General features: G+C 39.9%; 1 protein-coding gene across 1 annotated transcript; it reads right to left on the bottom strand.

Annotated features, from left to right (window-relative positions):
- Positions 1-53,986: 53,986 nt before the first annotated feature.
- On the bottom strand, positions 53,987-201,353 carry LOC122809582 (gastrula zinc finger protein XlCGF26.1-like). The gene is made up of 4 exons (XM_044081183.1): positions 201,183-201,353; positions 137,229-137,346; positions 84,673-84,792; positions 53,987-57,350 (listed from the first exon to the last, which is right to left on the bottom strand). The coding sequence occupies exons 3-4, from the start codon at positions 84,782-84,784 to the stop codon at positions 55,702-55,704; spliced, it is 1,761 nt and encodes a 586-aa protein (XP_043937118.1). The 5' UTR covers positions 84,785-84,792; positions 137,229-137,346; positions 201,183-201,353; the 3' UTR covers positions 53,987-55,701.
- Positions 201,354-288,358: the final 87,005 nt, after the last annotated feature.

Here is a 288,358-nt window from a genome sequence, read left to right as displayed (position 1 = left end):
TGTTATTTATTCACTATTTGTTCTTATAACAGCATAACAAATGCCTACAGGAACTATAGATGTTTACCTCACTGATCTGAAGAATAGAATAAAAGACCAAATTTGATGATTTGCATGATACATTAACAAGAGACAGAAGCATTTCTGATATGATAATGATAGAACAAGGGCCAAACATTTATGAGTAAGAGACCTGACCTTATCAAAAACTGGATGTGTGAAGAACAAATGAAATCAATAGGCTCATAGGTATATCCCAGGCTAATGACCACTAGGGCCTTTATAAGCATAGTCATGTTACTAACACACAATTTTGAAAGATGACAAATGATGTGCATGTGTTTAAGCCTGGCTTGTTAAATTTTGAATTCAAACATGGCAAATAGAGTGATACTATACTGTAAAAGTATTGGATGTGATAAACAGTGCCATTTAAGAATGCAAAATTGAGTTCAGAGAAAAGATTGCATAATATTAATTCAAGCCTTATACCATAGGTGTGGTTACAAGTATGACATAAAATCCTATCCTCTATTTAATGAATCATACTGAATATGTCAGAGAAAAGGACATTATGATAATATGTGTGAAAGGAAAAAAAAGTGTTCAAACAAATGTGTGTGTGTGCTGTTGAACATAAATATGAAATGAGCTGTTTGTGGGTCCTATTAAAAGGAGAAAACATAATACACTGAAATCTGAAAATGTTGAGGCATCTAAAGGACACTTAGACAAGAATGCAAGTCACATTACAGGAATTTTTTTTTAAAAATTAACTTGCAAAATGTTGAATTAAAATAAGGAACAACTGTGGAATATTTTGTCTGAGGATACTGTTAAAGTACTGAATCTTATTAGAGAGTGTTGTGTGCAAGCTGTTTACATATTCTCTCTATTGGGTGGAGACTATAAGTCACAAGTTACTAAGATTTTTTTTTAGTTGCAAGAGTTACCGGTTAGGGTCAGTTAGCAAAGATTTGTTTTACATTCTCTCTGGCTGTAAAGGGATTAAGCCTAGATAACTTCCTAAAAGCAGAACAGGAAAGAGGTTGAAATCTTTGAGAGTTGACACCTATCTGTTACTGCTGCTATATTTCTTGTAGCTTTCAGCAGTGATTCTAAAACGTGTTCCAATATGAATTCATGGGAAGCTAAATTTTCAAAGATAGTGGGGCCAACATTGTAAGTAGGTGCAGTAGCACTAAACTTGTCTGCTATGGGAGCAGAACATGTTATATTGTTATAGATGTGCTCACTGCATTGTTGATCATTCTTCCTTAATTTCTTGATATAAGTGAAGAAAAAATTGTAGTTTCCTTTATTATCTATAGTGACCTTACATTTGTAGTCGGCTTTACATTTTATAATAGTGCTGTTAAGTTCCCTACTCACATGTTTCAGAATGGGGATTTCATACAACTTTTCACTATTTCCTTCTTGTGTAGAGTAAGTAGATTTTTTATTATTTAAAGTAAGCAGAACAGGAAAAAGTTTTAAATCTTTGAGAGTTGACACCTGTCTGTGACTGCTGCTGCTGTTGTGTGTCTATTTTCTCAGTCACTTACCATGACCCTGTTGTGCTGTTAAACTCAGTGGCTCGAGTGACCTACCTCCATAGTATTTTTGACTTTGGAAGCTCCATCCAGTCTCATCTCATTTGATCATACTAGTGAGCCTCAGACTGTTAAAGCTTCAGTTTTCTCATACAGTCCCACCACTTAATATACACTGCAATACCCAGAGCATTAACCAATTTTTTCCATCTTAATTTTAAAATCTGCAACATCAGGGTTCCAGACTGCCAGTCATCATATCCTAAAACCATCTCCTAGGAATCAGTCTGGGATTAGTATGCTTTGCTGCTGGTGAGAGAATGAGCAGAGGGACATTATTACCTAGCCTTCGACTAACAATTAACTTGAAATCCTGACAATGAAGTAGAGAGTAAAATGATATTAAATTAAGGGACATTGTTTCCTAAGGGTTTAAATTTAGAGATCAATTTTTGTTTTTAAATTAGGAAGTAATAAAGTGTTTACATTAAATATTGATTAGTTAGTAGATATTTGTTCATATGATTAATAAATATTAACATTAGATTCAATATATACTGTTAGTAATAATGTATGTACATATTGTACGGTTGTATACTGAATTAAGTTGTCTTTTGCAGATAAGAAATGATTGAATTACTTGTTTATTAGCTTTTAAGCTTCATTGATTAAATGAACAATTGCTTTTATTTTTTGTATTACTGTATTGCCTTTCTATATTTTGAATACTGTAGTTTGTTTTCTTTACCTTGTGTTTTGCTTGCATTCTGTTTTAACAGCATATTAAAACTTCAAAAGAGACCACAGCTCTCTCTGTTCTGAGTCAGGCAGAATTTTTTCCCACCGTCCCACCCATTTAAGTTGTCTTGTTAAATACCACTGTCTTTCTAGTTGCCCGCCTCTTATGTTAATCTGACCATATATCTCATTTCTCTCTACTTTCACTGGCTTATGTGAGTAATCACAAAATCATCATTTTTGAAATCCCACCCCTTCAATTATTTAAATTTATTGGCCATCCTACAGTATTTCATAGTACCAAAATACAAAAATGACCACCCCTTTCAATCCATCTTGCTGTTTTAAAAATAGTAACTCTCCACTAAACCTTAACTTTTTAAACAGGTAAAACTCAAGTTACCTACTTTCACATCTAACTTCTCTAGTGCACACTGCAGAGTGCATTCTTTTCAATCTTACCTTTAAACATCCCTGTGACTAGCACTTTCTCTAATACCTGCTGGAAAGCACTAGGAAGCCTTAAACTCATACAAACACTGAACTCTCCTTGTTAACAAGGAGAAATTAACAGTAGGCACTAAACAGCCTATAATTGCAAAGTACCTTGCTAAGGAAACCGCTCCTATACTTTACAAAGAAAGAAAAAAAAGCCCCAAACCAGGCATGTCAAGGGTCAGCTTCCGGTGATTTCTCCTGTCCACCTGGTGAATCTGGGCATACTGGGGCAATGCAGCAATTGCCTCATGTACACAGACAACCCTCTCCTCCTACCACCCAACACTACAACCTGTGAGAGATGCACTTACATAGCCAAAATGGAAGCAAAGCTCTCTCCACCCAAGATTGTGCTAAACAGTCAAGAGGAGAAGGTTAACACCCACACTACACCTCAAGCAACACATAGCCCTTCTAAACCCGCACCACCAACACCCACATATAGCAACACTAAATCCACATATGCAGAGGCCCTTAACTGTAACCTGCCCAAGCAACAAAGACCTCTGAAGCTGAAACGCAAACAAACACCAATCACAACCAATGTGTCACATAGTTCACAACACCAGTGTGCCACCCAGCAACAGCCCCTAAGGCAAGACAATGTACCTAACACTTTAGTCATAGGTGACTCTATAGTCCGGCACACTGATGTCCCTCTCACCAGGTTGAATAAGGAGAAAATTACAGTCAGCTGCCTGTCGGGTGCCAGGATCCTCCACATAATGCATGCACTCAAGTCACTCCACAATAAGTACAAATATGACTCTGTCATTGTCCATGTTGGAGTGAATGACTTCAGACGTACCTCCCTGGACTACATGAAAAGAGACATGGAAGAGCTCTCGGATCATGTGGCCCAGGCAGGTATGACCCTAGCCCTGAGTAGCATCCTACCTTCGCCCAGAATGATACCACAATATAAGGATAAAATGATTGGCTTCAACAATTGGCTAAGCTTATGGTGTCATTCAAAGGGGATCCAGTATCTGTCTGCCTGGGATGACATGATTGACAGACCACGATGCTTTGCTAGAGATGGTCTGCACCTGTCGCCCCTGGGATTCAGGTTACTGGCTAAGGCTCTTGCCAACCCTATAGTGCCTTTTTTAGGCAAACTTCAAAGGACAAAACCACCACTGTAACAGGTACAAGCACGCAAAATCTGAAGGTAATGCTACTCAATGCTAGAAGTCTAAACCTCAAAATGCACTCTCTCGAGGCACTCCTAAAAATGGAGAACATCGATATCTGTGCAGTAACTGAGACCGGGTTCAAGGCTCCAGAGAGCACCCCTGCAATACCAGGCTACAACTCTTGCCACACTTTTCGGCCACCAAACCAGGACCGAAACACTAAAGGTGGAGGAGTGTCAATATTCACCAAGGATATTCACACCACCAGGCTAGTTGGCCAACACAATGTGTCTGAAATTCTCTAGGTGCAACTAACACTAGGTAAGACTGCAATCCAAATTGTAGCTTGCTACAGATCCCCCACCATACCCCAAGATTCTCACTACACCTTTCTAAACATACTGGAAAATATTAAGATAGAACCAAACACCCTAATACTGGGTGATTTTAACTACCCTGCCATTAACTGGGAAAAAGTACAGTTTTGTACCTACCATAAATGTAGATGTCCGATAGACATGCAACTGCAGTCATAACATGTGGGTTGTCCTGCCTCAGGCAGCCCTCGGTCGGCCGGATTCCAAAGTCTGGGTCCGACGTCGGCTGATGTCGCATTTCTCTCCGACGTCAGAGCAGCTGGAGTATATAAGCATCAGCCGACGCCATTTTCTTCAGTGTTTCTTGCCCCAGATGCCAGGTGCCCTCCAAGGAAGGCTGTAATCAAATTGGAAGGCAAAAACAGGATTCCAAACAAATAAATGAGCAATAAAACAAATACACCATAACAGATATCCCCAGCTAAGAGAAACAGGGATAGGAGTGGACCCTAGGCATAGAGGGGTATGGAGGGAGGGAAAATCCGACTGCAGTTGCATGTCTATCGGACATCTACATTTATGGTAGGTACAAAACTGTACTATGTCCTTCAAGAATGCAACTGCAGTCATAACATGTGGGTAGAATACCATAGCTTAGCTGGGGGAGGAGGAATGCTCTAGGTAAAAGATGGTGTGGCAATCAAACCCTGCAGGACTGCCGAAGCAAAGCCTGCTCTGGATCTGGAGTATAGAGGGAGATTGTAGTGTTTGGAGAATGTATGCCCGGAGCTCCATGTAGCAGCTTCTAGAATGTCCTTAGTAGGCACCCCTCTTAAGAATGCTGTAGAGGTGGCTGTAGCTCTGGTGGAATGTGGTCTGACATTGGCTGGAACAGTCTTTCCATTAAAGGAATAACAGAATCTGATGCAATGTCCAATCCATTTTGAAATAGTCTGTTTTGAAATTGCTTTTCCTTGGACTGCAGGGGCGTAAGCTACAAAAAGTTGTTCAGACTTCCTACTGGCCTTGGTTCTGTCCAGGTAGTAATAAAGTTGTCTGTGAATGTCCAAGGTATGCAACAGTCTTTCCCCCTTGTTCTCAGGATTGGGGAAGAAAGCAGGCAGATGAATTGCTTGATTTAAAGAAACCCTGGATACCACCTTTGGCATGAAAGTAGGGTTGGTCCTTAATGAAACCCTGTCTCTGTGAAAAATAATAAAGGGTGGTATTGCCATTAGGGCCTGTAGCTCCGAGACCCTTCTTGCTGATGTAATTGCCAACAGGAAAGCTGTCTTCCAAGAGAGAAATTGCAAGTCAACTGAAGCTGCTGGCTCAAATGGAGGTAGAGTCAGTTTTTCTAGGATAAAATTGAGGTCCCAGGCTGGCACTGGGGCCTTTCTTGGTGGCTTAATGTTCTTGATTCCCCTGAGGAATTGCCTTAGTAAAGGGTGTGAAAAACAGGAGGATCAGTGTTGTATCTAGCTGAAATAGCAGATGCATGTATCTTTATGGAAGAATATGAGAGGCCGTTCTTTAACATATCTGCCAAATATTCCAAGATGAGTGGGATGTTCAACAATGATGCATCATGTCCCTTGCTGGTATTCCAATTGCTGAATCTTTTCCACTTTGCTAAGTAAACTTTTCTGGTGGATGGTCTTCGAGCCTCTGTTAGTATCCGCTGAACTTCCTTGGAGAGAGATAGGCTGAAGCTATTTATGGGATCTCCCAGGCTGTTAGCTGCAGTGTCTGTAGATTTGGATGCACTGTTTCGAAGTTGTGTTGAGTCAGAAGTGGAGGCCATTGGGGAAGGGCCCACCTCCTGGTGTGACATATGCTCCGTAGTAGTGGGTACCAGTGTTGTCTTGGCCAGTCCAGAGCTATTATGATTCCCTTGGGTTTCTCTGCTTTGATCTTTATTAATACTGAGGTCATCAGTGGCAGAGGTGGGAATGCATAGATTGTTAGTGAGTTCCAGTTGAATGAGAGGGCATCTATTTTCAAAGCTTTTGGATGGTATGTCCTTGTGCAGAATTTTGGTAGAAGATGGTTGAGATGAGAGGCAAATAGGTCCACTTCTGGCTTGCCCCATGTCGAAGTGAGTTGTCTGAAGGCCTTCGGATGTAACCTCCACTAGTGTGGATCTGAGAAATTCCTGCTTAGGCTGTCCGCCAACACATTGTCTTTTCCTGGAACAAACTGGGATTGTAACTGGATGTTTAGACTCAGTGATTTCTCCCAAAGATGCATTGTCAGTCTGCAAAGGGGGTAAGAGAGGGTGCCCCCTTGCTTGTTTATGTACCACATCACAGTGGTGTTGTCTGTCCGTATCAGTAAATGGCCTTGCTGGAGTTGGTGTTGAAAAGCCTCGATGGCGTGCATTACTGCCAGCATTTCCTTTTGGTTTATATGCAGATGTGTTTCCTTTGGAGACCATTGTCCTTGTATACACCTGCCTTCCATGTGCGCCCCCCATCCAAGGTCTGAGGCATCTGTGGTCATGGTCTGTGTTATCTGTGGTTTTTTGAATGACATACCTGTGTTTGCCTGGCTCACCGAGGCCCACCATAGGAATTCCTTTTGTAGGCATGGAATGAGCGGTATGATTGTCTCCAAGTTGTTGCTGTGTTGAGACCAAATGCTTTTTAGGTACCATTGAAGCTTTCTCATGTGTAGTCTTGCTAATGGAACCAGGAGAATGCAGGATGCCATGTAACTCAGGGCCTGTAGGAATCTCCTTGCAGTCATCTGGGTGAGTTTTGCTAAACCTTTGAAGTAATGAGTTAACTTCTCTTGCTTGTCTTCTGTCAGGTAAGCCATCTGAGAGGCTGTGTCTAGTTTGGCTCCTAAGAAGATTATTTGCTGGGATGGCTGCAGTCTTGACTTTTGGAGGTTGACTGTGTATCCCAGAGCTTGAAGTAATCGTATGACATAATCCAGGTTTTTTGTCAACATCAATTTGTCGTCCGTTTGTATGAGGCAGTCGTCCAGGTACGGGTAAATTTGTATCCCCTGGAGCCTGCAGTGAGCAATTACTGAAGCCAGGCATTTTGTGAATACTCTGGGTGCAGTAGATAAGCCAAATGGCAATGCTGAGAATTGATAATGCTCTGGCCCTGCAAGAAATCTGAGGTATCTTCTGCAGCTGTGTCTGATAGGGACATGTAGGTATGCCTCCTTGAGGTCCAGAGTAATCAGCCAAGACCCCTTGCCCAGCATGGGAAGGAGTTGCTGTAGAGTCAGCATTTTGAACTTTGGTACTATGAGAAAGGTGTTTAATGCGGACAAGTCCAGTATTGGTCTCCATTGAGATTCTTTTCTTGGAACAAGGAACAGTCTTGAGTAAAACCCCTGGTCTTGTTCTTGTTGTGGAACTCTTTCTATTGCTTTCATCCGAGTCAGCAGAGTGATTTGCTTGATAGCCTCTGCCCTCTGGTTTTGTGGTAGGTTTGGCATGCCTTGTTTTCTTGGTAAGGTATGAAAATGAAACCTGTACCCTCGGTCTACAATGTCCAAAATCCATTTGTCCTTTGTCAGGCTGTGCCAATTTTCTGCAAACAGAGATAATTTCCAGCCTAGGGGAGCTTCTATTTGTTCCCTGGTAGGCGGTAGTAGAGGAAAGTCATTGAGATTGTGGTTGTGGGGCAGGTGAAACCCCTGCGTCACTTCTTTGGTTTCCTGGCTGCCATTGTCATCCCCTGTAAGGGCCTCTGTATTGGCCTCTTCCTCGGCCACGTCTGTTCTTACCCCTTTGAAACTTTTCTGTATTAGGAAAGGACCAGTTTTTAGAAGGCCAATTCCTACTGAATCAGGGGGGTTGAACTTGGAGGAAATCTTTCACCGTCTGAACTGATTTTGCTTTTTCTTCTATGGTCTTTAACACATCCTTAGCATTTGCACCAAAAAGCTTGTTCTTTTCCAAAGGTGCATCCAGAAGTTTTGCTTTTACATGATCTGGTAGAGGTTGATCTTTTAACCAAGCATGTCTACGAATGACTGCCCCTGTCATAGCTGCCCTACATGAAGCTTCCAGTGCATCATATCCACACTGCAGGAAGTGATTGCTTACTTGCTGAGTGTTATGTACAGCTTCCTGCAAAGTCTTCCTGTCTAAAGGATCAGGAGTGGCTAAAGTTTTTTGTAAATCTTCTAAAAGGTAGTCCTGATATTGTAACATATGAAAAAGGCAATTTAAAGCTCTCATAGATAAGGTAGTGGATGTGTAAACCTTTTTACCCCATCTCTCTAATGACCTGGCCTCCCTGTTGGAGGGCAAAGGATTTTTAGAGGTGGAGGCTGAAACTCCTTTAGGCCCCTGTGAAATAGTTTCCAAATCAGCAGAATGGGCCCTAAATAAATGGGAATGAGTTTCTGGGACCCTGGAATACCTGTCTGGCTTGGCTGGAGCAGGAGGAAGAGAATCAGGGATAGCACTAGAGTCAGAATATAGATCATCCAGAACATCAAGAACAGGAGGAATAGCTAAGGGCCTGTGCTGGGGCTTCTTAAGGAAAGTCCTCAGGCGTTTCCTAGAATCAGAATATTCCTGACCTTGCCACTTGAAATGTTCCCTCATGGTGTGCAGAACTTCCCCAAAAGAAATATCCTCAGGAGGTGAGGCCGAGGGGATGGAATCTTCTGCATCCGAGTCCTCATAGGTCTTTTTAAAGCTCTTCCTGGCTATCAGAGTAGACGGAGCCCTCAGAGTCTTCATCTGAAGGAATAGGTTCAGAGGGTTCAACCCTGGGCCTTTTATCAGGAGGAGGCTGGGATCCTCTCTCAGGATGGGCCTGTGAACCTCTAATCATGGAAATTAAATCAGCAGCCATGGCCATAATTTGTGTTTCTGGAGTAGGCTGAGGAAAGGATTTAGAAGTAACATGCTTTGTTTTGCTGGCTGCCTTAGCCCTAGTGTAGGCCTTAATAGACATGGCCATAGGAGGCCTGGCAGCTCCACGTGCAGGATTGACCTTGTCTACAGCAATGGTCTCGGGCATTTCCTCGGTTTCGGTATCCGGAGGAAAATCGATAACAGGCGTCGGAGTGATGTCCGGAATCGGAATCGTCGGTAATGCAGTGTCTTCGGTTCGGAGCAGTGGAGAGACCGTCTCAGAGGGAACCGGAGCACTCGCGCTAGGTTTTGGCGTGGAGTCGGTGGTAGACGCGGGCCGAGGATGTCGGTCCCGGTCTTTTCGCTTTTTGGGAGTTTGCGATGTCGGAAGATCCGACGGCATGTTGTAAGCAAATTTATCGGCAAAAAAGTCTTCAGCGAACTCCGCCCGGCGCCTGAGAGTGCGCTTGTTGAAGCGAGCACAGGCTACACAGGCCGAGACGTTGTGGTCTGGGCCCAGGCAAGGAAGACAGTAAGAGTGGAAATCCTTATGAGGTATTTGTTTACCACAAGAAAGACAATTGTTAACTTTTTCAGTTATTTCTGACATCAGCTGAGGCAAGAAAAGGTCCCCAATGGGGGTACTTAGCTTTTTAGATGACTTCGGTATCGAAAAATACAGGAGCTCACCGACCGGCACTTGCGAACTGCTTCTGCTTCGGGCACCGCGCGACACGAAAGACTGAAGAAAATGGCGCCGGCTGATGCTTATATACTCCAGCCGTTCTGACGTCGGGGAGAAATGCGACATCAGCCGACGTCGGACCCAGACTTTGGAATCCGGCCGACCGAGGGCTGCCTGAGGCAGGACAACCCACATGTTATGACTGCAGTTGCATTCTTGAAGGACATCTACTCATGTCCCAACACCTTTGCGCAACGGTTCTTGGAATTCATAAATTCCAATGCCCTGGATCAACTAATCCATAGTCCCACCAGGGGCTCCAATATCCTAGACCTGGTCATTACCAACATGGGAAATCAATGCTCCATACCTATGGTCACCCCCTCGTTAGTCAAGTCTGACCATAAGCTAATCACCCTTAACATCCACATCCCACTCCCACCCCCCAGTAAAGAAACCACCATAAAAAACTTCTCCAAAGCCAACTTCATGCTACTCAAGTCAGAAGTGACAAACTTCATGACACCCATGCAGACAGGAACTGAAAGTTCAACTGCTGAATCCTACACTAAGGCACTGTACGAGCACATCCACTCATGCATGAATCGTGCCATCCCAAATAGAACCAAAATGCTCTCATCCAAAAAAAGGAAGCCAATCTGGTGGTCCCCTGCCATAAACAAACTTTACAACAAAGGAAGAAACTTTTGCAGAAAAGAGGAAAATCCCAGGATGCAAAAACTCCTTACTAGCCTCAGTAAGAAACTGAGATGCCTCATAAAATCCTCCAAAGCTAGTTACAAAAATAAAATTGCCAAAGATTCCAAAGACAACCACAAAGCATTCTATAACTATGTCAAGAATCTAAATGGCAATGCTCAGATCTGCTCTGAACTAAAACAGAATGGCATTAAATATACTGATCTGAAGGATATTGCCAATATCCTGGCAGATCGATTCAGTGCCAACTTCACCCCCCCTCACCCCCTAAATGGCCCATCTCAATACCGGAAGATTGCCAAATTCCAGTAATAACGGCCACACAGGTACAAAATGCACTCTCTAAAGCCAAGAATACAGCATCCATGGGACCAGATGACATCCCGGGCTGTGTACTACATGAACTCCAATATGAACTGGCACCTCACCTAAGTGTCATGTTTAATCATAGCCTCACCTCAGGTTTCGTGCCCACTGAGTGGTGCAGAGCTACAGTTATCCCAATCCACAAGGGGGGATCCACCTTGGATCCCAGAAACTACCGTCCCATCAGTCTGCCAAGCCTTATCTGCAAGGCCATGGAGCGTATTATCATGGAACTTATAAACAAAGACATTGGCAACCTTCAAACACTGGACCCCACCCAGTTTGGGTTCGTGAAGGGCCGATCTTGTCTCCTGAACCTGATTGACTTCTTTGAATCAGTCTCCAGAGCCATGGACAAGGGTAAGGTGGTCCACACAGCCTATCTAGACCTTGCCAAGGCCTTTGACACCATCCCCCACTCTGGAATCATAGATAAACTTACTAAGTTGGGCATTAATCCCTATGTCACCCAATGGGTTGCTAAATGGCTTACTGATAGAACCCACACTGTAAAAGTAGCCGACTCCAAATCCAGCTCCAGACAAGTGACAAGTGGAGTACCTCAGGGTTCAGTCCTGGGGGCGCTCTTGTTTGGCATCTACTTCTCTGAAGTACAGGTCAACAGTAAGGGACTCTGGCTAACAAAGTTTGCAGATGACTGCAAACTGGGAGCCATTATTGAATCCCCAAATGATGTGGATACTCTACAAAAGGGCCTTACAGAAACAGATGCTTGGTGCCAGAGCCATGGGCTCAAGCTCAATGCCAAGAAATGTATTGTTATCCCCTTTGGGAAAAAACATGTATCCATGAATTACCATATAGGTGGCAGTACACTAAACACAGAAAGTGTGATAAGAGACTTAGGGACACAGGTGGACAGTGGTCTCACCTTCAATAACCACATCGCGACAACAGTCAGGAAATCCTTCTGTGTGGCACACCTCATCACGAAGAGCTTTTCATCCAGAAAAAAGGAGGTCATTGTCCCACTGTACTCATCCCTCATTAGACCCATTATAGAATACAACGCCCCATTTGGTATGTACCTCTCAAGACATCTGCAACAACTGGAAAGGCCTCAGAAATACCTCACTAAAAGAATCACAGGCCTAAAGCAGATGCCCTACGCTGACCGCCTTAAAAAAACTCCAGCTATACTCTGTCGCATATCGTCTACTCAGAGGCGATCTCTGCTTAACATACAAGGCTATGTCAAACCCAGAGCTGTTGGACATGCTACACTTAAAGAAATCCCAATCCCTCAGAGCTACACGCTCCAGGGATCTAAACCTTGTCATCACAATAAACAAAACATGCTGGAGGGATAGGTTTCTGACCCAGAGACTCCCCAGACTCTGGAATAGATTGCCCATACATGTCAAGCAGAGTGCCTCTTTGGACCTCTTCAAGAGGAACCTTGACGATTGGATGGGAGAAAGTAAATTCACCCCAGGGATCACGTCAGTCGCCCTGCTAGACAGGGGTCCAGGAAAGTAAATAATGTGGGAAGAAATAGCCAGGGAATTGTTATGGCTAGGCTTGTATAGGCCCTAGGGCTGATAGCCTAGTACCAACCTATGAACCTATGAACCTATTAATTATATTAACTGGGTCCTACCTGTGTAAAACGAACTTCACAATGTTGGTTAGTAAACCTGAGAAGACGAATAGCCGAGGTACCAGATCTGTAATAAAAGTGGTTTCAGAAAAAGCTTGGTCCATTTTTTGTTTTTTTTTAGTTTTTTAAGTATTTTGTTGTTTGACAAATTTATATAAGACATTTATTGACTGCACAGGATGTTCCTTAATCTACAGAAATGTGATATGAAACTCAAACACAGACAAGTCAAGGCAAGAAACCAGACCTAGCTGAAATGTTAAGGAGAGCATATTTACCAGAGGAGCAAACAGAGTTGTTAAAACAGCTAGAAAGTATTTGGGTAATTCCACAGTTACCAATGACAGATGAAAAAGAAGAGTTTCAGAGATTTGCTAAAACAGACTTAGGCATGCATTTTCGAATGCATGTTGCAATGAAATAAAGTCAAATCAAAAAACATCAGAAAGGAAAGAAATTCAGCCTTATTTTTCTTTCAAGTAAAACAAGATGTGTCCTGGGCTTAATGTTCAAAACTGATAAAAATAGTAGTTTTCAGTTATATAAGAAGACAAATGCTTAAGAGGATAAATGAACTACATCTGGAAAATTAAGGTCCTTGGAAAGATACTAGCAGGGAATGTCAAATTAGGTAGAATCAGCAGTACAAATATGTTGAATTTACAGTGCATACTATAAGGACAATCTAAAAGAAGAGTTGTCAGTATAGTCCATTCCCAATCATCCACAGACCTGAGTGAACACTGATTTGTTCCATTTCAAAGAAGCCATGTATCTCATGTATCTAATTCCAAGTTCCCTGAAATAATCAAATCAACAGACAAAACAAGTGTAGGCTTTTGCACTGAAGTGGGTAAGCTTGAGACAGGACATACTGGGCATTGTCAAACATGATAATGGTCTAAAATATACAAATCTAGACTTCAGACTTGTGTAGGAGTGCCAATTCACACACAACACACAGACCGAACTATTTATAGTTTAATGGGCAAGTGGGGAAAACTATCCAAGCAGAGAAAATTATCATGAGAATGAGCTGTAGCCAATGGTATGAAAACTCTCATTCTCAATTCTGGAATACTTAAATGCTCCAAAATTTCCACTGCATGAGCAGTTTAATTACTTTACTAAAGCCAGAAAATTAACATAAAGGAAATTCTGGAGAGAAATTAGCAAAGAAATAAATTCCACAATTACAGAATCTGCAAAATACTATAATATTTACAAGCTGGAAACAAAATAAAAAAAAATACTACCCATGAGACAGTTTTCAGAGAAAAGCTGGTGTATTATTACAGCAACCAAACTAAGAATGTTAAGTTGTCTATCTCGCCTTCATTCTTGCTGGTTGGGTTCAGAGCCGATCCTCGGCTCCAACTCGGCCATCTTCAAAAGCTCAAGAGCTGCTTACTGGCTCGAGGACCCCTGTATCCCATGATGCCTGGCGCTAGCTACCCAGATCTCATTTGCCGCTTCTGCTGCGAGGTTGTTCTACTGGCTCTGGTCGTATAAATCTTAATTATCTTTTTTCCCTTATAATTGTTAGAGTAGAGTTAGTCATTTAGTTTAAACTATTGTATTGTAGCTAAGCCTATATTTAATCCTAGTGACTTTCCTTAGAAACTCGTTTTAGTTAGAGAGTTTCCCTCCCCCCCCCCTTATCTCTTCCCTTAAGAAGGTTCTCCATTTAAATTAGAGGATAACCTTTTCTCTTTTAAAAAAAACTTTTCTTCTCCTTACTATCACTGTTAGTGGTTTAGAAATAGTCAATTATAGTATATACATTGCTTGTAGTGTTTGGTTGTGGTAACTGTTGTGTGTATTTTGTAGTGGTTAGTTACCTTATTTTTTCTGTGTGTGTTCCTTGTTCCTTGTTCCTTGTTTTTTTTCCTTTAGGATGTCCAAGGATCCTAAGCCATCCAGATTCAAGAAGTGTGACTCATGCTGTCAGAAGATGTCTCTGACAGATGGTCACACTTCTTGTGTTTATTGTCTGGGCACCGTGCACCTGCAGGACTCTTGCTCCATTTGCCATGCTTTCAGTCCAAGAGTCATGCAGGAGCGCAAAAACAAGCTAATCCTGAGGGGTTTACTCAAGCCCCAAGATTCACTGGCTAAGACTCAGCCTGTGAAATCTTCCAGACCACCTAAACCTTTGGCTCCCAGTTCGGAGCCGTCGTTGGGTGAAATTATACCATCCACCTTGGCTCCAGCTGGAACCAATGTTCCTTCCTCCCATTCGGCTCCGACATGTTCCTCGGACCCATCTGAGAGTCAAAAAAGGTCCAGGTCTCCTTCTCTGGAGTCGATATGTTTGGCTCCGAGATCACCTCTGCTCCAGTCAGAGCATAGTCATCGCTCATCCCACTCTTCTCAGTCCTCGAGGCTTTCGGACCATGACTTGGAAAGAGTGGTCAGCAGGCTGTTGAAATCGCAGGCCCTAGCCAAAATGTTGTCTGGCCCCCCTCATCAGGTGTCAGCTCCGTCCACGTCTGTAGATATTCCTCCTCCGACTCATCCTTTGGGCTTGGAGCCGGAGTTCATTGGGGTTTGAGTCATGGAACTATCGGCTGTCTAGCAGGGCGACTGACATGATCCCCGGGGTGAATTTTCTATCTCCCATCCAATCATCAAGGTTCCTTTTGAAGAGGGCCAAAGAGGCACTCTGCTTGATATGTATGGGCAGTCTATTCCAGAGTATGGGGAGTCTCTGGGTCAGGAACCTATCCCTCCAGCATGTTTTGTTCATTGTGATGACAAGGTTTAGATCCCTGGAGCATGTGGCTCTGAGGGATTGGGATTTCTTTAAGTGGAGCATGTCCAATAGCTCATGGTTTGACATGGCCTTGTATGTTAAGCATTGATTGCCTCTGAGTAGACGATATGCCGCAGAGTATAACTGGAGTTTTTTTAGACGGTCAGTATATGACATCTGCTTTAGGCCTGTGATTCTTTTAGTGAGGTATTTCTGTGGCCTTTCAAGCTGTTGCAGATGTCTTGTGAGGTACATACCAAACGGGGCATTATACTCTATAATGGGTCTAATGAGGGATGAGTACAGTGGGACAATGACCTCCTTTTTTCTGGATGAATAGCCCTTAGTGATGAGGTGGGCCACATAGAAGGATTTCCTGACTGTTGTGGCAATGTGGTTATGGAAAGTGAGACCACTGTCCACCTGTGTCCCTAAGTCTCTCATCACACTTTCGATGTTTAGTGTCCTGCCACCTATGTGGTAATTCATGGGTACATGTTTTTTTCCAAAGGGGATAACTATACATTTCTTGGCATTAAGCTTGAGACCATGGCTCTGGCACCAGGCTTCTGTTTCTGTAAGGCCCTTTTGTAGAATATCCACGTCATCTGGGGATTCAATAATGGCTCCCAGTTTGCAGTCATCTGCAAACTTTGTTAGCCAGAGTCCCTTAGTGTTGGCCTGTACTTCAGAGAAGTAGATGCCAAACAAGAGTGGTCCCAGGAGTGAACCCTGAGGTACTCCACTTGTCACTTGTCTGGAGCTTGATTTGGAGTTGGCTACTTTTACTGTCTGGGTTCTGTCAGTAAGCCAGTTAGCAACCCATCGAGTGATGTAGGGATTTATGCCCAGCTTAGTAAGTTTATCTGTGATTCCAGAGTGGGGATGGTGTCAAAGGCCTTGGCAAGGTCCAGATAGGCTGTGTGGACTGCCTTACCCTCGTCCACAGCTCTGGAGACTGATTTGAAGAAGTCAATCAGATTCAGGAGACAAGATCGGCCCTTCACAAACCCAAACTGGGTGGGGTCTAGTGTGTGAAGGTTGCCAATGTCTTTGTTTATAAGTTCCATGATAATGCGTTCCATGCCCTTGCAAATCAGGCTTGTCAGACTGATGGGACGGTAGTTCCCGGGATCCAAGGTGGATCCTCCCTTGTGGAGCGGGATAACTGTAGCTGTGCGCCACTCAGTGGGCACGAAGCCCGAGGTGAGGCTATGATTAAACATGACACTTAGGTGAGGTGCCAGTTCATTTTGTAGTTCATGTAGTACACAGCCTGGGATGTCATCTGGTCCCATGGATGCTGTATTCTTAGCCTTGGAGAGTGCGGTTTCTACCTGTGTGGCCGTGATTATCAGAATTTGGCAATCTTTTGGTATTGAGATGGACCCTTTAGGGGGTGAGAGTGGGGTGAAGTTGGCACTAAATCGATCTGCCAGGATATTGGCAATATCCTTGGGATCAGTACATTTAATGCCATTCTGTTGTAACTCAGAGCAGATCTGAGCATTGCCATTTAGATTTTTGACAAAACTATAGAATGCCTTGTGGTTGTCTTTGGAATCTTTGGCAATTTTATTTTCGTAACTAGCTTTTGAGGATTTTATGAGGGATCTCAGCTTCTTACTGAGGCTGGTGAGGGAGTTTTTTGCATCCTGGGATTTTCCTCGTTTTTGCAACAGTTTCTTACTTCTGTTGTATAGTTTGTTTATAGCAGGGAACCACCAGATTGGCTTCCTTTTTTTGGAGAAGAGCATCTTGGTTCTATTTGGGATGGCACGATTCATGCATGAGTGGATGTAATCGTACAGTGCCTTAGTGTAGGATTCTGCAGTCGAACTGGAAGAGGAAATGCAAGAGGAAGCATGTTGACTCCCCTGAGTCTATCACATCAGATACCGACTTAGAGGATACGGAAGGGTCCCCAAGATCCCCCTCTGAAGATGTCTCCTTCTCAGGTATCCTTGAGATGCTTAGGCAGAGGGGGAACTGGACTGCCCTAAGCACTTCCGAGGATGAGTCGGTATTTCTGGACACGTTTGGATCCTGACCTTCCACCTCCTGGGTGTCTCCGCATTTCGATCCACTGATGTCTGTGTTGGCTTGGAAGGTGTGGTCAGCTCCAGACTCAGTGGAACCGACCCACAGAAGACCTGCGAAATTTATTACTGCACCACAGGACAAGCAGTTTTTGACTAAAGGTGTCCCCATTGATGCCATGGTGGTAGCAGCGGCCACAAAGAAGGAGTTGGCAGAAACTTCATCTGTCCATCCTCCTAACAAGGAATCCAGGACGATGGACAGGTATGGGAAGCGGATGTTCTCTTCAGCGACCTTTTCCATGAGGTCCCTGAATTATTTGTGCCACTTTACCCATCTTCAAAGGGATCTCTTTAAAGAGCTTGGAGATACCCTTCAAGATCCTTCAGCTGAGGGGGGCCAGGCTAAAGCAGCCTCCCAGCTGGCGACTCTTAATTCAGTGGTAAACTTCATGAGGCTCATTTCGTATGCAGCCGATGGTGCGAGGAGAGCTGCAGGCACATGCGTTGCCCTAAGGAGACACGCTTGGATGTGGCTATGTAACTTTGCGGAACCTTTCAGAATGTCTTTCACCAACAGCACCTTTGATGGTTCCTCTCTCTTTGGATCACAGGTGAAAGACACCCTTACCAGGTGTGAGCAGGAAGGCAAGAATCTCTCTGCCATAGGAGTTCATTTTTCCACTCCTTCTAGACTATATCCCAAGGGTCAGAAGAGTGGAAAGATGTGGTTCCGGAAATCCCAGGGAGCCTTGCCGGACACACGTGGTGAGTTCCCATCCAGGGGCAGAGGAGGGAACAATAATAGATGCCGCCCTCAGGGCAGAGGGGGTCCACAAAATCAGGGCAGCAGAGAATCCTTCTCTGAGAAGCCTTTCCAGCATTCCTGAAGGGTTGCCCGGCTGCCCACCTCTGGAGGCAGTCGGGGGGGGGGGGAGATTATCGCTGTACCCAAGGGCCTGGCAAGACATAACACAAGATACTTGGGTACAGTCCGTTATATCCGGAGGCTACAGAATCCCCTTTGTTTGCACCCCCTTAAGGTCAAACAAGTCCCTTCCAGACGTTCCACCCAATCTAAGGGACCAAACAGTTCAAAAAGTCTCAAATCTGCTAAGAAAAAGGGCCATCCAGCAAGTCCCAGCAGACCAACAAGGATCCGGAATTTACTCAAGGTTCTTTTTGGTACCAAAAAAGACAGGGGACTGAACAAGTCTGTAGAAAGAACGAAATTTTGGATGGTCACGCTACAGTCCATTTTACCCTTCCTGGGTCAGGACAATTGGATGTGCTCTATAGATCTTCAGGATGCATACTACCACATCAAAATGGACAGACGCTTCAGAAGATTCCTTCACTTCTGGCTGGGAGCCAGCCATTATCAGTTCTGAGCTCTGCCCTTTGGTCTCACCACAGCCACCAGGGTATTCACCAAATGTATGGCAGTAGTTACCGCTCACCTGAGATGGCAAGGATTCCAGGTGTTTCCATATCTAGACGACTGGCTCCTCACTGCTACCACCAGGCATCACCTTCTGCGAGCCAGGGACTACACTATCGAGACTTGCTCCAGGCTAGGTATCACAATAAATTTCGAAAAGTCTGCATTGTCGCCCTCTCAATCTATCACCTTTATAGGCGCAAATTTAGATACCAAAGACATGTCAGCAAGCCTTCCACCACACAGGGTATTAGCAATTCGCCAACATGTGAAGATTTTGTTAGCATGCAAAAGAATTCAAGCCAGGTTTGTCCTCCAAACTCTGGGTCTCATGGCAGCAGCGATCATATTCGTCCCTCTAGCTCGTTTTCCCATGAGGATTCTCCAGTGGCTTCTTTTCACCCAGTGGTCCTTCCAACAGCTTCCCATGTCTTACATGATTATGATCACACAAGCATGCAAGAAGCACCTTGCGTGGTAGATGATCTCCGCATCAGTGTCCCTCGGCAGACCATTTGTACTCCCCCCTCCAGTTGCTATGGTGACCACAGACGCCTCCCTGATCGGGTGGGGGGGCATTAACAGGGCAGAACAGTACAAGGCACCTGGCAACCTCACGAGTACCATCTGCACATAAACGTCTTGGAGATGAAGGCCGTGCTCTTAGCATTGCAAGCTCTTCAGGACTCTCTTCCTACTGGGACCATTGCAATTCAAACGGACAATATGTCAGTAGTGTGGTACATCAACAAGCAGGGCGGAACCAGATCCACCCCCTATGTCGAGAAGCACTCAGACTCTGGCAGTGGGCGATCTCTTCCCAACGGTTTCTGATTGCAATGCACATCCCTGGGAGGTCCAACGTCATAGCAGACAGGCTGAGCAGAGCAATTCTCATGCCTCACGAGTGGTCTCTGAATCAGGTAGTTGCGGACCAAATCTTCTGCAAATGGGGCCAGCCTTGCTGCGACCTTTTTGCAACTCCCTTCAACAGCAAGTGCAGCAATTTCTTCTCTCTCCTTCCACTACCTGGACATTCCCCCAGAGAAGCTCTAGTCCACGATTGGCCTCGGCGACTTCTTTATGCATTCCCTCCCTTTCCTCTAATCCTGAGGCTAATACAGAAAGCTACCATATTGGGCTGCAAAATGATCCTCATTACCCCTTACTGGCCTCAACAAATATGGTTCCCGTTCCTGCACCGCCATCTTCTCGAGCAGCCTTGGACTTTGGACCTAGTTCCAGACCTTCTGATTCATCAGTCGGGCGGGCTGCACCAATCTCTATGATCGCTCCAGCTCACTGTTTGGTTGCTCCACTTCCAACATTAGCCAGGCTTCCAGATATCTCTGTGCATGAAATCATTCTGTCATCGCACAAGTCTACGACTAGAAAAACTTATGCTAGTAAGTGGAAACATTTTTCCTCCGGGGCAGAGGCAAAGAGTATAGACCCCTTTTCAGCTCCTGTACACCACATTTTGGAATTTCTTGCAGAACTCTTCCATGCTGGGTCCACTTCCGCTATGATTAGAGTACAGTTAGCTGCAATTTCAAATTTTCACATTGGCCTGTCGGAAAACAATATCATGTCTCATAAGCTATCTAAAGCCTTTCTCAAAGGGACCACTCTGCTCAGGCCCCCAGTGAGAGATCCTCCACCACCGTGGGATCTAAATTTGATTTTAGCTTCTCTAATTTTGCCCCCCTTCGAACCTGCAGATTCTTGCTCCTTGAAGTTCTTATCTTGGAAAACCCTTTTCTGGTAGCTATTACTTCAGCCAGAAGAGTTTCAGAACTTCAGGCTCTTTCAATCTGTCCTCCGTACCTCGTTTTCCACAATGACAGGTTGCTCTCAGGACTAATCCTTCCTTTCTTCCTAAAGTCTCTTCAGAGAATAACCTGAATCAGTCCATAGACCTCCCCATGTTTTTTCCCAACCACTCCAACAGGGCGGAATATAAGTTGCACCAGTTAGATGTTCACAGGCAACTGCGTTTTTATTTGCATAGAACTAAGAACATTAGAAAATCGGACCAACTTTTCCTGTCTTATGCTGTGGGTAAACAAGGTCTTCCAGTCTCCAAAGTAACCTTGTCCAGATGGTTAACTTCTATCATCACATTTATATATCAACTGAGGAACAAACAATTGCCAGTCAAACCAAAAGGTCACTCCACCAGAGCTTTAGCCACTTCGGTGGCCTTTCAGGCTAGGTTGCCCATGGAATCTATTTGTGCTGTGGCTACCTGGGCCAACCCGCATACTTTCATTTCGCATTACAAGTTGGATGTGGTTTCTAGGAGCAGAGCTGATTTTGGTTCCACTGTTCTGAAGAGTCTGTTCAGATGAGCCACCCAGGACTTTAGGTGCTAGGGACGCTGTCCCAACCAGCAAGAATGAAGGCGAGATAGACAACTTAACATAAAGAAGTTATGTACCTACCATAACGTTCCATGTTAGTTGTCTTCTTCTCGCCTTCTTTCTTGCGCCCCACCCTCCATCCCCCTATCCTAGTGGACCGAGAAGAGTTCTTGATATTTCACTGGTTGAGTCTTCTCTGGCTATTCCCTTCTGACTAGCAGTCTCTCCAGTAGGAGTTATGCATTCTAGGATAGGATTCTTTTCTTATGTCTGCAATTAGTCTTACCAAACGAGATCTGGGTAGCTAGCGCCAGGCATCATGGGATATAGGGGGCCTCCAGTCAGTAAGCAGCTCTCGAGCTTTTGAAGATGGCCGAGTCGGAGCTGAGGATCGGCTCCGAACCTAACCAGCAAGAAAGAAGGCGAGAAGAAGACAACTAACATGGAACGTTATGGTAGGTACATAACTTCTTTTTCTCTGCTATTTGAGGAGAAGATGGAAAGCTGTGCAGACAGAACCACTGCCATCTGTATAAGACAAATATGCCAAAGTCAAAATTTCAGGAAAATGACCACAAAGACGTCTTACAACCAGTCCTGTAGGAAGAAAATAGAAACTGTGAAAACTCTTTCACCTTCAGGTAAAGCTGCAGCTCTGTAAGGACTGTTAAAGAAAGATCAGTTGTCTAGTATGAATAGTCCTGTTAAATTATCCAGACATGGGAGGCCAGTGGGGAAAACAGTTATATATAGTATTCCAGAGTTACAAAATTTACTTTATATACTGGAAAAGTTTGTTCTTTCTTTTATTTATGTATTCTTTTAACTATATCCAAAGTTTTAAAAATCATAACAGAAGTCCAGTACCACAGGCGGATGCCAAATAATTTATTCTTAAACACAATATAATATGAGTTATCTGATGAAGTCTTGATTTTCAAGACGAAAGCGCTTATATTGTGTTTAAGAATAAATTGTACAGGTGCTTCTATACTGCACTGGTATACTGTTCAGCATAGTTGTCTGCATCCTCTGAGGGGGCGCAGTGGTGTGAAGCTGCTGATACCCTCCCTTAGGAGGGTGCAGTCAGCTTTTGAGAATTTTTTTTAGCATGGTTATGGCTGGGGAGGGGTTGGGTGGGATAGAAACTTCAAATGAGACAAACCGATGATCTGATCTCACCAGGGAAGAACATACTGTGGGTGTGGTGCAGCGGTCAACCATGCTGGTGAGAACCAAGACAAGTAAGTTATCTCCCCCTTGTGGGGGATGAGACTAGCTGGTGTAGTGTGTTACAGATGATGAAGTCAAGGAATTGTTGGGTGAGTGCATTAGTGCAGGAATAGTTCACCTAGTCTGTGGTGGGGTAGTTGAAGTCACCAAGGATCAGGGTGTTAGGGGATACCTTGATGGAGTCAAGTAGATTCGGGTAGTAGGAGTAGGTGTCCTGAGACATGAAGGGGGGTCTATAGCTGGCTATAACTTGGATGGGTGTCTTACCAACTGTCAGTTGCACCTGGAGTAATTCCATTACATCATGCTGGTAAACTAGGAGGTGCGCTTGTCTTTAATGAAGATAGAGACTTCACCACCCTTAGTCTTTCCGACCTCATTTTGGGGTTGGAAAGTGTGGAATGAGGTATAGCCTGGTAAGGCAGGGGTGCTCTCCACAGCCCTGAGCCAAGTTTGTGTGACTGCACAGACATCAGCATCTTCCAGTGTGAGGAGAGCCTCCAGTGAGTGCATTTTCAGATTAAGGCTCCTAGCATTGAGCAGCATGACCTTCAATTAGCTTTTTGACAGATCTTTCATGCTGGAAGATTTGTCTTTGGGACATAGCTTAAAAAAGGTAGAATGGGGAAGGAAAGAATCTTGGCCAAGATTCGGAACCCCAGGGGTGACAGGTCGAGGCCATCTCTGGCAAAACAATGAGGCCTGTCAACCACATCATCCTAGGCAGACAGATACTGGATCCCCTTGGAAAGACACCAGAAACTAAGTGAAATTGTTGCAGCCAATCACTTTTTGTTGGTATTGTGGCATCATTCTTGGTCTAGGTAGGATGCTGCTCAGGGCTAGGGTCACACCTGCCTGGAGCGCATATACTGAGAGCTCAATCATGTCTCTCTTTATATAATCCAGGGAGGTATGTCTCAAGTCATTCACACCAACATGGACAATGACAGAGTCATATTTATACCTGCTGTGGAGAGACTTAAGTGCATGTGTGATGTGGCAGATTCTAGCGCCTGACAAACAGCTGACCGTAACCTTCTCCTTCTTGAGCCTGGTGAGGGGGACATCGGTGTGTCTCACTATTGAGTTGCCAACGACTAGTATATTTGGTTTATTGTTGTGCCTTATGGGCTGCGTTGGTTTATTGTGATTCCTACTGGGCTGTGTTTGTGCGACACTGATGTGTTGACTACTTTGTGTTATGTGGTTGACATTGTGTGTGGAATGTTTGTTAGTATATTTTGGGGGTCTCTGTTGTTTAGGTAAGTTTTTGTTGAGGATCCCTGTATAGGTTGGTGTGTGGCTCTGTGATGTCGGTGGTGCTGTGCTTGTACTGGCAATCTCCTCTTTGTCAGGAGTGCTGACTGTGGTGTGAGAGAACATGGATTCCAGCTTACTGATGTAGCTGCATCTCTTGCAAGTAGAAGAATCATGTGCTACGAATAGCGGACTGTCTGTGAACACTGTCTCAGTATGCCCATGTCGACCAGACTGGCAGGGGAAACTGATGGGAATTATCCAGATATAGTGGTCTGAATACTTGGTGGACTTTGGGAGAGCAAGGTTTGATGAGGGTTTGTCCATAAAAACCCTAAATGGAAAATAACTGGCCTGAAGCACACGTGCTAAAACCAAAACTAAGATGAATAGAATAGCAGACAAATTTAATCAGGCTACCAACAAGCAGTAATAAGTGCACTTGAACACTTAAGAGCACACAGAACAGCAAACTAAGGTAATAAAGAAGGTAGAAGACAGTTACAGTAAGAGCAGCTGAATAAAGTATAAATCATTTTTTTTTTGTTAGTGGAGAGGGTTGGAATAGCACATGATTAAGAGACTACAGGGGTTGTCCTTCCCAAATACTCTCTGTACACAGTGGATAGAGCTGAAGAGATGGGACTGGTAGGAGTGTCTGAATGTCTGTTATGAGTGTCTTATGAAACTGATGGAAGTTATGCCTGTTCAGGCTTTTCCATCAAGTTGTAGACTTCCAGCAAAGTAGCGTAACTTAATTATTTCGAGAAGAGGTGAGCTCTTTAGAATCATATTAAGACATCAGCCTTGCTCACTTAATGTCCATTGCCTGTGCACATCTGGACTGTATGCTATGCACATTTAAACTTCTGTATACGTTTATCAGCTTTACAGTTCACTGCACTTAATATCTGCTTTCAAATGTTTTGCCGGCTGTCACTTACTCTGAAGATATCCCATGTCTAGCATATTTAAAACAATGAGTTTCATACATATCCTTACCAACTTCATGCGTATTTGTTACTTTGCCTCTGAAATTTCATTCCATTTCCCTTTACATCATTACTTACCTCTGCAGGAGCCCCTCCACACTTTGGTAATTACTAGTTATTAGTCACTCTTCTGACCAGTTTCAGTACTCTTGCATGATATTATATCAACAGTTTTTATTTTCAACACTTTTCTTAATGGTCTATATCTAGTATTATCAGTCCACTCTTTCCTGAACATCTGCCAATCATCTTTCTTGCTTTTTATAAGTCCCTATTTACCAGTGATTAGGCATACCTTGATGGATAACTGCACAGTCAAATATTTTCACGAGTTTCCTAAAAGAAGAATAAATCAACATGCCTCCCTTGCATTACGAGATGTTTGAATTGGGCATGGATGCCTTTTCCATAATAAGTAACTTGCAACAGTGTCGGTAGCACTGTTCTGGATAAACAGGCTGCATTGCTTTTTATATTAATTCAGTGGTACAAAAGCTCAGCTGAATACATCTTTCTGAATATAATTATGGTTAGAAGCATTAAACAGCAGTTTTGTAGCAGGTATGAGATACATGGGGGTCAAAATATAAAATGTCAAACTGTCACTTGCATGGAAAAAATACTGCTCATATTGTTCACACAGTTCTCACGTTCTCACTGTGAAGGTTCCAAATATGCCATGTGCTCTTCTCATTCAAAATTAAGATATTTCGCCTAATAGTCCTGCAGAAACCAGCAAAATATCACTCTCCAAACTACAGACAGGTATTATATTCAAAATGTGAAGTTTGTAATTTCACTATGTGCCTATACTTTGGACCCAAACCTAAGAATTAGCACACTACATCTTAAAACATATTTCTAATTGCTGTGCAGTATTAAACATGCATTATTATGATCTGCCCTGCCCTTACTCAGGAAACACATCTCTGACTGATCACTTCATCTGTCACTCCATTGCAGCAATACAATCTGCTACCTGATTCTGTGGTGAAAAAGTAAAGGGCACAAATTTCTTCAATTGCAAATGTCAAATGGCTCAGCTAAACATTAAGTCATGTAGCCTATTAAGTCAGTCCAAAACCTGAATTTAGTATACATGGCTTACCAAAGGTCCACAAAAATCCAATAGAGCCTCTTATGAGACCAATTGTCTCTGGTGATGGATGGAGTACACAACCCATATCGATATTTGTGGAAAAACAGTTAAGGCAGATTGTTAATAAAAACAAATATATACTGAGAGACTCCCAATATTTTTTAGAAGACCTTTTTGGATTTTTAGAGCAAGAGAAAGGTAGCCACAGAATGTTATTAGTAACTTTGGATGTCCACTCAATTTTTACTTCAATTCCCAACAAAGAGGGAGTTGAATACTTAAGGGAATATTTAATAAATTAAAGTGGTGAGAAGCACGCAAAAATTGATTTGATATGCCATCTCATGGAATTGATCTTGAGTAATAATGTTATGTTATCTGAACATCAGTTATATCTACAGAAGGATGGGGTGGCCATGGGCACCCCATCAGCGAATAGTTATGCTAACATAGTGATGGCCAGTTGGGAGAATAAATATGTTTTGAATAATGACAACTGGCCTCAACTCAGATTTTATAGGCGCTTTGTAGACGACCTTTTTATGTTGTGGCAAGGTGATAGAAATATGTTAACCAATTTTCATACATATATAGATCAAAGCACTCAATTTTTTGAAATTTTCCATTAAAAGTTCCTATGATGAGATGGAATTTTTTAGATGTTAAGATAATGTATAACACAGAGGGTGACTTTTCAACTAGGGTACATAGAAAAGATTGCCATAGAAATGCAATTTTGCATAGGGGAAGCATGCATCCCCAACATGTCTTCAGAAATGTAGTTAAGGGGGGGGCGTGGCCAAGGATGAACACAGGATAGCAGCAGATTTCTTCAGCTCCACCAATTTCATTACATTGACAGGAATTAATTACTTAAAAAAATAATTTTTGAAGTAATTTTCTTTCTAAATATGTTTGTTTTATATAGTTCTTGAACTATATCTAAAAAAGAAAGGAAATCTTAATAATATTCCTGTCAGAAATTACTTTGGAAATTTTCCTGTCAGTTTATCAGTCTGAAATGAGTTCCAGTAAGACAAATTCTCAAGACTCCAGCATTAAGAAAGAACTTCAGTCTCTGATAATTATAGTCCAGCAACTTACTGCTAAGATGGATAAAATGGATACTAAAATAGACACTTTCATAGAAAAACTACAAAACAAATAGACTTGTTACATATGGACCTGCAACAACAGAAGATCCAGATGACAGGCATAGAAGAAGCTGTGAATGACATGGAAAATAGAATACAAGAAGAGGAAATCAACATTGAGTTTCTGCTGAAACAAAATACACATTTACAAACAAAGCTGGATGACCTGGAAAATAGATCTAGGCTCAATAACATTAGGATTTTTGGACTGCCAGAAAATATTGAAGGTAACAATATTACTTATTTTTTAACAACATGGCTCCCTAAAACTTTAGATTTACCAGAAGCATTCTCTTTTGGTATCGAAAGAGCACATAGATCTATAGCTAATACTAACTCTAACAAAACTATCCTAGATCAGTTATAGTTAGATTTCTATCATCTTTTGATAAAGAGATGGTTCTTAAATCTGCTTGGGCTAAAGCTCCTGTTAAGATTAATGAAACAACTGTGCGTTTTGACAATGACTATTCTTCCATGGTATTAGCTAAAAGAAAAGTTTTTCTGCCACTAATAAGGGAGCTTAAAAAAGCACAGTTTAAAACATACCTTCCGTTTCCTGCCAAGCTTAAAATCTTCCTTCCTGATGGTCCTAAAATTTTTGATGACTTAGACTCTGCTTTACTGTTTATCAAAAAAAATAAGATTTTGGAAAAAATAGAAGAAATGGAATGGGCTAGTCCTTCGTTAAAGAAACTGGCAACTGAAACTTCGTGGAAGACTTCAGAGAAGAAGAAGAGACTAAAAAACAAATGATTTGTACTATGTTTTTTTTCTCTCTCATCATTTTATTTTATTATTAATCTTTTTAAATATAGTTCCTGCATTTCCAAGAAGCAACAAATATTTTGAAAAAGATTTAATCAAAGTTATTCTCTGTGTGCAAAGAAATGCTTTGTTTCATAACTAGTCAAAATATCTGGAGATTTAATGGCAAGCTGTGATTTAACTTGTTTCTCTTTCTGAAGAGGAAAAATAAGGTCAGTAATTTGATACATTTTTTTTTTCCTTTAAAAGTTTATATGTTCTTCAAATGCTATTCCTAATTATACTTTCTTGATTACACTGCTTATGCTTGTTTGTAAATAATCTGTCATGCTTTAACTAATAATAATTAGAACTAAATAATAGTAAATATGTTTTATTTTTAACTCTATTAATATAAACAGTAAGTAACATTCTATTGTATATACTTCTTATAGCTTTCTCTTACATTTTTTTTATTTCTGCCTTACACCCTTTTATTTTCTACTCTCTTTTCTTTTCTTTATTAATATATAGAAATGCTTTTGATCATATAGACACAGTAAATAATAAGATTTGCATAGGAGTTGAGTTGGGACAAAAATCTTGAGTTTTGTTACTTATTAATAATTTTGGGCTTGATTTCACTTACATAGAGTCTGTAATAACCTGTAGAATGCATTGTGAAGGTTTTGTCATGTTTAGATGCATTTACACTGCTAAATGAATGTTTGTCTCTAGTTTTTAATAAGTTTCCCGCCAAAATGTTAAGAGAGACAATCTGGGATGTGGGCTGTCTCATGCACAGTGTCCATGAGCTACTTCAAAAGCTTCAACTCTCAGAATTCTCACAGAGAAGCTGAAAGCAGCTAGTCTCACCTTTGACCTAGATATCACACTGACACATCACAGATACAGGAATGACACTACCTAATTATACTTTCTTGATTATACTGCTTATGCTTGTTTGTAAATAATCTGTCATGCTTTAACTAATAATAATTAGAACTAAATAATAGTAAATAATATGTTTTATTTTTAATTCTATTAATATAAACAGTAAGTAATATTCTATTGTATATACTTCTTATAGCTTTCTCTTACATTTTTTTTATTTCTGCCTTACACCCTTTTACTTTCTACTCTCTTTTCTTTTCTTTATTAATATATAGAAATACTTTTGAGCATATAGACACAGTAAATAATGAGATTCGCATTGGAGTTGAGTTGGGACAAAATGTTGAGTTTTGTTACTTATTAATCATTTTGGGCTTGATTTCACTTACATAGAGTCTGTAATAACCTGTAGAATGCATTGTGAAGGTTTTGTCATGTTTAGATGCATTTACACTGCTAAATGAATGTTTGTCACTAGTTTTAATAAGTTTCCCACCAAAATGTTAAGAGAGACAATCTGGGATGTGGGCTGTCTCATGCACAGTGTCCATGAGCTACTTCAAAAGCTTCAACTCTCAGAATTCTCACAGAGAAGTTGAAAGCAGCTGGTCTCACCTTTGACCTAGATATCACACTGACACATCACAGATACAGGAATAGCAGATTAATAATATGTGTTAAAAACCTATGTCCCAAACATATACATTACTATAACTCATTTAATTCATCTGATTGACAAGCATAAATAATTTTATAACTCTATACTGGAAGAAATTGTCATGTGATATATTTTAAAGCAGTAGTATAGCATGTTTGTAAAATCTGGTTACTAAAATGTGTTTGCTGTGCATTATTTTGTATAAAGCAGACAGATTTATTGAAGGGACAGCAATGTAAGATGGTGCTCAGTAAAGATACAACTCAGTGAGATCAGATATATATATATATATATATATATATATATATATATATATATATATATATGTGTGTGTGTGTGTGTGTGTGTGTGTGTGTGTGTGTGTGTGTATGTGTGTGTGTGTGTGTGTGTGTGTGTGTGTGTGTGTGTGTGTGTGTGTGTGTGTGTGTGTGTGTATGTGTGTGTGTGTGTGTGTGTGTGTGTGTGTATGCATGTGTATATATATATATGTGTATATATATATATATATATATATATATGTGTGTGTATGTGTGTATGTATGTATATATATATATATATATATATATATATATATATATATATATATATATATATGTGTGTGTGTGTGTGTGTGTGTGTGTGTATGTAGATATGTATATAAATGTTTCTGAGAATCTGCTTAACTATGAAGTATGATTTATAACAATTTCTATGAATACAATATTTTATTCTATTGGCAATAATGAGTTTGAGTAAATGCTCATATACAAGCAATTCAAGGTTTTTTTGGAAGCTGTTAACTGTATTTACATGACAGAAAATAGATGCATCCTAATATATGTAATGTCTGAATCATATTAGCCAAAGTTTTTGATTTAAATGAATGTTAGAACTTATTTTTCTCTCCTCTTGATTTCTAACATCAAGATTATTTGAATGCTATTTGAATACAAGTGTTTTATATTACATGGATGTATATAGTAGTATAAACAGTTTTTAAAAAAAAAAAAAAAAAGGTTTATTTTAGTTTATATGATGCTGTTTTACCAAATGTGTAGTCTTGTCTTGCTAGATAATTGAATTGAAAACTGTTAACTTCAGTTAAATATAACTAGTATTAAATTGATAAGGTGGTAGCTGATGTACTGCTGCTTAGGGTAGAGGGTTAACTTGAGTGGTAAATACTACTCTAAGTTGGAGTTTATAACTCCAGGCTGGATGCAAGGTTTAATCCTTACATTATTTTCACTTGTTCATTGTTATTTGTATATAGTTTTGACATCCACAATATATTTTGTACATTCATTGTCACTACAAACAAAATTGAATCCTACACGAAATCCCATAAGAGATTCAATAAATACAGCTATATTTAAAGGTACACCTAAAGGAGGAGATGTAACATTACTTATCTTGTTATTTGTTATTTTGATCATAAGATTCTTAAGTTTTAAAAATGCCAAATGACATCTTTAAAAGGAATTTCTTTAAACATTAATGGATTGAATAATCCATGTAAAAGGGCAAGCCTAATAAGATACATTAATTTACATAAGGCCAACTTAGTCTTCCTACAAGAAACCCATCTCTTGAAAAAAGATATTGATAAACTAACCACAAACAAATATACAGTATTGGTTAGATCAGAGCACACTCAGAAAAAAAGAGGAGTGGCTATTTTATGGAATAAAAGTATGCCCATTCCTAAAACCATTAAGTCTTATCAGGATGGCAAAGGAATGTTTTGTATGGTTACAATACAAATTAATAGGAAGACTTACACTTTAATTAATGTATATTGGATACCTGGAATTGGTATTAATACAGTGAAACATCATCTTGATAAGATCATATCATTCTCTATAGGAGATATTATTTTAGCTGGTGACTTTAATTGTATACTACATGAAAGTGATACTACCACTATAGGAAAGAGAAGAATTACATCTAATGCAAAACATTTAAATGATTTTGCTAATTCTTATCATTTGAATGATATTAATAATCAGATAGATTCAAAATCATTACCATACACCTTTTTTCTAACAGATACAAAACTTATTCAAAAATAGATAGGGTCTTTATTTCAAACCAGATGGTAACAGATTTAATTAATTCCAAAATCATTTCATGTCCTATATCTGATCATAATTCAATTGTTTTGAATTCATGATAAAAATACTCATAATGTTCAGATCAAAAGGATACCAGCATACTTAACTCAACTAAAAGACTATAAAGAATATATACTTTCAGAAGTAAAACATTTTTAGACATAAATAACACTCCTGAAGTCTCCATTGTTTATGTTTGGGATGCCTTAAAATCATATCTATATGGACAAAGTATCAGATGGTATAATAATAAAAGGAAATCTTGGGATAAGGAATTGTTAGATATTCAAAGTAAATTAGACTCTTATAAACATAATAATAAAGAAAATATTATGGACAAGAAAGTTATTGAAGAAATAAACTAAATGAGAAATACAAAGAAATTTTAACTCATAAAGTTAAAATAACTTTAGAGAAATACAAGTTTTGTCTTATTCAATAAGCCCCAAATACTTACATAGACTTAAAAATAAAACAAAAGGTTGAATAAACAAAACCATATCAAAGAAATCTTTTCTCTAAGGAAAAGAAGAATGTTTCTAGTATACCAGAAATACTAGATGAATTTAGAAATCACTTTCACAAAATTAACCATAATAATATTAACATGGAACCTAAAGATAAAATAAAGGAGTTTATAACCACAAATATGAATAAAAAGCTTAATAAACAACAGATTAAACTATTGGACAAGAGTATTTCATATACAGAAGTTATTACACAAATAAATAAGCTTAAATCAAACAAAGCACCGGGTAATGATGGTATTATACCAGAGATATATAAAATCCTTTCTAAAATACATATTCATTAATACATAAGGTTTTTATTTTGGCCCAAACTGAGTTAATAACCCCCATCTTGGCAATATACATTTATTTCGCCAATTTTAAAACCTAATAAAGATCCAACTAGATGTTCTTCATATCGGCCCATCTCATTACTTAATGTTGATTATAAAATGTTTATGAATATCTTTGCTGATAGATTGAAGACAATCATTCCCGGCATTATAGATATAGATCAGACAGGCTTCATTGTAAATAGAAATACTTTTGATAATATAAGAAGAACTTTAACATTAATAGATTTTGCAAATAGGAAAAGAAAGATTTAACACTTATTAGTCTTGATATAAGTTCAGCATTTGATTCAGTAAGTTGGGACTATCTGTTTACCTTAATGAAGTGCACAAACTTCTCGGATGCATTTGTAAATCTAATTGAACATTTATACAAAGGAACGTTGGCTTATATTAAGGTAGGAACATATGTTTCACAAAAATACCCATTCTTAAAGGTACAAAACAAGGATGTCCACTTTCTCCACTATTATTCACTTTAGTAATGGAGCCTTGGGCTAATTTGATCAGAAACAGTACTGACATAGAGGGTTTTGAAATAGATTAAAATACAACATCCAAAATTCAACTTTTTGCAGATGATGTTCTAATTACATCAGCAGGATCTAATTCTTCTATACAGTCTCTATTTGATAACATGATGAATTTTAAAAGTATTTCTGGTTTAATATTCAAAGAAGAAAAAACTAAAATGCTACCTATATATATACGAAAAAATATTCTCATTAGTGATTTTACTAAATATGTACCCAATTCAGGTCAGATAACTTATTTAGGTATAATACTATCTAAAGATATTAAATCTATTATATATAATAATTATAATACCTGTTTTTTAATATACAAAATCTTTTAATACCTGGAATAATATGCTTTTACTATGGAGGAGAGACTTACAATTATTAAAATGATAATATTCCCCAAGATTTTATACTTAATACAATCAATAATACTTCCACCTACAAAAATAATTATCAAGAAACTGAACACACCAATGTTAAATTTCTTATGGGCACCTAATAGACCTAGGATTGCATTAAAGAAACATACTAATAGCTGGTCTCAAGGGGGTATTTCTTTTCCAGACTTTAATTTATATACTATCTCTTCTATTGTAAAAGTTATTACTTTATTAATAGATCAGTCATATGTCACAAAATGGAAAGATTATTGGGAGCTAATTAGTATACACTTCATGAAAATCTCCTTAACACATAAAAATATGATTGTAAATAACTCCATGTTATGGTTACTAAAGGAATTTTGTACTTCACCTATTACACCTAAACATATGGTTTGTTACCCATTAAATATTATTATTAGTTATCGTAACTTTATATTCATGCACCCTAAGTATAGGGAATGGAATTTTATTGTATTTCCTATAATGTATACTCAGGGTATGCTTTTGTCATCTACTTCTGAAGGAACTCATTTAGCTATAGATAATGATCTAAAGTACTGGTATCAGTTGATATCTGATAATAAAGTTAAAAATCTAGATTTCTTAAAACAAGAATTTGATCTAAGAGAAACTTGCTGGTTAGAGGTTCAGAACTTTAGACAACATCTCATTAATAAAATAGATTTAATATCTATAACTGTTAAAGAATCTATTCCAACACTGATTGATTACTTGATATTAAATTTACAACATAAAGTTTCTGATAAAGGTAAACTTTCATACATACATAAAGTTATCAGACAAGAAACTTTTTACAGCGTAGATTCATACTGGAATTATTTCACTTCTATTAATGGGGACCCACCAAATCAACAAGATAAACAATATATATTGGAATCTGCTTATAGAACTACGTCTTCCATTGTCTGGAGAGTTTATACATGGAAATTTTTACATAGATCTTTTTATACACCTTTGATGATGAATAAAATAAATAATAAAGATAATCTATGTAAGAGATGTAATGTAGAAATTAATGCTGACTGGGCTCATATGTTTTATGACTGTATAAAATTGAAAGAATACTGGAAGTCAATTAATGAATTTTTGCAGGCTCTTTTTACAGATAATTTCATTATTTCTAAATCTCTTATATTATTCAACACACCTGTACCTCAAAGTGTTAAAAAGGTTAAGCTTCCCCTGTTATGGTCTATTCTAGCAGTGGCTAGGAAAATAATAACTAGAAATTGGATTTCAGATACACCTCCTCCGTTCAATGAATTTAAAAATGTTATGAATATAGTGTGCCATATGGAAATAAACACAATTAGGACTAGAACAAATAGAAAAACATCTTATTTTATTGTATGGGATAATTTACAAAATTTGTTAAAAAATTTTAATTTCAATAGCATGGCATTTTAGTTTAATTAATTGATCTGATTGTAGTGGATGTCTTTGTAAATACTTTAGTTGTTTTGTTGAATATTATAATAATACCTATTTTTAATTACTTGTATAAAATTGTTATGATATTTCTCTTATATGTTAAAACAATAAACCTGTTTTGAAGAAAAAAAGAAATGTAGTTAAGGGGCAGACCCTACGGACATCAAGGTTAACTGCCAAGGATGATGAATTTAAATGTGAACTCACTGAGTTTAAGGAAAGGTTGTCAAGGAGGGGTTATAATGATTCATACACAGAAGGAATACTACAAGGGGCTGGTGAATGGAGAAAGAATATAGGCAAACCCGATTTTTAATCCAAAACAACTTTAGATAGAACAGTCCCATTAAAAAGTAAGGTGAATACAGGAGTACAGGTACCGACATACTATACTAGAAACACACATATAGTGACTGATGTAATAAGGAAACATTGGCCTATTTTAGTATCAGACCACAAACTTAGGAATATAGTAGGTGAAAAAACAAATTTTCTTTTTAAGAACAGAATAGCAATAAAAAGGATGCTGTGTTATCCAAGGGAAACAATAATGAAGAATAATAGAAGAGGTACCAGCACCTGTAATGCATGTAATCAATGTTGTTATATAGATACTACCAACAGTTTTAATCATCCTGATACAGGACAAACATTGTCCTTTCAAGTGTCAGCTGATTGCAACTCAATGAACATAGTTTATTTGGCAATATGTAATGTCTGCTCTGCATATTATGTGGGAAAAACAAACAGAAAATTTAGATATAGGATAAGGGAACATATAAATAATATTAGGAAAGGGACCCTTACCAATGCGCTGGCGAAACATGTTAATCAGGAAGGACAGCAGCATACATTTAGATTTTTAGCAATAGAAGAAATATGGAAAATGAAAGAGGGGAGACATATCCAACTACACAGAAACTTCAGAAATAAGGTGGATAATTAGGATAAAAGCAGATAGAAGAAAGGGACTTAATGACAGAATCCCTATAAGACCTATTTTAAAGAATAGGAAACTTTTTAAATAGCTTTATTTCATTTTAGCCAGTCGAATGAGAAATGAGCAATTTTTTGGTATAATAATGCATTTGTTGCTAGGTATTTTTATGCATTTTTTAGTTTTTATATTATTAGTTAGGATGATAGAAATTGTTTTTTTGTTTTTATAGTTTGTATAGTAATGAATGTTGTGATATTCAAGTGATTCTATTTACAAAATATTGGCAGTATGATTTTATGTTTGTATGTCTTTAAGAATGTTAAATGTACTGAAATTTGTCATTGGTCCATTTGAATTAATTGGAGAGTATATATATATATATATATATATATATATATATATATATGTCTTGTGAAGTATTGTTCTCTGTTATGGTCTGAAGAAGTGGTGGTGACACCATGAAAGCACTTACCTTATGAATAAACGATATTTCAGCTTTTAAATGGAACTGAAGTCGTGACTTCCTACAACATTGTTTGGTCTGTTGGATGTTTTATGATATATTCTAAAATAAAAGTATGTCAGTATTATTCTCCATGTAAACACCCAAGAAAAATAATGGGCCCCCAGAAAACAGAAGAGTAAGAATACTCCTTTAAAATTGGTCTTGTTGCTGGCTTTGCAATATAACAGAGGGTTATTACAACCTGATTACCTGCTGCATGTTATAAACTTGGATTTGAGTCCCTCATTCTTTGGCTGTGTAACATCTATCTCCAAGCAGGTTGTTGAAATATCAGTATGTTCTTACACTGACAGTGCAATTAGAATGCTTTGCATATGGTCTTACTCAGATAACAAATGAAAAAAACATTGTTAACACAGGCTAAGAATAACACAACAATGATCTAGCTTTTTGATATATTAACTGCAGTGTCCCCTATGCTTTAGAAGTTTAACCTGTTTGGTGTGCATAGGTGATACTTAAGCTGTTCATCAAAATTTTATAGTATCTGACACATCTATCAGTAGTATAAAATTTACTTCAAGGCCAAGATATAAGACTATATTAAATTAGTTTCAAATTCTGTATCTCATTCTAACCAGATACATTATTTCAACAATAATAAAACTCCACTATTGTAAATGGTTTCTTATAAGCTGTCATGAAAAATTGTTATCTACACTGTGATCTTACAAACAGGATATGTGGGGGAAGGTACACTCTCCAGCTTTCAACCTATTCAGCCACCATGATTTATATACACATAGCACCTACCAAAATAAAAAAAAAAAAAACTATCAGTAATTTGGGAAGCAGAAATATTAGACACTTTGTGTACTTCACCATACAAAACAGGCAGATGACAATTACATAAGTGTAGCAATACACAGAAAAGACTCTCAATTCATGTCAGTCAGAGCACCGCTTTGGCCCTCTTCAAGCGCAGTCTGGACAGTTGGATGGGTAACCATAAATTCACCCTGGGGGTTTCACCTGTGTCTCTCTTGGACAGAGGTAATAGGTGCTGATCATGGAAACAAAGGCAGAACTTGGCTAGGCTTGTAAGGGACCTAGGGCCATTAGTCTAGTAACTTTCTATGATCCTATAAAGGAAAGAGAGAAAAACAATATACGTCTGATGAGCTAATAAAAGCCACATCCCCTGTGACACAGTGATATTTTCAGTCAACTCACTGAAAAAAACACTTACAGTTCATTTTCTTTTGATGAGTAATGTAGCACAACAGGATTGAAACTGCCCTTAGCCTTGTGTATGTGTGTGAATGTGTTGTCTTTTAAGCACTATAAAAGACTGCAGTGACATGGAAATGAATAATAAAGAACAGAAAAGTTTACTGTGGAGCTCACTGCTAAGTTTAATCTTCAGGTTTTAAGATCTCACAGATTAGAACAGCAGTCGCCTTCAAGTCTACAGTCCCATTCCCGTGAAGCTAAAGTAAGTGTCAAATGTTACTCAAACAACAATTCACTGGAAGTAAGCTACAGAACAGAGACAGAAAAAAAGACAGAGGCAGTACTTTTCTAACCACCCCACCCAACCCAGTGTATCCCACTTAGAAAACATACATACAGGACTAGCATTATTGTATTTACTGCATGAATGCATAGTGTCATATAAAACTGGAAAAAAATAGGCACGAAAAATCAATAAATGTGAGTGAATATATGGCCATTTTTGCCCTCTTGGCAATGACACCAATCTTATATTTTCAGGGAAAAGTATTGTTAAATTCTGGAATCTGCACTGCCTCATTTTTTGGATGAGATGTTAAGCCAAGGCCCCATCTACCTGAGTTGGTGGTAGCTCATGTGATGTAAAAGATCCCACGGCACCTATTGAAAAGTGTAGGGGTCATTTATTTATTCATAAAAAAACTCTTATTTACAACATATTTACAAATATTCAAATATACAGATATACAATTCTGTTTACACATATTCATAATTTCCTTTACAATCATACTAAATTTTCATCTCTATTAGACCTCATACTCCTTTTTCCACAACCACCATTTGATTTTACTTAATATTGTTATTAAAATCCATTTACCAATAAATATAATTTAATTTATTCTTTCATTGCATATATAAAATACAATAACTTTGTATCTATTCTTCTAACATATTCTTTAAGTGTATTCTTATAATATCCATATTTAATTTTTTATCCACTTATTTTATATCTTCGAAAATATTTTCTTTGCATAGTTTTCCCCATAACTTTTTTTCCTCTTTTATATTTCAAAACCACATTTTGTAGTTTCCAGTTCCTGACAATGTAAACATTTATTTATTTTGCATTTGTTGACCGGGCTAGTCTAACTGGAATAAAATCCATTTTCTGTAGAGGCCCGGGGAGAAAAGCTCCAACACAGACAATTTTATACAGTAAAAAATAATCACAAGTTCAAAGAAGTATAACAGTAGTAAAATAGCTCTAAACAGTTACAGCCATACACAGACACAATATATAACTGTAATAATTATCACAAATTCAAAGAATTATAACGGTAGTTAAAAAGGGTCTAAACAGATTACAGCCATACAGTGAAATAAAGATATATAGGAAACAGCAAGAGGATAAGTAGGTTAAATATACTCATGTTAGGAGCAGAGAAGACATAGGAAATAGAAGAGAAGACAGTTAGTCAGGGGTAGTACAAGGGCAAAGCCAGTGAGTACTGAGAAATTGTTTTATTTTCAGTTTAAAGAATCTTATGGAGGACAGAGATAGGAGTTCAGAAGGAAGCCTGTTCCAGTGTTTGCCTACAGAGTTAGAGAACAATGAATCTCCTGCTGAGTTGTTGGATTTGCTGATAGTAATAAGTAGCTTATTAGAGGAGCGTAGATTCTTAAGATTGTTGTAGGGGGTAATGAGAGTAGTCAGTATAGGAGTATAGGTGTAGTAGTACAAGCTCTTATGGATAATAGTGAGTTGTTGAAATAGTATCTGGTTATGAAACTCTAGCCATCCTAGTTGTTTTAGGTTGTTGCAGTGATGTGTTCTAAAAGGAGATCCTGTGGCAAATCTAGCAATGCTGTGATAGGTAGTAGCAAGTTTGTTTAGGTTGTTTTTTGAGAGATTTGTGTATATGGGTGAAGCATAGAGTAAGGTAGTGATTAAATGAGTTCTAGCTATAGCGATTTTGGTTGAAGGAGTAAGGAAGGGTTTGATTCTGTAAAGGGATCCCAGTTTATTATTTACTTTTTTTATAGTGATGTTAGTATGAGTGTCGAAGTTTAGATTATTATCTATGGTTATTCCAAGAAGTTTGGTGGTTGCGTCAGGAGATATGAGAGTCCCGTTGTTGGATGTAAGAGTGAAGTGAAGAGGGGCAGACCTACGAGTAGGAGTAAAAAGTAGAAGTTTAGTTTTTTTAGGGTTAAGTAGAAGGCAAGGGTTTAAAAACCATTGTTAACTGTATTAAATGCATTTTGTGTAAGGGATTGTAGCTCGGTAGGAGTATTAACTGAACAAATAATGGTGGCGTCGTCTGCATATTGAATGCAGGTTGCATGTAGAATTGCTAGGTGGAGGTCATTAATGAAAATGGAAAATAACAATGGGCCTAAAATGGAGCCCTGGGGGACACCAAGGGAAATGGGGAGGTGAGAAGATAGGTTGCTTTCCCATAGTACTGCTTGTTGTCTATTCTCTAAGTAGGATTTGAACCATTGTAATGCTAAAGTATCAAGAGAAAGAGATTTAAGTATTTCAATAAGGAGCTGGTGGTTAACCATATCAAAAGCCTTAGATAAATCAATGAAGACAGAAGAGGAAAGGGTATTGTTATTACGGTTAGAATTTATACAGTCTGTGAAGGAGAGTAGGGCTGTGGTGGTGCTGTGGTTAGGTCTAAACCCATGTTGACAGTTGGCAAGTAAGTTATTATGAATAAGATGGGTGAGTAGTTGCTTATGGACACATTTTTCCATTATTTTTGCCAGTGGAGAGAGTAGGGCTATTGGTCTATAGTTTGAAATGTCAATGGAGTTACCACCTTTATGAAGGGGGATGATGTGTGAGATTTTCCAGATAGATGGGATATTTCCTTCGGTTATAGTTCTGTTTATAAGTATGGAAATGGGGAGGGCTATGGCTTTGGCACCCTTTTGTAGGTATTCAGCAGGTAGATGGTCAGCAGAGGGGGTAGTAGGTTTCAGTTTTTCTAGAAGAGAGCAAATGAAGGATGTAGGAACAGGTTTAAGCTTAAATAATGGAATTGGGTAAGTTGGAGAGGTGGTTAAATTAGGGGAAGTTGGAGATAATTGCTTAGCTAGTGTTTGAATGGTATCTGTAAAGAAAGAATTAAAGGCATTGGCAGATTATGTTGGATTATCTTGGTTGGAGCCTTGTGGGATAGGTGTAATAGTTTGACCTGGGTGTAGGAGTTTGTTAATGCTGGACCAAAATTTTTGTGGATTCCTTTGGTTAGTTTGTTGTAGTTGGATATAAAAGTTTTTTTTATCTAGCAGGATAGCTTTTTTAGTAGTATTTCTTAGTTGTCTAAAGGTTTGGTGGTCTGTTAAATTCCTGGTAGTGTGCCATTTTGTCCAAGATTTGTTTCTGAGGAGAATTTTCTGTCTAGTTGCTTTGGTGAGCCATGGGGCAGGTTTAGCGTTACTTCTAATAGAGCGTACAGGGGCATGTTGGTCAAGGATGGATAAGAATGTGGAATTAAAGTAGTCAACTGCTTTATCTAGGGGGAGTGTTTTTAGTGTTGACCAATCTCAGTGTTTGAGTACTAGCTGGAAAAGTTCAGGGTTGAAGAATTTTTTAGTCCGGATTGTACGATAAGTAGTAGGGTTAGGTATGTTAGTTTTGTGTCTGATGATATAAGTGAGTGAGTGATCACTGAGATCATCAGGGAGGGTTCCTGCTTTGTATGTGAGATGTGGAGAGTTTGTAAGAATCCAATCTAATGTACTTTCTTTGTTGTTGGTTTTATTAATTCTTGTAGGGGAGGTAATGACTTGTGAGAAGCCATAAAGATTAATGTGGGTGGTGGGATGAGGGGTACTGCAGGACTTCCAGACAATGTTAAAGTCCCCAAGTACTAAAGTTTCTTGTGGAAGATTGATTGATATCCAGTTAAGAATACTTTCAAGGGTATTAATGTTATTTCCAGGGGGAAGGTAAATACAAGCGATGTTAATGGATTTGAATTTGTTGATTTGAAGTTTAGTGACAAGGATTTCAGAGTTATTAAATATAGGTAGATTTATGTTAGAAGTGGTGACTTGTAGATTATTTTTATAGAGGACTGCAACACCCCCTCCCTTTTTGTTAATATGGTCCATTCTTAGGATACTGTAGGCAGGTGGGGTAAGTTCATTGTCATTAATGGATGGTTTTAGCCATGTTTCTGATAGACATAGGAAATCAAATTGGTAGAATTCTAGTAGGGCATAAAGATGGGCAGTCTTGTTTTTAATGCTTCGAATGTTAAGATGTGCTATTGAAAGAGAGTTTGGAGGCTTATTAGGCGTATATGTATGAGTTATGTTAGAGGTAAATTGTACAGTGTCAGGAATATTGTTTGGGCCAGGATTAGGATGAATGTCTCCATCTAGCAGGGCTAGGTGGAGTATTTTATATGTGGGGTTGTTAAATTTAAGGAAATAAAAAGTGTTTTTCTTGCATGGAGAGTACTATATTTTATATGGGTTAGTCTGTGATATTTGGCTTGCAGGTAGCAGGGACAAATTGTGGTGTTAAAGCTGTAAAGGGAGATAGGTAGTAGTGGTGTGGAAGTGAGCCTGGAGGGCAGTAGAAGGTTTGGGTGAAGTGGTTGTTCATAAGAGGTTAATGTGTAGATAGTTATTAGAGGAGGTAGGAGCGAAACAAAGGCTATGAATTTTAGTTGAGTTAGGTAGGAAACATTGGTCATGATCTTGGTATAAGATGTGAAGATAGATAGGGGTATGTAGTAATAGCAGCTGGGTAGTTGAAACTGTAAAGGTGGGGTGGATATATGATATGGCTAGGAGAGGTAAGTGAATAAGTTTGGTGGGGAGTGGTAATAAGGAGAGCTAATTGATTGGTACAGGTAAAATGGGGGTGTGGTTAGTGAAAATAAATTGAGGACCCCTGGGGGTGGGTGGGAATTGGGGGTAGGGAGCGGGTTTGGACAGTTGAGTGAGACAGTCAAGGTAAACAATCAGTGGAATTCTGATTGTGGAAGAGTGGCTGCAGGGGTAAGTAGGTTTGTGATCTGTGTAGAAGAGTAAGAAGTAGTATAAGTGATTTGTAAATGCAGAAGGTGGGAAAGTATAGCAGAGCAGGTAATAGGTAGGGTCAATTGTAAGAATGCTAAAAAGGAGTTTAAAAAGAAGAGAGCCTTATGATGATGAGGGGCTACAAGAAAGGAGCAGATAGGAGGGTGCCAACTAGTGGGCAGTCAGGTTCATAACCACAGAGGTGAGGAAAAAAATTGGGCAAGGCTAGACTAGGGCTAGTGCATACTATATAATTTTTCTTTTATTATGGCATACCCAGTCACCACAACATATCTTGACATTCTACTTTCTGATTATACCATTTGCTTCTCTGTAATTTTTTCACCTGTTAGATTTTACTATGGTTTTACATAGTAATGTTTTATCACTACATTCTTATACTATAATTTTCTATCTTTTTCTATATCATCAATTTTTATTTTCCATAAAAATATTTTCTTTGTGACTTTTTATTTCTTCATTTATACACTGCTTTTCTCTTTTGCTGTTTTTACCATACCTCAAAAATGTGTCATATTTATACAGTTTTACTACTAATCACTCATCTTTTTCATTTGTGCACTTTAACACTTTGTACAAATTTAATGAAGCATCATACACCAGTGGGCTAATTAACCCTAAACCTCTTTCCTCTTTATTTACATACTAAACTCCTCTTTTTACTGGGTTTAATGTAGAACCCAATACAAATGAAAACATATCTGCAGTAATTACTTTTCAAATACTGTTGACAACATAAACACATTTGCTAAGTCTGCCATTTTCCGAACAGCACTGAATTCAGCAAATCAGCCTTTTTTTCTGAATGATAATTTAAATGTTCTCAAGAAAAGGCAGGTCTGTTTTATGTCTTCTATTGTTTTTCCCATTGAATTCTACTTACATCATTATTCCCAAATGTTATACCTAACACAGAAATTTAATTCATTGTAAAATATATACCACCTATCTTTACTGCATCACCGAAACCTTTACTTTTCTCTTTATTTAAAGCCACCCCTATCACCTCTTGACACTCATTTGTGCGAATTATTACTTCTTTTATCCAAATTTTTTCCAATTATTATAATGGCATCTGCATATGTTAAAAGAACAGGAGTTCTTAACCCTTCAGGTGTTGTATAGCACAGCTCGTTCATTTTGTAATTTATTTCAAATACTATCAAAATTTATACCTAATGCAAAGAGTACACAAGTCATTGGACATCTCTGTCCTACATTACTCTGCATATGTACCTCTTGGCTTAACCATCCATTTACAAGTATTTTTCCTTTATTATTTCTATATGCTGACATAGACAATTTCCTATCTTTCTCACTTATATTACCTTTTTTCATTATAATGCATAAGATTTCATGTCCACTTGTATCAAATATCTTTTCAAGTTCTCCTACCATGATATTCATTTCTTCCTTTCTATTCATATCATCCATAAATTATGTGACTATCATTAATAATTATTGATAATCCTTCCCCTTTATACTATATATACTATATTTCATAATATTTTACATTTTAGTTTCAAATCTCATGTATTATTTTCATAAAGATCTAATAATTATTATTATTCAATACTACTGGTTTCCAGTTTTAATTGTCTTCTATTTTGCTACACTACATCATGTGGATGTGAAAGATCAAAAATAGTTACTCTTCCAATTTTTGCTAAAGCTACATCTAATATCTTTACTGTATTTCTACAGAATATGGTTATTCCAGAACATCTCTTATTTCCCAAATTCCAGATTACATTTCCTCCCCATAGTTTTTATGTTTGTAACATTTCTTCAGTTGTTAAAAATGTTGTGTCTTGTAAAATAATAATTCATTATGCATAAAACCTTCATTTAACCATTCATTCAAAATCTTTAAAAAATATTATTGGCCAGTCCCTTAACTTTTTATACATTCCATACCTATCTATTCTATCTGGTCATGCAGCTGAATCTATATTTACTTGTCTTAATACTTTACCTAGTTCATTTAAGGAAACCTCCTTTTCCAACTTTTTACTCTTTGTTTCTGTTAACTTTTTTACTTTTCATGTTTTTAACTACCTTCTTTTTTCTTTAAAAATGTCTTGTACCTATTGTGCTGCACTATTCATATTTTTTCCTGACTTCTATTTCTTCTTTTACATGTTTGATTTCTCTCATTACACTACTGTATTCCTTTACTAATCTGCTTAAGTAACTCTATACTTGTTCACTTTTCTCTTGTAAAAATAATTTTTGCTTATATATCAGTTTTTATATTTTTTCTTGATTTATTTCATATAATTCTTTTTCTGTATCCAAGCACGTTCTATCATTATGTTCTAAATCTTCCAATGCATCATCATATGCTCTTTTTTACTTTTAATTTTTCTATTTTTCTCACATCATATTTCCACTGTAAAAACATTTTTTATATTTTCCTTAAATATCATCTACCATTCAGACCCATTTTTATAAAATGAACTCATAGCAATATGATCTTTCCATAAATGTATCTATTCTATCTGGTCCTGTAGCTGAATCTATATTTACTTGTCTTAATACTTTATCTAGTTCATTTAAGGAAAACTCATTTTTCAACTCTTCTATTTTCTTATTTATTCCATGCTTTCTCATTTATTCTTTTATTCCTTTGCCTATTTTTATAAATTCCTTCCTTTCCTTTATCTCTAGCGATATTCAAGATGACCAGAAAATCCTGTTTCAACTACCTCTCTCCTTCTACAACTAAATCTTCTGATACTATAAAATAATGTATTTCAGTTCTATACATACCCTTTTTGAAAGTCCATGAATTTGTGTCCCAAAGGTTTACCTCACCACCTTATAACAGTTTTCTTATATCATTTTCTTTCTTTTTATGTTTATCTTTTAAAATCACAATTAAAGTTTCCTGTTATTACAATATTCACATTTATCACTACATAGTCTACAATTTGATTAAATAAGCTTCCACTTTCTTTACGAACAGAGTAAGAATGTAATATTATAATTTGACATACTTGTTCTTTCCATTTTAAAATCTACAATGGTTATTCTTCCAATTTTTGCTAAAGCTACATCGAATATCTTTACCGTATTTCTATGGAATATGGCTATTCCAGAACATCTCTTATTTCCCAAATTCCAGATTACATTTCCTCCCCATAGTTTCTCTGTTTGTAACCTTTCTTCATTTGTTAAAATATTGTGTCTTCTAATATAACTATATTTACATCATATGTATTACATCACTCCAAAATCCCACTCCAAAATCCATATTCTACTTACAATATTCTTAATGTTATTCACATTACAGAAAGCATTCTAAATGTTTTACTTTCTTATTTCCTTAGATTCATCATTTCACAAGTTCATAGCTAATTACTAGGCTAGCTGTCTTAATAGGCCAGTCTAAGCCTAGACAATTTCCCCTCTCAAAGGTGAAAATCAAACACTGTACCTTGCATCTGAGTCAAATACCTTAACCATTATACCAACCCCCAATCATTAGCTGTATGTATTCTTTTTCATCCATTTCTTTTTCTTTTTGTTTCTTTTGTACTTATCCCTTTAAATGTTTTTTGCTGTCTTTTACCTTTTTACCAAATATATTATTTTTTTATTTTGTTGCCTCCCAATTTATGTTTTTTCATCACTTATTTCAGAACCTTTTTCTATGTCCTCTTTTTATTTTTTCATCAAATTTTTCTTCTATTTTTACTACTTCTAAAATTTATTTTCTTTGTTAATTTTCTTCTGTTTCTTTTTCATTATTCTTATTTTTATTTTTGCAATCCATCCATAAATGTCCAATTTTATTACATTTATAACATTTCAATTCACATTCTTTGCATCATGTCCAGTTTCCCCGCAAATATAACATTTTTTGTCACATTTATTTATCAAATGTCCTTCTTTTCCAAAAAAATATTTTGGTTGTCCCTAGTATTTCATGACACTCCTATTCCCCCTCCACATTTATCGTGTTTTGTATGTGTATAATTTTTTTCTCTTTCTGTTACAATATTACAGTTCCAGCCACCAGTCTATAAACCCCTTTGTCACAAACTTTTACAATGTCCAGTACTTCTTTACAAAAATTTTTCAAATGTCCTTTCAAAGTCTTTCTTTCTACCTCTGTTCAAAATTGTGCATGATTTTTTTTACTTGTTTCCCTGTTAAATGCTTTTATCACATAAAGATTCCATGGATTACAGTCTTTCTTTTTTCATATTCTCCAAGAAAAATTTCCATTGAGAAAACAGTCTGAAGTATAATGCCACAAAATGTTTCATTGTTAATAAGAATAAATGATATTACCTCTTATGCTTTTACACCCAAAATAGGTATTAAATTGTCCCACACTTCATACCTGTCTATTTCTTTGTTTTCTTTACTTTGAATCTTGCCACCTATTTCCATTCTTCATTTTCTTCTGCTTTCTTTTCTGATACTCCCCTTTCGCATCCTTTTACTTTACCTGAATATTTCTTTTCCATCTCACTACTATTCTTCAGGATTGTCTCTGCATCCTCCTTTTGTGTTTTCCATTATATCCCCCAGGAAACATCTCCTTAATTTTCTGACTCACTCTGCATCACCATTTCTTTAAGTAAACATCCTGCAACCCTCCTGACTGGAAAGTTGTAATTATACATCCATCATTTGCTGACTCATCTCCATCAAACAAATATCTTTGAAACATCTTCTCTGAAACCTGCATACTTTCTTAGTCTTAATATTCATTTTCTTCTCAATTTCTCTCACCATTCCATCATGTCCTTCTCTCTTCAGCTGCCTCCCTGCTTTTCTGGACTGCCTCTGCACCTGGAATAGCAACAGGAAATGCTCTTGTAAAAAGAGTCCCACTCACAAGAATGTCGAGTGGGCATTCTTTATTGATAATCATTGCTTATATATATTATTTACATAACTACTATATACATTTACAATTATTTACACCTTTATACAATATAAAACAATTCTGTATTATTACGCACTTCCCCCACCCTTTTTTACAAAGCCAGTAATGCATTTTTTAGTATTTCTGCCAATATCCATTTTATATTAAATTTGACTTCATTAAGTCTCTCCATCCATATTGTCCATATAATGTAAAAGATTATTCTACCAGTTTTCTTCAATTCTTTTTGTTTTATCTTCTCATAATACCCATATTCCAACATATCCATATTTATACATTCTTTTTCCAAATCTTTCAACATTTTATTTTTAGATATTTCTTCCCATAACTTCTTTACTTTAGTACATTTCAAAAAAACATGTTATGTTGTTTCAAATTCTTGAAAATGAATGCATAACTTTTGTTTTCTTTTATAGGGCATATTAGCCTTAAAAGGTAGTTTGCCTATTGATAATCTCCACAGAAAATATTTGCATATTTTTTTACATCAAATAAATCTCATTTTACTAGCTTTCTTCTTTTTAATTCGTAAATGTTTCCAAGGGAAGATGAAATGTGTTGTTTCATAATGTTTAAATACCATTCTTTCCTGTTTTTTTTTATCGTATTCACTTTTAACTTCCATAGGAAAATTTTATTTTGAAATTCCTTTATTTCTTCATTCATATCATTTTTCGATCTTTTTCCTATCTCCATTTTCCCCCCAAAACTCTTGTATTTATCATACAGACTGTATTCTATCACATTATTATTCTCTTTTTTGTAACTTGTTAAGGCTTTATACAGGCTCAATGAAGTTGTATGAACAATTGGCTTTATTAACCCCAATCCTCCTTTTTCCTTTACATATAGAATTCCCCTTCTTACTGCATTCAGTCTCGATCGGCATATGAATGAAAATATTAGACACTATTTCTTTTTCATAATTGGTTGGTACAATGTACATACTAGCGACATATACTAACTTACCTAATAAAATAGAATTTATCAGATACACTTTTTCTTGTATGCTAGCTTATATAATTTCTAAAATATGCATATATCTCTTATTTCTTGAATACTTTTCCCATTGTTTTTTAATATATTCAGTTTTTCTGAATATTCTTCCTAGTATATCAATAGTTTCTTTATTAAACTGTATATCTCCTATGATGCCCATGAATCCAAAGCCTTAACTTTTCTCTTTACTTATACATAAATTGTCTTTAATTCTTTCATTAGCTTTTTAATTGTCTCATCCATCCCTTCTTTATTTTTAGTGATAAATACATCATCTGTGTATGTAAATATTATTGGTAATTGTCTTTCTTCTGTTATAGTTATATCCTACAACATTTAATGTTGTATTTATGTTATTAACAATTATGTTCAGAACTAAAGCAAATATGATACTACTCACTGGCTATCCTTTTTTTATTCCACATTCAATTTTAATTTCTTCACTTGGCCATCCATTTATAATTATTCTTATGTTATTGCTTTCATATACAGACTTAATTACTTTAACTATTCTATCACTTATATTATAAGCTCCTAATATGTCCCATGGAGCTTCATACTGTATTTTGCCAAATGCCTTGCTTAGATATCATACCATAATTTTAGCTTCTACCGTTTAATTTATATCGTCTATTACTTCCTTTACTATCCATAATAATGCTTGACTTCCTTTCCCTTTTCCACAAAGATTGTTTGTTCAAGCAACTTATATACCTTATTTCTTAATCTTTTACTTATTAGTCTCATAAATATCTTATAATCTGTATTATTCAATACTATTGGTCTCCAGTTTTTCAAATCATCTTTGTCTTCTTTTTTTACATATGAGTTTCATAATTCCCATACATATCTGTATCTACTACACCTTTCCTTAACCATTCATTTAGTACCTCCAAAAAAAGGATTTTAGACAGTTTTCCATATTATTGTACATATGATATTCAATACCATCCAGTCCTGTGACTGTATCGTTACTGGTTCTTTTTTAATGTTTCATTTAGTTTTTTTACACTTATATTTTTCCAAATTAGCATTATCTTCTTCACTTTGTTTTTTGACTATTCATTTCTGTTTTACTTTTGTTTCTTTCTTTACAAACTGCTGGTCTATAAGCTTTTTAATCACCTTACATATTCCTTCTTGTGTTATTATTTTCTCCTTCGTTGTTCTTTAATTCTCTTATTATTCCCTTGTTCTCTTTTACAAATTTATTTAAATATGGTGTTACTTCTTTTCTTCCTTGTAAACAATATCTTTGTTAAGACAACTTAATATTTTCTTGGTTCATATCATGTATTTCCTTTTTTCTCAAAAAGGATTCTCATATCTCTTATTATTTCCTTGAACACTTAATGACTCAATTGTTTACATCTTAATTTCTCTATTCTTCTCTTTTCATTTTGGCATTCCAAAAAGCATTTTTTTCTGTTTTTCTTTAAAGCTTATCCACCAACTTGCCGAGTTTTATAAAGTATTCTGATTCTTATATGATCTTTCCCTATTTTTTTATTTCTTTTCTATTGCCTTTAAGTCTTTTTCATTAAGCCTTTTAACACCTTTGCCTATTTTATGCATCCTTCTCTCTTGTATACCTCTTTCCATATAGCTATATGATCTGAAAATCCTTTTTATCCCTTTTTGTAATATTTTTAAACTTTCTGATAGTAAGAAATAGTCAATTTCTGTTTTTATTTCTCTTCTTCTATATGTCTAATGTTTGTTGTCCCATATATATAACTTTCCACTTTTCATTATCTCATGCATTGTTTTAACATAATTGTTATTTTTCTTTCTCATTCATCAACTGCAGTTAAAGTCTCCTACTAATATTATATCCATGCTAACACCTACATAGTTTAGATTTTTTTCAACATTAGTTCTCTTTCTTTCTTTGTAACATATGCATATAATGCAATAGTTCTATAAACCATTGTTTTCCACCTTAAATCTAGCACCCTTATTCTTCTTAATTTGATTATTGTAAAATCTAATGTTTTGATATTTTCGTTATATAATATATCTATTCCAGAATGTGTCTTTTTCCATATTCCAAATTACTTTTCCATTCCATAAAATTTCAGTTTGTAATCTTTCTTCTTGTCAGAATCTCAGTATCTTCTTAATATAATAATATGCATGCCCATTGAAGCATAGCATTCTAAAATACATATTCTTCTTTTAAAATTCTTCCTACTATTCACATTTAAAACTAAAATGTTCAGCTTTTAACTGATATTGTTGTTGTTTTTATCTCATCCTTTACCTTTTTATTGTCTTTCACTATTACATTTTTAAAACTTATTTTCCTCTCTTTTACTTTTTCCGTATGGAATTGTTCTTCACATCTCACTACTTTCCAATTTATGTATTCTTCTTCATGCATGTTGAGGACCTCTTCTTCCCCTTCTCTTTCCTCTGGTTTTACCTCCATTATTATATATTTGTTTTTTCCTGTTCTTCTTGTTTCCCTTCTATATCTTTTTCATATGCTGAACTTGTGTACCTTCTTTTTCTACAATTTCTTCACAATCTACCCATGTGTGTCCTGTTTTTCCACATTTGTTTACAATTTATATATTTTTTTTGCTGCATGTCTTACTTTGCAACAAATAAACCATTTTCATTTATCACATTCACCAATCAGATGGTCATTTTTTCCACAAAAAAAAAAACATGTTTTAGGTTGCCCTCTATACTTAACAAATCCTCTACTACCATTTACATTAATCACACTAGGGATATGCACAACATTGTCACTTTCCATTTTCAAAATAATCCCACAATCTCATCCCCCAGTTCACAAACCTCTTTCATCATATATTTTTGTTATACCCATCACATCTTTACATACTGTCTTTAAATGTCCTTTTAATTCATCTTTTTCAACTTCTGTTCTGAATTGTATTATAACTATTTTTTTTCTCTATAAAATGCCTGTACTATGCATTCAGTCATGGATTACAGTTCTTTTTCAGTCTGTATTTCTCTAAGAAATTTTCCATGTACTGCCTTGTTTCAAAAATTAAGTCACGGTATGTTTCCTTGTTAATAAGAATAAAATGCTCTTACCTCCTTGGGTGAAACACCCAATGGTAAAACTATAGTGTCCCATACATTATAGCTCTCCCATTCTGTTTGTTTCTTGCTAATTATTCTTGCTGTATATTTCTTATTCATTCCCTTCTCCTTTTCATTTCTTTTTTCTCTTTCTTTAACTCTCTGTGCATATGATTTTCTTTTTGTTTTATCTTCTATAACTTATTTTTCCTGTATTTTCTCCATAATTGCATCCCAGGTTGCCACCAATTGTTCACCCTCCAGTTCACTTTGGTTAATCATATCCTTTAGATAACCATCCCACAACCCTCCAGATTGAAATGTTGAAAAAATATACTCCCGCTGACTGTCTTCTTCCACCTCAAACAGCTTCTTCTGAAATAAAGTCTCTGACTCTTGAACTGCTTCAAAAGCATTAATTTCACCATCCTCCTCCTCCAATACCAATGACCTCTCTGCTTCTTCTGATTCATTTAGTTGTCTGTCATCTCCACACTCATTTCTTTTCCTTATTTAAATTTCACTCACACTCACCATACTTCCTCCTGTTTCTCTGGGCTGCCTACATGTCTGGAATGGAAACAGGAGATACAGCGTGCCACCATCAAAAGTGTCATTGTACGCTAACGAGTAGAGGAAGTTCTCTGATGCCCTGACCAAATATCCTCAAGTAGTATAAATGCCTTGCATCTGCCCTGAAAAGAGGCCAGTGGGACTAACCCAATCAACAAAGGAAAAAATAAATAAATAAACCGAGCACTGGAAAAGCATAAATGACTGATCATCAAATTTGCAGTTTTTGACCAGAGCATTCATTTATTTAAACTTGTTATATTCATTACTTGTAAAATGTCAGTTTGCTTTATTCAGTGTTCTTTACCATAAAGCTCTTTCAATTTTGATTATATATAAATGCATAAAATGCATATGAAATAATTACTTGAATGATTAGAAACTGAACTTAACAGTCACATGTATAATTCCCAGAATCTCAGTTCATGAAAAGGAATTTTCAATTTTTAATAACCATAAATCAGTGCCCTGCCAATGGGTATGTCACACATGACACCATGTAACTACCAAAAAAGTAAGGGTTATGGGTCCCTTTTTTTTTCTTCTAAAAAATCTCAAATGTTTCTGACTCTGTAAATACCTTAATTACCTGAAATTCTGGGCAGCATAATTTTAGTCCCCAAGCCTAAAACTTGTTCACCATCTACCTGTAAAAAAAAAAGCAAAGTGAAATGGGTCAAGCATGACTTCAACATCCAGAATCATGTTATAAGCATTCCATAGGAATGTGTACTGGTGAGTAACTGGTTTCAAATCTTGTAAACAGTATATCCGGGTACAGTATCCAAGCCACACCAGTACAGAAAGCTGATAATGCTGTCATAATGTATTCAGCAACAGCACTTCTCAAAGCCTAGAAAACCATGCAGACAACACTGAAAAGCACAGAGGTTTGACTCATAGTATCATCTTTAGTGTTAAGAGAATGAAGACTGCCTTATCTGGGACATCCATCATCAGCAGATCATCAAGGAATACAGTCTTCAAAACCAAATACAACAAAGGAACAAGACTGGAACGAATTCCATCCTTCACATATCTAATTTGGATTCATGCCGAGTTGCTTACGGCTGAGCAAACAGAAACAAATTGAAAACTGTTCACCAAAACTACCTTCAGTGAACATTACAACAATTTTTTTTTGCAGGGGAACAAGCTCTCTAAACCCCACATGTGAGGGAGACGACCCCTACAATCCCTAAACTTGTGTATACCAACTCCAAGGTCACACAACAGTGGAGAAAAAGGCAAACACCTCTGGTGTCAAAAGTAGTTACAGCGAATAGTACGTGCTCTTTTTGTGTTCAACAAAACTACCTTTGTTACACATAACACATTCCCTTCTGAGGATTCATCCTAAATCAGGCTATACCTTCTTAAGAGCACGTGACCCACTATGTCAAGAAAGCATTTTAAAATAGAACTACTGCAGAAAGAACCATTTTGGTAACTCTCCTCCCGCCTCCCTTGCTGTGATGACATAATGTTTAACTCCCTGCAGAAAGTGGAGCAACAGAAACTGCAGGGATAGTAGTGCAATATATCAGCATGTTGTACATAATACACTCTAGCACTATGTATATCTTCATGTAACTGGTTATGGATAATACAATGTGCCTTCTGTATTCATACGTGTAATATGTATTATTCACCCTGGGTGCATCTCTGAATCTGAGCTTGAAATTGATTCAAATGGATGTGCTCTACTTCAGTAAACAAACAAACAAAAAAATAAAACATTTTTTGAAAACTACAAAAAAGAAAGGTTGACAACCATATAAACAGCATAAACATGGACTAAATTAAGCATTAAAAGCTTTTGTTTTGCTTTTCAAACATGACTGTTTTTATGTGATCGTATCGAATTACTAAAGTGACACCTAATCGTAATACAGCATTTCAATGATGTAATTTATTTCAAAGTGTCAAAAGAATATTTGAATGACTGAAGTAAATAAAAGGGTAAATGTTTGTTGCAGCTGCTGGGGAAAATAAAGAACAGATATGAACTGATTGCTGGTTCCTTAGAATGAATAACAGAGAAAGGATTTGTGGTTAACCTGAAGGAAAGGAAATGCTACTGAGTAAATTTCTCACTAGTATTTCCTAATTTTTTCTTCATTTGGACTAAGAGTTGCCGTTGGATTTCATGAGAACACATAGTGATGGGCCAACTCCCAGCAGTAGCTGTTTTTGGCAAAAATTACTACTGAATGACATCTGCAACTTTAGCATCCCCATCCGTGTTTCACTGAAATCCTGCAACAATTAATGCTCACTGAAAACTATGAAGGGTGAGAAGTAGAGAGAGAGAGAAATATGCTTTCATAGCAGAATTAAATATTGAGAGTATCCTTCAGTATGTATCTGTGAGCTTACGTCTTCCTGAATATATTAGCAGGGTTATAAAAGAATAAGATTTGTTCCTATTAGAATATTTTATCATGAAATTCGGAACTCATGCCTAATATGGAATGTCATAAACAAGCAGTCAGGAGATCTTGGCAAAATTAATGTTGTAGTGTTGATTTCTAATTGGTCATGGCAGTTTTATAATTGTTACAGTAATGTTGCCTTTAATGAAAAGGGTATGAAGGTTGATGATTTTTTTGTAGCTCAAGACAACAGGATCTTGATTTCCTAGTCTCCCAGGTATGTGTCTTTCTGTGCAATAAAGGAGATTGTTATTCTCTGTTGAACTGTTTCATGTTAAGGTTATTTGGTACTTAACAAAATGTAACTACTATACAGCAAATTTAGTACTAAAACTAAATGTTATGATACCTTAACTGTTACTTCCCCCCTAGATCTCAGCTTCACTCAACTTCAGGTAAGCAGGTGCATGCACCTGTACCTAAATTTATCTTAGGGAAACGTTCTGTACCTCAGTCCCTGTCTATGGCAAAATACATCCTTCCTCATCAGGAAACTAATGTCTAACATGACCCTGACTATAGACAAAACTCCATCATGTTCACAAGAAATGTGAAGTATGGCATTGATTGACTGACAAAGCTACCTGCACTAAACCAATCAAGACCACTAAAGGAAAGTTATACTACTGAAGAATGAGGAGAAATATCATTGATTTTGTACATATCTTAGAATTAGAGTTAATCTGATCATAAAATCCTCATGTTTGGGCAGTAAATCAATATGCATATATCTGTTACATGCCTATTAGTCTGATTATGTTAAGATGCATCACTGAACTTATACATCGCGTAGATATTCCCCCCCCCAAAAAAAAAAAAAACATGCACAATACAAGTTAACCCAACAGCACAGTTAAACAAATGATTAGAATTGCCTCCTTTTGCTCTTTGTCACCACTATCCTATCATGCCTTCTCGAACTGTACTCTGTTAGCATTTTTTTCTCCAAAAATCCTTGCAGATGGTTCCCTTCTATCTGTAAGAGTCTTGCCTGTTTACTGCCTACCTAGTTCTATCTTGGTTGTTTTTTTTCCAGCAATTAGATGGACATTTATACTGCCCAAATACTTTTTGCTGCTTTTTTTCCCAGTTGAAATGAAATATTTGCAAATTAATCTCTCTGCTCAAAGGTGTAAATTGAGTCTTTATGAAGAAAGCACTTGGGGTAAGTTCATTGGTTTGCAAAATGGGTAGGAATAATTTGAATAAAAATGATCAACATTAACCTAAAGTTAAAGTTATATTTTGTTTACATGTTTATTTTAATTTTTTCTCAGTTAATAACCTTTCTAGCACCATACCTCTTTATTTTAATATTTGTTAGCTTTATGCCACATTGCTCAAAAATATTATTAACAGTGAAGAAAAATGTCAAATTGCAATGTAAATTTAGTTGTGTTTCTTCTGCTGAGCTACCTTGGTGTCTCACACTCCACAAAACAGATGCAGTTAAACACTCCAAAATAAACACTTTGCTCTATGACAATTTTAAGTTTGTTATTTCAATGATTTCGCCTTCATGTATGCTATGGTATTTGCAGTATCTAGTAGCTTTGTGTAGGTATGTGATGACTCTTCAAATACAGGGTACACGACAATTCAGTTTGTAAAGTGTCTTTAGTTAAGTATGACAGAAACTATATTTATCTGATTCTCATTTGTATGACATAACATATGTTTAGTAATAAGTTGTTTTCTCTTAAAACCTTTCCCACATTCAGTACACCAGTATGGTGTTTCATCTGTGTGAACAAGAAGATGCCTTCGAAGGTCTGACTGACCTGCAAAAGCCCTATCACATATTGTGCATTTAAACGGTTTCTCTCCTGTGTGAATCATTCGATGCGTAGCAAGATTTATTTTTATCCTAAAACATTTCCCACAGTCTGCACAGCTGAAGGGTTTCTCTCCTGTGTGTATTGACTTGTGTACAGTAAGATGTTGTTTTCTTTTAAAAGCCCTACCACAGTCACTGCACTGGAAAGGCTTTTCTCCTGTGTGCACAGTCTGATGGGTAGTAAGTTCTGCCTTCTGAATAAAACTTTTGCCGCACTCAGTACATACAAATGGCTTTTCACCAGTATGGATCTGCAAATGCCGATTTAGACAAGACTTGCTTGAAAATCGTTTTTCACATTCAGTACATTTAAAACGCTTCTCTCCTGTATGAATCCACTGATGGTTGAGAAGCTCAGATTTTGTTATGTAGCCCTTCTCACAATAAGTGCATACATATATCTTCTCTGTATGAACTTGCTGATGCCCTGTAAGACTTGATTTGTGTCGAAAACTCTTCTCACAGTGTGTACACTGAAAAGGTCTTTCCTTGTGAATGTTCTGGTGACTGTTTAGCTCCTCCAAATCTACAAAGCTCTTTCTACATTTAATGCATGCATAAGGATTCTTTTTTGCATGAATCCACAAATGTCCACTAAGACTTGAACGTTGTCTAAAGGTCAGCCCACATTCCATACATCGAAATGGCTTCTCCCCAGTATGAATCCGCTGGTGATCAGCAAATCTTGTTTTATCTGTGAATGTTTTCTGACATTCATTGCATATATATGGCTTTGTTTCTGAATGGACCCATTGGTGTCTAGTTAAATTCGATTTGCATCTGAAACCCTTCCCACACACAGTACAACTGAAAGGTTTCTCCCCTGTATGAATGCGCAGGTGCTCAGTGAAATGAGTTTTATCTATAAAACTCTTTGCACACTCAGTACACGTATAAGGATTCTTTTCAGAGTGTACCCATAGATGTTTATTAAGACTTGACTTTAGTCTGAAACTTTTCCAACAGTCAGGGCACTGAAACTGTTTCCCTACATCACAAATTGGGAGACAGAGAATTTCAGACTCTTTTATGAACCCAGTATCCTTATCGTGGTGATGTCTATCATTATTTGTATCTGTGTGAAAAGACTGGTGTTCAGTAAGGCTACTTTTAGTAGCTGAATGTTCCGCAGGTTTGGTACTAGTCAGATCCTCTCTCTTGGGGAGCTGCCATTGGTATAAAGTTTTATTGAGCTGTATATCAACATTTTCACTATGGCTAGATTCCACATATTTGTTTGTTGTAGACTTTTTGAAGCATTTCTTAAATATGGAAACCTGCTGTTTCTTGAAGTTACATTTATTAAATATTGACTGATTACGTGATCTTTTCTCATATTCAGTACATTCAGACTTTCTCTCGTCTGTCTGATTTGGTGGGAATGCATGGAGCTCATCTTCATCTTTCTCAAAAGTTGAAGGTTTAAGCTCTGAATTTTAAAAGAAAATGAAATAAGTCACTCAGGATGTAAACATACTTAATTCACAATAAAAATCATTAGTACTACCTCTGTTGTGTATATCTCCTGAGTCAGTGCTCACTAAGCATTACTTCTTTCAAATGTACAAATACTATACCTCATTATGCTCCTCTAGAGCCATTCCTCTTTCTTTAATTTTAATCTGCTACACAGACAATAACGCATCAGCATACTGTAACACTCACTCATTTGGACGGATTTTTTAAACTTGCACTTCACATTTCAGTTTAATGTTTGGATCATCTTAAGAATTCTGAGAAAAATGCCCCATAAACTACTATTCTGATCCTTTTTTATTGACTGGCAGCATGCAGCCATAAAGTTCCAAGATGGTCAACTGTGTTATAATGTATTAATGCCCAAAATATGGATTCCTCAAATTATCTCAATCTTGCCCTCAAGCACAGTGACTTCACAGTTGCTTACAGAAAATCTGAGGGTGCAAGGGTTATGAAGTGAAGCTTGCCTCTACAATAAAATGATTTAATGAATGGACTAGAACATTTTGTTTCCTTCCATGGAATGTACAGTATGTGGATACAAAGTGGATTGCTTGTGATCCCAAGAGGCATAGCACAAATGGTTAATGGTTTGAGCTGGTAGTTAATTTCACTATGCAGTACTAAATTTGAATCTCTCAGCCTCCACCTGAATTCTATGATATTCTGGGCAAGTCACTTAACCAGAGCTCCGCTCCTGGATCACAACTGGGAATATGTATGTAAACCTAGAGGCTCTTGCCAATTAACAAATGAATCAATAAGCACAAAAATACTTTAAAGGGACGGCTATAAAATAAATTTATGTGCAGTAATGTAAGTTTTTGAAATACAATTGTTCCAGGCCTCATGTTGCTAGAAAGCACACACACTACATTATCTTGATTAATTATTCATCACCTGCTGCTGACATCTATAAAACTGTCAGAACGCAAGGTCTACTACCTGCAAAGATTGACATTGGGTCAAAAAATAAGCTCTGACTGCTGTCCGCATTCTACAACAGTGATAGAAAGCATTCTCTGCCTACTGTTCTCATGTACAAGAATGGAAGAAGCAAGCTCAGCATCCTGCTATATCTACAACAGGGTCAGAAAGTAAGGTCTGCGATAGTGACATAAAAAAGCTCTGACTCCTGTTCACATCTAAAATAAGGGCAGAAGGCAGGTTTTACTATCTGCCACGTCTACAACAGTGGTAGAAAGCAAGCTCTGCCTTCTGTGCACATCTATTGCAGGGGAAGAAAGCAAGTTCTCTCTCCTGGCCAAAGGGGCAAAAAGTAAGTTCTGCCACCTGTATGTATCTACATCAGTGACACAAACTACACTTTGTCACATGACAGAGAACAATTGAGTTAGGGTACTCACTGTAACTCTGGATGCCTAAGGAAAGGGACAATTCTCCAGTACATTTTGCAGAACTGGATTTTGGCCAGAGAAAGATGTCTGCCTTTCTGCCAGATTCAGCAGCAGCAGCACCATGGATGAAAACCCATGTGTAAATGAGATGGCAACCTGTTTTAACTTTTGTTCTTATTGAATCTGTAAGGTTATCAACAAATGTGCCTGAGCACCCTGATACTAAGGAGAAAGGGTAAAGCTCCACTTTTACAATAGCCCAGTACCTGAGTAACTCTACCTGGAGAAATGCTAAAACACAGCTCCAAGCACACATTATACAACCACACCACCACATCAGACTAGCAACAAACAAAAGACTCCACAAAAAACAAACAAACATTAGAGGAAACAATCACGGGGGTAAACTGCCTCTATTTGCTATGCTAAAAGGTCACAACACTGATTTTCTGGGAAGGTGGTTGGAAGGCTGATCCGGAGCACACATGCTTGCCAATTACCTTTCCAAGTGGGAACAGAATGGTGGGAGCTCCTACTCCAACAAAGGTCTTGTACTCTAACATCTATGATTATACTGAGTAAGGTGTGACATCAAATTTAAGCAGCAAACACAATTTGGCCTTGAGGAATGACTTATTTATTTATTTATTTTAAATAATTTAATATTCTGGTTTGGTCTTTGAAATTTTAAATATATAATGGCACTATTTGGTGTAACATAAAAGGTTCTGTAGTACATGAAGAATCAGATATTGATAAAACTTGTACAGAGAAATTAGTCTATCTAATTCTGTTGTAGTGACAAATAAATATTTTTCCTGGAGTGCTGGTTTCTGTTATGTGGATTCGTCTAACTTTGCACCAGCCACATGTGGAGATGATTATGTTCCACGAGATTCACACACACACAGCACACACTCACAAATAACCACACATACATATGGGTATATACAAGATAATCAGTACTGCTAAACGCCTTAATGCTGATTACTGACAAAAACTGATTTGAACTCAAAATGCTGACAATTCAACAGGCATGCTCCAAAATATAAACTTGAAGCATGCATTTTTCAGAAATACTGTTTTTTGCAGGAAGGCAAGCCCACAAAACTCAATGCTGCTTACATACTCCAACTCCAAGATTGTACAATACTGGGAAAAGAGTCTGTTTGTGTTCCTCCATATATTTGCATTTGACAGCTTTTCTTTTAACTGACTTTGGTTGATAGATGGGAGTCGAAAGAAAAGCTGTCAATTTCAAATATATGAAGGAACCCCTACACACACATCCAGACACACACACACAATATGTATATATAGTGACACATGTATGTGTATGTACATGTACATATACATATATATATATATATATATATATATATGTGTGTGTCTGTGTACGTGTACACACACACACTATGTATATATAGTGACACATGTATGTATACATATATATATATATATATATATATATATATATATGTGTGTGTCTGTGTACGTACGTATACACACACACACACACACACACACACACACACACATATAAATTCATACAAATGTAGTTTATCAAGCAACTAACCAATGATTCAATGATAGTTCCTTTTGCCAGTAAACAAAATGCAACCAATCTCCAAAACAGATTTGCCTCACATCACATCTTTTTCAGTGTTCTGGATCAGAAAAGTACATACACCAATAAATGCTAAATTCAGAACAAATGTGACCAGTTTTCCTGTAATAAAGTATTTCCCTGGTAGAGCAACAACATAAAATTGAAGAACCAAGACCTATCAATCTGATAAATGCACATATTCAGAACAAAAATAAAATAAATAAATAAAATAAATAAATAAATACAAAAAAATAATTAATGCTAGCCCCTTAATAGAAGAATAAATATGCTAAATAATCAGTCTATTTTACAATCCATAAACTAAAGCAGAATGGATACAGTAGTTTACTTCAAATATATGAAATTCTGAAGTTTAAGGTAAGCCGCGTTGGTGCAGCAGTAGCATTGTTGCCTCACAGCAAGAGGTTTTCCCATTCGATTCTCGGCTGGAGCGCCTTCTGTGTGGAGTCTGCATGTCCTCCCTGCAGTCGAGTGGCATCCGAAAGACATGCATAGAATGGGCGTGCCTTCGTTGAAGGTTGGACGTTGAGCTGGCACCTCAGCACCCGTAAAAAATCTACTGCCAATTATTAGCGGACCGAAGTTCCGCTGTGGCGACCCCTAACCGGGTAAAGCCAAAAGAAGAACAAATAAAGGGACAAAATGTATTGTAGTTGTAGAATAGTGACATCCAGTGGCTGTGGGAATTGAAGCACCCAAAGTATACAACATAATGTTGTATAATAAATAATCCAAACACAGATTAATAAATAAATAAATACATGGAATAAAATATCCAGTTCATATTTCAAAATAAGTATCTATCTATACTACAGCTGATGTCCAGTGGGCTGTCTGTGTTGGTCATCTCTCACTTCCTAAAGGAGGACTGCCAAGAAAGCAGGTCTACCCCCTCCCACAGGCATGGTAAATGCTTTTTCTAGGTATCCATTAGAGAAATTTTATTTTCCTATGAACTCCTTCAATGCCCACTGCCCCACCCACCCCCCAGGAGAGGTAAGCAGGCTACACCCCTTCACTACTTCCTCTCCCTGCCTGGCTCCCACAGCGATGGTGTTGCTTACTGAACTCTGGTAATCTGGATCACAGTAAGGGATCCTTTCCTTTGCACCATGAAGCCAGGTGATTTCCTGACTGCGAATGAAACATGGAGGTAAAGGGACAGTTTACTGTTGGTAAAGGTAACTGCATCTTTGGTGACAGTGTTGGTTTTAAGAACAGTGGTCCTTAATAAAGTATGAACTGTGGAAATTTTGTTTTGCAAATAAAGCCATACTGCATTTTTTGGCATTAAACGTGAGCCCATGGTCACTACAACAGATGTTAGCCTGGTCAAGTTCTTGCCGTAGTAGCACAGGTAAGCATCCAATGTGGTGCATATAACAACATGCAATTTGCGGTCATCATTAAGGTTAGTTTAGTCAGCTACAACCCTTTGACCTCTGCATTGACATTATAAAAATAGATGCCAGAGAGGAAGGTGGCCCAGGACAAAGTTTTGAGGGCCAACCTCCAGTGGCATTCTTCTGTTTGGAAGAAGTACCCTATTCTGTTACTCTTATCAGTGAGCCAGCTGACTCTTCAGCAGATGGTGTGGGTCAAGGTTGTGATGTCTGAGGTAGTAGATAATACTCATATGAGGAATTGTATCAAATACTTTAGCTATGTTCAGCTAGCAGTGTGAACAGAGTGGCCCATGTATGTACATTTCATGGTCCTAATGAAGTAATTGATAAGACTGAGTAGACAGGAGCCCCCATTCTAGTGAGGATGAGATGCTCTGCACCATGTGAGACCCTATCTAGGTTCATCCACCTCAAGAATGAAATATTCACTTGCAGAGATGGAAGAGACTCCAGAAGGCTAGTATGGACAGCACACCACTCTGGGCCCAGTGACAGGGTTCTGTTACCAAGAGAAGGCTGGTGGGCATAATGTGCCTCTGCATTCACTGCACATTCCCAGTCCACTGCAACACCCACATCCTCAGGCAGGAAAATATTGGTGTGAAGATCACAGCAAGCAAACAGGCCAAGAAGATGAGAGTCTGAGTTGCCCCTGCACTGTGCCAACCCAGTCACCCATAGTTGCCCAACACTATTATCTTCTTTAATGGTAATAATGATTGACAATAAAAAATGTACAACTATAGGCTTGTAGCAATTATCAATTTTGCAGGGACTGGGGAGAAGTTCTCCCATCTTATGACAACCACAAAGGAATTTGGCTTAAGGAACACCACATACAGTGATGTTTCTGGGAAATCTATGGATGGTGCCATCAAGAGCCAGTCATCCAGGTAATGGCAGGTAAGGAGACACATGGAAAGCCTTCTCCTATAATTCATTGGCCACTATGGGCAACAACTTGCTGAAGACTCTGGGCAAAGAAGGAAGGCTGTACAGGAACACTTTATAATGAAAGAGATGCCCAACCTCAGCAAATCAGAACAATATTCTGTATGAATTCCACACACCAAAGTATAATAAAGAAGTATATCTTGTCCAGCCATAACATCCAGGTGCTTTGCAGGAGTAAGGGCATATGCCCCTACAGGGCAGCCATCTGAAGCCAGGTGAACTAAATATGCTGGATGAAGTTGCCAAAGCCCAGATTGTGACTAAGACTAACCTAGTACCAGCCTATGAACCTATAAGTCACCCTGCTAGACAAGGATCCAGGGAAGTAAATACTGTGGGAAGAAATAGCCAGGGAATGGTTATGGCTAGGCTTGTATAGGCCCTAGGGCTGATAGCCTAGTACCAACCTATGAACCTATGAAATCATCCACCCCCTTTGGGACTAGAAAGAGGTGGAAGTAAATCCATGATCCAATACTTTGACAGCCTCTGTAGCATCTTTTCATCAAAACATTGTGAGTCTCTCCAAGGAACTTCATGAAGAAACCAAATCGATAAGGAAAGTTATTTCAGGAGCATGGATCAGTGAGCTTTTGTTAGTCAATGGTTCATAGGTTCATAGGTTGGTACTAGGCTATCAGCCCTAGGGCCTATACAAGCCTAGCCATAACAATTCCCTGGCTATTTCTTCCCACATTATTTACTTTCCTGGACCCCTGTCTAGCAGGGCAATTGACGTGATCCCTGGGGTGAATTTCCTTTCTCCCATCCAATCGTCAAGGTTCCTCTTGAAGAGGTCCAAAGAGGCACTCTGCTTGACATGTATGGGCAATCTATTCCAGAGTCTGGGGAGTCTCTGGGTCAGGAACCTATCCCTCCAGCATGTTTTGTTTATTGTGATAACAAGGTTTAGATCCCTGGAGCGTGTAGCTCTGAGGGATTGAGATTTCTTTAAGTGTACCATGTCCAACAGCTCTGGGTTTGACATGGCCTTGTATGTTAAGCAGAGATCGCCTCTGAGTAGACGATATGCGACAGAGTATAGCTGGAGTTTTTTAAGGCAGTCAGCGTAGGGCATCTGCTTTAGGCCTGTGATTCTTTTAGTGAGGTAGTTCTGAGGCCTTTCCAGTTGTTGCAGATGTCTTGAGAGGTACATACCAAATGGGGCATTGTATTCTATAATGGGTCTAATGAGGGATGAGTACAGTGGAACAATGACCTCCTTTTTTCTGGATGAAAAGCCCTTCGTGATGAGGTGTGCCACATAGAAGGATTTCCTGACTGTTGTGGCGATGTGGTTATCGAAGGTGAGACCACTGTCCACCTGTGTCCCTAAGTCTCTTATCACACTTTCTGTGTTTAGTGTACTGCCACCTATGTGGTAATTCATGGATACATGTTTTTTTCCCAAAGGGGATAACAATACATTTCTTGGCATTCAGCTGGAGCCCATGGCTCTGGCACCAAGCATCTGTTTCTGTAAGGCCCTTTTGTAGAGTATCCACATCATTTGGGGATTCAATAATGGCTCCCAGTTTGCAGTCATCTGCAAACTTTGTTAGCCAGAGTCCCTTAGTGTTGACCTGTACTTCAGAGAAGTAGATGCCAAACAAGAGCGGCCCCAGGACTGAACCCTGAGGTACTCCACTTGTCACTTGTCTGGAGCTGGATTTGGAGTCGGCTACTTTTACAGTGTGGGTTCTATCAGTAAGCCATTTAGCAACCCATTGGGTGACATAGGGATTAATACCCAACTTAGTAAGTTTATCTATGATTCCAGAGTGGGGGATGGTGTCAAAGGCCTTGGCAAGGTCTAGATAGGCTGTGTGGACCACCTTACCCTTGTCAATGACTCTGTAGACTGATTCAAAGAAGTCAATCAGGTTCAGGAGACAAGATCGGCCCTTCACAAACCCAAACTGGGTGGGGTCCAGTGTTTGAAGGTTGCCAATGTCTTTACGCTCCATGGCCTTGCAGATAAGGCTTGTCAGACTGATGGGACGGTAGTTTCCGGGATCCAAGGTGGATCCCCCCTTGTGGATTGGGATAACTGTAGCTCTGCGCCACTCAGTGGGCACGAAACTTGAGGTGAGGCTATGATTAAACATGACACTTAGGTGAGGTGCCAGTTCATATTGTAGTTCATGTAGTACACAGCCCGGGATGTCATCTGGTCCCATGCATGCTGTATTCTTGGCTTTAGAGAGTGCGTTTTGTACCTGTGTGGCCATTATTACTGGAATTTGGCAATCTTGTGGTATTGAGATGGGCCATTTGGGGGGGAGAGGGGGGTGAAGTTGGCACTGAATCGATCTGCCAGGATATTGGCAATATCCTTCGCATCAGTATATTTAATGCCATTCTGTTTTAGCTCAGAGCAGATCTGAGCATTGCCATTTAGATTCTTGACATAGTTATAGAATGCTTTGTGGTTGTCTTTGGAATCTTTGGCAATTTTATTTTCGTAACTAGCTTTGGAGGATTTTATGAGGCATCTCAGTTTCTTACTGAGGCTAGTAAGGAGTTTTGCATCCTGGGATTTTCCTCTTTTCTGCAAAAGTTTCTTCCTTTTGTTGTAAAGTTTGTTTATGGCAGGGGACCACCAGATTGGCTTCCTTTTTTTGGATGAGAGCATTTTGGTTCTATTTGAGATGGCACGATTCATGCATGAGTGGATGTGCTCGTACAGTGCCTTAGTGTAGGATTCAGCAGCTGAACTTTCAGTTCCCGTCTGCATGGGTGTCATGAAGTTTGCCACTTCTGACTTGAGTAGCATGAAGTTGGCTTTGGAGAAATTTTTTATGGTGGTTTCTTTACTGGGGGGTGGGGGTGGGATGTGGATGTTAAGGGTGATTAGCTTATGGTCAGACCTGACTAACGAGGGGGTGACCATAGGTATGGAGCATTGATTTCCCATGTTGGTAATGACCAGGTCTAGGATATTGGAGCCCCTGATGGGACTATGGATTAGGGCATTGGAATTTATGAATTCCAAAAACCGTTGCGCAAGGGTGTTGGGACATGAGTAGTTTTCCCAGTTAATGGCAGGATAGTTAAAATCACCCAGTATTAGGGTGTTTGGTTCTATCTTAATATTTTCCAGTATGTTTAGAAAGGTGTAGTGAGAATCTTGGGGTATGGTGGGAGATCTGTAGCAAGCTACAATTTGGATTGCAGTCTTACCTAGTGTTAGTTGCACTTGGAGAATTTCAGACACATTGTGTTGGCCAACTAGCCTGGTGGTGTGAATATCCTTGGTGAATATTGACACTCCTCCACCTTTAGTGTTTCGGTCCTGGTTTGGTGGCCGAAAAGTGTGGTAAGAGTTGTAGCCTGGTATTGCAGGGGTGCTCTCTGAAGCCTTGAACCAGGTCTCAGTTACTGCACAGATATCGATGTTCTCCATTTTAGGAGTGCCTCGAGAGAGTGCATTTTGAGGTTTAGACTTCTAGCATTGAGCAGCATTACCTTCAGATTTTGCATGCTTGTACCTGTTATGGTGGTGGTTTTGTCCTTTGAAGTTTGCCTAAAAAAGGCACTATAGGGGTGGCAAGAGCCTTAGCCAGTAACCTGAATCCCAGGGGCCACAGGTGCAGACCATCTCTGGCAAAGCATCGTGGTCTGTCAATCATGTCATCCCAGGCAGACAGATACTGGATCCCCTTTGAATGACACCATAAGCTTAGCCAATTGTTGAAGTCAATCATTTTATCCTTATATTGTGGTATCATTCTGGGCGAAGGCATGATGCTACTCATGGCTAGGGTCATACCTGCCTGGGCCACATGATCCGAGAGCTCTTCCATGTCTCTTTTCATGTAGTCCAGGGAGGTATGTCTCAAGTCATTCACTCCAACATGGACAATGACAGAGTCATATTTGTACTTGTTGTGGAGTGACTTGAGTGCATGTGTTATGTGGCGGATCCTGGCACCCGACAGGCAGCTGACTGTAATTTTCTCCTTATTCAACCTGGTGAGAGGGACATCAGTGGTGCCACTTTCAATGGGCAAAAAGACATAGCAAATTTGCCTCAAACTTCACTCCCACTCCCTCTGCCTCCCCCATGAAATACCATGTCTATATTATTTCAGTGAATGCTTAAAATAGCAAATGCTGTTTAATCGACCCAATAAAGTCGAAATCCCTAAATCTTGAACACATGGAACAGTGATATTTCTCCCAGGGAAAAAAATCGCTGTTCCGTGTGTTCGAGATTTAGGGATTTCATCTTTAATGGGTCGATTAAACAGCTTTCACAATTTTAAGCATTCGCTGAAATAATATAGACCCAAAATACCTACTAGCTTATCTTCTGCCCCCCCAAAAAATATTAACAGGGAGAAGGTCCTGCCGGTGCTAACTAAGGTGAAACACAATGGGCTCCAACAATATCCAGGTATGCCTCCTGGACCAGTTAAGGCACTTTTCAAGTACAGCCTCAAAACAGGCTTTGTACCCAGAGAATGGAGGACTGCAACAGTTATCCCACTCCACAAGGGTGGACTATTAACTGACCCCAGAAACCACAGACCTGTTAGTCTGACTTGTCTAAAATGCAAAGCCATGGAAAGAATTATCATGGAAATGATCAAAAAAGACATACCCAACCTTAAGAGACTGGACCCAAACCAGTCTGGCTTTGTCAAGTGAAGGTCATGCCTACTAAACCTGGTGGATTTCATCGAAAACCTCAAGGCAATGGATGAGGGGAAAACAGTACATACCTCCTACCTGGACTTGGCTAAGACATTAAAAACAATTCCTCCCTTGGGTATGGTTGACAAACTCATCAAATTGGGTGTAAACCCCTACACAACTCACTGGATTGCCAGCTGGCTCACAGACAGGTGGTTTGGTGATACCACCTCCACTAAGAGATTGGTCACCAGTGGGGTATTTTAGGTCTCTGTGCTGGGACTGCTCCTACTTGACATCTACTTCTCGGAGGTAAAGGCTGACATCAAGGGCCTATGGCTGACCAAGTTCACAAATGACTAAAGACTGGGAGACATCACAGATTCTCCACTGACACAAAGATCTTACAAGAGGGCCTAACACAGACAAAATGACTGATGTCAAAGTCACAGACTACAACTGAATGCCAAGAAATGCATTATAGTGCCTTTTGGGAAAATTGCTACCCAGGCTAATTACTCCATCAATAAGACACCCCTAAGAGTTGAACCAATAGTCAGGGATCTTGGATTGTATGTAGACAGTAATCTGGCCTTTGACCAACTTGTGGCAATACTAGTAAGAAAATAATTCTGTGTTGTCCAACTTATAAGAAAGGGCATGGCATCTAGCTCCAGAGAAGTCATAGTGCCACTTTATTTGGCCATTATCAGACCCATCATTGAGTATAATCTTCCCTTCGGCATATACCTAAGCAGACATATGCAACAGTTAGAATGTTGTCTACAAAGGTTTCTTACCAGGAGAATCCAGGTTATAAATACATTATTCTACATGGATTGCCTTAAAGCACTATCTCTATGCTCCTTCTCCTACAGGTTACTGAGAGGTGATCTATACTTGGTATACAAGGCATCCTTGGAGCCTGCTCTGATGGACCTTTTGCACATCTGCAAAATGAACAGCATCAGTATCACTAGATCCAAGGATTTAAATTTTGTTTGTGACATAATGTGTGTGTGGGTTACAGATGAATTACTGTGGCATGACTGCCCACACGGCAGTGTAAACCTTGGTTCTAGATAATTGTCACTATTGAAGTGACACCCCGACCCCATGTGCAAAAATGGGAAAAGAGGTTGAAGATGGATGGGTAAATCAGGCATGTTGGTAAGACAGATATATGACTCAGAAAATCCCCCTGCTCTGGAATAGGCTCCCCATCCATGTGCAATGTAACCTTGACCAATGGATGGGAAATCGGAAATTCGCCCTGTGTTTGGCTTTCATGTCTATCTCAGAAACCTGGCTAAAACACCATATCAAAGACTCTAAAATTATCCCTCCCAACTACCACATCATTACAACAAACACTACCCAAAAGAAAGGTTGTGGAGTGGCACTTCTCTACTCTTCCTCCCTTTCAGTAACCCCCTACAATAAACCCAATCCACAATTTGCCAGTGCTGAAATAACTCTGGCCCTACTTCAGCTAAACAAACACAAACACATTTGCATAGCTGCTCTCTACATACCTCCTGGAGACAATATCCCTATTCTTGAGGATATCCTCTCCTGGTTCTCCTCTAACATTACCAATGAAACCATAATTCTGGGTGATGTTAACATTAACTGGACCTCCATCCAATCTCCCATAAGCTCCCTAAACCTCAACCTTTATAACTTCTCACAGATACTCAACTCTATTACAAGGATCTCCAAAGACTACTCCACTGGTAGCACCCTTGACTGGATTCTAGTCTCTCACCCCTAATACATTACTGATAGTGGTACCTTACCTGACACTCTTAGTGACCAACTTCCCTCTTTCGCTCATCGTCTTCCTTCCTCCTTACAACTATCTCATACTTACATATCTACACGGTCCCTAAAGAACTTTAACCCTGACGCTTTCTCTAACTCTCTAAAACACATAAACCGGAACCCACTCAAAACACTCCCATTAGATAATGCCGTTACCCACTTCAATACAACATTCTTCATTCTATTAAATGCTCATGCTCCCTCCAAAACCAAAAGAATAAAAAGTAACTCTGCCCCATGGTTAACCAAAGATACCATAAACTTGATCCAACTACGAGACAAAGCCTGGAAACACTACCAGAAATATACCCCCCACTCCTCCCTAAATAACTTTAAAGTACTTTGTAACAAAGTCAAAAAACTTATTATATCCAACCGCAAGTCCTATTTCTCTATACTCCAAAACAACTGCAAGACAAACCCCAAAAAATTCTGGAATGGTGTGATGAGTGGGGAGAGATGGGCAAAGGCTGCAAGCCTAGTCAAACAGAATATGATACATAATTCTAGCAACTGTATAAATAAATGTAAAATACAGGCTTGTGTTTTTAAATGTAAGGAAACACTGTAAAATGTGAACTTCAAGACTGTTGCAACATTGCCATCTGCTGTAAGGAAAACCAAGCCAAGTATTTCAAATTTGTCTTTTTAAGTTGAAAAGATCTTATGAATCTCTTTAATGTTTTACAAAGCGGCTCCAGTGCGGCTGGATGAAGATTATGACTAGAACTTAGATGTGGAAGGTGCTTTATTGCTCTGGTTTCTGCTAGCACATACATGTGAAATGTCTTGTATTGTAAGTTTCTGAGGAGGTGTTAGATTGCTAAATAATTCAGTTTGTGGCCTGAGAACTCAGACCAGGTGTTAAGATGATGAAATATGAATACTGGGAAAACCTAAGTGTCAAAAATGATGTAATCTGGGGAGGGACCCAGCAAACATGTTTGTTAGTAATGTTTAAATACTATTTCTCAGAAGAGACTGGAAGCATTTTGATCTTGGATACTCAAATATCAGCACTCTGCCTTGTGTTCACATGTAAGTTTTAGCACTGTGATTTCTTGTAGGAATAGTTAAAGCTAGTAAAGATTAATTAGATATTTTTCTTTGAAATCAGACCTGTCCTACTATATTATTTTAAGTTTCTGTGAGATCTCCGAACTCTTAAATATCTCTGTGGTGTAGTAGTCTTGTCTTGTGTTTTAATTATTTATTATTAAATATTTTTAAAACCTTCTACCTGTGGCTGATTTGTGTAGAGATAAGTTCTAGAGTACATTGCATATTTATAGAGGTTATTGTAATAGGCCACTCTAAAGTAAGCCTTGACTGTTAGTCATACTACCACTGGATATTAATATTGCACAGTAATAATTGGACACCCTTTTAAGGGGCTTTTTGTAGCTGATATTATTAACTAGGTGGTGGCAGTAATTACTACCATATAGTCTGGGTAAAGGGGCACAGTTGGAGAATCTGTATCAGCCTTTCCTAGGAGTGTCTGTGAAGTTGTATAAATACTTATCTCAAAGTGTGTGTGTGTTGTGTCAGCTACTTGGCAGGGACATGAAGCACTAGTTGGACAGAGAGAGTACTGGAGGTTTTAGCTTGCCCAGTTAGGCTGAGACCTGGACTCTATAGCTGTTCCGGTGGGGAGTCTTATTGGGGACCTGGTGAGCAAGGGAGCAACCAGCCCCAGACTGACTTTGATCTCTGTGTGCACTTCAGGGAAATTGTACTTTACTGTATGTATTAGTTATCCTTTTCTCTTCTCGAAGACAACCTTTCTGGTGTTAGTGGTGAGGATTGAGGCTCCTTGACTGCTGGGCCAGGGCTCGGTCGTCACAAGTGTTTGGCAGTGGTGGGATCTACTTCACATACTAATTGGTTTGTAGTGGTGTGGGTAGAGTGACTTCCTGTAGCTTATATACAGTGATCTCTGAAAGTATTTTGTGCTCTTAAACAGGTACGCAGTGTATACTCAGAGTTCAGATCACAATTGTTTTATTTCTTTTGTTAGCTTAGTGTTAGTCAGGGTGAGCAGGCAGCATGTCAGCAGAAGAGCATGGAAAGCTGACAAGGAGCCAGCTGGCAGAGATGTGCCAGGCTAGGGGACTTGTGCATGGAAACTGACTAAAGCAGACCTGATTGCAGCCTTGGTTACAGCTGCATCAGAAAACAGCTGCCTGGAGGACAATCAGACTGACAGCAGAGATACAATATCCACGGGGAATGGACAGCTCAACCTTTCTGCAGTGGACTTAAAAATCCAGCTGGAGCTAAAGGGACTTGAGTTGGACGCCAGGCGTATGGCACTAGAAATAGCTGAGAAAATGAGGAGTCTACAAGCTGAGGAAAATGAATGGCAGAGGAGGCATGAGAGGGAAATGCTGACTCTTTGCCAGAGTCATGGAAGTAATGGGGAAGGGAGTAACCGGACCCCAGAAGCACAAAAGGTCAGTAAATTTCTTCCACAGTTTAAAGAGGTGGATCATTTTGATAGCTTCATTCATATGTTTGAGCGGGTATGTAAACAGTATGAAGTTGACCAAGGGCTCTGGGTACAGTTCCTGACCCCCTTACTCCATGGTAAAGCTGTAACTTCTTTAGCAAAAATGCATGACACTGACTGTTTTGATTATACTGCTGTAAAAAGACATTTATTAGAATGTTTTAAGCTAACACCTGAAATGTATAGGAAAAAGTTTTGTGAGCATAGACGCAAGGTAGATGAAAATGTATGTGAATATGTTGTTGAATTGAGCACTTATTTTCATAGCTGGGTGAGTGGATGTCAGGTCACCACTTTTGAAGGGATGGCAGACCTTTTGGTAAGGGAACAAGCCCTTAGCACTTTGCCTGAGGATGTGAGGATCTGGTTAGCTGATAGATAGTGTGCTACTTCAAAGGAGTTGGGGAAGAAGGGAGACCTATACCTAGCAAGCAGGGCAGCCCTGCATAGGAAAGGGACCCCCAGTACTGCTCATGGGACTAAAGGAACCCATGGTGGGCAGCACAGACTGCCCCAACAGAATCCGCCAGTAGCAAGGGAAGCCACTAGTCCAGGTACACGTCCAGGAGCTAGGGTTAAATGTTTTGAATGCAACCAGTGGGGCCATGTGGCATACAGATGTCCATGGAGGCAAGGTGGGGAACCAAAGGTGAGGGAGCCAGTAAGTGGGGAAAGACAAAATGCCAACAGTGGGTTGTCTTGAGACAACAGGGGTATGGAACTACCATCCTGCAGATGTCTTGAGAGGGAAAGATTTAGATGAGGCAGTACCATGTACTTATGCAGTTAAAAGCAGTGAGGTTAAGAGACAAGCGTGTGGGTCTGGTAGCTTGGGGGAGACCCAGACAGACTGCATACATGCAGCCAGGACTGCTGAGGTGGTTACTTCAAGGAGTGAGCTACGCTGTAGCAGTGAGACTGAATGTGAGCCACAGCTGCTTGTGGGTACTGATGATCCCTTGGACAGGGTAACTGCAAAGGTAGAGGTGAGTAGTAGTACCCAGGCTGACACTGAGGCACCGCTGTCAGAGGATGCCAGACTTCCAGTGGAAGGGGAGTTGGGAAGGGTTACAAGGACAGACTTGAGACAGGCTCAGCTCTCAGACCCTACATTGCAAGGCCTGAGGCAGGTAGCTTGGGAGACACCTGATTATCAAGGGAAGGGGGAATCTGTATAATGGAACAAAGGGTTACTGTACAGAGAGTGAACCCCTGAGGGAGGGCTAGAAGGTGAGAGAGTACAGCAGTTGGTAGTGCCTAGAGCTTACCATCTGGTGCTTCTAGCCATAACCCATGATATTCCCTTTGCAGGTCATATGGGCATAAAATGTACAAAGAGGTGTATAATGCAAAACTTCTATTAGCCTGGAATTCCAACAGGTTACTGCAGGACCTGTGAGCAGTGCCAAAAGGTAGGCAAGGCAGGAGACAAGGTGAGAGCTCCTTTGATGCCTTTGCCCGTGACTAAGGAGACATTTCAGAGGGTAGCTATGGATATTGTAGGTCCTCTGAGTACCCCAAGTTCCACAGGGAAAAGTATATCCTAGTGATTGTAGATTAAGCTACACAATAACCTGAGGAAGTGGCTTTGTCTTCCATTGAGGCCGAGAAGGCGTCAAATGCTTTGCTAGAAATTTTCAGCAGGGTAGGTTTCCCAAAGGAAATACTGTCTGACAGAGGTGTCAATTTATGTCAGACCTGCTGGCTTGTCTGTGGAAGTTCTGTGGGGTGAAGCACATGAAGACCACCCCCTACCATCCCCAGACTAATGGTCTTGTTGAGAGGTTAAACTCTGCAATCAAGTCCATGCTACAGGCATTTGCAGATCAGTTTAAGAGGGAGTGGGACAAATATTTGCCCCATCTGTTGTTTGCTTACACAGAGGTTCCCCAGAAATCCACAGGTATTTCACCCTTTGAGTTGCTGTATGGGCATAGGGTGAGGGGACCTCTAGATTTAATTCGAGATGAGTGGGAAGGTGAGTGTGAGTCTCACAAGGAGTCTGTTGTGGCATATGTCCTGAACCTCAGGACAAGGCTCAGGGAACTCATGGGCCTGGCCCAGGAGAACCTGGCAGAAGCCCAACAACAGAAAAAAGGTGTGGTATGACAGGAATGCTCGAGCTAGAGAGTATGCTGTAGGGCAGCAGGTAATGGTTCTCATTCCTGTCAGACACAACAAGTTGCAGGCAGCTTGGGAGGGACCCTACAAGGTGGTAAGAAAGGCAAGTGATGTTAACTACATGGTGGAAGTGCTAGGCAGTTGGCATGGGCACAAATTGTACCATGTTAACATGATGAAACCTTACCATGATAGGGAGGTCCTTGTGCTGAGCATTTGCAGTGGATTGCAGGAGGAGTCTGAGGGAGATCTGGGGACTAATCTCCTCAGTGAGGCTCGGACTGACACCTCGGTGGAAGGGGTAGCAATGTCCCAGCAGCTATCTCCTACCCAGGTTTGAGAAATCCGAGCAGTGTTGCAAGAGTTTGGGGGCATGTTCACCAGGAAACCACGGAGCACCCACCTGGTGCAGCACCAGGTGGGTAAAGGACCCCAAAGGCCAATCAGGCAGGCCCCTTATAGGATTCCTGAGAGAGTCAAACAGACTCTGAAAGAGGGGATGTTGGAACTAGGGGTGATTCAAGAGTCCAACAGTCCCTGTGCCTCACCAGTGGTGTTGGTGCCAAAGAAGGATGGCAGCAACATGTTCTGTGTGGATTACAGGAAATTAAATAGTCACACAGAGTCAGATGCTTACCCCATGCCTAGGACAGATGAGGCCCTAGAGCAGCTGGGTGGGGCTAAGTATCTTACAACCATTGATCTTACCAAGGGTTCCTGGCAGGTGCCCTTGACTCCCAGTGCTAAAGAGAAGTCAGCCTTTGTGACTCCTTTTGGCTTGTATGAGTTCACAAAGATGCTCTTTGTGATGAAGAATGCCCCAGCAACTTTCCAGAGCCTGGTAGATCATATCTTAGCAGGAGCAGGAGGGTTTGCCCTTGCTTACATGGATGATATTGCTATCTACAGCCATTTCTGGTGAGAGCACCTTCAGCATGTCAGGGAGGTGCTGGGCAGACTCCAGAGGGCAGGGATGACCATTAAGCCGAGCAAATGTCAGATGGGTATGGCAGAGGTCTCCTACCTAGGAGATAGAGTGGGGAGTGGTAAGATAAGGCCAGAACCTGCCAAAGTGGAAGCTATTCAGGCATGGCCTGCACCTGTTACCAAAAAGCAGGTGAGGGCATTCTTAGGGACAGCAGGGTACTACAGAAAGTTTGTTCCCAATTATTGTACCATAGCTGCTCCCCTCACAGATGTGACAAGGAAGAACAGGCCAGATAAGGTAGTGTGGACCCCAGCATGTGAGCAGGCATTTTCAGAAGCTTAAGGAAACTTTGGGAGGACCCCCTGTGTTAGCCAGTCCAGACTACAGCAAATACTTTGTTGTGCAGGTGGATGCTTCAAACTATGGGGTGGGGGCTGTACTTAGCCAGATTTCTTCAGAAGGGAAAGAGCACCCAGTGGTTTATCTCTGTCATAGGCTCCAACCCAGGGAGGAATGCTATGCAGCGGTAGAAAAGGAATGTCTAGCTATAGTGTGGGCACTACAAAAACTTCAGCCTTATCTGTATGGAAGAAAATTCACTGTGATGACAGATCACAACCCACTAACATGGTTAAAGCCAGTCAGCTAAATGCCAAGTTGCTAAGATGGAGTCTGGGGTTGCAAGCATATATGTCAATGCACCACCGCAGTGAGAGTAGCAATGCCAATACAGACAGGCTCTCAAGTCACATAGACCTGACACTCTCGAGCAATGTTTCTCATGGGACACTTGAAAAACTTGCTTGAGTTCCCCGGGGGGGGGGGGGGGGGAGATGTGACGATTGGGGAGAGATAGTCAAATAGAATTTGATACATAATTCTGTCAACTGTATAAATAAATGTAAAATACAGGCTTGTGTTTTTAAATGTAAGAAAACACTGTAAAATGTGAACTTCAAGACTGTTGAAACATTGCCATCTGCTGTAAGGAAAACCAAGCCAAGTATTTCAAATGTGTCTTTTTAAGTTGAAAAGATCTTATGAATCTCTTTAATGTTTTGCAAGGTGGCTCCAGTGCGGCTGGATGAAGATTTCATGCCCATTGTTTTAAGGCTAAAGTTTATGACTAGAATTTAGATGTGGAAGGTGTTTTATTGCTCTGGTTTCTGCTAGCATATACATGTGAAATGTCCTGTATTGTTGTAAGTTTCTGAGGAGGTGTTAGATTGCTAAATAATGCAGTTTGTGGTCTGAGAACTCAGACCAGGTGTTAAGATGATGCAATATGAATACTGGGAAAACCCAAGTGTAAAAAATGTTGTAATTTGGGGAGGGACCCAGCAAACATGTTTGTTAGTAATGTTTAAATACTATTTCTCAGAAGAGACTAGAAGCATTTTGATCTTGGATATCCAGCTATCAGAACTTGCCTTGTGCTCACATGTAAGTTTTAGCACTGTGATTTCTGGTAGGAATAGTTAAAGCTAGTAAAGATTAATTAGGTATTTTTCTTTGAAATCAGACCTGTTCTACTCTATTATTTTAAGTTTATGTGTGATCTCTGTGGTGTAGTAGTTTTGTCTTGTGTTTTAATTACTTATTATTAAATATTTTTAAAACCTTCTACCTGTGGCTGATTTGTGTAGAGATAAGCTCTAGAGTACATTGCATATTTATAGAGGTTACTGTAATAGGCCACTCTAAAGTAAGCCTTGACTGTTAGTCATACTACCATTGGATATTAACAGTGCACAGTAATAATTGGACACCCTTTTAAGGGCCTTTTAGTAGCTGATATCATTAACTGGATGGTGGCAGTAATTACTACCGTATAGTCTGGGTAAAGGGGCACAGCTGGAGAATCTGTGTCATTCTTTCCTAGGAGTGTCTGTGAAGTTGTATAAATACTTATCTCAAAGTGTGTGTGTGTGTGTGTGTGTGTGTGTGTGTGTGTGTGTGTGTGTGTTGTGTCAGCTACTTGGCAGGGACACAAAGCACTGGTTGGACAGAGAGGATACTGGAGGTTTTAGCTTGCCCATTTAGGCTGAGACCTGGCCCCTATAGCTGTGCCGGTGGGGAGTCTTATTGGGGACCTGGTGAGCAAGGGAGCAACCAGCCCCAGACTGACTGTGATCTCTGTGTGCACTTAAGTGAAATTGTACTTTACTGTGTGTATTAGTTATCCTTTTCTCTTCTCGGAGATGACCTCCCTGGTGTTAGTGGTGAGAATTGAGGCTCCTTGATTGCTGGGCCAGGGCACGGTCATCACAAATGGTATCACCACCCTCCTCAATCCTGGCAAAAAAGATAACCCGTGCCCTGACCTGGCCACAGCCACTGAATTTAATTCCTTTTTTATTGAGACAATAGCCAAACTAACAATATCCTTCACAAACAACACTCCACCTACAGCTTCTTCTATCCCTTCCTCTACCAACAAAACCAGCTCTCTTCCCCCTCCCTTCTCTATCAAACCCATATCTCCATCTACCATAAAAACTCCTCATGAACTTGAAACCATGCTCTAATGCCCCTGATGACCTTCCTTCCTACTTTCTAAAAACAGCTGCTAAAGCCATTCCCCTTTTCCATTTTAATAAACCGATCAATCCAAGAAAGCTATGTTCCCCAACTCTGGAAAAAGGCCTTTATCATACCACTTCACAAAGAGGGCAACAATAACAATATCTCCAACTTTCATCCAATTGCCACCTTATTCCTCATTTCAAAAATACTAGAAAAATGCATCCACCTACAACTTTTGCCCTACCTCATAGATAACCACCTGCTTACACCCACACAGCATGGGTTCAGACCCAGCCACAGTACCACCACTGCTCTCCTCTCCTTCCTTGAAACAATCAATAAAGCTCACGATTCCGGCTATCTAGTATCTACCCTCCATTTAGACTTATCCAAGGCCTTTGACACCATCTCTCATAACCTTCTTCTATCCAAACTCTCCCACCTTAATCTATTCATCTCTTCTACCAACTGGTTCTCTTGTTACCTCTCCGATAGACAACAGGCTGTCAAATGGAAAAAAAACACTTCCTCCTTTATTGCCACCCCTACAGGTATACCCCAATGCTCCATATTAGGTCACTTACTGTTTAACATCTTTATAAATGACTTCCATCTGTCTATTCCCAAGATGACTCTACAATCATCTGTTCAGCCACCACCATCTCATCTCTCTTAAAACTTACCCAAGAAGCCTTCTCTGCCACTGAGCGCTGGATGTCAAATAACCACTTAGCACTCAACACATCAGAAAGTAAACTTATGATATTAACTCCCACTTAAAATACCACTATCGACAAGAACTCTTTTATTATTACCAACCAAAGCAACTCCTCTCTTGAGATAGTATCCCATACCAAACTCTTAGGTGTCCTCATCGATGAACACTTTAAGTTTGATATCCACCTACAAACGAATATCAAAAAACTCACAAGAAACTTGGTATGCTTTACCGCCACTCCTGCTATCTCACCCCCTCCACTAGGTCTGTCCTCTCAACTACATACCTAATTCCTTCCCTCCTATATGGTGCCCCTCTACTTACCAACCTACACGCTTCACTAAAGACGAAACTCTCTTCCTGTTACAATAAAATCTCCAAGTTTTCCACTGGTTACAAATCCTCTACCCACCACTGTAATGCCCTTCTCAAACTAAATTGGCTAGAGCTCCCCAATCATCTTACCTACAGCCAACTCACTCATGCCCACAAACTTATCTTCCTTCCATCTCTCTACCCCTCTCTAGCCAGTTCACTTAAAATGCACGTACCCAATAGACTCTTGAGATCAAATAACCAAAATCTAATTGAACTACACAAGCCTGCATACCAGGCAAACAACTCCTATCCTTTTCTCTAGCACAGCTTTGGAACTCCCTGCCACCTCTCATCCGCACCACCCCCAACCTCTCTACCTTTAAAACCTTGATTCATTCCCATCTCATATCCCTATGGGAATGTTCCTGCTCTCACCCTGCATAACTACCTCCTAGCTACCTTTACCCTCTCCCCCTTTCTTCCCACCCCCTTTCACTTCTCTTATACCACTTATTCTTCTATCTCTCTTTTCTTACTTGACACCTAATCTCTTCCTATCCCCTGTATACTCTGCTATAACTCTTATATGATACCTTATATGATACCTAAACAAATCCCCCTCACCTCTGTTTTACAGTTACCACTGTATGAACTAAGATATTTTGCAAATAGTTAATGACATGTCGTTTTTTGCCTTTTGCTCTTGTAGGTTGTAAGCTATATTACTGATTTTTAGGATTTTTATGATTTATCCAAATTGTATAATGTTCTTATAGAGCTTTTCTCCCTGGGAATCCATTGAAAACGGGCTCTTCTAGGCCCAATGGACTATCCCGTTAAACAAACTATAAAATGAATAAAATAAAATGTCTCTGATAGACAGAGAGAGACAGTAACGGCCAAAGTAACATATCCCCACCCCCGCACACAAACACATAACCTCTAGAAATTCCAAACTAACACACCACCTCCTAATAATTGCCCATGATACATAGGGACACAATTGTATTGGATTTCACAGCTAGGCTTATAAAGGCCCTGGTGGTCGTTAGCCTAGTGTATACCTATGAACCTGTAGCTAAGAGTGAATATGCCAACAACTATTGTCCCTTTTTAATACTTCTCTAAGCTTGAGGGAACCCAGACAAAGTACAGTTGTGTACACTTACCATAAATGTAGATGTTCTAGTGTATTCACTGTTGCAGTCATCACATTTGGGTTAACTTCTTCAGAGCCATAGCAACAGAGTCAGGCTGTCTCCACAGTATTCTTAAAGACTGGATCCAAACATGGGGTGAGTCAAGGTTTCACAGACTTCTTTCATATTTACATCATCATACAAGTATGATGGGGATAGAATAAAGATTCAAGGATAGTCTAAGCTGTCCCTCACAAGTTGTACAACTTTAAAAAGATAGATTGCCCTTTATGGCTGGTAATGGTTGTGGTGGACTCATTATATTTGTATGTCTCTAGATAATTTGATTTCTTTAGACAAGCCTTCGTAGGTGGGAGTTTCCCATCCTGTTATTATTAGCAGATGTGATCTTGCACAAAGCTTCACTGGCATATGCCCGATGGGTGTCAGGTAACTGAAAGAACATGTAAAAGGTGGTGGAAGCAGAAGACAGGCCTATATGTGGACTAGGGCTGGTTTCAGATCGCATTTCTAAGGGTTCAGTCCTGTACCTGTGACTACCATAACACAGCAATAATTTGTCTGATGATTATGTCCTGACCAGATAGCCTGACATGAGAAGACCTACTATATCCCTCTCAGTTGGGACTGGCCAGAAGTCCTGGGAAGGTGGTCCTGGGTCCCAGGTTCCTGCAACTCCCTGTTGGGAGACTCAAGTGGTTAATCCATGTGATTAGGTAGATTTATCAGTGCCTCTGCCTAATCAACCAAGGGCTCGACAGCTATGGCAACCTGAGACCCCCAACCAACTGTGACAGCTGTGTTCCACCTCCCATACTCCCCTAATTTTCTGCTATGGGAAAGGATGAGTTAGGACTTCAGCCATCACTAGCTGAGGATGAGTACAGCACTTTTAAGGACATGGGGTCCAGTTTAATACTAATTTTGCATGTAGGAAGGCTAAGTTGCAATCTATCCTCTGACTATCAGTTGCTTTGGTGCTGCTGCCAGCATTCCAGCATGATAGTTTTTTGATGGTTACTGTCGTCTCAGTCATAAGGAAACTGAGGAGCTTCTGTGTCTGGTGACAGCAGTTGGCAGGACTGATATGTGCTCCTCTCTGAGACAATACAAACAATGCCAGAATGGGTCTTGGTTAGTAATTTGATGATCATAAGTTCAGAGGAGATTACTAGGTTAGCTGTTCAAAAGCCATTACAAGCCTAGTAATAAGGACACTATGTAGATCGATAATGCAACGGATGCAAAAAGATGTCACCAATGAACCAGCCTTGAGGAGTGAACTGTTCAAGTGGCAGAACATAAGTACCGAGTGCTGGCGGGGGGGGGTTGGTAAATGACTTCAAATCTTGTATCAGAATCAGTACAAGTACATTCCAGATATGGGGACTTCTTGAAATTTTGTTAAATTAAAATTAGTAGAAATAACATATCCAACCAATAGTCTATCCTGTTTACTGTGTTTTGCTTTATTTTTCTGTTGTGACTGCCATAAATCAATAGGGTCCCATTGTTAAAGTGAGGTGAAATTCTCTGAAGCTTCAGCTGGATAAAACCAACAACGGAACTATTTTTTGCATGTGGACAGGCCTTCCTGTACCTCCCATGCCTCCTTATTTGCAATGCATATACTAAACTGCACTGAAAAGTCCACACTAACTGAATCACTGCCAGCATGAAAATAGACCCCCCCCATCAGCAGTGAATTCCTAAGATTAACAGCAGTCAGGGAATTAAGCTTCGGGGAACTGAACTCTGGGAGTTGAAATCTACTTCACTTTACACTTGACCAACATCACTGAAGCTAAAATTAACCAAAAAGAGCTTTGCGGGAAAGTTAAAATAATTCTGTGCAGCAACAGTAAGGGAGTTTTGGGGACATTACTAAGTAGCATTCTGACATTTAATGGGAAACAACACTATTTATGTAGATATGTGACTTGAGAGCAGACAGGCAGCTAGTTAACAAGAGATCACCGAACTGCATCAGCTTCCTTATGCGATACATTTAATAGAGCACCAAAAGAGGAACATATTTTTGAAGGCATTTCAGGAAGGACTGCAGCCACACCCTAAGACCACCTAAGTAAGACTGGTCACTTAGGGAATTTATACCTGCCAAGGTAGTGACAGGGGACCTTATGAACAGAAGATCACCCATTATACTATATGCAGCAATAAAGCCAGGCAGATTAGTTCCAGATAAGTCTCAGATACCAAACATGGCAAGGAAATGAGTAACCCAAGTTTCAGCCTCTAGCAGTTTTTGCTAGATTGTGTAACCAGTAATATGCACCAGCCACAGGCTCCTAAGGGAACAAACGTGTTCTACGCTTTTGCTGTATAATTAATACTTGTAATGTATAACTTATCAGGTAAATGGGAAAATTAGGAGGCAGCATATTAACAACAAGGTTCTCTGACTGCTGGTAAAACGTTTGTTTACATGCAACAAAACTAAACTTAATACAGACATACCCAAGCGAGAATCACTGCTTGGCTGACCAATATGGTATCAAAGTGAGTAGGTTAAATGAAATGGGGTAGGTAGCTCCATGGGTTGGCAGTATGACTTAATCAAGTTCATTTTCTAAGAATAAGCTCCAGCATATTAACAGCAAGGTTCTCTGACTGCTGGTAAAACGTTTGTTTACATGCAACAAAACTAAACTTAATACAGACATACCCAAGCGAGAATCACTGCTTGGCTGACCAATATGGTATCAAAGTGAGTAGGTTAAATGAAATGGGATAGGTAGCTCCATGATTTGGCAGTATGACTTAATCAAGTTCATTTTCTAAGAATAAGCTCCGGCTAGATGACAACACTGGAAGTTCCATGACCACCACATGCAGGTCTGAAAATGAACAGCTCACTTACCCAGTCAAATACCCTTGGATATTTGAATAAAAACACCTGTGCTTAGTGGTTCTTATCCATATCAAAACTTAGTGAATTAAAACAGTGCTTTATGGTACATGGCAAGCAATTAAGATACATAACAATGGGAACCACTGTATGCCGCGGTGGTACGGCGGTAGCGTTGTTACCTCACAGCAAGAGGTTCTCCCGTTCGCTTCTCGGCTTGGCTTGGGAGTGCCTTCTGTGTGGAGTCTGCATGTCCTCCCCGCAGTTGGCTAGCATTCAAAAGACATGCGTGCGTAAATGGGCATGCCTTCGTTGAAGGTTGGGCGTCGAGATGGCACCTCAGCGTTTCGTTAAAATCTACTGCCAATCATTAGCAGACCGGAGTTCCGCTGTGGCGACCCCTTACTGGGAAAAAGCCGAAAAACAAACAACAACAACAACAACAACAATGGGAACCACTGTGTCAGGTGGTTCCAGCTGCTGAAAAGTATTTGGAAGAGATGAGCTACATCAAAGTGTAACCAGTTTCAGACTGATGTAAATTAAACAGGGAAAGGATGGTCTACAAAACAGTTCCTAGAGGTTGTGATTTGCAATGTATATCCCCCTGTTAGAAGAAAAAATTCAAACGAGTCACATCTGCCTCAGGTGATGAATTTTCCTTTATTAGTAGTTAACCAGATTACACAGCATGTTGGCCAAGATGTCTGGTCTGGACTGATCTGATCTCTGATCTGATCAACTTGTTTACTGACATCAACTTTTATACTGCAAGCAAAATAACTTTTTGTTACATTTTTGACCGTTGACAGTTAGCTATGAAAAACATATAGGATAAACATGTTTATCACAAATTACCTCAAACCCACAGTTAGTACAGAATGTTCAAGAAGTACAAAATGTTCAGTTCAACAATGGTAGCTCAAATTTTCCGGGACACACAGCCTGTCCCAGTAAATTAACTCTTACTCGGCCGTGCGTCCTTATCCCAGGCTTTACTAAGGTATAACCAAATCTCTTTATTCTAAAATGCAAAAAACAGATATCATTCAGGTTCATAAGCAATGCTGCATTTGTTCACAGATGAGGCCCATCTCTGATAGGCATATCCCAACAAACAACATATTCACTCTGCAAGAACAGGAAAAAGACAAATAATAGTATGTTTTTAAAACTTTTTCTCTTAACACCCCCACACAGTCAAAACCAGTCTGGACAGTAGTTGAAGGTGCAGCAGTAATCTAACTTAACGTCCGGCATCTTCTGGACATGCCTGCATTCTTCTTGGAAAGGTTGACATCTGTCCCTTGAACAAAGCTGTTTTGCAACCTTATGGAGTTTATGATTTTGCTTGACCTGTCTCAGTACAACTAAAGATTAGTGCATATTTAATCCTCTGTATTAGACTACTACATTTGTTTTATCCCAGGATCTATGCTGTAGGTAGTTTAGTAACAGCAGAAATATTTTTTCAATAAAACATTTGGAATAAAAATGCTTCAATATTGCAATGCTGTATTTCTTTCTTGGGGATAGCTTGGTCTGGGCTGAAGTAGATGTAAATGTAACATAACTTCACACCCTCCCAAAAAATATGTGGCCCTCAAATGCGCCTGTGCCTCTGTGCATATTTACCCCCCTGTACATTTACACACATCAGAGTAGAGTCAATACCCACCCTAAGCTCAACAGAACATTAGGATTATTATGACCAGATGGTGCTATGGTGGTGTCACATGCTCACAAAGATCTGGACTAGCACAGAGGCAATCCATCCCTTACCTTAGGGCAAACTATTTTATCCCTTTTTATTCAGGAGACAGAAGTGTAACAATAATCAAATTAAATAAATAAATAAATAAAGAAATATAAACGTGTGGGCTTTCTACCATGTGAGTGCTACTCATGGCTAATCTCTTGACCTCAGTTCAATGTCACACAACACAACATTACTTTAGCAAATAAAAACATAAAACAATATGATGCTCCATCTAATCTTTCTTTGACTGGCACTGTGAAAACCCAGAGTCTGTCCCAGACTTGACTGATGAGTATCAGAGACTTACAACTCAACAATACACAGGCAGGTTGAAAATGTGCAGAAATATTAAGCCAAAAGAGGCTTTGAGGATGAGACCTCTCACCTGCATCATAAGCAGGGATCAAAGCTGTATTGTGTAAACATTCTAATGTCGGTATAGAACCTCTCCTTAATCCACAAACTGGAACATATGGATTTTTGCGGAAAGCAGATGCCTGTCAAGGAAAATTCATTAAAGCAATCTCAGGCTTCATCTGTTCTTTACTTACCACATGGATAATCTTCAGGATCAACCCGCTCTACATTCTCAGCCTCAGTTACATCACTGCAAAGAAACAGCTTTTTGTCTTTCATTGCCGGTGATGAATCTTGCACTGACATATTGCAGGCTAAATAATACAGCAAATGGAAAAAAAAATTACATTAAATCTTTGACAGGGAGCAAGGTTAAAGCTAATCTGTGAGACTTCATTGTAATCTGAAGTCCAACTGCTTTTTCCTAACATACATGCAAGTTATCAATGCACATTCTTGTCAGGTTTATTCATTTTTAATTCCCAAAAAACAGGGTAGAAGAAACGAAACATACTCATAAACATGCATCTCAGAAGTCAGGTCTAGGAAATAGGTAAAAAAAATAAGCAAAACAAACTTTGAAGAAGAGATTTTTTAATCTGTTGCCAAAATGTCCCAGTTAGCAAAAACTCTAGCACATTCCACAGTCGACCAGCAAAGGCAGCAGTACTACACTGAAAATGGGCTTTACATAGCTGTAGCTCAAGTTAAGAAGCACAAATTGCCTCCACGGAAAGCCTACTGCACAGGGGACCCTGGAAGGGCTTCTGAATGTTAGTTGATTAAACAGTATACAAAACTGATTTATCTATTGGTTATAAACAAAGAAATAAAAATCCTCCTTTTGGGGGGGGGGGGCAGCTGATTCCCCTACTACCCTATGCAGTAATTAACTCTGAGGTGGATTCAGCCTAGGCTAAGGTGGACTAAACTACCCCCCCCCCCCCCACACACACACACACAGTCAACAGCAAGCTAATTCAGTCAAGTCTGAATTGGCTGTTGACCAAATGTCTTGAGTGCTCCATTATAAATTTTCATCAAAATAACTGTAGCTTAAATAAATAATCACCACCTGCCTCCAAAGAAAAGCCTACTGCACAGTGAATGGACCCTGAAAGAGTTTCTGAATCTCATCTGATCAAACAGTGTATAATACTGATTCAACTATTGGTTATAAAAAATAAATAAAATCCTCTTTTTATGGGGAAGGCAGATTCCTTCTACTACACCATGCAGCAATCAGCTCTGAAATGGCTTCAACCTAAGCTAAGTGGCATTCAACTACCCCTCCCCTCCCCTACAATCAACAACTAGCTAATTCAGGTTGTGTACACTACTACATACTTGGCTGTTGACCAAATGGCTGAGTTCCCCTACACATTTTCATCAAAAGTATCAAATTGCATGCTTATAGCCTCACAGAAATCATAAATGTACCCTGAATACTCTTAGCCAATATGGCTGCCAAAGATTAAATACATGTAGACCGCATAACATGCTAAAATGTGCTGAAAGCAGAAAGTAAACATTTACTACCAATAAATAAAGTATTTCTGTTTTTTTTCAGCTGGAGTACTCAGATGTTCACACAGGGTAGTCGGTACCAGATATTCTCACAAAAATCTTACTATATTTGAGATATGCACCCTACAGCTCTCAGCCCACATGTCTCTGTGACAAGCAAAAATATGGCTCTACTAAAAGCAGCACTGTCAGGGTATATCAACTTCTTTAAAATGTTTATATACAAATTGTTTGCTAAGATTTGTACATATCAATTTTGTTATTAAAATCAGTACCTAACTCTCATCTTTTATTTAACTTTTTGTGCTCAGTCTTCATCAGCTGCAGGTTTCACACTGTTTAAATAATGAATTAGTGTTAAAACAGCTCTTTTTACCTTTTACGTTGCTAAATGAACTGTAAGTAGCAATGTGGTGAAACACATGCCAAGTCCAAAGCTTTGGTGTCTTAGAGTAAAAAATGCATGGTTATTACTGTGACACCTTTCAGTGTTACTAAGAAAAAAATGCACCTAGTAGGCTGTGGGCCTGAGGAGTACTGGGATGAGTCATGTGCATCCTTAGCTATACGGGGCTTGCTGGGGAAGTGGGAGGCAATACGACTGAGATGCTACCACGACTAGATCACTGAACAGAGATTACATGTATCCTATATCTTATGTCTTACTTATATTTATCAGCATTCCACATAGAGAAGAAGGCTACCTGCTGTAGTAACGTAGACCATTACCAGGGAGCAAAACTGCACTGTCCATTGGTGACACCTCCACAGGATGTGACAGTCAGATGTCCAGCACGTATCACATACTACACATCATCTCCAGCCAGCCCTCCTCTTTTCAGAATTACCTGTGAAACTAGGCTGCCAGCAAAGCAGTCGGGAACAAAGTGCTGTGCTAACACATGTCATGTCAGCACTCTTATTCTTAATATCCAGGGGCATTTCTCAGTTAAGTAGTACGTAACCATCAGGAATGTACACACAGATTTTCAACAAAAGGAAGATAAGAGCAGCTTCAATCTGGAAGTGTGTAATCATAGTCTAGGGAACAAAAGATCATTAAAGGGTACTGTTCTGTAAAGCAGTGAGTCACATGCTATAAAAATATAAATGGACACATATCTCTCTCTCTCTTTACATATGGATTCCTATCAATGCATCGATAAAACAAATGATTGACCCCTAAACGAATGACCCCAAAAAGTCAAAACACAAGAAAAGAACCCCCCCAAAAAAAACCTTTAAACAATGTTTATGAAGGGGGCAAGCCCCCCTGCACCTCTTATGTGGGGAACATGTTACTACACAACCCTGCTAATTATTTATACCAACTGAGATCACAGTAGAGTGGGGAAAGGGTTAAAACTCTCTCTATGCTGTACCATGATCTTGGACAACAAGCTACTTTCATTGTTGAAATTCTGACATTTCATCTAAACATGCCGGTAAGTACATGAGTACATGTATTCAATTTTCTGATCAGTCGATTTTTATATAATTATATATATATATATATATATATATATATATATATATATATATATATACACATATATGTATGTATGTATATATAGTCATAAACACAGCACACAAAGGTTACATACTTATCATAATAACTCGTCCAAATTGATTGGCAGGTCCTTCTAAATTTCCCAGAGGACAAAAACAGACAGGACTTAGTCAGCCTGCTAATCAAAATTTTACCTAGCAAACTAGCTGTGCACATTACGACTTTTCTCCAGATCTCTGAAGTTCAAACAAAGTGTAAAAATTAAGAAAACTATATCTATATAAACAACAGAAGAATGGAAAATTATTTGTCAACTTGGCAGGCCAGGGATAAAACAATGGGAATGGTAATGAAGATGGAGTTGCCAATACAGATCTATTGCTACACTAAATACGTAACTTTTATGTCTGTGACTGGAAATTCCCCCTAGAATTTAGAAACATTTATTGCAAAGCTGTAAAGCAGATTTGTGCAATAAGTGGACATGTGCAGGGAGGAAGCAAATAGGACACACTTAGCACCACCACACAAGGCTCTGACATTCCACAGCCAGGATAGTATGCAAACTACTGTATAATAATGCAGAAATGAGCAACACTATTAAAATAAGGGTCACAGCAAATGCAAATGAAGTTAAACAATATGGCAGTGCAGTTCATAGGTTCATAGGTAGGTACTAGGCTATCGGCCCAAAGACCTACGTAAGCCTAGCCAGCAAAGTTCCATAGCTTACGCCACCCAAGAAAGTTATTTTCCTGTGCCACTGTCCAGCAGAGGCACAGAAGTGATCCCCGGGGTGTACTTCCTATTTCCCATCCACTCATCAAGATTTTTCTTGAAGAGTGCTAATGAAGAACTTTGCTTGACATAGATGGATAGCTTGTTCCAGAGTATAGGAAGTCTCTGGGACAGGAATCTATCCCTTCAGTGCGTCCTGTTTATTGTGGTGACAAGGTTTAGGTCCCTAGAGCATGTAGCTCGGAGGCATTGGGATTTCTTTAGGTGTAGCATGTCCAACAGCTCTGGGTTTGACATAGCTTTATATGTTAGGCAGAGATCACCTCGGAGTAGGCGATATGCTATGGAATAAAGCTGGAGTTTTTTGAGGCGGTCAGTGTAGGGCATTTGTTTGAGGCCAGTAATCCTCTTTGTGAAGTACTTCTGTGGCCTTTCCAGCTGCTGCAGATGTCTTGTGAGGTACATTCCAAAACGGGCGTTGTACTCTATAATGGGTCTAATGAGTGATGAATAGAGGGGAACAATGACCTCTTTTTTCCTGGCTGAGAACCCTTTTATGATGAGGAGTGCCATGTAGAAGGACTTACTGACTACTGTGGCAATGTGACTATCAAAGGAGAGACTACTGTTCAGAAATGTTTAAATTTTGCACGATATGACATAACTTCCAGAGCTGCTGACCATATTAAAACCCTGGAATTACAGCAGAAATATTTATACCAGTGGTACACTATTTCTTAGCATAAGATGATAACCACATACCAGCTTTAACTACAATGAGACAGGAAGCCCCTCATATGACATTTTAAAATCACGTAAAACTCATTAGGGTTTCACTGTACATCAAAATCCCGTAATTCGCTGGGTACGTGATGAAAATCTAAAAGCTGCAAATGTGATCCATGGAACAGCAGAACTGAAAACAGAAATATGGTAAAACTGCAGGCAGCAGCCACGGAGGAGCACACCATTGCCTACAGCTCTGTAAATGATCCATATGAGCCTAACATACCTTGCACTCTATGACAATGAAATTGTAGATCTCTATGGTGCAGATATAGGCACTATGCTGGAAGAAATGTGTCACCTTCACATGCAGGCTTATGAGAAACAGAGAGTTTCCATCCCTAAGAATACCAAGGTACATGTAGTTTTGAGAATCTTGGCTACAAGTATATTACAGTGATCAATGGGGAGGACAGGGTAAGTGTATCTCAGACAACTGCCTTAAAGATATTAAACCAGTTATTTGATGTCATGGTACAATATGTGGAGGATCATTTGCAGTTTCCACATAACACAGTGAAGAGAAGTAATACTGCACGGGAATTTTAAGATATGACCTATTTCTGTATGGCACTGGGAGACACTGACTCATCCACACTGCAATAAAGGTCCCATGTGTGGAACAGGGACAATGTTACATCAGTCATAAGAGGTTTCACTTCATCAATTTTCAGACACTCTTTGCAGTGCCCAGGGTATAATATACAATGTGTCAGCAGTCCAACCAGGCAGTGTCTATGATTCCCACATCTGGCACACATGCAGTTTATATCCATGATTTGTGCGGGGTGATTGTATTTATGCTTTGTTGATAATGATCAGTCCTACTAAGCCAACAACTTCTTTTTAAAGGAGACCAGAGGTGACACTCATACAGACTATGGAAATATGGCTAGGGTACCAGAGAACGTCCCTCTAATCTTTTCAATAAGTGCGTTGTACCTTTTACATCCAGATGACCAACCACCAAATCAGGCAGACGGGACCTTGGTGTAGCATCTCATCTGAAGGATGGCACACTTAGGATGACAGCACCCTCCTTATGTAGCAGTGCAGTGTCAGTACTGGAAAATTAGTCCAAGTACCTGATGGAGGAATAGAACCCATATGATCCAATGTTTCAGCATCAAAGGCAAGCATGCTGGACACCAATAGGAAACCTATAAGTCCATGAAAGAGAATGCATGCAGCATTGCCCTTTCACAGACCTGAATTATTGCCGAATATGTGTGCAGGACTAGTTAAGGCCTGCTTCTGCTGTCTACACGTTGCCAGTGGTGCCCTGCAGTATGATCCTGAAACATGCAGTAAAATGTTTTCTGTGCAGGAGTATTACAAAACATGTTGTTAAGGAAACAGATACAGCAGGGGCAAGACATTTAGGAGGAGGCAGCAGTGGAGCAGGAGGAGTAGCCTGTGAAGGAGCTGGCTGCAGGAGATGACCATTCAAGGTAGATGAGGACACAGTACACTGCGGCCTTATATAAGAAACAGCATTAGGTTACCACTATAGGCCAAATATAACATACAATACCATCAATGATGCATGCAATATTACAGCCAGGTTATTCTGTACAATGCTGGGAATGCCCACACTGTGCAGCAGACATAAGTAATACAGGAAACATAGTAGTGAGAGCTGGGCACATCTGTCATCATAGGCACAGGTGGTGAGGGCCACAGTGACAGATGCCAATAACAGGCAGCGTGTATGGAGGCGGAGGTGAGACATAATGCTCTGTGTGTGTGTGTGTGAGAGAGAGTGTCTGTCTGTCTCGAATAGGTGAGTGTAGGTAGCCATGAAGACTGTTGGGGGGCAGTGGTGGTTTCTTCACTGTGGCTTAACTGGGCAAAGGTGGGAAGTGCTTATTGGTGAGTGTAGGTGTGCACGGACACAGCACTGGAAGAAGAAGATGCAACACTGTGTTGGGGTCTGATGGAGATGTCTAGGACACTTCCAGAAGATGTGTGCACTGGTCATGTACATCCTTGCCCATAGGGGCACCATATCCAAGGAAAGTCAAAAGCACAATCTGCATCATTAATTGGGGATAGAGTGCTGTGTGATCAGGAATGGCATTATGTTTTATGAGCGATCTCATCGTGAACAATGGGAAAAAGAGGGGGTTGATGATGATGATGATGAGGCAGAGACTAATGCAGCCATAACTGAGCTGGTTGGAGTTGTGAATAGTCTGCATGACAACAGTACTTACTGAAAAGACTAGAGGAGGTTCTCCAGTACCCTGTTCACTTCTTCTAGCATGGCTTCCATTTGTGCTTGCAACACTGGATGGAGGTGTGGAGGTAATGGCCTTATGGAACCTAGACTGTGCCCTATCCCTACCATGTTGGTCTTTCCCAGCTGAAGTGGAGATGGTCTGGTCATGAGAGGGGGCTGTGGTGTGATGGGTGGCCGCACAGAGACGTCTGGAACATACAGACTTCCCACACTGGCTTTCCATTATGTGACACAAAGGGCCTAGCCCTCCTACAGGTCATCATTCAGACTACATACAACCCTGACCAGCTCAGCTATGGCTGCATTAGTGTCTTCCTCATTATTATCTTCACCATCATCAGCCCCCTTTTTCCCATTTTGTACACGGGTTCGGGATGTCATGTCAACCATTACCATCTCTCTCTATCGAGTGCTACTCTCCTTCCTTCTGTGACACTCATGCCTGACTGTTACAGGTCTTTTCTCACACAATCAACCAACCTCTTTGCTGGACGTCCTTGTTTCCTCTTGCCTTCTTCCTGTCTGTCCCAAATCTTCTTCACCAGATTGTCATGCTTTTCTGCACATGTGCCTGAACCACCATAATGTGTTCTCTGTGACAATTTCTGTAACTGGATATACCTTGGCTTCTGCTCATAAGTCCTTATTTCTTCATCTGTCCCACAGTGTGCATCCTACCACCTGTTTTAGGAACTTCATCTCCATCATCTCTAGTTTCCTCAACTGCTCTGCCTTCACTGCCCATGTTTCTGTACCATACAGTAGTACTGGTCACACCACTGTTTTGTACATCTTACTTTTTAGCTTCTTTTGTAATCTTCTGTCATACACTACCCCTGACACTCTGTGCCAGTTGGCTGTATCCCCTCTGACTCTTGCTTTGAACTTCTCATTCAGGCTTCCTTCTCCTAAACCAACCCTGTCAGATATTTGAAATTATGAACCTGCTCTACTATTTCCTTTCTATCTCATTTCTGAGCTTCTTTTGATTCCCCCATTTCCTGCCATTATAACTGTCTTATTTGTACTCAGTTTCATCCCATATGCCTTCAGTTTTGCATTCCATTCTCCAATCCTTTGCTGAAATTATTGCTCAGAGTCTGCTTGTAGTGCCACATAGTCTGCATACAGCAACTTTGTTGATCTGTCCCCTCTGACCTGTTTGCAAATGTAATCCCCCACCAGTATGAATAGGAGTGGGCTCACAGCTGAACCCTGATGCATACCCACTCCCACTAAGAACCCCTCCATGAGAACGAACACTGTTTGTCCATGAGCCACTGGGTCCTTGTACATAGCCTGCACTAATTCTACCAGCGTTTCTGGGACTTTGAACTGCCACAGTACTGCCCAAATCAGCTTTCTTGCAATCCTGTCATATGCTTTCTCCAAGCCTAGGGATGCCCAGTTGGACACTATTCTCATCTCTAGCGTCTTCTCAAGTATCTGTCTCACTGCAAACATCGGGTCAGTTGTGCTGCATCCTGATTTGAAGCTGAACTATCACCATCTTACTTTCAACTATTCTCCGTATTTTTTTATAATCACTCTCCAGAACTTTCTTGCAGTGTGATAGGAGTTTGATACCTCTATACTACCCACAATTCTGAATATCCCCTTTGTTCTTGAACACTGACACTAGTATGCTTATTCTCCAGTTATATGGGATACACCTTTGAGTACCCTCAAGAGTTATTTCTCCCCTACATCACCCAACATCTTTATCATATCTGCTGTGACCTCATCTGATCGAGCTGCTCTCCATGACTTCATTTTCCTTAGTGCTGTTCTTACTTCTTCTGTGGTAGGCTCCTCCTTTTCTTTCATAGTAGGCTGTGTCTGGGGCAGTACAGCTTCTGCTGGGTTTTCTTCCAGTGGTTTATGCTGGGGCCTGACTGTTTTGCTGGAGATGGCTTTGCAATCACTTATTCTATGCCACTGTCCTTTCTTTTACTAGGAGGATGTCTACTTGAGTTGCATGTTAGACACTCTTGTATGAGATCTTGTCACTATCTCTCTTGCTGAGCCATGTTTTGGCCAGCATCACGCCATTTGCCTGACAGAAGTCTAGAATGGCTTGTCCTTCTTTATTCCTGTTGCCCCACCCATGTGGACCAAGGTAGTCCTCATATCCTGTTCTGTTTATCCAAATATGTGCATTAAGGTCACCCATTATCAACACCAATTCATGTTGTCCTGTTTATCTAGTAGGTCCTGCAACTGCTGTCTGAATGCACTCCTTTCCTCGTTACTACAACTCTGCTGTGGGGCATAGGCTGAGATTATGAATACTGCCCTGTCATTACACAGGAGTCTAAGTGTCATGAGTTTGTCCCTATTTCTGATGGCACTGTCTTCTAAAGTCCCTCCATCACCACAAGTCCCACACCATTTATAGCAGTACTTGCAACTGTCACTGCAGAAAATCCTTCCCCCATTCATATCATCCCAGACAGAATTCACCGGTTGTCAGATGCACTCACCAATTTAAATTCTACCCTAACACAGTTTCAACATACATCTACATCACATGAACACAGCAGTACAAAATATGTGCAGGCAGCACTCCCCAGTCACTCACCTCATGTGACGTTTGGGTAAATGTACAGAGTTTCAGGTTCACAGACCTATAAAGTCACTCTATAAGTTGTGCTGAAGCAAATTCCATATCCTAATCACTAAACTAATGGCCACAACTGTTTTTGTCATGCAGTTTTGAGGTTCCTATGTTAATTAGCCTATTTAAAGCAAATGTGACTGAATTTCACAGTTTCCACAATGAGCACATGACCGAGGCTATGCTGCAAGGTTCATTCAGCACTGTGCAGTAAGCATGAGTACTTATGAAGTGCAATGCACATGCGTGGGTGAGTCAGCGACCTCGCAGGGACACAAATAAAAATACTGTATTATTATTATTATGGTCTGTGCAAGCACTAAAGTGCAGAAATGGAAACATATGTATGTACAGTTCTGATGTTAAATGCACAGTTTCATAGTTCACAGCTTAACACCATCCTGCTATCCCATGTAAAGTCAGTGCTATGGTGGTACGATGACACCTTGCTACATTGCAAAAACATACTGCCCACTGATGTGTATCATATGTTCGCAACAGCAACGTGTGGATTTGACAAAGCTACCATATTCATCTGGATTGTGACTTGATACATAACTATGGCTTCTGAAGGCACTGAGGGTGGCAGGGCTCCCAGGTGGTGCTTTAAGTAGGTCAGAATATTTCTGTACCTGATGTGCGCAAACCACTAGGAATACCTACTGACTGATTCCTAAGAAGGTCCCCAGTAAAAAATGGATGCCTGGCACAGCCTTGCCTGGGCATTGACTCAAAGAAAGCAATCCTGAGATTTACAGTAAATATGAAGGGCAGGTTTTTGCAATGTAATTCAAAAGGTGCATGTAGGACATTCAATTCATGATGCTTGTATTTCTTGTTACTGTTTTCCATCTGTGGAGCAGATTGAGAACAGGTTCCTGTACTGATGGAGAAAGGACTATTTCTTCAGACAAAGTGGTATGGAAAGTGCATGCCATCCTACAGTTAAGATTAGTATATCATGATATCATTGTCGTGCCCTCTGTTATAATTCTGTAGTAATACCCATAAATAACACTACTACATACTGCTGGAAACAATCTCTGTATATGTGCTGACATGACACCCCAAATACTAATAGGACATGTTTGGGGGGATCCATGAATTCCTTGTTTGCAAACATATGCTCACCACAGCATGCTAGTGCATCATGCCCACTGCCACACAGTGCCAGTCATTCAAGGCTGTTTGCCCTCTACCTTGCTGTACAGATTGCCACAAAGCAGGTGTCCAGTGACACGCAGGATATGCATCCCATCATATTTGCTGTACATCACCCCACAGAATGTCCATGCAGGTGCCACATCCAAATAGCATACTAAGAGAATTCATACATTACAACAGTTCTCTCCCAAGCTATACATCACCTTACAAGGAGGGCTGGAATATAAACAGGAATAGGAGAATTCATACAAGGAAAGGTGTTACCACCACTGCCTTGTTTGCCTTTAGTATGACACACTGGCACTGTATGTCTGTTGGCCTGCAAACTTAGTAACAGTGCCTGTATCAGCATGGCCTTTTTTTGTCCCTATCCCACACATCATATCTACAGTGGCATACCCACACACACACCTTCCATGACCGTATATGGCTACAGCATTATAGTGGCAGTAGTGCCAGCACCTGGAATAGCAGCATACGTAGCAGCTGTTCAGTCTACCTGTAGGTTCCTGCAGAGCTAATAATCTGACACACGCAATTGTAATTTTTCTCTCTCTCTCTTTCTGTGTTGCTACCTTTTCTTTATATTTTTATTTTCTGTTTGTCATTTTTAGTTGTCTCCATTTATGCTACTATTTAGTATCAGCCACAGCTGTGCCTGTGGTGTGGCACCATTCCCACTCAATCATCCTGCCATGTCTTCTCCTGCTGGCTCAACAGCTGCCACTTTTTCAGGTGACAGAAATTATGAGGTAGTGGTGGGGTGACCTGGAGGTGTACCTGGTGGCCTCTGATGGTCATTCAGCTGAAACGGGTGCATTGCTCCCTCTGGTGACACCACCAGGAGGTCTCACTTTGTTTCACAACAGCAGCAGCAGCTGGAGGAGGGAATGACAGAGTTTGTGGACCAGTGGCTTGATGCCTAAACTGGTTACCTAGAGACCATTCTTATGTGACTAGCAGAGATGCACTGGTGCATGGTGATGCCTAGGCTATCATCTGAGGAATGAACAGCAGGGTGAGTAGTTATGATGGTGAGTGATATCTGCTTGGTTCCTGCCTAAGGCAGCACGAACAGGGAGTTAGGACCCACCCATTCCCCAATCATGGTGTTTCCTTTGCTTGTATGCCTCCTCCCGTTCCTCTGTGTAGTCCAATCCTCCTCCTCATCATTGTCTTCTTTCTGTTGATATGTGTGTCTATCCATTGTCCGCCTGCCACTTTGTGTCAGTACTTCCTCTGTTGGTCTTTGTCCATGTTTTATATTTGTTCATGTGCTCCTGCTTCAATATCTATAACATCTTGCCTTTCCTGACATCTGCTTGCATCCTTCTCCATCTACCCTGCTTAAAAACCTGGCTTAAACTTCATATCCCTAACACAGATATTCAACCCCCTGGCTACAAGATCTACCAACTAGACAGAACCACAAAATAGGTGGTGGTGTGGCAATCCTATACTCTGACCACCTGACACTCTCTCCCCTACCTGTTACTAAACCAGACCTCCACCCTGCAGAAATTCTAATTCTAAACTGCCACCTAAATAATCACAAAAAGCCTGCTATCTCCTCAATATATATCCTACCCATTACTGAAAACATACTTTCCTGGATGTCACAAAATACAGACTATGAAACTGTCCTGCTAGGAGATGTAAACATTCATTGGAATACCCTTGATACCAACTCCCCTGTCCAAAGCTTCAATTTGTTTGGCTTTACTCAGCTAATTACTACCTCTACAAGACTTAACAAAAACTCCAATAATGGCCCAGCACTTGACTGGATCCTAAATAGTGACTCCCATCTCTATCACAGCCCTACAACACTTCCCGATGCCTTGGGTGATCACCTGCCTATCAGTATACAGATATATACTCCCCAACTAAATAAACCACATCTACACAAATTATGCCTTAAACTCACTGACTTCAACCCCACCGTTCTCAATGATAGACTCTCTTCTATTAACTGGTCTAACCTACACTCACTTCCTCTCAGTGATGGTGTACTCAAATTCAATCGCCATCTTTCTTGGCATACTCAACTCACTAGCATCCCTCGCAAATTAAAAATAAAGTCAAACTATGTCCCGTGGCTCAGTAAAGATACTCATACACTAATGCACAAAAGAGACTTCTTCTGGAAAACATGGCAGAAAAACAAATCCCCCACTCACCACCAATTATTTAAAGAACTAAGAAATCACGCCAAAATACAAATGTATAATAAGAAAGCATTCTATGTCAAGGCACAAGCCACCATCAATCCAAGCCCAAAAACGTCTGGAGAAATATCAACTCAATCCTTTGCCCCAGTAAACCTCAAACTCCCAGCCCTTACCCTAACCTTGCAGACCAAGACACTGCCTCTCTCCTTAACCAGTTATTAACTGATACCATTAGCAAACTAACAAATGCCAACCAAAAAAACTACCTCAAACCACAAATAATGAAACATGTTTCTCTCTCTCTCAAATCTATCTCAACCTCCTACATAAAGTCTCTCCCCAAAAACACTACCTCAAACCACAAATAATAAAACATGTTTCTCTGCCAGACACTGCCTCTCTCCTTAACCAATTTTTAATTGATACTATTAGCAAACTAACAAATGCCAACCACAACCCCCCCAAAACACTACCTCAAACCCCAAATGATAAAACACATTTCTCGCTCAACCTCCTACATAAAGTCTTCCCCCCAAAAAACATTACCTCAGACCACAAATAATGAAACGTTTCTGTCTCAACCTCCTGCATAAAGTCTCTCCTTCTAAAACTAAAGCCTTGCTCTCCCTCTGCTGACAATCTACCCCCCCCCACTTTCTCAAACTAACAGCTAACACTACTGCCTATCCAGTCTCAATACTTATTAATAGATCTGTTAAAGAAGCTACTGTACCCAACATCTGGAAGTCTTTCTATGTGATTCCCCTTCACAAAGATGGCATCTCCATTAACCCTCCAATTATAGACCCATTGCTATACTATCCCCACTATCCAAAATTCTTGAAAAATGCATACATAACCAGATACGGAAATTCCTCATCCATACTAACCTCCTGACTCATACCCAACATGGATATTGACCGAACCACAGTACCTCTACAGCCCTTCTATCCTTTACTCACACTATTGCTGAAGCTAGAGATAACGACAAACTGGTCTCATGTCTGTTCGGAGACCTTTCAGAAGCATTTAAGATGGTATCACACTCCAAACTATAAACAAACGGGCTAACTCAAATCTTTCCACCTCAAGTCTCTCTTGGTTCTCCAGCTATCTCACAGACTGCAGTCAGTCAAATGGAAGACTTCTTGTTCTACTTTTCTACCGATATACACTGGCGTACCACAGGGCTCTATCCTGGGCCCTCTTCTTTTTAACATCTTTACCAACGACCTCCATTCTTCCACTACCCACTCAACCTTCGTACAATATGCAGACAACCATACTCTGATCACATCCTCAAACTCAATCTCACAACCTCAGACACTTACACAACAATCTTTCCTTTCAGTTGAAAGCTGGCTAAATGAAAATCAGCTTATTCTGAATCCTAAAAAAAACAAGACTCCTTCTTTTTCTCCCCAAGGCCAGTGATCACTTCAAGCTCTCCTTCTCCATATCTTCCCTAAATAAAACCATCATTAATGTTGAAACTCACAAAATTACTAGGAATGACAATTGGCGACCAACTAAAATTTGACTTATACATCCAGCAATTGTTTAAGAAAACTAATCAAAAACGTGGCCTTCTATATTGCAACAAAAAATTTCTATCCTCCAATTCCAGACTCTCCCTGGCCCAAGCCTATCTACTTCCTAATCTCCTCTATGGAGGCCCAGTTCTTTCGAACATTCAGTCGTGACTACTCTCCAAACTACAACAAACTTACAATAAAATCGCAAAATATGCAGCTAACTTACCTAATTCCACTCACCATTGGTTGGCTTTTAATGAGCTATACTGGACTGAACTTCCCCATTATTTCAAATTATCTCACCTCCATATAACCCACTTCCTTCTCAATAAACACACTGCTTGTCCCTCTCTCTCCAATCTAGTCACTTACTATATCCCTTCTCGTCCATTATGCAGTACTGACAAATTCCTTCTCCAAACTTATAGGTCCAAAATGAACACTGGCAATCTTTTATATAAATCTTACATAACAAAATTCTGGAACAACCTCCCTGCCAATTTATGTATCATTATACACACTAACAACTTCAAAAAATAACTAAAAAACTTTCTCCAGAAAACTTGGTTATGCTCCTGCCAAGACCCTACCTAATCCTGATTCTAACATTTGTCTTTCCCACTTCTGAATAGTACGTTTTCTGGCTCTGCTCTATTTAGGTAATGCTACTGAACTACACAATCTGCATGAATGTATCATAACATTATTATTACTTGTTTATTATTATGTTTCTTTTTTTCATACTTATTATAAAACTGTGCTATCTTACTATGTATGTATACTGCGAAACTGTCTGTTACTTTTTTGTGAAGCCTATTAATGTAAAATTGTCATTATTTTTCTTGGAGCTTTTCTCCTCAGGTCTCCACTGCAAATGGGTCTGTGCTCATTTGGACCAACCCGGTTAACAAATGTGAAATAAAACTAATAAATAAAATGAGCAGTGTCATTCATGGGAATCTATACAAAATGGAACCCTTTTTGAATTTTTTTGAAAATATTCAGATAATCATTCACAAGTAATTAGCATCTTAGAGAAAATTGGAGATTGCTCTTAGTTATTCTCCAGACAAGTTAAATTAGCAGCTGCATCAGAAGTCTGGGAAAATAATCAACAGTGCATCGCATTGGGGCTGTGAAGGAGGGGTATATGTCCCGGCCTGCAGCCTCATTGGAAAATTAGTCCACTTACAACATCAAAAAATGAACAAAATTTATTTCAGCTGAAGCATCTATAGCCAGCATAACAGCCATACAACATTATTAAGACCTTTGAAACAACAAGATCAATACAGATCATCTTACCAAGTTTGCATTTTAAACCATTAAAAACATAAACTCTCACACAGGGCAATAACATTCATTCATCTATCTATAAATCTATTTATCTATCAATATACTTACTGGCATTTGTTCACAGAGATAGTCCAACTGGGTACAATGTCCGTTTTCAGCAGAGGGCCAGGGAGAAAAGCTCCACATGTTGCATCAAAAACATTCAAATTCAATACAATTAGTTATTTACAGAAGCATACACATTCAGTACAAACTAGATAGCTAACAATTTTATATATTTATATATATATATATATATATATATATATACACACACACACACACACACACATATATATATATATATACATTATATATATATATATATATATATATACATATATATACATATATATATATATATATATATATATATATATACATATATATATATGTATATATATATATATATATATATATATATATATATATATATATATATATATATATATATATATATATATATATATATACATATATATATATATATATATATATATATATATATATATACATATATATATATATATATATATATATATATATATATATATATATATATATATATATATACATACATATATATACATATATATATATATATATATATATATATATATATATATATATATATATATATATATATATATATATATATATATATATATATATATATATATATATATATATATATATATATATATATATATATACATATATATACATATATATATATATATATATATATATATATATATATATACATATATATATATATATATATATATATATATATATATATATATACATACATATATATATATATATATATATATATATATATATATATATATATATATATATATATATATATACATATATTTATATATATATATATATATATATATATATATATATATATATATATATGGTTTCACTTTATAATCTCAAACTACTAAAATACTGGAATTTTAGTATCTCGAGACTATAAAGCCAAAAGTGCAGTTATGCGAAACTGCATAATATTGAATGTGGAAATGTCAAATCCGCGGTTGTGTTGGCCCGTTCGTGATGTGCGGTGCGGTTTGTGGATTTAGCTGGGGATTCAGCTAAGTGGTGTTTTTGTAAGGGTATTGGGTAGGGATTTTAGTGTGTGTGTGTGACTGTGTGTAGTAATGGGTTTTGTGTGTTTAAGTGTTTAGTGCGACCTTGGAGTTAGTATACATAAGTAGCGGGGGCTGTGGGGGGTGCAGGGGGGGCTTGCCCCCCTGCTTATACGTAAGGTAAGTGTGTTTGTTTGTTATGTTGTGTGTGTGTGTGTGTGTGTGTGTGTGTGTGTGTGTGTGTGTGTGTGTGTGTGTGTGTGTGTGTTGGTTTGTTTGTTGTAGTGTCATTAGGTAGGTGTATGTGTGCTTGTTTGTGTGGTGGTGTAGGAATGTGTATGATCGCAAGTTTGAATTTCTCTGTTGTTGGTGTAGTTTTTTTGAGTTTTCAGCTTTATAGTCTCGAGATCCTAAAATTCTGGATTTTATTTCGAGATTATAAACTGAAACTATATATATATATATATATATATATATATATATATATATATATATATATATATATATACACACACACACACACACACACACACACACACACACACACACACACACACACACACACACACACACACACACACATATACATAGTTATAATTACTGGTATACCTTAAAATAAGTAGACAGGTTTAACATATGTACAGTTTCTAAGAAAGGAAGAAATTAAAGATTATGGAGTTGAAGGACAGAAAGAAAATATTGTGAGCTTTAGTAAGACAAAGGGGAGATACATGTGCCAGGCTATTTGATGGCATACTATGAGGTATAGATAATTTAAATGTTTCGAGTTAGGTAGGCTGCTTTATAGTGTCACAAAGAGGTAGGAGAATAAATTATTCTATGCTGAGCATGCACATAGCCAGGTGCTGTTTAGGTACTGTTTAAGTTTTACTTTAAAGATGTTCAGTTTGTATATGTGTTTTAGCTGGTGTGGAAGGACACTCGTATAGCTTTGAAAATTAAGTAGAGTAAAGCAAGTACCCTGCAGAATTGTCTGACTTGGTAGTAATTAACAGAGATTTTTTTCACATGAGCATAAATTCCAAGTTGGTGAATAATGTTTTAGGATATTATATAAAGCTGGACAACTTTTGGTTTATAGATGAGGTTATGGGTTGCAAGGAATTATAGTTCCATCCAGTTTAGTTGCTTTAGAGCTAAGCAGTAATGTGTTTTGTTGGGTGTAACATGCATTAAGTTTTATCTGTAGGTAGACTGTAGGTTTATAAGATGCATAAAAGAGTGAGAAAATGAATTACAAAGATGCAATTATTTTTCTAGTTGTGGTTATGAAAAATGGTTTTGCTTGGTATATTGCACCACGTAACTGGGTGGGTTTTCTTGAGGACATGTAAGAAGAGTTGGTCAAACCTAAAGTTTTCATCTACCATGACTCATAGTACTATTTCTACAGTAATGTTGTGGTAAATGGCTTCATTCTGCAGTGCAGTCACTCATGAAACAGTTTTTACTTACAGAATAAACAATTTATACACTTTCAATATCCATTTCAATACCTTCATGATTTTATCTGGGGTTGGGGCAAAATACCTTACATATCTTCAAAAGCATTTCTGTTTTGCTAATCAGTCTATAACTGCCTGTATCCAGCTTTCCCCCCAAGCTAGAATGTCTAAGCATTGGAAGCAAGGTAGGCACTTATTCAAAATGCTTTGCCTATTATCTTGGGCTACTAACCCTACTTCATCCTCCATCAACTCATTTACTGACCCTCTACGTTCTCTTAAGTCTATAATAGTCTTGAGTTTTCCAGTACGAAATGATAATCACCTTAATAAAAACATTATTATCTGATTAAATGTGCATTGCAGATTGGAATTTCTTGCTCTTCCCATATTCCTGAAAAGAAAAGGACAAATGCAAGCCTACACTCCAGACACGTAATTAATGTTGTTGTTTGTCTTTCGGCTTTTCCCGGTAAGAGGTCGCCACAGCAGAACTCCGGTCCGCTAATGATTGGCAGTATATTTTTACGAAATGCCAAGGTGCCAGCTCGACGCCCAACCTTCAACGAAGGCATGCCCATTTACGCACGCATGTCTTTCAAAAGCTACCCAACCGTGGGGAGGACATGCAGACTCCACACAGAAGGCACTTCCAAGCCCAGCCAAGAATCGAACGGGAGAACCTCTTGCTGTGAGGTAACAACACTACTGCCGTACCACCACAACATCCAAAAGTACAGTTTTGTACCTACCATAAATGTAGATGTTTGAGTGTACACCCTGCTGCAGTCATCACACTTGGGTTATCTTGTCGTCAGGCGGTCCCGCAGTTGGCCTGAATTCCAAAGTCTTGGTCCAGCGTCGGTTGCTGTCGCTTCTTCCCTGACGTCAGTGCGCCAGGGGTATATATAATGCATCCAACGCCATTTTATTCAGTTTTTCTTGCCCCAGGTGTCAGGTGCCCCCAAAAAGGTGGTCAGTAATTAGTACCAATTTAAGAAATTTAGCACAAACACAACATCCCTCCAGCTATAAGCAAATACATCAGGAAGGTATTGTAAAGATTTAGCCAGTTAGATCAGAGGGGATGGAGGGAGGGTAACCTGGACTGCAGCAGGGTGTACACTCGAACATCTACATTTATGGTAGGTACAAAACTGTACTATGTTCATTGTGTTACCCTGCTGCAGTCATCACACTTGGGTAGAATCCCAAAGCTAAGGATGGGAGGAGGAGTCAAAGAGGGCTAGAGGAGGCTAGAAGGCCCTGCAGAACTGCAGTGGCGAAGCCAGCTCTAGTCTTAGAGTAAAGTGGTAAGTGGTAGTGTTTGGTGAAGGTGTGTACTGAACTCCAAGTTGCAGCTTCCAAAATCTCCTTGGTTGGGACCCCCCTGAGGAAGGCTGTAGATGTAGCTGTTGCCCTGGTAGAGTGGGGCCTTATGGTAGCAGGAACTGGTTTTCCATGATGGGTATAGCAAAAACGAATGCAATGTCCTATCCATTTGGAAATGGTTTGTTTTGATATAGCCTTCCCTTGCAAAGCTGTAGCATAGGATACAAAGAGCTGGTCAGATTTTCTGAAAACCTTAGTTTTATTCAAGTAGTAACGAAGTTGTGAATGTCCAAGGAATGCAGGAGTCTTTCTCCTTTGTTCTGTGGATTTGGAAAGAAGGTGGGTAAGTGGATAGTTTGATTTAAAGCCACACTGGATACCACCTTAGGCATGAAGGAAGGATTAGTTCGTAGAGAAACTCTGTCTTGATGGAAAATGAGGAAAGGTTCCACTGCCATTAGAGCCTGCAGCTCTGAGACTCTTCTGGCTGAAGTTATTGCTAGCAGCAGGGCATTCTTCCATGATATAAACTTTAGATCAGCAGAGAAAGCTGGTTCAAAGGGAGGTAGCGTAAGTTTTTCCAGAACAAAATTGAAGTCCCATGTTGGTGTAGGTGCTCTCCTGGGGGACCTAATGTTTTTTGCCCCTCTGAGGAACTGCCTTAAAAGTGGATGTGAAAATAAGGGTGGATCTGTGTTGTAGTGGGCTGAAATAGCTGATGCGTGCATTTTAATGGAAGAAAAAGAAAGTCCTTTGTGCAACATCTCAGTTAAATACTGTAGAATCTGAGGCATGTGAGGCTGAAGGGTATTTTGGCCTTTAGCTTGGTTCCAGGTGCAAAACCTTTTCCATTTGTCCGAGTAGGCCTTCCTGGTGCTGGGCCTCCTAGCTTCCAGAATAACATCCATAACTGCTTGAGGAAGAGGAGCTGGCTGGATGCTTAGGTGATTTGCCATGCAGCCAAATTTAAGGTTTTGAGCTGGCTGTGTAGAATCTGATTGTTTTGCTGTGTGAGCAAATGGGCAATTTGTGGTAAAATCCAAGGTGGGCCCTGGGCCATATTCCTTAAGAGTGGGTACCAGTGCTGGCATGGCCAGTCTGGGGCTATGAGTATCAGTCGTGATCTCTCCTTTCTGACTTTCAGAAGCACCTTTGTGAGAAGAGGTAATGGAGGGAAGGCATATACTGTCAGGTTTTTCCAACTGAATGAGAGTGCGTCCACTTTCCAAGCTTGATGGTGAAGTGTCCTTGTACAAAATTTTGTTAGCTGACAGTTTTGGGGGCTGGCAAACAGGTCTATGTCTGGGAGGCCCCATTTTTGAGTTATCATTGCAAATACTTGTGGATCCAGTTTCCACTCATGGGGATCCATGATGTTTCTGCTGAGGTCGTCTGCCAATGTGTTCTTTTTTCCTGGCAGGAATTGAGCTTGTAACTGAACTTGGTAAGCCAGTGCTGTGTTCCACAAGGTCATTGCTTGCCTGCATAGAGGGTAGGAGTGTGTACCCCCTTGTTTGTTTATGTACCACATTACTGTGGTGTTGTCCGTCCTTACTGTAAGTTGTCCTAGATGTAATAGGTTCTTGAAGGCTGTCAGAGCATTCTGTACAGCTAGCATCTCTTTTTGATTGATGTGCAGATTCCTTTGATCTGCAGTCCATATGCCTTGAACGCACTGTCCTGCCATGTGTGCCCCCCAGGCGTAGTCCGATGCATCTGTTGTCATAGTTTGCCTGGCTGGGGGCAAGGTGAAAGGCTGACCCTTGTTGAGGTGACATGCCTGTGACCACCATAGAAACTCTTGTTGAAGGCAGGGAATGAGAGATATCATTGTGTCCAAGCTGTGGCTGTGTTGAGACCATACGCTTTTTAAGTACCACTGTAATTTCCTCATATGCAGCTTTACAAATGGTATTAGTAGTATGCAAGATGCCATGAAGCCCAAGGCCTGCAGAATTTTTCTTGCATGGAGTTGGGTCTTTGTTGCCATTGTTTTGAAATATTGAGTCAGTTGTAGTTGTTTGTCTGGCATCAGATAAGCCTTCTGGGCCGTTGTATTCAAGCTGGCACCCAGGAATGTCATATTTTGTGAGGGTACTAGTTTTGATTTCTTTTCATTTACTGTGTACCCCAGGCAACTTAGAAGATGTTTACAAAAGCCAGATGTTGTAAGAGGATGTCCTTGCTTTCTGCTTGGATGAGGCAGTCGTCCAGGTATGGGTATATTTGAATTCCTCTTTGTCTGCAGTATGCAATTACTGGTGCCAGGCATTTTGTGAAGACCCTGGGTGCAGTGGATAAGCCAAAGAGCAGTGCAGAGAATTGGTAATGGGTTGAACCTGCAATGAAATGGAGGTATCTTCTGCAACTTTGTCTGATAGGGACATGCAGGTATGCCTCCTTGAGGTCCAACGTTACTAGCCATGCTTTCTTGCCCAACATGGGAAGAAGCTGCTGTAGTGTTAGCATCTTGAATTTGGGTACTTGTAAGAAGGTGTTTAGAATTTAAAGGTCCAGAATTGGTCTCCAGGCATTGTCCTTTCTGGGGACTAGAAAGAGTCTTGAGTAAAATCCTTGGCCTTGCTCCCGTGTAGGTACCAGTTGAATGGCTCTCATGTCCATGAGAGCTATAATTTGTTTTTGTGCCTCTGCCCATTGATTTTGTGGCAGGTTTGGCATTCATCTTTTCATTGGCAAGGTGTGGAAATGGAATCTGTATCCTCGTGAAATTATGTCTAGGACCCATTTGCCCTTTGTGACGATGTGCCATTTGTCTGAAAAAAGTGCTAGTTTTCCTCCCAAGGGAGCTGCCAAGAGAGTGGTGCTTGGCCATATGAGGTGTAAGTCATTGAGTTTGCCTTCTAGTAGTTTGGGGCCTGTCTTATCCTCCCTTCTGTGTTGCAGTGCCCCATTGTCAAGGTTTGTATTGGGCTTGTGGTTGCCCTCTGCCTCTTGGGTGTCTGTATTTACCCCTCTGTGGTCTGTTAGTAGCTGGAAAGGACCACTTTTTTGTTGGCCAATTTCTGCTGAAGCGAGGGGGCTGTACCTGTAGAAAATCTTTGACTGTCTGCATAGATTTTGCCTTATCCTCCATTTTCTTTAAGACTTTTTCTGCTTTAACTCCAAATAGGACATCCTGCTGTAAGGGAGCATCTAGAAGCTTTGCTTTAACATGATCAGGCAGAGTTTGTTCCTTTAACCAAGCATGCCTACTTATAACAGACCCAGTGACAGCTGCTCTGTAGGAAGCCTCTAAAGAATCAAACCCACATTGTAAAGTATGTTTGCCCACCTGTTCAGTTGCATGCAACAGATCCTGCATTTCTTTCAATTCAGACTGTTGAGGGAGTGTGCTCATTTTTTGTCTTAACTGAGACATTAGAAATTGCTGATATTTTAGCATGTGAAATTGACATTTTAGTGCTCTCATAGCTAGAGTGGCTGAGGTGTAAACCTTTTTCCCCCACCTGTCTAGTGCTCTGGAGTCCCTTTCAGAAGGTGCAGGATTTTTTGCCATAGAAGCCTTAGCCCCTTTGGGACCCTGGCAGATAGTCTCTGGATCAGCAACAGGGCTTTTATAAAGGAATTTGTGGGAGTCAGGCACTCTATAATATCTGTCTGGTTTGGCTGGAGCAGGAGGCAGAGAATCTGGATTCAAACTAGATTCTAAGTAAACATCATCCACAATGTCTAAAACTGGGGGGATGGCAAGAGGTCTGAGCTGGGGGAGTAAAAGAAACTCTCTGAGCCTTTTCTTTGAGTCAGAGTAGTCCTGACCTTCCAGTGAAAATGTTCCCTCATAGTGTGTAAAGTTTCCCCAAAGGAGTAGTCTTCAGGGGGAGAAGCTGAGGGAATGGAATCCTCAGCATCAGAATCTTCATAAGGGGGAAAAGAGTAATCTTGGTCCTCAGAGGAGCCTGAGGAAATAGACACTTGATCAGAGGAGGCATAATCTTCCTCTTGTCTAGGCTTTTTGTCAGGGGGGTGTTGGGAACCCCTGATTAAAGAGATCAAATCTTCCGCCATTTTAAACATCTGTTTTTTAGGCATGGGGCCTTGAACTGGAGACTGAAGTGCAGTCGGTTTTGGTTTAATAGGAGTCTTAAGCTTAGGATATGTTTTTATGGTGAGCGTCGTCGGTCTGAAGATGCCTTCAGAAACCGAAGGTGTTTCTGCAGCACTGACATCTCTTTCTGCAGTGTCGTCGGTAGGGGGCTAAACAAAATGGCTGTGTCGGCCTAGCACTCTCCACCAAAGGCTCCGAAGCGGTCTCGGGTTCCAAATCTGCGGTAGCCAGGGGCTGCGTAGGAGCCTCACTGAAAACCGGTGAACCTGAGACCGGCCCAGCCGAGGACTCGGGTCTGGCTTGGGTCTAGGCTGCCTGTCCTTATCCTTGCGTTTTTTGTGCATGCCGGTAGTCGGTTGCTCCGACAGCATTGTGTAGTTAAATTTTCTACCGTAGGGTCGTGCAAAATCAAAGTGTCTTTTTATAGTACGCTTATTGAACCTAGCACAAAAGCGACAACCAGTGACGTCGTGGTCTGGGCCTAGGCAAGGTATACAGTAAGAATGAAAATCCTTGTGAGGTATTTGCTTTCCACAAGAAATACAATTGTTAACTTTTTCTGACATCGGTCTGAGGCAAGAAAAGTTTCCCCAACGGGGTACTTAGCTTTATTGAAGACTTTGGATCTGAAATTCGACTTTGAAAATCTCAGGAGTCGGCCGACCGGCACTTGCGAACTGCTTCTGCTTCGGGCACCGCGCGGCAAGAAAGACTGAAGAAAATGGCGTCGGATGCATTATATATACCCCTGGCGCACTGACATCAGGGAAGAAACAACAGCAACCGATGCCGGTCCAAGACTTTGGAATTCAGGCCGACTGCGGGACCACCTGATGACAAGATAACCCAAGTATGATGACTGCAGCAGGGTAACACGATGAACATCACGTAATTAATACATTTTGTAAATCTCTTTGAAAAATTAACCAGTTTCACACAAATCCAGATGTTTTTCATTCAGTTCCTCTTAAACCAACTGAACATTTCATCATGCTTGTTTCACCTGGAAACATCTGTACCCGCCTTATTGCAGTATAAATATATTTATTTTGGCACTGCCAGGTAAAGATTCTAAATGTCCACGACTTGGTAACTATTCTTGGCATTAAACATACCTGACTTGATACTTGCCCTCTAATTATCCAATAACCTTTCTCATACATGCTTTACACTTGATACTACTGAAATCTTTGTTATATTCAGCACTGTATATGCCATTGATATCAATCCTTGTCTACCAACTGCCTTTCACACCTCTCAACTGTTCACATTTTTGTCTCATATTTTGGTCTGCTCCTCATAAAATTTTTGTTTTTTTGGCACTTCATCAAGGATTTAAGTCAGAAAAAAACAGACAATTTGAGTTTCAGACTTCAAACCTTTCAGAAAATTCATGCTAATATAAAAACTGTCATTCTATCACCTTTCTAAGTTTATAAGAGCAATCTTTAAAAATTGTACCTATTTTTGGGTCTTTGTCCCCCCCCTCAAAAGACTATGGCTTTGTTCATTTTTCATGTGCAAAGGGGTTGAGAGGCATGTAAATTTCAACTACCAGCTTTATGAAAGCAGGCCACACTTTCTCAGATGCTATAATCCACTCAGTGCCACATAGCCCTTGCATATGAACATAATAATATGAGTTCCCTGAAGAAGTTGAAAGCACCTCTGTGAGTCTGACAAGAAAGAAGATCCTAATTTCATATCATTTGTTCCCAATAATAAGTTCTCTGCCTCTCCTTTTCCATTGCCAATACACAATTCTGTTGCACCAATTCTTCTTTGTCCACAGAATATGGAGAACACTTTGACTCCAGGGCTTTATCCTTTTATTCAAAAATAGTTTCAACTCCTGTTCCAAATTACCAAGACTGCCTGATCCATTCACTTTGTGGCCTGCCTCCCAAAAATATTTCTAACACATCCTCACTTTGCATAAAAAGTGAAATTTTCTTGCAACATCTCTATCCCTCTGGCAGTGTATGAATTTGTTTGGCATCTCATATAGAGTGTAATTTGTTTAGCTATCATATGCTGATCTACATCAGGGACCATGAGTCCTCCCCCTTCCTTTGCTAACAGCAGCTTTTCCCATGACATACTCTGTCTATTTCCTACCCAAAGACATTGCAGCTTCCAATTCTTTTTTTTTTTAATTTTTGCAAAATATCTCCTATTAGGTGGACACCAAAAAGCTTATCCTAAATACAATACCTGAGAAATATGTACCACTGTAACACTTGTATTCTTTGATCTAAGTCTAGTAATCAAATATATATGTACTTACAATTAATGACAGATGTGTAAAGACCAGGTTCATCTTCCTCTACTATTATGACTCAAGGCAAGCAGGACTTGGGCAGCTTGGTATCTAAAACTATCCTAGGCTACCTAACTCCTCCCCTTTTCTGACAATTCTGTAGATGGATGGACCACTTCTCCAGATCCCTGTTAGCCCTGAAAGGTGAAACACAAGAAAAATAAGAAGAAAACAAGAAAATATATAAAAAATAACTGGAATCCATGCTCGCTCATGCCTCAGTTAGTATCCCTGACAAAGAGGAGATTGCCAGCACAAACACCACACCATTCACATCACATAGCCAAGCACAGCACACATCCATCTATACAGAGCTCCTCAATAAAAACTTACCTAAACAGCAGACACCTCAAAAATACACTCACAAACATAGCCTATAAGGCATAACAATAAATGCACACAGCCCATAAAGCACAACATTAAACCAAACATACTAGTCAATGGCAACTCAATTGTGAGAAACACCGATGTCCCCCTCACCAGGCTCGACAAGGAAAAGATCATGGTCAGTTGTCTGTCAGGTGCCAGAATCCACCACATCATGCACGCACTTAAGTCTCTCCACAACAGGTGCAAGTATGACTCTGTCATTGTTCATGTTGGTGTGAATGACTTGAGATGTACCTCCCTGGACTATATGAAGACAGACATGATTGAACTGTCAGAGTACGTGTCCCAGGCAGGTATGACCCTAGCCCTAAGCAGTATCCTACCTTTACCAAGAATTATATCACAATACCAAAAAAAATAATTGACTTCAACAATTGGCTTAGTTTCCGGTGTCATTCCAAGGGAATCAAGTATCTGTCTGCCTGGGATAACATGGTTGACAGGCCTCAACGCTTCGCCAGAGATGGCCTCCACTTGTCACCCCTGGGATTAAGGATTCTGACCAAGGCTCCTGCCTCCCCCATTGTTCCTTTTTTAGGCAATGTCCCACATACAAATCTTCCAACATAAAAGATCTGTCAAAAAGCAAGCTGAAGGTCATGTTGCTTAACGTTAGGAGCCTTAACCTGAAAATGCACTCACTGGAGGCTCTCCTCACACTGGAAGATGCTGACATCTGTGCAATCACAGAAACTTTGTTCAAGGCTGCAGAGAGCACCCTGCCTTACCAAGTTATACCTCATTCCACTCATTCTGACCACAAAATGAGGTTGGAAAGACTTAGGGTGGTAGAGTTTCTATTTTCATTAAAGACAAGCACACCTCCAGACTGGTTTGCCAGCATGATGCACTACAACTTTTCCAGGTGAAATTGACAAGACACCCGTCCATGTTATAGCCTGCTATAGACCCCCTCCATGACTCAGGGCACCCACTCCTCCTAGCTGGACCTACTTGAGTCCATCAAGGTACCCCCTAACACCCGGATCCTTAGTGACTTCAACTACCTCACTATAAATTGGGTGAACTATTCCTGCTCTAATGCACTCACCCAATGATTCCTTGACTTCATCAATTTACACCACTGCCCCCCTCAGAGGATGCAGACAAATATGCCAGTGCAGTATACAAGCACCTGTATAACTGCATGGACTCAGCCATATCCAACAGAACTAAAACCTGCTCCTCAAGGAAACACAAATGTATGTGGTGGACATCCTCTATCAACAGGCTCTACAACAAAAGGAGTTGTCCAAGAATAAAAAGGCACAAATTCCCAATTGGAAAATCTCCTTCCTTAGCCTCAACAAGCAAATTAGATCACTAGTGAAAACCTTCAAAGCCAATTATGAATTGAAACTAGCCTCTGAACAAAGGCTAACCACAAAGCCTTTTATAGTTACGTGAGAAACCTCCATGGCAAAGCCCAGGTTTGTTCCGAATTAGTTCTTAATGGTACCACTTACACTGATCCTGTTGACTTAGCCAACCTGCCAGCAAATAGGTTCAGTACAAACTTCACTCCCTTGTCCTCCCCCAAAGGCCCATTCGACATCTCTGATACTTGCCCAGCATCTCATGTCTCCGAGATCAAGTGTTAAAGGCCCTATCCAAGGCAAAGAACACAGCTTCCATGGGACATGATAGTATTCCAGGCTGTATTCTGCAATATCTCCAGCAAGAACTAGCCTCACCACTGAGCACTCCGTTCAACCATAGCCTAAGTACAGGCTTCATTCCAGCAGAGTGGAGAACTGCCATTGTCATCCGTTTCCAAAAAGGTGGTGCCACTACTGACCCTGGTAACTATTACCCCATTAGCTTGACAAGTGGGATCTGTAAGGCCATGGAGGGTATTATTATGGACCTCATAAACAAGGACATAGGCAATCTCAAGCTCTTGACCCTAACCAGTTCGGATTTGTCAAGCACAGATATTGCCTGTTGAACCTGGTTGACTTTTGTGAGACTGTCACCAAGGCATTGGATGAGGGAAAGTCAGTACATACAGCTTACCTTGACTTGGCCAAATCCTTTGACACTATCCCCCACTCAGGCATCATCAAAAAACTAACATAACTTGGTGTAAATTCCTATCTCATCAGGTGGGTGGCCAACTAGCTCAGTGATAGGACCCACAAGGTCAAAATAGGTGCCACCCCCTCTGACAGCAGACCTGTTACTAGTGGTGTCCCCCAGGGATCTGTCCTGGGACCCCTATTGCTTGGCATCTACTTCTTAGAGGTCCAGGCAAAGACAAAAGGCCTGTGGCTGACCAATTTTGATGACAACTGTAAGTTGGGTGCTGTTATTGACTCCCCAAATTATGTTAACATACTTCAAGAGGGTCTCACAGCAACAAATGACTGGTGCCAAAGTCATGGCCTTAAGTTAAAAGCAAAAAAATGTATTATCATACCATTCTGCAAAAACACGTCCCCTACTGATTGCCACATTAACAGCAACCCCCTAAGCACACAACCTGTGGTGAGAGACCTAGGTACACAAGTTGACAACAATTTCACACTTGACATCATGTAGCGGCAGTGGTCAGAAAAGCCTTTTACTTGGTTCATCTCATAAGTAAAGGGATTGCATCCAGAAAAAAAGGAGGTTATTACCTCTCTGTACTTCTCTCTCATTGGCCAATAATTGAGTACAACACTCCATTTGGTATTTTCCTCTCCAAACACCTACACCAACTGGAAAGACTACAGCAATACCTCACAAAGAGAATCCATGGCCTCCAACACCTGTCCTATGTGGACAGGGTCAAATCACTATCACTCTAGTCTGTATCATACAGATTGCTCAGAGGTGATCTGTGTTTCACCTACAAGGCAATCTCAGACCCTGCTCTACTAGAGATGCTCCATATCCGTAAGTCTAACTCCTCGGGTAGTACCCGATCAAAAGGCTTAAATCTAATATGTGACATTAACAAAACCTGCTGGAGAGACAGGTTTGTATCCCAGAAGCTGCCCTGTGTCTGGAACAGACTCCCCATACACGTCAAAGAAAGTATGTCACTGACCCTCTTCAAGCACTACCTTGATGAGTCGATGTATAACCACAAATTTGCCCCGGGGTTCCACCTGTGTCCCTCATTGACAGGGGTAACAGGTGCTGATTGAGGTTTCTTTTTGGGGGATACATTCTTGGCTAGGCTTGTAAGGGCACCAGAGCCATTAGCCTAAAAATCTCCTATGATCCTATAATCCTATGGAACAAGTCCTAAATCCCTCGAAAATGGCAGAGAGAAGGATGGTTGGGGCCACGGAGATAGTTAGCACCTAGCCCTAAACATACAGACTCCCTCTCCATGTCAAGCAGAGCACCTCATTAACTTTTTTTAAGAGCAATCTGGATAACTGAATAGGGAACAGAAAATACACCCCTGGGATTCCACTTGTGTCCCTGCTAGACAGGGGCATCGGGTGCTTTTTTGTCTGAACATGGGCTAGATTCTTGGCTAGACTTGTAAGGGCATCAGGGCCAATAACCTAGTAAATTCCTAAGATTCTATGATATAATTAAGGACAGTACAAAACTTTCATTTGCAATAGGAACTGTCCTTCCTTTTGGCCTAGGAAAGAGTCCCAAGCATAACTTGCTAGGTGGATCACTTTTCATTGTCTCAGAATACAGTATCTTCATAGGTACCTGAAATTGATATATCTGACCTTCAGATGTTTCAAAAGGAAAAGAGACAATAACAATGCTACTCATTCAAATACATGACAAGAGATGATTAGAGTGCCCCAAGCCCAAGGGTCAAGACCTGATTCTCATTACATATACTGCTAAAGTGAGAGTAACGTGGTCTGGTAATTAAGCAAATAATGACTACAAGCATTAATCTTAAAGCCATACCTTAGCAAGTCAGCAACAAAGTCAGTGTGGGTGCAAGGTAGCAAGGAAGGGTTGCATGTTGCATATAAAGTATCACCCCCCCCCCCCGTAGAATATGTCAGAATATGGATAACAGGCAGTGACAGAAACAGTGTTTACCTAAGAGTAAATTCAGTAAGTCAGCAGTGAATTAACTAAAATGTGTTGGGCAACATGTAAACCAATAACCTGATAGAAGCACTGTCAGCCTGGAGACAATCATCTTAATCCCACGGGAAAAGGGAATAAAAAGAGAGTTAAAAAGAAGGGAGATGAATGAAAGAACACCTTTGATTTCAAGACACAAATACAAGATCTAAAAGTCCAAAGGATCAGCTGCTGCTAGGGTGATATTCCCTTTCCTAAAAATGAAGTGTAGAATGGCAAAACATAATGGTTGCAAAAACACTGAAGCAAGAAGAGTACCTTGTCCTGAAGGAACGAGAACATGAGTGAATCTATCTACAAAGGGACAGAAGGTGAGAAATTCACAAATGGAAGCCTGTGTAGCAAAGGATCACATGGAAGCAGACAGCTGTTCAATTTGAAGCATCTTAAAGACATTAGCTTCACTAAAACGTCATCATCATTGTCACCAGTCATACCCTTTTTCACATTTCTACATAGGGTCAGGTTGTCTACTTAACTGTCACCACGTCTATGGATTCAAAGCCACTCCCCTACGTTCTTTAACACTCATGACCAACTGTCACAGGTCTTCTATCACACAATCCACTCATTTCTTGACTGAACAACCATGTTTACTCCTGCCCCTTCCCATCTGTCCCAAATCATCTTATTCTCCTGGTCATGTCACTTTGCTGTTGTAATCTGTTCCCTTTGGCATAATCTTTGAAACTGGGGCTTTAGCTTTTACAATGTCATCCTCGTTTCTTCCTCTGTCCTAAAATGTGTATCCTACTACCTGCCATAGGTATGTAATGTCTATCACCTCTAGTTCTCTAAGTTGCTCTGCCTTCACTGCCCAGGTTTTGGAACACAGAATAACATTAGTCAGGTGATCAAGAGGACTACAAGATGCCTTGACATACTCACCTTTAAGTTGACCCTTAAATGTTCATGTGTTCTTTTACAAGCACTTGACAGTTCTTAACTCCAAAATTGAGCAGGGCTGAACATGACAACCAAGGTGTAAGTTTGCATCTACCCATCCAACCACCAAGACTATTTTTAAGGGTAAGTCAGAGTAGTACTTCAACATGTAGTGTTAACCTATTCCATAGGCTGGGAATTTATTCAGTTAAGAGCCTATCTCTCCAGCAAGTTCTCTTTATTTGCTGTAGTAGATTTAGGTCCACGGTGCAGGTGTTTGTAGAGATGCTAGTTTTGCAAAGAAACAGCTGGTCAAATAGAATTGGAGTCTTCATGGTTTAAAAAGCAAGACACAGGTTACCTAGAAGCAGACTGTAGGCTGCTGAGTATATAGCGAGAGCTGTGCAAATCTATCAGAATAGCTGAAAGATTTAAGGCTTTTGATTTTCTTGGTAAGGAACCTTTGTGGCCTTTCTAGCTGAGGAATATGTCTCAATCTATATATACCAAAGGGGGCATTATATTTGATGATTGGTAAGATAAGGGAAGAATGCAGGGGCAGGATGACTTCTTTGGATCTTGAAGACATTCTCTTAGAAATTAACTGAGACAGACAAAAGCATTTCCTGACTATGGGGGAGATATGACTGAATGAGAGAGAGAACTGTCCACAGACATACCAGGTCTGTCTTGACTATGTCTGTCTGAAGATGAGTACTATTTAAAACATATGAGGTGGGAACAGCTTTTTTACCTAATACTACTACACTGCACTTTTCTGCATTCAACTTAAAACTATTTGTGTGTATGTGTTGTGGGTAATACCCAATGTTACTAATACACCATCACCAAAAAAGTATAATTACAGTTTTTAATTGCTTTTGTCACCTTTCATAACCACCAATGTTTTAATTTCAACTCACTACTGCTAAGGTCTATAAATACAATGCAGAAAGGACATTGTGCTATATGGACAGAATTAAGTAGGAATATAAAAATAATGATGTAAGGTAAAGGAATTAAAAACTGAATGGAGGAATGGGTGATAGTAAAACTTTTGAAAGAGAGAACAGAAAGTTATAGGAAGATCACAGGACTAAGTATGATTCCTTTTACAGAACATAACAAGAATGGTGGATAGAATATACAAAAGTATATAACAACATTATGAAGAACTAGTATTAAAAATGATGAGTGCTACAGATAGAAGAAATATGTATATATAGATAAGGAAAGGAACATTTACAATGAAAATGGGAAATGAACAGAACATTTACTAAAGAGAGAATATTTGGTTCAAAGGAAAAAAGAAAGAGGTGTCTCATTTTCTAGACAAGAGTGTTAAAAGGTAATAAATTATGATAGAAGAGGTTAAGTTACTGGAAAGAGACAGAGTTTGGGTTCTGACATAATGGTTAAGGTGTTTACCTCTCAGACACAAAGTACAGAGTTTGATTCTCCCCTTTGAAAGGAAATTGGTTAAGCTTAAAATGGCCCACAAGGGCAGCTAGCCTAGTACTTACATATGAAACTAAGAAGAAATAATAAAATAAGTGGCATGTTATATGCTACTAGCATATGTAATAGGAATGATACACAATGTAGAGATTTACTGGATACTAAAAAATAAAAGAGGGCAACAAAAGTGTTAAAATATGTTACTTTGAAAGAAATATAATTATACTTAGAAAAAGTTAATGAAAAGTCTGCACCAGGAACAGTCAGATTGAATGTGGATTTTATAAAGAGATGGAAGGAGGACAAATGGAAATTTATATAAAGTATGAGTGGAAAAATAATGGTTTTGAAAATTTAGAAATGTGTGAAGGTATTGTGAAGTTAATTTGGAAAAAAAGGATAAGGCAGATTTAAAAAAAATGGAGACTAGCTATGCTTACAAATATGGATTATAAAACAGTGTAAGAAACTTCTCTGTGTGGAAGATTTTCAACTCATACATATCTAGTTAATCACTATTAATAAGATCAGATAATGGTAGTAGAAGTAATGAACTTAAATTTGTCCTAAGTCAAAAAATAATAAAAATATAATTTGAAATATTATACAGAATTACTTAGTATTCAAAAGTAATCCAAGCACAGTAGATTGTCTGTTTCCAGTCAAAAATCCTTTATTAAGCACACAGACAAGTGATCCAAGTAAAACAAAAATAACAGAACAACAGTTTAATCACAAACTTTGTAACTATACATATATTTTTATCAGGTATGAGAGTGCATTGTTTGTGCTGTAAAACACAGTGTATTAGTATACATGTTAACAAATTCACATCCCGTCCCCATCAGTGTGACATTCAAGCCTGTTCCTGCCATGCTTAGTAGCTGTCATAATAATATAACACTTATATGCTTTAAATAAAATTAATAATGATATGGTACCTCTTATTATCCAGGTTATTAAGTCTGTGATTTTATCCAAGACAACATTCTACATGGTTGGAAATATATAAACCTTAGAGCATTTGGTAATCTAAAAAATATATAGATATAAATATATACATATGCATTTTGTATGCCAAAAATCCATTGTACAAACCATATTCTATTTCCATAACCTATCTTTCTAGACTTTTTAAGGCCTATGTACAAGAACCGTAAAATACTATCTACAAAAATTATTATTGTATAATTAGCTAATATTGTTATTAAACATCATTTCAAAAAAAAGTGGAAAAAAGAAAAAAATGTGCAATGACAGAAACAAAATATACATTTCTATTAAAAATTATTTACCATAGTATTTAAAACCATCTGGAAGAATAAAATAAAATAAAATTAGTCATGTAAACAATGTAGCAATTTGTTAAGTTCCAGTACACTGAAGTGAACAGCAGTAGTTTAGTCCATGCTTCCTGAAAGAGTTCAGCTTTAATTGCCACATGAGTTCACATTTTTCCATCATATTCAGGATGTCCCCTTCAGGATCATCCATGTCTATGTGATCATGTATCTGGAATGTAAAACCTGTGTGTCTTTTATGCAGAGCAAGGTGTTTGGCTAATAAATTATTTTTACATCCAGAGCGGATTTCTGCCGGATGACATGAAATCCTACTCTTAAGTTTATTTACAGTCTTGCCTACATAAAATGCATCACATTCATTGAACTGTGCCCTATAAATTACTTTTGTAATGCTAAAGTCACCCCCTCCCCTGGTCTTAATGATTTTCTTTAAATAAGGGCAATAAAAACTATCACCTTGCTGTATAAATATACAAAATGTACAATTAGCTTCACATCTTTTAGTGTTTCTCTCCTATAGTCTAGATTTAAATTTAACAAAACTTCTAATGTTCCTGGCTTTCCTGTAAGCAAAGGATGGGGCTTCACCTAAGATGTTGATCAGATAAGGATTTCCTGTGACAATGGCACAGTTTTCTTTAATAACATTTTTGCTATTTGATACTGTGATAATCCAAAGTGTATGTCAGGAGGCAACTATTTTTGCATTTGTTATTCTCTGTGGAATTTCTTAACATTCTCCTACTAGGGAAGTTGAGTGAATGTGCTTCAGTCCTTTTCAGTTCTGTAATGGGTTCCAGATGTTGTTTAACACCTGACATTTGTAGCCTTTCACTACGAAATTATTCTCTAAGTTGTTCAGGTTTCTCAAAAATGGTTCCATCTTGGTGGTAATTCTAGCTAATCTAAAGCCCTGGGACTTCACCACATTACACTTGTTTTTTTGCAAGATGCAGACTTTTACTGTGGAGTAATACATTAACTCTCATTTGTTTTCTGAATAGATCAGTGGTGATTCTATTATTGTTGGTGTCCTTGGAAATCTGCATATCTAAGAAATTGGTTGAAGTATAGCTATGGGAAGAGGTAAACTTGAGGAAGGAGGTTGTTTGATTGAGGTAAGTGATAAAATCTCTAAGATGCAAGGTGTCACCTTCCCACACAGTAAACATATCATCAACAAAATGTAAATAGTATGTGATATGCTGCATGTAGTCTGTGTTGTTTAACAAAAAATCCTTCTTCCACTTGCCCAGGGCTATGTTAACTATGCTGGAAGCTATGGCAGCCCCCATTGCTATAATTATGTTTGTGGTGTTTGCCATTGAAGGTAAAGAATTTAAAGTCCAATATAAGATTAATGAGCTTGCTTAACTTTTGCAGCTGTGCCTGTGTACCTTGATTATATTTCTTAAAATATTCCATAGCTGCTGCTATACAGTAATTGTGTGTGTGCGTGCGTGTGTGTGTGTGGGGGGGGGGGACTGTGTACAAGGATTCCATGTTGATAGTTAATCAAATACTGTCAGCTTCAACTGTAATGTTTTTTATTTTCCTCAAAAAATCCATTGAATCTCTTATGCATGACTTATTCTTTTCTGCTAAAGGTTTCAGCAAGTAATCAATGTAAATGGCGATGGCTTCAGTAAGGGAACCTCCACTTGCTACCACCAGTCTATAAGGTGGGTCGTCTCTGTTCTTGTGTGGTTTTGGTATTCCAGAAAGTAAGGTAAACGTACATAAATAATTATAAAGATTTTCAGTAATACGTTTTTCTTACTGTAATGTGGTGAGATTAGTGTTCCATAATTCATATGCTCTTTTTATGTCATCCATGGTAAATAACTCATAAAATATGTTCTCTATCTTCTGGTTGTATCTAGTGGTATCAGTCACAAGTATATCTCCTCCCTTGCCTGCCTTCATTACACGCTTGGATTTATCATTGAGTAGCTTTATCAATGCTTTTCTTTCTCCCTGTGTTAAGTTGTTTCTTAGAAGGTTTTTTTAAGTAGTTTCCTGATAGCCATCTCACATTTCACTTCAAAAGCAGCTAATGTTTGATGTAGTGGTGTATAAGAGCTGCTAGGCCTCTTTATAGTTTTAATGGGTTTATTTTCAATGTCTTTAATTCTGCCATGAAACTGTACCTCTAAGTTGAGCTTCCTCGCAAACATTTTAAGGTCTATCAGTACCTGAGCTACCTGCAGCTTGGTGCAAAAGTAAGTCCTTTGGACAACACACTTTTTTCATCTTCAGTCAGTATTTTAAAAGGTTAGTTCCAGATAACTGGACCACTTATTGTTGTGGCTGTGGCTGTGGCTGGTTCCTCCATCTGAGCCTGGGACCTGGGTTGTAGTCGGGGTTCCAGTCACGATTGCCCAGGTATTATATTTCCTCATCCCTGTCCACTGTTTGGTTTTCCTGTCTCCCTGGGAATTCATGGATAGGGTCTGAGACCTTTGGAATTCCTCCCGTGCTTTCTGGAATCTCGGTGGGTTGTAGTAATATTCCTCAATGTGGCTGCGGTAGGGGGGAACCTGGTAAGAGGGACAAGCCCTGGGGCTCTGGTGGTGGTTGTGGTTTTGTTACTGGTGCTGGCTTTGGTATTGGTGTGGTGGTTGATATCTGTGCTGTTGATATTGGTCTTCCCGAAGAAACTGGTCTCTGTGAAGGTGCTGCTGCTCCTGGTAGCTGGATTGTCTGAAAAATATGCAGGCAAGACTTGAGGATGTACTTAAGAATGCACTGGTTGAAGAACTATTTGGGGTAAAAGAAAAAAATAAAGGAAACTGTGGTTATAATAAAAGAAATAGTGAGTGTTATAACAAGGGAAGAAGAAAGAGGAAGACTGACAGGTTGTAATATAAATAAAGCTTTTGACAATATGTCACACAGTTATGGAACATTTTGGAAGTATATGGTATAACTAAAGGAATTACTGAGTTTATTAAAATGCCTGTATGACAATGTTACAGTAAAGGTGATGGTAAATGGTTGGAAGAGTGATTCAGGTTCAAAAAAGAATGTGTCAGGGGTGTTTGTTACGTATGATGTTGTTTGCAGTGAATACCATAACACATAATATGATTAAAAAATGTAAGGAAGGGAAATTTGTACATAAGGATAGATACCAATAATGATGGCATATGTGGCCAATATAGTGGTAGTAGCAAAAATATTAAGTGGCTTGGGGAAGTAATGAAAGAAGTGGAAAGATGGTTGTTATGTGGGATTAAAACTGAATAGCTTATGAAGAATGCAAGTTTATAGTTTAACATAACAGAATTCGGGGTATTAGCTGGTAGTGTTGGTAGCAGTGATGTGGCAATGAAAGAATGGGAAAGTATGTTCCAGGAAATGAAATAAGTCTGTCATGGCAGGTATTTAAGATGGCAGGTAGAAAGAAAGTATATTTAATTAATGTAGTAGTATTAGGAAAGCTGGCTTATTTGGGGAATGTAGAACATTTTCTAGCAACATTAGAGAAAACGTTGTTCAAAGTACTTTTTTATCAATAATTTGAAATTCAAGAGAAACCCCTGTTAAAAGAGAATATTGTAGAATAAAATAGAAAAAGGAGGACTGAATTTAAATCATTCCCACAGTATACTTGCCACTGTTGAAGAAATAAAGTTTGACAGTGAATGTATAGCTCTACATTTATAAAATATAAGATATGGGGAAGTTTGGTAAAATGTAGGAAGAAGTATAAGGGCAAATGATTAGAAAAACAAATTCATTGTTCAACATAGGTTTATAGGTAAGTATTAAGCTAGCTGCCCTTCTGAGTCATTTTAACCTTGCCAATTTCCCTCAAAGGTAAGGATCAAACCCAGTGCCTTGTGTCTATAACATGAACACCTTAACTACTATGCCAACCCCCTGCTTCTAATTATCCCCCTCTCCTCTACCACCACTGTCAATCAGCCTTCCTTACTCAAGTTTTTTTTCATCTTCAGCCACTGTTAAACTCATAGCATGTATGATGCAAATACTGTACAATTTTATAAGTCATTCCCATTTTAAAATGTTGCTTATGGTTTATTTTCTGGTATGCTCTTTTCTCACATCCAAGCAGAGCCTGCAATAGGTCCTTTGTGATGAGTGATCTACTCTAGTTAACAAATTTAATGCAAACAATACTTCCAAAAGTGTGCTTGTGTTATATCATTTAAAATTAAAATATTATACTGCATTGAACATACATGCATCATTAAAGTGACTGAACTATCATCATTACTATCAGCTTTCAGTTACATTAGCACTGCAACAAGCCAAATATACAATGGAAACACTTAACAGTTCATCCTCCTTCCATTTTACTTCATTTGTCATGTTGCATTTTACCAGGGACCCTTAAGGGATGGTAAGTATTACTTTGGCCTATACCTTCACTAGGAGCTCATTACCCCTTCTTCTTCTTGTTTCAGCTTTTCCCAGTTAGGGGTCGCCACAGCAGATCACCTGTCCGCTCATGATTGGCAGTGGAGTTTTATGGTGTTGAGTTGCCAGCCCGGTGCCCAACCTTCCACGTAAGGCACACACACGCACGCACTCACGCCTAGGGCCAATTTAGAGTATCCAATCCACCTATAGCATGTCTTTGGGATGTAGGAGGTAACCGGAACACTAGGAGGATACCCACGTGACCACAGGGGGGACATGCAGACTCCACACAGAAGGCACCCAAGTCGAGGATCGAACCGGAGATCCTCTTGCTGTGAGGCGGCAATGCTAATCGCTGCACCACCGCAGCTACCCCAGGAGCTAATTTCCCCAAATAACAGAAATTCAGTGGGCAGAAAGGCTGAAACTGAAGAACAGACATGGCAAACACATTAGTAGTAATAGAAAGGGTAGTGGTGAAGAGACAGAACTGGAATATTTACACTCAAATTCAAGATTAAAATATTTATTTATAAAAGCAGACAATTATTAAAAACAAAAGAAAGCAGCAGAAGAGATACACACATTATGAAATGCACAATTCTCTCAAGCAACACCTTTTCTAAAAGCTTAGAAGGAGGATAACATTGTATCTGCTGGCTCCCACTTTGACTGACCACTGAGATTTTACTGATGTTTAAAATATTTTCAAATACATTAAATATAGCTGCACGTATAGATATGCATTGACAGGTTCTGAAACTGTTTACTGTTGTGTATTATTAAAAATAAACATTTTGTTATGAATAAGCTGGACAGTGTTAACTCCTATTATGCAATTACAGTATTCTGTTACATGCATTGTAATACGGCACACCAGTCAATAAATACATGTGTAATTACATCTGTATGCCTCTTTTCTACATTTTCAGGTGATATTCAGTGAAACACTTTATACACAGATGAACACTGAGTGCCTTGAATGTTGATGGTTTTGCCGTTTTTTTTTTTTTTTTTTTTTTGCTTTGAAACACAGTGGTGGCACTGTCCTCTCTTTACTCTCATTGGATAATGTGGACCAGAAACAAGTCTCTTCTTCTTTGCCCCTACAATGAACCTCTTCCGTTTATTGTACCCCCTAAGGAGCTGTTTCATAATCATTGTTCTAAAATCCATTAAGGTGTACTTCTTCAATCTTCCAACCTTTGACACATCTATGTGGTGTGCACTCTCAGAGAAAAGTTTACATGCATGAATCAGTGCCACTTCCCAAATAAACCAAATGAGGCATTCCCACCATTTATTTATGTTTATTTGTGTTTTTCTGCTGTTGTGGTTGCCGTGCTAAGAATGCAGCAGGGAAGTAGTGATTATAGTATTTTTGTACCTGGTACACTTTATCAAGATGGAAGTATATGAATTGGTTCTTGCTCTGGCCTCACTCTGGCTTTGCTTTACTGATGATGTAGGGCAGCAGGTTCATGATTTGTTAACAGAAGGAAGATAAGACTGCTACCCTGCTAGTGAGATAAACTCACTAAACTAGGCATAAATCCCTGTGTCACAAGATGGGTTGCCGACTGGCTCATGGACAGAACCCACACTGTGAAAGTAGCAGACTCCAAATCCGACTTCAGACCAGTGACAAGTGGAGTACCACAGGGTTCAGTCCTGGGTCCTCTCCTGTTTGGTATCTACTTCTCTGAAGTACAGGCTAACACAGAAGGTCTTTGGCTAATGAAGTTCGCAGATGACTGCAAACTAGGAGCCATAATCGAAACTCCTAACAATGTGGACATTCTATAAAAGGGCCTCATTGAGACAGATGCCTGGTGTCAAAGTCATGGCCTCAAGCTCAATGCCAAAAAGTGCATTGTCATCCCTTTTGGTAAAAACTCTGTACCCATGAACTACCACATAGGTGGTAATCTAATTAACTCCAAAAGTGTGATAAGAGACCTTGGGACACAGGTGAACAGTAGTCGTTCCTTTAATAATCACATTGCCACAGTAGTCAGGAAATCCTTTTACGTGGCACACCTCATCACAAAAGATTTCTCATCCAGGAAAAAAGAGATCATTGTTCCCCTCTACTCGTCACTCATTAGACCCATTGTAGAGTACAACACCCCTTTTGGTATGTATCTCACAAGACATCTACAACAACTGGAAAGGCCACAGAAATACCTCATAAATAGGATTACCAGCCTCAAACAGATGCCCTATGCAGACCGTCTCAAAAAACTCCAGCTTTACTCCATTGCATATCGCCTACTCAGAGGCGATCTCTGCCTAACATACAAAGCTATGTCAAACCCAGAGCTACTACTGGACATGCTCCACTTAAAGAAATCCCAATCCCTCCAAGCTACATGCTCTAGGGACCTAAAGCTTGTCACCACAATAAACAGAACATGCTGGAGGGATAGACTTCTGTCCCAGAGACTTCCCATACTCTGGAACAAACTACCTATCTATACCAAACAAAGCACCTCATTAGCACTCTTCAAGAAAAATCTTGATGATTGGATGGGAAATAGGAAATTCACCCCAGGGATCACGTCTGTGGCTCTGCTCGACAGGGGCACAGGTAAATAATTTTCTTGGGTGGCAAAAGCCAGGGTACCTTTTTGGCTAGGCTTATATAGGCCCTAGGGCCAATAGCCTACTAACTACCTATGAACCTATGAACCCATCCATACATTGGAAACTAGTTGGTCATTCTGCAATTGCACATTCTAGCCATGTCCTGCTTTCTTCATACTGACTCTGTTCAAAGCAGGTGGCCTTCCCTTCCTTCCTGTGTGCACAATGCCACATAAGTATAATCCATCATGTAACAATTGCCTTGCATGTTGTACAGATGAGAAAAACATGTTAAGATAAATATGGTGCTTTTTTCTGAGCAGCTCCTTGGTTAGGCCAGTGGTCACATGTTGGGCCAGTTCAGTTTGTGCACTGCCTTGTGCATTTCCTGTGGCCACCTGAAAGATGTGTGCAAACCGATTGTGAGTATCCACAAGTAGCCATGCCTTGATACCATACAGTTCTTCCCCAAATGTACATTTCCAGGATCTTAATTTGCCTTCATAGTCTCCCACTGCCTCACCAAAATATACTTCATGATGCAGGTTGTACTGTGGTTTGCAGGCATTTAACACTGCATTTAATACTGGTCACACATGATGCAGATTAACGTCATATACCCTTCCTCTGGGTGGATTTTATTGAGTATCGCCACAGTGCAGATACTTTTGAATCATCTCAAATTTATCACAAGTCATAACTCGTGCAACTGGAAATTGTCCATACAGCTTAGCAGTACCCCAGTAATCACTATAGTCTGAAAGTTTAAAAATAGACATGTACATCTTTACTCCAATGAAAGCTTTAATGTCTTCTGTAGTCACAGGACTCAATCTTGTGTCAACTTTCTAAGCATACACCTGCTGCAGTGGACTAAAGATTAGACTATAACACCTGCTTGCTGTAGAGACTAATTGGTGCACTGTACCAAACATAGGATCACAGAATCATAGGAAGTTACTAGGCTATTGGCCTTGAGGCCCTTATAACCCTCACCAAGAGTTTAGCCCATGCATAGACAAATCAGCACCTGATGCCCCTGTCCAGGAGGGACATGGGTGGAATCCCAGTGATGTGTTTACTATTTCACAACCAGTTATCCAGATTTCACTTAAAAAGGGGTAAAGAGGTACTCTGCTTGACATGGAGAGGGAGTTTATTCCATAAATGGGGGAGTCTCTGGGACACAAATCTGTCCAGCTAGCAAGTGCTATTGATGTCACAGACCAGGCTGAGGCCGCGTGTGTGGGTTACTCGAGTGGAGGTTGACTTGCAGATATGCAGCAGTCCCATCAAGGCGGGGTCCGAGATTGCTTTGTATGCCAGACAGAGGTCATCTCTGAGGAGTCTGTATGAAACAGAGTAGAGGCATAGGGCTTTTAGCCTATCTGTGTATGGTAGATTTTTTGAAGCCCTGGATTCTGCTCGTGAGGAACCTCTGTGGTATCTCCAGCTATTGCATGTGCTTTGCAAGGTACATGCTGAATGGGGCATTGTACTCAATAATGGGCCTTATAAGGGTAGAATACAGGTGTTTTATGACCTCCTTGTCCCTGGATGAGATATCCTTACTTATGAGGTGGGCCATATCGAAAGCTTTCCGTACAATGGAAGCAACATGGTGGTCAAAAGTCAGGTTGCTATCAATCTGGTTGCCCAAATCCCTCACAACTGACTGTGTCCTTAGAACATTGTTATTAATGTGATAGTTTATGGGGACATCTCTCTCCCCAAAGGGGATGATGATGCATTTTTTTGTATTCAGCTTGAGGTCACATTTCTGGCACCAGTCATTTGTTTGGGTGAGACCCTCTTGGAGGATGTCCTTGTCACTAGGGGAATTGATGACAGCTCCCAAGTTACAGTCATCTGCAAACTTGGTCAGCCATAGCCCATTGGTTTTGGCCTGTATCAAAAGTATATCCCAAATAACAGAGGCCCCAAGACCGAACCCTGGGGTATGCCACTCGATATGGGTCTACTGCTTGAGGTGGCTTCCCCTATTTTGACTAGGTGGGTTCTATCAGTGACCCTGTTGGCTACCCATCTGGTAACATATGGATTGATGCCTAGATCAAACTCTAAGAGCTGCTTGCTGTAGAGACTAATCGGTGCACTGTACTGAGGAGTGTCTACAGCAAGCAACTCATACAGTGCTGGTGAAATCAGTGGGTTTAGGAAAACAAGCTACATCTTTTCAAATGCCATAAATGTTGTAGAGCCTACAGGCTGCTGGAAGTTGTCCACTATCACAAGCTGTACATTTCCATCTCGGTGATCAACTGCCTCTATTGCAGATGAAAGGTAACAAAATAGAAGGCATTCGTAATGAAAGAAGGGAATGGTATGAAACATAATGGAAAAAAGTTTTTATGTAGACCTTTTGACGGAAGTGAGGAAATTGCAAAGCCTGCCAGAAAGAGAATGGAAAGACTTAAGACACTGAAGTAAGGGCAAGACTTTAATGGGAGAGTGATGTTACAAAAATAACAGTAAAAGGGCAAATTGTTTGTAAATCAAAAGTGACAGAATGTTTATAAAATGTCAATCAAAAGAAACCATGGAACATGTAGTTTCCTAGGTAAAAACTTGTGGGGACAATTTAGAAAATAGAAAAACTGAAAGATATGAAGTACGTGAAAATGACTGCAAGTATATTACTGGGTACAAAGAACAATTCTTCTTCTTCTTTCGGCTTTTCCCAGTTAGGGGTCACTACAGCAAATCACCTGTCTGCTCATGATCGGAATAAAATAGATAAGAAATGCACAATTACAATATATAACTGAGAATCAAAAATGAAGGATATTTTGTTTAATACAAAGAAGACTGAAGCAAATGTAACAGAAATAAGGTATTGATTATGGCAGAAACAGGGGGCATTGAATTTGTGTAAAGAAGTATAATTATTTCTTTAGTAACTTTTAATTGAGTTAAATCTTGTTTTTTTTGTCTTTTAATACACTTTTTTTTTTAGTGAGAACTTGTAATTTTAATTATGTAAGAACTAAAATAATAAAACTGCTGCAGTTATAGAATCGTAAGAAGTACAAGGCAATTTAGTCTTGAATCCATTTACGCCTTGCCAGTACCCACTTTCAGACTTGAACCCACACCCTCTCAAGTAGGGCCATGCCAGTCAAGCCAGGGGCAAATTTGTGAATACCCATACAATCATCCAGTACCCATATGAAGGAAGATAATGTGTCACAATGCTTAATTTGCAGTGGTTTTACTTCATATGTATTATTAATAAAGTATCCCTATTTTCTATAGGAGCCATGGGATCTTTTACATCCACCTGATCAACCATCAACTCAGGCAGATGGGACCTTGGTTTAATGGCTCATTCAAAGGATAACACACTCATAACTGTGGCAGCCACCAAAGCTGCACTGCAGAGCATGTAATGGACAAAGAATCCAATCACTTGGATTGGGAATACAACTCACAACTTTCTCAGCTTCCAGCACCAAAGGCAAGTGTGCTATCTGTTGAGTCATTGAGGCCACCAGGAGCGATTCATCCAGGAAAGTCCTGAAGTACTGCAAGATATGTTATGCCCTTTGTGAACACCATAAAAGCTGAAGTCAGACCAAATGGCAGATTCCAGAAATGGAAGTGACTGTCTCCTATAAGTAAGTAAGTGAAATTCCTTGACCCCTTCTCTACTTTTATGTATAGGCAAGCATCCTGGTGGTCCAAATGGTACATTCAGTTCTCCATAAACAGACAGGAAAGGGCTCCTACAGAACAAAACTGGTTTAGACTACTTAAGTCGAGAATGGGCCTGAGGTCCTTCATGTTTTGGGGTATCAAAAGAGGCTTCAGTAAAAGCCTAGCCCTTCTGATTTGTCCGGACATTTTGAATTACTCTTTTATACATGATACTCTGTTCCTCTTTCCTCAACCCAGGTGAGGGAAGAAGATACTGCAGTCTGTGAAGGAATAAGGAAGGAACTTGGTAGCTTTCAGATATGATTGTCCTCACCTACTTGTCCCATATAATAACATTCCACATGAACAAAGTAGAAGGACAGGCGACTCCCAACTATCTCCAGAGTAGGACAGTCAGGTTGGACAAAGTCTTAGAGAGTAGATGGTAGCTCCTAGCAAGGGAACCAGAGTTCTCCTATTTATTTTGCCAGTTCTGGCCACCTTTGAGTTGTGAGCCACTTTGGAAGCTGTTGCCATATTTGTGGCATAGCTAGGTTTGGAATGGGAAAAAGGCTGATGTCTCAGGCTCTAAATTTAAGTGGCTAGTTTACATGGCACAATGTGTTTGTGGATCATTTTATACAGGGAAATCATTTAAGTTATTTAAATTTAGGACTGCTGAACATTTAAGTAAAAGTCATTGTAAAAGATATAGAAACGCTTTAAATAAGCCTACTAGATTTAATCCCAATCTTTTTTTTTTTTTCCATTTATTGTTTTGGAAAGATTGGATCCAAATGGATTCAATAAATTAGGATGGCTAACTATTTTAGAAGAAAAAGAAAAACATTGGATAGTTGATATAAAGGTGATGTTTACCCCTGGGTTGAATGAAAACTTACAGGGTTTTGTAGTAATAAAAACTGTGGATCATATTGCTCTAAATATACTAAAATTCAAGAAGGCTTTGCCTTCCAATAGAACAAGATGGCTTAGGATTGCCTGATTTGAAGGGATATTACAGAGCTGCACAGTTAAGGCTCATATACATAACACAAACAGAAAGCAATAATTCAAAGAGGAAAGGGATGAAGCAAAGGAGAAATTCAAGAAATAAGGAGAGAATGAGATTTTGGATGCACATCCTTAAGGAAAATAACACCACCCAAACAGAATATTATATTTATAAAGTATTCTAAGAACTAAACCAATGTGATAATGGGGAAAGGAGATTCTGCCAATAGGGATAAATGCAATTAGGGGTGATCAGGATAGACAAGAGGGGGTTGGAATTTACTGGAGAAAACTGGCAAAGGAACCAAGATAGAGCAAATAAATGGAGAGGAAAATGTAATAAAATGGGAAAACGCCAAAAAGACATTTGGACTGGAGACTAGAGACTGCTTTCCCAATTAGGGACTGATATCAGAGTACAGGCAAAGAGAAAGGGCTAGGGGAATCCTAAGTGAAAGAGCTGCTCTGACAGAGTTTTTAGCTGAATCTAGAACAGAAGCTATTGTCAAAAAAGGTATAGTTAGTACAACATATACAATGTTGTACCACAACTATAGGAATCACTCAGAGGAGGTTAGAAAATATTGGGAAGTGAGACTGGATAAGCAATTCACAAGGAGGCAATGGAAGGACATATGAATGGCTCCCAAATATGGAACAAAGTCCAGAAGATTTAGGATTTTTGCTTGGAAGTATTTGCATAGGTATTTTTATACTCCAAGCAGACTCCAAAGATGTTTTCATCAGGTAGATGACAAATGTTGGAGGTGTGATGGGGAAAAAAGTTATAACTTGAAATGTATGCTTTGGGAGTGTAATCAGTTGGCAGACGTTAAATTACCTACAGAGGACTGTGTCAGAAATGGGTGTAACTAAGGAAATTATTTTTTTGAGTTGTGATACAGGATATGAATTGCCTAGATATAGAAAGGCCTTGTAAAATTTAATTCTGGTGGCTGCCAAAAAAGACAGTACTAGAAAATGGAAATCAAAGTCTGAATCAAATGTACTTAGGTTCATAGGTTCATAGGTTCATCCTAGGCTATCTGCCCTGGGGCAATTATAAGCCTAGCCCGATTCTGTATGGCTTATGCCACCCCTTGATTTGAGTATACTGTGCCCTTTTTAAAGTTTAGTTTACTGTGCCTCTGTCTAATAGTGACACGGGAGTAATCCCTGGGACAAACCTACGATCCCCCATCCACTATCGAGATTCTTCTTGAAGAGATTCAGTAAGGTGCTCTGCCTCACATGAACTGGAATTATATTCCAGAGTGAAGGAAGCCTCTGGGTTATGAACCTGTCCCTCCAGCAAGTTCTATTTATTTCTGTGCTGAGGTTCAAGTCTCTTGAGCATGTGGCTCTAAGGGATTTAGATTTACTGAGGTGGAGCATGTCCATTAATTCTGGATTTGACATAGCTTTGTATGTCAGGCATAGATCACCTCAAAGTAGGCGGTATGCAACTGAGTAGAGCTGGAGTTTTTTTAACCGAGCAGCATATGGCATCTGTTTGAGACCCTTGATCCTCTTGGTGAGATACTTTTGGGGTCTTTCTAATTGCTGCAGGTGTCGGGTAAGGTACATCCCAAAAGGGGCATTGTATTTTATGATGGGCCTGATGAGGGATGAATAAAGGGCACGATTACCTCTCTTGATCTAGATGTGAAACCCTTCGTGATGAGGTGGGCTATGTAGAAGGTCTTTCTAACCACTTTGGCAATGTAGTTTTCAAAGGAGAGATTGCTATCAACTTGGGTCCCCAGGTCCCTAATAACTTTCTCTGTACTTAATGGGTTACCGCCTATGTGGTAATTTGTGGGCACATTGTTTTTGCCAAAGGGTATGACTATACATTTTTTGGCATTTAGCTTTAAACCATGGTGCTGGCACCAGTTATCTGTCTCTGTGAGACCTTTTTGAAGGATGTTTGTGTCAGCTGGAGAGTTGATTATGGCGCCCAGTTTGCAGTCGTCTGCGAACTTGGTGAGCCATAGTCCTCCCACGTTTGCCTGTACCTCGGAAAAGTATATACCAAACAAGAGTGGTCCCAGGACAGAACCCTGTGGGATGCCACTTGTGACTGGTTTTGAGTCTGACATGGCTCCAGCAACTCTCACTCTGTGGGTTCTGTCTTTGAGCCAGTTTGCAACCCATCTTGTGACATAGGGGTTTATATTTAAGCTGGATAGCTTATCTATGATGCCCGAGTGGGGTATAGTGTCAAATGCCTTTGCAAGGTCCAGATAGGCTGTGTGGACTACCTTCCCTTCATCTATGGCTTTGGTGACTGTTTTGAAGAAGTCAACCAGGTTCAAAAGATAGGATCTGCCCTTGACAAAGCCGAACTGGGTAGGATCTAGTGTCTGTAGGTTCCCAATGTCTTTGTTTATGAGCTCCATGATGATCCTCTCCATAGCCTTGCAGACTAAGCTAGTCAGGCTTATGGGGCGATAGTTTCCAGGGTCCGTAGAGGCTCCACCTTTGTGGAGTGGGACCACTGTTGCTGTACGCCATTCTGTTGGCACATATCCTGTAGTGAGGCTGAGATTGTATAGCTGTTTTATTTGAGGGATTAGTTCCTCTTGGAGTTCATGTAGGATGAAACCTGGGATGCCATCTGGTCCCATGGAAGCAGTGTTTTTTGCTTTGGAGAGGGCAGCCTTCACCTGAGCATCAGAGATGTTTGGGAGGCAGCCCTCTGCCGGGATAGATACTTGCTCTTTTGGGGGGGGAGTGGGGGGAGAAGTTTGCACTGAACCTGTCTGCCAGGATATTGGCGATGTCTGTGGGTTCAGTGTATTTTTTGTCATTTAGAATCAACTCAGAACAAGTCTGGGAGTTGCATCCCAGGTTTCTAACATAACTGAAAAAAGCCTTATGATTGTCTTTGGTGTCCTGTGCAATTTTTCTCTCGAAGCTGGCCTTGGAGGATTTTATGAGGGATCGTAATTTTTTGCTAGTACTGATCAGAGATGCCTTCCCTATTAGGGATTTTGCTCTATCATGTAGTAGCTTCCTCCTTCTGTTGTACAGTTTATTTATGGCAGGGGTCCACCAGACTGGGCGCCTGCCTTTGGATGATTGGGTTTTGGTTTTGTTTGGGATAGCATGATCCATGCTTTCCTGGAGATGTCCGCAGAATGCGTTTATATAGGATTCTGCAGTTTGGGCCGTAGTTTCCACTGGCCCTGGGGCCTTGAAGGATTCCACTTCGGTTTTGAGAAGTTTTTCACTGTGGTTTTCTGGGCTGTGGGTGGGGTCGGGATGTGGACATCCAGTGAAATTAATTTATGGTCTGATCTTACCAATGAGGGATATACTTCTGGTGTGGAGCATAGAGTCCCCATGTTGGTAATGATCAGGTCTAGTATGTTGTCCTCTCTTGTGGGAGTGGTGACTAGTTGTTCCATAGCATTTGAGTTTATAATTTCCAGGAACCTTTGGGCTAAGGTGCTGGGGCTTCAGTAGTGCTCCCAATCAATGTTTGGGTAGTTGAAGTCGCCCAATATAATGGTGTTCGGAGAGATCTTCATGTTCTCCAATGTTTTCAGGAAAGCCGAGTGGGATTCCTGACTTTGAGAGGGTGATCTGTAGGATGCTATAAACTGAAAAGCAGTCTTGCCCACTGTTAGTTGCACATGGATGGTCTCCGATACTTCATACAATGCCACTAACCTGGAGGTGTGGATATCCTTGATAAATATGGAAACTCCCCCTCCTTTTGTGGTTTGGTCCGGGTTTTGGGGCCGAAAAGCATGATATGAGGTATAGCCTGGTAGTGCTGGGGTGCTCTCTGGAGCCTTGAACCAGGTTTCTGTAACTGTACAGATATCGATGTTCTCCATACTGAGGAGAGCTTCGAGTGCATGCATCTTGAGGTTAAGACTTCTGGCGTTTAGCAGCATTACCCTTAGTTTCTTGTTCCTTGTGCTGTCTATGGGGGTGGGTTTGACTTTTGAGCCTTTCCTAAAAAAGGCATTATGGGGGTGGCAAGAGCCTTTGCCAATATCCGAAAGCCCAGTGGTGACAGGTGCAAGCCGTCCCTAGCGAAGCAACGTGGCTTGTCGAGCATGTCATCCCAGGCTGACAGACACTGGATCCCCTTTGAATGACACGAAAATTTTAGCCAATTGTTAAAATCGATCATTTTGTCTTTGTACTGTGGCATCATTCTAGGTGAGGGTAAGATGCTGCTCAAGGTCAGGGTCATACCAGCCTGGGATACATGATCAGAAAGCTCCTCTATGTCTCTTTTTATGTAGTCCAGGGAGGTACATCTCAGGTCATTCACACCAGCATGTACAATGACTGAGTCATATTTGCTTTGGAGTGACCTGAGTGCTTGCGTTATGTGGCGTATCCTAGCACCCGACAGGCAGCTCACCGTGACCTTCTCTTTATTCAGCCTGGTGAATAGGTGTCAGTGTGTCTGACAATAGAGTCACCTATTACAAGAGTATCAGGTGTGTTATTCAGCCTTAAGGGCTGTGGCTGCTTGGCACACTGACTTTGTGGGTTATGTGTTGTGTGTGTTTTGTTTTGAGGTAACATTTGCTTGGATATCTGCTTTGAAGGTCTCTGTTGCTTAGGTAGATTTTTATTTAGAGCCTCCGAGTATGTTTTTGTGTATTTATGTGTTTGGTTCGCTGATGTGGTGGGACTATGTGATACTGGAATTGTGTTGTGTGAGGTTACCTTCTCCTCCTTACTGGTTACACCAGTTTTGAGATGATAGAGCTCAGCCTCCAGTTTGGCTAAATAGTTGCATTTCTCACATATATTTGAACCTGTTTGGAGGAGGAGAGGGTTGTCTGTGTACATGAGACAGTTGTAACATTGCCTCAAAATTCCCAGATTCACCAGCTGGACTGGAGAGGAAACCATTGACTGACCTTTGGACATGCTAGAGTAATATAGGGAAACTGAATTTAAGATGGACCAATAGAGGACAGGGTAATTGTAGAGAGTATAAGAGTAAGTAGTGCTTATGGTTTAATAGTGCTAACTTGTAGGATTACTTAATTGGACCAGTGAAGGGCCTTAGAATGAGAATATGGTGTTCAAATTGAGAGATAGAGCAGTTCTAAGGGAAAAAGTGAAGAGCAGACTTTGTGGAGCCAGGAATAGTTTAAACCCAATTAGGCGGCGCTGCCCGCTGTTGCGCTATGCACAAAAACGTGCAAAAGAGGGTTTTAAGAGAGGAAGATGAAGGAGTTTTGGAATTGACCCAAAATGGCCAATAAAACTACAGTTTCAAGTCAGTAACCACTCTCACAGGGGCAGGCAGGCTGCTCAATGTTTTTCACTGCCACTGATCTAGTAGTGAACATTATAACAGATACAAGAACTGAAAGTGGGATCTTTAGAAAAGGGTAAAAGTGAACTACAAAGACAAAATGGAAATTGTGGGAACAATACATGCAGAATAATGATTTGGAGAAAGAGTGAGGTTTAAGGGAAGGCAGGAATTAAGCAATTTATGTAATGCTGGACTGATGATAATTGTATAAAAGCATGTACATCATGTATAATGCTGTGAACATGTTAACATGATTTGTTTCTTTTATATAATTATATGTTTGCCTATGTTTTAAGTGATAATTCAATAAAGGTATTAAAAATGAGGAATACATATTACACATGTTTTATTAAGTTTACTGAATTGCAAAGGGATTCATTAAATGTTTACTTAATATTAAGTTTACTTTTTTTCCCCAGAGGTATTGCTTTTCAGTTAGCAGAAGCATTTACTATCACTAATCACCAGTTTGGCTTGTTAATTTATTGCTGCAATTCTCTATATAAGTGTGCATCTGTTTCTGCATTGATATTCTGTTGTACTAATGAAGCTACAACATAAAACATTTACTCTTCTTTGTGCTGCATTCCTTCCTGTATTTTCTTTATTATTATTTCCACGAACTGGGACTGTGTCATCCATTAGGGTATTTGTGGGCTGTTTGAACTAAACCAATCAGAGGAAAATGGCAGGATGACTGGGTGTTATTTTAAGCACAGGATGTTGAAAAGAACTTCAGCCAAACTGGTTTATTTTGATTATCGGTCTCCCCTCAGCCCCCCCCCACACACACACACACACAAACCCAAATGCATTCCAACCATTTTTCAGTACTCCATGAAAAACAGTTCAACTCTATCACATCAACTGTGATCCTATAGCACAGTCCTCACTTCCTAATTATTAGATACTGTACCTTTAGGTCTAACAGGGAACCTTATAATCCACTCTTACAGCTCATAATTCAACCAATCTCTCACTGCCCATAAATGCTGTCTGGTAAGTAGCACCCTCACAGAAATAAAAACCCCTGGTTGTCATGGAGACAGACACATCTCTGAACAATCTTCTGCACTCTGCTCTTTCTCGCTTACTTTAATGTTTTAAATACTCATTTTAGCAATTTTTTGCAAAAATGCAATTATACATTGAATTCTAAACTGGACATAAAGCAGCTATTCAAAAACTGGTAAATGTGATCCTTCTGGCTTTTTAATAAATTAGACTGGTATTTGGTTGGTAAGCCGCGGTGGTGCAGCGGTAGCGTTATCGCCTCACAGCAAGAGGTACTCCTGTTCGATTCTCGGCTGGAGCGCCTTCTGTGTGGAGTTTGCATGTCCTCCCCGTGGTCGAGTGGTATTCAAAAGACATGCGCGAATAGGCATGCCTTTGTTGAAGGCTGGGTGTCAGGCTGGCAACTCAACACCATAAAAACCTGCTGCCAATCATTAGCGGACTGGAGTTCCACTATGGCAAACCCTAACCGGGAAAAGCCAGAAGATGAAGACTGGTATTTGTTTGGTATTAACATGTCTATCTATCAATGCTCATCTGTGATGTGTGTGTGTGGATATCAATGAATATAGAAACTGTCACAAGGTACTCTAAAAAATAGCTGTATGACTGTCTTCTGGGTAAATTACTGAACTAAACTCCCATCATTCTAAGTTGTACTTCTTGAGCTAAATGAAGCTGTGAGCTTTTGGACTTTAGATATCTTTGCCCTAAATTTTCAGAAAACCTATCGCAGCAAACTTTCTCATGCATCAGCCATGCCAGTTTTCATCTACTTACTGATGAACGAATTGTCAAAGTTTTCTTCCTGTTTTTCAATCAACTTTTGTTACATCCTTTGTAAGGTTTTCATTACACTGTGGCAATGTTTGTAAGAGTTCCTTTGGCATTTTGTACCCTGTAAGGGAAACAGAAAAATAAAAGTAAAGTTATAGACAGTAATGTTATTTAACAATGGCAATCAACTTAAACCAAAAATTGTTTTTGCAAGTTAGAGCTGCTTCTGCAGAACACTGCTTTGGAAAAATAATTTGAAGTGTGTGTTCTTCTTTTGTTATGCTGGGTCATTACTAACCTCTGTGACTGTTTGTAATAGTATCATGATTGGCAGAATAAAATCAGGGATCCAGTCATTTGTCTGGAGTTCTCAATCTGCCAAGCCAGAGTTAAAAGACCAGCATTAGAGAAAGCATGCAGTATCCCAAATGTCACTCTTCACATATGGGTGAAGCTAGCTGCATTGAGTTGGTACCTAGTTGGTGTTAATGAGGCTGATGGTAGTTCTAAGGAAGGATACTCCACTTAATAATACTCATATGGCTAGTTGTTTCTGGTACACAACTGCAGTCATGTAGGTGACCACAGATGAGCATGAAACTGAAATTAGTTGAAGAAAGAAGAGGATCTCACCAGAGACTGAAGATGACCACAGCTAACCATGCAAAGTCGCTAACTCACATGGAAACCAATAACAGGTTATTACATATTGCCACATACATTCCTAAGTATGTTTACCTGAGCACACTTTAGACAACATTGCCTGTTGCTTAAACTAGTTTACTGAAAAACGGATAAACATCACCATAGCAACACTTTTACCTCAGGATATACAACTAAAGTGAGAGATGTAGACAATGAAAGCAAACCATTAAAGATTTAAATTACATTACAAATAAGCAGTAAAGTATGGGGAATTAGAAAGCCACAAACATAGTTATTTGCTAAATTAACACACATAAATCAGCATGAATGGTATCTCTACCTAGGAGATATACCACTTTAGTCTGTTTAATCAGCATAAGTAATACAGCTAAATATTAGGCAGACACCACTGTCATTCACTCCCTTCCTCCCTAAGTTTTGTTCCAACAATCATATATCACAGGAACAATATTGGGCAAATAATTACAGGGAACATAAGAATCTATCATCTGCACCTTTAAGTAGACACACTTACAAATGCTTGCCACCCTTTTCAAGCATGTAACAGTGCTCAACACCCAAACTGAGTAGGTCTACATGTGAAAACTGTGGCATAAATTTATGTCTACCCATCCAGTCATAAAGACTAGCCTTAAAGGCAGCCAAAGCAGTACTTTGTTTGACTTGTAGGGACAGGAATTCACTGAGTTTGGAACCTGTCTCTCAATGACGCTTGTTTATTTGTTCGTGTAGATTTATGTCCCTAGTATGGGTATTTGTAAAGACACTAGTTTTGTGAAAAAATACAAGGTCAAATATAATTGGGTCTTTCAGGTCAAAAAGTGAAATGTGTCACCCCAAAGCAGCCAATGACTGTATGCTAATGAGTATATGGAGTGTCTTACTTATCTTTCAGAATAGTCAAAGGATCTGAGACCTTTAATTTTCTTATTTAGAAATCTTCAAAGGTTCATAGGTTCACATGTATGTATTAGGTTATCATTTACAGACCATTACAAGCCTATCCAATAACCAGAGGTCAGAATCAAACCCTGTATCTTGTAGCTATAAGGTAAAGCCCTTAACCATTATGTCAACCTCTCCTCCACTTAACCATTGTGTCAAACCCTATACCACTCTGGTCTATTTAATCAGCATAAGTGATAGAGCTAAATTGAAGGGGCCTTTTAATTAGAGTGGCATCCTTGGATCTTAATATACCAAAGGAAGCAAGGTATTTGATGACTGATCAAATAACGGAATAATACAGCAGTAGGATGACTTCTTTTGAAACTAACTGGGCCAAACAGAATGATTTCCTGATTATGGTGGAAACATGATGATCAGATGACACAGAAGCTGTACACACAAGTACCCACGCCTCTTACGACTATGTCTGTCAGAAGATGATTGACATATATAGCATATTAAGTAGGAGCAGGTTTTTTGTCACATGGTACTACTCTGTACATTTTTACTGGACACCAGAAATTTGCATAATTCAGTTGTTTAGTATTAGAAGATGAGCAAATAATGGTTCCCATTTTGCACTCACACTTATGTGATATTGGTTTGGATGTCTGCAAAATAAATATCAAATGATAAATATTCCAGCAGTCATCCTAGTGGTATCTAGCTTGTCACAATTTTATGTTCAGGGAGTGTGCCAGCAACTTTCAAAATTTGGGATCTGTTGGATCCAAACTGCAATTCAGATCCAAACTGCAATTCAGAGAACAATGCAGGGATTTACATTAAATGTATCTAATTTTTCAATACAACCAGCATGGAGAACAGTGTCAAAATCCTTGGACAGGTCAAGATAAGCAGTGTGTATGGAATGATCACATTCCACAAATTTTGCAACCTTTTCAATGAAGCTTTATGGTTTCAGGAGACAGGACATTCTTTCACAAAATTAAATTGATTGGAGGTCAGTTAAGCTGCCTGCGTCAGAATAAATGAGTTCTGCTATATGTTTAGTAGCTTTACATAAAGGGTTGATGTTGATGAGCTGATGAGCCTATAGTTATATGGGTATGTAGAGGGCTTACCTTTGTGTAGAGGAGTCACAGTGGCAGTTCTCCAGACATCAGTTATAAAAGCCTGTGGACAGGCTTTGTTTGCACAGTTTCTGATGCAAATGCATCCTGGTATGTTGTCTGGTCCCATGAAAATATTATTTTTAGGCTTTGACAAGGATTCAAAGACTCATTCCAAAGTGATTTCAGGGGGAAACTAAATTTTCAGGAATAGTGGGAGCAGTAATGTGGTAGGTGGGGTAAAGTTAGCAGTAAATTTGTCAGTTAATATATCGGCTATATCTTTGATTTGAATATGTGATATTATTATGGATGAACTCATTCCATTGTGTTAGAGAGAAAATACTAAAATATAAGTGCAAGAACAACTGTCAAAATGGATTTATGTATTTCAGACCAGAAACATGCTTATATTCTCAAATGCATGGTTACAGCAACTATATGCTGTTGCTTTGAATAAAGATCATAGTACTGCTTTGTTATGAAACAAAGGAATATTATGGAATATTGCCTGTGAGAAGATAGTTTGTTCTTGTTTTGTAACATGTTCCAAAATTAATACAGCCTTGTTTATATGAAAAATTAGTTACTGCATGGATAAAGTCATGAGAAAGCAGGATGGTGTTTGACAAAAAGCACAGAAGTAGCAGCACTGACAGGTTCTGAATAATGATTGTATTATTCTACTGTGAATCACAAATGTGAATTATGATTGGAAGTAGTTTTTCAGAATATTTTTTCCATGTACTCATAGTCTGTATATTACATGAAATTATGTTAATCTTTGCTTTAAATTGCTAATCTATTCTGAGCAACAAATGTCTTGCCTTAAACTGCTTGTGTGTCAGTGAGTTTACTGAAGGTGGACAGTAATAGGGAACCTCTTAACATTGGTGTGATTAGGTTTTTCAACAAGAACATTGCATGTTATCTTTTCTGCTTATAAAAGTTATGATGCAATTAAGACGGAGAAAGCAGTGGCAAAGATGGAAGGTCAAAGAGATCCCACTTTACCAGAATCATTCCACAGACCATCTGGACATCCTGATGGAGACCGGGAGATGCAGAGGCTAAGTTATCTGGAACTGTAGTCCACAACAGAGTATATGTTGCCAGAAAGAAAAGAAAAGAATAGAATGCAGGTATCATTTCAGTATTTTTCATTCTGCGAGATATATGGACAGCTGACAAACTTTCTTTTTCAACTGCATGTTAGCAATGAACTGTGTTAAGTTCTTCCAGGGGGGGTTCTGTGAAGTTAAGAAACAAATACATTAATGCTTTTCAGTTTTAGAGAGCTTAATGAAATGCTGTATGGTCTAGTGCAGTAAACAGTAAATAATCTTTGATGTGCAGCATGAACAATGAGACAACATATACATCCATAATCTTTAACTTTCATGCAGATAGGAACCGATAAGGTAAAGTAGGCTGACACATGTAAGCTCTCAGAATTTTTAGAAGCTGTCAGCTATTGTAGTAAAAAAATTACAAAGTCTGAAATTCTTGCAGTATAGAGTTTAGCCATGAACTCTAAGCAATAGCACACCTGAGTTTATTACAGTCTTTCTTGTTCCGAGTTGTCCACAGAAGACAAGTGAAAATATGTTGCAATTTAAAACAAAAGACAATATTCTGCTTTGCAATATTTTTCAGCAATTAAAGACTGAACTGTAAGATTTTGTTGTGTGCTAGACAGTTAAAAAAAGAAAGAAAAGTGAATTCCATTTATTTCCAGTTCATATTTCATAAATCCTAAAACTCCAGACAGAACATACACTAAATTGCATTCTGTGTGAAAGCCAGATTTCTGACCTCCAGACTGCCTGTTTTCAGCAAAACAGACAATAAAAAGTTTTGCACAGAAAATTGGAAGTAATTGCAATACCCATGGCTGCAGGGGGCCTCCCCCTTAATCATCCTTGACAGTGTTAGGGCACCACAAAAGTTGTTGCTGGTTGGAGAAAAATGAGGAGAAAAAAATGTACTAATTTTCTGATTACACACTCTAACCAGAACAGGCCTGTGCTATGACCCTGTTAGAGTAAAGCTGATAATGGCCTCTACTCTCAACCGCACCCATTCTAAAACCAGCTCTGCTCAGATGTATGTGTACGGGAAGCTACTGTAGGTTATGTGATGGTGGGGGCTGGGGATTGTTTGGTTATTACCATAATTTTCATCACAGTCAAACCTTAGAGGTGTACACAGGAGGTCATTACAGCTTGTGTGTTGGGCTGAGGACAGTGTGGTCATTGTTACTTTTACTTTTCTCACAGACATCAGAGGTATATAAAGAAGGTTATTATAGCTTGTATAGGGGCAGTGAACTGTCTACGAGCAACAAAATAGAATATATTACTGTAATCATTATTTTTTTACTGTCTTCACAATCAGACATCAAGTATGCATAAATGTGACTGCCTTTGAGGGTTAGCTGTGAGAAGAGAGGTGTATACATATGTCAGCAGTCACTTGAAATACACAACTGTGGCAATTTGAACCTCTGCTTTCATCATAATATAACACCAGAGGGATGCATAGGCAGTGAATGTCTTTTTGGGGGGATTAGGGAGGCAGATAATGTTCCTAGACAGGAACTTTGTATCCTTACAGCAACTGTCTTGTTAGTTTACTGTGAGATACTATCTTTCAGCTTTGAATATTAAGCCCTGGGCACAAATTATGTCTTTTTGGAAAGAAAACAAAAATAAGACTGAAATTCTTTTCTTACTCATAATTTTTGTTTAGGCTACAATTGGATTAAAAGGCCGAGGAAATGCCCTAAAATGCATCTCAGAACATCTATAACCCTATGGCATCTTGGGCCCTGAATTATTTGAGTTATTTCCTAAATGGTTATTACTGTGTTGTCTTGGTCAGGAAAGTTATGTTAAAAGGATGCAAGGAAAACGAAAGCTGATCCCCAACAGTGAATTTCTTTCCTTAATCATAATTTCTGTTAAAGCCATCATAGGGTTACCACCTGTCCCACTTTGCGAGGGACAGTCCCTCTTTGGGCAGTTGTGTCCTGCAAAAAAATAGTAAAAATGGCAAATGTCCTGAGATTTTAGGACAAAATTATTTCCTATATTTTATGCAATAGTTGCATAAAAGTTATTCTGTATCTGAAACAGCTAAATGTTATAAGAAATAGAATACGCAACTAAAATGCTACAAGAATAAGCTTTTATTTAGGCAAAAAAATGAAGTTCTGTCCTTTGTACTGGCCGTGCGTATGTTTCGGCCTGCAAAATCTGACATTTGTACCAAAAATGTCCCACTTTGGACATTTGAAAAGGTGGCAACCCTAAGCCATCACTGCATGAAAAGGTTGTGTAAAAAGAAAAAAAAATGTTAAAATGCAATTCAGAGCATACAGAAAGTTACACCTTATTGAAAAAGCTGAAGAGTAAGGAAAAATGTGAGAAAAGGAAAAAAAAAAAGTAATGTGCATGGTGTGGACAGCCCAACATGTGGAGAAACAGAGGGAGGAGTGGAGGGTCTGTGTGTGTGTGTAGGGGGGAGGCTGAGATAGTAGGCCTAGAGTGCCATTCCACCGAAGTCCAGACCTGTTCTTGTAATGATAATAATAATAACACAGTGTGGCACAAAGGCCTATAGTAATGCAAGAGCACTGCAGCTACAGGTCAGTCTGTGCTTACTACTCTTAAAAGTTTGAAGCATAAACTTAAAGGTTACTTAGTAGGGGTGGCAGTGACAGGGTGATACACAGACTGGAAGTGCCTAGTGGACCCCCAACTTGACATCTGCTGAGGGCACCCAAAATATTAAATCCGGCCCTGCTCAAGTGTATGAAGTATTCTTTGGCAAAATCTGTTTTGACTGAATTCACATTTTTTTTATTGTCACAAGACAACTTTTCTAGGTAAACTGGAATCAGCAGTAGATTTAATTAATTACCATTACAGGAGGGACTAGGTTTTTCACACATATGCATAGTATTCAAATACAGTCATTTTCTAATATGCTCTTTCAGGGTGGAAATGTAAAGACAGGCACAACTCCCGAGCCACATAAAGGGTAATAATGTTCTAACAAGAGCAAATACTTCACTGACTTCTGAGAAGTGTGAAAAACAGTCATGGTTTAATACATGATGCAAACAAAACGCTAGAAAAAATAGTAATAACTAAAAAATGGATTGTAATAGGGAAAATCTGCTGTTTCTGTTATTACCTAGAACTAAGATCAATAAGCTGTTAAAGGGATGAAATATTTAAAGCTGCAAAGTTTGCTGTGTTTACAGTGAAAGCCAAGTGAAACATTCAAGTTATGTTAATAAGAAAATTCAGTATTCAATTCCTGGCTAACCAGAGTCTGTTAATCTGAGATATAACGGATTAAGTATTTTGTAGAGTATAGTAATTTGCAGTAAAATAATTTATTATATGTCAGGAAACCATAAATAATGTTTTCATACTTATTACACAGTTTGTGAAAAAAAATTACACGAGTTTTGCAAAAAAGATTTTAACATTGGTAAAACTACAGGTAAACATATGAAAACCTTCATTCAGGTAGAGGGTGGTAACCAACAAGATTTGGTAATTGCTTCAAACCAAAGGTAAGTGGTGCACTGTAAATATATCTGGATAATCTTACATATGCACATGTAAATCTTCACAAAGTCATTTTCCTGAAATTACAGGTAACTAGATAAGAAAACATTCTGAGAGCAGTTTTCATATTCATATTTTTTGGACATAATTTCTTAATTTATTGACTTAACTAATATCTGAAGTTTCCTTTGCTATCTATAGCAACATTTAGCTTGTACTCTGCTTCGCATTTCTAATGGTGCTCTTAACGTCCTCACTGTTGTGTTTCGGTGTGGTCTTCAGGTAGAGGGATGGGGATTTCTTACAACTTTTCATATTTTCCTTCTTTTGTTACACTATTTATTAGCATGGGATGTTCACCAGAAAGGTTTATTCTTAAATTTTATCATTATATTGAGGGTGGACAAGTACTGAATTTTATTTGCAGCTGTTTTAAGTGCTTGTAAAAGTTGTAGGTGAATGTGACAGGCCTCTCAGTCAGGTTTATTTGTTGAGTTTGTTGTGAATTTTGAGTAGTTTTCCAGTAGTTTAGTCTAGTACTAGTATTTTAGTCTAGTAGAAGTATTTTTTAGAATCTCCATAGCCAATTCCCAGCTAATCTCCACCCTACTCTATGCATCCCCCATACTTACCAACCTTAGACAGACAGACCTACACAAGCTGGATGCTTGTTACAACAGAATTGCTAAATTTGCCACTGGAACCTCCTACAGCAGCCATCACTGTATCTCCCTTAAAGAACTAAACTGGCTAGAACTCCCACAACTTCTTCACTTTAATCAACTAACCCTCGCTCATAAACTTATTAACCACCCCCTTAACATCCCTTCCCTTCAAACCCTTCTCCAACCCTATCACCACACTAGGCCCCTAAGATCAAGCAACAAAAATCAACTCACTGTTATTAAACCCAAAAACTCAGCAGGAGAAGCCATATTTTCATGTACCATATCTAAACTTTGGAACAATATTCCACCCTCTATAACTACTCTACCTTCCAGCAGCCTTTTCAAAACTGCACTCAAATTCCACTTAAATTTGCACTGGCTTTGTCCTTGTTCTAATCCAGACTAACACCCCCCTTACCCCCCACCTAGTCTCTTAACCCAACTATACTACCGCCACTACTAACCACAGTCAGAAATAGCTAGTTGTCTTTACATACTTTAACATCTTGTCTGACAACTTTGTTACTAATATTATAAATGACAAGAAACTATCTTAACTTGCAACATTTTCTGTATATACTGTTGATAATCAATATCTTGTTATTGTATTAAAGCCAACAACCTGTAATGGTGTTTACTATTGCTGCAATTTTGTATCTCTATCATGTACATGATGTGGAGCTTTTCTCCCCTGGCATCTGCTGAAAAAGGACCTGTGTCCAGTCAGAATTTCCCAGTAAACAAATGTAAATAAATAAATAAATACAATAGTTTTACAAGTTGAATTACATTTGTCTATGAGAAGTCCCTAAAGATGGCCTCAATTGATGGTGGGCTTGTAAACCAAGGCCTGACACAATAGACTACTGACTTTTGGTCAGATATAAGCAGGGATGAGGAGATGATGGTATGGCACAGGGGAGGGCTAGCTTGGTAAGCTCCAAGGCAAGGACATTAGTGTTTCTAGTGGGTAGTGCTACAAATTGCACTGGTGCATTGGCATTAACAAAATTTAGGAAATGCTAAAGATATCCACTTTTAGAGGTGTAAGTGTGCCAGTCAATGCTTGGGTAATTGAAGTCTCCTAGCAAGAATGTATTTGCTTTGATATTTAACCCCTCAATGGTGTTAAGATCATTTCCATAACCTTTGTGGGGCAGTGATAGAGATCTGTAACTAGCAATTAAGCAGTAATTGGATTTGTTAAGGGTGATTTGGATTTCAGGGCTCCAAGTTTGGGTCATGAGAAATATGATATGAGATAAAGGGGTTTGTGACAAATTCATGTACTCCGCTGCGGCTGCCTAAGGGCCTGAAGGCATGATAGGTGCTAACCTGGTATACAGGGAGAGCTGTCATTGTGCTGAAACAATACCTCAGTTACTACACAGATATGAATGCATTGCTGCTTTAGCCAGTATGTGAAAGTCTTGTATTTTAAAAATTGCCTTATACCAGTACTCCAATAAAATGGCCCCATCAGACTAGTTCCGACATAAGTGCATACACTCAGACTATGTGCTCCTGGTTAATTAACAATTAGGCACAAGAGGGTCACTCACAGATATGATTGTACATTAGGGCAGTTTCCCAGTTTATGTTTAAATTACTTTTCGAGCACAACTTTTGTATGTATGTTGGTAGTGATCTAGTAGAAGATGTCTTCCACCAGTTGACTGACAGTGTTGGGGGGAATATAGACACAGGCTAGGGGAAGTCTGTAGCCTGTTATAGCAGTAACACTTACTGGAACTATGTCCCAGTTTATCTGTGACAGAGGTTGACACGAAATGAAGAAGACAGAGAGTCACTAACAAAGACATGCAGCTCACTTGCACCACTAGAGGTACAATCAGTTCTGAAGAGCTGATACTGGCAATATGTGGAATTTAGCAATATTCTGATACTGCTGCAATATATAGAACAGAATATGTTATAAAAAGGTCCAGTACATCTAACTTGTTCCTGATGATACTTCTGGCAGTCATACGTACTGTCCTAAAAACATTAACTGATGTCCACAGGGGATCACTAGGCTTTCTAAGAATAGCATTATGGAAAATAGAGTCTAAGCTGGGTGAACTTATCCTAAGAGGCAGAGTAATCCTTGACTGACACGGTGGAGATAAGGGCTACATTTTTACAAAAAGTGGTAAGTTTTTTGCCCTAAATATACTGAAGGTCAAATGAGTTATAAGCTTGTGTGGAATAGAGTTGGTCCAAAGCTAAGGTAAATGATAAAAACAGAGGTTGAGGTATTCTATTACAAATGACAAACTTTTACTTAAACTCCTCACCTTAATCCCACCAATTTCTGTGTTATCCTCTTAGCTCCAGATTTATTGGTTGCACTTGAAAGGAAAACAACAGAGGAATCATCCTCTCTCAAGTGTCATATCACACAGGTACAGGGAAATGCAGATAGTTCAGTTGAAGAGGATAGACACAGACTGCCCAGATTGATTATTACAGTAAGTACATAACTTTCCTATCTGAGGTAATCTTGTCCATCAACTGTCAGGAAGACAGTCTTTTGACTGTCCTCCTGGTGGAATGAAGTAACGCTCCCATGGATGATGGTTGCCCTAAAAGGAAAATGTAGACCTGAAGATTATATCCAGTTTACAGTGTCTTGTGAAAATATGCAGAGAATCCAATATGGCATCTGCACAAATCACATCTAATGAGATGTTTTTGAAGGGAGAGGCAGGAATGCTGCTATCCTAGTTGAATGAGCAGTAGTCTTAGCTGATTTTTTTTATTTTCTATAGAAAACTTTATGCAGTTTGACAACCACCACGAAAATGTCACCTTGGAGACTTTAGACCCAAGCTTGCTTATATTACAAGAAAACAACCTGGATCTTTCTGACTGACTCTAATTAACTTAAATAGAAGCATAACTGCCTATGAACATCTTAAGATTACACTGTAATAGATCTCTTCTGTATGAGTAGTCTGGTAGATTTAACACATTGACTCAAACTGGTCTTAGTAACTACTCTGACTAGGATTATTTCTCAAGGGCACTCTGTCTTTGTGGAAAACATGGTGAGGAGTTGCTATGCATAGTGCGTCAATCTCAGAAATCTTTCTAGTTGACATAATGGCCACCATAAACAGTTTGCAGTATCAAATTATGAGCTAATTCAAAGGGAGGTAAAGTGAGTTTATCTAATGTGGAGTTCAAATTGCAAGGAGGACTAACACGTCCAAGGGGAGGCCTGAGCTGAAAAGTCTCTTTGAAAACATCTTACAAACTCTGAGACAAGCTAGAAAGTTCTTTCATACCCCCAATGAAAACCAGACAGAACAGACAAATGAAGTAATCAAACTGTAACATTTGTTTCATCTGGAATTGTAAATTCCTACAGGGTAATAAATGTGCCACTTCTTACATTTATGCTTACCTCCTTCCCTCTGTGAAGGAAAGGCAAGGGAAGAAATAGAAGGCAAGACAGAACCAGATCTGTGTAGAATATCCTACCAATAGTTATCTAAGCCTCTGTCCAAAAAAGGGGGCTCTTAATGCAGATAAAGACAAATCTTGGGTGAGGGGCAGTGTCATGACAAGGTCTGCATTTGACAGTACAGTTGTTTTCATGAAGGCAATCTTTGACATATCTGTCTTACCTTTGTTGGTGGTGCCGTGGCAGACTCCAGTCTCCTTAATGCAGGGAACTCAAACTTCAATGAAGATGAATCATGGAACAGTGCAAAGGTCATCTCGAGTCCTTGATACCAAGTCTGAAACCTGAAGGAAGACTCTGATCCACCCAAACTTGCATTTACACAAACACCACCAATGGTGCAATCATCACCAAAGGGGAAAAAACTGTAGACCTATGATATTCACAGCCACAAACATTGAGGCACCAACAGATGTTGACACTGGACTCTATCAGAAATCATCTGTTCTTGACAACATCAGTTCTGAGACATGGTTTCATGGGCAAGAGACTCTGAAGAATGGTTCCTATCCACCAAAATTACAAATGGGGAAGAAACCACACCTATCTTAACCTGTGCCTGGACTAAAGCCTCCATATTCCTGTTTTAATTGAAATCAACAAGAACTGTTTGGCTTCTTTGTAAAGAGAAGAATTTGGACATAACAGTTTTGACAGAAGGAGGCCTGGAGAAGATAAGTCTTCCCAACCGTAACTCTGATAAGAAAGAGAAGCTATCCTGCCTTCAAATTCCATATGTGAAGAATACAGAAAGCCTGGCAACCTCACTGGTACCCAAAAAGGATTTGACATTTTCTTGTCTAACTCTCTTAGAAGCATCTACAAGGTAGGTGGCTCCACACCTTCATGTTACAGAAGTTTGGGTGGTACCACAGAAGCTTTATTGTAAGTTTTACTCTTGCCTTAGTCTTCATTCCTTCTATGCAACTACTTCTCTTAGGGCTATGAAAGTTCCAAGTGAAAGGATTAATCATCTTCCTCTGCTTTTTGGGTAACAGCCCTTTACGACTAACTCCTTTCTATGTGCCTTAATGGTTCTTCTGTCAAAAGCATTGCAGATTCCATAATCCTGTTGCAAATGCTGAAGTTCCAAGCATACTACACATAAAAGAAAACTATCTGCAGGTGGAATCTTGTTTGTCTATATTTCTCACATTTTTTCTGAATCCTGGTCCATGATACATACCCTACAACCCCAGAAGACAACCAGTTCTAAGAATAAAGTCTAATTAAACCAGCAGAATGAACACTGTGCACAGAAAGCTAAACATTAACAATGGAGCATCTGAAATGGTACGGAAAACCAAAGCTTAAATGGGGGGTATACTAAGAAACAATCAAAATTTTATATATATATATATATATATATATATATATATATATATATATATATATATATATATAAATTTCTGATCAGATATTAGTAGCTGTTTACATCAAGGCTCACCTATGAATCCTCGCTACTTTAACTGTTCAGAAGCTGGAGGCATGCAGTTTCACCACATATTTAAAGCTAGTAGCCACTCTGGTGGCATAGAATGATAAAGCCCTAACTACAGCCCAGCCGATCCAAGCTTGATTAGTGGCTCAGGGAACTGACACAGCAACAGTGAAGGGATGGTGTTTACAATTACAGGAGGGAAGATGGTCTCAGGGGTGCTCCCCACACAATCCCTGGTAGAGGCCGGGGATGAGTGAAGAAAGGAGGCTTATAACTAAAAGGGATTTGGGTGGATTCCTTGACTGAGCTGACACTGAGGTGGGGTGATATTTCAGCATGTCCCATGTTACTATACTGAACTGCCCAATCACTTTTCAGATAAGAAGTTACTGCTGGTGCACATACTGGTGTGGATTCAGTTGGTGCATTAGCAGCGATTCCACGTTTAGCCCTTTTTATTTTCTGTAAAGCTGTGCAACTGCAGAGTCAATATATACAGGTAAGGATGTGTGGGATGTAAAGGGGCTTGCCCCTTATAAAAAGTCTTTTTTATTTCACACTGAGCTGAAATTTTGTCCATTTTTTTTTTTTTTTTTTTTGTGCTGAGGTGAAATTTTAGCGAAATGGAATTTAATGAAAAACAGGGGAAGGCAACTGGATCTCCCTGTGTCATCCTCTGGACAGCACAGAGATAAGATTACTCAAGGTATCTATGCTGCATAAATTTACTTACCTGGTTAAAGCCTTCTTAAGTCAGATAGAAAACAGAAAGGTGTGTGTGTGTGGGGGGGGGGGGGTGCAGTTTTTTGCTGTGACACCTCACATTTTCTACATGACCAACAAATTCCATACTGCAAGGAATATGATGCTACCCTAATACACATCAGGGTTAGTAAAGTAAAGCTGTTATGAGTTGCCTCTACATGTTTGCTGATTCTCATATGCCAGCTTCTGAGGACGGTCTCTTAATGGTTATTTAGTAACACAAAACCTAAGCAGATCATACTGCTGATATGAATATGCAGTAACTCTATTATTGAAATTAGTAATTATAAAACAGTACCAGGCACATCTGTGATCGACAACTTAAAGTGCAATGAAAATTCTCATCACTTCAAGGTACAGCAAATTCAGAATTATATAGGTTCATAGGTATTTACTAGGCTATCAGCCCTGGGGCCTATATAAGCCTAGCCAAAAAAGTTCCCTGGCTTTCGCCACCCAAGAAAGTTATTTCCTACACCCCTGTCTAGCAGAGCCACAGAAGTGATCCCCAGGGTGAATCTCCTATTTCCCATCCAGTTGTTGAGATTTTTCTTAAAGAGGGCTAATGAGGAGCTTTGCTTGACATGAATGGGTAGTCTGTTCCAGCGCATAGGAAGTCTCTGGGACAGGAATCTATCCCTCCAGCATGTTCTGTTTATTGTGGTGGCAAGGTTTAGGTCCCTGGAGCATGTGGCTCGGAGGAGTGGGTTTTCTTTAAGTGTAGCATGTCCAACAGATTTGGGTTTGACATAGCTTTGTATGTTAGGCAGAGGTCGCCTCTGAGTAGGCAATGCGCGATGGAGTAGAGCTGGAGTTTTTTGAGACAGTCTGCATATGGCATCTGTTTGAGGCTGGTAATCCTCTTAGTGAGGTATTTCTATGGCCTTTCTAGTTGTTTTAGATGTCTTGCAAGGTACATGCCAAACGGGGCATTGTACTCTATAATGGGTCTGATGAGGGATGAGTAGAGAGGAACAATGACCTCTTTTTTCCTGGAGGTGAACCCCTTTGTGATGAGGTGTGTCACATAGAAGGATTTCCTAACTACTATGGCGATGTGATTATCAAAGGAGAGACTAATGTCCACCTGTGTCCCAAGGTCTCTTATCACACTTTCGGTGTTTAGTAGACCACCACCTATGTGGTAGTTCATGGGTATAGTGTTTTTCCCAAAGGGGATGACAATGCACTTCTTGGCACTGAGCTTGAGGCCATGACCTTGACACCAAGCATCAGTCTCAGTGAGGCCCCTTTGTAGAATGTCCACATCATTAGGTGATTCTATTATGGCACCTAGTTTGCAGTCATCTGCGAACTTTATTAGCCAAAGACCTGCTGTATTAGCGTGGACTCTGAGAAGTAGATGCCAAACAGGAGAGGACCCAGGACTGAGCCCTGTGGTACTCCACTTGTCACTAGTCTGAAGCTGGATTTGGAGTCGGCTACTTTCACTGTGTGGGTTCTGTCAGTGAGCCAGTTGGCCACCCATCCTGTGACATAGGGATTTATGCTCAGTCTAGTGAGTTTATAATTCCAGAGTGGAGGAAGGTGTTGAAAGCCTTGGTGAGGTCAAGATAGGCTGCGTGCACCAACTTGCCCTCGTCCATAGCTCTGGTGACTGCTTCAAAGAAGTCAATCAGGTTTAGGAGACATGACCTACCTTTTACAAACCCAAACTGAGTGGGGTCCACAGTTTGGAGGTTACAGAATGCAGCCTGGGATGCTGTCAGGTCCCATGGATGCTGTGTTCTTGGCTTTGGAGAGTGCAGTCTTTACTTGTGCAGCCATGATTACAGGGGCTTTGAATTCTTCTGGTATTGTGATAGGCCCTACAGGGGGTGAAGTTTGCACTGAACCTATCTGCCAGGATGTTGGCAATATCAGTTGGTTCTGTATATCTAGTGCCATTGTGCTGTAGCTCAGAGCAGATCTGAGTGTTGTCATTGAGATTCTTGGCATAGCTGTAGAATGTTTTGTGTTTGTCTTTAGAATCTGTGGTGATTTTATTTTCATAACTAGCTTTGGAGGATTTTATGAGGGATTTCAGCTTCTGACCAGGGAACCTGCGGTGGTGGTGCTGCAGTAGTGTTGTCGCCTCACAGTAAGACGCTGTCCGGTTCGATTCTCAGCTAGAGCGTCTTCTGCATAGAGATATGCGTGAATGGGCGTACCTTTGTTGAAGGTTGTGTGTCAGGGCTGGTAACTCGACATGTAAAAATCAGCTACCAATCATTAGCGGACCGGAGTCCCGCTGTGGTGACCCCTAACCGGAAAAAGCCGAAAGACACAAAAAAAAATTGAGGCTGACCAGGGAGTTCCTGCAATCAAGGGATTTTCCTCTTTTTTGCAACAGCTACTTCCTTCTGTTGTAGAGTTTGTTTATGGCAGGGGATCACAAGATTGGCTTCCTTTTTTTGGAGGACAGCGTCTTAGTTCTGTTGGGGATGGCATGATCCATGTACTCGTGTATGTGCTTATACAGTGCATTTGTATAGGATTCAGCAGTCGTACCTCTATTTATTTATTTATTTTATGTCTGTATGGATGTCGTGAGGCTTGCCACTTCTGTCTTAAGCATGAAGTTGGCTTTGGAGAAGTTTTTTATGGTGATTTCCTTAATGGGGGTTGATGGCAGGATATTTATGTCTCGGGTGATTAGCTTGTGGTCGGATCTGACCAGCGAGGAGTTGACCTCTGGCATGGAAAATCAGTTGCCCATATTGGTAATGACCAGGTCCAGGATATTGCTGCCCCTGGTGGCGGTATGGACAAGCTGATCCAGGGCATTGGAATTTATGAATTCCAGAAAGCACTGAGCAAATGAGTTAGTACATGAGTAGTTTTCACAGTTGATGGTGGGGTAGTTGAAATTGCCCATTATTAGGGTATTGGGCTGTACCTTAATATTACCCAGTATATCAAGAAATGTGGAGTGGGCATCCTGGACATGGCAGGGGATCTGTAACAAGCTACAACCTGGACTGCAGTCTTGCCTATTGTTAGTTGCACTTGGATAATTTCTGATGCATTATGTTGAGCAACTAGCCTGGAGGTGTGGATATCCTTAATGAATATGGACACGGCTCCTCCTTTAGTGTTTCAGTCAAGGTTAGGTAGCCAAAAGGTGTGGTATGAGTTATAGACTGGTAATGCAGGGGTACTCTCTGGAGCCTTGAACCAGGTCTCTGTAATTGCATAGATGTCAATGTTCTCCATTTAAAGGAGTGACTCCAGTGAGTGCATTTTGAAGTTTAGACTTCTAGCATTGAGTAGCATTGCCCTCAGATTTTGCTTGCTTATACCTGCTACTGTGGTGAGTTAGAATCTGATCTGAAGGACAGAGGTAATGGATTCCAAGTTTCTGCTATTTGGCATGAGGAGATGCTTAGTCCAGTGGTTTTATTAGGTTTACAAATGGAGAGGTGCTGTTTATCTTATGACTGGAGAAGTTTATCTGGGTGATAGCTGTGGAGAATGACTTTAAGGGCAAAGCAAGCTGAGGGTTTATGCACAACGCTATGCTTAGTAAGTAACTGTACATCAGTTAGGTGATTGGGAAGTATGAACCACTTCAGAGTTTGAAGCAGTGCATAGTGATGTGTGTAGTAGGAAGCATTAGTTTCAAATGTTGTGACTTTGTTACAGTATATGTCAATTTTAGCTATTAGAAAGTTGGTTCATAGGTTGGTACTAGGCTATCAGCCCTAGGGCCTATACAAGCCTAGCCATAACAATTCCCTGGCTATTTCTTCCCACACTATTTACTTCCCTGGACCCCTGTCTAGCAGGGCGACTGATGTGATCCCTGGGGTGAATTTCCTTTCTCCCATCCAATCATCAAGGTTCCTTTTGAAGAGGACCAAAGAGGCACTCTGCTTGACATGTATGGGCAATCTATTCCAGAGTCTGGGGAGTCTCTGGGTCAGGAACCTATCCCTCCAGCATGTTTTGTTTATTGTGATGACAAGGTTTAGATCCCTGGAGCGTGTGGCTCTGAGGGATTGGGACTTCTTTAAGTGTAGCATGTCCAACAGCTCTGGGTTTGACATGGCCTTGTATGTTAAGCAAAGATTGCCTCTGAGTAGACGATATGCGACAGAGTATAGCTGGAGTTTTTAAGGCGGTCAGCGTAGGGCATCTGCTTTAGGCCTGTGATTCTTTTAGTGAGGTATTCCTGTGGCCTTTCCAGTTGTTGCAGATGTCTTGAGAGGTACATACCAAACGGGGCATTGTGTTCTATAATGGGTCTAATGAGGGATGAGTACAGTGGGACCATGACCTCCTTTTTTCTGGATGAAAAGCCCTTAGTGATGAGGTGTGCCACATAGAAGGATTTCCTGACTGTTGTGGCGATGTGGTTATCGAAGGTGAGACCACTGTCCACCTGTGTCCCTAAGTCTCTTATCAAACTTTCGGTGTTTAGTGTACTGCCACCTATATGGTAATTCACGGATACATGTTTTTTTCCCAAAGGGGAAAAAGGGTTGAGGATTTTGGCTCCATAAAGCAGAGAGAGTAAGAGGTATGTGCTATCAAGAATAGCTTCAGTAGTTGCTTTTAGGAAGTGTTTTTTGTCTGTAAAGCATTCCTACTTTTTGGTGTTTTATTTTGATATTGTGACTGGCCTTAGGGGTATATAATAGCTGCACAGTGCTGTTTAAATGTAATACTTCTTGGGCATTAAAAGAAAAGTGCCAGGGGTACTAAAACTCATTCTTCTGTCCTATTTGACTGTGGTGTGTTATAATGTGTTTAACAGTGATAGCCAATATTTGCCTCACCCAAACAGGTTTTACACTGTACAGCATATCTGAATTACAATCCTTGACTCTGTGGGATGTTACCCAGCTTAAACCCAGTGTTCATAATTACTTGCATAAAAGCATACATACACACAATATTTCCTGAGGAATGTAAATGACAACAATCTAGTATCAGCACCCTTTTCCATGGTTTATAGTATACTGTCATCAGCCAAACCTCTCTCATAGTCCAATAATACAAATTACTATTTATCCCTAAAAATAAACCAGCCATTACATACATAATTAAAATAGCTTAAGCAATAAAAATTCAAAGGGCAGATGCTCAGTGTTAGTTGTATACCTGTTCAACTAAGCACAAATCACAAGCAACAAGTATTTAGAATTTCATGATATAATTCTTTATTTGGAATAATGACAATCACACTTGAAAAACAAGTATGCAAACTGCTTTGTAATCTCCCATTCATATGTACTAGCCCTGGAGCAATAATCCTCGGGATATGTGCAACACAGATATGTGAGGACTTTGTTTAACAGATGTATGAATGATAGGATTATTGATGCAGGATAGGATCCATCCCATTTGCCCCTAGTGTGACAGTTACATACTTGACCTCCTGATAGCCTACTTGTCTTCTGACAACTTTTTTGTACAGTGTTGGAAATGTAGCCAGGTGAACTCTGATATTCAATACAGCTTCCCCTCAGAGTGTCATTTATGAAATCCTTAATGTGTGTTCCTCTCTTTGCTCATTCCCACTTCATTCCTTTCACTCCCACTACTGTCAGCTCCCACCTACACAATTTGTTGCATTACAACTGTAAAACTGCTTATTATGTATTACCATAACACAGTGACAGTAAGCAGTATGCACTGCGTGGCCATGTCCACCAACCACATTCACTGTCTGGACAATAGTATAGCTGCTGACACTTGAACACTTTAAAAATACAATTATTTTCTTACAGTTGTAGCAAAGTGCTCTTATACTGCCCTGCTACTCAGGCTGTGAAATAGGAATTTTCTGCAGGTTAACCAATCGGCTGAGCTCTTAACATATTCAGAGTTGTTCACAACCTGGATGAATGATCCTTTTTTAGCAGAAGCCCTCCCCACTGCTCTGCTGACCTTTTTGATCCAGCAGTGGGTTAAAGATGGTGGTATCATAATTTCTGTTAAAGGAGAACCGCACCCACAGATTCAAAAAAACATGTTTATTTTATTATTGTTTGGTGTTTCCTACATTTTAACACCACTCTGGGACTATTTACAGTTTTTTTTTTAATTTTTATACATAATTTCTGAGTCTGACTTCATGGGATTTAGTATCTTCAAGTGATCCTGATACCTCTAGGTATCCCACAATGCAGTGGTTGTCTGTAAAAAAATTACACCTCCAGGCTCCTGTCAATGCACTGATTTTACATGCATACACTGCTGTCTTTCATTTAGTTAGTTTTAAGTAACATTTCATGCTGTTCAATGACTACTTAGAACACAAACAGTGCAGATGCCACAGAACAGACTTTCAAAGTGTTTTTACTGCTGCTTCTTTTTAAAATGGCTAAACTACAGTATTTTGTGAAGCCTGAATTGTACCACTTTGATTCATCTCCCATCCCCCATCAAACCTAACTTCCCTAGCTGTCAAAGTGCTAAGGGTAATTTGATCTGTTACCTGCTGTGACTGGTAGCTCACAGCAGGAGACTTGACTCATATGGTTTCCTTGTTCTAGCCTTTACTTTCTGTATGGGTAGGGGAAGGACCAGGGAGCTGTGACATAACAGCATGGGTGGTTTTTTAGGGCAGTCATGGTGATGTCAGTTTGGGAAGGGAACTGGCCAGAATACTATCTGTTTTCATTGGTCTTGATGACATCAGTGGATTGGAGACTGCAGCAAGCTTCTCCAGGGTGGGATAAATGTTTTTTGAAAATGAAACCACCACGGTACAGTAAGGTACTGTTCTAGTGGAGAGAAATAGTCAATTTAAAATATTCTAAATGCTGTATTGTTGTTTATTAACAGCAGGGACAGTAAATAGGAAGAAAAGGGACACAGAAGTTCAGCATTTAGTAATAAAATGCCATTGTAGTCCTTTAATTAAAGATATAAATACAAGTGTGGAGCAAGAAGATCATATCTTTTTCAGTACGGTTTTAGTTGAAGTTTGCTCTATTTATTCTAAAAACTGCAGAAGTATAATTAATATTTGGAAATATTTATTTGATGTTAAATAGTTTTGCCAGTCAGTGTTTCATAGTTAAACTCCTCCATGAGGACGTATTTTTATTTAGTCTTACATCCCAAAGTTTAGTCAGGAAATCCTCCTTCTTCTACCTTACCTTCTCTTGCACACCTGTAGAGTTTCCTCCCTTTTGTATACCATATTCATTGGATAGCTGCATGGCTTACAAATATTACAAGGCAAGTATCATACAGCAATTGGACAGGTGAAATTCGAGGTTACAGTCAGGGTGTCCCACAGGGCTCTTTCCTAGGCCCCATACTTGTTTAGACTGTAACTTTCAGCTCTATCTTTTTTACCTCAGGTGTTCTACAGTCTGTATGCAGATGTCTTTAAATGGGTGAAATGATTACATGTGTTACAGATAGGGCATGTCTGCAAAAGAACTTGACTAAATTGACCATTTGTCCACAAGAGAATAATATACTGATAAATACATCAAAAACTAAGCATATGAGATTTGGGAGACATAAAATGAATGGTGAATACTTAAAAAAACACACACTGATTAAAACTGTAGACTCATTTAAGGACCTGGGTTTATGGGTAGATCCAGCTTTGCGTTTTTCTAATTATATCAGCTAACTGGTTAACAATAGTTATAGAACTATAGGTTGTATAAAAATATTTATAAAGTCTAAGAAATCAGAAATTATAGGGTCATTGTTTGTTAGTTTTATTAGACCCAAACTTGAGTATGGAATAACATTATGGAAAACTTGTAATAAAACAAGCATGAGTAATCTAGAAAAGTACAGCAGAAATAAAACAAGGGCATCTGTGGATGTGAAAATTTAACTTATTATTATAAGACTAAAATATCTCAACTTGTACCGTATCTCATATAAATATTTAAGATGAGGCATTATTGTATCTGCAATAATTTTGTCTGAAAATAAAAATTACTTGAGTAAAAAAAAAAACAAAAAAAAAAAAGATGAGACTTTATTCAGGTATGTAGGGCATTTAGAGAGACCTACCTCTGTGAATGTTTGGGGTTATCAAAAAGTTGTAGAGAATCATCAGACAACCTACATAGAAGTTTCTATAGGAATGAGAAATGTACTAATTGGTTCTCTGACAGAGTAGCTGATCCATGGAATAGACTGCCAAATTAAATTAAAGCAAGCACTATACAAGCACATTAATAGCTGCATAGAGGCATCTGTACCCACTAGGAAGAAGTACAAAACTAATTCTTAAAACAAGCAACACTAGTGGAATCACATCAGTAGGCTGTACAGCAGTCATGGCAAAAATTAGGATAAAAGCATTCTCATTAAATTAAACAAACATCTCAGGGGACAAATAAAGTCTACTAAAGACATATTTGAGGGAAATTTGGTCTCCCAGACCTAGGACAACCACAGAGCATTCTTTAACTATGTCTGCAACCTTAAAGGCAATACACAATTGATTGCAAAGCTTGTTGTTAATGAAGCCAACTAAACTAAGACAGAAGATATAACAAAAGTGATGGCAGAAAAATTCAGCTCCAACTTTAACCCCTCTCTCCCCCTCAACCTCACCTCACAAAATACCATCAAATAAAACTCCCCCTACTAATACTACAGAACAGGTCCTCGATGCTCTCTCTAAGGCTAAGAGCACTGCATAGATGGGCCCAGACAATATCCCAGGACACTTTCTCAACAGCATGAAACATGACCTATCAAGCCTTCTGGAATTGCTATTTAACTATTGCCTTCAGACAGGCTTTATGCCTCACAAATAGAGAACAGCATCAGTCATCCTTCTGCACAAAGGTGGGCCATCTACAGACCCTGGAAATTACAGATCCATACATCTCACTAGTCTCTTATGGAAAGCCATGGAAAGAAATACCATGGAAATGATCAATAATGACATAGGAAACCTCAAAACACTGGACCCAACCAAATTTGGTCTCACCAAGGGCAGATTATGCCTACTCAGACTGGTAGATTTATTTGAGAAGGTCACCAAAGCAATGGATGAGGGCAAAATGGTTCACACTGCCTGTCTTAACCTGGCCAAGGCATTTGTCAGAATAACTCACTCCGCATTCTTGATAAACTCAAGAGGTTAGGTATAAACCCATATATCACCCAGTAGATAGACAGCAGGCTCACAGACAGTACCCAGGAAGTTAGAATTGGGGAGTCCACCTCTACAAACAGGCCAGTCACAAGCAGAGTCCCTCAGGGATTGGTTCTGGGACTGCTCCTTTTTGGTATTTACTTCTCTGAAGTCAAGGATGATGTCAAAACCTACTGGTTGACCACATTTGAAGATGACTGCAAATTAGGAGCAGTCATAGACTCCCCACTTACACTGATGTTCTCCAGGAAGGGCTGATGGACAAATAACTTTTGTCAGAGCCATGTACTAAAACTAAATACCAAAAAATGCATAATGGTATCCTTTTGGAAGGCATTGTCCCCCAGTAAATATCATATTGACAACACATCCCTAACAGTTGACACATTAGTAAGGGACTTGGAGACACACACATAGTAATCTAGCCTTGGATCACCATGTGTCCACAAATAGTGAGGAAATCATTCTATGTTGTACAACTTATAAACAAAGGTCATTGTTTCACTGTATCCAGCATTCCTCAGGCTTGCCTCCTTTAGTATGTACCTAACCAAGCACATCCAGCAACTGAAATGTCCACAGAGGTTCATCAATAAAAGAACCCAAGGTATAAGTATCATGTCTTACGCAGACCACCTCAAATCCCTATCACTGTATTCTGTCTCTTACAGGCTGCTGAGGGAAGAGCTATGTCTGGCATACTAGGAATTGTTAGAACCCCACCCTGATGGATCTCCTGCATATCCACAAAACAAACAGCACCAGAATTTCCCATTCTAAAGACTTAAACTTGGCCTGTTTTGGAGAGACAGGTATGTATCACAAAGACTCCCTGTTCTCTGGAACAGGGTCTACATCCATGTGAAGCAGAGTTCCTCCTTAACCCAATTCAACTGTAACTTGGACAACTGGATGGAGAGCAGGAAATTCATCCCTGTTTTGGCAACTACATCTCTAATGGATGCGGACAGCCTATAAATGGTTCATCTGCCAGGCCGCTGCTTGTAAAGATTTCATCCCCCAAGCCCCTGATTGCACTCATCAAGGCTGCCAGAACTTGTCAGAGATTTACAATACATTGCTAGGCTTAAAAATACCTTTGTGGTCATTAACCTAGTACACACCTATGAAAAAAATGAACTAGTTTAGATAGTTTTAAGAACAGCCTAGATACTTACTGTGTGAACAACTGTTTTGGTATACTGGCAGGCCAGAAGGGCATTATTGCCCATGCTTGAAATATTTGTATGTACCTATGTATGTACATCCAAATCCTTATTATCATCTCTTCATTAGAACTCCTGCAATACCCACTTTTTCTTCTTCCCTGCATGTTGTTTGCTCATTTCAAGACAGACTCTTGGAATTGTCTAGCATACGTTTCAATGAACAACCTGACTTTGTTCTGTCACCCCTGTTCTTCCATATATGTTATTGTTTTAATGTCACCAAGTTCTTAAATACCCATTACATATTTTATAGCTCTCTAACACATCTTTTTAAAAGAAACGGAGTTGATATACTATCAGGATTTTACTTACCTTGGTTATAGCAAGCTTTTCCATGCATACATCGTCTCAGTAGCAGTGATAAAATGCAACATATGACAAACATACAGGAATGCAGAGTTTAAACTCCTAGGATGAGTAGGCATATCCTGTTCTGTAATTCACACAGTTCATTCTTTTCTTTCCAGGCTTTAGACTATTTTTGACATTACCAGAATGAGTCCATCAAAGACATCAGAATAAGAACAGCAGGACTTAATAATGGATCTAGATAAAATCTTGCAATATACAAGTAGTGTGGAAGGGATATGTGAATTTTATAATTAGGTATGAGTGACAGGAACAAACCACTGCTGTAGATACAAGTAAGCTTAATACTTTTTCTCCAGTACTCAATCATAAAATAGCCAAATGCTTAACTCCAATAGTACTTTAATTTTACTCTGCACTTTCACTGCTACACATAGGTTCATAGGTAAATGCTAGACTACTAGTCACCTAGCCAGTAATCAGAGGTTAGAATCAAACCTTGTACCTAGTATCTCTAGGGTAAAGACCTTAAACATTATGCCAAATCCTTCTTCCCATGAACAAACCTTTCTTATTCCATTGCTTCTTTTCTATGAAACGCTCCACTCCATACTCAGGCATAACCCCAGTCATTCTGCAGTCACACTCATACTTCCCAATTGCTTAGTAGAAGAATTCTGGACAAAACCAAAATAACTGGGGACAAAGGCTCAAAATCAGGGACAGATTTTAAATGCCGTTCTTTGAAATTTGATAGAATAACAAGTTTTGCATTAGCATGCTTTTTGTGAACTCTAGGAAGTCTGAAACTCAAATGTCTGTCATTATTTAGTGTCTTCAATCCACAATGATTTGCCAGAAAACAACACATTTAATTGTTGTTTTATTATTTTATTTAGTCTTTGTTAACTGGGTTGGTCCCACTAGGCTAGTAACCTCTTTTCAGGGAAGAACCAAGGTAGTATTTATACTACTAGGGGAGATTTAGCCAGGGCATCATGGAACTTCCCCTACTCTTTTGCAAGTGGTGATGCTGTTTGATGTAGCACTTCCTGCTATTGGTTCAGGCATGGAGGTGGCTCAGAGAAGCAGGAAGAAGTATGGTGAGTATCTGCATCATGGAAGAAGTAGGCAAGAGAGAAATGAAGCGAAAAGTGGCTGGTTTAAGATTAACGACAAAGGCAATTGAGCCTTTACAAAAAATGCTGTCATCAAAAGAAAAAATATGCAAAGGAGAGGAACAGATTTTTAAAATGAATGAGAAGGGAGAACTGAAGGAGGAGAAGGAAGTGAAGGTTATCAAACCTTCACAGGATTCAGAAGGGTTGTTCCAGGACAGATTTTTCAAGGGGAGATGTTGCATCACAGCAGGGATGTAGTATTACAACCCTTCAATTGGGAGGGTTGCAGAATGTGTATCTAAATTATATATTTAATCAGAGTGAACCAGACGGTGACAAAGTAGTGTTACAGGGAGAAATTATGGATAGGATCCAGGAAAAAGTGAAAGAAAAAGAAAAGAGGCCTAGAGGTTATACACACAAACCTGAGAGAAGGAGAAAAGTGGGAAGAAAAGAAAATGGATATGAGAAGGAAGAAGTATCTTGTTGAATAACTCAATAGGTATGAAATCTGGGATAATATTACTGCACCTTGGGTATTTCTCCCAGAGAAATAAGAGCATTTATTCATATTAATAAAGACTCTTTTGGGACATGTTATTTAAATCTGGACAATATATGGAAAAAAATTCTAGAACAATATGGGATAAAGAAAAATGATAGTCCATGGAGCTTACATGTTATTCAAGCATTTAACAGAGAAACAAAAAATAAAATTTATGTGCAGTTTCGAAATAAAGTAGAAAAAGAAGTACTGACGGACCATTTAAAGACTGCATGCAAAGATATTATGGACAATACAAAAATATATAATAACAGAGGTCATTGGACTGACGGTTTGGAATGTGCTGTCGTATTGCAAATGAAAAATTAAACATAATCCATATTCCAAGTATGATAAATGTAGAAGGAAACAGAGAGTTTGTAAAACACTGAGGGCAACCAAAACCATGTTTATTTTGTGGTAAAAAACGTTCATTTAATTAGTAGTTGTGACAACAGAAAGTGTTATATTTGTGGTAAAGTAGGTAATGTAACAAAAAAATGTAAACTGCAATGTGTAAAAATGTGAACAAACAGGGCATTCATGGATGGATTGTAAAGAAAATATAGAAAAAAGGGTGGATGAACATGAATAAGAAATTGCTGACTAACATAAGGGTGGCATGGTGGTGCAGAAGTTAGCATTGTCGCTTCACAGCAAGAGGATCTCCGGTTTGATTCTCAGCTGAGGTACCTTCTGTGCGGAGTTTGTATGTCCTCCCTGCATTCATGTGAGTTCCCTCTGGGTGCTGTGGTTTTCTCCCATGTTCCAAAGACGTGCATCTGGAGTGTTTCTCCTTGGGTCTCCACTGAAAATGGGCTCTGTACCAGTCAGACTTTCCCAGTAAACAAATGTTAAATAAATAAGTGGAACTAGATAGAGAGAAGGAAGACAATATAATGACAGAGAATAAGGGATTAGGGAAAGATGACCAATACAAAAAGGAAGAAAAAGAAGAGGAGGAAGTAATAGTAAATTCAAGTGAAGAAGAAGACATTAACTGGGTGATGATTAAAGAAAAAATAATTATACTGGAAAAAAACAAAAAATTAAGAACATAAGTTTAAGATAAAATAAAAAAGGCAAAGGATGAAAAAGGTAAGCAATTTTATAAAAAAGTGAAAATCTTAGCTATAAATGTGAATAGTATAAAGCATATTAAAAGCAGGTTAGGTGTATTACAATGGTGAAGAATGCTAGATATGGAAACACTCTAACTGTCAACAGAGACACCATTCAACCACCCCAATTCAACAATGCTGAACTCCTCATAACCAAATTACAGATTAACCAGTAGAGATGTTTAAACATCGTCTGTGGATACATTCCACCAGGCAACAACTTAAATATCCTAGAGGATATCCTGTACTGGTTATCCACTACCTATCCCCAAGAAACCATAGTTCTTGGTGACATTAACACCGACTGCACCCCTGCTCCTCTGCCCCCCTTCACTCCTATAAACTTATCTGGGTTTAAACAGACGATAACCTCTCCCACTAGGATAAACAAACTGACCAACAGGGAAAGTATCCTGGAATGGATCCTAGTTAACAACCAACCCAAACTGTATACTGCTGGCACTCTCCCTGACAACCTTAGCGACCATTTTCTAACCTATATCATAAGACATAAGGTAGGAAACCCTAACCAGACCAAATATAAAACAGTGAGAAACAGAAAAAACCTTGACACTGCAATATTCCTAAACGAATGACAAACAGTTGACTGGTCAAAACTAAAAAATCTACCATTAGAAGAGGCTGTAGCTCACTTTAACACTAAATTCCTAAGTATCCTTAATTCCCATGCTCCAGCCCGTACAATAAAATCTAGATCAAACAAAGCACCATGGCTCATAAAAGAGACCAAATCTAATATCAAAGCTAGAAACAGAGCCTGGGCCAGCTGGAGAACAACCAAAGCCCCACTTGACCATCTAAAGCATCGTCAACTCAGGAATGACACAAAAAAATCTATTTTACTGGATAAAAAAAAGCTTCCACCAAAATCGCCTACAAAAACACCAAAACACCCCCTAGAAGTTCTGGGCAGGCTTAAATCAACTACTTCATCCAGGACATTCTACCACCCCAACCCCGGCTAACCATACCCATAGTTCCCCAGGGATCATAGCTAGTGCTTATAACTTTCTCACCGAAATAATCCAATCCCTAGCAAATCACCTAACCTCCACAAACTTAAACCACACGCCTAATTTATCCACAAATCACCCCAAATTTAGCCTCCAACCAATATCCACTAGTTTTATCAAAATTCTCCTAAAAAAACTAAAACCTACCACCCTCACTGTTGACCTCCTCCCTGAAGAGTACCTACAAATAGCTGCAGATGCCACTGCATATCCCATATCTATCCTTATCAACAAAACCTTATCCCAAAATGCTATCCCCTCCCTCTGGAAAATATCCCACGTCATCCCACTCCATAAAGATGGTAGCTCAATAGACATGTCCAACTATGGACCCATTGCCATTCTTTCCCCACTAGCCAAAATAGTGGAGAAATTTGTATACAAGCAACTAATGCAATACCTTACACAGAATAAGTTACTATCCAACTCCCAGCATGACTTCAGGCCATACCACAGCACCACCTCAGCCCTCCTTTCCTTTACTAATGCCATAAACAATTACAGAAATGACAATAGGCTAACATCCACCCTCTTCCTTGACCTATCAAAAGCCTTTGAAATGGTCAACCATGAACTTCTCATTCTTTCTCTAAAATCCATTTCCCTCAACACGCACACTATCCAGTGGTTCCAATCCTACCTAACTGGTAGACAACAGGTGGTACTATGGCAGGGCAAACTCTCCAGCCAGCTACCTCTCACACTTGGTGTACCTAAAGGCTCCATACTAGGCCCACTACTCTTCTCTATCTTTATCAACAATCTTCACACTGCTATTCCTAAAGCTACCTGTATTCAATATGCAGATTATTCCACTCTAATCTGCTCAGCCACCTCCCCATCTGAACTACAAATATTAACTCAAAATACATTTAACACTATTGAGAACTGGCTCGCCAACCAACACCTACTACTGAACCCCAATAAAACGAAACTTCTACTCTTCACCCCCACTAGTAGATCTGCCACACTTTCATTCTCTGTCACGTCTAACAATGGCACCACTATCTCCCCAGATCAACACACTAAACTTCTAAGGGTTATCATAGACAATAATCTCAAATTTGACCTACAGGTCAACAAAACCGTACAGACCATCAGTAAGAAGCTTGGATCACTGTATAGAAACAAGACACTCTTAATCCCCCTGGCTAGGACAGAAATCACCCGATCACACCTACTCTCTACTCATTTATATGCCTTGCCTGTACTCTCAAACCTCAACAAAACCAAACTAAGTAAGCTGTCCCATAGCTAAAACCATATTGTCAGATTTGCCACTGGCTCCACCTATAGAAACCATCACTGCCAGAACTTGAAACAACTAGAATGGCTAGAACTGCCCAGCTTAATTCAATTCAATCAACTCTTAATAGCACACAAAGTTCGGTACCACCCTAAAGATACCCCCTCTCTTATAAATATTATTAAGCCATATAGCAACCTGAGATCCCTACTGTCAGCCAACAAATTACTGGTCCAAACCCACAAAGCTATTAACTCAGCTGGTGAATCCCTGTTCACCAACTTTGTTGGCAAAACCTGGAATGCCTTGCCAAACTATATAACCCTACAATCCTCCAAAAGTCTCTTCAAAAAAAAACTCAAACAGTATCTCAAAATGAACTGGCTATGCCCATGTACCAACCCAGATTAAGTTATAAAACAATAGCATAATCAGTAATTATCATAGCATAATCAGTAATTATCATAACATCTAACTACATCACCATGCTATGTATCCAGTCTTACTTGGAATTGTGTCTGTCCACGAGAACTGTGAGTCCCTACTAGGGACTAAATGTGAGTGACAATCTTACTTGTAATTGTCTCTGTCCATGAGAACTTTGAGTCCCTACTAGGGAACATTACAAAACCAATGTACATAAGATATATTACCACTCTGTTTTTATATATTCTAATTGTTTTCTAACTTCTTGTATAACCTTTTGTAAGTTTGACTATGTGGAGCTTTTCTCCCTGGGCCTCCGCTGAAAATGGACATGTATCCAGTCAGACTATCCTGGTAAACAAATATAAAATAAATAAATAATAATGAAGAAGACAGAAATTCTGACAGAATGAGAGATTGCAAGTAAATGAACTATGGGAAAGTGGTATTACTTGGAAGATAGGAAAAGAAATGTGTTCAGACATTGGAATTTTAAGTAAAAACAACAAAAATTTTGGATTAATCTTTAGCAATATTAGAGTAACAGCATTAGATGTTACATGGAAAAGCAAGTATATAGAATTATTGCATTACATGCATATGCTACACAAAAAGAAAGAGAGTTGATGTTTAAAAAGATCTTTGCTTGTGTGAGTTTTAATATGCAAATGATATTGGTGAGGATTTTAACTGTGACAACATAAAGGAGAAAAGAAGGGGCTGTATGGAATAACAAAAATGGACTTACAAAAAGGGGTAACTTAAGAACAGAAGTTGCCTATTTTATGATTTCAAAAAAATTGAAAACTTTACATAAAGGAACAAAAGTAACAGTTTTCTCAGACCATGTGGTAATTGGATAGAGATTCAAGAAAAAGGATATATAAAAGTAGGTAGAGGTTATTAAAAAAATAAATAAAACAGGCTTAAATGAGGAAGGTAAAAATAGGATTATACAATTATGGAATGACCACTCAGACATGAGCATATTTTATGAGAACAGGACAAGCTGGTGGACAAGTTTTAAAGAAAAATATAAAATAAGTTTTTTTTTAGAATGGCAAAAGTTAAAAAGTACAGAAGAGAAAAAAGTATAAAGAAATCATTCATGGAGCATTTTGAGAAGTAATAAAAGATAAAAACATAATTTTTTGAAAAAGAAAACATATATATGAAATGAATCAAAAAATGTTTAAACAAAAATATTTCTTACAGTGAAAGAAAGAGAAGGTAGCAACATACTTAAAGTTGTAAAAGAAAATAGGAGAGTAGTAAAATAAATAAGAAATGAAAAAGGAGATACTATAAAAACACAAAAAGATATAATGGGGTAAGGCATGTTCAATGTACAAAACATAAAGTCCATAAGTGGAGAGTGAAATAATTAACTAAAGAAGATAATGGGGGGATAGAAAAGAACATAACCGTGAAAGAAATGGAAAATGTTTTAAAGACAGTGAATATGGAATCAGCCAGAGGGCTGGATGGGATTGAATATTCCACGTATGAAGATATGCTAGATTGGCAGAAGAAATACTTTGTAGAGGTGCTAAATGACAATAAAGGACTGATAGCTGTAATAATGAAAGAAAAGGATAAAGAAATGTGGAACAAGGTGAATAACCTAAAAAGAGGAAAGGGATATTTGAGTGAGGAAATGAAAGAATATCTAGACAAAATGTTGTTATGGAAAAGAAGTACATGTAATACTGAAAACAGCAGAACAGAATGGTATGTGAATATAATGAATAAATGTTATTGTGTATATCTGTGGAAATATTTAGAGAAAGGAAAAATAAAAGCCATAAAAGCAAAGATAGAAAGATGTAAAAATATGTTGAATGTACAGACTTTCTATGGAGATTAAAAATAAGGAAATTACCAGTAAATACAAATATGCCAAATAAAAAGATACAAGAAAGAATTTTCAATTATTGTGGTACTCCACACCAGCTTTACTCTGTAGCATATCCCCTACTCCAAGGAGATCTCTCCCTAACATACAGAGCTATGTCAAACCCAGAGCTGTTGGACATGCTACACCTAAAGAAATCCCAATCCCTCCGAGCTACACACTCTAGGGACCTAAACCTTGTCACCACAATAAACAGGACATGCTGGAGGGATAGATTCCTGCCCCAGAGACTTCCTGTACTCTGGAACAAGCTACCCATCTGTGTCAAGCAAAGTTCCTCATTAGCACTCTTCAAGAAAAATCTTGATGAGTGGATGTGAAATAGGAAATACACCCCGGGGATCACTTCTGTCTCTCTGCTCAACAGTGGCACAGGAAAATAACTTTTTTGGGTGGCATAAGCCAGGGAACCTTGTTGGCTAGACTTACTTAGACCCTTGGAATGATAGCCTAGTACCGACCTATGAACCTACCTATGAACCTATGGTAAAGTAGAAACTACAGAACATGTTTCTTTTTCATTGTGAAAGGGTAAAGAAATTGAAAAAATATGTGAAAATGAAACTGTAAAATGTTTAAAGGGAATAAAGGATATAAATATGGATATGACAGAATACAGTTACTATGGTGATAAAAGAGAAAAAAAGATGTCAAGAATACATTCAGAACATTGTTTTATAATATGAATTATGGAATGAAAGGAATGGAAAATGGATACTGCCAGAAATACTGAAGAAAATACGATTTTGGTTATAGAGAAAACGGTAGGGGATTAGGAATGTGAATAAAAGAAAGTGAATGTATATAAAAGTTAAAAAGGAAATAAGATTATGCATGTAAAATATAAATAATTTGCATATCATGTAAATAGTGTAAATATGAGATGGCTTTTAATAAACATCCTTATTACTTTTAAAGGGATCTTTTATATCTAAATGAGTTACCACCAACTCAAGCAGATGGCACCTCAGTTTAACATCTCATCTGAATGGCAACACACTCAGGAGTGCAACACTGCAATGTCAACAACTGGTCCTCATGGTATGGTAATAGAACCCAGAGCTGTCTGCACCAAAGGCAGGTGCTACATATGAGGAACAGACCAAAATTAACAGAAAACAGTCTAGACATATTGTGAAAATCTGGAGAGTTGAGAGGTAATGCTTATCTTTGTTATTGCAAACCAAGTTCCAGTCCATAGTCATAAATAATACTTCTTGATGAAAACTGATTTCTCCAAAAATTCTCTTAAGCTCCTTAAAAGCAGTTTTAGGTGGAATAAATATATACCAGTGTAATCGCTCTACCCTGCTAATAACCTGTTACTATCACAAATCTAGCATTGTCTTTCTTCGTTTCCTGATTGCTGGGATAAACTTGCTTCTGTTCTGCCTGGTATACCATTAATAATCATTTTCCACAAACACTTTGCTATCCCAAATTTTTATTGTTTATCTTTCTGCAAAAGTTTGTTAGGATCAGCTCTTTCTGTTGTTGTATTTGCATGTTTACAATATAGGTCTTAGCTGCTTTGTCATGATCAGTTGTGGAGTATACACAAAATACGCTCTCTGAATGATCAGATGTGGACTATACACATAATAAACTCTTTGAATGATCAGATGTGGAGTATACACGTAATACACTCTCTGAATGACCAGGTGTGGAGTATACACGTAATACACTCTCTGAATGACTAGATGTGGAGTATACACGTAATACATTCTCTGAATGATCAGATGTGGAGTATACATGTAATACACACTCTGAATGACCAGATGTTGAGTATACACGTAATACACTCTCTGAATGATCAGATGTGGAGTATACACATAACACACTCTCTGAAAGATCAGATGTAGAGCATGCACATAACACACACTCTGAATGATCAGATGTGGAGCCTACACATTTACATTAAGAAGGTTTGTGGTCTGCACTGTTGTGGCAGGACAGGTAGCTTACATCCTTCTAAGTTGGGAGTTGCTGACTGAAGGCTTAGTGTCTGTTATTCTAAAAGTGTATTAGTTCTGGTTTAAGCACTTGGGCTTCGGGCCAGTTATTTTACATTAAGAAGGTGTGGTCTGCACTCTTGTGGGAGAAGAGGGTAGATTCTGCCCTTCTGAGCTGGGAGTTTCTGGTTAAAGGCTTATTGTGCCTGCTTATTTGAACTGTTTCTTTCTGAAATGGGTACGCCTTGTTTGATGTAGCTTAGACTAAATTCAGACCTGCTGAATCTAGCTTTGTTTGTATAACATGAGCACTAATCCACACCATCTTTTTTGGAGAAGGTTCCCCTGCACTCTAGTGGCAGGAATGTGCAGTTAGAACTTGTCTGATCAAAGACTGCTGGAATGGGGCTCAGTTTTTATCTTTTTATTGGTTAATTTGTTTAAATCAGTTTGCTCATTTGCTACTGTTATATTAAAAAAAAATACATTTTATGCATCGCTGCTTAGCTAGGGTTAACCTATTCCCAGCACCATAAAGTCTGCTCTTCAAATTTTCCCTTAGAATTAGGCAGTTTTTTTAGTTTTAGCACTCAAATCTGTTTCTTTGAGCTCAGCACTTGTTCAGAACTCATTGTAAGCACTAAATAAGCTACAAATTACTACAGCACTCAACTTTCCTCACTTGTCTAGAGGAAAACAGTTTTTAGTACTTAATATATAAGCACCTATCCAGGCAAGTCTAAGGGTCAGCTCCCGGTGTTTTCTCCTATCTACCTGACGAATCTGGGCATCTTGGGACAATGCAGCAATTGTCTCATGTACACAGACAACCCTGTTCTCCTACCACCCAACACTACAACCTGTGAGAGATGCACTTATACAGCCGAACTGGAAGCAAAGCTCTTTTCACCCAAGACTGGACTAGACAGTCAAGAGGAGAAGGTAAACCCTTGCACCACACCACACTCATCACATAGTCCCTCAAAACCTACACCACCAAAACACACACACAACAACACAAAACACACACCTACACTCACGGAGGCTCTCAACAAAAATCTGCTCAAGCATCAGAGACCTACAAAGCAGAAATGCAAGCAACCTCCACCCCCCCAACACAACCCAAATGATACATAGCCCACAAACTCAGTGTGCCACAATCTCAGCCCATAAGGCATAACAACGTACCCAACACTCTAGTCATAGGTGACTCTATAGTCAGGCACACTGATGTTCCACTCACCAGGCTAAACAAGGAGAAAGTTACTGTCATCTGCCTGTCGGGTGCCAGGATCCACCTTGTAACACACGCACTCAGGTCATTCCACAACAAGTACAAATATAACTCTGTCATTGTCCGTGTTGGTGTGAATGACGTGAGATGTACCTCCGTGGACTACATGAAAAGAGACATGGAAGAGCTCTCCGATCTTGTAGCCCAGGCAGATATGACCCTAGCCCTGAGTGGCATCCTGCCTCACCCAGAGTGATACCACAGTACAAGGACAAAATGATTGACTTCAACAATTGGCTAACCTTCTGGTGTCATTCTAAAGGGATCCAGTATCTGTCTGCCTGGGATGACATGATTGACAGACCACAATGTTTTGCCAGAGATGGCCTGCACCTGCCACCCCTGGGATTCCAGATACCGGCTAAGGCTCTTGCCACCCCTAGAGTGCCTTTTTTAGGCAAGGTTCAAATGACAAATTCACCACCGTAACAGGTACAAGGAAGCAAATTCTGAGGGTAATATTACTCAATGCTAGAAGCTAAACCTCAAAATGCATTCACTTGAGGCAGTCCTTAAAATGGAGAATATCAAAATCTGCGCAGTGACAGAGACCTGGTTCAAGGCTCCAGACAGCACCCCTGCATTACCAGGCTGTAATTCATATCACACCTTTTGACCACCTAACTTTGACCGAAACACTAAAGGTGGAGGAGTGCCCCTTATCATTAAGGATATCCACACCTCCAGGTTAGTTGCTCAGCATAATGTATCTGAGATTATCTAAGTGCAACTAACTCTGGGCAAGACCGCAATCCAAACTGTAATTTGCTACAGATCCCAAACCATGCCCCAGGATTCCCACTCCTCATTTCTTGATGCACTGGAAAATATTAGGGTGCAACCTAACACCCTAATAATGGGTGATTTCAACTACTCCACCATTAAATGGGAAAACTACTCGTGTACCAACTTTTTTGCTCAACATTTTCTGGAATACATAAATTCCAATGCCTTGGATCAACTTATCCACATCCCCACCAGGGGCAGCAATATCCTAGACCTAGTCATTACCAACATGGGTGACCGGTGTTCCAACCCAGAGGTCAATTACTTGTTGGTGAGATCCCACCACAAGCTAATCAGCCTAGACATCCACATACTGCCCCCACCCCCCATTAAGGAAACCACCATAAAAATTTCTCCAAAGCCAACTTCACGCTTCTTAAGACAGAAATGGCAAACTTCATGACACCCTTGCAGATGAACAATAGAGGTACGATTGCTGAATCCTACACAAATGCACTTTATAAGCACTTACACAAGTACATGGATCGTGCTATCCCTAACAAAACCAAGATGTTATCCTCCAAAAAAAAGGAAGCCAATCTGGTGGTCCTCTGCCATAAACAAACTCTACAACAGAAGAAAGAAACTGTTGCAAAAAAAGAGTAAAATCCCATGACTAGAGGAACTCCCTGGTCAGCCTCAGTAAGGAGCTGAGATCCCTCATAAAATCCTCCAAAGTTGTTATTAAAACAAAATCGCCACTGATTCTAAAGGCAACTACAAAGCATTCTATAGCTATGTCAATAATCTCAATGGCAACACTCAGGTCCGCTCTGAGTTACAGCACAATGGCACTAAATATACAGAACCAACTGATATTGCCAACATCCGGACAGATAGGTTCAGTGCTAACTTTACCCCCCTCTCACCCCCTAAAGGGCCCATCTCTATACCGGAAGAAAGCAAAGTTCCTGTAATCACGGCTGCACAGGTAAAAAACACACTCTCCAAAGTGAAGAACACAGCATCCATGGGACCTGACAACATCACAGGCTGCCTTCTACATGAACTACAGAATGAACTGGCACCCCACCTAAACACCATGTTCAATCATAGCCTCACCTCAGGCTTTGTGCCCACTGAATGGCGCACAGCAACGGTTATCCCACTCCACAAAGGGGGAGCCACCACAGACCCTGGGAACTACCACCCCATTAGCCTAACAAGCCTGGTCTGCAAGGCCATGGAACATATCATCATGGAACTTATAAACAAAGACATTGGTAATCTCCAAACTCTGGACGCCACCCAGTCAGGTTTGTAAAAGGCAGATCATGTCTCCTAAACCTGATAGACTTCTTTGAAGCAGTCACTAAAGCCGTAGATGAGGGTAAGGTGGTTCACACAGCCTATCTAGATCTCGCCAAGGCTTTTGACACCATCCCTCACTCTGGAATTATAGATACACTCAGTAAACTAGGTATAAATCCCTACGTCACAGGATGGGTTGCCAACTGACTCACTGACAGAACCCACACTGTGAAAGTAGCAGACTCCAAATCTGACTTCAGACCAGTGACAAGTGGAATACCACAGAGTTCAGTCATGGGTCCTCTCCTATTTGGTATCTACTTTTCTGAAGTGCAGGCTAACACAGAAGGTCTTTAGCTAGTGAAGTTCGCAGATTACTGCAAACTAGGAGCCATAATTGAAACTCCTAACGATATGGACATCCTACAAAAGGGCTTCACTGAGACAGATGCCTGGTGTCAAAGACATGGCCTTAAGCTCAATGCCAAACAGTGCACTGTCATCCCCTTTGGTAAAAAATCTGTACCCATGAGCTACCACATAGGTGGTAGTCTACTTAACACTGAAAGTGTGATAAGAGACCTTGGGACACAGGTGGACAGTAGTCTCTCCTTTGATAATCACATCGCTACAGTAGTCAGGAAATCCTTCTAAGTGGCACACCTCATCACAAAAGGTTTCTCATCCAAGAAAAAAGAGGTCATTGCTCCCCTCTACTCGTCACTCATTTGAACCATTATACAGCACAGTGCCCCTTTTGGTATGCACCTCACAAGACATCTACAACCACTGTAAAGCCGCAAAAATACCTCACAAAGAGGATTACTGGCCTCAAACAGATGCCCTATGCAGCCCATCTCAAAAAACTCTAGCTTTACTCCGTTGCATATCGCCTACTCAGAGGCGATCTCTGCCTACCATACAAAGCTATGTCAAACCCAGGGCTGTTGGACATGCTCCACTTAAAGAAATCCCAATCCCTTCAAGCTACATGCTCTAGGGACCTAAACCTTGTCACCACAATAAAGAGAACATGCTGGAGGGATAGATTATTGTCCCAGAGACTTCCCATACTCTGGAACAAACTACCTATCTATATCAAACAAAGTTCCTCATTAGCACTATTCAGGAAAAATCTTGGTGATTGGATGGAAAATAGGAAAGTCACCATGGGATCACCTCTGTGGCTCTGCTCGACAAGGGCACAGGAAAATCATTTTCTTGAGGGGCAAAAGTCAGGGCACCTTTTTGGCTAGGTTTGTATAGGCCCTAGTGCCAATAGCCTAGTACCTACCTATAAACCTATGAATACACTCTCTGAATGATCAGATATGTGGGGCATACACATAATACACTCTCTGAATCATCAGATGTGGAGCATACACATAATACACTCTCTGAATGATCAGATGTAGAGCATACACATAATGCACTCTCTGAATGACCAGATGTGGAGCATACACATAACACACTCTATGAATAACCAGATGTGGAGTATACAGGTAATACACTCTCTGAATGATCAGACGTGGAGCATACACATAATACACACTCTGAATAATCAGATGTGGACAATACACATAATACACTCACTGAATGATCAGATGTGGAGTATACATATAATATACTCTCTGAATGATCAGATGTGGAGTGTACACATAATACACTCTCTGAATGATCAGATGTGGTTCATACATATAATACACTCTCTGAATGATCAGATGTGGATCATACACACAATACACTCTCTGAATGATCAGATGTGGAGTATGCATATAATGCACTCTCTGAATGATCAGATGTGGAGTATACACATAATGCACTCTCTGAATGATCAGATGTGGAGTGTACACATAATACACACTCTGAATGATCAGATGTGGAGTGTACACATAATACACACTCTGAATGACCAGATGTGGATCATACACACAATACACTCTCTGAATGATCAGATGTGGAGCATACACGTAATACGCTCTCTGAATGATCAGATGTGGAGTATACACCTAATACACTCTCTGAATGACCAGATGTGGAGTATACCCATAATACACTCTTTGAATGATCAGATGTGGAGTATATACATAATAAACTCTCTGAATGACCAGATGTGGAGTGTACACATAATACACTCTCTGAACGATCAGATGTGGAGTATACACATAATACACTCTCTGAATGATCAGATGTAGAGTATACACACAATACACTCTCTGAATGATCAGATGTGGAGTATACATATAATATACTCTCTGAATGATCAGATGTGGAGTGTACACATAATACACTCTCTGAATGATCAGATGTGGTTCATACATATAATACACTCTCTGAATGATCAGATGTGGATCATACACACAATACACTCTCTGAATGATCAGATGTGGAGTATGCATATAATGCACTCTCTGAATGATCAGATGTGGAGTATACACATAATGCACTCCCTGAATGATCAGATATGGAGTGTACACATAATACACACTCTGAATGATCAGATGTGGAGTGTACACATAATACACACTCTGAATGACCAGATGTGGATCATACACACAATACACTCTCTGAATGATCAGATGTGGAGCATACATGTAATACGCTCTCTGAATGATCAGATGTGGAGTATACACCTAATACACTCTCTGAATGACCAGATGTGGAGTATACCCATAATACACTCTTTGAATGATCAGATGTGGAGTATATACGTAATAAACTCTCTGAATGACCAGATGTGGAGTGTACACATAATACACTCTCTGAATGAACAGATGTGGAGCATACACGTAATGCACTCTCTGATCAGATGTGGAGTACACACCTAATACACTCTCTGAATGATCAGATGTGGAGCATACACATAATACACTCTCTGAATGATCAGATGTGGATCATACGCACAATACACTCTCTGAATGATCAGATTTAAAGTATACCCATAATACACTCTCTGAATGATCAGATGTGGAGTATACACGTAATACACTCTCTGAATGACCAGATGTGGAGTATACCCATATTACACTCTTTGAATGATAAAATGTGGGGTATACACATAATACACTCTCTGAATGATCAGATGTGGAGCATACACATAATACACTCTCTGAATGATCAGATGTGGATCATACACACAATACACTCTCTGAATGATCAGATGTGGATCATACACACAATACACTCTCTGAATGATCAGATGTGGAGTATAACCATAATACACTCTGTGAATGATCAGATGTGGATCATACACACAATACACTCTCTGAATGATCAGATGTGGAGTATACACGTAATACACTCTCTGAATGACCAGATGTGGAGTGTACACATAATACACTCTCTGAATGATCAGATGTGGAGCATACACAAAATACACTCTCTGAATGATCAGATGTGGATCATACACACAATACACTCTCTGAATGATCAGATGTGGAGCATACACGTAATACACTCTCTGAATGATCAGATGTGGAGTATACACCTAATACACTCTCTGAATGACCAGATGTGGAGTATACCCATAATACACTCTCTGAATGATCAGATGTGGAGCATACACAAAATACACTCTCTGAATGATCAGATGTGGATCATACACACAATACACTCTCTGAATGATCAGATGTGGAGTATATCCATAATACACTCTCTGAATGATCAGATGTGGATCCTACACACAATACACTCTCTGAATGATCAGATGTGGAGCATACACATAATACGCTCTCTGAATGATCAGATGTGGAGCATACATATAATACGCTCTCTGAATGAGCAACTCTTGCTGTGGAACAGCACTCCAGTTGTCCATTTTTACTTTCATAAAATTACTGTAGACTGTTTTTTCCAGTTTCTCAGGTACAGCATACAATAACAGGTTTTCTCTGTGTGCTCTGTCTTGTAGCTCTACCATTTTTGAAGTTGCTGTTCTTGAGAAGCCTCACATTCAGCCAGCCTTTTCCTGATTTCAACCCATGCTTTTGCAGTTTTACCAGCTTATCTTAATGTTTTTATTCTACAACCCTTCTTCTCAGTGTTTTAATCATTTTAGATACTTGTGAGTTTGCGTCATTCGGCTTTTCCTGGTTAGGGGTCGCCACAGCGGAACTCCGGTCCGCTAATGATTGGCAGTAGAGTTTTACGTGCTGGCTTGCTGGGCCTAACGCACAGCCTTCATCGAAGGAATGCCCATTCACACATGTCGTCACACAGAAGATGCTCTAACTGAGAATCGAACGGGCAACGTCTAACTGTGAGGCGACAACGCTACTGCAGCACCACCACTGCAGTATTTTAGATACTTGTGAGTGCATCTTATTATTTTCCTACTAAAAGCCACCTCCTGCACCATAGCTGAACAGGTCCACAATTCTTCTTAGTCAGACTCTTTCCTTCTAGTTTTCTAGTTAATTTTCATTTACTTTTTCCAAATGTCTTCTTTGCTGGGATCCATGCAGTGTTGTTACTAGACAGTAAATGAATTTTACCTCAGATGATAGCTTTTACTGGCTTTTGTCACAGTTTATAACTGTTCACAGTGGCAGCACTCTAATCAACCTGTTTGTCAGTGTGCAGTAGCTGTGGAAGACTTTAGAGTTTTCTTTTCAGCCACAAAGATGGGAAATAGGACATTAGTAATGAAATATGTTGATGACTGTAAACTGGCTAACATAAGTATATTAATAGAAGATGGTGAAGTTCTCCAAGGCAGTCTATAAAAATGTTCACATGATGTAGAAGTAATTATTCCATTTAGTACATTACACATTATTCTTTGACCCTGGGAAGTGGATTTAAAATGTCTCAGTATTCACTGTTAATTCTGCTTGTTAACCAGGTAAGTGAAATGATCTATTGCAGATCCCTTCCTGCCAAAATGAGACCTACAACATTAACAGTTTTCATATTTTTTCACAGCCTTGACATTATTCTCAAACGCATCAAAAGTCTTGTTGAATACTGTTTATTGTTTGAGTGAAATGATAAAGTGTTAGGACACCTTTTGAAATGTATCAAGTAATCTCTGATTAAATTTTATGACTTGCTGTGTATAAGCAGATAATGTCAAAAAATAATGCTTTTTCAGTTCCTTTCTAATAGTTTCATGAACAAATTACTGTGAGGCTGCTGATGAAAAGTTATTCCTGCTAGTAAAAATAAAACAGATTTATTATTTAGTTAGTCCAAGTGGGCGACAGGCTTTTTTCACTGAAGGCCTGAGGAGAAAAGCTCCAGTGTATATGTAAAAAAATAGACACATGCAAGAAATACTATGACATAATAAACAGAGAAAAAAGTAATTACATACAAATTACATACAAGAATTTAAAAAGAAATATGCTCAGGGTAAACTGTAGCATTTGTACAAGGCAAAATGTATGTAGTAGAGCCTATTCTTAGGAGTTAGAGCAGGATTTATATAGGGTACAGGAACAAATAGGCATGATGTGTTTGGAGGTAGAAGTTGGAAGAAATGTTGTGTATCATTAGGGGTAAGGAGAGGTTAGGTGCACTGGAGGGGAGGGAAGTTTAAGTTGGGTAGGGGCATAAGCAGGGCCATGAGTTTAGCAGGCTGTCTTTTAAAGATTTTTTTGAAGCAGTTTGTGCTAGAGATAGTTCCTAAATTTTATAGGCAGTTTATTTCATGCGTTTGCAACAGAGTGATTGCAGAGGAGGTTACCTATGTTTCTACTGGGCTTACAAATTTCTAAGCAGTGTTGGTCAAAGATTTGGAGTGCATGATCGGGAGTGTACAGAGAGATGAGGGTTGAGCGAGCAGGACAGGAGGAGGGTTTGTTTAGGATGGAGTGAGTCAAGTGCAGTTGAGGTAGCAGGAGTTGTTGGCAGAATTCTAGCCACTGTAGGCTTTTCAAAGACGGGCAGTGGTGTGAGCAATAGGGTTTATTTGCAGTATATTTAGCGATTTTATTACATGTGAGTTCCAGTTTAGACATAAGATTTGATTGTAGGTTAGTAAGGATTGGGGAGGCATAAAATAGGGTGGGAAGTAGGAAAGCTTGTGGTAGAGAGAGTTTAGATTCATTTGTGAGGATTTATTTGTGCCTGTATAGTTTTTGATGAGTCTTTTTGATACACTGTTGAATGTGGAAATCAAATTTTAGTTGATCATCAATTGTGACTCCTAGTAGTTTTGTATGAGATTCTACCAAGATAGTTGTGTTATTCAGGGAGGTGACAGTTAAGGTAGTGCTGTTGGAGAGATTTTGGGTGGAAGAGGAAGAGCTTGTTTTTTTTTAAGGTTGAGTAGGAGTTGGTTTGTTGTTAGCCATTTTTCAACTGAGTGGACGGATTCTTGGGTAAGGGTCAGAAGATGGGAGAGATTGTCATAGCAGGAGATCTTTAAATCATTAAATCTTTAAAAGAGCAGCTATCTTTAAATACTAAATACTAAAAACCTCTGCCTGACTACACTTTGTTTTTGTTTGTCCCATGGGCATCCCTCAGTAGTGTGCACTTACTACATGTCCCTTTCTAAAACCCCTGCCATAACTACATTATTTTCCTACTTCTCAGTAATCTGCAGCTCCTCATTGGTGCATAAATAATAAAAACAAACAGAAAGGTAACATTCAAACCAAACGATAGGCTGCCCTATTTCTGTAGTTGCTAACCTTCTCACTGATTGTTTTCTGTTTGGCGGCTGCTGCTCTTCCCAGAAGGTGTAACCCGCTCCTTTCGCCCTTTGGGTTCACTCCGCTCTGCTACCCTGCCCCCAAATCTCACCCGCCCCCACTACCTGTACTTTTATACATCCCCTGACTCCTCCCCACCCAACACCTCTCCAATCATAATACACCTAAGCCAAACCCCACTCACATGTAGATCTACATCACCTCAAACATCCACCCCTCCTAAAATGCACTATATAACATCTATCACTATAACCCCATTTGCCCAATTAATCTCTCTCTCTCTTCACTTACCTATTTCATACTTTTTCCCAACCATTGTCATAACTCTCACACACACTCCACTTCATCTTACCGTCAACCTCACTCCCCATCCTACTCATCCATCTCACATGACCGTTTTACCTCTAACCCAATTTTTTCAAACCAAAACTGCTCCCAACCCCCCCTGTACTCCTCTCTTAAATGTGGAACCAGAAAATCACTACTCTCAACACAACCCAAGCTACCCTTGCCCAACACACTGCCTCACTCTTCTACTCCACCACATCTCTCTCTCACTAGCCAGTGACATCCACCCCAAACCCGGACCCATCTCTAACATCAGTCTCACCAAACCCTCCACTCAACCCACAAACTCAAAGCCCATTCACCTTACAACACTTAATGCACAAAGCCTAAAAAAGAAAATCCCTAACCTCCATGCCTGGCTCTCCTATGACCACCTCGACATTACTGTCGTGTCTGAAACCTGGCTGAAAATCTATATAAAAGTTAGAGAAATCCTATCACCAGGTTTCCAAATCATTCGCAATGACAGAGCCCACAAAAAAGGAGGTGGAGTAGTAATAATCTACCCCACCTCCCATACCATAACTCCATACTCCAATAAAATACCAACCTTTGCCAATGCTGAAATTATAATAGGTTTACTAAAAATAAACAACCACAAGTCCAGATGTATCACTGCCCTCTATATTCCCCCTGGTAATATCAAAACTCTTGAAAACATCCTGTCCTGGTTCCCCTCCAGTATAAAAAATGAAACCTATACACTCGGTGATACCAACATCAACTGGAATACTATTAACTCTGAAGCCCCATCCCACACAATCAACCTGTACAACTTCTCCCAACTAACACAATCTCCAACCAGACCAAATAAAGATGGTACCTCTGATACCATCATTGATTGGATCCTAACAACTCACCCAAACCTTATCACCAAAGCTGGAACATTACCTGATCCTCTCAGCGATCACCTACCAGCCTTCGCTGACTGTCTCCCATCTCCACTGCATAAACACCACTGCATCCAAACCCGCAACCTCTCCTCTTTCAACCTAATAACTTTCTCCGAATGCTTAAAGCATACTGACTGGTCCCCTCTAAAAACCTTTATTAGATAATGCTGTTTCCTACTTTAACCACTCATTCCTAACCTTTCTCAATCAGCAAGCCCCCCCCCCTGAACAAAATGCATCAAAACCAATCCCTGTCCATGGTTATCAAAAGATACTAAACTAGCCTTGCACCAAAGGGACAAAAAATGGAAACAATATCAAAAACATAAAAACCCTAACACCCTCCTAGAGTACATGCAACTACGAAACTCCACAAAAAAAAAAATAATAATTAAAGACCGCAAAGCCCACTACTCCAAACTCCAGTCCTTGCACTCAACAAATCCCCATAAATTCTGGGACTCCATCTCATCCATGCTGCATCCTGGTAACAAAGAAAACCCTGTCCAGACCCCAACCTCTCCAACCTTGATACAGCCAGCCAGTTCAACTCATTCTTCATAGACTGCATAGCTAAACTATCAGCCTCCTTCCCACCCCCTACTCCACCACCAACTCCTCCTGCCCCAACCACCACCCTAATCATCAACCTTCCTCCACATCCTTCTGCCTCAAGCCCATCCCCACAAACACTATAAAAAGACTTCTCCTCAAACTCAAATCCTGTCACAATGCACCTGACAACCTTCCACCCATCTTCCTCAAACAATCTGCACACAGCATTGCCTATCCCATCTCTAGTCTTATAAATAGATCCATACAAGAATCATATGTCCCTTTTATCTGGCACCATGCTTACATCATCCCCCTCCACAAAGGTGGCAAAAATACTGATACCACCAACTTCAAGCCTATTGCCATCCTTTCCCCTCTTTCTAAAATACTAGAGAAAACAATACAAGCACAACTCATGGCACACCTAATACTAAACAATCTCCTTTCCCCTATCCAACATGGCTTCCGCCCTGGCCACAGCAAAATGACTGCCCTTCTTTCCTTTCTTGAAACCATGAACCTCGAACGCACCTCAGGCAAGTTCATATCCACACTATTCCTAGACCTGTCAAAGGCCTTTGACACCATCTCACACACCATACTTATATCCCAACTCTCCACCCTACACCTCTCTCCCACCACCACTGCCTGGTTTTCCAGCTACTTGTCCAAATGCCAACAAGTTGTCCAATGGAAAACTTCAACCTCCCCCTTCCTTCCCACACCCACAGGTGTCCCACAAGGTTCTGTTCTTGGCCCTCTTCTCTTCAACCTATTCATTAACAACTTTCACCAATCCATCCCAGCCTCATCTATCATCCAGTATGCAGACGACTCAACAATCATCTGCTCAGCCTTCTCCCCCTCCGAGCTCCTAGCAAAAACCGAACTAGCCTTCTCCAAAACAGAAACCTGGATGCAGTCTAACCATCTGGCAGTAAATGCAAATAAAACAAAACTATTGGGTTTTCCCCCTACCAAAAGCTCCACTGACAAATCCATATTCACCATACAGAGCCAAAACAACACCTTCCTGGAAATTGTTGCCAACACCAAGCTTCTTGCCACCATTATTGATTAGGAACTAAAATTTGACACCCACATCTGCTCCGCAATCAAGAAAACCCACCAAAAGTTAGGTCTCATCTAAAGGCACAACTGCTACCTAAGCTCCTCTACCTGTCAAACTCTTGCATCTACCTTCCTACTCCCCTCCATTATGTATGGTGCCCCTCTTTTCACCAATCTCCATCTTGGCCTTCGGTCCAAACTTGAATACTGCTACCACAAGATCTCCAAATTTGCAACCAATTCAAAAAACTCATCCCACCACTGCCACTCCCTCCTCACTCTCAACTGGCTTGAACTACCCAACCACCTCAGTTACCTACAACTCACCATTGCCCACAAGCTCATCTTTAAACCTGTCAACTGCCCAGCTCTCTCTACTTCCTTAAAACCTTACATTCCCAACCACTCACTCAGATCCAAAAAACAAAATCTTCTTCAGGTCCACAAACCTGCACAACCTCCTGGCCACCTACTGCTGTGCCACTCCTTAGCTAAACAGTGGAACTCTCTCCCCACACACCTAAGCAACCTACCTAACCATACAAATTTCAAATCTCAGCTACTCTCTCACCTTTCTTACAAATGGGAATGCCCTTGCCACACCCCAACTTAACCCCCCCATTCCAACTTGCACTGACTCATCCAACTACCTCTACTATTACTTTATCCCACCCAAAACAATCCCTCCCCTACCAAAAACTAATTTTCTGTCTAATATCAATTGTACTATACTCTCCATTATACAACGACCCCCCATTAATATTCCAAAACTTGCACGCTGATTGGTCAGCGTGCACATTGTAAATCAGAGTTATAGTAATGGAAACAGGTCCGGTCGCCCGGACTTTTTCCATTAGTATAACTCTTTTTTTTTTTTTTTTACAGCAATGGAGAACGCAAGATCTCTGTTGCTTTTTACAACCTGTGTCACTATGTTAAACGAGTTTAACATTGCGAGACAGTTTTTAAAAAAAAAGCAACAAAGCATCTCTGTTGCTTTTTTTAAAGCTGTCTCGCTATGTTAAACCCATTTAACATAGCACGACAGTTTAAAAAGCAACGGAGATCTTGCTTTCTCTGTTGCTTTTTTTCAAAACTGTCTCACTTTGTTAAATGGGTTTAACCTAGCGAGACAGCTTTAAAAAAGGCAACAGAGATTCTCCGTTGCTTTTTTTAAAGCTGTCTCGCTATGTTAAACTCGTTTAACATAGCGAGACAGGTTGTAAAAAGCAACGGAGATCTTGCTTTCTCCGTTGCTTTTGCCCACAGCTCTCATGTACTGTGTAAGTATACGCATGCGCAGTACATCAGAACTGCCGCAGAATACCAGACAGCTGCGGAAGGGCAGCAAGGAGGCATTATACAATTCCATTATTTAAGAAAAGTAATTATTTTTTTTCTTAAATAATGTCATTGTATAATAGCAATAACCCACTTCTGGGTGTGGGTAATGCTGGATTTACCCACGGTTGGCTTTGTTTGGCCACTCGGGCTTCGCCCTCGTGACCAAACCACATCAACCTTGGGTAAATCCAGCATTACCCACACCCAGGCGTGGGTTATTGCTATAATCTCAAATATACATTTACCCTCTCCATGCATTATATTTTCCTAATCCTACTAATGGCTAGTAGCTATATATTTTGAAATGTTAAAAATTGAGCTTATAACAAAAATATTCACTTTATGTAAATGTTGAAATTTCTGTATTGAATTATGTCTTTTCATCTTTCTAACATTGTGACAAGCCAATTGCAAATATCATGGAGCATATCTGTAAATATTTAATTAGCTGTATGAACTATGTCCTTTTGTAACATGTGAAATGTAACTTTCAATTATTGTGGAGCTTTTCTCCCCGGGCCTCCATTGAAAACGGGCTCTTCTTGGCCCAGTGGACTTCCCCTGGTCATCAAACTTAAATAAATAAATAATAAAATAAATAAGGAGATAATTGTAGAGTTAGAATATTGTATTAAAGAGGAGTGTGGACAGGATGTGTAGAAGTTGTTTGTAAAAATATTAAATAGTAAGGGTCCGAGAATGGAGCCTTGGTGAACCCCTGTTTTGACTGGGAGGAAGGGGGGAAGAGGCAGTGAGACTTTTAACGGACTGACATCTGTTGGAGAGGTAGCTAGAGAAGCATCAAAGTGCAGAGTTGGAGAGATTTAGGCTAGTTAGTTTAGCAGAAGTAATTTGTAGAAACAGTATCAAAGGCCTTAGAAAGGCCCAGGAAAAGACAGGAGACTAATTTATTGTTGTCATGAGATTTCGTGATAGTCCGTGTGCTAGATCATAGTGCAGTAAATGCTGAGGTTAGGGTGAAAGTCATGCTGGGTCAGGGTAAGGAGATTCTCTTGTAGAAGATAAAGGAGCTGATTATGAATGTATTTTTCAAGTATTTTTGGTAGGGCAGACAGAATGGTTATAGCCCTGAAATTAGAGGGGTCAGTAAAGTTTCCATCTTTGTGTAAGGGTATGACGTAGAATTTCTTCCAGATTTCTGGGACTGTGTTTTCACAAATTGATTTATTGATTAATATGGAAACGGGATATGCAGTAGAATTTGCAGCAAGTTTAAGGAATAGAGGAGGTAAGTTATCAGTGGATGGTAAGCATGCTTTAAGTTTGCTGAGAAGTGATCTAATATAAGCTGTAGAGGCAGGCTTAAGAGAGGTTGTGTGGGTAGATGGAGAGGGTGAGGTAATGTGGTAGGTACTATTATCTTTTTTAGTTAAATTGTGGATTGAGTCTATGAAGAAGGAGTTAAGAAAAGTGCCAGTATCTATGGCACAGCTGTTGGGGCAAGGGTTTATTGTACATGGACTGTCTGGATGTAGTAGTTTGTTGATTGTATGCCAGAAGTTTTGGGGTTGAAGTGGGGGTTATTTACTGGCTTTTTATTATATATGAAAACAGTGGCAAGCAGTCCACAGACATGGCAATGCAAATTCAAACTCTGTCACGGCACATTAGCATACAATAAAGATAAATACCAAATTCCAACTGCATGAAAACTCAGATCTCAGCTTTACCATAGGTTCACAATGGAAGAATTCACCATTCTCATAGATAAATAGTACCCTGAAATTCCATTACAGACTTTAACATGTCCTATGGGGGATTAAATACACTGTTCTAAACTTTTGTAAAAAGACAACACTTGGTAAGTTTGTCTCAGTCATCTGTAGGTCAACATAAACATAATTTGAGTATATTCAGTGTTCCTATATATGTGAGCATATGTGTGGGTGTATCTCTACAGATACTGACAAAGCCTGTATAAACAAAACCAGTTTATTTATCTCTTTTCCAACCACACAAGGATATAAATGTTTGTTTGTTTTTAATCACACCAGAGTGCTGGTTTAGTTTCTTTTGTGAAATATATTTCTTCCATGCACCTGGTATGTGACACTATTTCATGTGATATTTTTAGATAGATAATCATACATACATACATAAGTGTACATCAAGTAGTTAAATACAGTAGAATTTGAATACAAATTAATCATACAATAGTGATCAAAACTCACCTTGCTGAAAACATAACAAAAACCTATCAGTTTCCTTTCCTGATTGGCCACCTAAGACCTTACCACTATTCAGGCACATTAACCCTAACCCTGCCCCTACACCCAACGCTATACCTTACCTTAAAAAAGAAAAAAAAAATTCTGTGACAAGACACGGACAGACATCAGACACATCAGCACATAAGGAAAATGCTAAAACATTTAGTATATCCAATAGGGTATTTAAAAAAAATAGGTTTCTAGAGGGCCGCGGTGGTGCAGCGGTTATAGTTGTCGCCTCACAGCAAGAGGTTCTTCTGTTCGAGTGCCTTCTGTGTGGAGTCTGCATTTCCTCTCCACGGTCAAGTGACGTTAAAGATATGCAGGTAGGTGCGAGTGTGAATGGGTGTGCCTTCCTTGAAGGTTGGGCATTGGGCTGGCAACTCGGCACCGTAAAAACCCACTGCCAACCATTAGCAGACCGGAGTTCCACTGTGGCGACCCCTAACTGGAAAAAGCCAAAAGACATTACAATTTTGCATAGGTTTTTAAAATGTGAGGTTTGGGGAGTTGTGTTCTTGTTTCGGCTTTTCCCGGTTAGGGGTCGCCACAGCGGAACTCCGGTCCGCTAATGATTGGCAGTAGATTTCTTTATGGGTGCCTAGGTGCCAGCTCAACGCCCAACCTTCAAAGAAGGCATGCCCATTCTACGCATGTTTTTCGAACACCACTCGACCGCAGGGAGGACATGCAGACTCCACACAGAAGGCGCCACAGCCGAGAATCGAACGGGAGAACCTCTTGCTGTGAGGCAACAACATTAACACTGCACGGTTTGGGGAGTTGTGTATGTATGCAAAAAATTAGAATTGCCTGACAGCTCACAGCATGTAAAAAAAAAATCACACTGTTTCCCATACCACTAACTGTATTCCAATGTTGTATTTATCTATCTACAGTCAGTTTTACTTGAGCTTCCATAACCTCCTGCAACTTACTTTACTTATTTAAAGCCTTGTGCTCTATTTAATTCTATTTTCATTGTTCAAAATTCTATGCTGTTTCCTGTTTACACTGTGCAGAGTGAAACATTGTATGCAATTACTTTTTGATGATTTATCACTTCATATAGTTTCTGCACGTGTGGCCGGCAGTGTTAATGTTAATTGATAGAGCCCAGTCCCTCTAATGGTGAACCATGAGCTCAGTAAGAAAGTCAACCAGAGCTGCTACTGATGTCTGGCTTGTGGGCCAGCAGTTACCTGCCCTTAATATCTCAACTTGCTCAAATCAGCTTCCAACTAACAGTTACATTTTATGCAGGCTGTTCCATGATCTTAAAACCAATAAGTTAAATCTTTCAGCGAGTTGTTCAAATGCTGTTGATGAAGTTCTGCAATTATGGCAGTTAGCTAGCATACCTACAACGCAGAAAGCCGAATGCAGTGGCAAAACTCAAAAGTCTGTATGAGAAGCATTCTAGAATCAAGAAGAATAAGAAGCACCAGTCAGATACACAGTCTCAGTCAGAAACAGATTTTAGCAATGCTCTTTTGAAGCTTTTTGATGTGGGGCATGCTGATGCAGAATTACTTATAAAGACTCAGGAAGACTGGGTTTTTCTACAAGATCAACACAGAGATGGAAAAACGATAGTTGATGGAGAGGACATTGAATTCAAAAAATGAATGGACAGAAAGGAAAAATGACTACAGGAAGAAATGAAACGTAAAGATAAAGAAGAGCTGAAAGAAAGATTCAGAGAAGCTGGAGGGATGACAAGAGGCAGAAGACAGTAATGAAGATGAAAATGACAATAAAGATGATGCAGCAGCAAACATGTCAAAATACCACCAGAATTTAATAACTGGTAGACAGCTTGTCAAAGAAGTGAGCACAGTAGATACAGGATCGCCTGAATCGGTATCCAAAAAACGACGAGTGGTGGATGATCCTCTTTTTGTTGCCAGCTTGGACCACACAAGACTAAAGCGACTGGCATTGATGTAAATGATCTGGTCAAGTCCACAAGTTCAATACATAAAGCAAGGCAAGCTGCATGGCAATCCATTGCTGTGAAAGTAAAGAATCAGTTTCAACCATCATCATCTTTTGTAGCACATTTTGATGGGAAGCTGTTAATCATCTTTCCTAACAGCTGATCCTGCAGCATGCAGTGATATGCTTGACTTTATCATTGCGAAACAAACTGTTACAGCTTTGTGAGTTAACAACTGTGGCAAACGAGCAGTCAAATTAGCAACTGACTTCTGTCAAGTGCTGACTCACAACGAGGAACAGCAAAAACTGGTATATCAGATTGTTGAACACCATCGACAGAAAGACACAGAACCACTAAAAAGACATTATAGTATTATAAATGAACTGATGTAAACTTGAGCTTACTACCTAAGAATGTTGTTAATTTTTACTAGGCTCATTTTTTCCTAAACTGTTTGACATTTGTGTTGCTCAGAATTAAAAACAGACATTTCAGATGCAGCATGAAAATGATATTTGCCATTTGTGTACTGAGTTGTGAATATATTTAATTTTTATTGGCGCAATTTGGAAAAAAAGTAAAAAACTCAGAATTAAAGGGCACTGAGCTGAATCTTAACTTAGAAATTAAGGCTTTAAATTTTACATGGTTCTTTGTCCTACCAATCCTCATAAATTCAGGGGGGGTATGCGAACAGAAAAATAAAAAAAATAAAAATTTTGCATATATACATGAAACAATCTAATATCCATAACTGGCATTAGGCACAAGTGAAACTCACGGTTACAGGGGGGGCCCTCAGCTAGCTTTCTGCTGGTAAAGACTCTAAGGAAAGCAAAAGCAGTGGTTATCCGTGGGAATGTAAATACAAGGGTGCCTTTCTAAAATTTCTTGCTGGTTTCTAAGGAAGGCTAACCTGAGCACCCACTTCTTCTTTTGCCAATGAGTAGTAAATAAAGTGGACAACATCCTATAATTGCAATCTTTCTGGTTCACTATTACAAGAAAAGGACCTGATTAGCTGCAACTTCTGTAGTTTTTTTCCTTTCAAAAGATAACAGAAGAAAATGGAACAGGTGTCATTCTCAAGCTGTAATCTTTCAGGTCCGCTTAATGCAAAAAATGGACCTGTTTGGTTACAGCATTTTGATATCTACTAGTTAAATTTATCTTTTCTTTCATTTGTTTTAAAATAAATACATGGAGCTCCATATCTTTGCTCATGAATTTGGGGACAAACTCAAGAAATAATGGGAGAATACTTTTCAGAGATCCCAGATTTTCCCTCATATGCTTGTTCTTTCCCTCATAAAAATGTTTGATTTCATGTAAGTCCCTGGGGATTACAGTCAGGAAATATCACCAGATATTACAGTTTCAATGCTAGTTATTGTTCTTAATATGCATGTTGACGCAAACATTCCGTTCTGTAATTCTTATTACAGGTTTAAGCGAGTTAGAGTAATATTTAAAATATCCTTGGATCTTTGCCACCCATTATTTTTACACAGTGCATTAGAAAATCTACTGGTTTTATTGCTTAAACAGAAAAATAAAGCTGACTTTGTCAAAATGAAAAATTACATACAGCAGCAGTTACAGGTGAAATAAATTCAGACATTTCAGTCTTCCAGCCAGTCAAGTCCCAATGTATACCTCTCAACTGTCCCAAATTTTCAGGGATGCCCCTGATTTTGACTCAAAGTTTAGCTCTGTAACTTTGAATCCCTCCTAAAACTACTGACTTTGGGCAGAAAGGTGGTGAATTACACTTAATGAATAATTAACAATCATTAAGAGTTATACACTTCTTTTACTTCAGAAAAGGTGTATTAATTCATATGCTCTGATTCTCTCAATGTTTCAGGTTAATAGCACTAATATTTTAAAAGTGTCCCTGATTGTCCCTGATTTTTTTCTTGACTTTTCCCTGATTCTGTTCAAATTTGTCCCTGATTGGTTGAGAGGTCTGTCCCAATGACAATACTCGGGTTTTGCCAACAAACACACAAACAATCTCAATTAACAGTTTTTTTTTTATTTTGAATTAATCAGTGATCTGTCTCCAAGGCATCAGCTGCATTTTAGATTCTCTCCATCTCAGATTCCTGTCTCAGAGACAAATGCTCAGCCTTCAGTTCATCTCTCCTTCACACAGGTAAACTTCAAACTCCACTGGATCCTTGTTTTTAATGATTTCTGCCATATTGCTCTAAAGTCCTGCTTTAGAAAGGTACACGTACTTATCTGAAACTAATTATCTTGCCTCCCTGTATTCCTTGTCAAAGAGACCAGTCCCTTTTTACTCAGTGACTTGCAGTTTTACCTTGTATAACAGCTCTATTCCCTCACCAAATATCATACCCACATTGTATACAATTCTGACTCACCTAATAGAATCTAAGTTATGACTGCCTTTTGAGTTTCCCAGGCTTTGTACCTGTAAAGTTACTACACTATGTTGCAGATGACCCCTCCAGCTGGACTCTCTCTATAGTGAATATCTGGTCTCTACTTTCTTAAATAGCAGATTGGGAGTTTCTCATTCCCTATTCACTGGGCCAACACTGCCCCTATCTCCACTTCTGAAGCACCTGTGCAGATGACAAAACGTTTCAAGAAATCAGGAGACACATTTTGATGGGAAGCTGTTATTCATCTTTCCTAACAGCTGATCCTGCAGCATGCAGTGATATGCTTGACTTTATCATTGCGAAACAAACTGTTACAGCTTTGCGAGTTAACAACTGTGGCAAACCAGCAGTCAAATTAGCAACTGACTTCTGTCAAGTGCTGACTCACAACGAGGAACAGCAAAAACTGGTATATCAGATTGTTGAACACCATTGACAGAAAGACACAGAACCACTAAAAAGACATTATAGTACTATAAATGAACTGATGTAAACTTGAGCTTGCTACCTAAGAATGTTGTTAATTTTTACTAGGCTCATTTTTTCCTAAACTGTTTGACATTTGTGTTGCTCAGAATTAAAAACAGACATTTCAGATGCAGCATGAAACTGATATTTGCCATTTGTGTACTGATTTGTGAATATATTTCATTTCTACTGGCGCAATTTGGAAAAAAAGTAAACAACTCAGAATTAAAGGGCACTGAGCTGATTCTTAACTTAGAAATTAAGGCTTTAAATTTTACATGGTTCTTTGTCCTACCAATCCTCATAAAATCAAGGGGTATGCGAACAGAAAAATAAAAAAAATAAAACTTTTTCATATATACATGAAACAATCTAATATCCTTAACTGGCATTAGGCACAAGTGAAACTCACAATTACAGGGGGGGCCCTCAGCTAGCTTTCTGCTGGTGAAGACTCTAAGGAAAGCAAAAGCAGTGGTTATCCGTGGGAATGTAAATACAAGGGTGCCTTTCTAAAATTTCTTGCTGGTTTCTAAGGAAGGCTAACCTGAGCACCCACTTCTTCTTTTGCCAATGAGTAGTAAATAAAGTGGACAACATCCTATAATTGCAATCTTTCTGGTTCACTATTGCAAGAAAAGGACCTGATTAGCTGCAACTTCTGTAGTTTTTTTTTCCTTTCAAAAGATAACAGAAGAAAATGGAACAGGTGTCATTCTCAAGCTGTAATCTTTCAGGTCCGCTTAATGCAAAAGATGGACCTGCTTGGTTACAGCATTTTGATATCTACTAGTTAAATTTATCTTTTCTTTCATTTGTTTTAAAATAAATACATAGAGCTCCATATCTTTGCTCATTTTTTTGGGGACAAACTCAAGAAATAATGGGAGAATACTTTTCAGAGATCCCAGATTTTCCCTCATATGCTTGTTCTTTCCCCTCATAAAAATTTTTGATTTCATATAAGTCCCTGGGGATTACAGTCAGGAACTATCACCAGATATTACAGTTTCAATGCTAGTTATTGTTCTTAATATGCATGTTGATGCAAACATGCCGTTCTGTAATTCTTATTACAGGTTTAAGCGAGTTAGAGTACTATTTAAAATGTCCTTGACTGCCTTTTGAGTTTCCCAGGCTTTGTACCTGTAAAATTACTACACTATGTTGCAGATGACCCCTCCAGCTGGACTCTCTCTATAGTGAATATCTGGTCTCTACTTTCTTAAATAGCAGATTGGGAGTTTCTCATTCCCTATTCACTGGGCCAACACTGCCCCTATCTCCACTTCTGAAGCACCTGTGTAGATGACAAAACGTTTCAAGAAATCAGGAGACACATTTTGATGGGAAGCTGTTATTCATCTTTCCTAACAGCTGATCCTGCAGCATGCAGTGATATGCTTGACTTTATCATTGCGAAACAAACTGTTACAGCTTTGCGAGTTAACAACTGTGGCAAACGAGCAGTCAAATTAGCAACTGACTTCTGTCAAGTGCTGACTCACAACGAGGAACAGCAAAAACTGGTATATCAGATTGTTGAACACCACTGACAGAAAGACACAGAACCACTAAAAAGACATTATAGTACTATAAATGAACTGATGTAAACTTGAGCTTGCTACCTAAGAATGTTGTTAATTTTTACTAGGCTCATTTTTTCCTAAACTGTTTGACATTTGTGTTGCTCAGAATTAAAAACAGACATTTCAGATGCAGCATGAAACTGATATTTGCCATTTGTGTACTGATTTGTGAATATATTTCATTTCTACTGGCGCAATTTGGAAAAAAAGTAAACAACTCAGAATTAAAGGGCACTGAGCTGATTCTTAACTTAGAAATTAAGGCTTTAAATTTTACATGGTTCTTTGTCCTACCAATCCTCATAAAATCAAGGGGTATGCGAACAGAAAAATAAAAAAAATAAAACTTTTTCATATATACATGAAACAATCTAATATCCTTAACTGGCATTAGGCATAAGTGAAACTCACAATTACAGGGGGGGCCCTCAGCTAGCTTTCTGCTGGTGAAGACTCTAAGGAAAGCAAAAGCAGTGGTCATCCGTGGGAATGTAAATGCAAGGGTGCCTTTCTAAAATTTCTTGCTGGTTTCTAAGGAAGGCTAACCTGAGCACCCACTTCTTCTTTTGCCAATGAGTAGTAAATAAAGTGGACAACATCCTATAATTGCAATCTTTCTGGTTCACTATTGCAAGAAAAGGACCTGATTAGCTGCAACTTCTGTAGTTTTTTTCCTTTCAAAAGATAACAGAAGAAAATGGAACAGGTGTCATTCTCAAGCTGTAATCTTTCAGGTCCGCTTAATGCAAAAGATGGACCTGCTTGGTTACAGCATTTTGATATCTACTAGTTAAATTTATCTTTTCTTTCATTTGTTTTAAAATAAATACATGGAGCTCCATATCTTTGCTCATTTTTTTGGGGACAAACTCAAGAAATAATGGGAGAATACTTTTCAGAGATCCCAGATTTTCCCTCATATGCTTGTTCTTTCCCCTCATAAAAATTTTTGATTTCATATAAGTCCCTGGGGATTACAGTCAGGAACTATCACCAGATATTACAGTTTCAATGCTAGTTATTGTTCTTAATATGCATGTTGATGCAAACATGCCGTTCTGTAATTCTTATTACAGGTTTAAGCGAGTTAGAGTACTATTTAAAATGTCCTTGACTGCCTTTTGAGTTTCCCAGGCTTTGTACCTGTAAAATTACTACACTATGTTGCAGATGACCCCTCCAGCTGGACTCTCTTTATAGTGAATATCTGGTCTCTACTTTCTTAAATAGCAGATTGGGAGTTTCTCATTCCCTATTCACTGGGCCAACACTGCCCCTATCTCCACTTCTGAAGCACCTGTGTAGATGACAAAAAGTTTCAAGAAATCAGGAGACACCAAAACTGGTTTAAAGCATAAATGTCAAGTTTTTTTGTCCACTATTGAAAAGGCGTTTTCCTTACCCTCATTTATTAAAGGGGTTTGCCAACATCCCTTAGTTTCAAAGGTACTTACTAGGCTATCTATCTTTGAGGATCTTCAGAAGTCTAGCTACACATTCTCATGATGTTTTTCACCTTTATATTTAAAGTGTTAATAATCCAGAGAAGAGCACAGCATTTAGATGTTGCACCAACCCATGAGGGACAAGGGTGAATTTGCAGACCTATTAATTCATCCGGATTACATTTGAATAGTGTACTTTTCTTAACATGAAAAGAAAGACAAGTGGTATTCTCTGTTGTACATATCCATCCCTCCAACATGTTCTAGTTATGATCTATTCATAATATCCAGGGTGGTTAATAACCTAGCCTTTCCTAGCTGCTCTGTTAATTCCTCTACCCTTTACCGGGGGTAGTTATCAAATTTGGAGACACTATTAAATCTCCTAAAGTCATTACAAACTTGGAAAGTGCCTTCTGATTTTGGAACATGCGCAACAAGACTGTTCCAACTGCTGTTTGACTCTTCAATTCCTCCTAATTTTAGCATTTTTGTATCTCCTCTCAGACTAATTGATTCTAAGCTTACAGCACCCTTTATGGTCTCAAATTAATATTTTGTACTGGGATTGTTTCTAGTTGGTGTTCAAAAAGAGATGTTCTCCCAGACACCTCAGAAAAGAACTCCTAGACCATTTGCTTTTATGGTTGTGAAAAGGTGTCATCCATGATCACTTTAGCTGTGGATCTCACCAGCTGTTCCTCTTCTCAGTTTCTAACTTCACATCCATGATCACTTTAGCTGTGGATCTCACCAGATGTTCCTCTTCTCAGTCTCTGACTTCAGATGCTCTACTGATCATATTTACTTTTCAAGCAGTTGATTGTAGGCTTCTATTAAAACATTCTACAGGACCCTTTGCTTGAAGATGGCAAATGGATGGTCTGAAGATGTAAAACACCTGGCAGAGGTACTACATGATTTTGGACATAAAAGGCATGTCTTGATCTGTCAGTTTTTCTTTGGAAATACCTACCTTAAAAACATAAATATCACTTACTTTGTTTCCTCCCTGGAGTTAACTTTCCTGAGGGGAGTAGCCTCATGAGATATGGCAGTGTAATTTAAGACTACCAAAATATACTGATGTCCATTGCTGGACCTGAATAATACCTCCACAATAGCCCAGCAATTCATTGGAAGGAATTTTTGTTATGAGCACTGGTTTAGGGGACTCCTAATGCTTGGGTTATGGGTTGTCTTTTGGCTCTCAGAATAACTGGCACAATAACTCTCAATTTCCTATAGAACACCCAGCCAATAAAATCTATTTAGGACTCTTGCTTTTGGCTTTAGCCATGCCCAAATGGCCACCCATACATGGCTGTGGATCATTTTAATAACCATATGGCATAATTTCCTCTCATCTGCTACCCTATATACTACGTCATTTTGCAGCTTAAAATAAAGGTAGGATAGGGGAGGTCTTCTGTGGAGATCTTCCCCACCGCCCTGAATATGTTCAGTCTGGCATGGATAAGAGTTTTGACCTCCATAGGGCCCTCTCTTTGGAGGCCAGGCAGACTGAGATCATTCTCTTGTTTCAGGAGGTAGAAGTCTCTGCAAATTCTTCCACCAAGCAGATACAGAGATCTTCATTTCCCACTCCTGTCCAATGGAGAGCAACTCACTCCTGTGGTCCAAAGAATTTTCCATTCTGTGGCTCTCAGACCTGAAGCTTCTTTCTTTCTTGGGGTTCTTCTGCTTCATTTAATCTGTTTTATGGTCTCATCCTGACCCTGGTTTCCTGGGACTATGCACCCTCCTTAGGTGCTTGCCACCCCTACCTTTCCTAATTGACTCTATTGGGATTGAAATGCAGGGACAGAGGGTCCTCTCCTTCCCTTGCCAAGCTTATCTGACTTTGGTTTGTCTTAGGCCTGCTACTGTTACCCTGGATCTCTTGGCTCCGGGTCTTTCTAAACTGGTGGATTGGTTTACACACTACAAACTGGCAGACTGCTTTGGTTTTGTCTCTTCAGCTGGGAGGGTAAACTGCCCTTTCATTTTCCCACTGTTCCCAAATGTCCTTAAGAAAATGTTAAGTCCTTCCTAATAATTAGGTTGCAGATAAGATAAGGGATGGTTGCTACTGGAAATAAAGTTTTTCCAAAATTAGGACAGCATCTCTTTTCCACATGAATATAGACAACTTCAACAGACATTTAGAAGCAGACTGCCTTCCTACAAATATATTGTCCCTTTACCAGTGTAATACTGCAGCTAGAGTCCATCAGATTCTTTAACTCTTCCCGCATCCACCTTTCTAAATTGTTTCATTAATTCTATTGTGGCACAACAGCAGAATGTGGTCTCAACCAATCTGGTTACAGACTGCTAGCACTCCATGGTCTCTTCACTCCTTCTTTGCTCTTTGGTTGCTTGTACAGGTATCTCTGGTTTACTTTCCCCAGCACACTACAGATCAATATGGCCCTACTTACACACTTAAAATGACTGCTGGCAAAACTCTCTTGACTATATCTATAACAAGTATTTCAGTCTTGGTGTCTTTACTACTAAGATCACCTAACCCCTTCTTAACAATATGTTTTAGTTAAAAGAACTGTTCTGTTACTGTTAAATTCCTAGAATTAAAATGAATCATGACGTTAGAGACTTGCCCTTGCTAACAAACCTTTTTTTTTTACCATGTCAAAGTTATTACAGTGTGAAGTAGGCATGTCCATAAAAGTATGGAGGGGCTCCCCCATGAGCTGAGCTGACAAAATTCAAGCCCAGGAAGTGCAGTCCCAGCTGTCTTAATCGGTGATCCTTTCAAAGGTGATTACATAGGCTTTGAGGTCTTCTTCATTGGTTACAGGTTTTACTGGAGGAGCTGTTCTCAGTTTAGCCATTGATTTGGCTACCACTACCACTCCCTTGGTAGCAGTAGTCATCTGCAGTAGTCATTCAACTGTGGCCATCAGGTAGGTTTCAGGCTTCCCCACTTGTCGCTGGACCTCTACCACACCACGGGACTTCACTACAAGCAGCAGCAGCAGCAGCACAACATGAACTTTGTTGGCACCAGTAGGTGAAATCAGAGCTTCAAAGTTTTGTGGCTGAAGTTTAAGCTGGCTGCTGCAGCCATCAGATGTGATATTTAACAGCAGACACTTCACAGTTCACTGGATAACTTAGTAGTTTTACTAACCAGACAGAAAAATAAGGCTGACTTCACCCCCCCAAAAAATTATTGACAGTAGTGAAAGGTGAAATAAAAATCAAACAGTTCAGTCTTTTCGTCTTCCCAGTGGCAAAGCTCAAGTCAAGTGCCAATAAATACACAAACACAGGTGCTGATAGTACCAAGCATAACTCTGGCATCTAGATCAGTAGTAAATCTTACACTAAGATGTTTTTACTTTGAATCAATTAGTGTTTCAATCACCAGGGCTTCCACTGGTTTTATACTCTCTCCATCTCAGACTCCCATCTCAGAGCCAAAATGCCCCATCATTGGTTCATCTCTTCCTCAAGACAGATACACACTCTACACTCCTCGTGACTGACCTACCTTGAAAAGGTGCAGACACTTATCTGAAGCAAATTGTTTTGCTTTGTTTAGGGATCTAAATCTCTTTTGTAATATCAACAGAATGGTTTGGGGGAACAGGTATATCTCGTAGAGGATACCGCTGCTTTGGAACAGACTTCCCATCTACATAAAACAAAGTTCATCCATATCCATATTCAAGAGCAACTTGGATCTATGGATGGGAAACAGAACATTTTCCCCAGGACTGCCCCTGTACTACTAATGGACAGACGCAGCTCCTAAATGCTTTATCCCATGCATGGGTCCCTTCAAATTAACTATGGTATGATCACAGTTACTCTCATTAGGGGTAATGCATAATTACAGACCATGGGATGGATAAGACCTATCTACAACCAAATGGGATAGGTTATTTTGAGCATAAAAGGGAAACTAGCTACGCTTAAAATGCCTGACAAGGGCATCTAATTTAGTACTTACCTATGAACCTAAACATTTTCCACAAAATGAGGTAAATCACCTTTTCTTAACTGTCAATTGTTATGATATAAAAGGGAACAGCATGTAGACCTACATGCATTAAGTTATTTCATCAAATGGAAGATCATTTTAACAAAGGCTTAGAAGCAAGAAGAGGGAGATCCTACCTGGGGCTGATGTATGTAGTGTGACATGCGAAGCACGCCTTGTGGAAGCACCTGTATTATAAAACTGAAAGTTGGGTCTAGGAGAAACTTGCAACCTTGGGCTTTCATTGTTTTGTAAGACAGCCTGTATCCTGGCACAGCTGTCTCATCTGAGCATTCTTATGAGAAATTTACTAAGGTACTGTTTGCTTTCTTTTGAAATTGTAAAGGTAAGTAGGCTATTTATTTATTTTTGTAAATTACTGTACAAACCTGCATTTTTTCATATGTCCTGCTTTCAGTGGCTTTTTGGAACTTACTATCAGATAGGTGAATAAAACCAGGCTAAATAGGAAAACATGAGGAGTGCTACCATGGAGACGCATTTGTTCACAACAACACAGTGACTCCTGACACTGATTAGGACAGCACAGTGGCTCACTGACTGGGGAAGGGGGTTAGTGATGACCTCCTGATGTTGTCTGTATGGAGTTTGCATGTTCTCCCAATGATTTTTTAAGGTACTAGGGTCTCACCCTACTCCCCCCAAAAGAAGATTGTCTGATATCAACTGTCAACATATACTGCACTTAGACTTAGCTTTCTAGACCCTAACTAAAAAAGCCTGCTTATTGGTTCACTTACTTAGTCAACGAATATATAAAGTGAAGCAGAAAGGGGAGGGATTAATAGTCACTGTAATACCTCTCTTGTGGACAGTAAAATGATGACTGGAAAACAGCACAATTCTCTCATCCTTATGTGAGAACAAATACGCAATATGGTCAACATGTGGCTCCTAAGGGTTCCCATATGGTCTGCAGGACGGAGTAAATATGTTTAATAATAAAAAGATACCCCACAATCTTTTAGGAAATATTAACCTGAAAATCTACATGAAGTCCATCAAAGGGCTGTAAAGGAGAATTCCAGTGAATTACCAGCACCATCAGCTGCTCTGCTCAATGAAACAATTTAATTTGCACTGGTAAATACTAGAAGGATGGTGAAAGGGTGTGGCACATTACCACATACACAGTAACCAGAGGGAGCAGGTAGACACACACACACACACACACACACACACACACACACACACACACAGACACAGACACAGACACACACACACACACACACACACACACACACACACACACACACACACACACACACACACACACACAGCATCCTGAAAGGAAAATCAAGTGAATATGTAGAGGAAAAGGGCTTAACAGAAACTTGGAAACAGAAGAGAGAGGATAAAAACCAAACCACCAAATGGGATCTACTGTGCCTTAGCATGCAGAGAAAAGGAAATGCTAGGTGACACAAAGCTACTTTATGTGGATGTCACTTTCGCTGTTTGTAGGACATCAGCCTTGAGAAAACTGAACTACATAAACACCATTTAAATCACATGATATGTACAGGTAGGCAAATAAAAAGACACCTTGTTGCTGTATTTGTTTTTGGGGCAGGACTAGCATGGAAATTGTCTTGTCAAAATATTGAGGGTAATTCTGCAACACAGTATCCCTAACTGATCAGAATAACATATATGCCGGATCTAGCTAAACATTCAAGTCACACACAGGCTTAAAAACACACTATGTAGTATTGAGACTGTCAAAATCAACTAAAAAAGTAGCATACAAAGCTCTAGCATAGAACACAAGTGTACTATGAAAAAAAACAGAGGCTTAGCCTACACAGAAAAGCAGACTAAATGCAGAAAAATATAATATGTAAATAGACAGCTACAGAAGGTGTCTAAAAGCTAAAGAAATAGTCAGGTATCTCACTTCACAAAGAATTCAGGGGAAAATATTATGTGTTACTCCATGTAACTCCCCTAGCCACATTTTCAACAGCTTTAGGTCTGCATCCACTCTTCACATGTTGACCAACTGGTTAAACATCAGCCGACTTGCTTACCTTCAGCTTCATGATGTTTTTTCAGTCTGCAGGTCAGCGCACCTTCTCAGACATCTGCCCTGTACCAGGCAGTACTACACAGAGCTGCTGCAGTATATTAAAGAGTATATAATAAAAAGAAGCATTCATGAAAAAATAACGTCTGACTTTAGCCCTGTGTTTTCAGCAGAGTTTGTCTCCCGGATTAAAATGCACTTCCTGTACATCTCTGAATTGTGTCCTAGCACCATTCACAACTGGTCATTAATATTTATCAAGTGTGACTTTCAGGGTGGAGCCATACTTCTTAGAACTGCTGAAGGACAGTTAATCAAAGAGTCATCCACCATGGTTCAGCTAATACAGCGTTGTAAGACAATTCTGTGCGGAGGTATTACATAACAACGTAGTGTTTTCATAAAAGGAACAGATCTTGCTTGCTCATTTAAAACTCTTCACATGAGAAAGGGGATCCTAAGCTCTGGTACTTAACTAACTAAAGATTAAACAGCTTGTGAGTTTTGAACCTGCTGTTCATGGTTGAACTGTGCAAACAGTGACACTTCTGTGCTATACATTTTCACCTTGAAGGCTTTTACTTACATAAAAAAATAATCAAAAATAAATACAAAAACAGAACTTCTTGAGGAAGATGGCAGAAAAGACCATGGAGAAATGCAAGGCATTCAGAAAGTATAAACTCACAGGACAGCCAAGCGTGCAGCGTCTACCTTATCATACTCACACTTTACAAAACTGTTTACTGTGTGCAATGAGATGTAAAAACTGTTATTGCCCACAATGAGATGTGTTAGAATTTATTTTTATTATCATATTTTTCAGTGTATGGCTATATAGTTTGCTAAATTGCTTTTTATGTTTTAGAACACCTGAATAGTTACATACTGTTTCCCTTAACCATATTTTGTATGTCTGTATTTATTTATTAGTCATTTTGTTTATTTGAATTTGTTAACTTAGGTATAGCACTGATCACAAAAGATCAATTTCAGTCTCAGCTTAGAGAGAAGTAAATAAGGAAAGTTGACAAACAAAAACATGTATATAGATTACAGTATGATAAGGGAATAATAAGGAGTATACAATTCAGACAGGAGCAATCCCTATATACAATATGGAGAGGAGTAGTCTCACAATATACAGTTATGTACAGTGCAATTAGAGTGACTCAAGTTAGCTGTATTTGCAAGTGACATCATACAAACTAGCGGTAATGTAGTTAAGGGGGAACAAGGAGGGTAGTTGCCCCAGGTGCAAGTGCTAGGAGCCAGTTGTTCTACAATGCATTACCAACATGTGAATGTCCGTATCTTGTAGTCTAAACTGAAGCACTTTAGCACCCTGCATGTGGCATAAACTGTAGCAACTTTTTGCACTTTTAAAATGAAAGAAGACTCTTTTCCCCTTTTTTCAGTGTCATCTCCATACTTCAGAAATGAAATGCTTTAATGCTCTGTGTGTGGACTGTAACAGCTGCTTACTACAAATGTAGGTTTGCAGCAAGCTGTTCCTACACTTCAAAAGGAAAGCAAAGTTTTTAGAAGTCTGGGGAGCCAGAGGCAAACTCAGTTTAGAGTTGAGAGGAGGGGAGTGTCAGAAAAGGTGCCAGAATAGCTTGCAACACCTCTGCAAACTTGTTAGGCGGTAGGATGATTGAGTAGAGCAAGATTCTGATAGGTAATGTGTCAAGAGTGATGACATTTGCTTGAAACATTATCATGAAGATAATGTTTTAGTTGTGCATGGAATTTTGAGTAAGATATTTCTTTGAGGTCAGCAGGGACAGATTCACATACCTTAAGGTCTAGTATAGGGAAGCACTGATCTGTTCATTGTAGTTTAGTTTTAGGAGCCTGTATAGTAGTATATCTATAGCTATGATTTCTGAGGTCACAGGTAGAGGTTCTCTTATTAGCCTAGCTACCTGACAGGAAATTGTATGACTGTGTAGAAGACTGAAAATTTGAGAGCATAAGAGCTCTCAAAAAGGCTTGACACTAATGGTGTACCCCAGGGTTCAGTCCCTGGGCCACTCCTCTTTGGCATTTACTTCTCGGAGGAGAAAGCATATCTTAAGGGTTTACGGCTGACTATGTTTGCAGATGACTGTAAACTTGGTGCCATCATAAACTCCCCAAAGGATACCAATATCCTTCAAGATGGTCTTTCCCAAACAAATAGGTGGTGTCAAAACTATGGACTAAACTAAATGTCAAGAAATGTACAATTGCATCTTTCAGCAAGCTTGACTTCACTTGTAAATATCACGTTGACAACACCCCCCTGAAAGTTGAATCTGTAGTCAGGGATCTGGTAACTTATGTTAACAGCAAACTGTCCTTTGATCACCACATATCCACTATTGTGAGGAAGCCCTTTTATATTGCACAGCTTATATCTAAAGGTATAATGCCCAGGTCTAGGGATGTGATCATTATACTCTACTCGGCTCTCATTAGGCAATCATTGACTATAATTCCCCTTTCAGTATGTGCCTCTTCAAACACTTGCCACAACTGGAATGGCCACAATGCTTTCTGATTTAAAAAAAAAAAAGGTCAAGCACAAAAATCATAAAAACTATGCAGACAGTCTCAAAACTTTGTCCTTCTTCTTGGTATCATACAAGTGGCCCTTGAATTACATGTAGAGCCTCAACAGACCCTATCCTGTCAGACCTATTACAAATTCACAAGTCCAGTGGTAGCATAAACACATGCTCCAGGGATCTCAATCCCTTTTCTACACAAACAGGATGTGTTGGATGAATAAATATGTTTCACCAAAAATACCACTTCTATCACTACTCATAAAGCAAAGTACTTATCTTCCTCTATTCAAATGTAATTTTGATGACTGGATTGGAAACCATAAATCCACTCCTGTGGGGTGCACCATGTCCCTCAGGAAAAGGGGCAAAAAGTAAATGGCCCAACATATCATTGTTCTGACTGCCACTGGGTTATTTTTCTGCAAACTATAAGAGCTAAAAACTACAATGGGAATGTAAGGCTAAGCTTGTTAAGATCCTAACAGATAAATAGCCTAATAAGTAGCTATAAGAGGCATTTTGTTTTTTGTAGTCTTGTGCAGTTTTATACTCTTAAATTCTCCAAGTCTTTTGGGTTTCTAACACTATGATGGGAACGGACTCCATTCCAAATTCAAAGTATGATTGAAGATCATAAAATTAGTATTGTTTCAATCTTTGATGATAGCCAGAAGTGCTCTTCCCCTTGCTCCTACTACTGTTGGAACTGTCTGGGTATCCTTCTTCTACACTGCCCTCATTTCTTCCTGCAGATCCTGGTAATTTATGACTTTCTGTCTCCCTGTATGTAAGACACTGTAATCAGTGGGTGTAGCAATTTCAGTGATCAATGCTGCTTTTGTCTTCTTTTCATGGACTAATATATATATATATATATATATATATATATATATATATATATATATATATATATATATATATATATATAGTTTTCTCGCAACTATTTTTTGAACTGGTGGTAATGGGTGATCCCATGTGATGTAGACTTCATCATTTTCTGTAATGCTTTGTGGCTCATGTTTCCAGTGTTTTTCAACTACCTCTATATTATAATGATATTATAATGTTTGCACAGTCCCCAATGCAACAGTCTTGCCACATTATTTTGCCTTTCAGCATACAGTCCTTCTGACATTAGCATATCACAACCAGCAACAAGACGTGCAACTATTTCCAATTCTGTTTTACAAAACCTACATTTGTCTGTTTCTCTCACATGTTCAATGGACTTTGTAAACCAACGTGTACCTAGTCCACTATCTTGTTCTGCCAATACTATCCTTTCGTCTTTTGGTTTAAATTCGCCTCCCCTTAACCATTCCTGCATTCGATCCTGATCAACATGAGGTTATTCCAAGAGCTTTCCATACTTGCAACTATATTTATGCATTTTCCACATTTCTTGCCTTCTCATCTGATCCTTCATCTTATATTCTTTTTTTTTTTATTTTTTGACACATTCAGTTGCTGCAGGATTTTTATCTACTTCTGGTTTGATTTTCATTCACGCTTGATATGCTGCTGCTAAACTAAGCAGGGAAGTCATCTTAGACTTATTCTCCTCATATTTCAAAACTTTCACTACATTTGGGTCTTGCAGTCTCATGATTGCAGATCTATACATGCAATCAGTTTCAAGGAGGCCTATACTGCCTTCAGAATGGGGAATGCATAGTCTTGGTATAGACACATTTTTATAAATCATTTGATTAGCATAAAGCATCCTTCTTGTTTTCCTGTCAAACCTATCCAACACCTTTTAGGGCCAGTCAGTCACTCCAAAAGTGTAAGTTAGCACAGGAAGAACAAATTGGTTTATAGCTTGGAGTTAACGTTGTTTTCAGTATTAATTTTAGTCTTCTAAAATATTCTTTAGTAAGTTTTATTCACATTTTTTCAGTTTTATTGTTGATCCTTCATCAGTTCCCAAATATTTATACACTCCCTCTTGCTCACGTTCTTTTATATCACATTCTTGTCCCAAATTGATGTTTTTCTGGTACTTCTGCTTTCCTGCTTTAAAGGTTGCTTTTGCACATTTATCAAGACCAAATGACATTCTTATATCATCTGAAAAAGTTTTGACCACTTTCAGTTGTGCTTTCAGTTACTCATCTGATGAACTATAAAGTTTTAAACCGTCTACAAAAAGAAGATGAGACATCTTTACACTTTGTTGTTTTCTGGGAGCCAAATTGTGGCCATGTCCTAATCTGTTAAGCAGACAGCTTAATGGGTAAAGGGCAATAAAAAAGAACAGCAGTGAGAAAGAGTCACCCTGGAATATCCTCCTTTGAGTTTTTATCCCTGGAATAATAATTTGTCCCTTATCATGGGTTAACTGCAAAGTAGTTTGCCATTGTTTCATGGTCACTGTAATGTAATTGATCAGTGTAGGATGTATCTTATACATTTTTAAGCACTCTTTTATTCATGACTGTGGGCTACTGTCAAATGCTTTTTTGTAGTCTGTCCATGCAATACTTAGATTCTCCTTTTTACAGTTCTCCATTATGACTTTAACAACAAATGATCCTTTATTCCATATGACTTCTTTTATTACCTTTTTGTTCTATTGTCACACTTGAGTTTTCCTCTAAATAACTATAAACTCTGTCGACATCAATTCCAGTGTACAGTTTATACGTTGTCGGAAGGCAAGTTATGGGTCTATACTTTTTAGGACAGCATGCAGTTTCTCTCTTAAGTAGGAATATTGCTTTTCTTGTTGGTAACCAGGCTGGTGTCTGTTTGGGGTGTGCATATAAATAGTTCTTACTCATGGCTAAGTCCTCGTGTAAAGATGTTAATACTTTTATCCAGAAGTTAGGTACTACAGCTGGGCCTGGGGTTTTCTAGTTAGGAGCTTTTCTTAACTTTGTTTTAATCTCTCTAGCTGTTACTTCATCCCATTGCATATCCTGAACATTTGAACTTCTTATTCTTTCATTTCTTCTATCCATTTAGCATCTTTGTTATGTTTCACAGGATCTTCATAGCTATTTCTCCAAAATGTATCTATTTCTTCTTGCAGTTTTACAATATGGGGAGTGTGTGATGTACTTGCAGATTCTGTTGGTGACTGTTTAATCATTTTGGAGTTTCTTTTTGAGATGTATGCTAATAGAGAGAGTCCATATTCTGCCTGGGTTAATAGAATGCCTTTGTATATTGCTATTCTGAAGTTTTGGAAAGAAAAGTGGAGATTTTGTTGGCCCAGAATAGTAATGAATTAACTTTTCCTAGCATCAATTATGTGTAGGTTAAAGTTAAGGGATGAGTCAAGCAAAAATCCTAGGCATTTAAATGAAGAGGAATTTTCTAATGCAGTGTTACTGTGATTAAAGATTAATAATGGTCAGAGGAGTTGTTTAGCTATGACTTGGTTCCAAAAAGCATTGATTTTGTTTTGGAAGAGTTGAGGATCTTTTTGTTGCTGATCCAAGCGTTAAAGGAGAGAAAGTTAGCTTGTAGTTCTTTCTAAAGGATTGTTAAGGATTTGTTAGATGAGAATAGGAGCATGTAATCAGTATAAGGAGGTAGTGGGAGCTGTGATAGGTTCTAGGGTACTTTGTTTATGTAACTGAGGAAGACAAAGGTAGCAAAGATGGAGTCTTCTGATACTCTCTGATTTTAGCCAGAGAAAAGATGGATGAGTTGAATTTTACACAGAAGGGGTAGTTAGAAAGATAGTTGTGGATCCAGTGTACTGCATCTAGACTAACACCTAAAGTAGGTGTTTAGCAGGTTAAGTTGTGATCTACTTGATCAAAAGCTTAGTTCAGATCAATAAATATAACACCAGTAAGTTCCCCTTTGCCAATTTCTAAGAGAATTTGGTCTGTGAAGGCCCAAACATCTGATAATGTGCTGTGGCATGACCAGACTCCATGTTGTTTGGATTACAGGCCACTATAATTGAGTGATGTAAGATGTAATTTGATATATCTATATCCATCTATATAAAAATATGGAATGTTATCTATGTATAAAACTGGTGATATTGGAAGTTATCTGGCATATATATAAATTTGCAGTTTTATGGCTAAATAGTAAGGGTTTAAGAAAGGGTAAAGGAAAAAAAAAGAGAAAACACTAAGACTTAAGGAAAGGAAGGAGAAGCTGGCAGATGATGAATGTGAAAAATTAGTGAATGGTTGCTTCATAGTCTTAATTTAGGGGTGGGGTGGGAGATAACCTTTTCAGGCAGCAGAAATAGTCCTGAAAAGGGACTTTTAGATGAATCTCTTCACATATACATATGCTGACCATACTGCTGATATGGTAAATGTGTGTATATGTGCATACTCTCATCTGTAATGTTCTAGTCTATCACTGGGATTCAATAAACTCCATGCAGGACTTCCTGCTTGACACTGTCCATTTAGCCTTAGCTTTAACAGCAGCGCGCCTTGCATATTCATGAAGGCGCGCTGCTGCTAAGGCTAAACAGACATAAACATCACTGAGTGCAGGGGTTGTGTTTAAGTAGTGTACGCACATCTAATATGCCCCCTGCATTCAGAAAGTGCCATATGGCACTTTTTAAAAGCATTTCAGCGTCCGCAGACACTGAAATCAAATGAAATTAGTATAACAGTGTCTGTGGACACTAAAATAAATAGGGGAGCAAGAAATCAACTCAGGGGGTATATGACAGGTTTTGCCACACACCCCCTGCATTGTCAAAGTGCTGCACAGCACTCTGCAAGCACTTTCAGTGTCAAGCAGAAAGTCCGGATAGGAAGCAATGCAGGGGCTGTGTGACATGTACTGTCACACACCCCCTGCATTATCAAAGTGCCTTATGGTCATACCCCTCAACTATACAGGTTTTCGGAGAATGCCCAGATGCCTGCCTCACATACCTCTCAACCTCCTAGCGCAAGACAGCCATAAATAATTAGGGGACAAAGGCCTAAAAATAGGGACACCTTTTAAATATTGCACTAACAAACTTGGAAAGCTGATAGAAAAAAAGGTTTGCATTAGCACGGATTTCCTGAAGGGTGCGAAGTCTGAAACTCAAATGTCTGCCATTGTCAAAGTGCCATATGGCCATACCCCTCAACAGTACAGGTTTCCACAGAATGCTTAGATGCCTGTCTCACATACCTCTCAACCTCCTAGAGCAACAAAGCTGCATAAAGCCATAAATAATGGGGGGACAAAGGCCTAAAAATAGGGACACTTTTTAAATATTGCACTTACAAACTTGTTAAGTTGACAGAATAAAAGGTTTGCATTAGCACAGATTTCCTGAAGGGTATGAAGTCTGAAATCCAAATGTCTGCCATTGTCTAAGTGCCATATGGCTATACCCGTCAACTGTACAGGTTTCCGCAGAATGCCCAGATGTCTGCCTCACATACCTTTCAACCTCCTAGAGCAAGAAAGCTGTAAAAAGCCATAACTAATGGGGGGGGGGAACAAAGGCCCAAAAAATAGGGACACTTTTTAAAATATTGCACTTACAAACTTGGATAGTTGACAGAATAAAAGATTTCCATTAGCACAGATTTCCTGAAGGGTATGAAGTCTGAAACCCAAATGTTTGTCATTATGTTTGGACTTAAACCCTGAGTGATTTGCCAATGATTTGCTAGAAGGTTTGTAAGAGCAATAATTAAAATCTGTCCCTATGTGTCCACTTACACTTTCCTTACTTTGACTGACAAGGAGTACAGCTACATGTAAATAAAGTGGGTTGATTCATTTATTTTTTTTCCATTCTCACATATGTTTAAGTGTAGCTGAGCGGGTGTGTGCGTTATGGCCCTCTGCTCAGCATTGCTTAAACATCCCATAGGAGATAAATAAAAATATACAACTAAATACTAATGCTAAGATAGTGTAGTGGTTAGAGCTGTGGATTTGCATGCAGGTGTTCACGGTTCGAGTACAAAGACAAGCACTTTATTTTTACATGGAAAAGCAGTGTTAAAATTATTTTTATTTTAAATTATGTAGTAACTGATATTTGTCAACCAGGGCAGTGTAGCTGGTCTAAAATGGAAGTGTGAGTCCATATAACATGTGAAATCACCCATGTATACACAAGTGTCCCATACAGTATAGTCACACCCCATGGTAATGTAATGAAAGCACATACAGGGATGTCATGTAAAGTAAATCATATAGACTCACTAATATGTCAGTAATGATTAAGTTATTATTCTGACATTTTTTAAAACTGAAAACTGAGCAATGGCCAGCTGTGCTTAGCCAGTTTAAGCATTGCTTAAACTTAAATACTAAGCAGCAGCAGTCAGCTCAGCTAAGCGGATTTCGCACTGTTAAGCAGTGCTCAGCAATTACCCCTTTAAGCACTGTTCAACTCAGCTTAGCGGATTTGTGCACTGCTTAGCTGAGCTTAGCATTTTCAAAATGGTTCAATGACAGCAAAGGGTGGGAATTTAGCCTTATTTAAATGGCATAGGTGGGAATACAGCCAGAATCTGTTGTAGCTTGCTCTGAGTAGATCTATGTCAGGTGTTGGTGAGGGCTCATGCTTTTGAGTGCAGCACTGGGACATTTTGGAGTCCAGAGTCATGGCTGGGCTCCTTGTAGCAGACCATGATGACAGACTGCTGCAGGGCCAGTACCAGGGCTCACAGTATAAAGCAGAGGCCTGGGACCATCTGGCATATGATCTCACCAGTGCTACTGGCATCCCCCAAACTGATGAGTAGATACAGTATCACTATGTCAATCTAAAGTGGAGAAAGGGGGTGCTCTTGGCCCAATGGATCCATGATGCTTGGGACAACCATGCTCCAGCAGTTTGTAAGTATCCCAGATATAGCTGTACCAAATTCTAGCCTGAGTATGTGATAGACAGGTATGCATAATGTTTGTTTGTTTTCTTTCCCTACAGTTGCAGTGGAGAGGGCTAGCAATGCTGAAGCCCATGCAGACAGACTGACAAGGTTGCACCGACAGGCTGGTGAGTACAGATCTACCTTGCAGTATATAATGAAATAAATAAGAAGGAGAAATTTGTTTACTGTGTTCTGTGTCTAACAATTAAAGAAACATTTGACAGACTAATAGTCATCTACACCATATGCAGTAGTAGAGCACTGTGCCATATAAGTACATTAAAAACCTAAATCTCCAACTGTTGTGTTTATTCTGGTATGTTGTCACAGAAATAGAATGTGTACAGGTTCTGCACAGAAAATATGGCTCTGACAGCCTGAATTAACAGAGGTTGTTCTGAGAACCAGCTAGTATGCAAAAATGGTAGATTGTGGTGCTGTAAATCAAGATATGCATGAAATATGACATATGTTATGCATTAAGATCCAAAACCTGAATACCAATGTCAAATGTATTATAGTGTATCCCCTGTTACAGTGCCTTGTGTTAACCTTTGCTTTCCAGATGGTGTAATTTCAAAGGATTACTACACAGTACACTAACTATTTGTCATGCATAACTCTCAAGATTATAAGGTCAGACTGTCTAACCCACAGAGTATTAGGCAGAAAACAGTCAAACAAAAGACATCAGTTCCCCAGTAGCTCAGTGTGATGAGAAACAGCCTTGCAATTCACTTTAGCACACCCAGACATGGTTTGAATCCAGGGAGTGGCACTGAGATATGTGCATATATACACTCAAGAAATCTTGAATATCTGTAGAAACAGTCAAATAGTGGTAACAGATATTTTCTCCACAGGTCTTACAAATAATGAAATGTTTGTAGTAGCTGTTTGAAGGGTATAACTGTGTACAACTGTCCCACTGTCCAACCCTATGCCTGCAAATGACAGCAGGATAGGTCCATACACCATGCCCTCTTCCCGATACATGTCTCTCAAATGTCACACTGTCACGGCTAGTGGTCACTGCTGCCAATCACCTTGGATCCAGATATGAATCCAGGTGAACTATGCTAGTAGCAGACACACACAAGATCATTGCAGGGTACCCCTTCTTGGTCAAGTATGTAACACTGACATGTACTAGCCCCCTCCAGTAAAGTAGCCACAGTTCACCCAGTCTTCCCCATACCATTACAGGTTGACAGTCTAACAGGTACATATGTGTCACAGAAGCTATGGGCCATAGGTAGATGTAAAGTGAGGGCAGACCTGTCGAGTATTGAGCAGTACTGTTGTGAAAAATAGAAGCCGATATAGCTGCTAATGGACTTTTTATTCTATCTCCCCACCCGTCATGTGCATCAATAATTATTATTCGTATATTTCATTGGTTGCATATTAACATACCTTGTTCAAATACCATTATTGGTGGCCTGTTGCCGTCAATGAAATTTGCATACTGTTAAAATGCTTACTGTTGTACAATTTATGCATGTGTTCTGTTTGCTATGCAACTGTTTCACATCTGTTGGTTTGGGTTAATGGGAACACCCATGCATGCTGTTATAACTACTTTTGAAATGCGTTGTTTATGACTAGCCAATATATATCGGAAAACCACAACACCATAGCACATTTGGGAAGGCAAATCCCGGCAGATCCGCTTGTCCCACCCCATCTGCTATGGCACCAGGCCCTAGGACATCTGGGACCCAACCCAGAACATTCTTCTCTGCTGGTTCTGCACCACCTTCGGGTGGAACTGCCTCAGGGGATGGGACCACCCCCCCCCACTTGGTGTAGGCATGGAGAGGAGTCCGTCATCTGCTCCAAATTAGGTGGACGGCTGCACCATATGGAGGGCCGGCTGGCACACCTCAAGGGGCAGGCTGCCCCTCTTGTTCAGCCCCCAGCACAGCCACCTTCTGGACCATGAAGGTGCAGTGGTGAATGCCCATAGGTGGGGACCTCAGTCCCACTGTATCCATTTGGGGGCTCATGGGCCTCTGATTCCCAACCACCATACCTCATCTGTTTTTGATGATGTCATCACCCTCTACCAGCCTGTCGGAATTGAGCCCTGCAGCAGCATGAAGAGCTTGTCTGGGACTGTTTCGGATGGATTTTTCAGCAGATATGGTAGGGCGTGGTGTGTGTGTGTGTGTGTGTGTGTGTGTTTGTTTGTGTGTGTGTGTGTGTGTGTGTGTGAGTGTGTGTGTGTGTGTGTGTGTGTGTGTGTGTGTGTGTGTGTGTGTGTGTGTGTGTGTGTATACATGACAGGTATGGAGAATAAGATTTGTTTTTTTGTCACAGAAGTTGGAGCATTAATACAGGATGTTGGTGCTGTCTATAAAGCGAAATCAGAAAGTTTGGTAGAAAAGTGGCACTGGCAGCTAAAGTTCAGTATGAACAGGTACAGAGTGAGTCACATGGGGTAAGAACCTTGGAACAGAATATGAATTAGCAAGTACAGGACAGTAAAAGGCCCTTCACAGATTCATCACTGTTGAACTTTCCAGAGCATGGTAAACAGGGATATATTGTGTTGAATCTTAAGGATGATTATTGCAAGATCTAAGCAGACTTTAGAAAAACCTAGACCATAAATGCTGGATGAGTAACTAGAAAGAGAGAGAGAGCTGGGAACATATTTGGCTGTGTAATGAGCTGACAGATTTTAAAAACTCTCTATAGAGAGTATTTTGTCAGAAGTATTGGGGAGTAAATGGCTGTAAGGATATGATTTTTTGAAACAGTATCTGAATTACGTAGACAGCAAGACCTTAAGTTAAATTCTACTGGCTCTCAAAAAAGCAATTGCTGGAAGTGGAAATCAGCATATAAACTAGCTGCACTAGTACTGAATATTGCATAGGAGATAAAATCTTTAGAAAGAGAATGAACAAATCCCATAGAAATAAAAGGAATTTGTGAGAATAATACACACTAAATAATGTCCAGGATGTGGAGGAGTAAGCTTTAAGGAATGCAGGAATTGAACAATTTATGTAATGTTGGACTGAATGACATTTCCTATAAAGAAAGAAAGTATAGATAATGCATAAATGAAAAAAATGTAAATTTTTGTATTAATGTATGTGTGCCTATGTCACAAGTGGTAAATGAATGTTGTTGTGTCTTTTGGCTTTTTCCTGGTTAGGACAGTGGACCTCCAGTCTGCTAATGATTGGTAGAAGATTTTACACAACCTTCAAGGGTACGCCTTTATGCAGGTCTCCACACAGAAGACGCTTTAGCTGAGAATCAGCACCACCAAATATTAAAAACATCAGAGGTTACTGTTCCTGCACCCAACTGTGTTGCAGTCTCATATGACAAATGCATCACTGGTGGACTTACTGGCACAGGAAAATGCACCCCAAGAAAGAGACATCATAGTATCCAATGAGCTAAATGCAGTGTTTGCTACTCTTCAAACTTTGGAAATGATGTGATCATAGTTCCCCAGTTGCTCTTCTCAGTCAATCGAACCATGGTATTTTACATGGACAAAGAGGGTGGCATGCATCCAGACCCCTCTGCCGAGAAATTATGCTGATCTTGCAGTAGGTCACAGACTAGAGAATCAGTTTCTTCAGTCATGGTTCCAATTCTGTCCTGAAGATGAAGATAAGGGAAGCCTATAAGGTCAAGTGGTGCAGTCTGGAGAGGCTCTTCCAGAGCATGGTCTTTCCACAGTTTTGTTGACCTTTAGAACAAGGGAGATGTATTTGTGGACATGTTCTTCAACTGGGAGGAAAAATTCCTGTATAGCTTTATATCTTTTCCTTCCATTTTGTGCCTTCTGGTAAAATTCAATTGAGAAAGATCAAATGTTATCATCTTCACCTTCTGGTCACCAAGAATGGTAAAGTTTCAGACTGTAAAGTCCCAAGCAGTAACAAAACCTATCACAACAAAAAGAAAATGGTGTTGGAACCAGTTTCACCTCTGGGCATAGTCTCTATTAGGTAGGCAGTTTCTGCTGGATTTATGGCAGCAGTCTTGGAAGTGAGTGAAGTTGTCTGAAGTTTTGTATTTATCAGATATACTCTGTTAGGTAGTAGAGAGGATTCATAATTATTTTTTATTATGCAGTTATGTGAACCAGTCCACAAAAGCTTTGTTTCATTTGCAGGCTGTTTTTAGGATACACTACTTACAATTTTTGCTTTGTTTTATTATCAGTGAATTCATAGCTGAAAATGTCCATTACCTTTAAATAAACAAATAGAAATGTACATATGGTCATCCATTTGGTAATATGTAAATCACTAATCTAAGTGTATGCTTTTGGTGCAGATGTTACGGACTGTGGATGTGGTTCCCAGAGCTGCTTAAGTAGATTGAAGAGACTGGAGGATCTCCCTGTTCTAATGGATCCCATTCCGTGTGTGTGTATGTGTGTGTGTGTGTGTGTGTGTGTGTGTGTGTGTGTGTGTGTGTGTGTGTGTGTGTGTGTTGCTCAGGCTCGAGTATTTTGCTTGGTTGTGAATTTTGATAGTAAAGAGACAGTGGTTGATATCTGATATGTTGACTTGGTTATGGTTAGTTATAACAATTTAGAGGAAAGTATGTCGTGTTACAGTGCTGCATTTAGAGAAATGTATGATGTGTTAGAGTGCCACCTTTAGAGGAAAGTATAATGTGTTAGAGTGATGAGGAACATAGAATGTGTTAGAGTGATGCATTTATAGGAAAATATGTTTGCTGAATTTAGATTAAAACATTTTCTCATGATAATGTGTTTGCACTGCTTATATTAACTCAGTATTTAGTAAATCCAGAGGAGTTGCTATATTCTTTCAGAATAACCCTTTCCAAGTGTTACTAGTATATAAAGAAGTGAATGCTTGACTAAAGATGGACACAGGATCTGTTTATGCTCCCTTCAATAATTTGACATAATTTACATCAGATTTATTAGCAAATGTTAACTGGAATTGTTGCACTGTATAAGATAAAACATTAATAGTAGATGTCAATGCATCCAGGCATAAGAAAATGTTGAGGAGATTTCTGTTGAAGTTTGATTTTAATGCCAAGTCTATTTTCATTTGAGACAGTATTGCTTTGTTTAGCAGATATCTGTTAAACCACCCCCCATCCAAGGTGTTTACCCCCTCACGTGTCATATACCACCCCTGTCTGCTGTCTTATGTGCCTTGTCTGTCTGCAAATGCTACCTATCCTACCCAACCTACCTCCCCAAGCATACCTACAGCCCTTCCCAACATCCCATTCTCACCTTAAAAAAAAAAAAAAAAAAAAAAAAAAAGGCATCTGTCCCACAAAAAAATCATTGCCCTATACATAGCTCTACATTTTGCCCCTATGTTCAGTGAAATTAATCAATCTACTCACATATTATTCTACAAATGTCTGTCATTAACATCCCTCCCTGTGGGGTTTGAGGCTGTAAATCCCAAATTCTACACATTATTCACAGCTATTTCTGCAGAAGAAATGTAGAGCTATGGTCCTTTCCTACACCCATCCTGCACATCCCTAGCTGGTTTTCCTAATGTTTTAACCCCTGCTTGCCCCCATTTCACCACTTTCCTATCACCTTTTTTTCTTTTCTTTAATTAAAATTAGTGTGGGAGTAAGTGGTGCTAAGTGAAGCTAAAAAGACTTAACTGTCTGTTAGCATCACTTAGCTTTGCGTGAAACCACGCAATCTCACTTACAACTGCTTAAAAGTGCCTTAATCACTCAGTCTCCATCAGCCCTCATTCTGCCTAGCAACAAAATAATCAGCCCTGCCAAAAACTTGAACCCAGGACCCTGTACACTATAGTCATAGCAATGTACCACTACACCAGTTGAGCTGTAAGACTTACTGATGCTTTTTCAAACATATCATGCACACACACACACACACACACACTACACACACACACACACACATATATATATAAATCTGGACAAAGGCTGTCAAAATGGATGGACAATGGGCCAAAAATAGGGACATATTTTAAATATCGCTCTTATCAACTTAGAAAATTGCTAGGGTAACACGGTTTTGTTGTAGCATACATCTTCCGAAGGATATGAGGTCTGACACTGAAATGTATGTCATTATCTACTGACAGAAATCCTCAGATCATCACAGTGATTTGCCAGAAAAATACAAATAATTTGTGGACCTGAACAAAAATATGAGCAAAAAAACTGGACATTCTGTGACAATCCGGCATGTGAGAGATATGCTCAGAACCCCTTAGTACAATCTGGCATATGAGAGATATGCTCAGAACCCCTTAGTGCAAATAATCTGAACCAAGCCTGTTAAAGTGGGGAGGGCAAAGGCATGTAAATTGGAACATATCTGAAATACTTGAGTAGATAAGCTGAGAGAGTTGCTGCAGTTACACCGTGTGTTCTAACATATATCGTCTGAAATATCACAAGTCCAGGACTCAATTGTTTCTCATTAGTTAGTGACTTCAATCTGCAGATCATCCCACTGATTTGTCAGAAATACACAATAGTTATGGGGACCAGACCAAATATATGAGCCAGACAACTGGACATCCTATGAATATGTGGACATAACATAACATTAGGGAAACTACACTGAGCTGCCAAGCATGTCACCAAGCACTGTCCAAACTACAGTCAAACTGACACAACACAACCCCAAATCAGCTATGGGGAATTACACATGAATTTGCAAATATCAGGCACTACAGGAATGTAACAGTAGTGAAAAACAGACACTGGTGTGAAAGTGCATGCCCACAACCAATTGCACCACAGTCACAGTGACATACCGATAAGTCAACTGAACACTACAGTATAACGACTGTGTGAACAAATATATCCTGTTTGCCACTTGCACTCTACCCCTACATATACTGCGCCAAGTCACAGTGTAGTAGGAATCCTGAGGTGGTACGGGACATGTCTCAGTGTGCCCCTACAAACATATACAGCCGATAGACCACCAGAAGCTGGAGCAGCATGCACATTCAGATAGAAAAGGACCCATGACACACACATCTACTCCCCTCCCTAGACAGCCCAACTAACATTTGCACACAAAAACACTGCTACACAATCCTGTCAGTCTGTTAACAATGGCCAGACATACACAGGCCTCTAAACTGCACAGATTCCCACAGAGCATCCAGGCTTTGGCCTCATATATATATGGCCTCTTCCTCATAACATGTCTGGACAACATCAGGAATGAAGGCACTAAATAATGATATACCATATGTATCAACCTCTTAGTGCATGACATCTGGACAAAGCTTGATATAATTGGGGGACAGAGGCCCAAAAACAGGGTCATATTTGAAATATTGCTGTTATAAACAGAGAGGTTTGCTGGTGTAACAAGGTTTGTTGTAACATATCTTATCTGAGGGATATGAAGTGAGAAACACAAATGGATGTTAGCATTTGCTGACTGCAATCCCCACAGTATCCTACTGATTTGCCAGGGACGAAAACTGTCTGAGGAACAGACCAAACATAAGAGTCAAACCTCTAGCGATTCTGCAGATAGCCTTACAGTTGAGAGTTATGTCATCCACATCCACCTGAAATCACGCAGAAAATGCATGTTCACACAAACCCTGTTAATCTAGCATTATTCCAACTGTATAACAGCAATACTTACATTCTGTCTCTAAGTCTGGAACCTTCTCCCCTATTTTGTTGGGCTGTCTCCACATGTGTTCAGAGGTTCATAGGTAAGAACTAGGCTATCCGCCCAAGGGCATTTTTAAGCCTAGCCAGAGTGTGTTGGCTTTTGCCACCCCCTTAGATTAGTTCCCTGTGCCTCTGACCAGCACAGTCATTGCAGTGATCCCCAGGGTAAAGTTTCTGATTCCCAACCACAAGTCAAGGTTTCTCTTGAAGAGTGCTAGTGAGGGACTCTCTGCCTGATGTATATTGGAATCTTGTTGCATGTAAGAGGTATTCCCATCTACCCTCTGTGATGCTCTAGTTCACACACCTCCATGATGGCCTCCTCACAGGCAAGGAAAAGGGGCAACACCCACATGACGTACTCAATTACAGGAGTGTGTTGCCATGCCATTGGCTATTGGAATAACAACACAGCTGTTCTGCATGCAATTAGCAAGTGGGGCACACCAATAGGTGCACAGGCCATCACCTGCTCATGAGCATTACCTACAAAAGGCAAGCTGCTGCCTATACAAAACTGGTCTATACCTGCATGTGTAGACAAAGAGAGGGAAACAAACGAAATACAGGAGTATTTGGGAAAAAATAGGTATGTCAAACAAGTAAGCATGTAATGGAATACAGAAGGGTGTATGCAATAATGGGAAATGGGAAATTAAACAAATATGTCTCAACAAGACTTGCTGTACTGATAAATTGCTGAACAGCACCTATGACCTTAGCATCTGGCTCTGTCTGCAGTGACATACATCACAGTTCAGGCCCCTGATTCACCCCAGGAAAGGATGACTCACATATGAGTACTACTGGAGTGTCTGTTGAACAATACTGACTGTGACACTGCTAGGCCATCTACTGGGATGTCGTAGATATCCATAAGTTACTTGTGAATACAACTATGATACAGATGTTTGTCTTACAAATGTAAGAGACCTATACAGGGTATGTGCATAGTAAACTACTGTTGCAGGAGTGTGTGCTGAACTGCGTGTCATATACTGAGCTCATACCATTCAACTGTCCAGTGCTCTGCACACTGGACAGTTGAATGGTATGAGCTGTCCAGTGCTCTGCACACTGACCAAGTGTGTGGCTCATAGTTGTAGTCATTTCCTCATAGAGTTGTGTTATGTCTGTCAAATCATTGGCAAATCTGTGAAGACTGACATCAGAACATAATAGCAAACATATAAATGTCAGACATCCTCCAGGGTATTTCTGTGATTGCAAAGCCTACTGTGCTATCAACTGACTTAAGTGTGTTATAGAAATATTAATAAGGCGTTATTAATTTTGGGCCATTGCCCCCCATTTATGTGTGCCGTCATCCAGATTCCTGCTCTAACAGGTTGAAAGGTATGCCTGAGCAACAAGTGTGTAAATATAGTGTGCCATACTGACATAGAACGGAAATGTATATCAGGTATTACCTGTGCACATATATGTATGAGTAGGTGTAGCTGGAAGCCTCAAAACAACAGACATGAGATGTAAAATGTCAGGTAAATAAGCTGTACATGTTGTACACATGTGTAATCATAGTTTCAGTGCATCCAACAGACACAGCTGTCATGGCATAGTGGTTAACGACCTATTGACTTTTTTTTTTTTTTTATTTTAAAATGAACCAAAGGGAGTGTAAGGAGCTTTTCCCCGGCCTCCACTGAAAATGGAAATAATCCTGCTGTGACTATAAATGTCTACAGCTACTGGTTTTTGCATTGCCTTGACACAGAAATGGGTACTAGTGTATAAGCATGATTATCAGGTCGAAATGGGAGCTTCTGTAGCTTACCCTGAACTAGCTTGAACTGTTTTTTAACTGTTTGCTGCATTATTTTAAAATCTGCACTAAAAGTTACATTTTAGTTGAATTTGATCGAAAGTTTGTTTGTTTGTTTGTTTAATTTAACTGTGGAGGCTGCCCACTAAAGTGTGCTAGCCTGTGTAACTAATTTATCACTGTTTCTGCATTTTCTGTGTGTTTCTACCAAAAACAAAAAATAATCCTTGTTTTCCCGCCTCTCCTCGACTAGTTTAGACCAGTTTACAGGCATTGCTGTATTCTGGGCTGTGGTGTAGTTCCTGTGTTGTCCATTACCTTACTTGGATAGAAGGAAATTTTTTTGCTCACCAGTGGGAGTGGGGAGCCTTGAGCAGCCTACCTGTCCCTGTAGGAAGTGACCTCAGCACAAGAAGCTGTAGTAATTGGTTGTTTTGGACCATTTCTAGCTCTTTTGTAGTTCACTGTTTAAAATCCGCCTCTGGGTGTTTTTTTCTGGCTATACTGCTCAGACAAGCTCCTCGTGGTTCTGCAGAGTGGTCCTAGCAGCAGGGAACTCAGAAAAGCGACTACTTTCTGGATTTAAGTATCTTTGCTTTTTTTTCACTTGGAATAGCTTCTGTAGCTTACCCTGAACTAGACTTGAACTGTTTTTTAACTGTTTGCTGCATTATTTTAAAATCTGTACTTAAACTTACATTTTAGTCGAATTTGATCGAAAGTTTGTTTGTTTGTTTGTTTGTTTAATTTAACTGTGGAGGCTGCCCACAAGTGTGCTAGCCTGTGTAACTAATTTATCACTGTTTCTGCATTTTCTGTGTGTTTCTACCAAAAAAACAAAACAAAAAAATAATCCTTGTTTTCCCGCCTCTCCTCGACTAGTTTAGACCAGTTTACAGGCATTGCTGTATTCTGGGCTGTGGTGTAGTTCCTGTGTTGTCCATTACTTTACTTGGATAAAGGGAAGTGTCTTTGCTCACCAGTGGGAGTGGGGAGCCTTGAGCAGCCTACCTGTCCCTGTAGGAAGTGACCTCAGCACAAGAAGCTGTAGTAATTGGTTGTTTTGGACCATTTCTAGCTCTTTTGTAGTTCACTGTTTAAAATCCGCGTTGTGCACGGCTTTATGTTGTGCGATAGCACAGCCAAGTTAAACAAGGTTAAACTTTTTCTGGCTCCGCCAAGTCTGCTCTTCAAATTTTCCCTTAAGGAAGCTCTAATCTTAGTATAACCAGACTACTCACTATATTATAAGCCTAGCACTTGTTCTCAATACTTCTCTACTAAGTAAGCACTCTCATACTAAGTAAAGCACTACATTTACTTACCACCCCTGTGAATATCCACTTCCCTTAAAGGTACAGCACTCCCTTATACTGTTCTAGCATGTCGAGTGGTAGATTACTGGCGTTGCCTCCAATTCAGCTGGTCAATCTGGGTATCTTGAGACAATGCTACAATTGTCTCATGTACACAGACAACCCTCTCCTCCTCCCAACAAACAGAAATACATGTGAGAGATGCAACTATATAGCCAAACTGGAGGCTGAACTCTCTCAACTCAGGGCTGGCATGACCAGACAGGAGGAGATGTCAACCACACACACAACAATCCCAGTCCCACACAGACCTACCGCAACTGCAAACCAAACACATAAAAACACAAAGACATACTCGGAGGCTCTAATAAAAAACTTACCAAAACAACAGAGGCTCCCAAAGCAGACATCCAAAAATCCACCACCTCAAAACAAAACACATGCAACACATACTTCATTAAATCAGTGTGTCAACCAATCACAGCCCTTAAGGCCAAACACCTTGCCTGATACACTAGTAATAGGTGACTCTATAGTCAGACACACTGATGTCCCTCTGACCAGGCTGAACAAGGAGAAGGTGACTGTGAGCTGTCTATCGGGATCTAGGATCCGCCACATAACACACGCACTCAAGTCACTCCGAAGCAAGTACAAATATGACTCCGTCATTGTCCATGCTGGTGTGAATGACCTGAGACGTACCTCCCTGAACTACATGAAAAGAGACATAGAGGAGCTCTCCGATTATGTAGCCCAGGCTGGTATGACCCTGACCCTGAGCAGCATCTTGCCCTCACCAAGAATGATACCACAATACAAAGACAAGATGATCAGCTTTAACAATTGGCTCAAGTACTGGTGTCATTCTAAGGGGATCCAATGTCTGTCTGCCTGGAATGACATGTTGGACAAGCCACGCTGCTTCGCAAGGGATGGCTTACACCTGTCACCACTGGGCTTCCGGATATTGGCTAAGGCTCTTGCCACCCCCATAGTGCCTTTTTTAGGCAAAGCTCAAAAGACAAACCCACCTCCTTAGAAAACAAAAATGGAAAAAAACTAAGGGTAATGCTGCTCAATGCCAGAAGTCTAAATCTCAAGATGCAGGCACTTGATGCACTCCTCAGCATGGAGAACATCGACGTCTGTGCAGTAACTGAAACCTGGTTCAAGGCTCCTGACAGCACCCCAGCACTACCAGGCTATATCTCGTATCATGCTTTTCGGCCCCGAAACCCGGACCGAACCACAAAGGGAGGGGGAGTGTCCATATTCATCAAGGACACCCACACCTCCAGGTTAGTAGCAACACATGAAGCATCAGAGACCATACAGGTGCAACTAACCATAGGCAAAACTGCTATACAACTGGTAGCATGTTACAGACCACCCTCACAATCTCAAGAACCCCACTCAGCCTTCCTGAAGACATTGGAGGATATGAATGTATCACAAAATACCATCATACTGGGAGACTTCAACTACCCAAACATAGATTGGGTACATTATTATAGCCCTAATACCCTAGCCCAAAGGTTCCTGGAATTCATAAATTCAAATGCACTGGAACAACTAGTCACCTCTCCCACTAGGGGAGATAATATACTAGACCTGATCATCACAAACATGGGGACAAAATGCTCCACACCGGAAGTATACCCCCTCACTAGTGAGATCTGACCACAAGCTAATCACCCTGGGTATACATATCCCACCTCCACCCCCAGCACAAAAGACCACAGTGAAAAACTTCTCAAAAGCAGACTTCACTCTTCTTAAGACTGAGTTGGTATCCTTTAAGCCCACACTGCCAGTGGATACCACATCCCACAATGCCGAATCCTTCACAAATGCTTTCTATGGACATCGCCAAGAATGCATGGATCATGCAATCCCAAATAAATCCAAGTCCCTCTCCACCAAAGGATATGCGTCCTGTCTGGTGGACCTCAGCCATAAACAAATTGTATAACAAAAGAAGGAAGCTACTGCACGTCAGAGCAAAATCCCATGAAGGGAAGACATCTCTGATCAACATTAGCAGAAAACTATGTTCTCTCATAAAAACATCCAAGGCCAACTTTGAGAGAAAAATCGCTAAAGACACTAAAGATAACCACAAAACCTTCTTCAGCTATGTTAGAAACCTGGGCGGAAACCCTCAGATATGCTCAGAGTTTGTTCAAAACAACAAAAAATACACTGAACCCACAGATATTGCCAACATTCTGGCTGACAGGTTCAGTGCAAATTTCTCCCCTCCTTCACCCCCAAAAGAAGAAATACTTATCCCAGCTGAATGTAATCTCCCTGTCATCTCAGATGTCCAAGTGAGAACCACCCTAAACAAAGCAAAAAACACAGCATCAATGGGACCTGATGGTATCCTGGGTTGCGTGTTACGTGAACTCCAAGAGGAGCTAAACCCACACATAAATATGCTATTTAACCTTAGCCTTACTTCGGGATATGTACCTGAACACTGGCGTACAGTAACAGTGGTCCCACTCTACAAGGGGGGGTGCCTCTACAGACCCTGGAAACTACCGCCCCATAAGCTTAACCAGCCTGGTCTGCAAAGCTATGGAAAGAATCATTATGGAACTCATAAACAGAGACATAGGGGACCTACAGACACTTGACCCCACCCAGTTCGGCTTTGTAAAGAGCAGATCCTGCCTTTTAAACCTGGTTGACTTTTTCGAAACAGTCACTAGAGCCATTGATGAGGGCAAAGCAGTCCATACAGCATACCTGGACTTGGCTAAGGCCTTCGACACAATACCCCACTCAGGCATCATAGATAAGCTCAACAGCTTAAAAGTAAACCCTTATGTCACTAGATGGGTTGCAAACTGGCTAAAGGACAGAACCCTTAAAGTTAAAATCACTGGAGCAATGTCAGACTCAAAGCCAGTCACAAGTGGTGTCCCACAGGGATCTGTCCTGGGACCCATCTTGTTCGGCATTTATTTCTGAGATGTTAAAGCAAACATGGGAGGGCTGTGGCTGACAAAGTTCGCAGATGACTGCAAACTAGGCGCCTTAGTCGATACACCAGTAGACACACACATCCTACAAAAAGGCCTCACAGAAACGGACAACTGGTGCCGGAGTCATGGCCTTAAACTAAATGCCAAAAAATGTATAGTCATCCCCTTTGGGAAAAACAGAGTACCCACAAATTATCACATAGACAGCAACCCACTGAGTATGGAAAAAGTAATCAGAGACCTAGGGACCCAAGTCGACAGCAACCTCTCATTTGACACCCACGTTGCCAAAGTGGTTAGAAAAACATTCTACCTTGCACACCTCATCATGAAGGGATTCACATCCAGATCCAAGGATGTCATTGTACCCCTATATTCCTCCCTCATCAGACCCATAATTGAGTACAATACCCCATTTGGTATGTACCTCACCCGGCATTTGCAACAGCTGGAGAGACCACAAAAGTACCTCACCAAGAGGATCAAGGGTCTCCAACATATATTTTATTCTGCCAGACTAAAGAAACTTCAGCTCTATTCAGTAGCATACCGCCTGCTCAGAGGTGATCTCTGCCTGGCATACAAGGCCATGTCCAATCAGGATCTGATGGACATGCTCCACCTCAAAAAATTCAAATCCATCAGGACCACGAGAACTAAAGACTTAAACCTCGGCACAAGTATGAATAGGACATGCTGGAGGGATAGATTCATAACCCAGAGGCTTCCCATGCTTTGGAACAAGATCCCAGTTCATATTAGGCAGAGCCCCTCACTGACTCTCTTCAAGAGAAATCTTGATGAGTGGATGGGAGATCGTAAGTTTACCCCAGGGGTCACATCTGTGTCCCTGCTAGACACGGGCACAGTAAACTAATTATATTATATAAGGAGACCTTCATTGTGTCACTACTAGACAGAGGCACAGTATTCTAAATTTATTCTGTACATTTTTTGCACCATTTCATGGGGTGGCAAAAGCCACATCACTATGGCTAGGCTTACAAATGCCCCAGGGCAGATAGCCTAGTACTATACTATGAAACTATGAAAGTGTCCAACTGTGTTATGACCTCGTGTCCATGCCTAATACAATCAGCTATATGAACACCTACATAGCTGTATGGGCACGGCAATACCTGACTTGTATAACCCGCCTCCACCAAGGTAGAGTAATCCCATTTGGTGGACAGCAGCAATACACAAACCACAGGATAGGTCACTATATTGGCTGTACAGGGTCAAGTAGGAGCAGGCACCAACTTGGAAGCAAGTCTACCTTTGTCTGAACAAATATATAAGGTCAAAGGTGAATCACTGTAAGGCTAACTATGAGTACTAATTGAGCACATCCTCCAAGGCTAATCACAAGGCCGTTGTCACATGTCTTCAGTCTCAGAGACAACAACCCAACCCACCCTGTACTGGTGTACAATCACACCACACACACACATGCCATAGCTATAGCCAACCCGCTGCAGACAGGTTAAATGAAAACATCACCACCCCTGTCCCCCCATCAGTATAGGTGGATATGCACAGCACCCATCATTAGGGAGAAAATCCATAATGCCTGCTCAAAGGCAACAAAATTAAGTCTAAATAGGACCTGATAACATCCCTTTCTGCATCTTACATGAACTCACCTGTGCTCCCAGCTTCATTACACGCTGTAGTCAAACAAAGCCTGAGCACCATCGACATCCCATCTGCATGGAAGAGAGCCACTGTCATCCCTATACACAAAAGTGAATGATGAATAGAGGAGTATGTAATTTACTGGTCCTCACTGGGGGGAGTATGACACATCATGACCAGGAGTGCAATGCAAGCTCATACTGTGCTGATACCCCTGTCATCTATCAGCTCATACTGTGCTGATAGATGACAGGGGTATGATGTGGTCATAAGTGGTAGCTAGTGCTAGTCAATGTTGATGTGCAGGTTCTGTAAATAATGTAGACCAATGTATGAGGTCCTGTGATGTGTTTCTCTGTTTATGTCATCCAGGTGACATGCAGCATGCCAGACAGTCACCATATTAAGATGCAGAGACATCAGCAATTGTCGACATTATAGTCCAGCACCATGAGGTGATGTCTGGCCATAGCCAAATGCATCTGTGGGAGTGGACCACCCTTTGGGATGACCTCATCCACAGAGTAAACAAAGTGGGTCAACACGCATGGACTTACGAACCGGTCAGGCATTGTATGACTGACCTCATCCACCATGCCTGCTGAAGGGCTGCTGCCATGGTCAGGGACTGCACAGCCACAGGTGGGGGCCTGCTACAAAGGCCCCACTTACACCTATGGAGGAGCTCCTTGCCAACCTTGGGGCACCCACCACACAACAGCAGCAGAGTCAAAACACCCACATTATGGAGGCGAGTGGCACCCAGACACCAGGCAAGGAGCGTGCAGGTAAGGTCCCAGTGGAAATCAATCTACTACTGTAGCAGCCATACTGGCATCTGTAAATTATCTCGATGCATATGTCAGGTCAAAACGCAGTTGTGGGCAGAGTTTTGTAATGCACAGAAGTGCACATCTATGGTGAAGGACAGCAAATTGTGTAGTATTGGAGCCTGTACTATATATTTGCAGAAAAGCAGCATTCATTGTGTACAAGTGCCACATGTGAGTCCGCTGACAATACCTCTCTCTCTCACAACCACATAGGTCCCTCTGGTCAGGATTTGGGACAGCAGCCTAACGCCAGTGAGTATGGAATTGTCCTTTTGTGGCTCACTAGTACCCCAGGCATGTTAAGGGCATACATTTTACCATGCACACAACTGTCACTTTTAGCCATATTACAATATGTGCATGTTCACTTGTGGTGGGGTTAACTGCATTGCATCACAGGGGCCTATTTGCAGGAGATGTAACATATCTGTAGCATACCTCACAACCTGTCAGTGCAAGAAATCTGGACAAAAACTGACAAAATGGGGGGACAAAGGCCCAAAACTAGCAACATATTTTAAATATTACTCTTATAAAGTGGATAGAAAAGGTGTACACACCCCTGTTAAAATGGCAGGTTCTTGTGGTATACAAAAATGAGACCACAATGAATCATTTCAAAACTCTTCCTACTTTTAATGTGACCTACAACCTGTGCAATTCAATTAAAAAACAAACAAATCTGTTAGGGGAACAAATATGAAAAATAAGTAATGTACAATAATCTGGATGCATACGTGTGCATAGTCTTAAATTAATACTTTGCTGAAGCACCTTTTTATCTAATTATAGCATTCAGTCTTCTTGGGTATACCCCTGCCATCAATTAAAGAGGCTCTGATTAACACCTAATAACAGTCAGCTGTCCTAGTAGGATTTCCCTGACATTTACACAGTTGCCTGCTACAGCAAAAATCATGGTTCACAGAGAGCTTACAAAGCATCAAAGGCATCTCATTGTGGAAAGGTATCAGCCAGGAGAAGGCTACAAAAGCTTTTCCACAGCATTGCATATACCATGGAACACAGTGAATTAATCAAAAAGGGGAGAAAATATGGGACAACAGTGATCTTGCAAAGAACTGGACGTCCCTCCAAATCTGATGAAAAGACAAGACAAAAACTGGTCAGGGAGGCTGCCAGGGCACCTACAGCAACACTGCAGGAGCTGCAGGAATCTCTGGCAAGTACTGGTTGTGTACTACATGTGACAACAATCTCCTGTATTCTCCATTCGTCAGGCCTATGGGGTAGTGCTGGAAGAAGGAAGCCTTTTCTCACACAGAACAACATCCAGGCCTGGCTAAAATGTGAAAACAATATGTCAAGTCTGCCAAAAGGATGTGGGAAAATGTGTTATGGTCTAATGAGACCAAGGTTGAACTGTTTGGCCACAATTCCAAAAGGTATGTTTGCCACAAAAACAACACTTCCCATCACCAAAAGAACACCATCCCCACAGTGAAGTATGGTGGTGGCAGTGTCCTGCTTTGGGATTGCTGTTCATAACCTGGAACTGGGGCATTAGTCAAGGCAGAGGGAATTATGACCAGTTCCAAATACCAGTCATGTTTGGCCCAAAACCTTCAGGTGTCTGCTAGAAAGCTGAAGATGAAGAGGACTTTCACCTGTCAACACAACAATGACCTGAAGCATACTTCCAAATCAACAAATGAATGGCTTCATCAGAAGAGAATCAAAGCTTTGGAATGGCCCAGACCAGAAACCAAAAGAAAAGTTGTGGGGTGACCTAAAAAGGGCTGTGTGCAAGAGATGCCCTTGCAATCTGACAGAGTTGAAGGGCTTTAGCAAGGAAGAGTGGGCAATTATTGCCAAGTCAAGATGTGCCATGCTGATAGACTTCTTCCCAAGAAGACTGAATGCAGTAATTAAATCAAAAGGTACTTCAACAAAGTATTAGTTTAAGGGTGTGCACACTTATGCAACCAGCTTATTGTACTTATTCATTTGCTATATTTTACACCTAACAGATTTGTTTGTTTTTCAATTGGATTGCACAGGTTATAGGTCACATCAAAAGTGGGAGAGTTTTTGAAATGATTTACTGTGGTCTCATTTTATATATCACAAAACCTGGCATGTTAACAGGGGTGTGTGCACTTATTATATCCACTGTAAGCTTAGAAAGTTGTTAGAGTAACTGGATTTGTTTTAACATACATTTACTGCAGGCTTTGAAGTCTGAAACTGAAATGTAGGTCATTATTTAGTGACATCAATCCCCAGATCATCCCAGTAATTTGTCAGACAAACACAGGATTTATGAGGAACAGACAAAAAATATGAGCCAGACATGTAGACATTCTGCAAAAGTCTGCACAGTTGAGAGGTATGTTCTGTAGGAGTTTCCACTGTGGTATACAGGTGAACAGTAATAATGTGTACATAGGTGCAGTGTGTGCTAGGTGCAGGCCCATCACCTACTAACACTACTCATGTATCCCAGAGGTGTGTATTAGTAGTAACATTAAGTGGAAATGGCTGCACTGCATGATGTTGAGGACCTCTCCAGAGTGTGTATGTTGAGGTCTGACAGTGTGTCGTGCATGTCACCATTTGGATATTGTGAGGTCTGTGTAATGCCTTTGTGCCACCTCACCGACATGAGGCTGTGTATGTCTGTGCATGTGTGTGTGTGTGTATACCAGTACACCTTACATTGCAGGCATTCATTTACATATGTTGTCTTCCCTTCACAGGTGGACATAGTGGTCATGGTCCCTCCTCCTCAGAACCTGATGTCAGTGTCCCTGCAGACTCTGACGATGATGGTAGTCATAGTGAGACACAGGTGGGGTTGTCAGGGGCTGAATCTGTGCCATCGATTGGCATCCCACTGTCGCCTACAATGTCCCCCACACAATCACAATGCCCACACATACACCATCCCCAGCAGCCACAGATAATGGATATTTGGTGGGTGGTGGCATGGAACAGTCTAGTGTGGTGACTATGGCAAGTGTGAGTGTAGACACTAGCCATAGCCAGAGTGCAGGTGAGGTCCTACATAGGCAGATGAACAGGGGTGCTTGGAGGACTGCTGCCCATCAAGCCCATCACAAGTGCCACAGCAGGTGTCACCAGATGTATGTTTCAGTCCATCATGGAGGCACAGGCATGTACAGAATGCAACACCTGACAAATACCCAGGGTCTTGGATAGAACTCTTCCTGACATCCGTGATGACCTACATCACCTTGTGGAGGCCATACATCACAATACTGATGTCATGAATAGACAGTAGGGTGAGACCTTGGCAATCCTCGACCATGGAATGTCTGTGCTGGAGCATGTGGTGGGGATGGGCATAAGCCATGTGGATGTAGGTCAGCACCAAGATCAGCTGAGAGTCTGTGGGGCCATGCACCTTCAAGCTCTTGTAGTGGCAGTACCACCAGCCCTACCGAAGGGGGATGCTGTCGACACCACATTGGAGCAGGCCATGGGCACATGGTCCTGGCCGGTCCCGTCAGGGACATGGATCCAGCAGACAGCATTCACCATTGGGGAGTAATACTGCATCTGGCCTTGGGCCTGGTGGTGCCAGTAATACCCTCTCGCAGGACCAGTCCGCATGTCCATGGACGGAGACGGTGAACTGTACACCCTGCCATGTACAGTCCACAGCTGTCCAACATACCTCTGTGTAGGGCAGCCACATGGTGTGAATGTGTGCATACAAAAACACATACATCTCTGTCACACTCAGGTCACCTCCAGACACACACAGCAACTCTGCACAGCCCATTTCTAGAACATCCCTCCAAACACACACACATGATGGCAACCATATGGCCCAGCCTAGGTCTCTGGCAAACCCACACCACACCCTGTGCATATGATGATACCTGTGACACATCCCTGTCATCCATACCATTGATGCAGGGACATGCTAATATGGGTCTGATGCACAGGGTGAATATAGTGCAGTATAGCTGTGTAAGGTGCTGTCTGCTTGCATTTTTTTTATGGGTACACATCAAAGTGTATGTACCTTATTAGCCATGATGCATTACTGGTGTTAGTACCACTGACTGAATGTAGTCTGACATGCTGTATTCTGTTTGTGTTCCAGGTGTCTGTGTGTCTGCAGGCTGTGGCCCTGCAGACATTACCAACATGGAGTATGGCAGAGTAGAAACACATTGACCATTTCATAGCTAAGGTACATCTGTATATGTAGATGTATACTAGGTGTGTATGCATAAAGCAGTGTGTGAGGGACACTGTTGGCAGACAGTGTGACCTTGCATACATACCCCTTGTCACAGACAACTAGCTTTCAAACATGCCGCCTCAGTGTTCTGTAGTACCACATGCTCATACATACAGAGGAGGCTACCAGAGTACTCGCAGTAGTTCCCTCACAAGCCAAGCCATGACCTTAACCCCATTATGAGTTGCACACTTCATACCATTCAGACAATCTATGTTAATGCAAACCCTGTTATGCTATCACTGTTATATGTTTGTAGGAGCAGTATTTGACAGGTGTACCTATTATGTGTCCTTGGTCACCCCATTATATATGGCTTTGTGAACAGTCCTTGCTCCGAGAGCTTGGGAGGTATGGGTACAGCTGATAGCCATACCTCTGACCTCTGCATGTGTGTGCAGATTGTCTTGATCTCTGACACATGATTTCTTCACATTGGTCATGTACATGTGGTTATTTGACCAACATCTGGTAAAACCATGACAGACTGACATTGTAGGTTAAAGACAGCTATTGTCATGTAACAACACATATCCTTTGGAAGGTGCATTTGATTGCATGGCATGTTCCGCTATCCATTTCCCATGTGTATCACAGCAATATGTGATGGGTATGCCCAATGTTTGCTGTTTGCCCCAGCTTCACTTATGGCATTCACCTGATGTCTATCTGTAGACTGCTACAAGGTGATGTGATACAGTGATAGGGTAACAGTCTGTCTAGCAGCATTATGTTTCAGACAGGCACGAGGTCTGCTGCTGCCATGTCTGTCACTACAATGACTGTGACAGTTTGGCAATGTGTCTCATAAATGCATTGTTAGGGGTCACAGATAACATATTGGTTGCAAACATCAGGGTACACCATATACATAGGTACAGATGCTGGTATGGGCTGTACAGTTTAACGTTGCATGTACAGCAAATGCCATTAATTGGCTCTGCAAAGTAATGCCATGGTGAGGGAGTCAACAGGCCTTAAAATTTTATACAGACACACAACAGTCACAGGGAATATGCTTCTCAGAGACAAGCACACACACACATACACACACAGTATTACGGTTGCCAGTATTGAGTTTAGAACCCCTACCTATCTAGTTGTTGGTACTACAATGTTATGCAGTTATTGCATGTGCCAAGGAGCTTATAGGGTTGAATAGTGTCCCAAGGTACTTCTAAGGTGTATAACATCACCAGCCCTTGTAAAGTATGGCAATGGGGAAGTGTACTGGGAGAGAAAGGCCTCAAAATACTGTATCCTGCAAATATACACACTTACAAACACTTACACACATACATACATACATACATACACACACACACACACACACACACACACACACGGTATCACAGTTTCCAGAATTGAGTTTTGAACCCCTACCTATCTAGTTGTTGGTACTACAGTGTTATGCAGTTATCACATGCACCACGGAGCTTATAGGGTTGAAGAGTGTCCCAAGGTACTTCTAAGGGGAATTACATCACCAGCACTTGTAAAGTATAGCAACGGGGAAGTGTACCAGGAGAGAAAGGCCTCAAAATACTGTATCCTACAAATATACACACTTACAAACACCTATATACACAGACACACTTACATTTTCCAGGACTGAGATTAGAACTCCTACCTATCTAGTTACCTGTACTATACTGTTACATGGTTATTGCACTCGCCATAAAGCTTATAGGGCTGAGGGTTGTCCAACAGTACTTTTAAGGTGAATGACATCAACAACCCTTATAAAGTAGGGCACTGGGACATGTTATGGATGGGAAGGTCCGAAAAACACTATCTTACAAACCTGAACACTTACACGCACACATTTGCCAGTACTGAGAGTAGAACCCCTGCCTATCTAGTTATTTATACTATAGTGTTACGCAATTGTCACATGTGCTACAGAGCTTATAGGGCTGAGGCCCATCCAAAGGTACTTCTAAGGTGAATGATAACAGCAGATCTTGTAAAGTAGGGCAATGGGAAGTGTACTGTGTGGGAAAGGACTAAAACTCTTATTCCTACACCCACACTTACATATGCCAGGACTGAGGTTAGAACCCCAACCTATCTAGTTATTTGTACTATAGTATTATGTAGTTATTGCATGCACTACGGAGCTTATAGGGCTGACAGGTGTTCAATGGTACTTCTAATGTGAAAGACAGCAGCAGATCTTGTGAAGTAGAACAATGGGAAGTGTACTGAGTGGGAACAGCCTCCTAATACTTAAACCTACACACACACACACAGATGATGTAATATAACCCCCACCTCACTACTATTACACAATGGAGCTCGTCTTCATGCTGGCATGTGTGACTGGTTACAACAGGTATATCACTGTCTGCAGCAGGACATCACTCTATGCCATTCAGGGTATCCATGTGTATGACTCACTCTCTGTGTGTCCCCCTGTGTATCTCTCTCTATCACTGTCTGTCTCTCTCTTCCTCACATCTATGTGTGTATATGGTTGACATATTATCTGTTGCCCATATATATGTCTGTGTATCACACACAACAGATGCAGATATGTCACATATGGGCCACCTACAGCTACCTCAGGGTAATCCTGTCTGATGAGTGTGTGTAGGGACAGTTACGGTGTACATAGCTGTCTGTATGCAAAGACATATATGCACAATACAGTTATATAGTCCAATGTGGGTTCCAAGATGGCGTGTGATTCTCTAAGTGTAGCAACATGCCCAGTATGACATTCTATAGTAAGTGTGGGCCTCAGTATGACTTTCTATAGTAAGACTGGGCCTCCATTCCAGAGGTAGTTGTACTCCAGTCTGGGGTTTTGTGTGCTACAGCCATACCTCTCAAAAGTAAACAGGACTTTCCTAGAGATGCTGGGTTTGTTTTAGCAGACATTTTCTGACATATCTGAAGTCTGACACTGCAATGTATTGTGTCATTACCTAGTGACAGACATCCTCAGATCATCACAGTGCTTTACCAGAGGAATACAAGATATATGATGCACAGACCAATATTATGAGCCCTACAGGATGCATGATGCACAGACCAATATTATGAGCCCTACAAGATGTATGATGCACAGACCAATATTATGAGCCCAACTATATACATTATTGCCCAAAAAGGCCAGTTGTGGCTACAGCCAGTTGACTGATGTAGCCGTGTAAACAGTCCAGCAACTTGGTGATATACTGGCTGGAGATCTCCTGCTTGTATGTTATTCTTCTTACCTGAAAAGCCATATCCTGGTGTGGCCAATACCTCTCAACTGTACATTTTTTGGCAGATTGTCCAGGTGTTTGTCTAGAGGTTTTAAGCCAGTCTATATAAACTTGTGTTTTTATGGCAAGTTAGTTGCATATAATTGAAGACTGATGTTACAAAATAATGATAGACATTAGTGTTTCAGACTTCATAACCTTCAGACAATTCCTGCTAATGCAAAACCCCATATTCTACCAACTTTCTTGGTATGTAAGGGCAATATTTACAACACATACCTATCATTGTGACCTTGTCCAAGTTTTATTTATGACCTTGTCCAGATGTCTTGCTGTCAGAAGTTGGGAGGTATGGGTGCGGGTACAGAATGCATTCTGCTGTGCAGAAATGTCCATTATATGTGTAGTATATTCTGCATAGCACTGTGACTTCCAGGTATGTCAGTGGCAGAGCAGTACTGAGTAATGTGGTGAACCACTGACAGTTATGCATAGGTTGATAGGTTGCTATGACGTTAGTAGGGTATTGGCCCTGAAGCCCTTATAACCCGAGAGTGTAGCCCATGTTACAACATGTTGGCACACAGAGGCCCTGCCCAGCAGGGACACAGGTGGGATCACAGGACTGTATTTTGTGTTTCCCGTGCACTTAGACAGGGAGCACATCACTAGGGGTATTGAAGAACTTCACTTGCTATTGACAGGGAGTGTATTCCACAGATGGGGGAGTGTATGGTACACATATCTGTCACACCAACAAGCCATACTGTTATCACAGCCTAGATTGATTTTGTGTCTACAGGTTGATGGAGTGGGCCTTGAGCTCCAGATGGCAACAGTCCTATCAAGGCAGGGTCTGAACTGTTTTGTATGCCAGACACGAGTCACCTCAGCAGAGTCTGTATGGAATGGGGTAGAGGGACATTGTTGTTAGCCTATCTGTGTAGGATAGGTTTTTGGGGTTAGTGGTAAGGCCTTAGTGTTTGCAAGACCCTGGTGTGTGGAGTCTACATGGTCTGTGGTGTGTAAGTTTGTGGAGTTCTCATGTGAGTTTGCCTCTGAGGTGTCCATTGTTTTGGTTTTGTTTTGCTGCGGGCCTCCACTTACATGGGTGTGTGTTGTGTATTTGCAGGTGATGTTTACTGAGTCCTTACACTGCATGGTATCTATGTTACTGCACAATCTGTTCTGGTGTGCACTTTCTTCATTTGTCTAGTCAGTGGTTTCCCTTTTCCCTTATGTGTGTCTCTTTGTCCTTCTGTAGTGCAGTCACAGGCTTTGGCCACAGTGGTTGCTGTTATGTATTTGTAATTCTGATGTGGATGGGGTACATGCCGTTACATCACACACAGGGTTATGGAATTCACACCTCTGAGTGTACCTATTTAACAGGTTGTCCATCATTGCACCACTCCATTTGCTGTGGTATTTAGATGGTTTGTGTTGCTATATGTTATTATGAGGTTACATGTTGGCCTAGCTGTCATACCGTCACAGACTGACATCTGGACAGGCCCAAATATGACAGTCAGATAAAGGCCCACACATGGGGACAGGGTGTTAATAATGTTCTGTCAAACATAGACAGTTGGGAGACCAGTTCGGTAATTGCTTGTTTGGTCTTAATGGGTATTATGTCTGCTTCCCCACTATCTGCCACTGCTGTTTTGACATGGCCCTTTCTTGCTTTGCAAAGAGTTGGCAGGCAAATGCAATGTTAGGACAAGCAGAACAGATACACAAAGCATACTTGTGCTCCTTCTGTGACAACCTGTGTCATTCCAGGGGTATGGCTGTTGGCCAGTGACATGTCAGTGCTGACACAGAAAGGTTGCAGCCTTTTATACACTGGCAGTACACTGACCTTCAGGTACCTGCTGTCCTGCTAGGCAGCATACCTCTCAACTTCTGAGAGTCAGACATCTGGAAGAAAGCCATAAGTAATTGGCCTTACAACCCTAGAAAGGTGATTCAATAACAGGCTTTGCATTAACATGCGTGTTTCTTTAGGGTATGAAGTCTGACACTACAATCTGCAATTATTTTCTGACCTTAGTCTACGTGATTTGCCAATGAATTGCAAGACAACCACTATTTCATGTTATACAGACCACAATTATGATGCAAACCTCTGGACATTCTGCAATAGATATGTACAGTTAAGAGGTATGGTAGGCACTGTGTAGGTTACTTCAAGCTGTGTACTGTCCATATGTGTAGCCCCCTATCCATGACCTGTACAGGTTTCCTGCATTAACAAATATTGACATCTGGACAGTGTGTACAACTCCTACTGTAGGTGCAGTTGACATGCAGAATAGTTGGCACTGCAGTTCTTGGAACACAGCCCTGTCAAAGACAGCACTGTACCTGGGCCACTAAGACACAACAGCCAGGAGTAAGTGCTGGCCACATCCTGACAGTGTTAACCACAAATATACATAGCTCATTGACACCTGCATATTGTGGCCATGCAACGAGTTATCATGTTGTTTGGGACAGCCCTAGCAATGTGTGCTCTGCTGCTATTTCCCTACAGACATGCATGTTACTGCATTTATATGGGAATATGGGTATTGGGGGGCACACCTGTCAACTGTACACGTTTGCACAGACTGTGCTGCTATTTGCTTTACATTTTGGTTCCATTTAGCATAGCATTGTGCCCTGTCTTGGAGACTAGAGGCATATCACTAAGGACCACAGGTCAGATTGTAATGGCATACGTTTGAGTTTCAGACGTCTTACCCTCCAGAGCCTTACTGCAAGACCTGCTGTGCTATCACTGTGTAAGTCTGTAGGGGGGTACTTCATCATTGTCACCATTTGTGGGCCTTTACCAGACATTTCTTTATGGTTTTCTACAGCTGACTTGCTGGGTGAGGCTGAGGGGTGAGTATGGAACCCCCACACTGACATCCATGCCTGTGACCAATGACCCCCCCCCGGTTAGTTGGCCCCCCACATATACTGCAGTGGGATTTGTCACCTTGGGTCCTACTGCATAGTATGGGGAAGCCAGTAGTGGGCAAACATTTCCGTCCCACATAGCTGTCAGTTGTCTGCTGCTGTCTCTGTAGGCCAGCCCATTCCCTTGCATGCATGCAGCGATACCACAGATATGGTACCAGAACTTACTAATCCATTCATTTATTGTTAAGAAGATTGACTTACCTTATGCCTGCGGCAGTTGTGAGGATGGTGCTTGAGGGCTGCCTATGTCAGATGCACGCAGTACACTGCCTATACATGGTAAGTTACAGGTAGTGTGATGTGTGTGTCTTCCATTTTACTGTGTGTGCGAGTCAGAGAGAGAGGTTTCAGTCCCTGGGTCCGTACAGTGTCAGTTTGCATGCTATGCGTTGCCGCTTTGCCAAGGCCAGGGAATACTGGACATGCCTCCATCTGCCTACAGGAGCTGGCTCAGGGTGTTCTTCCTCTGAGTCCCTCTGTGCCTGTGGGGACCTTGGTAATAGTGGGGGGGCTGTGTGGCCCTTCCCTGTGCTGTTCCTGCTGCAGCTGTTTCCACAGGATCATATTGTGTAGCATGGCACATACTATGAACATGTGTATACATGTGCCTGGAGAGTACTGCAAGGCTCCACCAGATATGTCAAGGCAGCAGAAATGTGACTTGAGCACCCAAAACATACACTCTATAATGATCCTGGTTTGAGCGTGTGCCTCATTATGGCATTCTTGAGTGGGTGTGTGTGCATTTCTGATGAGTCTCATCATCCATGGCTTAAGTGTATAGCCAGCATCCCCCACCAGATGGCCATTCGGGATGTCCCCCCTGGCAAATCCCTGATACAGCTGTGAGGAATGCCAGATGTGGGAGTTGTGATAGCTTCCAGGGCTGCCAGCACACACATTAATGATAATGCCCTGGGAGTTGCACATGACCTGGCAATTGATGGAGTGAAAGCCCTTGTGGTTTAGGTGGACTCTACCCTGCTCACCAAGTGGTGCTTTGATGTGGATGTGCATACAGTCTATGGCACCCAGTACCTCTGGGTTGTCTGCTACATGGTGGAAGAGGCACATATTGCTGGTCCTCTCCTTACAGTGCTGGGGAAGTAAATGTGCTTACTGGCATGTGGTAGAATGGCATCCAGGAACTGGTGGAGTACCCTGGATGCAGATCCCTGAGAGACCCCCATGATGTCCCCAGTAGGTCTTTGGAAAGTACCTGTAGTTAGTATTCTTAAGGCTACACATACCTTGGTATCCACTGGGATGGGTTCCCCTCTGTTGGCTCTGGGTTTGAGGTGAGGCCAGCACAGCTCAATTAGTTGCTAAAGTATGTCCCTGTCCACACTGTAGTGCTCTACTATCTTCAGATCATGTAGCCCCTGGTAGGTTACCCTGGGTCTGAACACTCTTCTCCTCCTCCTCAGTCTGGGGTGGTTGCCAGCCTTATCCTCCTCACTGCCCTCAGCCTCTAGCACATAGTGATGTATCAAAGTGACAGCAGCCCCTAATATTTTGTCGGTTAAAATTCCCCCGATTGTGTACACCAATGGTGCTGAGTTTGTGGAAAAAAACAGACTGAAAAGTGATTGCATGGTTTATACTGTTGTTCTGCAGATGCTGCCTGCATGACTAGCTGACTATGATGCATTCCACCTGCCAGCTATATTATTTGTACTTGATTGCTTTTATTCTGCTATTTCCCGTTGTTTTCTTTTTTGCCCTTCCCATTTCCGTCCCTTTTAAGCCCTGCGGCGCGCGGCTCAAACCCACTGCCCAAATGTAAACAGTTCTGATATTTCTCGTTTTTTTTTCTTTTTTGTTTTGTTTAAGACCCGGTGTGCACCATGCAAACCCATTTAGCTAAAGTAAACACTTTGAAGCAGAAATGGCCCTACCCTGGAAGCGAACACACTCTTCATTTCATGGAATAAGTAAATACAGCCTCAGACACACACCCCTGCTTAGCTGTGCTTAGCTAAGCTCAAAAGGAAGGCGTGGAGCTCCAATGTGCTTACACCAAGCATGACACACACCCTTTTCATGTCAGCTGCTTCTTCTGCTTATACCACTGCCTTATAGCTCCTACATGGTTAGGTGCAGCCAGAGAATGGTCTCCTATTTAGTGATTCAGTAAAATTTCCTCATTTGCATACCCCACTGCCTTAGTCCCTCGTTACACCACTACACCAGAGCCTTCCTCCTTACCAACCAGTGTTACCTGTTATTGTTTTGATTCTGCATGCCATACACTATAATGGCAACATGCAGATTTCACTTAAAATTGTGTTTTCACTTTTTTTTTTAATTTTTGTCACAATCTCATTTGCACACTGCTGCGCTATGCTTAAACAGCTGAAATCAGCCAAAAAAAAAAACTTTAATTTTTCTACTTTTGCAACTCTTTTCCATGCCAATGGTCATATTGTTGACCATTGGCATGCCTAATGGTTATAATACATGCTTTACTTTGAGCTGGCATGCCCCTGTTTTCATTTTTGCAGAAATGTACACGGTCAGTAACTGAATACATTTCTGCAATGGACACTGTTTTGGCACAGATGCCTGCCTGCTTACTGAGTTGCACATTCACCTCATTTGCATGGTTTTCACCAGCAAATGAGGTAATTAGCATTATTCAGTGGTGTCCAAGCCAGAATAGTGCTAGCAGGCTCATGCACGCCCCCAGCCATATTCTGTGCAGAAGCTGCTGCACTATTCTCCCACGGAATAAAAAAACCTTTATTAAATCCCGGGGCATATGTGATGCCTTTTTCCAGCCTGATGTATTATTTTATATACAGCACATAATGCATAAGACTAGTAATAATATATCTTACTGGCAGTGAGGCCAGTTCATGACAACTAGCAAGCTTTTTTAGGTAACAGGATGACTACATGGAGATACTAAGTGATATTTGACAGCTAAACATTGTGATATGAGATACCCATATAGTGTGTTAATTATCCTGGAACTTATTTGGATCATGCAGGATGAACCTTGTTTCATTCTCATATTCCCTTCTTCTGCAATTATTTATCTTGACATTTATGGCTCGACTCATCTTGTGCAGTTTAAGAAATGTCATAAGACTTTTATTTCAGACAGCATTTTCTCTATCTGATTCATTTTAACATAACTAACGGATTATTTTCACTAAAATTATGTTATGTTTTAATACCTATGTCATTCATGATGCTTGGCTATATTGCATTGTAGCTGTACTTCTCAGGAAAGTACCTATTTTTAAATGCTGTAAATGTTATTTTAGGATTTATGCCTCTGTTTGCCATTTATTTACATTTGCTAGATGAAATAGACATGTTGTAATATAAAATAATCCTGATGTAATGACTTACATTTTTATTTTTATACAAGATTTACATTATATGTTTAATGATTCTATTTTTATTTTATTGTAATGTTATACTCAATTTAATCTAATTGGGATTTCCACTTAAACCGCAGAACATTTCAGGAAAACTTGTTAATTTACATAAAGGCGGTGCAATGCAGCCTTGGCCCTGGTTGTATTAACTACAGTGATTCAGAGGACAAAGCCTTTTGCATGCAAGATGTTAGGACCCTGTTAACTCCCCCACCCATACATAAATATCACCCCAGGCTTTCTTTACCATAGTTACACTGAATCATTAAGAAACTTCTGTATGAATCACTTAAATGTGCTATTAACAGTAATTCCATTATAACAAGCCCAGCTTTTGCATGGTGATCAGTTTGACTTGATATGATTTTAATTTACTAATTGACCGCTATCAAGTACACTAAAAGCAATATATTTATAAAGGCCATGCATGCTTTAAATGAATTGCCAAAGCAATGCTAGGAGGTTTTTCATATACTAAGATTTTGTTTTCGTGTGTGGTTCATAACTCCAGACAAAATGCCAGTCTGTGATGACCTATGAGTGTTTATAAAGGTAATGTGGAAGAAAAGCCATCAAATGTGCAATTAATGGACCGTGAGTATGAAGTCAGTAACAGTGAAGGTGGCAGAAAAGGTTCTACACTGCTTAATGCAAACAGCACCAAAACATGAGCTGTGCAGCGTCTACAATAAGAGAAGCCTAATACAAAAATATTAACAGAGATTTTAGAATCTTTGCAAAACCACTTAACATCAAGATCAATGAGAATTTCAGAGCCATTGCAATTACATAGAAGTCAAAAGATAAAGTAAAGTATATTGGGCTACAAAGGAGAGCTGAACATTCAAATAAAATGTTTTCAGATAACAGGGGGACTAATTAAACTATTAAGAGACTCATATGTCGCATACATACACATATAAGGATGGCCTAACATTACATAAAATATTAAAGACAACAATCCACAGAAGCCATTGTAGAAGTTGTTAATAAGCTGCAACAATATGTGAGAGTATATGATGGTCATTAGGTTTCTAGTAAGCACACAAAGAAGCAAGCTTATTTTCAATGTGGCATTATGTCCCATCATAAAAGTGTCCGTTGATTAAGGAAAAGCACTGCAGGATGTGCCAAACAGTAAGTCATACTGGCAAAGCATGCAGATGGCAACATTGTAGGCAAAATGTACAACAAAAGATGCATAAGATATCAAATTTGAGTGACATAGCCTGTACAGACCGTACGCCTGAGTTGGAAGGTATAGAGAGTGATGAAGAATCTAATTATCAGGAGATGAAATATCTACAAATATAGAGTGTGATTAACAATAGCTTTAGAAACATGTGTGTCACCCATAGTCAACTGTTTTTAAGAAGAAAAGTAAGGTACCATTTACATATAACACTAAACACAGTTAAAGGACTAATACAGATACAGTCATGACTTCCGGGATCACTATACACTGAACAGCAGTTTAATTCTAGCTCTCCCAGTGTGAAAACAGAATCTCAGCAGAGAAGGTCAGTTGATTTTTGTGTTTCTGGGTAATTTCAGTAACTGGCTAGTAAGTGTACTGCCTGGATGCCAGGAAAAAAGAAATACAGAGGACCTGAAAGAAAATCTTTTACAGAATGTGAGGGGAAAAACACTGTTAGAGATAAGTACTGCAGCTGTTCAACAAAAAGCAGTGCAAGCTCCAGACATGACTTCCAGTAACCTAGAGGAAAGTATAAGATAACTGCATCTGGTAATTTGACTTCTGGTTTCCACACTATTACCAACACTAGAAGCTGGTAGAGTTTAGCACCTATGTGTTGCCATACATATCTGGAGTTTTTCTAAGATCTGTTGCAGCATCTGGAGGCCATAAAACAATAAAAACATTCTACTCTTTCTTCCCACATGAGCTACAAACTATTCTCTAGCACAGACATTCTGTTGCTGATGTCCTTCAAAACTGTGGGATAACATATTTATGGCTTAACCCATAAAGTAATTTAAAGAATAGCTTTAGATAGTCAGGTGGATTAACCTCTTCTCTTCAAGTGTATGCTGTTACAATGTATAGGTTTAAACAGTTACAATAATGCATGTACATTTCTTTTCTGTCCAGTAGGAAATACTGTTGATACATTTTAATACAAGCAACTTTACAAATAATTTTTAAACACAAGCATCTGAACCAATCAGTTTGATACACAAATGACATATACTTCTTTACAAAGTTTCAGCTAGATGTGCTAGAATATGTTACACATCCACTGCCCTACTTCTCCTGGCATGGCGGCAGTATCTCCTATCATCAACTCTCTCCCCCCTTTGAAGACTCAAGCTAGTTTTTCAAGTATCCCTTGAGAAACATTCCTGAGAGGAATGAGCCTATCTGGGAATACATTACCCAATACCCTGTCTTGAGAGCCCATCTGCACTGGCATTGCTAACCCCACTATTGTGCTGCACTGTCATATCATACACCTGCAACCCTAGGCTCCACCTTAGTAACTTGGCCTTTTGCTGGCTGGCTCGATGTAGACATGTTAAGGGATTGTGGTCTGTAACTACAGTGAATTTCCTTCCATACAGATAGGGTTGAAGTTTCTGCAGTGCCCATACTACAGCTAAACATTTTTTTCTACTGCTGCATAATATTCCTCCCAAGGTTGGAGTCTATGGCTGAGATATATCACTGGGTGTTCTCCCCTGAGAAAAACCTACCTGACTACAACCCCCACCCCATAGTTCGAAGCATCCACCTGCACAACAAATTCTTTGCTGTAATCTGGACTGGCTAGCATAGGGGGTCCTCCCAAAGCCCCTTTAAGCTTTTAGAATGCCTGGTCACAGGCCGGGGTCCACACTATCTCATCTGGTCTGTTTCTCCCTGTTGGGTCTGTGAGGGGAGCAGCTATTAAGTGGGAATTAATTTTCTATAGTACCTCCTCTGCATACCTCTCAACAGTACATATTTTCGCAGAATGTCCAGATTTTTGCCTCATATTTTTGGTCCAATTTTCATAAAACTGTAGTTTTCTGGCAATTAGTTTCAAATAATTAAAAACTGAAGTTGTAAATAATTAGACATTTGAGTTTTAGACTTCATGTCCTTCAGAATATTCATGCTAATGCAAAACCTGATATTCTATCAGCTTTCTAAGTTTCTAAGAGCAATATTTAAAAAATGTCCATATATTTGAGCCTTTGTCCCACTTTTATTTATGACTTTGTCCAGATTTCTTGCTCTAAGAGGTTGAGAGATATGCCCCTCTGTCCCCAAGAATGCCCTCATCTTTTTTTGGAAGCAGGGGCAGGCCAAGTCTGAATGGGTTCCACTTTGACAAGTTCTGACCCGATCTTACCACTCCCCACTCTATGTCCCTAGTAGGAGACCTTTGCTATACCCACCTGACACTTACTGGACTTAACGGTCAACCCTGCTCTTTTCAGTCTGCCCAGGACCTCCTTGACATGCTGAAGGTGCTGATGCCAGAAATGACAATATCATCCAGGTAAGCAAGGGCATAATCTCCTGCTCCTGCTAGGATATGATCTACCAGCCTCTGAAAGGTCACTGGGGCATTTTTCATCCCAAAGGGCATCTTTGTCTACTTGTCTATGTAGCGAGCCCGCAGGTGTAGCAAGTAGATATGGGTTCCTTCCTACCTGACTCTGGTGACACCCCTTCTTTAGGCCCAACACCCCAAGGTGGCAAATAATAACAGATTTTATTCTAGATGACACTTAAAGGGCAATAGTACAACAACAAACAAATTATATCAATAGTGCACCAGTTAGCAGTAAGGCAGAGTGAGATATGCATGGAATGAAACCATACATTTACCCCCTTCCCCAGAACTCAACAGAAAAGATCTTCACATTCAAATATGCATACACAGGCAACATCAATGAGCAGTTAAGCTTTTATAATGCAGCAATACAAACATGGAAAAAATACAAAGTCATTGAGGGAAAAAAGGGGTTTTAATACAACAGTACAGATATGAAAAAGATGCAATGTCTTTGAGCAGTAAAGATTCTTGAAGGCAGCAGTACTAACATGAGAAAAATGCAATGTCACTGAACAATAAAGATTTATAATGCAACAATACAAATATGAAAAAATGCAATGTCATTTAGTGATAAAGTGTCTTTAAGGCAACAGTACTGTCAAATAAATTATTAAAAATCAGACTGTAAAATCATTAGGCTTTTTAAAATGACAGCCAACACACAGGAGATTCAGATGTAAAAGTTTACTAGTGTACACCAGGAGGCAAAAGACCATACAATACAAGTATAGAATTTTGTCTAACATGATACAGGAAGTAAACTTCATTATATACACTATACATTCAAGCTGTGCCCACCTTACTGACGTGGTCAGTCACAGGGCACCTACATCACTATAGTCTACAATATTCCATTCATAAGAAAGTGCTGAGGTTATACTTTTTAAAAGTTTTCCCATGAGAATAATACAGCCTTGCAAAGCACCTGGTCAGTTATAATGTCTTTCTGTAAATGTTATTCTTTCAAGGTTTCAGTCCTGCTCGAATACAATAGTCAGTTCAGTTCTTAATACGCTTCTTTGTTCTTCTCGCAACATTAACTTTTAGCAGCTGTGCTGATAATATTCACAAGGCCAACTATCTCAGAGGAAGGAAGAAAAGATTCAATGCCTTATACATTCATTTTCCTGACCCAGCAGATAATCATAAGTGAAAAACATAAGCTTGCTGAGCTGGCTACTGCCAGGGTCAGAGTTCAATCATACTGCAGCTCCAAAGCTTCAAGCAATTACATGTAAGATCATTCTTACTGCCATATTGTAAAATAGAATAAAATGCATTACATACTATTTGCTTTTAAACTAGCACTTCATATATGTTTAAGTACATATTTTTCTAACATTCTCCATCCTTTTAATACTTTTTATTCTATTCAGAAACATAAACAATATCATATCGTTCCCTAGCCTTCTCCCTTAAGGACTTTTAACTAGGCAAGTCATTTAATCTATACTTCAGAAAAAGCATCATCTGAAATCAATCTTTCAATTTCAATATCTTGGTAAAAAGTTTCAGTAACAGATATATCAACAAAATCTTTGATTAATCTTTTCATGCAGGGAATTCCACAGCAAACACATGCTCCTATTAGGAGTATACCCACACAAATAGCAATTAAAATGTTCAATAGGATGGAACCCCACCCCCCAAACAGATTCTGGAAAAAGTCCGTCAGTGGGTTTGGGCCTGGTTTAGTCATTGCTGATACTTGCTGAATTACCTCTAGGTGATTAAACAACAAAAAAGCAAGATATATATATACAACAACAAAGACCAACAGTGAGTCCCAGCTCTACCTTCCAAAATGGTAAAATTTATTCAATTTGAACAAATCTTTTCTCTAGCGCCTCGGCCAACAGCCTTTACAGAGTAAAACAGAGAAATTCTTAAAAACTTCAGAATATATACAGATTGAAGCAATAAATCAATTAAACAATCAGATAATTTAAAAAAAATGTAATACATATTTAAAGTCACAGTTTTAAATAAGACTTTGCCAGTTACATTCTCTGTTCATACCATATGGATATAAAGTGCCATACTTCATAATTAAAATAGATTCCTTCTGTCTCAATATATTCTTTTGCCATTCCCAGTTGTTATAGTACAGGGGAACATGTTCTAATATAGTAGTTCTTAAACAATCAATATTACCATGATGTACAGAATTAAAATGTTCAGCAACAGGACTATTCAATTTATTATTTCTTACATCCCTAATATGCTCTTTAATTCTATCTGTTAACATTCTCTTTGTTTCTCCAATATAATATTTATGACAACTACAAAATATAACATAAATAACGCCCTTACTCATACAGGAATATTTAGCTCTTGTAGTAAATTTTTTTTCATTTATTTTAACTACCTCAGGCACTATATGTTTGCAAACGGAACACTTTCCACAAGGGAAGGTTCCTACAATTTTTACATTATTAAGACTGCAGGTATTAAGTTTCTTATAAATACTATGTACTAAAAAATCTTGAATACTCACTGTTGGTCTTTGTTGTTGTATATACCTCTAGGTGATTATTTGTCTCGTGACGATTCTCAGGGATAAAAGCACAGCATTCTTCTTCGTGTACCACCTCTTGCCGCTAGGGTGAAGTATTGCATTCAGTTCATCAGTCACCAATTCTAGGGCGGAAAAAGTTGCATTACTCATTACTTCGAGAAGTCTCGACAGCTTCCTCAGCTCCCAGATCGATTTGACTGCTCCATAGGCTGGTAGTATTCCTGCCCAGGATAGAACACTGTTACCCAAGTCCATATGAGTCAATTCACTTTTGTCTTTTACTGAATTATGGTCTTTCCAACCAGCTTCGATCTTCCCAACTGGATTCACAGGTTTCTTAACTGGACCTTCAGATTTTCGAGCTGTTTCATACATTTCGTATCTTACCCAAAGGTAATTCTGCAGTATGTCTTATTGCTGGAACCAGATAACCCAAAAAACAACTGCCGGACCAATTCTCAGGTAACCATTTATATGCCTTTTTCCCACAAATAAAATCATTACTTTGGTACTAATATGTGTTATCCCTGCATGAAACATTTTCCTATCTTTTAATAGACAATTGTTTAGTTAAGACTGGATTGTCACGTACTGCATTTAATGTAGTTTTCATTGAACTCAGATATGAATCATAGTTAGTATTACAAACAGTACCACTTCTGACTTTAATGTAACATTTATAAGACATTGTTATATTACAATTACTCCAGCCCACCTGGAGGGTATCATTTTTGTAGAAACATACAACTCCTTTTTGTGTGACAGGTAAAAATAAAGCTATTTTGTCCTGTGAACTCACAGTTCCTGTATCAAAAAGCAAATTTTCCCAAGTCTCATTTATCCCCAGAGGGACAGCGGACATTAACAGTCCTCCATATGCTGTTGGTATAGCTGTACAAACCCAGCAATTTGAAATGTTCATAGTCTCTGCATACACACGTTTCATGGCCAGGTATGTGTTAAAATCTGGATGCCAGTCTATAGACAGTTCATCACATCTTCTCACTTTCACTCGTGTGGTTGACTGCAGGAAAAAACCACAATAAGAGAAAAATTGTCACACTTATAGTCAACAAATGCACAGCTAACAAAATAATTATGCAATAGTTCTGGGGTTGCTCTGCTTTTCTGTTTGCTTTACTTTTGGCCATTTTGCCCTTGTGTATCAGTCAAAAAGTTCTTATCAAGTTGAAAGTTCTTTACCAGTTTACAATGCGTCAAATGAACCCAGGACGTCCTCTCAGCTACTCTGACTGCAGTAGGCTGCCAACAGGACCTGCACGGACCTTCCCACTTTGGACTCACCCTTTTCGTCACCTTCAACCAGATCCAGGTACATCGTTCCAAAACTGCTTCTACCGGTTTGGTCTGTCTTTCATCAGAAAAAGAGTTAAACTGCAAAACAGATTTATTCATTAACAGTTTCTTTATATAATTAGCTAATGAACTGTCAGTCTCCTGCTCTGCAGGCATGAGAGCTTTCCACTGAGGCACATAATATGCTCTCCCAAAAAACATTTTAGAGGGAGTCAAACCCTTTACATTTATTTAATTCTAAGAAATCCATACAAATAGTGTGGAATGGGTATGGTGGTATAGGAAAACTTCCTTGCTTGGTTTTAAATGCTCCTTGTGCATGGTGCTTGTTACAAGTATGACAAGCTGCACAAAATTTTGTTGTATAATTTATGTATCCATATGTTTGGAATATTCGATTTACTAACTGTACCATCCCCCCTGTTGAGACATGGCACTGCCCATGGCTCAACAAAGCTGCATATCTAAATAAATTAGACGGCAATATTGGTTTTCTTTCCTTGGAAATGTACAGTCCATTCTCAAAAATTGCACCTCGTTTTACCCATTTTTGTTCTTCTGCTTTTGTAGTAAGCATCTGCATTGTTTTTTAACATGTCTAAATCTAAAATCTCAGAGGGTTGTAATTCCTCATTCAAAAATAAAGTTTCTGAGTCTGAGGCTGCTTGCTTTGCAGCTGCATCAGCTCGTGCATTACCTTTTGAAATCTTATCCTGTTGTTTTGTATGAGCTACACATTTACAAATAGCTACTTTGGTAGGTAACTGAATAGATTCTAATAGCTCCAAAATAAATTGCGCATGATTAATAGGTTTTCCACTGGATGTAATCATTCTTCTAATTTTCCATTGTTGTGCAAATACATGTACTGTAGAAAAAGCATATTGACTGTCAGTATATATGTTTACACACTTGTTTTTTGCTAAAGTACATGCTTTCGTCAAAGCTATCAACTCTGCTGCTTGTGCAGATAAGTTGTGTGGTAAGGATTGAGCTTCTAAAATTTCAGTGTCTGTAACTACTGCATACCCCACCAGATTCTTCCCTGTAGGACCCATTCTGCATGAGCCGTCCACGTAATATGTCACCTCAGCATTATCCAAGGGCATATCTGTAAGATCTTGTCTAGGTAAAGCTAACTGTTTAATTTCCTGCAGGCAGCTGTGTGGTGTGCCCACAGGAGTTGGAAGTAATGTCGTACATCGCTCAATTGTCATATGAGGTTGGCTCAGCAGTATAGTTATACATGAAAGATGTCTAGCAGGAGAAAGGTATGCCATTTTCTCTTGCAGTAAAATTATTGCAACTGCATGAGGCACTCTCAATGTGAGAGGGTGGAATAACACCACTGAGGCCGAAGCCTGCACTGCCATTGCTGCTGCAACTACTGCTTGTACACAGTGAGGCAAAGATTGCGCCACTGGGTCTAACTGTGATGAATAGCAAGCTATGGGGCATTGCTTATCCCCATGTTGTTGCGTCAATACTGATGTCATGTACCCTTGCTTACAATTTACAGTCTGAAAGAACCATTTGTGATAATTTGGAAGTCCTAAAACTAATGAAGAAGCTATCAACTGCTTTAACCTGCAGAAAGCCATTTCTGCTTCTGTTGTCCATTGTAAAATATCTTGTACTGCCATTGGTGTCTTATATATCAAATCAGTCAGTGGAGCAGATTCCAAAGCATAATTTGGTACCCAGCTCCAACAAAAATTAGTTGTACCTAAGAAAGACATTTTTTCTTTCTTAGTTGTTGGTTTGGGTGCTTGCAAAATTGCTGTTTTTCTTTCCTCATCTAGTATTCCACCTTCACTGGATATCACATATCCCAAGTATCTAACTTGTTTTCTCCAAAGTTGTAACTTACTTTTGTTTACTTTGTGTCCTTGTATTGCTAAAAATTTTAATAATGCTACAGTATCCGCCCTGCACTGCTGCTCGGTGGGGTCTGCTAGCAAGATGTCATCTATATAAAGTAGAATTTGACTACCTCCCGGTAATCAATCCTGCCAGGTTGCTAGCCATTTCTTGTGCAAATATTGTTGGGCTCTCACAATATCCCTGTGGTAGTCGAGTATATGTATACCTTTTACCCTGAAATGTAAATGCAAACCAATATTGACTATCAGGATGTATAGGTATTGAAAAGAAAGCATTGCTAATATCTACCACAGAGAAATACTTCTCTTGCGGTTCTAAATCATTTAACAAAGTATGTGGGTCTGGCACCGTAGGTGCTCTAGGTATTACTGCATTATTTACAGCTTGTAAATCTTGTACCATCTGCCATTCCCCGTTTGTTTTTTTAACAGGAAATAGGGGTGTATCACATGGTGAATCAGGAGATTCTACCAGTACTCCTTCTTTGAGTAATGCTGCTATTATAGGCTTAATTCCTACTTCTGCATCCTTTCTCAAAGGGTATTGTCTTTTCTGTGGTCTAAAAGCTGACTTTGGGGTAATTGTAACTGGTCCTGCTGTTTAAATAAGTCCTACATCTGACTTGCCTGTTGACCACAGAGTTGTTGGAATTTCACACAAGGCCTTTTCTTCTTCTAATAAAAATGCTAATCAGCTGTCCTCGCTAGATTGCAAGTGTACAGCTGGATGTGTCTGTGTCAACCAATTCAGTTTTTGTTTTGTATCCCTTGTCCTGACAGTTCTAAATCAGTCTGTTTCTCCCATCTTGTTACTTTTTTCTCCTAAGTCTGCTCATTTAACACTTTTTATTCTTTGTAAAGCTAACATGAAATGAACAGCTAACTACACTGTTCTCTCAGTATCCCAGTACAAAGTCGCGAAACCAATCTAGTTGCACGATTTCTAAACAGTTCTTGCTCATACTCTATCAGGTCCTGGTGTGGTACAGTAATATAGAGTACAGTGTAACAAATGCTGTTGATTAGTGTCAATGGAGGGGTTTACTGATGGCTACGTTTATCAGCTCCCCTGGTCACTGCCCTGGACCAGTCATGACTAGGTCCTGGCTGTAGCAATAAAAGTTTCACCCTCTGATCGCACTACAAAAGTATCCATTTGTCTCTGTGCCTCCATACCTTGTACAGTTGGAACTACTGCTATGCCAAATATCTGCATAAGGTCACTGCCCAATAGGTTTACTGACACTTTGCAGAAACCATTATTTTACTTCTCTGGGTCATACCTGAAACAGGGTCAGTTATTGCTATATCATGGGAGAGTGGTTCCTGTATAGCTCTCCATTTGCTGTTTTTACTAATACATAATCAGGTGATTCAGAATGTTCTGGTAACTTGGAGGGGTGTATCAAAGTCCGTGACGCTCCTGAGTCACACAGGAATTTGACTTCCTTCCACCAGAAGTGTCACTTCTGGTTTTGAATCTGCTAGGTAGAGCTCCAAGCTCAACAATGCTAAATCTAAAATTTCATTTCCATTTTTATCTAAGTCAATTTGTACTTCCTCTACTCCTTCTACTACATTGGTATTTGTCTTTTTTATTCTAGTTGTTACTGGTGATTCCTGACTTTCATATGATGTATCCCCACTATCATATAGTCAGTCCTCATCTCCTTTATTTTGTGACATTGCTTTCTTATTTTGTGTACAGTCCCAGCTAGATGGCCTTTCTTACCTGACTGCAATACAAATATTTCAGCTCTGTCTTCAGCAGTGAAGACTTGCACCTTCTTTTCTTTACTATTAAATGTCTTTCAGCATGTCTAGCATACTCAAGTAAGGCTTGTAGCCTGCTTGTTCGGTGATCTATCATATGCTTTGTAATAAAGCTACTGATAGGGTCAATGCAACCTTTCAAAATGCATTTTTAATTGTTGTTCATATGGGGAATCATGTGTTTGGTTCTCAGAAATAACATACCGCTATGATTATTAAAGCATTCTAATAATCTAGCATAATATCCATCTATTGTCTCATTTTCCTGTTGTATGCATTGATTAATGCAAGTCCAGTCTGCTCTAAGTTTTCATTTCTCAGAGATTCTGTCTGTCAGACCTTTCACTCTGTTGTTAAAAATGTTTTTGAATTCCCACAAGCTTCTGTTTTTTTTTTTAAAAAAAAACCAAGGGGGGGGGGTTTTTTTTTTTGCAAACCCCAAAATTTTTTTGTTGTATAATTTATGTATCCATATGTTTGGAATATTCGATTTACTAACTGTACCATCCGCCCCTGTTGAGACATGGCACTGCCCATGGCTCAACAAAACTGCATATCTAAATAAATTAGACGGCAATATTGGTTTTCTTTCCTCGGAAATGTACAGTCCATTCTCAAAAATTGCACCTCGTTTTACCCATTTTTGTTCTTCTGCTTTTGTAGTAAGCATCTGCATTGTTTTTTAACATGTCTAAATCTAAAATCTCAGAGGGTTGTAATTCCTCATTCAAAAATAAAGTTTCTGAGTCTGAGGCTGCTTGCTTTGCAGCTGCACTCAGTCTGCATTACCTTTTGAAATCTTATCCTGTTGTTTTGTATGAGCTACACATTTACAAATAGCTACTTTGGTAGGTAACTGAATAGATTCTAATAGCTCCAAAATAAATTGCGCATGATTAATAGGTTTTCCACTGGATGTAATCATTCCTCTAATTTTCCATTGTTGTGCAAATACATGTACTGTAGAAAAAGCATACTGACTGTCAGTATATATGTTTACACACTTGTTTTTTGCTAAAGTACATGCTCTCGTCAAAGCTATCAACTCTGCTGCTTGTGCAGATAAGTTGTGTGGTAAGGATTGAGCTTCTAAAATTTCATTGTCTGTAACTACTGCATACCCCACCAGATTCTTCCCTGTAGGACCCCTTCTGCATGAGCCGTCCACGTAATATGCCACCTCAGCATTATCCAAGGGCATATCTGTAAGATCTTGTCTAGGTAAAGCTAACTGTTTAATTTCCTGCAGGCAGCTGTGTGGTGTGCCCACCGCAGGAGTTGGAAGTAATGTCGTACATCGTTCAATTGTCATATGAGGTTGGCTCAGCAGTATAGTTATACATGAAAGATGTCTAGCAGGAGAAAGGTATGCCATTTTCTCTTGCAGTAAAATTATTGCAACTGCATGAGGCACTCTCAATGTGAGAGGGTGGAATAACACCACTGAGGCCGAAGCCTGCACTGCCATTGCTGCTGCAACTACTGCTTGTACACAGTGAGGCAAAGATTGCGCCACTGGGTCTAACTGTGATGAATAGCAAGCTATGGGGCATTGCTTATCCCCATGTTGTTGCGTCAATACTGATGTCATGTACCCTTGCTTACAATTTACAGTCTGAAAGAACCATTTGTGATAATTTGGAAGTCCTAAAAAGTACAGTTTTGTACCTACCATAAATGTAGATGTTCGAAGATCCACATTGCTGCAGTCCTTACACTTGGGTAGTCCGCTGTCCTCGGTCGGCCCGAATATCAAAGTATAAGGCTGACGTCGGTCAAGGCGCATTTGACTGACATCAGGACGTCAGGGTACAAAATGCGCATGACCGACGTCATATCCTCAGTCTTTTCTTGCCCCAGATGTCAGAAGACCCTAAAACTAAAGGTCAAAACCCAAAGACAACAACCAAACAACCAACCATCCTAACACTAAAAATATGTACAATATATACAATATATACAATATACCTCTCATATTGACAACCCAACCCACACAACCGCCTCAAACTACAGAGGGAAGGAGGGAGGGAGGTTGACTGCAGCAATGTGGATCTTGAACATCTACATTTATGGTAGGTACAAAACTGTACTATGTTCTTCATCTCACATTGCTGCAGTCCTTACACTTGGGTAGAATCCCAGCAGAGGTAAGGGAGGATGGCCAAACTATAATGAAGCAGGAGCTGCCAAAATGCCCTGCAAAACAGCAGTGGCAAAACCAGCCCTGGATTTAGAGTACAGTGGAAGGTGATAATGCCTAGAGAAAGTATGCACTGAACTCCAAGTAGCTGCCTCAAAATATCCTTAGTTGCCACCCTCAAAAAGCTGCTGAAGTGGCAGTAGCCCTAGTGGAATGAGGCCTAATCCCAGCTGGAATCTCCTTGCCATGATGGGAATAACAGAAAGCAATGCAAAACCCAATCCACTTAGAAATAGTTTGTTTTGACACAGGCTTGCCCTGAGAACTCAAAGCAAAAGAAACAAATAACTGCTGAGACTGCCTGAACCCTTTAGTTCTGTCCAAATAATATCGTGAACTGCCTGTGTACATCTAAAGTGTGCAAAATCTTTTCCCTTTATTTTGGGGATTTGCATAAAAAGTAGGCAAATGAATAGTTTGGTTTAAAGCCACACTAGAAACCACTTTAGGCATAAAGGAAGGATTAGTAATGTAAAGATACCCTATCCTTATGAAAATTAAGAAAGGCTCAACCGCCATAAGGGCCTGCAACTCAGAAACCCTTCTTGCAGAGGTAATAGCCAACAAAAAAGCAGTCTTCCATGACAAAAACTTTAATTCAGCAGTAGCTGCAGGCACAAAAGGTTGTAGGAGTGAGTTTCTCCAACACAAAATTGAGATCCCAAGCAGGAGTAGGAGCTCTTCGGTGTGGGTCTTATATTCTTTGCCCCTCTAAGAAATTGCTTGAACAAAGGATGAGAAAACAATGGTGGGTCACAATCATAGTGAGTCGAAATTGCTGCAGCATGAACCTTAATAGAAGAGAAGGACAAACCTTTGTCCAATAACTCAGTAAGATATTGAAGAGCCACACTTAAATTAGGCTCAGAAACATCAAAATCCTTTGCTGCACTCCAAAATAAAAATCTCTTCCATTTATCTGCGTACACTTTCCTTGTACTAGGCCTTCTAGCTTCCAAAATAACATTCAAAACTTGCTGTGGAAGTGGAGGCCCACTATGGTTCAAAACAGAATATGCCAGGCTGTTAGGTGCAGAGAGTGAAGCTTGACATTGAGCAAATGACTGTCCTCCTGAGACAACAGGTGTGGAATCGAAGGCAAAGGCCATGGAGGCTTCCCTACCAGGCTTCTCAGTAATGGGTACCAATGCTGTCGAGGCCAATCTGGAGCTATCAAAATCATCCTTGGCTTGTCTTGTCTGGCCTTTAGTAGTACCTTTGGGAGGAGAGGCAGAGGCGGAAAGGCATACACATGAAGATTGCTCCAATTGAAGGAAAGAGCATCCACTTTCCAAGCTGTGGGATGAAACCTTTTTGTGCAAAACTTTGGCAGCTGATGGTTTAGTGGAGAAGCAAACAGATCTATGTCTCGAGTTCCCCATGACACTGTCAATTTCTGAAATACATGAGGATCCAATTTCCACTCGTGGGGATCCTTAATTTGTCTGCTCAACACATCTGCTAAGGAATTCTGTGCTCCACGCAGAAACCTTGCCTGAAGATTTAGCTGTAAACTGAGAGCAGTCTCCCCACAAAATCATTGCTTGCCTGCATAGAGGATAAGAATGTGTTCCTTTGCTTGTTGATGTACCACATGACAGTTGTGTTGTCTGTTAGAATCAACACCTGCCCTGAAGAAGTAAATCCTTGAAAGCTATTAATGCAAACTGGACTGCTAACATCTCTTTCAAGTTGATATGTAGATGTTGTAGTCTGGCAGGCCACTGTCTTGTATCCACTTTCCATTCAGATGAGCTCCCCAAGCTTTGTCTGAGGCATCTGTCGTTAGAATCTGACTCGCCTCTGGCCGGGTCACAGAGAGTCCCTTGTTTAGGTGACATTCCTGAGCCCACCACAACAATTCCTTTTGAATGCAAGGTATTATTTGAATGACAGTGTCCAAATCCTGGCAGTGCTGTGTCCATACATTTTTGAGATACCATTGTAGCTTCCTCATATGCAGTTGGGCATTGGGAAGCACCAGAATACAAGAGGCCATGAACCCTAAGGCTTGAAGGACTGTCCTTGCAGTCAGCCTGGACTGATGAGACAACGAGTGAAAGTAAAGGGAAAGATTCTTTGTTTGTCCGGGGTCAAAAGGCCATCTGGGATGCGGTATTCAGTCTCACACCAAGAAAGCTCACGCCCTGAGAGGGTACTAGACTGGATGTTATTTTGCTCACAGAATACCCCAGGCATCTTAGCACTGCTATCACATAATCCAAATGATGAAGAAGCTCGCCCTTCCTTGAGCCAGAATCAGGCAGTCGTCCAAATAAGGATAGATCTGTATTCCTTTTAACCTGAGGAAAGCTATCACTGGAGCCAGAACCTCGTGAACACTCTGGGAGTAGATAAGCCAAAGGGCAATGCAGAAAACTGATAATGAGAAGTCCCAGCTGAAAACGCAGATACTTCCTGCAACTCAGTCTGATAGGAACATGAAGATAAGCCTCCTTGAGATCCAAGGTTACCATCCAATGATCTTTGCCCAGCAGAGGTAAAAGCTGCTGTAACGCCAACATTTTGAACTTGGGAATGTCCAGATAAGTGTTGAGGATAGATAAGTCCAAAATTGGTCTCCACGTGTTCCCTTTCTTTGGTACTAGGAACAGGCGAGAATAAAATCCTAGGCCCACTTCTGGCATAGGGACCGGCTGTATGGCCCCTATTTGGAGTAACAGAGAAATTTGCTTGTGAGCCTCTATTCTTTGTTGAGGAGGAATGTCTGGCATGCCTTTGAAAGGAGGCAAGGTATGAAAAATAAAACCTGTAACCGTGGTAAATGATATCCAATACCCATCTGTCTTGGGTAATTAAACTCCAATTTTCTTTGAAAAGTGCCAACCTTCCTCCCAAAGGTGCTGCCAGACGAAAGCAGGTTCTGGCAGCTGAAAAGGTAGGTCATTGGGTCTGTTTACGAAAGGACTGACCCTGCCCTCACCCGAAGACTGTGCAGGAGAACTCCTGTTCTAGGCCTGAAAGAGCCCTGAGCTCTGCCCCTACCACGCCTAGATCTACCCCTAGACTGGGAATCATAAGAAGGATAGGTCCACCCTTTAGTAGGCCAATTTCTACTAAACTTTGGAGGCTGAACCTGCAAAAATCTTTAACAGTCTGCATAGACTTAGCCTTGTCTTCCATTTTCTTTAAGACTGTCTCAACAGGAGAACCAAACAACACATCAGATTGTAAAGGAGCATCTAAAATCCTTGATTTAACATGGTCAGATAAATTCTGATCCCTCAGCCAGGCGTGCCTGCGAAGAACTGACCCAGTGGCAGCCACCCTAGACGAGGCCTGTACAGCATCAAAACCACATTGCAAAGAATGCTTACCCACCTGTTCAGAAACATGTACTAAATCTTGCAACTCTTTACAATCAATACCTTCCGCCAGAGCATCAACCTTAGACTTCAATTGAGAAAGGAGATAGTTTTGGTATTTCAACATGTGAAACTGGCAATTCAAAGCCCTCATAGCTAGAGTGGAGGAAGTATAAACTTTCTTTCCCCATCTATCCAAGGCCCTGGCCTCTTTATCTGAAGGAACCGGATTCTTGACAACAGAAGCCTTAACACCTTTAGGCCCCTGACTAACAGTTTCTGGGTCTGCCCTAGGACTCTTAAAAGATACTTATGAGCTTCAGGCACCCTGTAATACCTATCCGGTTTAACAGGAGCAGGAGGCAAAGAATCAGGATTAAGAGAAGCCTCTGTAAAAACATCTTCCACCACATCCAAAACAGGAGGTATAGCCAAAGGCCTATGCTGGGGTAATAACAAAAATTCCCTAAGCCTTTTCCTGGAATCAGAGAAGTCCTGACCTTCCCACTTAAAATGCTCCCTCATGGAATGAAGAGTTTCTGAAAAAGAAAAATCCTCAGGAGGAGAAGCAGAAGGAGTAGAATCATCCACATCAGAATCAGAATAAGGGGAATACTCCTGCAAGTCTTCAGTCAAGACTCTGAAACATCCAAAGCCTGCTCAAAACTCCCTAGCTCAGGTTCCACCCTAGGTCTCTTATCAGGAGGGGGCAAAGAACCCCTAATTAAAGTAATCAAATCTTCTGCCATTTTAAGCATATGCTTCTTGGGCACAGTTCCTGAAGAACTAGGGGTGACACCAACTGAAGCTAAACCTGGCCTGCCTCTGGGAGAAGCCTTGGAAACAGAAGGAGAGGGCCTAACCACCCTAGGAAGGGAGGGGAGTATAGTAACCTGAGAAGCCCCATCAGCCTGACCTGTCTCCTGAGAGGCCACATCCTGCAATAACAAAGTCTCTCCCTGGGATCCCAAAGAAACCTCCGTGGAACCACTGCTCCACCGACGCTCTAAAGAACCGGCGTCCGTACAGACGGTTCTTCTAGCCTAGGCTTAACTGCTTTGTCCTTGCGCTTCTTGAAGAAGCGGCCGGAGCCTCCGACGGCATTTTATAATTGCACCGCTTCAAGACTAACCTGGCACAATCTAACCTTCTCTTTATAGTGCGCTTATTGAATCTAGCACAAGAGCGACACCCAACAACGTCGTGCTCAGGCCCTAAACAAGGAATACACAAAGTATGGTAGTCTCTATGTATCTGTTTCCCACAAGAAATACAATTATTCACTTTTTCTGACATCCGTAAACCACTGAGGCAAGAAAAACTAAAATATTCCCAACGGGTACTTAGCCAACTTTGACTCGGTCTGAAACTCCGAAACCGAACAATTTCAGAACGCCAACCGGCACTTGCAACGCTGCTTCTGCATCGGACCATGCGGCAAAAAAGACTGAGGATATGACGTCGGTCATGCGCATTTGTACCCTGACGTCCTGATGTCAGTCAAATGCGCCTTGACCGACGTCAGCCTTATACTTTGATATTCGGGCCGACCGAGGACAGCGGACTACCCAAGTGTAAGGACTGCAGCAATGTGAGATGAAGAACATCTAATGAAGAAGCTATCAACTGCTTTAACCTGCAGAAAGCCATTTCTACTTCTGTTGTCCATTGTAAAATATCTTGTACTGCCATTGGTGTCTTATATATCAAATCAGTCAGTGGAGCAGATTCCAAAGCATAATTTGGTACCCAGCTCCAACAAAAATTAGTTGTACCTAAGAAAGACATTTTTTTCTTTCTTAGTTGTTGGTTTGGGTGCTTGCAAAATTGCTGTTTTTCTTTCCTCATCTAGTATTCCACCTTCACTGGATATCACATATCCCAAGTATCTAACTTGTTTTCTCCAAAGTTGTAACTTACTTTTGTTTACTTTGTGTCCTTGTATTGCTAAAAATTTTAATAATGCTACAGTATCCGCCCTGCACTGCTGCTGGGTGGGGGCTGCTAGCAAGATGTCATCTACATAAAGTAGAATTTGACTACCTCCCGGTGGGGTCAATCCTGCCAGGTTGCTAGCCATTTCTTGTGCAAATATTGTTGGGCTCTCACAATATCCCTGTGGTAGTCAAGTATATGTATACCTTTTACCCTGAAATGTAAATGCAAACCAATATTGACTATCAGGATGTATAGGTATTGAAAAGAAAGCATTGCTAATATCTACCACAGAGAAATACTTCTCTTGCGGTTCTAAATCATTTAACAAAGTATGTGGGTCTGGCACCAGGGTGCTCTAGGTATTACTGCATTATTTACAGCTTGTAAATCTTGTACCATCTGCCATTCCCGTTTGTTTTTAACAGGAAATAGGGTGTATCACATGGTGAATCAGGAGATTCTACCAGTACTCCTTCTTTGAGTAATGCTGCTATTATAGGCTTAATTCCTACTTCTGCATCCTTTCTCAAAGGGTATTGTCTTTTCTGTGGTCTAAAAGCTGACTTTGGGGTAATTGTAACTGGTCCTGCTGTTTAAATAAGTCCTACATCTGACTTGCCTGTTGACCACAGAGTTGTTGGAATTTCACACAAGGCCTTTTCTTCTTCTAATAAAAATGCTAATCAGCTGTCCTCGCTAGATTGCAAGTGTACAGCTGGATGTGTCTGTGTCAACCAATTCAGTTTTTGTTTTTGTATCCCTTGTCCTGACAGTTCTAAATCAGTCTGTTTCTCCCATCTTGTTACTTTTTCTCCTAAGTCTGCTCATTTAACACTTTTATTCTTTGTAAAGCTAACATGAAATGAACAGCTAACTACACTGTTCCCCTCAGTATCCCAGTACAAAGTACGCAAAACCAATCTAGTTGCACGATTTCTAAACAGTTCTTGCTCATACTCTCTATCAGGTCCTGGTGTGGTACAGTAATATAGAGTACAGTGTAACAAATGCTGTTGATTAGTGTCAATGGAGGGAGTTTTACTGATGGCTACGTTTATCAGCTCCTTGGTCACTGCCCCTGGACCAGTCATGACTAGGTCCTGGCTGTAGCAATAAAAGGTTTCACCCTCTGATCGCACTACAAAAGTATCCATTTGTCTCTGTGCCTCCATACCTTGTACAGTTGGAACTACTGCTATGCCAAATATCTGCATAAGGTCACTGCCCAATAGGTTTACTGGACACTTTGCAGAAACCATTATTTTACTTCTCTGGGTCATACCTGAAACAGGGTCAGTTATTGCTATATCATGGGAGAGTGGTTCCCTGTATAGCTCTCCGTTTGCTGCTTTTACTAATACATAATCAGGTGATTCAGAATGTTCAGGTAACTTGGAGGGGTGTATCAAAGTCCGTGACGCTCCTGAGTCACACAGGAATTTGACTTCCCTTCCCTCCACCAGAAGTGTCACTTCTGGTTTTGAATCTGCTAGGTAGAGCTCCAGGCTCAACAATGCTAAATCTAAAATTTCATTTCCATTTTCATCTAAGTCAATTTGTACTTCCTCTACTCCTTCTACTACATTGGTATTTGTCTTTTCTATTCTAGCTGTTACTGGTGATTCCTGACTTTCATATGATGCATCCTCACTATCATATAGTCAGTCCTCATCTCCTTTATCTTCTGTCATTGCTTTCTTATTTTGTTTACAGTCCCTAGCTAGATGGCCTTTCTTACCTGACTGTAATACAAATACTTCAGCTCTGTCTTCAGCAGTGAAGACTTGCACCTTCTTTTTCTTTTTACTATTAAAATGTCTTTCAGCATGTCTAGCATACTCAAGTAAGGCTTGTAGCCTGCTTGTTCGGTGATCTATCATATGCTTTGTAATAAAGCTACTGATAGGGGCAATGCAACCTTTCAAAAATGCATTTTTTAATTGTTGTTCATATGGGGAATCATGTGTTTGGTTCTCAGGAACCAACATACCGCTATGATTATTAAAGCATTCTAATAATCTAGCATAATATCCATCTATTGTCTCATTTTCCTGTCGTATGCATTGATTAATGCAAGTCTAGTCTGCTCTAAGTTTTCATTTCTCAGAGATTCTGTCTGTCAGACCTTTCACTCTGTTGTCTAAAAATGTTTTTGAATTTCTAAGCTTCTGTTTTTCTATGATTTGCTTCTTCAGTCCACATGTGTGCTTGAGGTATGCCTAGTTGGTGCTGCTTTTTTGCCTGACCTCCTGCATCAGATTTAAGCTGTTTAAGGAGTTTAACTAGTGTAAGTTTATCTAGTTTACCATCAAATTCATATTTAACACATTTTGTATAATACCTAACATATCAGCATGCTGTAATTGCATGTATTTTGCCTCTTTGGTTAGGGGCGGATCTTGCAAGGTTTTAGTGCACTGATTACCCATGTTAAAGAAAATGTTACGTAACCCTTTTTTTACCACGTGGTATCTTGTTCCTTACACAGTTTATCTAGAATAACTGCCTACCTTATTCTGTTTCCCTGATCTATGACAAAATATACAGTAATTTTTTATGTCCATGATCTGTACAACAAATCTATGACAATTATGTCCCTGATCTGTACAACAAATCTATGACAATTATGTCCCTGATCTGTACAACAAATCTATGACAATAATATTTACTGTAACCTAGTCCCTGATCTAAAACAGAAAAAAGGCAAAAACCTTCCTACCTGAGCCTCCTGGTGATGAAAGTGTTCAAATTCCGCTCTTCGGCCACAGATCAGAAAGTGGACAGCCTCTTTACACACAACAATTCAGTCGGAGGTCTTTTCACTCAAGAAGAACCATTTTGGCAACTTCTCCTGCGCAGATTTATTACCACCCATACACTCTGACCTGTAGCTTACCAAGTGAATTCCGTCACGAAAGGACCAAACTGTCAAATAAATTATTAAAAATCAGACTGTAAAATCATTAGGCTTTTTAAAATGACAGTCAACACACAGGAGATTCAAATGCAAAAGTTTACTAGTGTACACCAGGAGGCAAAAGACCATACAATACAAGTATAGAATTTTGTCTAACATGATACAGGAAGTAAACTTCATTATATACACTATACATTCAAGCTGTGCCCACCTTACTGACGTGGTCAGTCACAGGGCACCTACATCACTATAGTCTACAATATTCTATTCATAAGAAAGTGCTGAGGTTATACTTTTTAAAAGTTTTCCCATGAGAATAATACAGCCTTGCAAAGCACCTGGTCAGTTATAATGTCTTTCTGTAAATGTTATTCTTTCAAGGTTTCAGTCCTGCTCGAATACAATAGTCAGTTCAATTCTTAATATGCTTCTTTGTTCTTCTCGCAACATTAACTTTAAGCAGCTGTGCTGATAATATTCACAAGGCCAACTATCTCAGAGGAAGGAAGAAAAGATTCAATGCCTTATACATTCATTTTCCTGACCCAGCAGATAATCATTAGTGAAAAACATAAGCTTGCTGAGCTGGCTACTGCCAGGGTCAGAGTTCAATCACCCTGCAGCTCCAAAGCTTCAAGCAATTACATGTAAGATCATTCTTACTGCCATATTGTAAAATAGAATAAAATGCATTACATACTATTTGCTTTTAAACTAGCACTTCATATATGTTTAAGTACATATTTTTCTAACAAGTACTAACACCCACTATCCCCTAGATCAATCTAAACAGACCAACTATAAGACAATCTAATGTACCCTGTTCACTGGCCAGTGACTACTTAGAGTCCTGCTGCCGGCATGATGGGGCCCAAGGTTGGAGCTCATATGGATCCCAGCTATTTGTAATCTGGAAAGTGTTTAGGGGGAATCCACAATCTTATAAAAGTATAAAAAAATGATGGCCAAAAGCCTCTCACCACTCCGTCGAGAATATCCCAGTGACCAGGCACAGCAGTTCCTCCGACGAGAAAAATGGAAAATCACCCGGCAGTACTCTGGTAGTCATCTATGGCATCTCTGCACTAGGCCCAAGGGAACTCCTTTTCTTGCTGAATCATATGCAGGCGTGGAACTACTGGTTTCAGAACTTCTCACCTGAATCCACAAAATGCCATCATCCAGGATTTCAGCAAGACAGACACAAACTGCTACCTCACTTCTCTGTCCCAAAGCACTAGAAGAAAAAAAAATCTAGTCATGCTGCAAGGCCCTTTTCCCTTCAGCTAGTCTTTCAGTCTTCCCTCCTTCAGCTAGTGCTCCAGTCTCCTCTCTTTCACTTTCAAAATTGTCTTTCATATTCCTGAAAAGGAGCTCCACCTTGTTGTATAATGGAAAACTGCAGTCTATTACTTCTACAGTGAAATACAGTTGGAGCTACACTCTCCCCCCACTTGAAAATCTTGGGTCCCCCCAAGTCAAAGGTAGATTAGGAGCAAAATATATACAAGCACTAATGCACCATCAGCTGAATAATATTTTTGCATACCTCCCACCAATGACGATCAACATTATGCTTAACTTGGACTGGGGTGTTACCAATGGAGCAGGAGGCATAGGGGTTGTGGGTGCAGACTCTCCGATGAGCTGTAGTCACAGGTTCCTGTATACTATGTCCCAAACTATCATATGTAAGTCTCTGAGGGGGCCGAATCAGTCTCTGCAGTTTTGGTTCGGGAGAGACAACTAAGGAATTTTGCTTGGAAGGTTTGTCACTCACAGCACATTCAATGTCCAGTTCTTCAGTAGGCATTTTGTCTACTTCTAAGATCTCCTCTTGTATAACTTCACTTTCTTTTTCCATAACGGTATGACTGTCCTCAGCACTATTTTCTGAAGTTTGCATAGCAGGGCCTCCATCAGTATCAGGTTCTGCAAGAGGTACAGAAACACCATTTAGTCTATTGTCAGGTCTGGGGTGTTCAAAATGACAAGGAACGAATTCCGGTGCATTTACATTGAGATTACAGCCCAAGGGTCTCAAACATCCTCATAAAAAAGCCCACTGAAACCCAAGTTATCATCACTGTCCTCATCACTATCAGCAGGAGGAAGCATGGGCTCTTGAACATTGGAGAGGATATTTTCTCTCCTCCTTAGTCTTCTGGAACCCTTGAGTTAGGCTTCCGCTGAAACATTCTGGGTTCTGGATTCATGAGTCTCACTGATTTTGCCAAAGGCATTAAGTTGTAGTGGTAACATGTTTTGATAGGTCCTTCTTTCCCCTCAGGGCAAACTTGGTAGACAGGGATATTAGGTAGCTGAGAACAAATTAGATAAACTTCAGACCCCCATTGGTCAACTAGTTTATGCTTTCCTTGTAGACCCAGTTCCTCAAAAGGACTCTGTCACCTGGTTGCAAATTATGCATCTTCACTTTCTTGTCATAGTGAGCCTTGTTTCACTGATGTCTTTGTCCTGTTGATTTTTAAGCTAGCTCATAGGCCTGTCTGAGGTTATTCTTGAGTCTCTCCACATAACTGCCATGAGATCACACTGGAGTATCATCAGCTGTGACTCCAAAGGTAACGTCAATAGGAAGACGAACTTCTCTTCCAAACATTAGGAAGTAAGGTGAGAACCCTGTAGCATCATTTTTAGTACTGTTGTAAGCATGCACCACTGTGGCCACATGTCTACTCCATTGATTCTTCTTCTCAGCAGATAGTGTCCGCAGAAAATCTAGTAAAGTTCTGTTGAAAAGCTCTGGCTATGGATCCCCTTGAGGATGATAAGGAGTGGTGCAACTTTTTTGAACTCCCAAAAGAGTGAGTAGTTCATGGACAAGCTTGCTCTCAAAATCATGTCCTTGGTCAGAGCGTATCCTCTTTGGCAGGCCATAGTGTACAAAGAACTTCCCAACTAGTAGTTTTGCCACTGTAATAGCTTTCTGATCACGAGTGGGAAATGCTTGAGTGTATCGGGTATAGTAGTCTGTTACCACCAGCACATTACTGATCCCACCTTCATCCGGTTCAATGCATAGAAAATCTATACAGACCAGTTCCATGGGTCCACTACTTTCCATTTGACCCAATGAGGCAGCTCTGATCGGCAGAGTCTTTCTCTGAATGCAACGAAGACATGTACAACAATAATCCTCAACATCTTGCTTCATGCATGGCCAGTAGAACCTGTCTCATACCAGACCCATAGTTCTGTCATAACCAGGATAACCATGTTCATCATGCAATGACTGGAGTACTACTTCTCTATTCTTCTAAGGAAGCAATAATTGCCACTTTTCACTGCTGAGTGCACTAGGAGATCTCCTATACACTAGTCCATTCTGTATCTGGAGTCTGGCCAGAGGATGAATGTCTATACGAAGCATATCAATTTGTTTATTCTCTAAAGCAGCTACTACCAGCTGACCCAAGGGGTCTTCTCTTTGATCTCTCCTAAGGTCACTGTTACTTAAAGCTGGTAGCAATGAAGCATGTAAAGTGACCAGATGACAATAAGCTTGGGGTATGCTTTCTGCAGGCAGACCCAACTTCTGGGCCCAACATTCAGTGTGTTGATAGCAGGTTGCAATCTGACACATAGCTCTCACCCCTGGCACTGGAATTTCCACCCGTTCATCATTGGGGTGTAAATCTCCATGAAGTCTTCTGGAAAGACCATCAGCATCTCCGTTTTCATGTCCTGGGTGATATTTCAAACTGAAATTATAGTTGCATAGAGCTGCCATCCATCTGTGGCCAGTAGCATCTAGCTTTGCAGTGGTCTGGATGAATGTCAGAGGACTGTTGTCAGTCTGCACTTCAAATTCAGCCCTATAGAGATAGTCATGCAGCTTGTCCACTACCGCCCACTTTAAGGCATGGAATTCCAACTTGTGCACAGGATAGTTTTTTCTGTGGAGGATAAAGTCCGACTGATAAAAGCCGCAGGTCTCAGCTTCTTATACTCCTGGTAAAAGACTCCCCCTAAACCATCCCTGCTAGTATCCACATGTAAAGAGTATGGCTTTGCTGGGTCAGCATTAAGCTGTTGAAATGACTCTTCGCACTCAGGAGTCCAGTGATTCTCAATGAGTTCTTTAGAGCCTCTCGGTCCCATGGCCTTTTTCATAAAGGATATCTTCATCTGCTTTCTCATCATTTTGGAGCAAATTGTTGAGGAGTCTTGCTGTCTTTGAAAATCCTTCCACAAACCTTCTATAGTAACTGCAGAACCCCAGGAAAGATCGCAGCTCTGTGATAGTTTTGAGTCTGGGCCAAGATGTCACAGCTTCAACTTTGCTGGGATCTTTGGATATTCCATTTGCAGACACTATATGTCCCAAATAGATCACTGAAGGTTGGAAAAACTTGCATTTGTCCATTGACAACTTCAGGCCTTCCTTCTCAATCCTGTCCAATACTTTCATCAGTCTTTCTTCATGCTCATTTAGGGTCCTCCCAAAAACAATGAGGTCATCCAGGTAGACTAAGACTTCCAGGAGATGCATGTCTCCAACTGTTCTTTCCATGATTCTCTGGAAAGTTGCCAGTGCATTTGATAAACCTTGAGGTAGGTGATCAAACTAAAAAAAATCCCAAGGGGTGATGAAGGCAGTCTTCTCTTTATCTTCTGGGTGCATAGGGATTTGATAGTATCCATTCCTTAAGAACAGGACACTGAACCGCTTACTGCCCACCAGGCAGTTTAGAGCATCTTCAATCCGGGGAGTTGTGTACTGGTCTGGAATGGTTCACTGATTCAGAGTACGATAGCCAGCACACATGTGAATTGACCCATTGTTTTTTCTGACAATGACAATGGGAGAGGCATATGGACTTCTTGACTCTCGAATTATCCCTGTTGCTTTAAGTTCTTCCAAATGTTTTCTTAAGTCCTCCAGGTCTCCTGGAGCTACTCTTCTGGAACGTTCCCTGAAAGGCCGGTCCTCTTTCCCTCTTATTCAGTGTTCTGTACTCTTTGCACAGCCCACATCCAGTCCACTGGTAGAAAAACAATTTTTCTTCTTCATTAGTAGCTCTTTAGCTCTGGTTACCCACTCAGGGGGCAAGAGGCCACCTCCTATATCAATATCTTCCAGCTTCAACTCATTGGCCCTGCTCTTGTTCCTTGTTAATGCAGAAGCAGGTAAGGGAGTGGCAGCATAAACATTTCCCAAACACACTTGTGAACGCAGGACAATGGGAGTACTTCCTTTATTCTTCAACCCCACAGGCAAAGTGTCATAAGGATGCTTTAACTTGTCTGCAGGCCAGACTTCTGGAACTAGTTCTAGCACTGGTGGCAAGTCACTTTCTGGATCCGTTTCCATCATGAGATGAGAGGAAACTGTTTGTTTACACATCCTCACTTTGGGTCTCAAGCAGGTGACCTGACCAGGATGAATTATATGCTCTTTCCCAGACAGGTCCACACATGACCAATTTCATCTTTCTTACTATCCTTCTCCCTTTTAAGGGCACAAAAAGCTGGTCTCAGGAGAGGATATAATGTTGGGTGTTCCTGGGTCAACTGAGGTGTCAGCATTATTCTGACGAGGTCAGTGTTTGTCCCCACTAAAATAGATGCGGAATCCTTTCCTTTTGGCCTGGGGCACACAACAGCGAGAGTTTCAAAGACTTCTGTTGACCCAACAGTTGAAGCGAAAAATTCTAACTTTAGTGAGACATACCCATCATAAGGGAACTTCATGTCACTTAACCCACAGATCTCCATATCTTCTAACTTTTCAAGTGGCAGATGATTTAAGTATTTTTGGTAGAAGTCTCTGTACAAAATGGTGATTTGTGCATCAGTATCCAACAGTGCTTTACTATACACCTCTTCTATTTTTACTGACATGACAGAGGTCGGGCCTAATAGCCCATCGGGTAGTTTCTGTTTCCGGTGTTTTTCAGCTGTATGGCAGTCAGCATGAGATTGAGGTACCACCGGGCGACCTTGCCATTTTCACAGATAAGACTCTTTCTTAGTAATGCTTTGCAGTCTCAGATGGTGAGATTTTTGCTGAGATGGCTTTTCAATTTGGTTGTTCACCTCAGATGAGCTAGAAGTGGGCATAGTAGGTAGTCTCTCTCCCCTATTTCTCATCCTCAGTTTCCACATAATGGGGTCAATAGCTTGCACTCCTTGTAAAATTTGTCTGATCCTTACTTAGTCAGCTACTTTAGGATTCACCCTCTTCTTTAGGATGATCTGGTAGAGCATTTTATCTAATCGCTTAATGTAATCAGATAGTTTCTTATCAACCTCTTTGTATGCATGTTCATACTGATACAGTAGGTCCGCAGCCCTCTCGGTCCTTCCACAAACATCCTGCAGTACTCCTAAATAGTCCTTGGCTGTGCAATCTTGCTTACCCATCCTTTGGTTGCATATGGTATCCGCTGCTAATCCCTTTAGACTTTCAGCTATCTGCTGCTGCTTCTGAGATTTTGGGATATCCCACTCCTCTAGGGCTTGTGAACCCTGATCCATCCAAGATTCAAAATCTTCCTCTCCTTGAGGTGTGGGTTGTTTGCCAGAAAAGAAACACAATTTGTGATAGCCAACTCAGTGAATGGCTGTGTAGGCTGTAAGCATTTTTCTACAAGACTTCCCAAAGCATTCAAAACTTCAGGCCCTATAGTATTTATGGACAGTGAAGCTGCAGCTTCTGGTGTAAGGTTCTGACCTACTTGGATAACTTCCAAAGATATTTCCTCAGTTGTTGGGTTAGTGTACTTATCAGGGATTACCACACAGACTGCACTCTCACCTGAAATTTGTACACTCGAAGGTATGTGCTCATATACTAAAGGACTTTTCCATTCTAATAAGGCTAGTGTGCTCTGTTCAGTAGTGTCCATAATGTTGTCTAATAAAAATCCATGCCATACAACTGGTAAGGATCCTGTGACTTGATGTATTTGCATATCAGTCCATGTGACCCCTGTCAATACTAGAACTAAGCAGTGCTCTGACTGAGCATTGTGCTGTTTGCACCACTTAGCAGCTACTTCTTGGTTCATCTTGCTGCTGGAATTGCTTTCCACATGTACAGGGGACTAGGGTGGAGTTCAAAGCAGTACAGGCAATCCTGGACAAGTCCCCAAATGTAGCGCACTCGCAGGTGTTACTGAAGTAGATATGGGTTCCTTCCTACCTAATTCTGGTGACACCCCTTCTTTAGGCCCAACACCCCAAGGTGGCAAGTGATAACAGATTTTATTCTAGGTGACACTTTAGTTTTAAAGGGAAATAGCACAACAACAAACAAATTTCAACAGTGCACCAATTAGCAGTAAGGCAGATTGAGATATGCATGTAATGAAACCATACATTTACCCCCTTCCCCAGAACTCAACAGAAAAGATCTTGACATTCAAACATGCACACGAAGGTAATATTAATGAGAAGTTAAGCTTTTATAATGCAGCAATACAAACACGGAAAAAAATGCAATGCCATTGAGGAGAAAAAAAGGGTTATAATACAGCAGTACAGATATGAAAAAGATGCAAAGTCATTGAGCAGTAAAGATTCTTGAAAGCAGCAGTACTAACACGAGAAAAATGCAATGTCACTGAACAATAAAGATTTATAATGCAACAATACAAATATGAGAGAATGCAATGTCATTTAGCAATAAAGTGTCTTTAAGGCAACAGTACTAGCCCTCTCTATCCCCAAGATCAATCTAAACAGACCAACTATGAGACACTCTATTGTACCCTGTTCACTGGCCAGTGACTACTTACAGTCCTACTGCCGGCATGATGGGGCCCAAGGTTGGCGTTCATATGGATCCCAGCTATTTGTAATCCAGAAAGCGTTTAGGGGGGAATGCACAGTCTTATAAAAGTATAAAAAAAAATGGCCAAAAGCCTCTCACCACTCCTTCGAGAATATCCCAGTGACCAGGCACCGCAGTTCCTCCGACGAGAAAAATGGAAAATCACCCAGCAGAACTCTGGTAGTCATCTATGGCATCTCTGCACTAGGCCCGAGAGAACTCCTTTTCTTGCTGAATCATATGCAGGTGTGGAACTACTGGTTTCAGAACTTCTCTCCTGAATCCACAAAATACCATCATCTAGGATTTCAGCAAGAGACAGACACAAATTGCTACCTCACTTCTCTGTCCCAAAACACTAGAAGAAAAAAAATCCAGTCATGCTGCTAGGCCCTTTTCCCTTCAGCTAATCTTTCAGTCTTCCCTCCTTCAGCTAGTGTTCCAGTCTCCTCTCTTTCACTTTCAAAATTGTCTTCCTGAAAAGGAGCTCCACCTTGTGGTATAATGGAAAACTGCAGTCTATTACTTCTATAATGAAATACAGTGAGAGCTACATATAATCAAAAAGGAGTCACAAAGGCAGACCTCTCTTGGGAGTGAAATGCACTTGCCGGTAGCCCTTGGTCAGATCAACAGTGGCAAGATACTTAGCCCCATCCATCTGCTCTAAGGCTTCATCTTTCCCAGCATGGGGTAAGCATCTGACTCTGTGTGACTTGTTAGTTTCCTGTAGCCCAAACAGAACCTGGTGCTGCCATCTTTCTTTGGTACCAGCACCCTGGGGGGCCCAGGGACTGCTGGACTCCTGGACCACCCCCAATTCCAGCATTTCTTGTATTTCCTCCCTCAAAGTCTGTTTGACTCTCTCAGGCACCATGTAAGGGGTCTGCTTGATAGGCATTTGGAGCCCTGTATCTACAAGTTGCTGCATCAGATGGATACACCCAGGTTTCCAAGTGAAAATAGCCCCAAACTCCTGTAACACTGCTCAGATTTCTAGAACCTGGGTAGGGGATAGCCACTGGGACATTGCTACCCCTTGTACTGAGGTGTCAGTCCAAGCCTCACTAAGGAGATCAGTCACTAGATCCCCCTCAGACTCCTCTTGCCATCCACTGCAAATACTCAGCATCAGGGCCTCCCTATCATGGTATGGTTTCATCATGTTAACATGACACAATTTCTGCTCCTGCCTCCTATAGTTATAACCACCGACCTTCATTACCACTTTGAAGGATCCCTCCCAACCTGGCTGCAGCTTATTGTATCTGGCAGGAATGAGGGCCATCACCTGCTGTCCCACAGCATACTCTCTGGCTAGAGCATTCCTGTCATACTGGACCTTTTTCCTGCTGTTGGGCTCCTGCCAGGTTCTCCTGGGCCAAGCTCATGAGCTCCCTAAGCCTTGTCCTGAGGTTTAGGACATATGCCACAACAGACACCTTGTGGGATTCACACTCACCATCTCACTCATCACAAATCAACTCTAAAGGTGCCTTCACCCTATGCCCATACAGCAACTCAATGGGTGAAAAACCTGTGAATTCCTGGGGTACTTCTCTGTAAGCAAACAGCAGATGGGGCAAATATTTGTCCCACTCTCTCAAACTTGTATGCAAATGCCCATAGCATGGTGCTTAGTGTAGAGTTTAACCTCTCCACAAGACCATTAGTCTGGGGATGGTAGGGGTGGTCTTTAGGTGCTTCACCCCACAGTGCTTCCACAGACAAGCCAGCAGGTCTGACATGAAATTGGCACCTCTGTCAGTCAGTATTTCCCTTGGGAAACCGACCCTGATGAAAATCTCTAGCAAAGCATTTGCCAACTTCTCCGCCTTGATGGAGGACAGAGCCACCGCCTCAGGTTAACTGGTAGTATGATCAACTACCACTAGGATATACTTCTTCCCTGTGGAACTTGGGGTACTCAGAGGTCCCACAATATTCATAGCTACCCTCTGAAATGGCTCCTCAATCACAAGGCCATTTTAAAAGCAAATTTACCTTAAGAGGTTTGTCATTTCTGCTTTCCATTTCCTTAACTTACTTGTAGTGCAGAGGCCTAGAGTTGTATGTAGGATACCAGCTAGACAGGCATCTATAACAAACAGCCAAACTTTGCAGATATCAAAAAACAACTGGTAGGCACAGGTGCAAGACACATTCAGTGCATTATGTGTGTTGGAACCAACATTGCCAGTTAGGCTTAGAAACATGCACAAAAAATACCAAACTTAAATGAAAAGATAAATCATCCATGGACTGCTGAAGATTTCCTTCTATTAGATTTTGCCTTTTTTAGGCCTGCTGCTAGTCTAGTAGCAGTATGGTCCTCTTCACAGAAGACCCTTTTTTCTTTACCCTGGCTTCCCAGGTCTGAGGTTCCCTCTAATTCTGATACAGGAATTGAAATACATACTTAAAGATACCACAAGTCACCAACACTTTGCATTTCAGTCCAGGTTAGAAGCTATGATTCAACCCCTTTAGTTTCACTTCAGTTAGACTGGTTCACTCATTGTTTTGATTGAGATGAGATGATCAATGCCTCAACTTGTTTCTCCAAGGATGGCCTGTAACTTTCATTCCACAGATTCTGCACACTGGCTAAAGTAGTTGATGCTCCTTTTTAAGACAAATGTCTGCATTCTGGACATTCTAATATAAAACGTGTTGCAGTAAATTCTAATCCAAACTATGTCAAGTAGTTTGCTTTTCTCAATGCCAGGAATTTTAACAATAAATTGCCACATCTGAAGGCTCTCTTGCAATTTGAGCACATCTGTGTTGTAACAGAAACTTGTCTTCAGTATAAAAAGCCTTTATTGGTTTGCAGTGCATATCACACACTCAGGACTGCTGGAAGCTACGAGGAAGTATCAATATTTGAAAGAGATCCAATCATCTCCAGAGAAATTGCCTGTGACCCACAAATATAATTTACTGAACTTCAAATTTCCTTAAATCAGACAAACTATGAATTCATGGCCTGCTGTAGTCACCTTGCATATCCCTAGAGGAACACAATGATAAAAAAATCAACTGAACTAAACTGAAAATAAAAAAACATTTTTTTGATGAGTAATTGCAAGGCACAACTAAATAAAGCATGCCTATATCACAAGAAAGCTTGGGTATCCCCAAGATTCATAGACTTAGTAAATGCTAACCCTAATAGATAGGGGCTCAAAATCTTGCTCCTCTCATCTTAACTAACATTTTTTTATTAATTATTTATTATTTTAACATTTGAAAGTCCGACTTTTTTTATTTCTTTCAAAGGGCGGAGAAAAGAGAGAAATGTTTCAGACTTATGTCTTTGTAAAGAGGGAGGAGAAACGCAGCAGAAGGAAAAGAAGGGGAACTCACACAAGCGAATGCAGGAGAGAGGACATGCAGAGCCCAGCTGAGAAGGAGACTGAGATGCTGTGAGGCAACAGAACTACCACTGCACCACTGTACACTGCACCCAACTGCTGTGCACTTGCACAACTCTACTTGCATCACTCTTACTGTATCCATCCAGTAACAAATCGGTAATCTTTTCCTTTAATCTTTTTAGGAATTGGGACACACCACACACCACAATAAACTTCTGAGTTCAAGCAGTTAAAAAAAATATTAAAACTAACTATATGGCTAGCTGCAAGGCTTCTATTCCCTTTTCTTTTCTCCCATGCAACAAATAGTAGTGTGTCCCCAGTCAGAGTCAGATATATTAGGGAATATAAAAGTAAGCCACTTTGGTGGAATGCCAACATTAATAAACAGTATAATAAAAGAAATGAGCAAATGAAAGCCTATAATCAACCAACATCTACCTGCATTAAAAACTGTATCAAAAAGATCAGCAAACATCTACATTACCATAAGGAGAATCAGAGCAGAACACAAATCAAACTTAGCATCAAATGCCCGGTATTAAGAAATAATAGCAATGATCTGAATTCATAATGGTATTACCCCTTGTCTGACCCTACATATACTGCTATTATACTTCTAGTGTGCCAACTTCATACCACAGACAGATAATGAAGCTGCACAAATTTCCAGAGTCCCTTCTTCTCCTGGCAAATATTCCTGAACACGTCCCAAATGCACACTCTAAGCTAAAAATACCACCTTTATGAGTTCTACACATACCTGGTTGCTTAATCAATAGCACAAAATATGCCTTCTCTGAACTAGTCTGAAAACTGTTCAGTTTAAACAAAGCTACAATGTATGTTCCTGAAGTATGGCAGTCAGCTATTATTATACTACCCCATCAGGCTCGACCCTCAGATCCTGGGAACTACAGACCCATCAGCCTAACAAGCCTAATTTGCAAAGCCATAGATTATTTTATATCTGATTTCATAAGCTCCAGTATAAAAATTCTTAGTATTCTAGACTTCCAACAATATTGTTTTGTCCAAAGGAGAGCATGTTTATTTTTTATTTTATACATGTGTTAACTGGGTAAGTGCACTGGACAGAAATGCCCCTCTGAAGGGGTGACCTTGGAGCACTGTCTTGTCAGGTGACTTATACGGTAGGCAAATGGAGGTGGAAGGAATCAAACCCTGTACCCCTGATTACAGGAAGCATCTCATTAACAGTTTAGTGCCTTAGTATCTTGCACTAACTGCCAGACTATAATTTAGTAAACATTTTCCAAAAAAAAAAAAAAAAAATCACAAACAGTAGACAGTGCCTATGCATTCAGACAGTGTACTTGGGCCTTTGACACTATCACCATATTGAAATTGTAAATAAGTTTAAAAAATAGTTTTCAAATATTATGAACTAGTTTTTAAATATTATTCTTTCATGTCACTTACTTTCAGATCTGTATCTGTGTATAATGCTGTAGTGGTGCTTTTCTCCCTGGGCCTCTACTGAAAATGGACATATATCCAGTTAGACTAGCCCGGTCAACAAATGTAAAATAAAATAAAATAAAAATAAATAAATGTTATGTTACAAGATGGATAGCAAATTGACAGACAGATACATTTTATATAGTTAAAGTAGCAGATTTCACAGCAAAAAGCAAAAAAAAAAAAAAAAACTCGGTGAGTGCAGCTGCTTTGTGTGTTGAGTAGCACAGACCAACTAGTTTGCATGTTCATAGGTTCATATGTGTTTACTAGGATGACCATAAAGGCCTTTTGTAAGCCTAGCCATGCATCCCAAATCTCTGACAAGTTCTGATACCCTTGATAAGTGAAACAGGGGTTTGAGAGATGAACCATTTACAGGTTACCTGTGTCCATTAGAGGCATAGGTGCCAAACCAGGGATGAATTTCCGGTTATGGAGGCACTCTGCTTCACATGGATGGGGAGCCTGTTCCATAGACTTGGTAGTCTCTGGGATATGTACCTATCTCTCTCTCCAGCAGGACTTATTTATATCACAGGCAAGGTTTATGTCTTTAGAATGGGTAATTCTGGTGCTTTTTGTTTTGTGGATATGCAGGAGGTCCATCAGAGTGGGGTCTGACAGTGCTCTGTATGCCAACAATAGATCTCCCCTCAAAAGCCTATAGGAGTTGGAATACAGGGATAGGGCCTTGAGGCAGTCCACATAGGACATTTTACTGGGTCTATATCAAAATTCCAAAGAGGTAAAATGCCGAACGTGAAAACATCGAACCCAAAATATTGAATGGTGAAAACAGCGAAGCCCCGGAACATCGAAATCTTACCTAGGGCAAGATTTCGGTGGACCATTCAGTGGCTTCGCTATTTCCTCCACTGTGGTGCGAGAGTTACAGACCTTAGGGTTAGGGTGCGGGGGTTAAGGTAAGTGGATAGTTAATAATGTATACATGGTGTAGTGTAGGGTTGTGTTTTGTTAACTGTATGTGTGTGTATTAATTAGTTTGTTTGTGTATAGATTCATAGAGTATGTGTGCGACAGTTACAGACCTTAGGGTTAGGGTGCAGGTTAAGGTAAGTGGATAGTTAATAATGTATGTAGGGTTTAGTGTGGGGCTCGGTTTTGTTAACTGTATGTGTGTAGTTTATTTATTTTGGTGTGCTTGTGTTGTGTATGTATGTTTCTCGGAACAGCAAATTTTTTCCTTGGGAAAAAATTTGTATTCTGAGCGTCGATGTTTTCAGTATTTGAAATTCCAAGTTCAAACATATGGTATTCGACATTTTGAATATATGATATAGACCCCATTTTACTTACTTCCTGTATTCTTTTAGTGAGGCACCTTTGTGGACATTCCAATTGTTGGATATGCCTGGTTAGGTACATACCAAAGTGGGCACTGTACTCAATGACAGGACTGATGAATGCCGAATACAGTGGAACAATGACTTCCTTGGACTTAGATGTATACCTTTGTTTATAAGTTGTGCAATATAGAATGATTTCCTCACCACTGTAGGCACATGATGGTCAAATGCTAGATTACTATCTATGTGTGTCCCTAAGTCCCTGACTACTGGTCAACTCTAAGGGATGTGCTGTTAATATGATAGTTACCAGGGATGGATGACTTCCCAATGGATACTATTATGCATTTCTTGGCATTTAGTTTTAGTCCATGTCTCTGACACCAGCTGTTTGTCTGTGTTGAGGAGCATTCCACTTGAATTTGTATTATATAGTCCACTCTAGTCTCTAGCCCCAAAAGTACATTTACTCAACCCACTTTAAATCCCTTGTGCACAGCACCCTAGTTGCTCATCCAGTAAAGGACCTGACATCATGGATATGCACTTTCCCAATTTCCCAATGGCCAGTTTTGTGGATATGGATATATTTAGACAGTGTAACAATTGTCTAATTTTCACTGACAACCTAACCCTCAAAGAAACAAATACAATACATGAGAGATGTATTTACACAATATCTCTGGAAACTCTCACATACAAACACGTATAACAATCTGGTTTGTCAGAGACACACGTGCTATATCCACCACACATTGTATGCACCCTACATAGGTTCATAGGTTGGTAATAGGCTATCGGGCCTATACAAGCCTAGCCATAACAATTCCCTGGCTATTTTTTCCCACAGTATTTACTTCCCTGGACCCCTGTCTAGCAGGGTGACTGACATGATCCCTGGGGTGAATATCCTATCTCCCATCCAATCATCAAGGTTCCTTTTGAAGCGGGCCAAAGAGGCACTCTGCTTGACATGTATGGGCAGTCTATTCCAGACTCTGGGGAGTCTCTGGGTCAGGAACCTATCCCTCCAGCATGTTTTGTTCATTGTGATGACAAGGTTTAGATCCCTGGAGCATGTGTCTCTGAGGGATTGGGATTTCTTTAAGTGTAGCATGTCCAACAGCTCTGGGTTTGACATGGCCTTGTATGTTAAGCAGAGATCACCTCTGAGTAGACAATATGCCACAGAGTATAGCTGGAGTTTTTTTAGATGGTCAGCACAGGGCATCTGCTTTAGGCTTGTGATTCTTTTAGTGAGGTATTTCTGTGGCCTTTCCAGTTATAGCACATGCTTTGGAGGTACATACCAAAGGGGCATTGTATTCTATAATGGGCCTTATGAGGGATGAGTAGAGTGGGACAATGACCTCTTTTTTTCTGGATGAAAAGCCCTTAGTGATGAGGTGTGTCACATAGAAGGATTTCCTGACTGTTGTGTTGATGTGGTTATCGAAGGTGAGACCACTGTCCACCTGTGTCCCTAAGTCTCATCACACTTTCAGTGTTTAGTGTACTGCCATCTATGTGGTAAGTCAGGAGTGCATGTTTTTTTCCCAAAGGGGGATAACTGTACATTTCTTGGCATTGAGCTTGAGCCCGAGCCCATGGCTCTGGCACCAACCATCTGTTTCTGTAAGGCCCTTTTGTAAAATTTCCACATCATTTGGGGATTCAGTAATGGCTCCCAGTTTGCAGTCATCTGCAAACTTTGTTAGTCAGAGTCCCTTAGTGTCGGCCTGTACTTCAGAGAAGTAGATGCCAAACAAGAGCGGTCCCAGGACTGAACCCTGAGGTACTCCACTTGTCTGGAGCTGGATGAAGAACTTCCTATGCTGGCACTTAAATGCAATCTTTCAAAACCTCAAAGACCTTCCAGAGATTCCTTCTGCCAAAACTATCCTCAGCAAACAAAAAAGCACTCAACAGAAACAACACCTAACACTGTACATACAGCAACACCCGGGGGAGCTTTAAATACCAAGCCCATAAGACAGGGCAATACTCTACCCAGGACTCTAGTCATAGGGGACTCCATTGTATGACATGCTGATACCCCCACTCACCAGGCTCAATAATAAGAAAGTAATGGTCAGTTGCCAATCGGGCAAGGATCCCCCAAGTTATGCATGCACTCAAGTCATTGCACCACATGTACCAGTATGATTCAGTCATAATTCATGTTGATGTAAATAACCTAAGATGTACCTCCCTAGACTATATTAAGAGAGACATTATGGAGCTCTCTGACAGTGTGTCACAGAGTGGTATGTGTCTAGCATTGAGAAGCATTCTATCTTAACCAAGGATGACGTCACAATATGAACAGAAAATTATTAAGTTTAACAATCAGCTTACCTTTTGGTGTCATTTTCAGGTGATACAATTTATGTCAGCATGATGGGACATGGTAAACAAGCCATGCTGCTTTGTTAAGGATGGTCTACACCTATCCCCTCAAGGCTTTTGAATGATTGGTCAAAACATTTTTCTCACCCATGGTGCCTTTTTTAGGCAATGCCAAATTGACAAACCTTCAAAAATAGCTAAATCTACCAAGGAAGTTTAAAGGTATTACTGCTCAATGCCAGCAGTCTAAATAAGAACCCCCCCCCCCAGCTCTTCTCACCTTAGAGAATGCATACATCTGTGCAGTTACTGAAACATGAGTACCCCAGCAGTGCAAGGCTTCAGTGTCTTCCACACATTTAGATCAGCACCTGCACAGACAGGGGCTAAATGTGGAGGTGTCTTGATCTACATCAATAACAAGGTTGGTTAAACAGGATGACGCACTACAGTTCCTCCAGGTCTAGATTACCAAAGACAAAGTCCCATACCATATCCTAGCAAGCTGCAGATCACCCTCTATGTCCCGTGAAACCCATGACTCATACTTAGACCTTTTGAGACACTCATCATTCAGGCACAGAGATTCCTGGACTTTGTAAACACAAACACCCTGGACCACTTAGTCCGTATGACCTAGTATTCACAAATATTATACACAAAGCACAAACAGTCCCGATATCAGATGTTTTGGGTATAGTTCTTTAGTGCTTTCATATGTTACAATCACCAGATTTCTTCAGAATAAACGGTTTACTATCATATTTTCTGAGCAAACTCTGTCGACTGCACTTTTGTCGAACACAGAAATTGAAAACGGTAATGTCGAACACCAAAAGCTAACCCAGGAATGGTTTTAACATGGGTCGAGATAGGTGTTTGCTGTTATTGCTGAACTAAAAACCTCTCCCCTATCTTGACCCATGTTAAAACCCGTTCCTAGGTTGGCTTATGGTGTTCAACATTACCGTTTTCAAATTTCCATGTTCAACAGAAGTGCAGTCGATGGAGTTTGCTTCGAAAATATGATAGTAAACTGAATAAACATATCAAATATCAACCTCCCTTTTATTAAAGACAATTGGTCACACGATTAATTATGTGCTCCTACATTAACAAAAATCTCAATAAAAACTGTAAATATATCAAAGTTCAGGAATTATTGAAATGCAACAACATTAAAATCAACCATATGATATCACACGCCTACAATTTAGTAGCTTTTAACTTTAAAATACTTCAAATAGACTGAGTCATTCAAAGCTGGTGACATTGTGGCATTCATTTTTTTCTGCCAAAATAGTTCTCTTGCCTTGAGTATACTTCTATTGGGTTTGTGCCACTTTTTCAATAATAAAAACTTGAACTTATTACTTTGTTGACAGGTCACAGAATGCTTGCACAAAACATTGGTTATATCATTAGTCTTAGTATTATAACAGTGTTGATAAATATGTTTCCAGAATTCATGTTTAGCACAGCATAATTTACAGATAGCTATAAAGGCAATTCCATTTATATTACAATTACATTTCCCTTTACAGATTTTTTTTTCTGCCCAGTACAGAAGATATACACACCTCATATCTACTGATTCTATAATTTGAATTACCATGGTGAATAACATTAGAATTTTCCATCATGGCCCTGATATTTTTTTTCCTTTTTTTAAAAGCAAACTGGGTTTTGTCTGCCATTTTATTGGCCAATGCAGGGTTAGATCTAATTACTGCCTCTCAGTATTTTTTTAAACATCTGTATAATTTTAGATGTATAAGTAGAGTAAGGTACCCCCATGGCCATCTCATAACTATTTTGATCAAACTTGATACCCTTGATTTCATTTGTAGTATGGCTGTTTTTTTTTTTCAGCTTGGCCAAAATGTGTTACAACCCCCTCCCCCAATCATGATTTAAATTTATCATGTCTATGCATTGTTATATGAATTTTCACCTCATTTAACATCGTATCCGGATAACCAGATTTTTAAACATGTCCACAAGAACATCTAATCCATGACAAAATCTAAGATCAATCAATATCATACAAGATATTGTAATCATGTATCTGTTTACCAGTCCCATCTTCTGTTTGTATGGATGATGACTATTAAATTCCAAATCTGAGTTAGAGAAAGCAAATTTTGCAATAAATAACTGATTCAAAACTGTGAGGTAAATTTTTAAATACAGTAGGCTCTTCCTTATCTGGCCTCTCTTTAACCGGCCTCCTCTTTAATCGGCGATCACATTTCTGCTGTAGGCCTAACAAAAGACAAGAGAGAAGAACAAACTAGTGAAATCGCCACTGAGCCAAGGTTAAAACTGCCAGTTTATTTTATATACATTAAATAAATCACGCTTTTCGTCCTACTCAATTATAGGACTTCTTCAGAAATACAAAAAATACAAAAAATTTTAACCTTGGCTCAGTGGCTATTTCACTAGTTTGTATTTCGTGTTTTTGTGGAGTTAAATAATGAGAGACAACTGAATTTTAGACTTCATAATCATTAGAAAAATGCACACTAACACAAAGCCTGTTATTCTAGCTGATTTATAACATATAAATGCTATTTTGTATGCTTTTTATGATTAACCAGCCATTCGTTTATCCAGCCTAAGGTCCGGTCCTAGTGAGACTGGATAAGAGGGAGTTTACTGTATTGTTACATCTAACTAGTTTATAAAATCTTTATAGTACTGCTTTGAAAATAAAAAAAAAAAAAAGAGCGGTCTCATTTATATATTCCATTAACCTATTAAAATGTTCCACACTCCTACTCCATAAAAGAAAAATGCCATCCAAAAATCTTAAATTTATTTATTGACTTTTGTTTCACATAGCAAATATACTTATGTACATGTCATACTGTTACACCATATGAGTTATCCGTAATCTTTAGTATCCTAGTCCACACATCTATACAAGTATCTTAACACATTTTCTCTTCTCTGTCACTTTCTGCTTTTAATACTACCATTAAATACATGCCACCTATAATCTACATATTCCCACCACCTAGCTATAAGCTTCTAACATACCTATCCTACCTTTAAGTTGAATTCTCTAATTCTACCATCCCACTACACTTAGCTTTCCCTCCCCTCCCCAAAAAATTGAGCTGTTCTGTTAAATATTTCTAACTGTATAATTTTCCTACATGCTAATGTTCCGTTGTTACTGTATTGTGCCTTTTTACAACATATGTGCTGTTTAGATAGTTTTCTGTATTATTTCATTGGCTTTATTGTTTATTGCTTCCTTACAAATTCATGTAATGATTTTCATGTAACTTGGAGCTCTTCTCCCCAGTCCTCCACTGAAAATGGGTCTCAAACCCAGTGGACTTCCCCGGTCAACAAATATCAATAAATAAATACTTATCTATGTACCCTGATTAACTGATATTAAAATATATTTGACTTACCACATATACATAAGTATATTAGAATATCTGGGGGCACATTTTACCCACATAGAAACACCAGTGTTTTGCTTGAAATATCCTCCCTCCAAAAATAAAAAAATATTTTTCAACATTGTGTCCATAAAATCAAATAATTTCACACCCAAATCATTAAGTGTAGTTACAACTAAAGCTTCATTAAACCATGCTGACCCTAATTTGTGTGGGATACAAGAAAACAGGTTTGTTAACATTAATAGCTACAAATACATCATCCATTTTAAATTCACATTCTTTTAAATGTTCAAAAAATTCCTTGAGTTCTGTAAGATATGCTGTGACACCTGTGCACTGGCCCAGCAATCAAGGAGCCTCAATCCTCACCACTAACACCAGTTAGGGCCGTCCACATTGGGAAGGATAACAAATACACACACAGTAAAGTACAATTTCCCTTAAGAGCACAGAGTGGTTTCTCCCTTTCTCTCCAGATCCCCAATAAGACTCCCCACTGGCACAGCTATATGGTCCAGATCTCAGCCTAGTGATCAAGCTAAAACCTCTAGCACCCTCTCTGTCCAACCAGTGCTTCATGTCCCTGCCCAAGTAGCTGACACACACACACTTTGAGATAAGAGTTATATACAACCCAACTGACACTCCTGGGGAAGGCTGGCACAGGTTCTCCAGTTATGCCCCTTCCTGCCAGTCTATAAGGTAGTATCAGCTGCCACCAACCACTAATATCAGCTACTAAAAAGGTCCTTGCCAAAGGGTGTCCAATTACGAGTGTGTAATATTATTATCCAAATAGTGTGACCCAGGGCTAAAGCTACTGGAGTGGCTTGGAAATTGTCACTATATATGTGCAATGTGCTCCAGAGCTTAAATTATCTCTACACAAAGCAGCCACAGTTGAAAGGTTTAAAACTATTTAATAATAAATAATTAAAACACAAGACAATACTTCTTACTACACAGTGCTAGTCAAGAGTTCAGAGATCACAGGAAAATGTTTAAAATAATACAGTAGAATAGTTCTGACATCAATACAGAAAACAGCTAAACTTACTATTTTCTATCTATATCTAAGAGCAATCACAGTTCTAAATAAACTTAGATATAGAGCAAAGCAGAGTACTGGTGAGTTCTTGTCAGCTTTAGACAAAATCCAAAATTCCTCTCTCTAACAGTCTTTAAAACTGATAATAAATCACTGCTGACTCATTTTAGATTACATAATTCTTCTCTAGTTTGCCAGGCTAACAGACACTCAAAAGTTTAACATAGCTTTCATCTTGCACCTGGTCAGGAAACCACAGCAATTAAAGACATTATATATGTAAAATCTAGCAAATAACTCTGGTCTCAAAACAATAGAAAGAATCTGCTGGTCCAGACATCATGGCTCCGAGTTTGAGATCAGTCATACAAGGCTTGACTTATCGGCATTCTTCCAGCAGAGTTGTTACATTTTTGACGTTCAACATTTAACACAGTTTTCTTCCATTTAAGAGAATAAGCCTGTGGCTTATATTAATATTTACAAATGACAGAATTATCTACAAAATTCTATCTAGCTAAGCTGGCAGCCTTCACATATGTAATTGGTCTATGAACATTTTTTTTTAGTTTAGAATCAATAGAGTTTGCAAATATTTACATTCTGGATCTACCTGACGCAACTTTTGGCCTCATTGGTGGATCAGTTATATGTTTGTGCACTTTGGTACTCTGAGTATTCCCGGTATATCCAAATTTTTCAACAAGTAAATATTTATACACCTAATCAATTGCGTTACCTATTAATAAATCAGCTAAATACATTTTAATATTATAAGCAATGTTGATCTCAGTTTTAGAGACTAGACTATATTTTACATCGTCCATTAATAGGTTAAGCGTCCTACCTGTATAGTCAAGATAGTTCATAAGAACAATGTTCCCACCTCTGTTGGGCTTCATGACCCATTACAGCCCTTATTTTGATTAAAGATTTAAGAAGGGACATTTCATCTTTAGGTACATTGGACTTATTTACTTTTCATTTCGTGGCTAGGTTTCTCAACTCAGCTTCACATAAATTTTCAAAAACAGTTAAAGGTGAATTAAAATACTTTTACATTTGAATGTTGTCAGCTCACTTACCACTCCTGTACTGGATCTAGCACCCATTACTAGTTACAGAATTTTCTTGTGGATGAAAAGTTTAAGTTTCTCTATGATCCGCAAAGCCCATGGATCATACTTAGACCAACTGGAGACACTTGCATTGTAACCCCTCTGTAAACTGGGAATCCTATATGACCCCAAACTTGCAGGCACAGAGATTCCTGGACTTTAGAAACACAAATGCCTTGGACTAGTTATTCCACTTGCCCATAAGAGGTGCAAACATACTGGATCTGGTACTCAAAAATATGGGAGACTGCTGCACTTCCCAGTGTCATGTCTTCACTAGTGAGGTCAGACCACAAAGCAGTCTTCTTTGTAATAAGAATCATTTCTGCAATCCCTGTAACAGATAGAAACTACTCCAAGGCAAAACTACTTTTTATAAAATAACCTGTCAAAATTTCAAGCCCCTTGAAAACACAGACAACACAACAGCCTATGGGGAATTATTCACATAAAACAAACCATGATGGTGGAATTCAAAATTAAACAGGTTGTGTAACAAAAGAAAAACAGTCTTAGCTAAAATTAGGAAGTGTAACACCAAAAAAGATAAAAACTTTGTCATCAAATTAAATAGGCAATTGAGAGGACTAAGTAAGTCCAACAAAGTAATCTTGAGGTAAAGACAGCATACCAAGCCAGGCCTTCTTTAGCTATGTCCTAAATCTTAAAGGCAGCACACAACAGTGTGCCAAACTGTTATTAAATAGAGCTACATTCAAGAAACTGGGAGATTTAGGTAACCTTCTGTTTGACAAATTCATCTCCAACTTTACTACAGTCACCCCAAGCCACCCTTCCCAGGAATTACCATCTAACATAATTCCTCCAACTATCAGTAGGGAGCATGTTTTAGATGTTTCCTTTAAGACAAAGAATATAACTTAAATGGGCCCTGATAATATCCTGGGATGCCTCCTAAATAGCCTGAAATATGACCTATCATGGCCACTGGAGTCACTATTCAACCCTAACCTCCACATATGCTTCATGCCATATGAATGGAGGACTGCGACAGTCATCCCTCTACACAAGGGTGGACCATCAATGAATCCCAGGAACTACAGACCCTTTAGTCTGACTAGTCTCATATGCAAAACCATAGAAATAATTATAATGGAAATATTTAACAATGACATAGGAGACCTTCAGACACTGCACCCAACCCAGTTTGGTTTTGTTAAAGGCAGGTCATGCCTATTGAACCTGGTGGATGTCTTTGAGAAGGTCACCAAGGCAATTGATGAGGGCAAAACAGTGCATACTGCCCCTTGGACTAGCTAAGGGTTTTGATACAATACCCCACTTGGGCATTGTAAAACTTATGGAATTAGGCATAAACCCCTATGTAACTTGTTGCATAGCCAGCTAGTTCACAGATAGGACTCAGAATGTTTAGACTGGAGTTGCCACCTCCACAAAGATGCCAGTCACCAGCAGAGTTTCACAATGCTCTGTGCTTGGTCAGTTCCTCTTTGGCATCTCTTTTTCTGAAGTCAAGGCCAAAGTCAATGACCTCTGGCTTACCAAGCTTGCAGATGACTGCAAGCTAGGATCAATCACAAAAGCACCCCAAGATACTAACATCTTACAAGAATGCATAACACAGACATCTGACTGATGCCAGTACTATGCCTTAAAACAATACCAAAAAATGCATATTATTATGTTTTGGGAAGTTGGCCACCCAGGGAAACTACCTCATTGCTAAAACACCCCTAAAAGTAGACACAGTAGCCAGGGATTTGTGGACTCGTAGACAGTCACCTAGTTTTTGACCAACATGTGTCTTAATGTGGTAAGAAAATCATTCTGTGTCACTCAACTTATAAGTAAGGGCATGGCATCTAGGTCCAGGGAAGTCATTGTGCCACTGTACGTAGCCCTTATCAGACCCCTCATTGAGTATAATGATCCCTTTGGTATATACCTGACCAGGCACATGCAACAACTAGAATGTTCATAGAGGTTCCCTACAAAAAAATACATGGCTTAAACACAATGCCCTATACAGATCACTTCAAAGCCCTATCTCTATACTGTTTCCTACAGCCTGCTGAGAGACAGTTTATGCCTGGCATACAAGATATCCTTCAGTCCCACTCTGATGGACTTTTTTGCATATACACAAAATGAAGAGCACCGGAACTACTAGATCTAAGGGTTTGAACTTTGCTTGTGACTTACATATGACATGTTGGATGGACAGATATATATGCATGTCAGAAAAATCCCTATTTTCTGGAATATGCTTCACATCCACGTGAAGCAGAAACCTTCCCTAACCATATTCAAGGGTAACCTGGACCAGTGGATGGGCAATCAGAAATTCACCCCGGTATAACACCTATGTCTTTGTTGGACAGTGGTAGCTGTTAGGTCATGCCCTAACATACACCACTTAGAATAACCTCTAAGGCAAAATAACTTCTGGAATACATTTGGGTTGCATGGACCCAGTGATAGTTTGCTTGGTATACACCTATGAAACGTGACTAGGTGCATTTCTCAGGGCTTAGTTCCAGTACACCTTATGTTCAATATCTTCTACTTAAATATACAAACCACTATGCCCAAACTAACATATCCCCCACATAACCTCTAGAACTTCCTAACATACCCCATACTAATAAATGCCCATGGTACATAGGGACACAATTGGGTTGGATTGCATGGCTAGGCTTATAAAGGCCCTGCTGGACATTAGCCTAGTATATAAATATGAACCTATAAACCCAGAAATATGGCTAACTAAATTTGTTGACTGCAAGCCAGGTTGTGGTGTTTACTCAGCAATCAGTACCATGTTACCTTATCAAGGAATAAAACATACAAGTGAACTACTATTAACAAATAGTCTTACTTGAATGCAGAGAAGTGTATCATTGTCACCTTTGCTCAGCAACAGCTTACTATATAGTCATCACCATACTCCAGAATGATACTATTATCAGAGATCTTGGCAACTTCATAGACAACCTCCCTATCCATTGGCCAACATATAGCAATCAGTCAGGAAAATCATACCTAGCCCAATTAATAAATAAAGGCACCTCATCCAAGACAATAGAAATTATTTCCCCATACTCTGCCCTGATCAGGCCAATTACAAAACATAATGTCCCTTTTAGCATGCCTCTACCTAAACAGATTGTGTAGCTAGGGAAAGATGTGACATTAAAGACTACCCATAAAGCCAACTCATCTACCAAGTCAGCCTTGATGTTCTGTCTCTATACTCTGATGCTTATGTGGTGATTTATGTCTAGCATTCTAGTCATCCTTGATCTCTGGTACATCCACAAAACACATGGTTCCACAAGCACTCAAACAAAATATTTAAATATCCAACAACAAATACTCATCAGACTGGCTTCATGGTGCAGAAGGAAGGAATCCTGACTGTAACCCATGTAACCAAAGGTCCATTAGTGGCTCCTGCAAGGGAGGAGCCAGAAAGGGAAGGAAGTGAAGGGGTCTGATTGCTCACCTCTCCTGGGTGAGGTAGGGTGGGTAACATGCTCCTAGGTTCATAAGTTCATAGGTAGGTACTAGGCTATTGGCCCTAGGGCCTATATAAGCCTAGCCAAATGGTACCCTGGCTTTTGCCAACCAAGAAAATTATTTTCCTGTGCCCCTGTCAAGCAGACCCACAGAAGTGAGTGATCCCCAGGGTGAATTTCCTATCTCCCATCCAAGCAAGATTTTTCTTGAAGAGTGCTAATGAGGAGCTTTGTTTAATATAGATAGGTAGTTTGTTCCAGAGTTTGGGAAGTCTCTGGGACAGGAATCTATCCCTCCAGCATGTTCCGTTTATTGTGGTGACAAGGTTTAGGTCTCTAGAGTGTGTAGCTTAAGTTATATATATATATATATATATATATATATATATATATATATATATATATATATATATATAAACACACACACACACACACGGCAAGTGTGATTTCCCTGGTGGGGAACATAGAAACCACCTCCTGCGCATGCACAGGTTAGTGGGGCTGGAGATGCTTGATGGTTACATCCCTAACAGAAGTGAAAGGGTGTCCATCATGGACAGCCCACTGCACCTCCTTTCTTTATATTGATGAGTGTGCATGATGGAGGAAGGCCACAGAAAAAGTATCTCAAATGATGGCCTCTGTTGACCCTTGTCCTGATGATGGATAACACATTCCTCCAGGACTCTACTTCCTTTGGCTTCTGCAGTAGAAGAATTGTGCTTTCAACAAGATCAGTTTTACAAGTAAAGATCCAGTTTTACCACCAACCTTTATGTCATATTTGATTTATACTCCCATTTACTATCATATGTGCAGGTTTTTATTAGCTCAATATGCAAGTTACTTGGCCTTAATTCATTCCCATTTTGTGGTATATCATGTCTTGAACCCAGACCATGGCT

Source organism: Protopterus annectens, chromosome 1.part1 (genome assembly GCF_019279795.1).
Source record: "Protopterus annectens isolate FY-2018-M chromosome 1.part1, PAN1.0, whole genome shotgun sequence".
In the NCBI taxonomy this organism is placed as follows: Eukaryota; Metazoa; Chordata; order Ceratodontiformes; family Protopteridae; genus Protopterus; species Protopterus annectens.
The sequence above is the reverse complement of the archived record's forward strand: the minus strand, read 5'-3'. Positions and strand labels throughout refer to the sequence as shown.

Excerpts from the sequence above, each read along its gene's own strand:
- LOC122809582 (XM_044081183.1), bottom strand. The coding sequence starts at position 84,784 with ATGTCAGTGCAAGATTCATCACCGGCAATGAAAGACAAAAAGCTGTTT. Across the intron at positions 57,351-84,672 it reads TCCTGAAGATTATCCATGTG|AGCTTAAACCTTCAACTTTT; the intron begins GTAAGTAAAGAA and ends TTTAAAATTCAG.